The sequence below is a fragment of the Lonchura striata genome, chromosome 6, assembly GCF_046129695.1.
Source record: "Lonchura striata isolate bLonStr1 chromosome 6, bLonStr1.mat, whole genome shotgun sequence".
Lineage (NCBI taxonomy): Eukaryota > Metazoa > Chordata > Aves > Passeriformes > Estrildidae > Lonchura > Lonchura striata.
Window position 1 is genome coordinate 3,279,564 of NC_134608.1, and position 283,140 is coordinate 3,562,703.

General features: G+C 47.4%; 8 protein-coding genes across 14 annotated transcripts; 4 read left to right on the forward strand and 4 right to left on the reverse strand.

Moving 5' to 3' along the window:
* Window positions 1–2,140: 2,140 nt before the first annotated feature.
* CNIH1 (cornichon family member 1) lies at window positions 2,141–9,353 on the reverse strand. Of its 2 annotated transcripts, XM_021546819.2 has the most exons (6): window positions 9,213–9,353; window positions 8,002–8,070; window positions 7,689–7,736; window positions 4,417–4,529; window positions 3,843–3,986; window positions 2,141–3,065 (listed from the first exon to the last, which is right to left on the reverse strand). In XM_021546819.2, the coding sequence occupies exons 1-6, from the start codon at window positions 9,291–9,293 to the stop codon at window positions 3,038–3,040; spliced, it is 483 nt and encodes a 160-aa protein (XP_021402494.1). In that variant the 5' UTR covers window positions 9,294–9,353; the 3' UTR covers window positions 2,141–3,037. The 2 variants fall into 2 exon arrangements, with proteins under 2 accessions (XP_021402494.1, XP_021402496.1); XM_021546821.2 differs by lacking the exon at window positions 7,689–7,736.
* A 10,011-nt stretch (window positions 9,354–19,364) lies between these two features.
* Window positions 19,365–31,881, reverse strand: GMFB (glia maturation factor beta). 3 transcript variants are annotated; one of them, XR_013340130.1, is made up of 7 exons: window positions 31,789–31,881; window positions 29,275–29,371; window positions 28,834–28,883; window positions 27,843–27,893; window positions 26,742–26,825; window positions 25,480–25,553; window positions 19,365–23,205 (listed from the first exon to the last, which is right to left on the reverse strand). XR_013340130.1 is itself a non-coding variant. In XM_077783887.1 (7 exons), coding segments are annotated over exons 2-7 (330 nt in total). In that variant the 5' UTR covers window positions 29,276–29,371; window positions 31,806–31,881; the 3' UTR covers window positions 19,365–23,133. The 3 variants fall into 3 exon arrangements, 2 of the variants coding, with proteins under 2 accessions (XP_077640013.1, XP_077640012.1); XM_077783887.1 differs by having other exon boundaries at window positions 26,742–26,822; window positions 27,842–27,893; window positions 31,806–31,881; XM_077783886.1 differs by having other exon boundaries at window positions 26,742–26,822; window positions 27,842–27,893.
* A 20,395-nt stretch (window positions 31,882–52,276) lies between these two features.
* Window positions 52,277–61,694, forward strand: CGRRF1 (cell growth regulator with ring finger domain 1). The gene is made up of 6 exons (XM_021546815.3): window positions 52,277–52,447; window positions 55,267–55,406; window positions 57,185–57,362; window positions 57,556–57,703; window positions 60,339–60,446; window positions 61,305–61,694. The coding sequence occupies exons 1-6, from the start codon at window positions 52,344–52,346 to the stop codon at window positions 61,653–61,655; spliced, it is 1,029 nt and encodes a 342-aa protein (XP_021402490.2). The 5' UTR covers window positions 52,277–52,343; the 3' UTR covers window positions 61,656–61,694.
* Window positions 61,695–72,604: 10,910 nt separating this feature from the next.
* SAMD4A (sterile alpha motif domain containing 4A) lies at window positions 72,605–171,209 on the forward strand. 3 transcript variants are annotated; one of them, XR_004148368.2, is made up of 13 exons: window positions 72,605–72,791; window positions 73,037–73,624; window positions 134,139–134,657; window positions 150,906–151,169; window positions 155,725–155,834; window positions 156,464–156,550; window positions 158,880–159,174; window positions 160,604–160,689; window positions 162,090–162,208; window positions 163,425–163,626; window positions 164,234–164,360; window positions 165,883–166,928; window positions 167,959–171,209. XR_004148368.2 is itself a non-coding variant. In XM_021546816.3 (13 exons), exons 2-13 carry the CDS (start codon window positions 73,429–73,431, stop codon window positions 167,985–167,987), a joined length of 2,118 nt encoding a protein of 705 aa, XP_021402491.2. In that variant the 5' UTR covers window positions 72,607–72,791; window positions 73,037–73,428; the 3' UTR covers window positions 167,988–171,209. The 3 variants fall into 3 exon arrangements, 2 of the variants coding, with proteins under 2 accessions (XP_021402491.2, XP_021402492.2); XM_021546816.3 differs by having other exon boundaries at window positions 72,607–72,791; window positions 165,883–165,966; XM_021546817.3 differs by lacking the exon at window positions 150,906–151,169 and having other exon boundaries at window positions 72,611–72,791; window positions 165,883–165,966.
* Window positions 171,210–176,883: 5,674 nt separating this feature from the next.
* GCH1 (GTP cyclohydrolase 1) lies at window positions 176,884–198,571 on the reverse strand. The gene is made up of 6 exons (XM_021534616.2): window positions 198,230–198,571; window positions 186,731–186,840; window positions 184,540–184,595; window positions 181,520–181,551; window positions 180,554–180,638; window positions 176,884–179,194 (listed from the first exon to the last, which is right to left on the reverse strand). The coding sequence occupies exons 1-6, from the start codon at window positions 198,522–198,524 to the stop codon at window positions 179,068–179,070; spliced, it is 705 nt and encodes a 234-aa protein (XP_021390291.1). The 5' UTR covers window positions 198,525–198,571; the 3' UTR covers window positions 176,884–179,067.
* A 7,977-nt stretch (window positions 198,572–206,548) lies between these two features.
* WDHD1 (WD repeat and HMG-box DNA binding protein 1) lies at window positions 206,549–233,401 on the reverse strand. Its single transcript, XM_077783759.1, has 25 exons — window positions 233,325–233,401; window positions 232,272–232,383; window positions 230,204–230,355; window positions 228,117–228,228; window positions 227,521–227,571; window positions 226,325–226,420; window positions 224,852–224,944; window positions 223,846–223,952; window positions 222,750–222,885; window positions 222,406–222,598; window positions 222,037–222,227; window positions 220,826–221,010; window positions 218,722–218,963; window positions 218,085–218,222; window positions 217,008–217,164; window positions 215,229–215,343; window positions 213,782–213,913; window positions 213,083–213,300; window positions 211,417–211,547; window positions 210,719–210,778; window positions 209,867–209,910; window positions 209,570–209,728; window positions 209,043–209,182; window positions 208,006–208,141; window positions 206,549–207,431 (listed from the first exon to the last, which is right to left on the reverse strand). Exons 1-25 carry the CDS (start codon window positions 233,399–233,401, stop codon window positions 207,231–207,233), a joined length of 3,378 nt encoding a protein of 1,125 aa, XP_077639885.1. The 3' UTR covers window positions 206,549–207,230.
* A 1,346-nt stretch (window positions 233,402–234,747) lies between these two features.
* On the forward strand, window positions 234,748–242,788 carry SOCS4 (suppressor of cytokine signaling 4). Of its 2 annotated transcripts, XM_021534657.2 has the most exons (3): window positions 234,749–234,859; window positions 238,518–238,609; window positions 240,948–242,788. In XM_021534657.2, the coding sequence occupies exon 3, from the start codon at window positions 241,049–241,051 to the stop codon at window positions 242,357–242,359; it is 1,311 nt and encodes a 436-aa protein (XP_021390332.1). In that variant the 5' UTR covers window positions 234,749–234,859; window positions 238,518–238,609; window positions 240,948–241,048; the 3' UTR covers window positions 242,360–242,788. The 2 variants fall into 2 exon arrangements, with proteins under 2 accessions (XP_021390331.1, XP_021390332.1); XM_021534656.2 differs by lacking the exon at window positions 238,518–238,609 and having other exon boundaries at window positions 234,748–234,859.
* A 19,488-nt stretch (window positions 242,789–262,276) lies between these two features.
* Window positions 262,277–274,928, forward strand: MAPK1IP1L (mitogen-activated protein kinase 1 interacting protein 1 like). The gene is made up of 4 exons (XM_021534618.2): window positions 262,277–262,391; window positions 270,533–270,560; window positions 271,085–271,798; window positions 272,236–274,928. The coding sequence occupies exons 2-4, from the start codon at window positions 270,537–270,539 to the stop codon at window positions 272,245–272,247; spliced, it is 750 nt and encodes a 249-aa protein (XP_021390293.1). The 5' UTR covers window positions 262,277–262,391; window positions 270,533–270,536; the 3' UTR covers window positions 272,248–274,928.
* The last annotated feature ends 8,212 nt before the right edge of the window (window positions 274,929–283,140 follow it).

A 283,140-nucleotide genomic window follows, 5' to 3' on the forward strand; every position in this document is an offset into this window, starting at 1 on the left:
CACACAACACCAGGGGGCTTGAGTTGAGCAAGTGCCTGCTTTGCGAACTTCAGAATTTATCTTTAATTAAACTTTGAGCACAAAGGTGATTTCTGCAGATTAATTAGTGTTTACTGCTATTCCCATCCCCACTCATGGCAAACAACAGGAACTTTTCCAGTTCCCACAGCGCAGAATTTACAGCAAATGCCCTGCCCCAAATGTGCTTCAGTACTTAGTCCTTGCAACTAATGTTTTTCAGATATTAAATATTTATCACATAACTCAGCAGGAAGCTTGCTGAGAGCAAGAGAAATGTTCTTTATCTTCTCCATAATCTTTTGCCTCCTAGAACTCCAAAACCAATGATCAGGTCCACATTTTGAATGCCAAAGGCCTGGTACTCCAGCAGGGAATCCCACAAGGGCTACGCCAACACTCCTGGGACACGAGGCTGATGTTGCTGGACATGGAACAGCTGGGAATGCTCATCTGCACCCCACATCCAGCTAAAGCTGCTCATCAGCAGGACAGTGCAGACACTTTGGTAAATATTGCTGGGACCTTGCAGCTGCAGGGGCTGCAGGAGCAGCCTGCATTGTTTATTCCAGTGTGGAATTTGGCTCAAACCAGCCCAAATGCCAAGGGAACAAGAGATTTGTTTAAAAGGTTGAGGAGAGCCAGGGGCTACAAGCAGCCAGTCTTGTTTCCATAATGCATTAATAAACATACAAACATAAGAAAGGTTTAATGAGCTTTGCTTCCACAGGCTGAAGTAATCTCTTACATGTTTGGAAGAGCCAAGCAGCAGAAAAGTAAAAATGATCCAATAGGAACAATATTAATGAGTTTCCAAAAAAGCCTCTCAAAAATTCTTCTGTGAAAAGCTAAAAATTATGGTTGAACGAGTAAAAAAAAATCATGGAATGCTGAAGGCTTGAGCAGTAGGGGCATGGGAAATGCTCAATCAGTGCAAGGAAACACGAGAAAAACGATTTTATGTACAAAGGAATAAGCTGCCAGGACTATTATTAAGAAAGAGAATTTGAAGTTATCACAGCCTGAATTCTCTTACCCCCAGTATATTTATAACAACTAGAAACTACAACTCTCCATCCCCATGGAACCCAATCTTTGTGTGATGATAGCCTAGAAAAGGGGAAGGTTGTGGAGGAGAAAGGACAGTCCCAAACCTGTAGAAGGACTGCCTTGTGGCAGATGAGCAAAGTCTGTTCATTCACACCCAGCACAAGTAAGGTGGAAAGGGGGACATTTTCACCATGTCCAAAAAAATAAGAGCACAGGGTCATTAAGTGAAGTCGGCAGAACTGTTAAATACCTGGTTTTTACACAAGCAATTCCACTGCAGAACTCAATGTCAGGATTGCCCAGAGCAGCTGTGGCTGCTCCAACCCTGCAGTGTCCAAGGCCAGGTTGGAGCAGCCTGGGATAGAGGAAGGGTCCCTGCCATGGCAGGAGTTGGAATGAAATGGGATTTAATTTAATGTCCCTTCCAACACAAACTGCTCTGGGATTCTGTGATGTTCTAGACCAGGCTACAAAAGTGCTCTAAAAGCAGCTGAACTGATGGCAGAAAAGCCATTCAGAGCTTTTTGAAATGCCAAAGCCCACTCAGGACATCTGTAACACAGATTTCCAAATTTCTCACTCTTCAGGCAGATACTCCACGCCTGCCTGTTTCATATTCCTTTCCTCAGCCACTGCCTAAGAGACCAGTGTTGGAACATCTGGATTTCTGGTGGAACCCAGTGCAGCCATTCATGCAATTTATACTGCCCCTTACACCCAAGAGTCCCAAAGTGAACAAATACACAGTTTATGCAAAAAAAAAATTTACTAGAACGGGGAAACTGCATTGTTCTCCAGCACAGGTAAATGAAAAAGATCTCTAATTATTACTTGTAAATTAAGCAGCTGTTCACAGTCACAATTTACAATGCAATATTTATCTGCAACATCTTCCCCTGCCCCATCTGCTATTTAACTAAAGGGAAAAAAGCAGGAATTCAGAACTTCCCTTTTCCAGAGGTAATTCAATTCTGTCTTCTATTTTTAAAGGGAATGCAATAATCCACTATAAAACAACAGTGAGAATCTGTTGAATTTATAAACAAAACAAAAGGCACCACATAAAAAGAAGTGTTGCTGAATTTGAGATTTGTTTTTTATTATCATTTATTGCACTAAGGAACAGCAGGGCAGTTTCACAATCTCACCTTCTGCTTTGAAAAGTCTGTAGTATTTACTACTCTTAAATCCAAGAGTGTTTTCATCATTGGACTTGATAAACATTGGAGGTTTGTCCATTTGTTAATCAGACAGCACAGACATTAAAAAAAAACAAAACCCAAAAAAACCATTTAAATTCATTCCTTCATGGACAATTCAGCTTCTCCTACCGCAATGGCACAGACTCGAGATTAAAGCAGGGTTAATGTTTGGAGAAGATACAGAGGGCTCTGTGGACTTATGGATGCACACACAGGGGAAGATTAACCAGATAATAAAAAAATAAACCAAAACAGAACTATTTTTGCTTTTGTGTCCATGAATTAATATCCTAAGACCCATGTTGCCTATGGGCAAAACATACAGTATTCCAGTTGTTCCCAAGCACTTGGAGCTAGGGCTGGTTTAGAGTAAAGAGTGGGATACACAAGTCCAAGTGAGCCACTACAAAGCCCATCCTACAGCAAATCCCTAGAGTACTAAGGCTAGTAGTAACCAACACCTACTTGAAGGTTATGGCTGTTCCTTATGGAGTGCAAAGTCAAAACTTTTCAAACCCCAGTCATCTTTATATTAATTTACACATAATTCATTAATTTCAGCGTCCCAGTAAAATATAAGAAAACAGTCTTTCCACAATTATAAAATGTGGAAATATTTAAAAAATAGGGGAGTCATTGTTTTCTAACTCAATTTTGAACATCGGGTTCCAGATTTAATCTTGGTCAGAGGTTCTTGTTGTAAAGAATCCATGTTTTTTGTGGCTGTTGCATGCACTTAACTGGAACAAAGCTTGCTGAATGTCTTCTTAAGAGCTCACCAGAACATAAATCATGCTGCAGAAGAAAATAAAAATATTAAGATGCATCGTTTTGATTAGTGTTACACATTTAATTATAACAGGGTCTACTATAAAGAACAAGTCCATGTGAGATAGGTGGATTGTGACTCAAGATTTGACAAAATGACTCTTCTACTTTTGACTTCAACAAAACCACATTTACATGAAATACTTTCCTCTGAAAACAATGTTTCCGCTTCTTAATTAAAACACCCTGGGATTTATTGTGTTATGCTTAATGGAAGTTTGGAGCTTTCGGTCTACAGTCATGAACAGAGACTCAAAAATTCTGACCAAATGAGGATTTGTGTTTTAAAGCAGAATCAGGGGTGAATGTGGATTCTTTTTCAGGACAGCTGGCACTGTAGGTGATCATACAGATTCCCAGCATGTTTTGAGTTGGAAGGACTTTACAGATCACCTCACTCCAACCCCTGCAATAGGCTGGGAGACCTTTGGCTATGCCAGGCTGCTCCCAGCCCTGTCCAACCTGGCCTTGGACACTTCCAGGGATCCAGGGGCAGCCACAGCTGCTCTGGGCACCCTGTGCCAGGGCCTGCCCACCTTCACAGGGGACAGTTCCTTCCCAATATCCCATCTAATCCTGCCCTCTGGCAGTGGCATTCCCACATGTCCTGTCACTACACACCCTTGTCCAAAGTCCCTGTCCAGCTCCCACAGGCTCCCTTCCAGCACGAGAAGAACAATATTCTTATGGACAGCATTTCTCTCTGCACTGAGCCAAAGCTTCAGACTGAAGAGGAAAACTTACCCATATAGGTAGTAAAAAAAAGATAGAAGGTAGAATGCTAATTTGCACCATCCTTCTTTCTGGCAATAGGCTAAAATATCTGCATTCATGATGGTCGTAGGATCGTAGAGCCCCGGGCCGCTCATCACGGGTCTGCTCATGTACCTGGAAGGAGGCACAGGCAGGTGTGGGGTGACAGCCACAGGAAACCAGAGTCCTGCCCCCACCCACCAGGGACTGCCACAGCTGAGACGAGGAGTAACACCCTTGACAGAGAAGCAATTCAATTCCCATGTCTTAAGGAATGGGAGAGGAGACTGGAACTGCTGCTTCGACTGGCATTCCACACTGGGAATTGTCTCAGTGCACCTGTGACATGTCAGTGACTTTAACACACACAACTCAATTCTCACACAGCACAAGAGAATTAAAAAAACCCCAAGAAAGCCAGGTGTTGGTTCTTATTGTACAGCCATGACCTGAACCTTCCCAGAAAGCATCTGGTGTGCTTCCAAGACACAGAACACTGGACAGGAATACAGCAACAGGAGAATGAGTAACAATTCACCGAGCATAACAGACTTGCCAAAATTACCTCCAAATATGATAAGCCAACAAGGGCATATTGAGACCCAGTGTGAGCCACTCTGCTGCACAGAGAAACATGACACAGAAGAATGCATGGATGAGGTACTCTGGAAGTACAAGCTGGAAAAGAAAAAGGCGAGTTAGAAATTTCAACTGCACAGAGCAAAACGTGGCATTTCAGCTACTTTGGAGGCACGCGATTGCTTAAAAATATTATTGAAAACCAACACTAACAAGAACAAGACTGTGGAATGTGAAAGCAGCAGCCAGCACTATGTGCCTTGCTGTTTTCACATGCTATTCATGAACCAAGGAGAAAAATTTCTAAGATTTAATGGTCAGGTCAGTATTTTTTAATTACTTCTATTAAATTAACAGATTCCACCGCTTTATGCATGACACTCAGAAGAGGTCACTGAGATATTTCTGCTCATGCAACATAGAAATATCAGTAGGAAACGTGCTCTGCAGAACAGTTTATAGGCAAAAAGATGTTTGTGGTTTCCTGTTTTACAGCTTTGTTATGGTCTTCACAGATCCAGAACTTTTCAAAGTCAAATTATTCCCAAAATGTAACGCCCCAGGCAGAGCTTTACCCAACCAAACCAGCGGTGACGTGGTGGCACACACAGGTCTGCACAGAGGAGCTGCTCTGCACAGTCTGGGGGGAATCGGGCGGTTCTCCCTCACAGGTTCCCACTGTGCATGCTTTACAGCATCATGCTTCCAGCAGAAGCCCACAGAGCTCAGTACCAGGTACTATGGAATCACAGGAAGCATGGAATGCTGCGGAGATTAGTGCTGTTAATAGGAACAACATGGAGAGGAACAGAGAGTAAACACATGCACAGAGCTGTGAAATCTCACACCCAACACACAAATTAAATTTCATAAGTCACCCCAAAGTGTTGCTATTTACTGCTTTATTACCAGGTTCAGAGGAATCGCACAAATCAGACTGGTTTGGGTTGGGAGGGACCTGAAAACCCATCCAGTTCCACACCTTCCACTATTCCAGGCTGCTCCAAGCCCTGTCCAACCTGGCCTTGGACACTTCCAGGGATCCAGGGGTAGCCACAGCTTCTCTGGGCACCCTGGGCCTCAGCACCCTCATATGAAGAATTCCTTCCTAATCTCCCACCCATCCCTGCCCTCTGGCACTGGGAGCCATTCCCTGTGTCCTGTTCCTCCATCCCTTGTCCCCAGTCCCTCTCCAGCTCTCCTGGAGCCCCTTCAGGCCCTGCAAGGAGCTCTGAGCTCTCCCTGGAGCTTCTCCTCTCCAGGTGAGCACCCCCAGCTCTCCCAGCCTGGCTCCAGAGCAGAAGCAGAAGATCTGTAAAACTGTTGCCTTCTTAACTCAGGCCCCATAGAACTTCTCCTCATGGAAAACACCCCATTTTTACCCAAAAGGTTTAAATTGCCTACATATGTGCAGGTACACACACAACACACTCTGCCCTCTTTTTGTGCAATATGATTAAATCGCATGGGATGATTACATCAAAGTTTCAGTGGTTTCCAATTTTTTTCTTCTTTTAGAACCTAAGAATATCTTCCTAGAAATCTAAAAGCTACCAACAAACACACTCACTGCCTACTTTGCTATGAAATTCTAATTCTCTAAATGAAGAATATTGCAAACTTGCAATAACACCACCAAAATTCAGCTGTTGTACACAAAATGTTTCAAGTAAATATTTTCATCCAGATCCTTCTCTGCATACTTACCATTTACACATGGCAATTATTTATAGCAGAACAACAACTACCCTGCCCAACACACGATGCATTTGGCAGCCTGCTCAGACAGATACACTGGGCCTGAAAAAATCTGTATTTATTTACCTACACATCTCAAAATATGTTTTTCTTTTCTCTTGTTTATTATACCCTACTACCACATCAGGATCCCTGCATTTTTCCAGTCTCCCCCACTTGATCCTCCCTGCCTGTCCTAAAGAAAAATGAATTACATCAGATCCTACCATATTTATCACAGAAGTGAGGGAGGATGGATCTGGTTGCTGAGAAAAGACACGACTATAACAGGAGCAGAGAAGAGAAGGAATCAGCAGTGTACTAAGGAGTTACTATTTTAGGCTAATCTTTGCACTGAGGTGCCTCAATTCCTACCAAGATCTTTGGTTCTTTGTACAGGAAAACAACACACCCATGTGTTTGTCCAGCATCATGTACCAGATCCCCTCAAGAGCCTGAACTTCACTTTTGGGGATTAGCCTGCTTCCACAGGAACAGCAAAAATGAGGTTATTTCAGACTTTCAGTTGCAAAGCTGCCATGTAAAGGACACTCCATGCACGTGGGGCAGCAGAAGGTTAATATTCAGTTAAACATGCACATTTTTACACTACAAAGGTTGCAGTAAGGTCATAATGCATCAATGTAATGAGAGTTGGCCTCTCCCACACTGCAGCAGAGATGACTGGAACAGACCAAGCAAGGGAAACTGTTAGATGCACAGCTCTCCTAGCAGCAAACCTCCTCTCCTCCTCCCCTCCTCACACTGAAATATTCACTTTCATTTGTCCGCTGCACACGTAACACGCTCTCCCCCAGCCCCCCAATTACAGCAAATTTATTTTTTGGTGGCATATTTTACTTCAAACTAAAGCTACAGTTCAGGCCACACTGCTGTGCTGCCCCTGCATCTTCCCTCAGCCTGGGCACACACAAAGGAAAAGCCATAAGAAAGACATAAAATGCTGCAGGGTCAACCTCTGTGTTCTTTAACAAGCCTCCCTGATGCTGCTGGCCTGTCAGAGATGCAGCCAAAAAGTTTGCCTCAAATTCTTTTCCTAAGCCAAGGAGTGTCTGAGCTGCATCCAAGAGAGGACACTGGGACACACCCCTGATCCTGGAACACAGAACAGAGAAGTGAGGAAAGCACCTATCACCTTCCACTCACCCAAATCCTCAAAAAAAGATCAGAACTGACTTGGTCAATGCTTAAAAAAACCCCAAAGTATTCTCCTCTAATCTGAACTGAGTAAATCTGACTTGAAAAACACAATTTATTTCTGCCTAAAGTTCTTTTCTGACACCTAACAGGCATGTAACAGTTTTCCCCAAGTTGCTGGGTAAGCAAGCAGAATTGGTTTGGCATAAAATATGGAAATCCATGAGGTTGTTATAAACCCCAACAAACAAATAACGAGCAGATGAACAGGCAGACTAAACAAAACAGCTAAAGAGTATTACAAATGTTCCTAACAAAATGAAAGGGAAGTTAAAAAACATGAAACTGAAAAGCAGTACACACCTTTAATGCAATTTTGACTCTTTTAATCTTTTTGACCTTTTCAACTGTCTTTGTGCCGAAAATGTGGAAAGCAGATTGAAAGAATGTTAGTATGACAGCTGACAAGATCATCATCAGATTAATAACAGTCAGAATATTCAACTTGAAACTAAAGAATCAGACAAAGAATTTCCCTAGAACTTCTACCAACAGCGAGGGCTTCTCAACCCAGATGCAATTCTATTGCCCAGGCTGATTGCATCAAGATAACACCAAAAATAAGCACTTTACATGTATTTATTTAGCAAAACAAAACGTTTGGTGTGCTACTTACAGGATTGAGTGTATTACACTGGTCTATGGGGTTCTTGTAATCAGTCTTCAGTTCATCAAATGCTATAATCTAAAGGAAAAAAAAAATGAAAGTTTTGATTCCCCAGGAGCAATTGTGTATTTTATCCATTAAAAGTAGCATTTTGGCACAAAGCTGCTACCTTTGCTCTCAGTAACATTTCACCTAAGTTCTGCCTACATCAACTCACAGGTAAGACAGATGTGGAACAGGTTTTACAAATACGAAAGCAGTAGTTTCATCAGCTATTCAAAAGCCTCTGACTACTCTCCAATTTTTTATCTTCCCACCTGCAATGAATTTCCTACCTCCCCTTTATCAGTTTTCAACCCCACTCGCTGTGCAGACCTCAGCCTCACCCAGGATACTCTTGGTGACCAACAGGAATCTGGCATGGGGTTTAATACAGAAAAAGCAAGAGCAAGCTTAAAAGCCAAAGGATATTCTTCCTCATTGTCAAAGTAAATGCTGAGCCCACATACATCCCAGAATTACAAAACTCTTAGGACTGGAAGGGACCTCTGGAGACCATCCAGTCCAACTTTCCTGCCAAAGCAGGATCACACAGAGCAGGTTATACCTCCAAAAGGTGCATCCATTTAAAAATACACTGGTCTTTTTTTTGACATAAAGATGCAGCATGAGGTACAAAAGGCACTTTTACACCACAAGTGTTCTGCCAAGCATCACATCCTCCCTCAGAGCACCTCATCTGCAGGGTCCTGCTGCTGCTCCCCCAGTGCCAGGCTCGAGGAGCAAACCACAAATCATGGAATGGCTTCGGTTGGAAAGGACCTGAAAGATTATCCAATTCCAAACCCTGCCATGGCAGGGATATTTTCCACCATCCCAGGTTGCTCCAAGCCCATCCAGCCTGGCCTTGGACACTGCCAGGGATCCAGGGGCAGCCACAGCTGCTCTGGGCACCTGTGCCAGGGCTTCACCACCCTCACAAAGAATTCCCTCCCAATATCGCATCCAACGCTGCCTTCTGTCAGCGGGAAGCCACAGCCCCTTGTCCTGCCACTCTGTGCCTGTATAAAACCCATTTTATCCGGGAGGGGCCGATTCCCGCTCCTAGGGCGGTTCCGGACGCGGTTTCCCCGCTCCCTCAGCGCAGTCCGGGGACGCCCCGGCGGCTCTCCGGGGCCGTTCCCCGTGCGGTCCCCCCGCTCCACGGTGCCCGTACTCACATGCCAGATGGCGAAGAAGATGAGGGCGGCCGTGAGCAGCAGCGCCAGCATGTAGCAGAAGGCGGCGAACGTGAAGGCCATGGCGGCGGGGCGGCGCGGGGGCTGCCGGGCGCCTCAGCGGCGCCGCGCAGCCGCCATGGCCGCGCCCGCAGCGCCCCCTGCCGGCCGCGCGCCGCCGCCATTCCGTGAGGGGGGCGGCGAGGGGATGGGGCGGAGAGCGGGAGTTCACCCGAGGCGTGGGAGGAGGCAGTGCGACCGCGCCTCGCGGAGCGCGGTGGGAGAGCGGCTTGGCGTAGGATCATGGAATCGCAGAATCTAGCTTAGAAAAGACCTACAAGATCATCGACTCAGTGACTCCTGTGACTGTCAACACACCAGAGCACTGGGTGTCATTTCCAGTCATTCCTTGAACATCTCAAGGGATGGGGACTCCACACCTCCTTGGGCAGCTTTTCCCAATGACTGAACACCGTTTCCATGGACAAAGTTTCCATAATACTCAATTCAAACCTCCCCTGAGGCATTCTGAGGTCATTTCTCCTTGTCCTGTCCCTGTTCCCTGGAGCAGATCCCAAATCCCCCTGGCTGTCCCCTCCTGTCAGGAGCTGTGAGAGCCACAAGGTCCCCCTGAGCCTCCTTTGCTCCAGGCTCAGCCCCTTCCAGCTCCTCAGGAACTCTCCATTCCCTTCCCAGCTCCCTCAGGAACTCCCCAGCCCCTTCCCAGCTCCTCAGGAACTCTCCAGCCCCTTCCCAGCTCCCTCAGGAACTCTCCAGCTCCTTCCCAGCTCCTCAGGAACTCTCCATTCCCTTCCCAGCTCCCTCAGGAACTCTCCATTCCCTTCCCAGCTCCTCAGGAACTCTCCAGCCCCTTCCCAGCTCCCTCAGGAATCCCCAGCCCCTTCCCAGCTCCCTCAGGAACTCTCCAGCCCCTTCCCAGCTCCCTCAGGAATCCCCAGCTCCTTCCCAGCTCCCTCAGCTTCTCCTGGTTCTCCAGACCCTTCCCAGCTCTGTTCCCTTCTCTGGACACGCTCCAGCCCCTCAATGTCCTTCCCAAACTGAGGAGCCCAGAACCAGGCACAGTACATGGTGGCCTCACCCGTGCCCAGCACAGGGGACAGTCGCTGCCCTGGTCCTGTGGCCACGCTATTGCTGACACAGGCCAGGTGCCATTTGCCTTCTTGCCCACCTGGGCAAACCTGGGCTCATGTCCAGCCACTGTCAAACAGCACCCCCAGGTCCTTTCCTACTTTCCAGACCCTCTGCCCCAGCCTGGAACGCTTCATGGAGTTGTTGTGACCCAAGTCACTGACACTTGGTCTTACTCAACCTTGGACTGTTGGTCTCAGTCCATTGATCCAGCCTGTCAGGTCCTTCTCCAGGGCCTTTCTGTCCTCCAGCAGATCCATACTCCCAACACAACTTGGCATTGTCTGCAAATTTGCTAATGGTAGATTCAATCCCCTCAGCCAGATCATCAATAAAGACATTAAACATGACTGGGCCCTACACTGATCCCTGGGGGCACCACTAGTGTGCAGCATCATTCCCTACTATTGTTTGGGCCCAGCCAGTTCTTAGCCCAGCCTAGAGTAAACCTGTCCAAGCTTTTACAGAAATTTGTGTTGAAAGGGAACTTAAAAACCACTGATTTTCAACCCAGTGCCATGGGCAGGTACACCTTCCACTAGACCAGTCCAACCTGGCCTTGAACACTTCCAGGGACGGGGCAGCCACAGCTTTTCTGTGCAACTCATGCCAGGGCCTCACCACCCTCAAAGGGAAGAATTTCTTCCTCATTCCTCATCTAAATCTTCCTTCTTTTAGTTTACATCCATTCCCCCGTGTCCTATCCCTAGGTAAAATTCCCTGCTCAGCACAAGCTACATCTGGAGAAAAGGGAGATAGCAAATTTAGGAAGAAATGCTGGAGAAGGCTGTGCTGTGTGGGCCCTGGGGAAGGGAAGGCTGGTCATACAATCCCAAATCAATACAAATTGGAGCCTGCCCAAAGGAAACAGCAAGATGAGAAAACAGTTTGAGGAGATCACCCCACTCTCCTTTCAAAGGTTATGTAAAAGTTGTTTCAGTGTAAGCAGTGACACCTTGCAGTAAAGGAAAGCTGGGGTGACATTGCTGCAATCATTTCCTCTGGAGCAGAGTGAGGGATGATTTCCATAAAACCAACAGCTGCCAAACGAAATAATATTTTCCAGTGTTATCTGCTGGAAAGCTTTATACACAATTAATGGAGTGTCACGAGAGAGAGATGAGCAGAAACTTTATTTCCTTCATCAAAATACAGAAAAAACTGTAGCAAATGAGCTGTCTTTAGGAAATCAGCTGTTGCAAAGATAAAGCTGATGTTTCAGTATAAAATCACTCATCTCATCCACAAACTACTCCAAATAAAAGTGCTGTGGTGTCACTATGACCTATGAAACTTTGATGTAAAACCCAGGAAACATTTTAAAATAAATTTTAGTGAAGATGAGTCCTGAAAAACCTGTTGTAGTGGAAGGTGTCCCTGCCCATGGCAGGGGGTTGGAACGAGATGGGGTTTGAGGACTCTTCCAACCCAAACCAGTCTATGATTCTGTGACTCAGAGATCAATAAGAAAGCCAGGAGAGTGGGGTGGGTACTGCAGCCCAGGCAGCTGCTCTGAGCCATTCCCAACTCTGTCCCAGGAGCTTTCCCATTGCCTTGCAAGAAGGATAGACAAGACCACCAGGCAGTGAGAACATCAGGAAGGGCTGAGCCTGTTGTGGTTTCCTTCCAGGATGGGTTAGGAAGAGAGGCCCTGGCAGTGCATCACAGCCACCTTCCAGCCATTCCTCATCCCTCGCTCCTGAGGAGCCAGAAACAACCATTTCTGCAATCCCTTCGCAAAAACAGCTTTCTTCCTATCACTTGATGCTTCCTTAGCCTTATTTATTTGCAAATTGTTCACTTCTTATTTGGAGAACCCTTGAGCTGCACAGGCACACTTATTCCCACAGACATTGGACAGGGCTGTGCTGGAAAACTCCCTGGTGCAGGCTTTTCCAAAGCCATCCAAAGCCAGTTTGCTTCACAAGAGCTGTGGGAGGTAGAGAAACAGGATGTGTGCAGAGATCCTGTTATACCTTGGGGCTGGGGAATGCAGGTTTTCCATTGCAGTTTGATCCATTCAAGGTAGATACTTCAGTATTTGATGACTTTTTGTACATGAAAATGTTGTGCAACAGGGATGTGCAGTCTCAGAAGTAAAAAGGTGTGTCAGCTACATACTTGCATTTGCAATTAATCCTGATTCTGCCTCGAGGAATGCAGTGTTTTATTCCCTCGGGTGCTGGCATACCATTCATCTGCAATTCTCCTGTCAGGAAAAGCGGAAGGCAGCTGTAATCTTGCACAACAAAGATTTCTGCACTGAAGGATTTCTTGTATCATAGATTTTTATTTTTTTTAAAAGATAGCGCAAAAGGAAATGACAAGTAAATTCTGTAGTAAAGGGTCTAATCGATTTGTCTAATCTAATTCTGTAGAAAAGGGTCTAATCAATTTCACATCCATTTGGTATCTCAAATCAAACAATGACTGAGTATCTTCTCTGATTAAACTCTAAAAACAATGCCAGGAAGCCACAGAGGAGCTCTGGAGATGGCCCACAGCTCTTAATGCACTTTCCTGTTAGTCTGGACACACTGAGTTTAATCCTGATTGGAATCCCCAGGGAAAATGTCAGTGTCTGTTCACTTCATCCTAAATCCCTCTCAAGTACTCGTCCTTATTGGAAAACAGCCGTATAATCAGTCACAATTCAGTGTGTTAAAGGCTGTTCATGAGGAAGATTTTGGCAGAGAACTGTGAGGAAAGATTGTGCAGCAATTTCTCTGAATTATGCACAGGTTAACCACATCCTTCAACATTAAAAATTGTCATTTCAGTTATGGATATCAAGGAGAAATCGAATACTATTGAACTTGGTAATAAAAATCCCGCTGAGTTTAATAGACTCGACTTACTGGGTTTTCAGGAGAGGAAAAACTGAGTCTGTATCTACAATTTAAGGGGCTCATAAAAAGGAGGGGGAGGGACTTTTTATACAGGCATGGAGTGACAGGACAAGGAGGAGCAGCTTCAAATTGATAGAGGGCAGGGTTAGATGGGATATTGGTAAGAAATTCTTCCCTATGAGGTTGGTGAGGCCCTGGCACAGAGGAGCTGTGGCTGCCCTGGATCCCTGGAAGTGTTCCAGGCCAGGCTGGACAGGGCATGGAGCAGCCTGGGATAGTGGGAGATGCCCTTGCCCGTGGCAGGGGGTGGAATGAGGTGAGCTTTAAGGTCCCTCCCAACACAAACCATCCTGTGATTCTGTGAGTTTAGCAGAGACTCTCTGAGTATCTCTAACAGATCCAGCCTAGGTCACCTTCCTGCACACTGTAAATACCCATCAGGAGCAGCCAGAGCACAGAACTCCTCACCCACTCACCCCCTTTATCCACTAACAGACTTTGACCAGTAGGATAAACAGATCCCTGCACTTGCCAGTGTCCCAACTCCCGTTCCACACTGGCAAATACCCTTTCCTATTGCACTAATTAACTCACCTCCAGAATCCCTACTTAGGCTCTTCCATTTAGTAGTGATCACATAAACAAATTAACATTATAAATTCCATTGCACATGAAAGCCAGTCTCAAGAGAAACAATCTCATTTAAAACCCAATTTCAGAACACGGGTGCTGCCAGGCATCTCACCAGGACTCATTAGAGAATCCACCCGTGGCCTCAATCCCTCCAACATTCATGGTCAGATGGCAACAGTTTTCATTTAATAGGCTAAATACTGAATACTCAACCTGTCCTCATAATAACAGGGTTTGTTTTTGTCATGCTGGCTAGAGCTGTTAATGGCTTTCCACACAATTCTGAGCATGATAACAGTGTGTGGACAGGAAAAGGGACCAAGAGTTGTATTTTAAAAAAAAATGTATAATGCATTTCAGGATTTGGCTGCTCATCAACAATGGAGGGGATTTTCCAAAACATTCTGCATTAATCTAGCTGTGGCAGTGACGGCTCCAAAAATGTCACATTTAGTCCTTAGCTCTTAGAATACCAGAATGGCTTGGGTTGGAAGGAGCCTTGACCAGGCTGCTCCAAGTCCCATCCAGCCTGGCCTGGAACACTTCCAGGGATTAACATCCTTATTGTTTCTGCTCAAAAGGAGGCAAGATACACACAACTTCAGCTTTGTATCAGAAAAAAATAAGCTGTGGAGGGCTCTGACTTTGGTCTTCCTGCTCTCCCACAGACATCCCTTGTGGCCCTGAGTATGGCACCTTCAGGCCCAATGTGTATTTACACACTAAATAGGATTTCAAAAGCCTCCATCCACATCTAAATTCCTTCACAAATCTTGCTTTTGATCTCTCCAGCTACATCCATATTATCCAATCAGCTCAAAGCTGTACCAGTGCTAGAAATCCACCCCACTGGTTGTTCTTGATATTTAAAGTCCAGCTCTGCTCTGGCTGCAGCTCCCACCAGTAACCTCAGGCACAGGGAGCTGGGTGGAGTGGCTGACTCACACTCCACATCCACAGCCCGTGTGCATGAGGGCACAGAGCCAGTACCTCCAAGGATTTAGGACTAAACCACAGGAATGAGGCAGAAGCAGTAAATATGCTGAAGTTCTCTGTAGATGAGAACAGCTTTGTTCATCTTCCAGACAGGGAACTGGCTTGTACTAAACTGTACGTACAGACCTTGGAATGGGGCCATCCAAGGAAAGAAGGGCTCTGGAGTGGATGCTTCTATTTTTCTATTCTCCCACTAATACAGCTATGCAATTTGTTTTGTAGTCCTGAAGCAAACAATTGCACATTCACAGTTGGAGGTAGGGTACAAATATTGTCTCTGGCTGATCCCTTGATCCTGTCGTCCTTGCTGAATTAATCACACTCGCAGATCAATCCAGGATTTATTGCTGGCAGAGCAGATGGCCAGGCAGACTGCAGTTGTGAGCAAGGCGGGCACGTTCCCCTTCCAATTATCCAGCAGCTTTTCCAACAGTGGATATTTAAAATTAGACATTATTTTAAAGAAATGTTAGATCTCTCTTGTTCCTTCTTCAGCTCTACAGGGACAATGACCCCTGGTCATTGGTCTGCTTCCATCCTCTAAGGCTCAGTGAAAGTATAGGATGGCTGGTGCCCCTTTCCCTTTCAACTGAATGTTTTCTGCCCCATTTTCTCCTGCTGTCTTCCCATTTTCCACAGAAATGAGGTGACAACACCAGCTGCTGTTTGGCAGAGGGATTTCAAGGGTGCATTATATTAATTGCTGAGCCAAGGGCTCCAGGAGAGGGAAGAGGAGCTGCATTCATGGGGCTCATGGCATGGAACAGCAGGAATGGGGTGACAGCGTGTGCCTTTCAAACAGCCTGGACAGGACTGCCGTGTCACAGGAGTAAATTTGCCGTGAAAGACAGATGTGCTGTTCTCCCAGTGTTTACATCTGTTCTGCATTCAGAGTCCCTCTGGATAATTGCTCCTGTTTCCCCTCTGTCCCCTGCTGAGGAGCTGTGAGAGCTGTCAGGGGAGTTTCAGCCCAGCTCCATCACGTTCTGTAGGAGACACCCCACGTTGCTCCAGAGGTGAACAGGGTTAACCCAGAGCGTGTTTGCAGTCCCTGAAGGAATGAAACTCGACAGGACAGTCCAGAGATGATCCCCCCATGCTGGGACACAATGGCCACTCTTGATTAATCACATCTATAAAAAGGCATCAAAATCATCCCCTTGGCTCCATGGCTGGAGAAAAGACAGGGAGGTTAGAGCACAGCGAGGCTGCACAGGACGCTGCACACACACACTGCATCATCCAGCCTGTTATCCACACAGGATCACAGCATCTCAACAGCACCCAAAGGAACAGCAGACATGGAAAAAAACCTACAGGACCTGGGAGGGGAACAGTGCCCAAGTTTACACTGATGTGAACTTAGAACTGTGGAATCCCAGAATGGTTTGGGTTGGAAGATCATCTGGCTCCAATCCCCCTGCCCTAGGCAGGGACACCTTTCACGATCCCAGGTTGTTCCAAGCCCTGTCCAGCCTGGCCTGGAACACTTCCAGGCATCCAGGAGCAGCCACAGCTTCTCTGGATAATCTGTGTCAGTGTCTCACCACCCTGACAGTCAAATTTTTTTTTCAGATATTCAATCTAAACCTACTCATTCAGTTTGAAGCCATTCCCCCTTGTCCTGGGACTCCAGGCCTCTGTAGATATTCTCTCTCCATCTTTCTTGTAGGGTCCTTTCAGTTGCTGGAAGCCTTCTCTTCACCAGGCTGAACACTCCAAATTCTCTCTGTCTTTCCTCACAGCAGAGGTGATCTATCTCTCTGATCAACTTGGTGGCCTCCTGTGGACTCACTCCAACAGGCCAATGACATGCCAGCAGTGTCCTAACCACCACCAGAGAATATTCACTGTTTAGTATTTCACCCTTTGCTGCTTCTCACAAAATGAAAATAGAAAATTTGAGGTGTGCAATTGCTCAGCCTTATGCTCAACCTTTCAATACAGATACCTGCCAGATACAAATGGGGATTAATTTGAAAAGTTAAAAGCTAAATCCAGGGGTCCTTGTACTTCAGAACTGTATTTATTAAAACAATGCTGGAATTGACATTTCCAATGCCTTGAACACAGCACAAACCAAGCCAGTGCACTCCCTTACTCTGCAGCCCAGAGAGAGGATGCCAATTTCCCAAGATGTTGATCCCAAATCCATATTTTAAGAAATACAACTCCTTTTCTCTGCTGTACTACAGGAACCTATATGCCTGCATGTCTTGTAGTTCAAGGCTGCTCTTCAAGAACACCAGGGCTACCTCTCAGATCCCAGAAACACTCTCTCTTCCCCAGCACTTATCATTTAAACTGTGTTCCCAGACCAGCCTCAAGGCCAGCTCAGCCCACAGGAGCAATTTCCTGGGCTCAGTTCCCTTCTGGAGGAGGTGGGAACAAATGACATCATCTCCACAGCTCTCTCTTTGCAGAGAGAAAAGCAGTTACCTACCCTAAGGGAAACCCTGCAGAGGATGTAACCAAACTGGAGTTACACATGTAGAAGTCAAATCCAACATCTCCAGAATTTATAAACCCCTCTGTGGAGGCTTTCCCCAAGGAAGCTGAGCTTCATTTGTTTAGACCTTGTAGAACATCACCAAAACTGCAGCTGACACAACTGTGCCAACTTACAAGTGCAGGGGATGGACCCACCTGCCACATCTTCAGTTTTGTTCCAAGGGATGAGCCCCACCTTAAATCCTCACTCCGGCCATACAGGAGTGCAGCTGATCAAATTCCAGGCACCCTTACACCCACAGAGTGCCTCATGTCCTTCCCACAGCCCCACCAGCCCTCCCTTCAAGGCTGCTCCATGTCCTTTCTGCCTCTCAATGGCACCGTGTCAGAACCTCATCTGTCTGTGCTTGGCTTCCCACCCTCACCTGCACCTAAACAGGACATTGCAGGAACTTCACCTGTGAGGAGCTTGGGAGAGCCAGCTTGTATTCCAGTCAATTCAACAACCCATGGAACAGAAGGCACAGGCATATTCACACACTGTCACACACAGACAGCAACTGCCCCAGCTTCCATCCCTGGCAGTGCCCAAGGCCAGGTTGGACATCTCTTGGAGCAGCCTGGGATAGTGGAAGGTGTCCCAGGGGTGGAACTGGGTAGTATTTAAGGTCCCTTCCAACCCAAAGCATCCTATGGTTCTTCCTCCAGCTCCTCAGAACAAACTACATTTCTCCTCTTCTCCATATTATTCCCAGACACCCTGCCAAGCCACAGATCTCCTTAGCAAACTCCCAGCCCTGGGCAAGCTGTCTCCACAAGCCTGGAAGGGAAAGCACCACTGAGAGATGCTCAGGCTGCAGGCTTGTCCTGCTGTGCAGGTTTCCCATTTTGATTCCCACTCCCTCCTCTCTGCTTTGACTTTAATCACCACTCAACTGACCTTTTCATCATAACTATTAGAAGCCAATGACCTTTCCTGAATGGAAGCAGCTGCCCTTCACTTCATATCCCTGATCTCCTGGCAATTCTCTTTATTGTGCTGCTGGTTTTACTGCCTGTGATCTGGCAATACCAACACACTACTACCCATTTCCGAGTGAAGCACACTCAGTGATGAGCAGAGAATGCCACAGGACCCCACAGGTGACCTTCTCCTCCCATAGGAGAGCTATTTATCCTTTTTTTTTTTTCTCTCTCATTTTCTGGAAAATCATTCTTCTCCCTTAGCAGCTTCTTCTTCCCTGAACTTTTGGCAATAGATTTTGCCTTTCAGTGACTGAGATGCCATTCAGAAGCCAGATGTGCTGAAGCAGCTGTGCATTTTCTCCTTCACAGAGTTCTCTCACCTGGGAGCAAAGGGGTTTATTTCTGTCATGTCTAATCTGTGGCCTTTTAATGCTGTTCTTTGGTGTTCACAGAAACAATCTACATCAGATATAAGTCCTTGGATTATACTTGGCAGTTTTTTCAACAACAGAGGAATCAAAGTCTCCAAAGATCACGACAGGATGAAAGAGCAAGAATGCAGAAAAGAAGGGCTTAAATCAAATTAATGCAGTGGTCTCTTGGGCAGGAAAGAGATGAGCCAATGATTGTGGGAAGGTGAAACAAAACCTAAGTTCTCTGTCCCCTTCAAGCTTTGGGGTTTCCTTGACACCTACTGTGACACTGTTCAGGGGGCACCTGTGCTCTGTATTGTGTTCCACAGCTCCAGGTTCTGCCAGGAGCTGTGTGGGAGAGGTGGAACAGGGAAGTTTATGTGACACTGCAGGCTAAGCCCCACGCTGCCCTGCACCTCACCTGGAGGCAGTGGGAGGTCTGTGACACAAAGGTGCAAAGCAGCTGAGCACAGCAGCTCCCTGTAGGTTCCAACAGCTCCTCTCCTCCCCAGCACAGCAGATAGAAACAGGAATTATTTTAGATACAACAGCAAATGAGGGAGCAGTTGAGACTGGACTGTGACAAGTCCAACACAAACTCCAGGAAGCTGAGAAAAGGAGGAAGGTCATACCAAGCATCACCAGATTTCCACTGTCACACAGGGACCGCTTTGCAATTAAAACAGGGCAACACAACCTCTTAATGAAACATTTTATTTAAACCAATACAAGCACCATGCTTAGCAAAAAAAAAGATTTGGTTTAAAGTAAACATGCAATGTCAAGTAGCAGACAACAGCGTATGGAAGTTGTACTGGTATTTTCATGGAACTGCTAAATTCTCAAATCTGGCCATGAACCTCTCACACCTTTTAAGACAAGTCTGGACCATAGAATAAACATAATAGCTTCACTGAGTCCCTTATCATGTCCCACCACGGCTCCACTTCACAGTAACTACGTGTATGTATACAAAAAATGTTCATGATGTTTATTTTTGGAATGCACTGAAGTAAGGAATTGAATTCTCTTGCTTCTGCCTGTTTGAGTCAGACCTCTGTCATCCATTTAACATCCTTTCTGGACCAGCTATTTTACAGTTAAAGATACAAAAGTGGAATCCTGGTACAAATGCAAAGATGCTCCTTTGGAGAAGTGAAAAAGGTGTCAACACCTGCATTATTGCCTCCTTTAATAGATCAGAACAGTACTCATGATAGAATAGAAATACACTTAAACCATCAAATACCAGCATTTACATTTTTTTGTTAAAAATATTCAAAACACTACAAGTCTAGTTCATGGGCTGACATGCAAACCCATACTTTAATTCAGCTTGCCATCAGCGAATAGGATTACAAGAGCTGCATCCCAGCCATCTAGTCAATATTTAAAGCAAAACTGATTAACTGATTAATTGTGGCAGAAGTCTCCCTTGGAGAGACCTTTAACTCTAGACCAAGGATTTTATGGCCAACTTACTAACTCCTGAAAAATAGGAGCTCCCAATGGAAAATGCTGACTCTCAGACCTTTAGCTACAAAGGCTCCCCTAGGCTAATTTATGTTGTCCTTTAGATGTCTCTTTAAAGGTCTGAAAATTCAAGAGAAATGTGTGATTACAGATGGGCAACTCACCAGCAAATCCCAGCAGGAACATACTGGCCTGAACATGGACTCATCTGCCTCCCACTGAGCCTAAGGGGGCAGCAGCACAGAACACACAGTTCTACAGATAAGGTGGGGAAAGGATGTTATGAAAACAGGGATTATTTGTGCAGGAAAGACTTGGATATAATGATGCTTTGTTTAATCAAGTGTTAGCACTACCTGCATCTCAAGAGCCCAAGACAATTAGCAGCAGCCAGTTGTGTCAAAACACTGCATTGAGACCCAAGAGAACACAAACAAGGCTGGAACAGCAAACACCCTCTGCACACTCATCCTCCCAGAACCTGCAGCTGCTGCCACAGCTCAGCCAGGGAGGGAGGAACAGCTGCCAGGCAGGGCTGGCAGAGGAGTAATACTGGTGGGCTGAGCAGCATCAACAGCACCTTTCAGGAGAAACTGGGCTTTAACGCTCTCAGGAGGATCTGTTTTCCCCCTGCAAGGCTGGAGGGGCAGCACCCAAGGCAGAAAGTGCTTAAGTGAGGCACAAGAACGTGTGAAGTGGAAGAACTCAGCTGAAGATTCAGTTGTAAGGAGTAATTTTTTCTTGGCAGAAGGGGGAGCAATCCAGAGATGAAAGGTCATATTTCATCATTTCATGCAGCAGCTCCTCCCTTCCCTCCTGATACAGGCCCCTTGTACAGTTATTTTTGTGCAGACCTGTGCAGGCAGCAGTTGGCTGCTGGCAGCCCACCAGTGTACAAAGTACAACAGATATGATTAATCCAGTTTTTCCCCACTGCAAATCAAGCTGAACATTCCAAGCAGCAGCCTCCCTCTCGCCCACATTGTACTTTGACATGCCTCACCTTTAGTACAATCCCAAAAAAAAACCTCAAGAGAGATTCTTGCTGTTTCCAGACTGATGCTTGGAATAACACTATCCTTTAAGCCAAAGTCTTATTTATACAATGTTTGTCACAAAAGACATGTTTTTTATTGATCTGCAGTACAGAATGATCAAGCAACAGTTTCATAATCAACATTTTTTCATCCAGGGAAATGAAATTGTTTTTCCAGTTCAGTACATTAACACAGAAATTTAATTACAAGCACTTCTTTCCCGCACCAGAAGATCGATTTAATTGGATCATTCCAACACATATTTGGAAAAGCTCCTCTCAAGTCAGATTTATATATAAATAAATGAGCAATAACATCAAACTAGGAAGAGATTTACCAACACTGAAGACCTTTGCAAATGAATTCCTTGTGATCTTGCAGGAATTAGTGTTTTAACACTAACACAACCTATGTTGACAAATGAAAACAACCCCACTTTCAGCAAAGGTTTCACAGTATAAAATACTGGCCTCCAAATTTAACACTGCATTCCTTCCCAGCGAGCAGATTGGTTGGGGCAGCTGTATTTTAAGGTATGTTATCAACAGGAAGCTGCTCTTACGCAGACACTTGTTCAGTAGCACAACAAACACTCACAAGCAAGATAGGGAGAGTGTCCCATGAGTGCTCCTCCTGCCACAGCACGTGCTGAACGTGTCCCACATCAGACAACTACTCTATTCAATATAAAACAGACCTGTAAAAAGACCGGTCATTTATAAAAGTTAAATACTATTTTCACATTAGATTTGCTGTTTCAAAGAGATGAACCGTTAAGTAGATGAAAATCAAATGATCACTTATGCAAAAGCTTCATCTGGAATGTAATTTTGACCAAAAAGCCATTAAGAAAGTTAAAGGTTGTAATTAAAATACTCAAAAGCTACATGTGGCCAACTTTTATAACAAAAGAGATATAAATTGTTCATTATCATGAAAAGCTTTAACCTCCTGACTCCTACAAATGGAGCAGATGATTGGAATTTCAAAGAAAATAAGGTTGGCTTTTTGTTTTAACAGATGTCAACTGCAGCACGAGGCACTAGGAGCAAATATTACTTGGATTCTTTAACAAAGTTTTTACCAAATTTGTAAGAAGTGGCAGTGTAAAATTCTCAAGTCTTTTTAAAGCTAACAAATGAAAGGCACACAGTATCACCAGGTGTTCAGATAACAGGAAATGAGCGGAGGTAAACTTCTCAACAGTGTCAGAACAGAGATGCAAGAAGAAATCTGGTACAAGAGGAACCAGAGTTGTAGTTCAGCCCTTAGTTATCAGCTAGTTCCTGTGAGACTGTATTAGCATGAGAACTGACTGGACAGTCAAAGCTTTGCCCTGAAATTTAGAAAGATTCACTTAGGCAACTGAAGAATTACTGGAATGACAAAAATTAGTTCCAAGAATTTGAGACATGGACTGAAGTTCACGTGGACTCGATGGAAAGATAAATGGATGGATTTGCAGTACAAGGATTTTGACTTTTTAATACCAAAAAAATGCTTCCAGGGAGCTTCCAACAAATGCTTCAAAACTGAGAAGACATTAAGTCAACAAAATCTGGTAAGTGACAGTACATAAATTCTGCATATAAATGGCTAATGTGTGTCATAAGGATGCATTTGTAGCTCAGAAAAAGTTAGCGTCAGCTTCCAAATGATGTTTGTACACGGTTATAAATCCAGAACTGAACTATTTTAGTTACAGAAATATTAGTCACAGGAGTGCAAAAGGAGTCCCTGCAGAGGAGTATTCCCTTTTAGCAGGTACAAATAAGGAAACACCTGCAAAGATTTGTTACTTCAAGGAGACAGACCTGCTATTCTTTGCACAAACTCTGCACAAGAGAGATACTGCAGGAGACAGCTGTGAATACAGTGCATTGCTTGGATGTAAGTATTCATGTCTGGTTCCAGTATCACCAGGATGGTACATAAATACTTAGAACAGAGGTTTTCCTTAGTGGAAAAAGCCCAGCTTCTCACGCAGCCATTCTTCAGTTAAGTCTTCTGTATTTCTGATTTCGAATACCTAAACAAAATGGTATTGCATCAATTCCTGAGGGATAGGACTAGAAAGGGACAAGCAAAAAATGCAAGCACCACCTTTCCACACACATTGTCTGAGCTGCAATAAACTACACACCAACCTACAATTTTCAGGTGCTTTCTTTTCCTCTGAAAGATCAGAGGAAAATACACAAGACTAAGTGGCAAAAAACATCACTAACATGAACAAGAATCTTGTAATTGCTACTTCTAGGCTTTACTCTTATCCCTTAAGAATATGAGAAAAGCACACGTACTACATTTTAAAATAACCCTGAAGTGGCCCCATCTCACATGCATTATCTCAGCAAGATGGTATTTTGAAGACTACAAATAATCTAGTATCTGGGTTGATTTAAGCCCAAAGTTCAGCAATTTTACTCAGTCCAACACACAGTTATTTTTTCTTTAAACTGAAATAAGTTTATAGTAGTCAGTAGCATATTGTTTTACCTGTAAAATATCTCAAAATAGAAAACTTGGAAAAAAAGCCCCATCAAAATCCTAAAAGCATAAAATGGTTTGGGTTGCAAGGGACCTTGAAGAACATCCAGTTCCAAGCCCCATCCAGCCTGGCCTGGAACACTTCCAGAGATGGGGCAGCCACAGCATCTCTGGGCAAAACCCCCAGAACAATCTAAAAACTAACCCAAAGCTTTGTGAAGTCTTTAATGGAGCCTTGAAGCAGAAAATAAGGTCCAAAACACCAATATACTCTTTACATTCCATGTGGGCAAGTAACTGGTTAGGGTTTGGGTTTTGTTTTTAATAGCCTGAAAAGAAACTACATTAATTATGCATTGATTACTGAAGTCCATGAGATGCCCAAAGACAAAAGTCAGGTAATTTTACAAATTCACAGGCCTTCAAAATGGAGAAACCCCGAAAATCTGTGTTACAAGAACAGAGCAGCTCAACAAGAGACAGACTAACATGCAAGTCACTGGAGACTGACGGGAGAACTCAGCTGAATCATGAAGAAAAAAATCACAGCAGGAGGAAGTCACAGCAGGAGTTAAAATGAAACACAGCTCAGCAAGTGGCAAGAGTAAAGTACATTTGAAGAACAAGCAGGCAATCCCACTGGAGACAGCCTGTGCTCTCCTGCCTTCAGGAGGAAGATGAATGATCATGAACCTCTATACACAGTCCTGAACTAGCATTCAAAAGCCATTCAGGCTGAATTTTTCCCATTTCAGAAGTGACAGGAACTCTAACTGAGCTGCTTCCGAGGCTTGCACCTTCTTCTCACCAACTCTGTCTTCTTGCTTACTGAAAACTGTCTTCCTTCTTTCTATCAGTTATCAGGCCTCCAAGATGCAGTCTCAACAGATCTAAAAAAAGATTTCTTGGGGCTGTGCTGATTGATTCCACCATCTTCTGCTGCCTTCCTATTGACTCCTGTCACCCTGAGGTCTAATTTGAAACAGAGATTTTTTTTTTTCTTCTAAGGTACAGCTGGAAGAGGCAGAAGTTGGACAGAACTTGGAGCAACCTGGTCTAGTGGGAGGTGTTTCTACAAATGAACATTAAAGTCCCTTCCATCTCAAGCCATTCTATGATTCATAGTTCTCTTACTGGCCCAACAGACATTTTTACTGGGATGTTAAAGGACTCAGCATGATAACACCTAAAGGGAACAGTGATGTGGGAAGAGCTGAAATCATTTCACCGGGTACGAAAAACCTGAAGTAGCTACTGACTCTATTAAGCTTTACTGCTTGAGGCAAAAAGGAGTCTAGGTGCCAATTAGGCAAAGATTTCAAAGATCTCCAAAATTAAAAACGGGTGACATTTCTATTTTAAAATATACACACAGCCAGACCTAGTGAATGCACTGATTTCTTCTGGTGTCAGTACTGGAAGAACCAACACAGGAAGAAATTGTTCATCCCTTGGCACATGTTACTTACTCTGCAGGCTGTTCTGCAAGCATCCAGCCCCAGAAATCAGCTAAACTGATCTGTTCCACACCACACTGAGGCTTCAGTCTATTCTTCCCATCAGTAAATTCCTCCCCCACAGCAAAGATGTCCATCCTACTGAGGGATATTGTTGTTTTAGAGAACACTGTTCCTCCTGGTGTTTTAGGGTACAGAAATCTCCACACATACTCCTCCTTCAGTCTTCCTAAACCAGACACTGTTCACTGCAAGCACAAACTCTCACAAAACCCTTCTTGCCATTGGTTCAAGCAAGACACAAAACAACAACCTGCAGTGAAGGGGGAGAGAGTTATTTCAAAAGCCAGTTATACCTTAGTGAGTTCAGCTGTCTGTACAAGCTTATTCTTGCTTCCAGCATACATCATCTGCTGCTCAGGCTTACATCCTGAAGTTAGGGAGGGGAAAAAAAGAGTTTGTTTAGTTACTTTGACTGCAAAATACGTTTGGGGTTTTTTTTAAGAGTTCAAACTGAAAGCTAAAGATATTCACAGGAAAAGTCTCAGGTAACTACAGAAGAATATGCTCAGTAGCTGCTAAACTCTTTTACATAGCTAGTTACTCTAGCTCTGAGAAATAAAGGGTAAAACAATGCAATCAGTTTATCTTCTTCCAGGGGATAACAAGGATAATCCAGTAACACCAGTAAGATACACTACTACAGAATTCAGAACACAGATGGAAGCCCAAACCAAGACTCAGGTTATTTGGCTTCTATTAAAATGACACAGTGCCCTGTCCAGATAAGTTGATGTTGAGGGCTGCTGTGACACAAGCAGAGGACGCTCTATACTGCTCCCTACAAACCTGGGATGATCCAGGATTAGTCTGTTTCGCCTGGAACAGTCTGTTCCCCCAGCACTTTCACATGCTCAGATCTGGGTGAGGGAGCCCTCTTTTCTTCCTTCTCTCCCACAGCTGTGTCTCTCCCTTTAGACTGTCCCCTCACAGAATTCTCTACTGCTGCCCATTACATACAGGCCCCCTGAAAACTCCTCTCAAATCCCATCCTAACCCTCTTAAAGTCCTGTTCCTTTCATGGGTACAATTAAAGAAACAGGATTCTAAGATCCTCAGAAAGATATGGGTTCCCATGTCCTTCTGAGATGAGAGGAATTTCTTCCCTCCCAGTCACTTATGTCTGAATAGCAAGAGACAGATGAGGAGAATCACTCAGGAACACAGGTAGTGTCTTCCAGCCCTCTCCACTCACTTCCTGAGCCTTACAGGGTCATGTTTTGAAGATTCCCCAAGATCTGAGGAGAAATCAGTTAAATTAGGTTAAACCTCCACGAGTAGATGCAGAGTGCTCCAGGCCCTGCCCTTCAGAGGAGGGCTGCTGAGCACACTGAGAACAGGCACATTTAGGCAGACACACCTTTTGGCCAGCTAAGCAGGAAACCAACACTCCAGCCTTCAGAAGTGGAAAAGAGAGAATCTCTTCTATCATACATCTCAAGTGCCCTAAATGTGAACCTAAAGGCAGGAAAACCTCCTTGAGAGCACTCAGTTTTATCTTCCCTAGAAAAGCATATTCCCAAATTTACAACACCCAGTAGGTACAGAGTTTACTCACCAACTGGACTGGAGAAGATAAAGCACAATGGATAGGAAACTCTTCCATCTTCATGCTGGTACTTGTAACTATACACAATAAATGTTTTTTCTGAGGTTAAAGAAACTAAGAAATCAATTCTTTTAGTAGGATATAACCCTCAGTTATCAGAGCTTGATGCAGGCAGAAGTCAGTGTTGCATTTTAGATGATGTTTTAATTTGGCAATAATAACCTCACTGTTTTGTTTTCACTTCCACATCTGACTTTCAGAACTTGCCCTGCCTCAATGTGAGGGCTTCTCTGTAGTAATGTTTCACATCAGAGCTAAAAATCACCCTCTCATCACAAATATTCCTCTTCCAACTTTGTAAAAAGGCTTCCCACACCCACCAGTGTGGTTTTGGCTCAATGAAAGCCAAATTCTTTCTTTGCTGACCAAGAACTTCATTGTTTCAGGTGTTCTGCTCAATTTGAACTGCAGTTTTAGCCAGGACTTCTGTTTACAGCCTCCCACTGCACTGTAGGCATGAAAGGCAAGATTCAGAACAGCACAGGGAAGGGTGCCAGCCAGCTCTTGAGGCTAATAGGGCAGGTATTTTCTTCACATGTAACTTAAGTACCCCTTTTATTTAACTAGTTAAGAGTAATTTACTTGACCCTCTTTTACTCCTTTTTTACAAAACAGGGATTCCTCCCTACATCACATGCCCACAGCAATCCAGAATCAGTAACTGCAGCAAAACAACAACAGCCACATCCTAAGAAAGTACCAAAACAGATCCAGAGTTACACAGGCAGATTCCTATATTTAGAAGTAGCCACTGACTGGTACATTTTACTCACTTCTTTACATTACCAGCAGCATGGCTTTGCTTTACTTCCCCAAACATTATATAGTCTAAAAGGAAATAAAATGTCAGGAAAGGCTTAAATGAGTCATTGTTTCAGCAAGTGGTACAACAGTTCATTGCAGCCTGAGAACTGATCCCTGGGTTATTTCATAAATAAAGGATCAGCAAGATCACACTACAGCAATCATTGGCCTAAAAAGGTGAAGTTCAACATTTTGAACAGCTTCCAGGAGTGAGTAAGCCCAAATGGCAGCAGCATAGGAAGGATATCGAGGTTGTCTCTCAGGCAGCTCATCCTTTAGCTCATCAGGAGAAATACCCTGGTGACATTAAACACAAGCAATATTTGAGCAAGTACCTCACACTGGAAGGTTAAAGCAGGGTAATGGACAGTGAAACACCTCTAGGGCAGATGCTGATCTACAGGTGAACTGATAAGGACATCCCAAATTACTACAGCAGTTTAGGAAGATTTGTGTGCCAACAGACTCCTATGACTAAACACAGAATTAATGTTAGCATGAACAATCACCCCTATTTTAGGCATAATAAGTTGAGCAAACATTTTTTACTTTAGTTGGTTGTGCTGGCAGTTATCAGGCTTTGCCAACCCTAATGCTAAACACAAATAAGTAAGCACACACCATAAGATAAGTTAAATTCAGCTACATAAATCAAAAATTAGAAAAATTCAATCCTTCCTTGTTCAGCAAACAAAAAGGACTCCCCATAACATTTGAGTGCTACATGAACATCTACATTTTAGGGAACAAGAGGCCATGGTTAATGCTCAAATCCCTGGGAAGGATTTAATTTTGCCCTATGGACCGTTAAGAAACACCACACACTGGGCTGACCTTATTATGCCACCCATCAAATTTAGAGACTGCAGGGGATTAGCAATCCTGCTTCTAATTGGTGGCAGACCAGTTCAGACACAAATGTGCAGATCTACGTGGAAACACAGCAGAAATCTCTTCAAAAAGCCAGCAGGTGCCAAAGATGCTTTTTACATTGTTAAAACAGCTTTAAAATAACTTTTTTTTTCTTGGTGCAATTAATTAGTCAACTCAATTGCTTCTGCATAGTTTCACTATTAATGGTGCTGTGCTTTACATGCAGAGTGACCATGCATTTAAATAAGCTCATGACCCAAATTAGATTAAGAGTTTGATAACAACTTGAAACTAAGGCAGTACCTTAGAGACAACAATACATTGCAGGCTGAAGATACTCTTATTTACAATTCATTTAACAAACCTCATGCTCCTCATCCAGCACCACCAACTGCTTATCCTTGTCGATTTTCACTATAAATCAAAATAAAACACAGATCAATGTTTTTTTTTCAATCAATTTATACAATGGATGCATGAAGCTTTTTAGCACTCAACAATTATAGTCCCTGTGATTCTGTTTTTCTTCTTCAGTACATCCCATGACTTCCCAAAATCATTTTACAAACAGTGGTAGACTCTGAGCCATAATTAAATATAAATATTCTGCTAAGAGCAGATGGAGATTTGAATCCTAAGAACAGCACGGTTTTATTGTTAAAATTACAGGCAGAATTGAAAGTGCTGCAGCTCAGAGAACAAACACCCCCCTGGCTCATGTTTACCTGATACAGCAGCAATCTTAGGGAAGAAAAGAGGAGAGAGGATTTTCTGACAATTTTTGTCAGGCACATTTGGAACTTACTTATAATGGCAGCATTGTTGGTCTCTTTACGAAATCGGAATTTTCTCAGTTTCTCCACCAGGTCTTCAGCAACATCACAAACCACCAGAGATTCACTCTGCAAAAAGGAAATGGCAGAGGGGAGGGAGAGATAAATCCTTCCACAAAGTGAAACAAATGGAAAAATCCCTGTATCACCCACATCTGTGCATAAATACTGAAGAGGGCTTGCATGCAGCTTGTCCAAATCTTCAGAGTGTCACAAAAACCAGAAAAAATGTAGGTGAAAGCAATTTTTTTTTAAAAAGCCACATGAACAGAACATTTATCTGTTTTAATTTCCCTCTTCAAACCCACACAGTTAACAAGGAGTATTTATTAACTACTCCTGAAGTGGGATCATTCTCTGAGCTCTTAGAAGTAAACTTTACACTTCAGCAGTAGATTTTACTCTTTTACACTTAAAAAGTAAACTTTACACTTCATTTTCCAACTTCTGAAATAAGGGAGTGCCTTAGAGCAACAGCAAATGGGATCAAGTAATTTAAGCATTTAACATAGCAAGAGCTACTACTAGTATTTAGGAACATTGTCCTTGTTTATTTTTACCCACAAAAATATTGAGATTCACACACACTCAGAAAGTGTTTCAGATATTTTAACACAAAAACATGCAGCCACTTCCCCCTGTGCACACCAAGCTCTCAGAGATGCTCAAGTAACATATTAGTCACCACACTGAAGATGAGGAAGGAAATTATTGTTTCACAAGCAGCCATGCAGGTTATCTTCCCTTACACAAGCAATTTCTGAACTGCAGCAAGCCAACCACTGCCATTTCCTGAGCAACATTTTATACACACAACCACCATCACCAAGGGGTTCATGCCAGCTTGATAAAGAAGTTACTTAAAATTTACAGCTTAAAATGTATTTCTGAACTCCCAAGGCATCAAGAACTTTGTACCAAAGTAACTGCATTTCAAGGTTTCCTTAAAAAAATTCCTCAGATAAAAGAATTGTGCAAGATTACCAATCAAAAGCTCTAACAAAGAGCTCTTGCATTGAGACAAATCACTGCTTTTAAACCATAATGTCACTATTTAAGCTCCCAGTTCTGTCTCCTTCTGTTCAACATTATGAGATTTCTCCCAGAAAGTAGGCAGGTGGCTCTGCTTCCCCACTTCCAATACCCCACATTTGTTGTTGCTCCTGAAAAGATTTCCACCAAATTCTGGCACAAAGTTTCATCCCTGTGCTTCCTCTGGATAGCTGGAGAGGAAATCAGGCTCTGCTGTGACAGCACAGCTCAGACACTGCCTGTACAGTGCCCTGATTTTGCTTGTTTCCCCTAAACTTTGTTTCCTTCTGATCAGCGAGTGGGTCCCTCCAACCCAAACAGGCTGAACTCGATGATCTCGGAGGTCTTTTCCAACCTAACTCATTCTGGAGTCTGTGAAATATCCCTAGTGTCCACTCTCATTCACTGAGGGGAAAAAACTGTAAAATACTTTAAAACACAACAGAATTCATGGTTGCATTTCATAGTTGAAGTTGTATTTCATATGAAATGTCACTGATACCCACTCTCACTAACCCAGGAGGTATCGATTAAAAAACTTAACAGGACTCAGGGCTGCATTTCAAAACTGTGATTATATTTTATATAAAATGCTCTTTTGTGAAGGAAGCTTTTCTCCAATCCTCTGGGCTCACCAGCTTCTCCCTGCAAACAAGCCATGCTCCTGCTTACACCTGTGCAGCCACACGAACACAAATCCCTGAGGGGAATCTGAAGGAAAACACTTGGTAACATCAGACTGAGACTGTTTATCGGGGCTAAGCCGGCTCACCAACGCTTGGCTAAACAAAAACTGAAGAAAGCCAAAGCAGGATTGCTGCACAGGCAGGGGCACACCTGCCAGCACCCCTCACCCTCACACTGACAAGTAAACATGAATGTCCCAAACTGCCTCAAGCACGATTCTCACTAGAGAGGCACACAGCAAAACACCCCAAAATTTCATCAAATTTGCTTCGCAACTGCTCCTTCCACAGGAGATTCACCTTTCCAAACCTTTACCAAAAGCAGCGTGCATGACTATTCCTTTTTCCACAACCATTCCTTTAGCCATTAACCAATATTAATGCAAAGTACCCCACAGCATTCATCCACCAGTCCTTGTTTCTCTTGGTTTGTTCCAACCAGCAATCACAGCTCAACTTCAAATTCACCACTCGGGTGAATGAGATCAGTGAGCAGCAACCAGACGTTCTTCAGCGAATTAGCCCGAAACATCACAGGACAACCAAACAACCAGGTGCGATCAAGCAGACACATAATCAATTCCTCAGAGGTCACATCACGCGTTTTCCTGTCGATTACTCCATCATTTCCCTACAGAATCTTTCTGAACCAGCTAACTGTGCACCACCTCAGCGGGGCGAGCCCCCTCCCGGCCGGGCCCCCCCCTCCCCGCCCTCACGGTGCCCCCGGGTCCCCCCGTGAGGGAGCGGCGCGCGCTCCCCCCTCACCATCTTGGCGCGCGCACCAACCGCCGCCGCTCGCGCGCCGCCGCCGCCACCGCCGCCTCCTCCTGAACTGGGTTCGGCCCCGCCCTCACCGCGCCTGCGTGGCGCAAGCCCCGCCCCCTCCCTCGCCCTCCGACCAATCAACGGCGCTCCCCCGGCGCGGGCGGGGCGTGGTCACGCGCCTACGGGCAGCGGGGAGGCTCAAGGCCGCCGAGGGCGGGAAAACGCTCGGTCACGTGATCCCGCGGCACCACGCCCCTCCCCGTTGCCATGACAACTGCGGGGTCGCCCGCCTTCAGGCGCCATTTCGCATCCGGGGGAAGCGGGACGGCACCGGCTTCACGGCTCCTAATGTGCCTTAAAAAGGGCAAGGACTGAAGGGTTAAACCCTGGAATCGAAGCATGCGATGAATCAGAAGTTGTTGTGCTCGCTGTGCTTGTGTGTAGAAGCGGAGTGTAGTTCTGGAAGTGACGCGGGGTCTCCCGGCGCACAAGGCTCAAATAGGGGCTGCCAGGGCTGGGCACACGCTGCTTGTCCGTAATGGGATCTCGGTGTGAGGCTCTCCTGCTGGAGTGAATATTTGGCCTTTTGCATGCCGCTCACAATTTTAGATGCCGTTGGAGCAGAGAAAACTGCACTTTCAGGGATTCCATAACAGATTTAAGAATATAATTGCTTTCCTCAGAACAAAAGGACAGATGCAGCCTTCACATCTCAGACAAAACTTCTAGTGAATTATACTAATGATTTAAACACCAAATTTGTAAGATAAAACTGCAGATTTTCACCAAGGGCTTTAGCAAACACCACAGAAATGCAAAATTGCTGAGCAGCTATTGAAGCCTCACACAAAATCACAGAATATCCTGAGGTGGAATGGACTGCAGGGATCATCGAGCCCAAATCCTGGTCCTGCACAGGAAAACCCAAAAAATCCCACACGGTGCGTGAGAGCATTGACCAAAGGCTCATTGACATCTGCCAGCTTTGGGGCCGTGACCATTCCCTCAGGAACCTGTTCAGTGCCTGAGCATCCTCTGGGGGAAGAACCTTTTCCAATAGACCACCTAATCACAGAATCACAGTCTGGTTTGGGTTGGAATACACCCAAAGATTATCCAGTTCTTACCCCACTGCTCTGGGCTGGAACACCTTCCACCAGGCCAGGATGCTCCATATCCTGCTTAAACGTGGCCTTGAACACTTGCAGGAGATGGGGCAGCCACAGCTTTTCAGGGCAGCCTGTGCCAGGGCCTCACAGCCAACAATTCCTTGCCAATAACCAATCTAACTCCATTCCGGTGCCAAGAGGATGCAGAGCACAGCCACATGCTGCCAGGGACGCGGCTCTGGGTCACCTCACAGCCACTGCCACTGCAGCTGTGACTGGCGGCTGCCAGGGACAAAGCTGAGGCACACTGAGCTCTCCAGCCTCTGGCAGGGTGGCAAAGCTGGATCCTGCTTCAATCCACCACTGGCTCCAAGAGCTGTCTGTGCAAGCAAACAGCAGAAGCCCTCCTGGTGCTCTACAGACTTGAAAGGGCACCTGGAGCCGAGCGTACTGCCAGGAGCCAGCACCTCTGCCAAGAGCCCAGGAGTGACAAGAGCCAATTTCCTCCAGAGGCATAAAGGCTCTGCCCAGGGAGCAGGCCTGTGGGCCAGCAGGGCCGAGGCGACAAGCGACTGGAATCACAGCCAGACTGCCCTGGGACAGGCCTGACAGACAGGATGTGGGGTAGGCAGGAGTCCCCATCCTCTCTATGCCCATCTTAACACAGGAACTTAAGGCACACGGGGGATCATGGCAGAGCAGGCCCCTCTCCTCTGGGTTCCACAGAGTTCTTGGAAGGGTTAGGATGCAGAAAATGGAATCTGGGATTGGAGAATGCAGAGGACGCAGGCACAAGAATTGACTTGCTTTATACAGCCTTATCCAGTCCCTGCAGCTGGTGGAGGGTAGTTGGTATGGATGTCACATATCAGTGCACGGAGCAGCACTTTGATTACCTGGAGCGGAGGTGACTCAGCTGCTTCAGGAGCTGGTGCAGCACAGCCTGGGGCAGAGTGCCAGGGCTTGGGGAGCCCTGCTCTGGGCTGACTTGTAACAGTGGCACTTGTGGGCTGCTGCTGAACCACTGTTCCTGCTCTTGGGGCTGTAGTGTAGCCACAGCAAAAGGATCTGTGAAGCAGTGACCAGGTAGAGATCTCTAGCAGCTACTTGGAGGAGGAGGAGGAGGCTGTTGCGATGTACCTCTTGAACACCCCTGCCACGGTGGCTCAGGAGGTATTTCCTGCTGGATATCTTGGAGCACCTGCACTGCTGCCTGGAGGAGACAGACCTTGAGCACTCTGATGTAGGCAACAAGAGGTGTTGTGGCGCGGCATGAGCTCCTCGCCGCGGCACCCCGAGCGGTGCCGTGCTGGGCGGTGAGGGAAGAGAACGGGCGGCCGCTTTCCCCCGCAAGCTCTGCAGTCTCAGTTCGTGGCGCAGGGACAGACGAAGGCGACACGGGACTTGGGGGGGAACGAGATGGTTTTATTCCATGAGCCCCAAGACCCCGGCGGGCGGGGGGACAAAGGTTTTATACAGAACTCAGGAGGAGGGGTGTAGGAACAGCAACCAATGAGGGAATAGCAGGGGAGGAGTTTAGGGCAGAACTAACATCTGGAAGCTGAGGAGGGGGCTAGAATGAATGACAGGGAAGGTTCTAGGGAAAGGGGCAGGGAAAGGGAGGATTGGGGGGGGGGGAAACAGATATTAAACAAATATCAAATGAAAGAAAAACACACCACCGCATCTCCCTCTTTTCCTTTACAAAAAGAAGGAGAATTTTGTGGTTTAAGCAAATTAATAAAACATGCAAATAATATAAAATCATATGATAACATTGTAAATTACTTAAAGGACATGAAAGACACATTATTGCATTTATAGGGCAGGAAGAGTAGTAATATCTTAAATTAGACACAAGACTGCACAAAACTTGCTGTTTTGCTGCTCTGGGTAACAATTTAAAATAATGTAAATAATGTAAATAATTGAAATAGAATTGAAATAATTGACAGAAATTAAATTTTAAAATTTAATTAGAATGATTAAAATTACAATTATCTAATTTAAATAAAATAATTAAATGGAATTATTGGAATTAAATATAATAAAAAATCAACTAAATATAACTAATAAATTTTTAAATTTCGCAGCAATGCAGCAAGCTTGAAGCGATATAGTAGCTGAGTGATTCCTGTAGCAATAATGGTTGAACACAGCTTTTAAGTTAAAAAATATCAGAAAAGACTGAATTAATTATAATTACAACAAAACAACTTAATATAAAATCAAATTGTAACATTACATATTATTAAAAAAACATAAATTGAAAGACATTAAAAAATGATAAACTAATTGTGATTACAACATATGAAACATATAAAAACTTTATCTGGAATATATAAAATTGTCCTAAATCAAAGTCCAAATTAAGGGTACAAAGCACAGCAGGATTTGTGACTTCATCTGATTTAGAATTTGCTTCGTCGCGGCGCTTGCGATGTTCAGCTTCTTAAATCTTTAAAGCAGAGTCAGCGGATAACGGCAAAGCAGAGTCAGCGGATAGCGATGTGGTTTGTTCAATTTGAATGTCCGTTTGAGAGGTGGGCATAATATCTTGAGTATTAATTAATTGGGATGATCTTTTTTTTTTTCTATAAAATATAACTCAACAAACAGATTATTTAAAAATAATCAAAAGTAAAAAGAGGAATTTGTAGTTAAATAAAAAGGAATATTGGGTAGGGTACAGTAAGGAATAGGATAGGGGAATCAGACAATCACTTAATTAGTGATTGCCATGATTAACAGGGGGTATTGGTAAGGGGTGGACCGGGGCGCCGCCATTTCAGGGGGAAGACAAAATGACGGATCTTCAGTCCCGGGTTTCGGCTCCATTTCCTCGGGAGAAGATCCCTCCCGACCTTCCCCCCGGAGGAAGAGCCAGAAGAAGGATTGGGGAATATCCAACCCCGCCTCCCCCAACAGGGACTAGCCTCGTGCAGGGACGGTGCAGGGCTATTGGGGGAGAAATGGGACTGGCGGGAAGCCAGGGGCGGAAAAGAAGGGTCAAGGCGGGAAAGCGGGTCCCGAGCGGCGTGGCCAGCGCCATTTTGGGAAGGGGTGCCAGATACACTGCACTTGGCCTGAGCAGTGTCCGGCAGGGCACTTGGGGCGGCTCGGCCACAGCAATCCCCAAGGGAGGATAGGAAAGGGTTTTAGGAAAGTCCGAGGGGATGGGGATATAGGGAGCTTCACAGAAGCAAAAAGGGGAAATTTATAGGAGGGGGGGGGGGCCGCCCGACGCAGCTGGATGTCGGCGCAATGCGTGGGTGTAAAGGGCCCCTTTTAACAACGCTCCTATAGCTAACGTGTCGTCTTCTTAGCTGATCCCTACTGGTGTCTTTTCTACCCCCTCCGTCCAGCCCAGAATGGGGAGGGGAGGATAGAGAAGACAACTTTTTCGAGGAGAAGAAAAAGCGATCTAATCTAGGTCCCCACAGAAGACTAGGCGAAGGATAGCACTCAGTGCTAGCTTCCCCCAGAAAAAGAAAACCCACCCGCTTGCCAGGGACATGCACGGCTACAGCCCCAGTCTGGGCGCAGACGGGGGTCAAAACGCAAGAAAAAAAAAGGTGGCAGACCCAGCCGCCCGTCGGGGCGACCCCCACCCCGTGTAGCCTACCTTACCTTGCAGGCTCGGACGGAGATGGCTTGGATCTTCTCCTCGACTCGATGGAAAAGTCGCGCTGAAAACTGGGGATGTTCCTTCCCGGTTTTGGCCCTTCCGGAAGCCTGGGTGTTCCCGTTAAACCAAGACTCGTCCCCGAAGCCTTGGTTTCGGCCACTATCAGCCTCCGGTGGTCTCGCTGCAGATGCTGACCGAGGAACGAACCTCTTCTCGGTCAGCCCCTCTTCAGGCTCCCCCGAGCCGCTGCCAAAACCGCCCTCTGTGTCCTCGGGTAAGTCTGCCCGCCAAAAAGCTCTGCAGCCCGGCTGCCCGTGCAGCGCGGCTGCTCCCGGGCGGGAAGATGGCGAGAACAAAGAGGGTCCCGGAGCGTCAGTTTTTCGCTCGGCGCTCAGCTCCTCTTAGCATCAGGCAGAGCTTTTACGGCCGTAGATGTTCCTCTTCCCTCCTTCTTCTTCTGTGAGGCGGGCGCCCCCACAAATTTGCCCGTTTTTTTTACAAGACGAAGGAGGGAACCATCCTCTGCTACCATATGTTGTGGCGCGGCATGCGCTCCTCGCCGCGGCACCCCGAGCGGTGCCGTGCTGGGCGGTGAGGGAAGAGAACGGGCGGCCGCTTTCCCCTGCAAGCTCTGCAGTTTAGTTCGTGGCGCAGGGACAGACGAAGGCGACACGGGACTTGGGGGGGAACGAGATGGTTTTATTCCATGAGCCCCAAGACCCCGGCGGGCGGGGGGGCAAAGGTTTTATACAGAACTCAGGAGGAGGGGTGTAGGAACAGCAACCAATGAGGGAATAGCAGGGGAGGAGTTTAGGGCAGAACTAACATCTGGAAGCTGAGGAGGGGGCTAGAATGAATGACAGGGAAGGTTCTAGGGAAAGGGGCAGGGAAAGGGAGGATTGGGGGGGGGGGAAACAGATATTAAACAAATATCAAATGAAAGAAAAACACACCACCGCAAAGAGGCTTTCTGTGGAGATCAGCTTGTGGCCAGACTTTGCAGTGGTTGAACCACCAAGGCTTTTCTGGCACCTGGTTCATGATCCGGGTGCCCACACTGAGGCCATCCATGATTACACTGGGCTGTGACATGGGTTCAAGCATCTCCTGTTCTGCAGCCCATGAAAGGGATGCTGAGACACAGGACTGTCTGATGGCAGCTGAGCTGCCTGATGATGGTGTACCTATGGGCTGTATCTATACTTATCTTTAATCACCTTCATTCTACATGTAAAGTTTTTATATGTATATATAAAATGTATATATGTAAAGCATTGTGATATATATATATATATATATAGTTTTGCAATATAAGGCAAAAACCCTCATACAAAGAATTGGAGTAGGTTGTGTGCCAGGTTATGTGGAGGACCTGGAGGAGGTCACCCATGAGCCAATTGACCCTGGCTGGGAACTCAGCTCACATCTGCCTTGGGGCAACCCCTTCTGGGCTGTTGCTGAACTACTGCTCCTGCCTTTGGGACTCCAATTTAGGAATAGAAGAGCATCTGTGAGGCAGAGCAGTGGCCAGAAGAGCTCAGAAAGAGGCGAGAAGGTGTTGCAACATGGGAATCGAGCAGAGAAGGCTTCACTTAAAGAAGTGATTGAAAGAGATAAAGGAAATACAGAGGACAATGAAAGTAATGCAGTAGAAAATGGCCAGTTAAATCACCAAATATAACATTTCAGACTCTGACACATGCTGAGCACAATGTGCCCTGAGACAATGCTGTGGCAGAGACACAGTTCTTCAGGCACAGCAGCACATCTGGCACTGACAGTGCAGAGCTCCTCACCCGCATCCTGCTGGGTGTAGGCTTTTCCACCTACACCTTGAAGATCCTTGTGATGCATCTCCTGAGCACCCCTGCCACGGTAGCTCAGGAGGGATGTCCTGCTGGATATCTTGGAGCACCTGCACTGCTGTCTGGAGGAGACAGACCTTGAGCACTCTGATGTAGGCAACAAGAGGCTTTCTGTGGAGATCGGCTTGTGGCCAGACTTTGCAGTGGTTGAACCACCAGGGCTTTTCTGGCGCCTGGTTCATGATCCAGGTGCCCACACTGAGGCCATTCATTATTACATTGGGCTGTGACATGGGTTCAAGTGTCTCGTTCTTCTGCAACCCTTGAAAGAGGTGCTGAGGCATGGGGCTCTCTGATGGCAGCTGAGCTGCCTGATGATAGTGTACATATGGGCTGTATGTAAATTGTTGTATTGTGGTTTTATGTATTTATGTTTGTACCGGTTCTGTCATGGTTTATGCCCTTACCCCCTGTTTTGCATGCAATGGTTCTGCCTTAAGTTACCTCCTCCCCCTTCTGTGGAGTTGCGTTATTTGTATGTTTTATTATCACTATATTGTGTATTGGTTTATTCCTTTGTACCCCCATGTACAACTTGGTTTATCCCCAGTTTTCCCTCCTTGTCCTCCCTTCCCGCCTTTCCAGTATCTGTCTATCACCCTGGAAGGGGCATAGCCACTCCCTTGCCTCCTCCCAGGCACCTTGTCCATCACCAGGTGGCCCCTCCCATCCATCCAGAATCTTCCACCTTGGGCGCCGGGTGATTGGGCGAGGGCCTGGGGCCTCTCCCATATCCTTCCCCCATTGGACCACGTTGTATCACCCCATCCCGGGGCCACTCCCTACCCCTATCCCTATTGGCTACCAGTTACCCCTCCCTTACAGTTTATAAGCCGGTGCAAGCAGCTTGTGCTCATTCCTGTTGGCTGGCACCGTTCTGGAGTATTTGGTCCCGTTGGGTCACAATAAACTTGGACTTCGCCCCCAACAGGATCCTCTCTTCTTTTATCTCCACGAGGCTTGCTAGCGCTGCCCGGGACCCACAAAGGCACTCTCCAAAGCCCAGCTGGGACCAGCGGAGGGTGCCTAAATCGCCCACTCTCGCCCCAGAAGGAGAGCTAGCTGGGGCTGAGACAAAGGGACCTGGGGCGGGAGCACGGCACCCTTCCATGTCTATCTTCCCCAAAACTGCTTAGTCATTCCCCTGTCCCCTCCCTGTTGCCTTGTTCATCAGTCGGCTCCCCATCCCACTCCTCCGGAACCTTCCACACAGGGCGTCGAGTGATTGGGCACGGGCAGGTGTCCCTCCCTTAAACCTTCCCCATTGGGCTGTGTCCCTGTCTGTTTCCCCACCTTCCACTCCCCCAGGTTTCCCCATTGGTCGGTGGATGATCCCCCACCCTCCTTTATAATATGTTGCACAGTCCTGCTCAGGGCTCTTTGTTGGCTGTTCCCTTGAGGTGTGGCGCTCCTCAGAGTTCTGCAATAAACCTTGGATTATAATCCCAATTGAGAGCTTGCCTCTTTACTCCATGGATGTTGCCACTTCTCCTCCATCGCAGGGTGGTGACAGCCCTAGCCGCTCCCTGAACTTCCCAGAGGAACAGGGTAGTGTCCCCCACAGCCCACCATGCCAGCTGGTCAGGCAAAGCCTGGTGGGCTTCTGGTGGGCAAGGCAGCAATAGTGTATATATAAGTTGTATATAAATTACCTGTGTTTATCTTTAACCTGCTTCATTATACATATAAAGTTTTTATAAGAATATATAAAATGTATATATGTAAAACTTGGTATATATAGTTTTGCAGTATTAAGCAAAAATCTTACGTAAAGGTTGGATGAGGTTGTGAGGCAGCAGCATTTGGAGGACCTGGAGCAGGGCACCCGTGAGCCAATTGACCCTGGCTGGAGAGCTCGGTGTGGAGTTGTGTTATTGCATGTTTTATTGTTATTTCGCAATGTAATGGTTTGTTCCCGTGTACCCCCCATATTCAACTTGGTTTGTCCCTAGTTTTCCCACCTTACCCTTTGTGTCAATCCTCCCTTAAAGTGCTGAGTCATTCCCTTGTCCCCTCCCATGTGCCCTGTCCGTCACTCGGTATCCCTTCCCATACATCCAGAACCTTCCATCCTAGGTGCCAGGTGATTGGGCAAGGGCCTGGGGCCCCTCCCATATCCATCCCTCATTGGTTCCCATATGTGTCTGTCTATACAAGAGCCACTCCTCCTTGTACTCCCATTGGCTGACCGATTCCCCTCCCTCTTAGTATATAAGATGTTGCAAGCACCCTGCTGGTGCTCTTGTTAGCTGGCATCATTCGGGTATTGTTGGGCCCTGCTGGCCTACAATAAACTTTGGCTTCAGCCCCTAACAAGAGACTCTCTTCCTTGCTACGCCGTGGGATTTCAGCTGCGCCTTTCAGACCCACAAAGCACTCTCCAAAGCCCTGCTGGGCTCAGCGGAGGGTGCTTCCATTTTCTCTTCTCACCCCATTGGAGAGCTAACGGAGGCAGAAAGGGATCCAGAACTGAGGCTTGGGGCAAGAGCGCGGCAGCTTGGCTCAGCTTGCAGCTGCCCTGGGGCAGCCCCTTCTGGGCTGTTGCCAAACTGCTGCTCCTGCCTTTGGGGCTGCAGTTCTGGCACAGAAGAGCTGCCATAAAGGGGGAGACCAGCAGCATAAACATCTGAAGCAGAGGTGAGAAGGCGCAACATGGGAATCGAGCAGAGAATGGTTCACTCAAGGAAGGAATTCAAAGAGATAAAGGAAATACAAACAATGAAAGTAATGCAGAAGAGAATGGCCAATTAAGCTTAAATTATCAAATATAACGTTTGAGACTGTGGCACATGATGAGCACAATGTGTCCTGAGTCAACGCTGTGGCAGAGACACAGTTCTTTGGGCATGTGGAAGGGAGGGCCCAGCAGCACAGCTGGCATCATAAATGCAGGAGCTCCTCACCTGCATCCTTCTGGGTGTAGGCTTTTCCAGCTATGTGGAGTTGTGTTATTACAGGTTTTATTATGTAATGGTTTGTTCCTATGTACCCCCATGTTCTTCTTGGTTTGTCCCTAGTTTTCCCACCTTACCCCATGTGTCAATCCTCCCCTAAGGTGCTTAGCCACTCCCTTGCCCCCTCCCAGGCGCCTTGTCAGTCACTCGGCATCCCCTCCTAGACACCTAGAAGCTTCTATCCTGGGTGCCGGGTGATTGGACAGGGGTCTGGGGACCCCTCCTATGTCTGCCCCTCATTGGATCCCATGCACATCACCCCACACCAGAGCCACTCCTTACCCCATCCCTATTGGTCAACCGGTTCCCCTCCCTCCGCGGTTATAAGGCGCTGCAAGCACCTGTCAGCTGCTCTTGGCAGCAGGATCATTCGGATGTTGTTAGCCCCGGTTGGGCTGCAATAAATCTCGGATATAACCCTACCAGGAGCCTCTCTTCTCTCATCGCCTCGGGGTCTAGCAGCACTTGGACAACCCACGGAGCACTCTCCAAAGCCCCTCAGGGTCCAGCGGGGGATGCTTCATTTGCCCCTCTCGCCCCATCGGACGGCTAGCCGGGGCAGACTGGGGGGGGAGCGCGGCAGCCGGGTTCAGCAGTGCTTTGCCAACCCACAAAGCACTCTCCAAAGCCCGGCGGGGCCCAGCGGAGGGTGTTTCACTTGCCCCTCTCACCTCATCGGAACGCTAGCCGGGGCAGATCTGGGGAGGGAGCGTGGCAGCCTGGTGCCCAACGTAGGGCCTCTCCAAAGTGCCTGACCTCACGACAGAGGACCCTCAGAGTCTGGGAGACTCGTGGACTCAAACCTCTTTGGCTGTCAAGCTACCCCGGTGGGAGCAGACCTGCGTTTTAGCGGGTGGCGCTCCTGGGGATAGGACCGGCAGCTCCAGATAGCACCTCTGGAGTTGGCTTCCTCCTACGGCGGTATCTACCTCTGGGATTTTTTATTTCTGCCCTGACAGCCCAGGACCCTCTCTTCGGTAAGTAAGGGGGCCCTTGGGGCTTAGCTTCCTGTCCTTTTGGGTATTTTCTTTCTCCCCAGGGTTTGGGGAAAAGATTCCTTTGCTGGGTGGGCTTTTCTTTCTCCTTTGGTTTTGGGGAAAGATCCCACATTCTCTTTTCGCTTCCTTTCCCAGGGTGTGGGAAGCTTTCAGGACAACTCGGCTAAGCCGTCAGGGCAGTCTTCTGGTTTTCGTTGGTATTTTCCCGGTTGTGGATTTTGTGGCGCACTTTTACATCTCTCAGCATGGGTGCTAAGCTGACTGCGCCTGAGAAGAGATTTGTTTTCCCAAGTTGCGGATATCCTTTGTGTTGGGGAAAAAACGTTTAAGAAATCGGATACTAAGAAGTTTGTCCGATGGCTGTCTCAGACCTTCCCTGAAATTTCGGCAAGCAAGTTTTATCAAGTCCCCTTTTGGGACCAAGAGGGAAGGGAGATCCTCCGACAGTCGGATCTCTCTCTTTCCAAATTTACACATTTGGCTCTCCAAATTAGAGATATTATTAAGAATAATTACGAAGGTCTGCCACAACCACCTGTGGACAAACCCACCCCTAGTTCTAACCCCAGTTCTAAAAACCCTACCCCTCTTTCCTCTCCCTCTTTCCCAAGGTTGGGTATTCTCAGACAGGCATCCCGGCGAAGTCCGCAGGCAGATTCTGGCTCCTCTGTGAATTCCCTGGACCCCCGACAGGACAGTGCTGGCAGTGTTCCGAATCTTCCCTGTACCCCTTCTTCCCCACAATATACCACCCCGTCCCGTAAAAATTCTGTTGGGTTTAAGCTACCCCAGTCACCTAAAAACCCTTCATCCCCTACTCCCTTAGCCCGGGATCCTCAACATGGCTTCCCCTCTTCCTCCTTCACGAGGACACAAGATGGTGGGGACCGCATGGCTTTTCCCGCCACTTCTTCCCATGATCCTCATCCCCCTTCCTCCCAAAACCCCTTCCGGACATCATCCAACCCCTTCCGTCCCCAAGATTTCTCCGCCCATCCCTCTTCTCCACCCCCAATTTCCTCCTCTAATAAATTATGCAATACCCCACCCCTTGGCTCCACCCTCAGGGAGGGGAGTCTCCAACATGCCACTCCCACTGCCACAGACTCCGCCTCTTCCGACTCCTCCCTCGGTTCCCACGATCCCACTTCCAGTTCCCACGCCTTGAGTTCCGGGGGCGGGGAGCGTGGGAACCCTGGCCTGCCCCATTCCCTGCCTACCTTCTCGGCCACACCGGTCACCTTTACCCCGCGACGGGGGGGTAGGCCCCTCGCACAGTGGTTCCGCATCCCACAGCAAACAATAAAGGATCTCTGCAAGGCCCAAAAAGAATTTGGTCGGGAGAGCGAGTATTTTAGAGGCATGTTAAAAGCAACCCTCTCCTCAGCCGAATATGTTCCTGCTGACATCCGGACACTATTCTCATGCCTAATAACCCAAGCAGAGTTTTTAATTTGGCAATCCGCGTGGAAGCAGGAAATTAGGGAGGTGTTGCTGGACCTTTGGGCTGATGCAGATATCTCAAGGGATGTGGATGGAGCAATTTTATCTGTGGACCATCTGTGCGGGGAAGGGGATTGGCAACTGGGGACCAAACAGGCGGATAAAATCCCCAGAGAGGCCCTCCAGGTTAGCACCAGGACAGCAGAAAAGTCTTTCTTTAAACTAAGGCCAAGCGGCCCGGCCATTAACTTTCTCTCTATAAAGCAGCTACACCTTGAAGATCGTTGTGATGCATCTCCTGAGCACCCCTGCCACGGTGGCTCAGGAGGGATTTCCTGCTGGATATCTTGGAGCACCTGCACTGCTGCCTGGAGGAGACAGACCTTGAGCACTCTGTTGTAGACAACAAGAGGCTTTCTGTGGAGATCAGCTTGTGGCCAGACTTTGCAGTGGTTGAACCACCAGGGCTTTTCTGGCACCTGGTTCATGATCCGGGTGCCCACACTGAGGCCATCCATGATTACACTGGGCTGTGACATGGGTTCAAGCATCTCCTGTTCTGCAACCCTTGAAAGAGGTGCTGAGGCACGGGGCTGTCTGACGGCAGCTGAGCTGCCTGATGATAGTGTACATATGGGCTGTATATAAATTAAATTTTTTTTGTTGTTTTATGTACCAGTTCTGTAATGGTTTATTCCTGTACCCTCCCTTCCCTCAATGGTTTTGCCTCAAGTTACCCTGTCCTCCTTTGATGCCAATCACCTTAAAAACTGCTGTATCATTCCCCTGTTCCCTCCCTGGTGTCTTGTCCATCACTTGACTTCCCATCCCACCCATCTAGGAAGTTCTACAGAGGTGGTGAGTAATTGGGTGAGGGCCAGGGGTCCCTCCTTTAAGCCTTCCCCATTGGATACTCTACCTGCCTATTTCACCAGTTACCACACCCCCAAGCTTCCCTATTGGTTGGTGGGTGATACTTTCCCCTGTTTACACCCCCCCCCTTTATATATTGTTCCACAGCCCTGATCGGTGCTCTTCACTGTTGGTTCCCCTGAGGTGCAGAGATCCCTGGAGCCCCGTAATAAACCTTGGACATTAACTCCAACCAAGAGTCAGACTCATTCCTCCTGCACTGCTTCTCCTCTGTCCCAGGGTTGGTGACAACCCTAGCCACTTCCCAAACCTCCCTGAGGAATGCAGTCCCTCACAGTCGACTGTGCTGGCTGGTTGGGTGAAGCCAAGCAGAGTTCTGGTAGGCATGGCCATGGCAGAGGCCATCCATGATTACACTGGGCTGCGACATGGGTTCAAACATCTCCTGTTCTGCAACCCTTGAAAGAGATGCTGAGGCACAGCTGAGCTGCCTGATGACAGTGTATATATGAGCTGTATATAAATGTCCTGTATCTATCTGTGGGAGGGGGTCCTGGGCATAGTTGCCCCGGGATGCCCTGGGAGACCTCCACTGTATGACTTCCCGCCTCCCCGCCTGTCAGTCATTTGTTATGCCGTCCCTTGTTCATGTCAATCATTAGTGGTTACTCTGTTCTAGAATGTTCCCTGTTCTTTGCATCCCTATTGGTTCCCTCCTGTTAACCACTCCTACCCCTTGTCCCCTTCGGTGCATTCCCTGACAGTCTTCTCCTGCTCCTCCCCTGAGCTTCTCCCCCATTGGTTCGTATGTACCCTGACCCTCCTAGCCTCACCGTTACATACCTTAGCCCACCCTCAGGACGGGGCTCTCAGAGCCTGCTCCCTTCTCGAGTGGCTGTCTCCCTTCACCCTGCTTCGCCTTTCCTACAATAAACCCCTCTGAGAAATAAAGCAGCCTGGGAGTCATCCCGTCTTGGTGGAACAACGTACTACAGCTATCCAGGCTCCTGTTGACCAACTCCACTGTGGTGTTCCCGGTGGGACACAGGTCCAGGGCACGCCACATCTATCTTTAACCAGCTTCGTTATACATGTAAAGTTTTTATATGTATATATAAATCTTTGTGTTGTATATACAGTTTTGCAACATTAGGCAAAAATGTTATATAAAGATTGGATAAGGATGTGCGGCAGCAGCATCTGGAAGATCTGCAGCCGGGCACCCATGAGCCGACTGATCCTGGCTGGGGAGCTCAGCTCACATCTGCCTTGGGGCAGCCCCTTCTGGGCTGTTGCTGAACTGCTGCACCTGACTTTGGGGCTGTGGTTCAGGCACAGAAGAGCATCTGTGAGTCAGAGAGCAGCGGCCAGAAGAGCTGAAAAAGAGGCTTTGAGGCGCAGGTTGGAAAATGAGCAGAGAAGGTTTTGCTTAAAGAAGAGCTCCAAGAAGATGAAGGAAAAGTGGAGGACAGCGAAAGTAATGCAGAAGAAAATGGCCAGTGAAGTTTAAGTCATCAAAGATAACATTTCAGTCTCTGACACATGCCGAGCACAAAGTGGCCTGAGTCAACGCTGTGGCAGAGACAGAGTTCTTCAGGCATGTGGATGTGCTGGCCCAGCAGCACAGTTGGCATCATAAATGCAGGAGCTCCTCACCCACATCCTTCTGGGTGCAGGCTTTTCCCTTCTAGACCTTGAAGATGGTTGTGATGCACCTCCTGAGCACCCCTGCCTTGGTGGCTCAGGAGGGATCCTGAGGCACAGAGCTGATTGATGAACGTATATATCGGTGATTACTGTATTGTGTACATATAGTATATATGAACTGTATATAAATTAACTGCATCTATATTTAACTGTATAGGTAGCTACATATATTAACACTGCATTTAGGGAATTTATACTTTTATATATATACCTGCCACAGTGGCTCAGGAGGGATTTCCTGCTGGATATCTTGGAGCAGTAACACCTTACTGTTCCAAAATCTCGATCGTGCCACTTCTTCTTGCACCCAACACACCACAGGCAGCAGTGGCCAGGAGGAGAGGTCCAGCAGCAGCTTTGAGGAGGAGAAGGAGGAAGAGGAGGAGGAAGAAATACGACAATGTTGTTGCAAAGGAAGAAGTGAAAGGTGATGATGCAGAGGTAGAGGAAAACAACATTGCTGGAAATGAAGAAGGCAGTAGCAATTTTGATGGAAACAGAGAAAATGATGCTGGAAATAGGAAAAGAAAGCAATGAGAATAGAAGTGAAGAAGTAAAGTATTATGTGAATGTGGAAGAATGAACAATGTTGGAAATGAAGAAGGAAGTGGCAGAATTGTTTCAAATGAAGAAGACGATGTTGGAAAGGAAGGAAAGGAAGACAGTGACGGTGCAAACTAAGAAGATGAAGAAGACTCTGATGCTGAAAGTAAGCTCAGAAGGCTTTTAGAAAAGCACATGAACTGGCCTGTTCTGCACTTGGACAGAGCCTGGGCCATGATAATTGACCTGATGGACAACTTAACACTTGTATTTGAACTCAGCTTGTCAAACAGTTTCTGTCTTCTCCCAAACAAGCCGCCGGGGTTGGCAGTGCCTTCCAAGGTTGGAGTCCATGTGGGGAGGATGTTGTGTACCGCGTGCTCATCCCCCTGAATCATCTGCCAGGGTACACATTTCTTCTGGAAGCTGGACACTGCAGAGCACATGCCTGGTAGGAAGTTCTGCATCTGTGTGGAAAGGGCTCATGCATGAGGGAACAGCTCAGAGGAGAATGTGCTGTGCTCTCTCCACCACTCTAATCTCCACTAATCTTGCAAGCAAAGGGGTCAGGGTCTTGGGAAGGAAAACACGAACGGAACAGCTGAATGCCTGGCTATTCAGGGGATACTCAAGGTTTTCGATTCCATGTCTGTGCATCTACCTTGGAGCAGCTGGGTCTGTTGGGAGCAGATGGCATCCACCTGACCTCAGACCACAGAAAAAAGATGGGCAGATGTGGGACTCAGCAAGGCAATGGACATTGTGGAGTTGTGGTTTTATGTTTTATTGTGTTCTCATTCCGTAATGTTCATTCCCATTTACCCCCCATATTCCCTTTGGTTTCTCCCTGAGTTTTCCCACCTTCCCTCATGTGTCTATCAACCCCAAAACTGCTTAGTCCCCTCCCAGGTGCCTTGTCCATCACTCAGTGTCCCATTCCATCTATCTGGAAGCTTCCACAAAGGGTGTTGGGTGATTGGACGAGGACCTGGGATCCCTCCCCTGTCTCTTCCTAACTGGTTACCCAAATGTCTATCCCTGAGAGAGCCACACCTTTACCTTCCCTTATTGGCTGGTTGGGTTTCCCCTCCCTCCCTATAAAGGTTACTGATTTGCTGCACCCCTTTGCTCTCTCTTGCTGGAGCTGTTTCAGTGTGCTTGGCTTCTGGGGGTTTCCCTCAGAGCCCGAATAAACTTGGATTTATCCCCAAGAGAGAGTCGCCTCCTCATTGCAGCCGGGATCAGCCTTTGAACCCACACAGGCACTCCCTCAGGCCTGCAAGGGTCTAGCGGGGGGTGCCTCTTGCTGCCCGTCCACCCCTGGTGGAGCGAGCCAGGGCTGGTCAGTGGTCATCTGCAGCTGAGTGGGGACGGAGCGCGGCAGGACATCCCTGCACAGCAGTGCTCTGACAAGAGCAGCAGCGGCCTCCTCTCAGTGGCCTCCTTGGTGCAGCAGCTGCTGAAGACCACGGCGGCTGCAGAGATGCTTTTTGCTCTGCAATCCCTTTGTACTCAAAGGCTACACTGGGCATTTCACCTGGGCTGGAAGGCCTGGCTGGGCAGGGAGCAGGCAAGAAGCACTGCTGTTGTCACCTGCATGTGTTCACTGGGGACACAATGAAGATTCTGTTCATCCCAGACACTGCCCAGGACCTTGGAACTGCAAATCTCAACTTGTTGGACATGCAGGAGACACTCTGTTGGCAGAGGGAGTTGCCCACAGGGAAATTGTTGCCTGCAGGTGTCCGATAATGGGAAGATTTGCAAGAGATCTTAGAGGGGCTGGATCTAGGAAGAGTTGAGCAGGAAAAACAGAGCGGCCCTTGCCCACTCCAGTTGTAGAAAAAACAGTGCCATCCCAACAGAATCTCTGGTGCTTTCATAGATAACACTATTGATTATAATCAGCAGGATTGATGATATTTGTTTTTCCTTGACAAGAGTTTGGGGGGCTTCTGCCTGCTTTGTGAAGGGAGCCCCTGGGCCCATTCCCTCCCACAGGGGCTGCACTTGGTGGGTGCCGGGGCTTTCTTTGCTGGGCCCACTTGGAACCCCTGAGCTGGGCTGGGGACCAAGGGCGAGGCTGGCCCGGCTGTGATGCCTCTGGCATGTGTGACATCACGGGGAGCGTGTCACAGTGGGGGCAGCTGGAAAAGGCCCCTGCAGGTGACGCTGGCCCAGCACAGCCTGGGCAAGCAGTGAGTGCACACGTGGCGGGGCTGGGCTGGGCTGGGCCAGGGCACAAGCGCCGCACCCGGACCTGCATTGTCCCCCTGCATCCAGGGCTGTCCCTCGTGCCAGCGCCTTGGCCAGGGCACGGGGCTGCTGCTGGCCCACTGGGACAGGTCCTGCTGCCTGCCAGCTGTCTGGGGCCCTCTGCTTCCTGCCTCACATCCCTGCACCTCCAGGACTCACTTCAGCCACCACAAACTCCCTTGGTAGCCCCACTGAAACCTTTGTCTCTCTTCTCCTGCAGACCATGGTGTCCAAATCAGTCCTTGTCCTGGTTGTGCTGCTCCTCTTTCACTTCCCATGGCCCATGGTGAACGGTTTTGATGAGGATGCACAGCAGAGCGAAGAGGACCTGGAGCAGGCTACCCCGGAGCCACCTGAGCCTGGCTGGGGACCCGTGCACATGGCAGCCGTGCGGCAGGGGCCCTTCTGGGCTGCTGCTGAGCTGCTGTTCCTGTCTTTGTTCTTCTGGTTCAGGCGCAGGAGGGCGGCCATGAGGCAGAGAGCGGCGGCCCAGCGAGCTGAAGAAGAGGCAAGAAGGAGGAAGATGGAAATCGAGCAGAGAAGGCTTCGGTTCAGGAGGAGATACAATGACTTGAAGAAAATGTGGAGGACCATGAAAACTGTAAAGAAGAAAATGGCCAGGCTGTTTTGAATGAATAGGAAGGTGAGCAGGATGCTCTTTGGGCTGGCCAAGGCGAGCTGCACATCTGGCCAAGCACAGCCCTGCGCCGGGGCAGAGGCTCAGGGCTCCTGCCAGACCCTGCCCCTCTTCCCTCTGTCTCTTGTTATATTAATATATTATTCTATATTAACTGCATCTATTAATGATTTTCCCTGCTGTAACATTGCACTTGCTCCTGGACCAGAGGTGTTTGAAGGAGGATTTGGCCAGATTGATGAGCCTGATTTCTACAGGGGAAAAGTTTAGAAATAACGATATATATTTATTATATCTAGATTACTTTTTTATTTAATGATACGGTTGTACAATATATTACCTGGTATTATTTGTAATAATATTCAATTATGATAGGTAAAAGCTAGAAAAAATTTAGTACTAGAGTTTTGCTGAAGGGGAATATAAATTTATTAGTCAAGAATTACACGTTATTTGTATTGCAAAAACATTACGTAGCAGTATATTATATGAAATATATGTATTTAATATGTACATTATATGAAATATGTATATGTATATGATATATAATATGGTAAAATTTAACAATAATACGTAAGAATATATTTTAACCTGTATTTTATAAATTGTATATGGCATATTTCATGTAATAGATGTCACAGAATGTATAATGGCTCTAAATATAGGAATTTATAGAAACGATCAATATTGTTATAAGCACATGGATCGAAATGATACTTTGATTTTTGTCATGTATTTCAATAAAGTTGAATATTGACATATTATTACATTTGTGGTGTTTCATGTGTCTGTGCCAACCCTGGAACCCTGTGGCTGCCATGGCTCCGCCCCGTTCTGTCAGGCTGAGGGCAGCGCCTTCACTCTGTGCCGCCATGGCTCCGCCCCAGCCCTGGCAGGCTGAGGGCAGCGCCTTCACCCTGTGCCGCCATGGCTCCGCCCCAGCCCTGGCGCGCTGAGGGCAGCGCCTTCACTCTGTGCCGCCATGGCTCCGCCCCAGCCCTGGCAGGCTGAGGGCAGCACCTTCACTCTGTGCCGCCATGGCTCCGCCCCGTTCTGTCAGGCTGAGGGCAGCGCCTTCACTCTGTGCCGCCATGGCTCCACCCCGTTCTGTCAGGCTGAGAGCAGCTCCTTTCTGTGCCGCCATGGCTCCACCCCAGCCCTGGCGCGCTGAGGGCAGCGCCTTCACTGTGCCGCCATGGCTCCACCCCGTCCCTGTCAGGCTGAGGGCAGCGCTTTCTCTTGGTTCCGCCATGGCTCCACCCCGTTCTGTCAGGCTGAGAGCAGCTCCTTTCTGTGCCGCCATGGCTCCGCCCCAGCCCTGGCAGGCTGAGGGCAGCGCCTTCACCCTGTGCCGCCATGGCTCCACCCCAGCCCTGGCAGGCTGAGGGCAGTGCCTTTCAGTGCCGCCATGGCTCCACCCCGTTCTGTCAGGCTGAGGGCAGCGCCTTTCAGTGCCGCCATGGCTCCACCCCAGCCCTGGCGCGCTGAGGGCAGCGCCTTCACCCTGTGCCGCCATGGCTCCGCCCCAGCCCTGGCAGGCTGAGGGCAGCGCTTTCTCTTGGTTCCGTCATGGCTCCACCCCGTTCTGTCAGGCTGAGGGCAGCTCCTTTCTGTGCCGCCATGGCTCCACCCCGTTCTGTCAGGCTGAGGGCAGCTCCTTTCTGTGCCGCCATGGCTCCACCCCGTTCTGTCAGGCTGAGGGCAGCGCCTTCACCCTGTGCCGCCATGGCTCCACCCCGTTCTGTCAGTCTGAGAGCAGCGCCTTCACTCGGTGCCGCCATGGCTCCGCCCCGTTCTGTCAGGCTGAGGGCAGCTCCTTTCTGTGCCGCCATGGCTCCACCCCAGCCCTGGCGCGCTGAGGGCAGCGCCTTCACTATGCCGCCATGGCTCCACCCCGTCCCTGTCAGGCTGAGAGCAGCGCTTTCTCTTGGTTCCGCCATGGCTCCACCCCGTTCTGTCAGGCTGAGAGCAGCTCCTTTCTGTGCCGCCATGGCTCCACCCCGTTCTGTCAGGCTGAGAGCAGCTCCTTTCTGTGCCGCCATGGCTCCGCCCCAGCCCTGGCAGGCTGAGGGCAGCGCCTTCACCCTGTGCCGCCATGGCTCCACCCCAGCCCTGGCAGGCTGAGGGCAGCGCCTTTCAGTGCCGCCATGGCTGCACCCCGTTCTGTCAGGCTGAGGGCAGCGCCTTTCAGTGCCGCCATGGCTCCACCCCAGCCCTGGCGCGCTGAGGGCAGCGCCTTCACCCTGTGCCGCCATGGCTCCGCCCCAGCCCTGGCAGGCTGAGGGCAGCGCTTTCTCTTGGTTCCGTCATGGCTCCACCCCGTTCTGTCAGGCTGAGGGCAGCTCCTTTCTGTGCCGCCATGGCTCCACCCCGTTCTGTCAGGCTGAGGGCAGCGCCTTCACTTTGTGCCTCCATGGCTCCGCCCCAGCCCTGGCGCGCTGAGGGCAGCGCCTTCACCCTGTGCCGCCATGGCTCCGCCCCAGCCCTGGCGCGCTGAGGGCAGCGGCTTCAGCCGCCGGCTGAGGGCGGCGCGGCCAGCCCGATGGCCGCTGTGTTCCTGGTTACGCTGTACGAGTATTCGCCGCTGTTTTACATCGCCCTGGTGTCCGTCTGCTTCCTCGTCACCAGCGCGCTCGTGCTGGGCTGGTCAGTGCTGGGGGGCCGGTGGGGCTCGGGGGCCTGGGCTGTGCTGAGGGGGAGCAGGCCAGGCCCACGGTGGGGCTTGGAACGGTGCCTTCCGACCCAAACACTCCTAGCTGTCTAAACGAGCAATAAAAATAACCTAAAAAATAAATTATACGTATTTCTGTTAAGCTCGTTTCTCTTGTAGTAATACCGATGTGTTTTCTTAATGCTTTTCGTAATATCATTCATAATACTGGCAAACCATGCGTTTGTATGTGCTGAGCTCTGTGTGTGTGTCAGGGCAAGGGAATGGAGCTGGGGAAGGATCCGGACCAGGAGCAGCTGAGGGAGCTGGGGGGAGCTCAGCCTGGAGAAAAGGAGACTCGGGGGGACATTCTGGCTCTCCACAACTCCCTGGGTGCAGCCAGGGTCTTTTCCAACCTACATGAGTCTGTGAATCTGTGAAATTATCTCCTGAAGTGTCTCGAGGGGTGGTGAGTGAAAGGTCTGCTTGCGTTTGAGAGGATGACGCAAAAATGCTGCTGTTGCCTTTTTCAGAAACAGCTCCTTGAATGTTCCTAACTCTCAGGAGTGGCTGTAAATGTAAACATTGGTACTTGACAAGAGCAGAGCATTGACTTGCAATCAAAATCTTTCATGTAGAAATTGTGGCTACACCAGACTCGTGTGGCTTGTCATAAAAATAAAACTGGAGTTGTTGAATTTCCTCTCATTGGTTCCACATTATATCTGCAAAGTGCTGGTGATAAAGGTATCTTTTAAAAAAATGATTATACTGAACCATGATGAATATTCATCATGTCTATCCCTAACCACTGATCCTTTTGCCAATTTAATCATTATTTATCTACTTGTAGTAAATTCTGGCAATCCCCTGCTTGAAAAGATCTGAAATAGATGTGTGCTACAAGGTCCTGATATATATTCACTGATGTCTTTTGAGTACAGGGTGGTCAGAGGACTGTCCAAAGGCTTTTTTTTTTCAGGATCAGAGATTCCAGTTGCACCTGCACTAGGTGTTATTTCAGTTTATGGAAATATGTGCATTTTTTTCTTCAAACTGGAGTATTAAGGGCCTGTTAATCAAGAAGGAGCCATAGCCAGGAGCTTAGCATGTACAACCAGGTGAATGTGTGGCCAGCTGCTCAGAGGAATTTACTGCTCCCTTGGAATTCTCCTGTGCCATGGCCATGACCAGGAGCCTCCAAGGGATTTTCCTGTGCCTGCAGCTGTAGTTACAGCTGAAGTGCTGCTGAACTTGCTCAGGAAAACTCAAATCCTTCGTTTGCCACACAGAGCACTGCAAATGCAAGTGTTGTCACCAGAGCATAGAATACCTGATCTATTGCTGCAGTGGCATTTGGGCTCCCCCATCATTTTCAGCATTAATTTGTTTAATGATGTGTTTGTGTTGGTGTCAGTCAGCCTGGAAAACACCAACTGTTCAGGAATGTTCACGTTCTCATTTGTCAATCCCTGCAGTGATGGGAGGAGCATCTGTTCCTGTGGCCAGCTCTGCATACCTGTGGCTCTGCTCACAGTCCAAGTAGGTTAATGCACAGGCAGCTTCCAGAGCCAGTCCCACAGGTGCCCTGGGCACAGGGATGAAGTGGAATTTAGATCACCTGATTACCTGGGCATTGTATTTTTAGCTGGAGGGGAATGCTCCTGTTAGGTGGAGCTGAAGGCTCAGCACCTGTTGGAAGTCTGGTTCTGCAGAAACATTAATTCATTAACTAAACCCTTGGAAATTCCTGCTTTTTCTAAGCTAATGCTCTCTGAAGAAATTAATGTTCTGTTCTACCAGCTAATGATCTGGACTGTTAGATCATAAAATAAAAACTACATCTTTATTCATCCTTCCTACACTTAAAATTTGCAGAAAACCACACCTGATGTGGTACAGAAAGGCCTCCGTGCCTTCAGCTGCTGCTAAAACTGTACCAGAGGCTCTTTTATCTTGCTGCTTTTCATGAGAATAATCCTGCTGTTTTCATTCAGTGAAGAAAGTTTCCAAGGAACAGGGATTTTCTGTCACAATCAGGCAGATTCTGCTATAAAACAGGACTGCAGGGATTGGCTCTGTTAGGGTTTGGGTATTGAAGAAGGGAAACAGCTGTTGCCTCTGGTTTCTTTGTGAGATGTTTAACTGGGATATTCCCCTACAGCCCCTGGGAAGCCAGTGTTGTGGGTGTTTTCCCTTGTAGCAGAGAGACCTGACCCTCTGTGTGCTCAAATCAAGCATGGCCAAGAGCCTTCCATGATGCCACTGACAAAGTGCAGCTGTTTCTGTGAAAGGAATGGCTTTAAACAGACAGAGAGCAGCTTGAGGTTGGATATTGGGACGGAATTCTTGGCTGTGACGAGGCCATGGCACAGACTGCCCAGAGAAGCTGTGGCTGCCTCATCCCTGGAATTGTTCAAGGCCGCAGTGGATGGGGCTTGAAGCAGCCTGGGCTGGTGCAAAGTGTTCCTGCTCACGGGAGGAGGCTGGAATGCTGCAGGACTCAATGGGAGGAAATTCTGGCCTTACCCTCCACCACTAGAGGGCACTGACAACTCTCATTAATTTTATTCCCTTTGTGGAAAACCCGAGCAAAATATTCCCCCTTTAAAGATTCCCTGCATCACTGTGCAGACTCCTGCCTTCTGACAAAAAGCTGAAGTCGAAATGGCACGATATCTTATCCATGCATCTTAACAGATACTCTGGAAAGCCAAGCTACCTCTCTTTGTCCTGCTGCTTGCTGTTTTAGAGCTGACAAAAAAAAAATCAAATGTGTCAGCACTAACACTGAACCCACTTTTGTGTCTCTTAGGTTTGGTTTGGGTGTTCCTGTTATTCTGAGGAACTCAGAAGAGACAGAATCCAGCACAAGGGTATTGAAAAAGCGGATGAGACAAGTGAAGAATCCTTTTGGGTTGGAGATCCCTAATCCTGCTGCAGCTTCAGTAACAAGTCAGTGGATTTCTTTACATGGGTTTTATCTATTTGCATTCCTGAACATGGTACTTTCCATTTTCTGCCTAAAATCATAGGATGGTTTGGGTTGGAAGGGACCTTAAAGATCATCATTTTTGCTCTCATCCTTTTTGTCTATCATAATTCCTCAGAAATACACTTCCATTCCAACAGAAATAAGCTTTTACACAGATTATAAACGTGGTGTTTTTAAAAGTGAAATGTTTGGATATGGAGGTACAGTTTAATTCTCATTAATGGAACACTTCCTGCTATTACAGATCTTTAAGTAACTAAAACATTTGCAAATTGCCAACCACTGTGGGCGTTTCTATAAATTCCATGGAATTGTAGAAGTGTACAGAATTCATTATGGAATATGTGCCACCCACTTAAATCTAAGCCCAGATCTTCAGCAGTGTTTGGAAGTGCACTATTTTTAATAAATAGAAAAAGAGAGTGATGATTTATTTTTCTGTTCTCCAATGGAAACTGAATTTAAATATCTGTTTGGATCAGAGTTCAAGCCACCCCTATCATTCCTGAAATCACCCACAGAGGAAGTGGAATTCATGGCCTTCTGAATCACTGGGGAGCAGTGAGCAAGGCTGAGCATCTTCCACCCACACAGCTGTGGGGCCTTCCAATGCATGAGGAAGGGCTGCAGCAGATTTCCCCCCTCCCTCAACATAAAACTCCCTCAGCACAACAAATCCAACAATTCAGATAACTGGGATTTTTCAGGAGCTATGAGCACTCCTGCTCCTGTTTGTTCAGGAAGTGTTTAGAAGTTGACACATTTTTGAAAAAAGAATGGAGGGCATGGATGCCCTTTTTCTCTTCTCTCTGCATGATCAAGAGCCTTATTCTTTGAGAGCACAGAGAGTTTTGTAGATAAGTGATCCAATTAATGCCATTATCTCAGGAGGGAATGGACTTTGGGCTAAGGTTGTGCTCTTGGATCTGCCAACGAGTATGGAAAGTGTTACCAGAAGTTAAAATTTACCGTTCATAAAATGAATGTGGTGTTTTTGTGAGCTTAATCAGCCATTTTATCTCCTCACACCCACTCCCTCATCCCCACTGGCTCCCATAAACACTAAGTTGAATCTAAATCGTCAGAAGATTTGTTTAGCATGATAAATAATTTTTGTTATTTTACAATGTTGATCATTTTAGGGATGGCCTAGTTGCAGCCTTTCAGTACCTGAAGGGAGCCTAGAAGAAGAGAATTTTACAAGGGCCTGGAGGAACAGGACAAGGAGGAATGGCTTCCCAATGCAGAGTGCAGGGATAGATGGGATAGTGGGAAGAAATCCATCCCTGTGAGGGTGGTGAAACCCAGGCACAGGTTGCCCAAAGGGGGAGTTGAGACAAGGGATGGAGGGACAGGAGACAGGGAGTGGCTTCCCACTGACAGAGGGCAGGGTTAGATGGGATTTTGGGAAGGAATTCCTGGCTTGGAGGGTGTTGAGGTCCTGGCACAGGGTGCCCAGAGAAGCCGTGGCTGCCACTGGATCCTTGGAAGTATCCAGGGCCAGGTTAGACAAGGATTGGAGCAACCTGGGACAGTGGAAGGTGTGCCTGCCATGGCAGGGGGTGGAACAAGGTGATCTTTAAGGTCCCTTCCAACCCAAACCATTCTATGGTTTTATGATAAAAATCTGCCACACTGAAGTTGTTTTCTTCTTGTAACTCTTCAAGCATCTTGACTTAGCAATTCCAGGATTCTTGCACGTGGTGAGTTAATGAAATCCCTCTGCTCTTTCTCCAAGGGGGTGTTACACTGACACCTGACTGCCTGGAGGACTGTGTCCTTACCTGCTACTGGGGCTGCAATGTCCAGAAACTCCACGAAGCGCTGCAGAAACACGTCTACTGCTTCAGAATAAAGACTCCTCAGGCATTAGAGGATGCTCTCTACAATGAATACCTCTACAAACAACAGTACTTGTATCCTTTTTTTTAAATTGTTTTGACAAAATATGTTGATTTTTTTGGCACGGGGAGCATTGAGGATGGTAAGCGTGCCGCGGATTTTGGCACAACTCATTTATGAACAAACACGATGAGAAATATTCTTTATGCAAACATCATGTTTGTCTGCAATTGTAGGCACTGATTGTTTTCCTTGACACAGGCAAAGCATTAAAAAAAAAGACAAGTCAGAGAAGTATTGTCAGTTACCAGAAGATGCTCAAGTTGTGGATTTTGGCCCTGTGCCTAGAGCTCGCTATCCCTTGGTAGTGCTGCTGACGTTGGCAGATGAAGAAGACAGAGAAATATATGATATTGTAAGTAATATCAGAGTATATTTCAGGGTCACTGTGTTTAGGTCTGCTTGAATAAAGCAGCTTCACTTCCTTTTCCCTAGAATTTGGTCCCTCACTTTCTTATTTTCTAAAATAAAGCAATTTAAAGCTTTAACTTCCAAACCTCAGTCTTTGAAGAGGCAATGGAGAAACATTACTTACTTTTTACTTAGTCACTACAGCATTTAAAAAATGGTTGTGATTTTCCCAAAGCTTCTGCCTGCCTATGGTTAGAGGAATGAGGGTTGGGGCAGTTTAGCAACCTGTTACTCTGATTTCTGGGATCACATGGGCATGTGGTGGAGCTTCTCCACTTAGACAGATTCTTGGATTCTGTTGGCAAGGCAGGAGGGTTTTTTTAATAAGTGTCTGGCACAGATATCGAGCTAATTGCTGACTTGGCTGTTAGAAACCTAGAAATTACCTTTCTTCCCCAGGTCTGTGCCATGGTTATGTCTCACAAGAGCCAACTCCTGGGCACTTACAGGAAGGGGTGAAGGTCTGGCTTGAGGCTGATAGGAGATACTCAGCTCCTCAATCTTCCTAATCTCTTGCTATTAAAGCAGCCTCAGCCTTGCCACATGCTGTTCAGTACCCTTTATAAACTTAAATTGGTGATCTCTGAATGATTTGAGACACAGCTTTATCTCCCATCTTTTCATTGGATTGATAATCTGCTTGCACCAGCTCCTTGAACAGTAGCACAACTGAAGTCAGAAGCAAACTGCCTAAATGCACTGAACACTTTTCCATGCATTCACCTGCAAGCTGGAATCACACCAGTGCCTAAGAAATCTGTCCCCTTTCCAGGTGATGGCTGTCCTTGGCTTCTTGTCACCTGACTTTAGGACTGTCTTTCTCCCTCTGTCCCCACTTGAGATGTTTTAATGTTTTAATACATTTTTATAGAGACTCTGTAATATTTGAATGTATTTTACATTAGCATGGGTATGAATTTGTAACACCACTCTTTTGAACCTTGACATAGAAGAAAGGGGTGGAAGGAGAGTGGGGGAGGTATTTTTCCTCTGGTTTTGGAGGAAAGGACCACATCTAGAATCTGTAAATCCAGTCAAGGAGTAACTCCACCTGAACTCCTTACCAGAAGAATGTCAGAATTGTTTCTGGTTTGTTGAAACAAACTTGTAAAATAGAAATGGAATGTGGAAATGGATCTTTGCCAGTGTGATATTACCATTTCGAATTATATTTGGGGGTCTGTGTGGGTGTCCATCACTGTGGATGATGTTTCAGTGATTCTTTCCTGGGGGGGGTTGTGTGATCTTCATACTAACTGGTTTTGTGGCAAGATCATCCCTACTTGGTTTTGTGCCATCATTTTCCTCTAGATCCAGAAAATTAGCATGGCCATGTATAAAACGTACAGAAATTACTGGAAGACTGTCACAGCTAATGTGGAAGCTTAGATCTCAGGCACTGTGATTTAGAAAAAAAAAAAGACATTTGCCAAGGAATAGTGGATTCAGTTCTTATAAATCCATATGTGTAGGTACATACACATTTGAACTCTGTATTTAATTAGCCATGTGCAGATTTTGAAGTGCAAGTCTAATTTGCCTTTAAATTTCTTTTTAAAGCAAAACAGCTTATATATTTCATTTCTCTTTTGACAGCTTCTGGGAACTACAATAATATTGAATTTCACTTTCTTTTTTCACAGCTTTTTAGAGGCTATTACGTAATTTGGGCAGGGTGGGGGTTGTTGGGCACAGCATGCAAGCTTTGAGTGCTTGTATTTCCAGAGGAATTATCTGAAGTCAGCCCGTGGGGGTTCAGAATCCTTTCCAGTGAAATTTGTCTTTTGCTTGCTCAGATTACAAGCCACTCACATCTTAGTGAATTTTGGAGTCAGAAAACTGCAGTCTGTGTGTTTCTGAGGGAAGGGGGAGAAAGTGGAGAAGATTGCTCAGGTGCCTTTGCAGTTTGGGGTGTAATTCCATGAGGTGGGAGCAGCCAGAGCAGGTCTCTGCTATAAATTGGCCACAAAAGAGCTCCATGGGGAAGCAGTTTGGAAAGCTGAAGGAGCACCAAGGGCTCTTTTTTGCCACATCCTGTTTATACCTTGTCCACTGTATTTTTTATTTTTTTAATCAGTGCTTCAAGTCAACATTCTTGAATTCCTGATTGTCTAAGGAATTAAGCAGGCCAGAAGCTGTACCAAAGCAAATCAGAAAATCAGGAAATAATATGGGTTGGAAGGGACCTTAAATATCACATTTCATCCCCTGCCATGGCAGGGACACCTTCCACTATCCCAGGTTGCTCCAAGCCCTGTCCACCCTGGCCTTGGACACTTCCAGGGATCCAGGGACAGCCACAGCTTCTCTAGGGACCCTGTGCCAGGGCCTCCCCACCCTCCCAGCCAGGAATTCCTTCCCAGAATCCCATTTAACCCTGTTCTCTGGCTATGGGAAGCCATTCTCTGTGTCGTGTCCCTCCATCCCTTGTCTCAGGTCCCTCTCCAGATCTTCTGGACCCCCTTTAGGCACTGGAGGGGGCTCTGAGGTTTCCCTGGAACCTTCTCTGGGGTGAATACCCCAGTTCTCTCAGCCTGGGTGATAAGGTTATTAAACGTGGATTTTTTTTCTGTTTGCAGATTGCAATGGTAGCTGTAATTCATGTTCCTGATGAAAGCTACAGACTTTCCTGCCGAATTTTATATCAGTATCTCCTCCTAGCTCAAGGTCAATACCATGATCTCAAGGTAAGCCATGCACAGAGTCTGGTTTCATGTGTATGACAGTGTTAACTTTAGCTTGTGTAGGCTTTCAGGAGCCTAAATTAGTACAAGACTTCTATTGTCATGCAAAGAACTGGATGGTAGTTTAAATTATTTTATCAGCTAAGTAGTGCCACAGGAACTTACTGTACAGAAATATTTTCCATTAAAATATTCAAGATTTCCCAGAGAAATTAACGGCTTCTAATCTAGGAGTCCTAGTGTCCACTTAGTAAAGCAGTATGAAGAAATTCACTGTTGAATGTGTCTTCTTTCCAGAATTGTTATTTCCTTTCTTCAAAATTCCCTTTTAATCAGGAAAGCCTCAGAAGAAACTTACTAATTTAAAATTCCTTTTTCTCGCACCATGCTTAGGAATCAGGCCCAGAAGAATTTGCACTTCTCATAAAATAAGACAAAAAAAGGAGTAGGGGATGGGAATATGAGCAAGAGCAGAATGGGTTGAGTGAAGCAGATTTGACAGCATAGTGGATATAATTTTGGTAGGAACAGATAGAGGATCCCTCTAGGCACAGAGACTGATGGACCAGAAACAAACCCGAGCTGCTCAAAACCTGAGCACTTCTGTTAAATTTCATGCATGACGTTGATTTGATGCATGCAAGGTCTGAGGACCTATCTTTAATATTTTCCCACAGTTTTATGTAATTTCATGTTTCTGAAGTGCCTCTAACTGGAGGCCAGGCAGCTGCTAGGATCCACACAGAGTCTGGCACTGTTTGATATTTGTCCCAGTGGAACTTCCATTGCACTTGTGCGTGCGTGCAGAGATTGAGGAAGAGTTTGTTCACTCCTAAATATTTGTGTTTATGTGTATTTTAGCAACTCTTCATGTCTGCAAACAGCCCTGCACCCTCCTCCAGTGATACCTTCCCTGGTGAGAGCAGCACTGACAGAGGGCTGCTGGAAAAGGCCGGGCTGGCTGGAGATGAACCAGAATTGCAGGAAGAAAACAGCAGAGACTGTGTTGTTTGCCAGAATGGCCCTGTGAACTGGGTCCTCCTGCCCTGCAGACACACGTGCCTGTGCGATGGCTGCATCAGGTATTTCCAGCAGTGCCCAATGTGCAGGCAGTTCGTGCAGGAGTCCTTTCCACTTCGCAGCAAAAAGGAGCACGATGAGGATGAATCGACACGTGTCTTGCAAGATGTTCTTCCTGGAAGAGTTTTTTAACAGGAGTTAAAAATAAAAGACCTAGGTTATGTGCACTAAGATTAAATGTGGAAGCCAGACTATTTATGGGAGGATATGTAGCGTTAACTTGTAGGATTTTGCTTTTTTTTGTTGGGTAATTTTCAGCTTCCTTATTTTTCCTCGCTCCATATGCTCACAGGAGTGCTGCTTACCCGTGCAATGTGGACAGGAGAAGTGCGTAGGATAGCTCTGAAGGATGTGATTTTATTTATAACTGCTTCCTAGATTTTCTTGGAGCACTATTGGAGGCTATTTTGACTACTAAATTTAGGCTGTCTACTAAAAAAAGAATAAAACTTGCAAGTGCAGTTGCCCAAGGCTCATTCTATATTTATTGTGTTTAAAATACTAGAGCTGTGTATCGTTTTAACTCGGTATAATTTAGGAACTTAGCACTTTACAGAATGTACCATATGAAGGAAAGTAAATATTCTTCATCGTTAACATTGTGTGTGTTTATTTTGTAGCTGAAGGTTGGACTGTGGCAGGAGCTGGGGGTTGAAGGTGGGGCTCAGGAAACTGTTTCTGGCAGGTTTAAAGGATTTATGTGTGAAGGACTTCAGCCAAAGCCCTTTGGAAAGATTTTTGTTGATTATTCTTGAACTACATGTTGCTGACACTTTCAAGCCTGAGCCCCTGCGATGACATCTTGAGACACAGACTTTCAGTCTTGTTGGCAGTGCCTGTAAGAATTTGTTCTCCATGCAAATGTTGGTTAATCACTCTCCAGAGTGGTGGCAGCTTTGGGTGCTTTGAGGGATTTGCAACTCTTTTCATTTGAATGGTCAGCTTGGATGACCAGTAAAAAGTTAACCAGTTACCCTTACCAATAGTCCCAGGAAATGTACCAGCTCTAACAAAGGAAGAAGCTAAAGAATAGCAGAAAATTATTTCCCTTCACTCCAGTGGTGTGTTCTCAAAAGCAATAAAAATAGCTGCTGAAAAAAGAAAGTGGTTTGTTTCTTTAAAGAGAGAGAAATTCTCCTAAAGACAAATGGGCTGAGTCTCACATCTGCTCATATAAGGGAAAATGCTCCTTAGAACCTGTAGAGATGGGGAGTAGCTGCTTTCTGTCCTCTCTTTTATTCCCTTGCAGTTTTTCTCTATATCCAGGTCCAGGACAGCTGCTCAGGCTCAGGCAGGGAAAGCCATGCTCCTCAGCTCAGCTCTCCTGCAGATCCAGGGAACACACAAGGTGCTGCACACCTCCAAACCAGGGAATGAACCTTCCCCCACTCAAAGGTATTCCAAGTTCACCTTTCCATCCTTTATTTTTTATTGTTTGCTGTGACCCTGCTTCTGAACTCCTGGCAATTACCTCTGAGGAAAAGATTTAGGTGGTGCTGTTGGGAAGAGTAATGGTTACTTGTAAGGACAGATAGAAGTGGGGAATTGATGCTCGTAGCCAGAGATTTCCAGCCCGTGGTCAGCAGGCTGGTTGTAAGATAATTTATCTGCTCTGCCTAAAGTGACCATCCATGGCCAGGGACAACTTGGGAATAAACTGCTGGACAAACCAGGCTGTTGTTTGCACTGTGTATCAACCAGGAATGACACCCTGAGGTGTCTGTGGGGATGGAGCCATGCCTGATCCATGGCAGCAGCTGCTTCCACACCAGCAGCTCCCACAGCACGTGGGACAGTGGCTGGGCAGCTTGTTATTCCAGAGGAGCAGGTTAATGCTGTGCTGGTTCCAGCCTGGAGCTGGGCACTGATAATTAGCAGGCACTTGTTTGCCCATGGAGTTGATGAAGGAGGTGTTGTTCACTGCTCGACTGCAGTAGTCACCGATATTTAATCAATTAATTAAAATCTCCCATCAAACAGCATGATCCAAACCTGTGGGCCTATTTAACCTCACAGTGAAATGGTATTCAAGTAACCCCACAGAGAGTTGCCTGGTCTGCCTCATCTTTCAATCGATGCCAGTATTAAATAATAATGGCAAACAGGATGTAGCTGTGCTGAACTGCCAGGCCTTGTATTTACTATTAAGTCTGTCCCAGCTTTTCATTTGTTACTTGCTCTTTTAATAGCATTTTCCAGAGATGCTTAGTTGCTTTCTCTGCTCTAACAAGCTTCCTTGCTGGCCCAAATGAAAGACCTGATGAGAGTTATAAAAAGTACAGTAGCTGCCTCATTACATTTGCCCTTCTTCTGAGAAATCACGCCAAAATACAGGTCAGGTGGGAAGGAGAAGGAGCAGTTCTAAAGCTGCCCAGTGTGTCCCTTGGTTGTCTTAAAGCAGGGATTCAAGGCTGTAAGAGAGAAATAAAACCTTTCTGCGACCCACAAAAACACAATGTATTGACACAGACTGTTCTGCTCTGTCACCCTGTTGTAATAGAGGTGATAGAACATTCCTTTTCTGCTCATTATAGATGATGATTATGGATTTGGTGACATCAAGGAACATTGGAAAACTTCTGGCAACGGGGCTTGGTTCTTTAAGCAGCACTGGAGTGTTTCAGGTTCATAATGTTTCTTGCTGCAGGAGAGGTTGGTTTGGTTTGATTCATCAACCCTAATCAGAGCTGAGGCTTCCAAATGGGCTGATCAGACAAAGTGGTGCTATTTAGGAATGTCCCAAGGTGTCTTTCCAAGTGCCAGTGGACTGTGACATGGGCATCTTCCTTCTGTAGGAAAAGTTGCTGTGTTAGCATCTTCCATCCTCCTTATCTGCCTCCTAAGTAGAGGGGAAAATGGTTGTAGGGAAATGAGCTCAGGTGGCTGCTGTACAACTCCCTGACAGGAGGGTGCAGCCAGGTGAGGGGTTGGATCTTGTCCCAAGAAACAAGGACTAGGACAAGAGGAAACAGCCTCAAGTTGCAGCAGGCAAGGTTTAGATTGGATATCAGGGAAAATTTCTTCACTGAAGTGGTGGTGGGGCTGTCCACAAGCTGCCCAGGTACATGTTTTGTTCAGCTTTAAGATGAGCTTCTGTGTGAATCTGATTTAAACGCCTCATTTACATGCTAACATCAAACTTCAAGTATGGTAAAAGCAGACAGGAATTGGGTGAGTTTCTCCTGCTGATTTGCACGTGGCTGGGGTTCCCTGTGCCTTGAGGAAACTCTGCCCGGTCTGCAGGTGATGTCTGCCAGGTGAGAGAGGTCTGGGGCTGACATCTGTCACTGGAGGTCTCTTGCAGCCACTTGCTCAGCTGTCCTCACATCCAGAGTAAACAAGGACTGGCCTCTGTCACTGCAGAGAACGTGCAGCCCCTGCAGAGGCTGTCCCTGGTGTCCTCTGTGTGTGTAGTTGATGTAATTAATGCCAGGGATAGCTGAATTCCATCTGCTACAGCAGAAGTCCCCTGAACTGAGTTGTTAGAAAGGCTTGATGTTGCCTTGCTGGAATATGCTGGCAGGAAAAAAAGAGAAAATTTGGATTATGGGTTTATTTCTGGATAACTTTGGAATTATTACTATTTCTGATGGCATACAAGGATGCAGGTGCAAACCTGAGCACAGCTATGAGGCCACAGCTGAACACTAGAGAGTCACAGGTTTTGCAGGATCTGCCACAACATCCCCCAAAACCAAAGAAGGTGTCTGCTGAGCACTTCAGAGTCACTTGGGGCAGCTCTAAATTGTTTCTGTGTTGCTCTGTGTGAGCAATGTGTGTAGAGAGACAAGAGCTTGTAGTGCAGTGTGGATATAGCTGTAAAAGGGCCCAACACTGGTTGGGTTCCATAAATTTGTGGGAATGTCCAACACCAACATAAAGGCACCTTTGTATGGGTGCTGCTGCAGCTGAGCTGGAGAGGTCCTGCCTCAATTATTCCATCTCATAATGAGAATGATTTAAAAGAGTAAAAATACTATATGTAGACATAGTCTTAAATGAATTCATCAGCATGGTCTGATGTCCAAAATGAGGAGTCTTTGTGTTTCTCCCACAGAATTTTGGAGATCAATGAGATTATAAATTCATGCTGACATTAACTGAGCCTTCATCAGGCTTAGGAAACCCAAAAAACTCCTTTTGTTCCTTCTCCCTGCTCATGCAGTCCTCAGGCATGGAAAGGGAAACAGTGGGATGTTTATCACAGTTGTGACATGAGGATTTGCATTTCTCTCACACCTCTGGAAGTGTTCAAGGCCAGACTGGGTGGAACTTGGAGCAACCTGCTCACATGGAAAGTGTCCCTGTCCATGGCAGGGGGTTGGAACAAGTTGATTTTTAAGATCTCTTCCAAACCAAACCATTCTGGCATTCTCTGATTTCCATTCCTTGGAAAACACTTGCACTACATGGATCCTCCTGAGATTTGAGTGAATCCCAGAACTGCTTCTGTGGGACCAACAATAATTATCAGGACAATTAGTTGCTACCTGTGTTTTCTGCAGCGACCTTTTATCAGCAAAAGATTTGTACTTAAAAAGCTTTTCTAGGTTTTAAATGCCTCCTCCAGCTTTTTGTCTTCATCAGTTGAGGGGTTTTGGCAGTTCCTAATAATTTTTCCTCTCCCATTGCATAGCCACTTCACATCTAATATTTCCTGACAGATGTCTCAGTAGTAGCTGCTGTCAGGGGACTGGGGAGAGGTCTAATGCATCACTTCTCTCTATCCACATGCTATTTATTCCAGTGTCTATCCTCATGAACAAACAGGCTGGAGGGGAGGATTGCTAACTTGCGAATTATTTTCATAGTTACCCTCTTCTTTTTTCCCTGTAACTCTGCAGATGCTGTTGAGTTTGGAGGCAGAACAGAGCTCTACCAGGGGTTATCAGACATCAGTCTCCTGCCAGCAGAACTGTGAGATACAGATACTGTGTCTTCCCTGCTCACGTGCAGCACAGATACCTCATTTGGTTTGTTCACTCCAGCTCCTGAGGGTCCTCAATTTCAAGGATTTTCCCTGTAGGGAATGACTGCCAGCTCAAAAAGCACCAGTTTAGAGGGAGCTTGGGATGGGATACTGCTGGCAGCAAGGCTGAGGATGATTATGGCAAAAGAGGAGCCCTGAAGGAGTCAGACATGGCATTGCCTCTGCTTGCCAGGGTGAGCAGAGTCCTGTGGGGCAGCACATTCCATTGATCAAAGTAAGACCAGGGCAGTGATTTATGGCACAGCACAGCTTGAAAAGCAATGATTTTCATTCACCAGATGCTGCCATACTTGAGACAAGGTTGCATACATGAGACCCAGCTGCTGCCTTTCTCCTCCCAGGTGCTCACTGCCAAACCCCGGCTGGAGTGACTGCAGTATCACCCAAACCCTCCTCTACTGAGACAGCTTGAATGACACTTGAGAGAATTTACCTTTACATTTTGCAATAGGACTAAAAAGGAGTATTTGCCAAGAGCTGGTGAATTCTCATTAAAGAATGACTACAACTTTTCCAGTCTTTCAATCTCTGTCTTCCCAGAGACACAAAAATGTGTGAATGAGTCTGCCAGCTCCAGTTTTCCCTTTCAACACCAAATTCTCCATCAAATTTCACAGCATTCAACACTCTGTCATGAGGAGGGCTTGGGCAAGATGCAGAACAGCCCTCAGAGGCCTCAGTGGATCATCTCCATTTACATCTATTCCAGCTGTGCCCACACATGCTTCTTAGTCCAGGCAGCCCTAGATGTCACTTCCCCAGATTTTGCTGAAGTTATTCGGAGTCAGGAGCAGGAGGATCAATGAGGGCTGTTTTCCTCCCTGTTCATTTTCCACATTTGGATCTTCTTCCATTCCACCAAGTGTAAGCATTGAGGTTTTCCTCCACCCCAGCATCCTAGCTACATCTAAACCCTCACCCAGCTTGGAAACTCCTCCTCTCTCCTTTAACAATTAAATTACCCTAATTTTGTCAGCTGCTCCATTATTAATAACTAATTAGGAAAACTGCCACAGTGTCAGTGCTGCTGACACGTGCCTCGAGCTGGAACCAAGCTTCCAAAGAGAGTTGCTTGAGAGGGGTGGTTAGGGAAGCAAGGGAAGCAATTTCCTCGATGGTGCGTGTTAATGCACATATCCAAGCCTGCCTTGGAGCTGCTGGAGCCAGGGAGTCGAGCAGCTCCGTTGCACGGTGCCTCCTTGGGGATCAGTGTCTTGTTTCATCAGGGCCATCTGCTTGCAGCACAGCCTCAGTCAGCTCCAAGTCCTATAACAAGCTGCTCTCAGTGCTGACTGGACATGACTGGAAAAATCCCAGTGTTGTAGGTAAATATGAGACTGGCTATGGGATGCAGCCGTGCAGGGCATTACCAGCCTGGCAGGCATTTGGGGTGTTGGTGTGCATGAAGAGGGGCCCAGAGCTGCTCAGGGGTGCAGACCCGTGCCCCGTGTGAGTGGAACTGTTCTCCATGCCCATGCCAATGGCTGGAAAGGACGGAATGGGACAAGTCTTGTGTGCCCCATAATCCAGTGCTGATAACCAGGCTGTCCTGAAGGCCAGCATGCACAGGGATCTCAGTCCTGCAAAGGCACATTCTGCAAATACTCATTGCTGTCGATGGGACCATCAGATGTTGCGATGTTGATATTCAAGGAGTTGTTTGAATCTGACAGAGCCCAGTGAAACTTAGGGGAAATCCTTCACATCCCTTTTTGCATCCCCTTCTCTCTCAGCTCCTCTCCATCACTAATTATGTTGGCATCTCCAGGCACGAGGTCAGCCTGTGATACATTTGCCAGGGGTGGGTTTTGAGTACCATTAGTTAAGCTGATTTATTTTGTTTGCTCTGTGTCCCCGGGGTCCATTTGAGCCAACCCATCAAGCGTGCAGGGCAGAGCTGGCACTGCTGGAGAGGCGATGTCCATGCACTTCCAGCATTTCAGAAAGGACATGGGATCTTCTCGCAGCAACCCCTTGACAATGGCTAAACAAATACAATGTGAGCAGCCCTTCCATGCTAACCAGTATTTCCCAGAGCTCCTTTTTCCAGGTGTTTGCACCCAGATGCTGCCACTCCTCTTTCCCTTTCAGATCTGCGGTCGCAGCTCAAGCCAGAAGGTTAAATGTGCTTTTCCTACCAGCCCTCATCCTCCATCACCCAGTGATCACTGCCTCCAGCATCAGAGGAGTCAGCCCTTGCTGCTTTCACCAGGATTTGGGCTGTGCAACACTTCATTTTCTACTAACAGGGCTTAAGAAGCAGTGGTTGTACATCCACACTGAGAGCTGATCCAGATGGAAGGTCATGTTAAAGGTGGAAGATGGTCTTTAAAGTCCCTTCCAACCCAAATCCTTCAAGGATTCTGTGAGTTTTTAATGTCTGCCTCATCCAGTTTGGAAATACAGACCCATACAGGTTTTACTGTATAGTTTTTATTTTTTTATTATATTCTATTTCTTTTTGGTGTGAGTTTGCTTTTCAAAGGGTGTTTTTCTGTGTGAATTGTACAGCTCCACTTCACCACCCAAGGTAAGAGAAATGCTGCCATCCCAGTGGCCAATTCCCACACTGTGTTTAGGAACAAATGGAAATGATGTTGTATTTAATTATCTCAGCTTGCTTACCATGGTATTTTCACTAATATTTGGGTTTAATGAGCTAGGAAATCTGGGCCATTGTGTGCTGGTGGATACACTCATCCTTTCTTCAGCTAAATATGTTATCAGATAGCTTCCACAGAGATGAGCAACTGCTTCCTTTGAACTCGGGAATCATCAGGATTCACTAATTTGCTTAGACCACCTGCTTGGCTAATATTACCACAGGCCTCTTATTTTCCCTCTGAAATAATAAACAGAAATCTAAATGTTGCTCTACTGACCCTGGAGATGAGGAGGCTGAGGGGAGACCTCATGGAGGGTGCAGCTTCGATCTCTGCTCTCTATGGCAGTGACAGGGAATGGCTGGAGCTGTGTCAGGGCAGGTTTACGTTGGATATCAGGAAAAGTTCTTCCCCCAGGGGTGGTGGGGCACTGCCCAGGCTCCCCAGGGAACTCCCCAGGGAATGGTCACAGCTCCAAAGCTGACAGAGGTCCAGGAGCATTTGGACAATGCCCTCAGGCACAGGATGGGATTGTTGGGGTGTCCTGTGCAGGGCCAGGAGTTGGATGGACCTTGTGGGTTCCTTCCAGCTCAGGATATTCTGTGATTCCATGACCCACCCCAGACCAGCATCTGCTCTGCCCCAGCCCACAGCAACACGGACAGCCTCTGCTTCCTACCCAGGGACTTGCAGCCCTGCAGAAATGCTCCAGCTGGAGCTGCAAAGATCCCAAGGTCCCACAGGAATTACCTTATAATAGAGAATTACCCTGCTTCTCCACTCAATCTGCCTTGTGTTTTGCATGGGGTGTCTTTGCTCCCAGGACACGTGGTCTGCACTTTGGATTCTCCATCTGCTGGGAAGAGAGTTGGCCACGGGGGTGTTGGTGAGTGCCTCCACTGCAGTCAGGGAAGGAGATCTGCTCCCAGCCAGCTTGAGGATCCGTCCATTGCACGGATCTGCACGGGCACCCGCCCTGAAGAGCACGGAATGCAGCAAGGAATTTCTTCCACGGGTCACAGATCTGTTTTTTAATTACCATAGAAACCTCCAAACATCAGGCGCGTGCTGTTACGTCAGGGTCTCACTCCTCCACAGCTGCCTCCTTGGGATATTCTGGGGAATGGGAACTGTGGGGTCCTAAATTCAGGGTGATTATTTTTGGATCAATTAGTAAGCATGGTCTTGGTATCTCCTGGAGCACAGGATAGAAACCGTGGCTTTGGTCCTTTTACTCTTTTCCTCCACAGCTTGCTGGTGTGGGGGGACACCGTTTCCCACCGCCCTGCCCAGCCTCACAGAGAGATGCATTTACTGCTTCAGCCCTAAATATCCTTCCCATCTCTGCCTTTCCCACTTTAGACATGCAAAACGAAAAACCTGGGAGGCGTTCTTGGCACGGCCAGCTTGGCAAGCCTTAAATTAGCGGGCTGTGAGCGCACGGCGTTCCCACCCGGAGCTCCTCGTGCCACGGGAGCCTCGCTCCGCGTTCCCGCGCGAGACGCGCGCCTGGCGCGGCACATGGTGCATCCTCATGGCTCCACAGCCATCCCCAAGCACACCCCGACAGCGAGAGGGCTGGCAGCACTTAGCTGAGGGGAAAGGGGCTCCTTGGTGGAGCATTTCTTGGGATGGAGCCGGAGGACGAGGCAGATGGCCGGGGTTTGTTGGCAGGGAACTCCGGTTTGTTTAATTAGTCACCAGACAGACTGAGAGCTAAAAGCAAACTCCAAGTGCGGCGAGATGGACCGTTTGCACTTGATGTCTACCTGGTGATCCTCATCTCGTCATCCTGCAGTGGGATTGATGCTCCGGCACACAGGACCAGGTGTTCCTGGTGGTTTTGGGTGGCCTTTGTTTCCCCACCACTGGGTTCCCCCCAAAAAGGGCAGATTCAGACATGTGTAGCTTTAAAAGTAACCAAAGGCTGCACAAACATGGAGTTTTCCTTTCTCCAGCCCCCACCAGAGCACACAGCCACTGATAGGGGATGGATTTCTAAAGCAGCTCCAAGAGAGCTGAAGAGGGACTTTGGACAAGGAATGGAGAGACAGGACAAGATGAAATGGGTTCCACTGCCAGAGGACAGGGTCAGATGGGATATTGGGAAGGAATTCCTGGCTGGGAGGGTGGGGAGGCCCTGGCACTGGGTGCCCAGAGAAGCTGTGGCTGCCCCTGGATCCCTGGAAGTGTCCCAGGCCAGGTTGGACAGGGCTTGGATCAATCTGGGATGTTGGAAGGTGTCCCTGCCCATGGCAGGGGTTGGTTGGAATGAAATGAGCTTTAAGATCTCTGATTCTGTGACTCACTGGTGGAGGGCTTCAGCCCCCCTTTGCCATGATCTCATCGTGTCTCCTTCCCAGACCATGTCCTGACACCTGGGCTGTCTCTTAACTCTGAACTTCTCTGTCCTCAACGTGATGAGGGCAGGGAGATGCTGCAAAGGTAGAATAATGGGATCACAGAATTGTTAATGTTGGAAAAGCCCTCTAAGATCATCAAGCCCAGCCATTCCCCCAGCACTGCCAAGGCCAACAGTGGCCCATCTCCAAGTGCCACATCCACACAGCTTTTAAATCACTCCAGGGATGGGCACTCCACCACTGCCCTGGGCAGAGGTGCCAGTGTCACTTGTTCCCGAGCATGGATCAGATTTTTTGTGGACTCCTAAAGGGGCTCTGAGCTGGAGAGACACTTTGGACAGCAGCCTGGAGTGACAAGGCAAGAAGAAATTGCTTAAAACTGACTGGTACTCCCACAAATAAAAAGCCCACAGATAAAATCACTTTACACCTTTATTTTTGCTTTGTAAAATGTTTGATTATGCTCAGTATTTGATGCTTTCTTGCAAACACTTGTGCTTAGGGTTTTTTCTCCACCATTTCCTTTCTTTAATTCTCTTAATATGGGATGGAAATAAATGAAAATAAAATTAAAAAGGGAAAAAGAAAGGAAATACATGAGAAATGGGAAAGGGAAATAAAATCTGCACAGGAAATGATAACCCAAACACAAATCCTGTCCCTGCACGCTTGGCGGGGTTAAATCCTTGTATATTTAACACGCGTATCTAATATGCAAAACTCTGTGGGGAAAAAAAAAAAGTTTTAAGAATTACCATCTGGGGACGATGCCACATTCACCAGAACCCAAAGCGGCGCTTTTCCCCCCCAGAACATCCCCCCCTGCCATTACCCCGCAGCCCACTAGAGGGTGGTTTCCTCCAGCGGGAGCTCCGCGGGCCAACTGCGGCGCGGGGAGGGGATCCGGAGCGTGTTTTGTGTTTTCCAGCATTCCCTGTGCGGGAGGAGCGCCCAAAATTCCCGGGGGGAGTGGCAGAAAGGGCGGGGGGACAGAGGGGACACGCGGGGGACGCGCGTCCCCCTCGGGCTCCCCCCAGCGGCGCGCGGCGCGGCCCCGCCCACCCGCCGATGACGTCACCCGTATGCAAATGAGCGACATGGGGGAGCGGGGGCCCGGCGCGCGGCCGGGCTCAGTCTCGCGCCGCGGAGCGCGCGCGCGCCCCCCCCCTCCCTTCCCCTCTTTCCCTTTTTCCCTTTTCCCGCCTCCTTCCCTCATTTTTCCCCCCCCTTCATCCCATGGACATGGCACGGCCACCTTAAAAACGCCGCGCCGCCCCCTCCTCCCCCGATCGCCGGGGCCGCTATGAGTCAGGTGAGTGTGTTTTTGTACGGAGTGTGTGTGTGCGGGGGAGAACTTTTTTGGGGGGGGGGGATTGTGCTGGGTGTTCCCCCCCCTCACCCATCCCAAATGGCGGTGCGGGATGTGGGGGGATCGCGGTGACGGCGGGGGAATGCGCGCTGGATGGGGAGTGGGAGGAAGGCTGAGTGCGAGCCTTCCTCTCCATCCTCCTCGTCCTCCTGCAGCCCCCCTGACGCCCCCTCCTCTCTCTGTTCCAGGTGTGAAGCCCCCGCCGGGAGGAGGTCGTTCCCCTCGCTGGCTGCAGCTCTGACGCTGGGATTTTCCTTTTTTTGGCTTTTTTATTTTTTATTTTTTTTTTCGGCCCCACCACCTCCCTCCTTCCCTCCCTCGCTCCCTCCCTCCAGGAATCCAGCGCTGCACCGAAGCCAGAAGAGAGGGAGCAAAACCCAGCCCAGGCCGGGAGCTGCGTCCAGAAACCAAACCCGCCCTTCGCGTCGCAAAGGAGAATTTTTTTTTTTTTTTTAAATCATCATCATTATTTTTATTTTTAATACCCCTGACCCGAGCAGGGTGGCGGCAGCGGCGCCGGGGCAGGGAGGCTGTCCCGGTTATTTATTCTCTCCCCGCAGAGCTGTCCCTCCGGCTCACCATGATGTTCCGAGACCAGGTTGGCGTGCTGGCCGGGTGGTTCAAGGGCTGGAACGAGTGCGAGCAGACTGTTGCGCTGCTCTCCCTGCTCAAACGCGTCAGCCGGACCCAGGCTCGCTTCCTCCAGCTCTGCCTCGAGCATTCCCTGGCAGACTGCACCGAGCTCCACATCCTCGAAGGAGAGGCCAACAACCCCGGTGAGTGCTGGCGTTTTGCTGCGAGCCTTCTCGGGCGGTGCTCTGATGCCGTCGAAATTTAAAAAAAAAAAAAATACACCCAATAAACGGGTGCGGTTTGGGAGCCGGGGGCTCTCCCCCAGCTCGGCTTCTTTGCTCCCGTTTTATTTTCCAAACGGGGTTTGGCTTATTTCAGTTTGGTTTTTCACAGCAAACTACTCCGCTCCATGGCGTGGTGTAACTACGGTAGCATGAATGATTGGTGGGTTTTTTTTTTTTTTTCCTTTCCCCCCCGTGCCCCCCCTTCCTCCTTCCATGCAGTTTCCTGTGAAATAAGTAAGTCAGGTCACGTAGAGTCTGGATTTTCTAGGCTTCTTTTGGGCAACGTGGCTTGCTTTGCTCTCTGCAACATGCAGAAGCAGCCCATCGCTACCTCAGACGAACTGTTATTGTATAAAGGTCTGGGCAACTGGGTTATCCTATTTTTTTTTTTTTCCTGTTAAATGTGGCAATTCCTATTTCATCATTCAGATCCTGTTTGGACGCATTTTTTTCCTGCGGCTCTGAATACCCCCTTGTGTTCCAGCAGAGCTCTGAGAAAATATGAGTGGACTGTTTCATGTTACTGAGCATGCAGGGTGCAGGACAGAAAATGTGCGTGGCTACCAAAAGTGTATTTTTCTTTTATTTATTTGCCATTACAAGTTGCTTAACTCCTCCAAAGTAAATGGGAGTTGGGGCAGGATGGGAATGGCACGAGCGCCGTGCGAATTGCGCCGTGTGTTCCCGTATTTATTTATGGGGGGTGTGTTACAGATGTGTGTGTTCCTAAGTGTGGATGTACACAGGGATGCAAGTTGCTTAAAGTAGAGTTTTTGTAACACAGAGGGTCAGCAGGGAAGGCAAAATGCCATTTAGTTGCGCAGTTCTGTTTCTCCAACACCTCTCAAAAAAAAAAAAGACCCAAATAAAAAAAAAAAAATCCCGCAACCCATAAAAAGCAAAGCAAGCCCCCCATTCCTAGGCACCAAAGTGGCAGGGGGCTGGAAGCTCTTGGGTTTTGGGCTGTGCGTGGCACAGCAGTGCCGGCTGCGTTCCGTGATGGGTGGAAATGCTGCGGCCGAATCCCGAACAGAGCCCCCGGTGTGGACGGGGCGGGAGGAATGCAGGGTCCTTCTCCAGCTGTTCCCTATTAGAGCACCGAGCCGGCAGCATTTGGCAGCTGCCTGTGCTGCCATTTGATGACAAGGTCCAGCGCAGCGCCGTGTTCCGCCGAGGACGGGTTTAAGTCCTTCTGCAGGAAACCCAGCCTGGAGCTGCTCCGGCGCAAAGGGATCGGGGCTGGCTACAGGGGAGCGAGGCTGGAATTGGCTGTTCCCTTATATAGCTCGCAGGAATGAGAGGGAGGAATGCTGCCGAGTGCGTCTGAGCGCAATACTGCTGCTTTTATAAACAGCTGAAGGGATGAACCTCATCCATCCCTTTGGGTGGGGAGGCCCCCGGGGGGAGGGCCGGGAGGGAGCACATACTCCAAACTCGGCTGCTCCTGGATAAATCTGCAGCTTCCCATGTCAGCTTTTGCACAGTGATTCCCTCTGCAAGTTGGTTTGAGCAATATATTTTTAATTTTTTTTTTTTTTAATCAGCATCTCAGCTTTTCATTCTGGCTGTGAGTTTGGCAGTAGCTGTGTCTCCTTGGTTGGCCAAGGAGTTGGATGGGGCCGATTTGCCTCCTGCCACCAGGAATGGCAAATTTTAAAGGAAAACAGGGCTCTGAAGTGGTCCTGGACACAGAGTCACGTAGGGCCGCCTGTGTGGTGGCATTTTCTCGGTGTAAGTCTGGGTGCAGACCAGGGGTTGTGCCCTTCCCATCTCCACTCGTGCGAGCAATCCCTGCTTGCCCCTGTAATCCCGTTGACCTTGCTTGGCGCGAGGATTTCTCCTGCGTGCAGAGCTTGGCATCCAGCCTCCTGCCTGGCCCTTGCTGCGTTGGTGGAGCTGCCTGTGCTCTCCCTGGCGTGCCTTCCAAAAATGATTTCCTCCAGGGCATTCGTAGCTCCAGTGCCAAAACCTGGATCTGTCGAGTTCCTCTTTCTCGCCAAGCATCCCCTCTGTATGGCCTTCCCATGGGATGGACGTATCCATGCATCCTGCAGAGCAGGACACGCACTTTGCCAGGCAATCCTGTTGCAGTGCAGGGAAGTTTAGCTGAGATTTGTAACCAGGCTCAGTTAGGAAATAGCTTTTAGTCTCCTATGTTAGTCCTGCCTTCATAAAACCACCTGTATTCCTTAAATCACTCCTGTTCCACGCCTGTTTGGCAGTCTGGCACTCGTCACTTGCCTGGCAGTGGAATCACACCAAGTCCTGAACAGCAATGTTGTCATCAAACCTTGCATTGCTTGTTACTCTTTGAATCCTGGTGTTTGCATTACTGATTTGGGCTCGAGTCTTTCCTGGGCTGGGGCCTGAGGTGGCTCCTGGTACATTTTCCTGGTGTTTGCTGACTTGGAAATAGTGGCTCCCCTGCTTGTAGGTATCCCACTGGTATCCCTGGTCTGGGGGCTGTAGGGCAGGGGATGTTCCCTTTCTGTGAAATCCACAGTTTGGGAAGGGGTGTCACCAGCTGAATGTAACGTGCTGGGCTAATGTCCTGGAGCAGGTGTTGGAATTATGCTGGGTTCTCAGGAGAACTGAGTTGTTTCATGCATGCAGGACCTGCTTGTACCAACCCTGTGGGGAGGTGGGAAAACTGGAATGTTACTCCTAGGTGTGATGGTCCATAGGAGGAGGTGGCAGCCCTGCTGTGGTCCATGGTGAATGAGCACCATCCTTAGAAATATTTTCACCAATAGCAGGGATCAGGAGGGGTCCCAAAGGGAGACCAGAGCTCAGAGATCCTCTCTGGCTGGTGGTGCTGGGCTCAGAGCCTTCAGGTGTGTGCACCAGGCATGGAGGAAAACCTATTTCATCAAAGGTATCCAGGTTGTTCCTTGCCTGGTCGACTCAAGATGGGAGGTCTGATGAATGGCAGATGTGATGGCAAAACTCAAGGAAGAAAAAATTTTAACTGGTTAATTGCCACAGAGAAGCAAGTATATTTAGTTTGAAGGAGTTCTGTCTTGGTGATTTTTTTTCTAAGTGTGAGGGTGTTTTCATAATACCAAGCTGTCCTCATCAGGACTGCAAACCCCTGGTGGCTCTGCTGTATACAGCTGTGTATGACCCTCAGGAAGCCCTGAGGGTCCTCTTGATTCTCTGGTTCCCTGCCTGAGCCTGGAGGGGTGGATGTAACCTTGTTGACAACCTCGGATATCTTGCAGGAAGCTGCATTGGTGTCTGGGGGCTGCAAGACCACCTGCAATCCAATGCTTGGTTATAAAGGGAAAATAGGAGAGGGAAGCAAACATGGAAGGACATCTATACATTCTTCATGAGTTGAAAATGTACAGCTTGGGACTGTCCTACACAGTGGCTTCACTGAGCTTTAATGGTTTGAACTGGTGAAGAGCGTGGGTTGTTGCTAATTCAATTTGAGCGTGAATGGCTTGGTCTGCTGAGAAGGAGGAGAATATGGAAACCATATTATCCATGCACAGAAATAGAAGTTTCAGGTATTGCACAGCACTATTTAAAAGCCTGCTATAACTTCCTTCCTTCCTTCCAGCCTGGCCTTGCTGGGCAGCTTCAGTCCCAGCTGCTCGGAGCCGTCAGGGCGCGGTGACCTCCTCTAAGCTACCAGGAAAGGTCAGGCAGCAGGAGTGGGGTGAGCCTTGTGCTGGGAATGGGACCTGTGCTCCTCCTGGGGCTCCCAGGGGTGCTGGCTATGGCTGCTCTGTGGGCCGCAGACCCAGTGAGGGGATGTGGGAGCTGTGGCCATGAAATGTGGTCTGTAGGCTTTGGGCATTGAGTGTAAAATCTTCTTTCCTCTACTCCAGCATCCCTCTGCAGTTTATTCCCAAAGCAGTCCCACATCCTGCCCCACCAGCCCTGGCTTCCTCACTCCTGCAAGGTTGGCAGAAGTGGCCAAAGACTCCTGTAGGTCCTCCAGGTGTCCAAACGCCCACGTGCACTGATGGAAGCAGTGACAGCTTTAAGCTTTTGGTCTTAAAGGACAACAAGCTTTGTCTGGCCTGTGCACAGGACATTAACTGCTCCATATGTTAGGGCCAAAATCTTTATTTCATTTCAGCAGGCTGTCAGGTATCACAAGGGGAGCATCAGGATGACCTAAATTCCTCATCCTGGGAAGGACTGGCCAAAGGAAGAGACAAGGGTTTCAGGGAGCTGTAATGTCTTTTAATAGACCAAGTGATGCAGCTGGAAAAAATGGCCAGGCATGAAGGTGCACCAGCTCAAAGGAGGGCTTGTGTGGTTGTAGGATTTTTTTTCCCAACTGTACCAGCTGGTCTATTAAAAGGTATTACATATTCCTGGAGACCTTGCTGCTTATATCCTTAGCTCCCTATGGCTCCAGCCCTGCATCTGTTGCTGCCACCCCAGCTACAGACAGTCTCCCAGCCTATCAGGAAGCTGCTACCCCTGCACTGTATGAATTTTTTAGTTCATCCCTGGTGACCCCCACGGATAGCAAATCATCCAGGGCCAATTTGAGGGTGTTTCCCATTTTTTAAAAAAGGCTTATTGGCTTACAGTTGCATTGCAATGCTGAGCTCTGGTTTAAATGTCCTAGGGCTGTGTGAGGGTATTGCTGGGCTGTCACACAGTGGGACTGGAGGAGCCCAGGAGGAGGATGGGGTGAGGAGCTTAGCCTGTGCTTACTGGATGTGATGTGGAATTCTAAGTGCAGGGCTGGACATTGGCTTTGTGTGGTCATTCCACACATTTGTCTCTGCCTGGAGAGGGATGTGAGCAGCCCTGTTGGCTCTGTTCATTAAAAATTAGGAGCTGAGACTCCTAAATGGAGAAATCACAGAAGGGTTGGAAGGGAGCTGAAAGATCATCTTGTTGAAACCCCTCAGACAGGGACAGCTTCCACCAGACCAGGTTGCTCAGAGTTCCATCCAGCCTGGCTTTGAACACTCCCAGGGATGGGACAGCCCCAGGTTCTCTGGGTGACCTGGGCAAGCCTCAGATCTGTGAGCTGACACTTGCTTTTAACCTGCCTGCTGGTGCTTGACCTGCTGCCACACAACCTTCCCAGGTTTTGTTTGCAAACCTGAGGGCTAAAAGCTGTCATTGCTGGGGTTTTTGGAAAATACCAAGGGTAGGGGTACAGAAGTACCAGAGTGGTGTTAGCCAGGGGCTTTGAGCCAGGCTACACACCCAGTGTTCTTTTGTGATTCAAAGCTATTTTTATTTTTAAGGATGCTTTCCAGAATGGCTGTGGGAAGCACTGCAGGCTGCAGGAAGGTCTGTGGTGTGGCATTACAAAGGTTTCCCTTTGCTGTCCCACTCACGCCAGTGCTGGGACCTACAGGAGACTCTTCTGGGCTTGCACTTTGCTCTTCTATATTTTCTCCTATTTACTTAAAAACTCCCTCCCGTGTCGTTCCTGGCATGTGTCCCTTGCAGTAAGAGGAGTAAGGAAATACTCCTGTGCCTGCTCCCAGAATTTTGCCAGCATGAATGACAGTCTCCTCCATTGGCAGAGCTAATGAGGGCCAGGTCACTTGGATGGGGGGTGGCAGAGCTTGCCAGGGTGGTAATTTTTAGGCAGTAATGCTTAAAATGGGAAGGAAAAAGTTAACTAATGGTAACAGCCTGTTTTGCTGCCTGGAGCACAGTGTGGTGCAAGAAGGTTGCTCATAGGTAGGCTGCCTTCTCCCAGAAACCTTTCCATATTTTGCAGTGTCCTTTTAACCATTTTCTCGGGTAGTTCAGTGAAGGGCTTGATGCCAGAGTTACTTTCCTCACTGACTTCAGTTGGGAAAAGTCCCACTGTTGAAGTGCATGTGAAAGAGGCAGGGAAGCATTTCCTGCATCATCACAGATCTGAGCTGGAATCTCTGCCTGGACCAGCTTGTTCCTTGATTCGTTCTGTGCACGTATCTTGTATTTGTGCTTGGAAAAGCAGCAGAGCTGAAGTTCTTTCTCTCCTCCCAGAGTGGGAGCAGGGAGGATGTTGGTGAAGGAGAAGAAGCACACAGAGCATCACTGTCAGGACATAGATTGATGGGAGAGGTCGAGGACAGCTTTAGATCAAGAGCTGAATAGGAACCAGCTGTAGAGCCATCAATTAAAATAATCTAGTTTGTGAATACACTTATCTGCAAACGAGATTAAATGGATGAGTGGGGAAAGCGCTCTGCTCGTAGCTCACACTGTTGCTGGTGGTTGATCCTCTGCACAGTTGCATCCTTTGGCACGTTAGACCTCAAAATCTGAGCAAAGCTGCATGCCCATTTCACCAATGATACATTTGCAATTCAGGCAGTTGATTTTCAAGTAGTTAATGCTCCAGTCAGGTGAATTTTCCCACAGAGTTCCCCTGAAGCAGTTGAAGGTTGTGGATCACGGGGCAAATTCCCATCTCCCTACAGTTTCTCAAGCTTTACCCTTTCTTTTTCTCATGCTCCTTAAAAAAAAACAAAAAACACCTTGGTTTCATTTGTGGCCTGTGAAAGCCACTTCTTCCCGAGCTGAGAGTTGTGTTTGCAATCAGTGTAACTGAAATAGTAATTAGTGTGAACTCCAGCTTTATTTTAGGATGCATCTGTCAGTGCTTTAGCGCTCCGGCGTCGAGCTCGTGTCTAGTGTTACCACAGATAACTGCTGGGAGAAAGGGCACCCCTGGCACTGCCCCTGCACCCCAACCCTGGGGCTGGGTTCATCAGAGAGGGGAGCAGCTGCTGTACTGCAGTGCTGTGTTTTGGGGCTCTCACCTGATGGCCCCGTTTTCCTCCTCACTTCTTGCACGGTGCCAGCTGAGTGCAGGAGCCCACACAAAGCACAGATTGTTGTGTTTGAAGCTCTTTTTGTCTGCAGAAACACCCCAAGGGTGGTGGGATGAGCCTTCACATGAACTGTGTGTTTGTACAGATCTACCTCTGAGTGTGCATGTGCCCTTTGTATTTCCTATTTTTACCGAATAAACAAGACCATTACTATTTTATTAACTCTTGGTTACGTAAGAGCTGCTGGGGGTATCTAAAAGAGGCTGCAGGTCTGATGCAAGGGATCCCCAGGTTTGCATGGTCATCCCTTTTCCCTTAAAAAATGCTGTGTTTATCTTTCCAGTGCTCTGGTCCTAGGAAGAGACACAGGGATTTGCAGAGGTCATCGCTGAGTGCAAGTTGGGCAATGGCAAACAGCCAAGCCAGTGGCTTTCCATCTTGGCCCAGTAATTACAAATAAAGTTGAGGTTGGAGTGAGCAGATCCATTCCTGACTTCCTCTTCTGCAGCAGATGCATTAAGTGGAAGGGCAGGATCTCATCAAAACAAGGTTGGGATTCTCTGGTGGAGAAGGTGTTGCTGGCTGTTCTTTGAAAGGGGTTTTGTGGGCAGAGGGGGTTGTATTTCTGGCACAGAGGGATTGCAAGCTGGATATCTCCCTGATGGAGCAGTCCATGGGATGGTCTCATCCATAGCAGGACAGCTCTGCAAGTTGGTTTGCTCTGGTTCTAGGTGCTGAGCAGAAAATGAGCCTGGTCATGAAATAGAGATTTTCGGAGTTCACTTGAGCTAACAAAATGAATGTATCATGAAAGAAACATCTGCCATGGGCCAGCTGCAGAGGCAGAAACCCAGTTTGTTTTGTACCTCGCAGGATCTGGTTGTGTGAGGCAGGTGCATGAGCTTTCCTGGCTCTCCATGCAGGAGACAAACACCCCTGGCTCAAGCAGGAGGAGCTGTAGGTGAAGGATTTTCCAGCACAGGCTCACCCATCATGCCCCGTTCAGTGTGGGGTTTTATGGATTTATTTGCAAAGTGACTCCATGGCATGGCTGTACCAAGGGTTTTGGTGAAAGTGTCTGAATTTTTACCCTGCTTTCTCTGGTGACCTCTGTGCAGGTGAGTGCTGAGGCGTCCGGGGCTCAGCACTCCTGCCTGGAGCTTGCTGGTGATGCCTGTAGATTTCTGCTCTCTGAGTTGAACCCAGGGTATAAAATGTGCATTTCTCTACCATTAACCCTGGCTGCTGCCCTTGACAGGCTTCTCAGGGCATTTGCAGTGCTTGAGCTGCAGTGCTAACACTTTCTTGTATTCTGTCAGAATAATCACAGACATTATTCTGTAGATTATTTTGGGGCAGAGAGAGGTGCTACCACAAATTCAGGGTCATTTAATGTTGTGGACAAGGGACTGTCCAAGGTGGAAAACACGGATGGGTGATACTGATAGCTCTGTTGCACCAAGGGCTGAGCCAGCTCCTGCCACAACCCCTGCAAACCTTCCCTTTTACTTGCAGGAGCTGGATGCGGCCCAGCTTGTTGAGCTGTCATGCCTGGAGATGTTATTTTACTTAAAATAATGTTAATATTGTGACTGTCCTCTGCAGGATTCGGCAGCTCTGCTCCACTCTTTGCTCTCAAGCAAGGCTGCCCTGCTTTAGAAGCATGGGGTGCTTCAAAAAGCTTCTCTTCTGTTACTGATCCTCACAAATAATTAATTCCAGATTGCTTTTTTTTTTTTTTTTTAAATATAACTTGTTTCAGGCAAGCCACAAACCTGCCTTTCTTTTAACAAGTTAGTTCTCCTGCTCCTTGGCTGTGCTGCTGCCTGGTGGGGAATGGGCATGTGCTGTGTTTGGAGTTTTAATTGTTATAAGAAGAAATTGAGTGGGTGGATAAAACAGGGTTTAACCAGGTTTAGCCAGAAGCATCTTAAAACCTACTTTCCATACTGCTGCATTTTTTTTTCTTTTTTTGTTTATTTTTTTCCCTATGTTTTTAACCCTGAACATCACAGATCAGTTCTTGTCATTGAGTTTTTCCTGTTGTCCCCTTTTCTCTCTCCCCTGTCAGCAATGGGAATTGAAGAAGGAAGAAATTGGGGAGAGAAGTGGAGGGGAAAACCCACAACTTTTGTTGTGGTGAAACTTGGCTGATCTGACATTTACAATCAGAACATGGTGTTTCTGCAGCAGCTGCAGTCTCTGTCCATACATTTTCCTACTTTTCAGTTTTCCTGTTGGGATATTACTCTTGTTTCTCATGCAGCAAACATCAATGTGATTTTTCTACCTTTTTTCTGACTGTTCCCCAGTGTGCTCAAGTTGCCACAGGGTCAGCTTGGTTCTGGGTAGGGTTTTTCTAAAATCTTAGAGTTGCAAAGAAGTGGATTATTAAAAAAAATACAAAGTCCCCTGACTGTTTCCCTCCAGATAATGCAAACATAGATGAAATGTTGAGTTATAACTACCTGAGTGACCTTTTAAGATAAGAATTGTTATTGACTGGTGGTATTATGTTAAACTGATAAGAATTCCTTTTAGAAGAGGAGGAAAAAAAGCCCAACAAACCCTTCAGTAACCATAACAACTTAACTCTGCAGTGCAGGGACAGCACACAGCTCCTTCCTGACACTGCTGCTGGGGGCTTGAGGGTGGCACCACAGGGATCCTGTCTGGGCTCCCTGTGCCAGGGCATCCCCACCCTCCCAGTCAGGAATTCCTTCCCAAAATCCCATCCATCCCTACCCTCTGTCAGTGGGAAGCCATTCCTCCTTGTCCTGTCACTCCATCCCTTGTCCAAAGCCCCTCTCCAGCTCTCTCATAACTCTTGTAGGCACTGGAAGGGTCTCTGAGGTCTCCCTGGAGCCTTCTCCTCTCCAGGCTGAACAAGGATGTTTCTGGAGGTCAAAGGAGGATGCTTTCAGTGGTCCTTGCTTGAGAAATGAGGCAAGGAAATCCCTTCCTTACAGTGGCTGTGCTGGCAGGGTCAGGGCAGCCCTTGGAGCCCTGCTGGGAACTGGATCCAATCTCTGTGTCCTGGCAGAGGTGCCAGCTCCTGTTTCGGGTTATTACAGTAGATCAGGAGTGTGATGGGCACTTAGAGCCTTCCTTGGCCCAGCTGAGCCCTGTGGGCTGTGTTTGCATCTGCTGCTCCTGGGAATTCTGTCAATTTAAGGCAGAATTCACACTTTGATCACCTTCTGTTATCAGGGATTGTCACTGAGACCGTTAGAGCTAAAGAAAATCTGCCAAGAGCAACTAGGATTTTTTTTTATCACCTTCTCCCTCCCCATCCCCTTGCACTTGTATGACCTGTCAAGGTTCCCAGTTTCCATGGAGAATGAGTTCACACCTCACAGGTGGGGATGAGCCTAAAGGTGAACAAACAAACAGCATCTTGTAACTTGCAGAGACCCTAAAAAGAGAGAGCATAGGCCTGACAAAATACTCCAAATATTTTAGAATTAAGGATGAATGGAGAACAATGCATTTGAATCCATAGCAAAAGAGGCAAAGCTGTGCAACTTTGTGTGTCTGCTCAGGAAATCAATTACTTAAACCTGCTGGGTTAGGAGTCATGGCAGCAGCAGGGAAGCTGTGCAAAGGTGTCTGCTTAGCCCCTGCTTTGCCAACCTCTCCTCACATTCTTCTGGAGCAGCCAGTTGGATGCTGAGTGCTTTTTGTAGCCGATGTCAAATCTCGGTCAGCCGGAGAGCCTTTATAAATAAAGGTGTCTGCTGGTATTCAGGCATATGTGGATAATAGCTGCTGTAATTCAGCTGTCCAGCCTGGCTTCCCAGCTTTTATAAATGACTGATCAGAGATTCCACTGAGAATGAGGATTTAAAGGGATGGAGCTGCTGGAAGTGGTGTCTGTGCTGATAAGTTTAGCGAGTCTCTATCCCCAGGACAGGTGGCCGGCGTTGCCCTCCCTCCACTGATGTCCCGGGTTTCTATTTCACACAAGGCAAATGTTGCATTAATAAAACTTGTGTTGTGGTTAGGTGGAAGGGCTCTGCAGTCATTTTTTGCAAGCTGCGCTCAAATCTTTGAGTTTGTCATCTTTTTTTTTTTTTTCCCCCGTTATTTATGGGAGCCGGGAAACACTCAGAGATCTCTCTGGACAAGCCACAGCAGCTGGAGGATACTGGTTTCTCTATGGAGTGGAGGAATTTCATCAGAGGAGCTATTGTTCCACTGTGTTCTCAGCATTTTGGCAACTGTTCTTTAGATTAACCCTACAGAAAGGGGAGGGTACTCTCTGCTGGGTCTGAAATAATTACAAAAATGTGCGCAGATGCTTTTGCATTGTTAGAAATCCATCCTGGTTGGTAGTGGGGAATGGTGTGGGATTAGGGAATGAAGAAGCCCAAGTTCTTTAAATCCCTCCTGAAGCCACGCTGGATGTCAGCATTGATGTTCAGTTGGTTTTTGGTTTTAAAGTGGGAGTAGTTGGTGTCTTCTGCCACTGCCCTGAGCAGTCACTAATCTCAATGTGGGATATTTGGGAGTCCAGCCCTACCCTTACTGAACTACAGCAGGATCCTCATGGCTGTAAGATCCATTTCCCTGGGCTGTGTTGGGTTTGCCTGGCAAAGTTTTGGTAGCAGGGTGGCTTCTGTGAGAAGATACCTGAAGGGCATCCACAGCTTCTCTGGGAACCCTGTGCTGCAGCCTCACCACCCTCACAGCCATGTATTTATTCCCAATATCCCATCTAACCTGCTGATAGCAAATAACCTACATAGTGAGTTCCAGGGGTGGCTTGAGACAGCCAGAGCAGTGTCAGTTTGGAGGGATGAGCAACTTGGATGGGGCTTGGAGCTACCTGGCATGGTGGAAGGTGTCCCTGCCCATGGCAAGGGGTGAAGCTGGATGGTCTTTAAGGTCCCTTCCAACCCAAACCATGCTGTGATTGCTCATCCAGGAGCTGGTGTGGTCCCTTGCATGGGACCCAGAGGAGAAACAAGCCCATGACTTGTGCCCAAGGGGTGATGAAGCTCCTCACTCACCCTGCAGCAGCTTCTCCCTCTGCCAGTGCCTGCAGGGCTGATTCAGCTCCCAGCTCTGTTAGTTGCCAGATCTGTAAAACATAACCAAATTCAGAGGTTTTTTTCCATCTTATGTGCCTATTTTGATTCAGTTTACCCATACAATTACACTAATTTGCTTTATTACATGCAAAAAGATTAAAAATACATCTGGCAGAGAGGATTAAAAGCTGGTAATCTGGCTGCTAAGAAGCACACGATGCTTTAGGATTTCCTTTTGAGGTGTGTGGAGCTCTGGAACAAGAGCAAATGTGATCCTTTGTTGTTGGAGTTTTCATAGGGAGAGCTCATTAAAGCTGGTGTGATTGTTTGAGTGAAGGAGAAATGAATGAATTTAAAATATAAGACTAAATTCTACCACATTAAAGCAGTAGTTGTGATTTAAGAGCTCGTTTTTGGTTTGGTTTTGAGTTTTTTTGTGTGTGTAAACCTGGAGCAATAGGGTTGTTTTACCTTTTAAGGGATTTAACAAGTCTCTCTAATTTTCTTTTAATGTTGCAGAGCTTAAAAATAATGCAAGGTCAGGCTGAGCGTAACTAATTCCAGTGTGAAAGCAGAGGAAAGCTTGTTTATCTCTGGAGACTTACAATTAGTGCAGCAATCTTCCTCAGTACAGCCTTTGAGAGGGATGTAGCAGGAAAAGAGACTGCTGGAATCTTGATAAATAAAAATATGTGCTTAGGTTTTTTTTTTTTTTCCATGTTTTGTCCAAGGAGAACCCTTTAAAAGCCAAGGTTTAATTTAGTTTTCCTTGCTTTCACATGTGTCCCAAGAGGGCTTGTGGCAGGTCAAGGTGTGGTGAAGGTGCCCTTGGTTCTTTTGGGGGCTGGCAAATCCCTCTGGGGGTTTTGAGTCCTTATCACTTGGTTTATCTGGGGTAGGGTCCCAAGGATGCAGAGAGCTTTTCTCTGTGTGAGCTCTGCTGCTCTGTCCCAGCTTGGTACTGGGATTTTGGGGGATGATCCTCTTAGTGCTTCACAAAATCTTTTTGTTGCACTATTAAAACTTACTGTGGTGAGTGTTGTCTTTATCCTCTCAATGTCAAAAAAACCCAAATTTGGCTATTTTCACACAGCTCTGGGTGTGCTGCCTGTTCTGGCCTCCTGTGTAACGAGAAGCCCAAAGCATTATCCTGCTTTTCCTTCAGCAAGCCCGCAGCATTCGTGTGACAAAAACACACCTGGCTTTGGTCAGGCCACCCCTGGGGATCCCACAGCGTGTCCTGGCAGCTGTGCTGCTGTGACAATAGCAAAGAGGTGTCACGGTGTCACCTCAGTGCTGCAGGGGATGCCCTGGGCCCCGCTGCCACCATCAGAGAGACGCTTCCCTCCCTGTCCCTTCCCACACGTGGTGATTTTGCTTTCCAAATCTGGAGTGCTGCCACAACCCGTGTGTGTCCCTTCTTTCTGTATGTTGTGGTCTCCTGCTGCTGGCGGTGCCTGGGAGCCTGGTGACACTGTGAGGACACCTGAGGGAAGGGGAGTTCCCATGTCCTTGCTCCTTTTTCCCTTCCCTGTCCTTGGCCACAGTCTGTTTTCGTGGTGACCAGCTCGCTGGTGGTGACAGTGTTTTATGCCATGTGTGCCAGCCACTGAGGTCCCATTTTGGCTCTCAGGGTGTCCTGGGGTTGCCCCATCCCTGCCAGGGATGCAGGTGCTGGTCCCTGTGGGTGTTCCTGTGCGGGATGCAGCCGGCAGCCTCCCATCCCCTCGGTGCCAGCTGGAGCCCTGCCCGCAGCTCCAGCCCTCCCTGGGCATCACCTTCCCTCCCGCTGGCACAGCCGCAGCCAGATAAAAGGGGTTTTCCTCTCTCCATCTCCTACCTGCTGCAGGGAGATGGGGCTGTGGGTATCTCTCCAGAACCAGGATTTGGGCTGTTTTCCTCTCCCTCAAAATACACCCCCTGGTTTGCAAACGCTGCCTCACTCCATTGAGGTTTGGAGTTTTTTGTAAACTTCTTATGTGCCTGTGGCTGATAAAATTTGGCCTGTTACAGCAGAAATCCCAGCATGTGCTGCCTTTTTTTTTTTTTTTTTTTTCCCAAGCAGAATCCATATGTTGCAGCTTTCAGGAGAGAGGAAAGCAGCATTAACTTTTCATGTCTAGCACCGCTAATTTAAGGGGTGAGAAATTGGCCTGGGTCTGTTTTTTAAAGAACTGAGCATACACTGATAGTACCAGTGTTGGTACTGAATAACTCGCTAAGCTGAAGGGTGCAGCAATATCTAAAATTAAATCTGTTCTTAATTGCTGGGTTATAAATGGCAGCGTTTTCTCCAAATGGAATTAATTTATTATTTTTCATTTGCCGACATGAGTCTCGGCAGCATAAGCCCAACATTTTGCATTAATACAATAATAAGGCACTTCCAAAAGGTGTGTTTGGCATTTGTAGCACACAGCACAATCTAACAAACCATAAACTATGTCAAAATACTCCTAAAGTGGTAATTAAAACTTTTTAAAAAAATGTAGAATAGATGAACACATTCCAAATTGTGACTTTTCAATGAAGCTCTTTCATAAAAAACATTGTTTCTTGCCAAAACAAATTCAAAGGCATTTTTGTAATTTCTGCTGGGGAAAGGAGGAGTGTTTATCCAGCCTTTCATGTTGGCTGGGCTTTTTGACTTGTATTTGAAACTTAAAAAAAAAGAAGCATTTTTGTCTGAATGTGCATTAAGAAGTCTCACTCCTGTCCTCTGGAGCAACGTGCAATGAAGGCTGTGTGCCTTGGGGTGCAAGGCTGTCTTTAGCATCCCATCTGAAATTCAGTGGTGATGGGATCCCATGGCTCGTTGTATTTGGGGCAGACACAGATCCCAAAGTGGTTCCTGGGGTTGGGGATCCCACTGACATCTGTGGCTCTGCCTTTGGAGGAGGGAACCCCTGTGGGTGCTGGGGGTGGCAATGGGCTTCCCTGGCATCCAGCCAGTGCACAAAGCAAAACTGCTTGAGGTGTTTATAGCTTCTCCTCCTGATTTTTTTTATCATTTCAATTTTAGATGTGTTTTTGACAGCTTTTACCTGCTGAGTCACCATCCATCCTCATGCACGGGAGCTGCTCCTGACGTACTGAATCCCCGAGTAGGCTTGAGCAACCATCATTTGAAAATAAATCCTGTCAAGGAAGTGGGCTTTTTCCCCCTCTTTTTTTACCAACTGCTTTTCCCACTCTGTGTTTGCTCTGTTACACGAGGCTGGTGTTTATAGATGCTTTCATGTTGCTAAGGATGGCTTTACCATTTATCACATCCCACCACCGCATATCCTATGGAGGAACTGTGTGTGCAACCAGATAACAGTGCAGCTTCTGGAGATAACTGTATCTGATCCTGCACTGAGCACTCAGCTTCTCCTGACATGGGTCTTTTTTGGTGGTGAACCACAAGTTGAGCACAAACTCATTCTTGTAGCTTGACTTTATAGATAGAAATCCTTGCTTGCGCCACAGCGTGTTGCTGTTACTTCTGGTGGACAAGAAGAGACAGTTGGTCTTTCCAAGAGTAATCTCTATATCCATGTTAGTTTTCTTTCCAATTTACTAGGTTCAGCTGGCAGGTGTGTTTATAGCTGGTTTTGCAGTGCTGCTGAGTGCTTGATCTGCATTACTTACTTGCAGACAGACAGACTGCAGCAGCCACCTCTCCAGAAACTGCTTGGGAAAGCTTTGGATGTGTGCAAGGACACTCATTTAGGGTATTGAACCACCTGCCTTCATTTTTGAGTCCCTTCTACCCCAAAAATGCAACTCAGATTTGCTTTGCTTTATTATCTCTAATTTTGTGCATTGGGTGGTAAATGACAAGAGCACTGTTAGCTCCTTCCTGTGTCTGTATCCTCACACTCCTCCAGTGCTGATGCTGCAAATGGAGAATTGCTAGAATGGTTTGGTGGAATGGACCTGAAAAATCACCTCATTCCTACCCCCTGCCATGGCCAGGGATGCCTTTCACTATCCCAGCTTGCTCCAAGCCCCATCCAGTCTGGCCTGGAACACTTCCAGGGATGGAGCAGCCACAGCTTCTCTGGGCACCCTGTGCCAGGGCCTCAGCTCCCTCACAGGGAAGAATTTATTCCTGATGCTTCATGATGTGCATGGCTGTTCTGCCTGGGTGGTGTATTCCTTATTTTGTGGGTGCTTCCACCTTCCTCCTTCCTGGGGAATTCACTGCAGAAATGAAGTGTTCAGTCTATTTATAAATTTCAGTCTCTGTATTAATCCATCTGTATATTTATTAACCCTCCAGGTGGTTGCATTTCACTGTAATACAACTGCTAGTGGGACATTAATCTTAGTGAAAGTCTATTTTAGTTTTCTCCTGATAGTGCAACCTGCTGTCATCCTGTGGGGCAAATCCTCCCCTAGGAAGGAGGAAGGGAGACTATTCAAGGAGGAGCAATTTGTGAGGGAACAGCTGGAGCTGAAACCGAAGCCAGGTTTGGGAAGGAGCTATTTCAGGGGATGGTTTGTCTGGCCACATTGGTCTTGGGCATGGAGGTGTCCACCCACTTCTTTGTGTTTGATCAGCACTAGTTTTGGCACTAGTTGTTTAATATGTGGCCCATTTTTTCCATAATTAAGTTTTTCATGCCCTGGGGCTATGCTGTATTGGTCAGCTAGTAAATCTTTGGTCTTCCATTCAGCAGGGCAGCCGAGGTTCTTGTGGAACCCATCCCTGGAGGTTTTCAACATCCCTGGAGGTTTTCAAGATCCCTGGAGGTGTTCACCATCCCTGGAAGTGTTGAAGTGTTCATTCACATCCTGACTGGATGTGGCACTCAGTGCTCTGTTCTGGTTGAAAAGGTGGTGACAGTGAAAGGAGGAACTCTGTGATCTCAGAGGTCTTTCCAACCATTCTGTGACTCTGGGACTGGGGTTTACATGTGAATCCCATGGGATATATTTGCCTCCTGTCCTTCCCCCTGTAGTTTGTCAAGAGGACACAGAAGATGAGAAGCTTTCTACTTGTGCTGCTGTTAAATCTGAATGAGTAATTCAATAATGAGTAGCTATCAGTTCATTGCTTTCATATTAAGGAGAAATCCTGTGCTTTTAAAGCCTTTTTATAAAGACTGGGTTGTGAGGTAATTTCTAATCTAGTACGACTAACGGGTACTTGAACATAAGGTTTCCTTTTATCATTGCAGTCTCTTTTGTTAGAGCAATCATCAGCATATGGTTTTGGGGGATTTAACATCTCAGACACATGATGACACTCTCTTAGTCTTCTCTGCACATGCAAGTCTAAAAATTGCCTTTTTTTTGTTTGTTTTAAAGTCTCCAGGATGCTTGTCAGTACTTGGAACTAGCAAAGAAAACAAAAGGCCCACCAACACCAGCAGGTTTTGCAAAAGAACGTTTCTAAAAATGCATCTTATTGAGGAGAACACGTGTGTCTGGGCTATAACATAAACTTGTTGACATGGTTTGCTAAATTTGCTCAGGATTTTTTTTTTTTATTTTAGCAGTTGGAAAAAGCTTGTAAAACTGGGGAATGTGTGCAGTGGTTTTCCCTCCTTTGCTGCTTCTTCTTGTGTTCTCCTGAGGCTGACTTGTGGGTGGGTCCCAAGTCATCTTCTTGGTGTTTTGTGGGGTTCTTGTGCACCCAGCCTGGGCACAGCTTTCTTCCTCCATCCTACATCTCTGCTTGTTTAGGATGGAGATTTTGTAAATGTGGATTTTCTTTTCCTCCCTATCAACCTACACACTAAGGACTGGAGGACAAGTGCCTTGCTGTGTCCTCCATGCCAGGGAGGGAGCAGGGATGCTGCAGCCCCTCTTCTCTCAGGCTTTCTGTGCTTTTGGCAGGGTGGAAACACTAAATCACATTTGGGATTTGTTTAGGGGAATAAGGGCTATGGTGGCATGGGCTGTGCATCGTCACTCCTGAGCAAAAAGGGTTTGTGGTTTTAGGAAAAACCTTGAGGGTTGTGGGATGGAACTCAACAGTTGGGGCTGGAGCTGCTGCAATTCTCCTCCCTCTGTCCAAAGGATTTTGGTTTCCTCTTAACTATTAAATAGAGAATGAATTGGGCTGTGTGACATTCCAACTGTTTTTGAAAAACCAGCTTTATTACCAAAAAAAAGCTGCTTTTTTTTGTAATTAAAAAAAAAAAAATCTAGCTTCCTCTCAGATGTTCCTGTGGCTGATGGTGTCTGGTAATGAGGGGGAAAAAGGAGAGAAAATCCTACTTAGGGCTGAAGGACAATGTTGTGTCCCTAGTGCCAGAGCCAGGCAGTGGAGCATGGCAAGGGCTCACTCGAGGCTCATGGTGGCCGCGCATTTCTCTGCTCTGGCCATTTGCCCATCAAGGTAGAAGCCACAGAAATATCATTTTATTGTGTTGCTGTGAGAGAGGAAGTGTTTTCTGTCTGAAATAACAGCTGGAGCTCGGACTTGGAGCAACCTGGTGTGGAGAAAAGTGTCCCCTGCCCAAGGCAGGAGAATTGGAGGTGGTCTTTATGGTCCCTTCCAACTCAAACCATTCTGGGATTCTTGGGTTCATTTTTCATTTTTTCCAGTGCACTGCCTGTTCTGTGCATTTATTTCTTTCTTCTAGCGTACACTGGTCCCTGTGCAAGCCAAGATTCCTGTGGAGGGTTCCCTGTTGACATCCCAGAGGACCAGGGTGCATCAGCCCAAGTCAAGGGATTCCCAGGTGGATTTCACCTCTCCCTCCTTTTCCTCACCTGAGGGATCTCCTCTGGCTCTGACCTGGAGTATTTTGGAGACCGTTCAGGAGAGCATCAGACCTTGTGCAGACACGGGAGGTGGTTGAATTCCAGCTTCCATCTCTGGAAGTTCTCCAGAGATGTGTAGATATGGCCTGTGAGGACACAGTTCAGTGCTGGGTCTCAAATCTTTTCCAGCCTAAACTGTTGCATAGTTCCAGTCTGGAAGTGGGATGGATGGGAATTCGGGGTGTCTTAGGTGAGACAGTGCCTGCCCACCCAGGTTTGCTCCAAGGGGACCCTTTGCTGATTGTGGGATCCCTCATATCCCAGAGTAGAAAATGATGCCCCTAATCCAGACCTCTTGGAGCTGCTGCCATGCTGTTTCCAGCAGGAAAATGGGAATGTAGGCACTGTCTGGTGGGTGCCAGAGCTGCTCCCCACATCCAGGACTGCGGGAGAAGCTGAAGGAAAGAGTGGGGATGTGTTGCCTTCCTCCTCTGGCACACACATATATCCCAGAGGCTTGGCTGCTGTTTCAAAGCTGCTCTCTGGCTGTTTTAAATTTAGGAGCTGGCTCCTGCAGGCACAGGGTAAGTGGCTGTGCCCTGGGGCAGGAATGGGACAGGACATCTGCAGTGACTGGAGCTGCTCCTCTTGCTCCTCCTCCCACCAGATCTGCTGCCCTGTGTATTTCCACCTCACCTGTGACATCCCTGCTCCTGCTTCTGAATCAAGGCATTAGGAATTGCAGGACCTGGGGGGAGATGTTCTGATACTGGGGGAAGAGAAAAAGTGGTGAGAACAGCTCTTGCAGGATCTCAAGATCTGTTACCCACATCTCTGCATCCCAGATATCTGACCTTGTCCTGTACTTGCATTCAGTTGGTAAAACCTGATCTTCTGGGTTCAAAAATCACATTGGTATGGACTTGGACAGCACACAGCTCCTGCCTGGGCAGGCACAGGTTGAAGTCAGAGCATCAACATCTGACTTGATGCTTGACCTTTTGTGTGCTCCCTATTGCAAACACACTTCTCTGCAGGTCTGGGGGAAAGAAATATAAAAATATATGGGGTCTGTGCTGAAGGCAATGCTGATGGGGTATTTCATCTTTAGCCCAGGTTTGTTTCTTGGTCCTCCCTCTGTAAGAGGAAAACTGAGCAGATGAATGGATTCACTCTGAGGTCTTTGGATGGAAAATGCAGTAAGCACAAAGTGTGGTGTGGGCATGGTGCTGCACAGCACTGGGATGGTGCCTCTTAACCGGCATGGAGAAATGTGCTGGTGTCTTTTAGTGTGGCTTTAAAAAGCTGGAAGGGTAAACGTAGGAAGAATATTCCATATCCAGCATTCAATGCAAAGCCTTGTCTTTCCCATCCTTCTGTATCAGAGTCCTCATCATGGACTAAACCGTCCAATCATTTTAAACTGACAGATTTCAGTGAGATTTTAGGAAGAAGTTATTTGCTCAGAGGGTGGGGAGGCTCTGGCACAGAGAATCTGTGGCTGCCCCTGGATCCCTGGAAGTGCTCCAGGCCAGGCTGGACGAGGCTTGGAGCACCCTGGGATAGTTGAAGGTGTCCCTGCTCATGGCAGGGGGTGAAATGAGATGATCATTAAGGTCCCTTCCAACCCAAACCATCCTGGGATTCTGTGGTCACACATTACAGGTCCCTGCTCAGGAAATGCATTTGGAAGCCACTTTATTTTTCCTTATCTGACTGTCAAGAGAGGATTGCAGCTCTTCATCAGGAGCCCTGACTCCCCTCCTGTCATCAGGCAGGTTTAAGTAGAAGGAAAGTTTCTTTGCTTAGGAAAAAAATAAATAAAGCTCCACCTGAATTTTTCTGAGTTATTTTCTTTTTGGTCAAGCATAGCTTGGAAACAAGAGCTGAGGTGTTTGAGCTGAGTACAGTAATTTATTTGGACTGACTATAATAATTTATTTAGACACACTGCAGAAGCAGGAGTCTGCAGTGGCTTTCCCACCCTTCATGTGAGTAAAGGAGGGAGAGATGGGAGTGGGGGTTTCTGTTTTGGGGGGTGCCTGATGTGGCCATCTTGGCCAAAAATTGTGAGCCCCCCTGTTCATCCTGTATGCAAGGAGCATTTGTGTCACCCATTCAGATGTGGATAAAGGGGGAGAGGCTCTGCAGACCCCTCTGCCCTGGGGTTTCCTTGCAAAAGGCTTGGAACAGCTTTTCAGCACAGGTGGGGATTTGTTCCTGTAGGAACAGGGCTCTCCTTAACAGGAGATCTTTGAAAATAAATGTGTATGTTTTTGGTCTGGAAAATACTTTCATATCCTTAGATCCTCCAGCCAGAAGGGAGCATGCTGATCCTCTGGTCTGGCCAGACAATTGCTCTCCCTCATTCCTGTAGTTGAGCTCCTGCTTTCTGGGTGAGCTGGATTTGATTTCAGCATTTTCCATCAACTCCCTGAAATGGGGTCAGCTCTTGCCTGCTGCTCTTTCCAGTGGGTGATGTGCTCCTGTGGCTGGAAATCCTCTCTGCTGTGCCTGCCCTGTGCGTGTCACTGTCATTGCAGGGATTTTACCCAGAGGTGAAGGCAGATGCTCAGCACTGAGGGGGGAGGGTGATTCCTGCATGTTTCAGCCTCCCTTCTGCTGCCCTGCGAAGGGACAGTGATGGGTACCTGGGGGAATCCAGGGCTTCCCTCTGGCTGCCCTGGCAGGTCTGGGACCCTGGCAGGGGTCAGGAACCCTCCAGACAGAGCCCCCAGAGACACTGGCTGTGATCCCTGTCCATGGAAAAGAGTTTTCAATCTTACAGCATGAATTACAAGCTCTGAGGGTTTGATATAAGTAATAATGAAGTGTGGCACGGGTGCAAAAGTAAAATTTTAGGATTCTAGATTAGGGGTCCAAAGGGGACAAGATAGAAGAAATTGGGTGTGCCTTGTCCTTTTTCTCCTTCTTCATGCCCTCCATGTCTCACTGTGGTGTTGGCATTTTTCTGTTGGTTCAGGCTGGGGACACACTGTCCAACGTAGGTGACAGATATTGGCACGTTCTTGTAAATCCAGCCCAGGCAGTTTCTGGTATTTAATGTTTGTAACATCCACTGAGGGCAGAGCCCCACACGCTGCCCTGCAGGACAGAGCTGGGCAGGGCAGCAGAACATGTTAAACAGAATAAACAACCTTGAAAACCAGCACAGACCAATTATGGCTTCTGCTTTGGCAATGGGGCAGAAAGACAGAGACTTTTACAATCTCAGAATCATCAATACCTCAGATTCTGACAGGTACCAGCATCCCTTCTCCCTGCCTGTTTCCAGTGGGTCCCATCTACATCACGAGGAGGGAAAATCAGTGGATGGAGCTGGGGGTATCCCCAGCCTGCAGCCCATGGAACACACCAGTTGCACAGACCCCAGCCAGGGCCAGCAGCTTCCCTGTGCCAGGTTGAGTGATAAAGGCCCCCTTGTTAATGCACATTGCCCTAAGCTGTGTTTCCACAGCTTTCCCTCTGTTTACCGAGAGTTTTCAGACATGTAATTCCACCGGATCTGGCTGCTTACGGAGAAGGCTGGATTATTTGTGTTTCACAAATAAGGCCAGAAAACACAAGGGCTGGAGCACTGAAAGGCAGCTTTGCATCACTCCTGGTGGGGTTTCTTTTTTGGTGCCACTCTCCTGCCTTTCCCTTTTTTTAATTAGTTTCTAACCATAGAAAAGAGTCTATGAATTTTTAACTCTTTTCTCTAGCCCACGTGTTCTGTGTTATCCATGTTCTGGATATGTTGAAAAAAAGACTGGCCTTGGCACTTGGTGCTACACTCTAGTTGTGGTGTTAGGGCATAGGTTGGACTTGATGATCGTAGAGGTCTCTTCCAACCTCATTATTCTGTGATTCTGTGATTCTGTTCTCTCCTGTTGCCTTAAACTGTTCATGGCTCTGTAGCTGGATTGTTTCCCTCTGGAAGAGTCTTACCTGGACTCCTTACTCCTCTTTCACCTCAGGGGTCCTTTTTCCTAGTGTTTTTTTTTTTTTTCTTTCATATAGTAAAACCTTATTTTGAGAAGAGCTGGGACTGTATATAATGAGACCTGCCCTTGAGGAAAGAAGTGATCTGTTGGGAGCCTGGGATGCAGCAGCATCCTTTGGCAAACCCTTTCCTGGTGTGGTTGTGAGATTGGTAAACCTGCTCTTGTCTCAGTGAACTTTTGTGTTCTCAACTCTCCTTTTTGTCCACCTGGCCATGAAGCCATTGGAGGGGCTGGTTGACACTGGCACCTGTGTGAGCTGACAGCTCTGCATCCATCTGCTCTCACAGGGCACAGCATCTCTCCCTCATCTCCAGTGGAGCCCTTGGGAAAAGCAGCTCTGTGAAGGTAAACGAGCAGTTTGGTTAATTAGAGCTCTCTGGACCTTTTCCAGCTGGATACCCAGGGAAGCAGGGGACAGCTTGTGTCCTCAAGCCAGGCACCTGGACCACAGCTCCAAGGCTCATACCCAGACACTGCAGGGATGGTCAGGCTCTGCAGGGGGAAAAAATAAACCCTAGAGCCTGTTTTTTCTTAAAAAGCTTCGTAATGATCCCTTTGTGGTCCAGCCTGTCCTTAAAGCACCTCGCAGGAACAATTAAAGCAGTGCTGGTACAAACACAGCCTTATGTTCATCTGAGGTGTCATTTCCATCAGCAGAAGCGTTTGGAGGAACATCTGTGAAGGGGTGGGAGGGATTTCCCAGACCATCAGCACAGCAAGTCCTGTTCCTGTCACACCCATGCGTGCTCTCCAGAGCTGAGCCAGCCTCCTCCTGTGGGACCATCTCAGTGAGATGCTGCTCAAAAAGATTAAAGAAAAAGAACATTTTTGCCATCTGCTTGGGGTGGTTTGCAGGACAGCCGACGTGCACGAAGCAGCAGGGCCTGTCCCTCAGCCAGGGAGCCTCGGTTTTCCTGAGCTGGAAAGAATTGCTTTGGATAAACTCTGGGTTTGTAAAGTCTGGGTTTGTGTCGTGCTGGAGTCGGTGAACAGATGCCCGTTGTTTTATGGAGCTGTGGATGAAAACCTGACAGTTTTCCTTTGGTTCTAGTGGATGGGGCTGATGGCTGGGGATGCCCCAGGGATGTGAGCAGCATGGGGCTGGTGTTGTTTTAGGGCCAGGAATTTGATAAAAGGGCTGGAGAACATCTGTTAGGAAAGACAGAGATTTAGGCCTGTTCAGCCCAAAGAAGAGAAGATTCCAGGGAAACCTTGGAGCCCCTTCCAGTGCTTAAAGGGGCTCCAGGAGAGCTGGAGAGGGACTTTGGAAAAGGACCTGAGTGACTAGACAAAGGGGAATGGCTTCCCACTGCCAGAGTACAGGGTTAGATGGGATATTAGGAAGGAATTCCTGTCTGTGAGGGTGGGCAAGCCCTGGCACAGGGTGCCCAGAGAAGCTGTGGCTGCCCCTGGATCCCTGGAAGTGTCCAAGGCCAGGTTGGATGGGATTTGGATCAACCTGGGCTTAGTGGAAGGTGTCCCTCCTATGGCAGGGGGTAGAATGAGAAAGCATCAGGTCCCTTCCAGTCCAAACCATTCCAGGATTCTCTGATTGTATTCACCTGCTCTGTGTCCCGAGTCTCTGGGACACTGGGTGCTGAAATTGGGGAGCCAAAAGTTGGCTGTGTGTGCCTTGTCAAACTCCTGCCATTCCCATGTGGTTGCTGTATCCCTTCACCTACGAGCTATAGGATGCCACATCCTCAGTCTGATTGGGAATTTGTGCTGGGATCATTGCCAAGGGACATGTGAGAAATCCTCTCAGTAACGAGGCCTAAAAGTGATGCTATATAAACTCTCATTTTGGGGGTCTTCCTTGAGTTCCATCCAGACCCACTGTGCTGAGATGTAAGTTTGGGAAACTGACCTCAGAAGCAGGAGAACAATGGGAATCTCTCTGGGCTACTTCTTTTCTAATGGAAAACAGACTTAAGGACTTTGTGTCTTGTTCTGGGGGAATTAAATAAATCTTTGAAGCTGTGCTTTGCTCTCTGTCTGACTTTTCAGCAGAGCAATTAATATCACCCCCCATTTTAAATGTATCCTTGGAGAAGAGCATCCACAGTGCTGAACCGTGGATTTAGGGATGATGGATCATCACGGCCATGGTGGTTTCAGTGGCAATTCTGCCTTTGTTGGTCAGGGTTGAGGCAGGGTGGGGATGAGACTGATCCCACAAAATGACAACTTCTGAGCTTTGCATTGTCAAACCATCACACAGCTGTGAACTGGTCAATGCCAAACTTTTATCTGCTCAGTCACAAAACTGTGGGCCAGATTGTGAACCATGAGAGAGCAACACAAACCCCAAATCTTGCCCTGGCTCGCTCCTACCCTGGCTGGATGTCAGGTCACATCCCAAGCACAAGGAAACGTTCAAGTTCATAAAATGTTTAACACCAGAGATGTGTTTAGGAAGATGTGAACCCCCAGGTGAAGGTTTGGTGCTGGTTTAAATTGTGTAGAGCAGCACGTGAGCTGTGTAACCAGCACAGTCTTCAAGCTCGTTACATCCAAGAAACTCCAGATGCTGATAATAAGCAAATTAGACTCTTAGAGTGTTGTTTTTTTTTAATGGCCCATGTAATATTTCCAATGGTATTTTATGTTTAAGACTTCCTTGGTAGGATCTAGAAATATCCGAGGTATGAACAGTGTCTCTGTCTGTCTCCCTTTTCCCATCCAAAGATAATAAGAGCTGCAGGGCTGGCCCTTCCCCCAAAGCTGCAGGGCTTGTGTTGCTTTTCCTTGCATATTTTGGCAGGGAAAAAATAGCATTGAAGTGTGGTAAAAGACAGAAATATGCTGGAGCATCAGGAATCCAACCAGCCTCTTTGAGGATGGAGAAAAAGAACAGAAAGATTTTTTTTTTTTCTTCCTTTCTAAAGGTGTTACGAGCAAAGCTGTTGGGTTTGGGGATGGAGGATCATAAAGCACTTTCCTGATCCAGAAAAATGATTCAAACTGACAGATTTCAAGAGGAAAACAAAACTAGAGAAAAGCTGACTTTTTTTTTTTTTTTTTTAAAGAACTGCTGCTTGCACAGCTTAGAAACCTGCATTTGCTTTTCAGTTTTGCTGACATTATTTCTCAGGCTGTGTATTAGTGATTTGAAGGGAGTGGGAACTTCTTGACTGTTCCATTGGTTTTTAGACCATCCCTGCATGGGATGGTTTTTTTTTTCTCTTTTGTGTCCATTTAAAGCAGAGTGGTCGCTGTGCTGATGGGAAGAACTGGCTGTGCCCTAAGGGAGAGGGACCAGGAGCCTGGTTTTGGCTGTCAAGGTATCCCAGGGGTTGAAAAGCCCTTGGGGACAAGAAATGCAGGATTTGTGGCATGTGCTGGTGCCAGGAATCTTTCAGCTTCTTGTACTGAAGGTAGAGACAATTCTAAACTACGCCTAAGCGATTCTGGAGCTGATAACTGTGCACAAGGAGGGTGTGGAGACACCATTCATTCATTCCCCGAGGTGGGTGCTCCTGGTGTGCCTGTTTTGGGCTCGGCGTGGGTGTTTTGTTGGCTGTCAGCAGCCCCCATCCCCCTGCAAGCTCCTGGGTAAGTCACTGATGCTGTGCCCCGGCTCCCTGCGAGCCTGGCTCAGCTCCAGCAGCAGCTCCAGCCTGGTGCAGCAGCACAGAGCTCAGCCTGGGGCAATGTGGAATGGACTGGCACGAAAGGAGTCACTTTGCTGTGTTGTTTATTGGATATTCTGGGTTTTTTTTTTCTACAACTGCATCTGTCACCGTGACCCTGGAGTAGCTCCGCTCAAGCAGTAAGTGCAGGGATGAACGTCAGATCTTCAAGTGACCAGGAACTCCCTGTTCTCAACAGAAGCAGCTCTGATGTAAACCAGTTAGTTTTTTTTTTTGGGGGGGTGAAAAAGAGGCAGAGGAGAAATACATGATGTGTCAATGATGTCTTAATGGGAAAAAAATTATTTCCAATTGCGAAGTGGAAGGAATCCTGCACAGAGCCTTCTGGGGCATTTCTTGTCCCTTCTCTCTCTCTCAGTTTTCCTGCAAATATTCCTGGTCCAGGTTTTCTCCCAGGCAGCACTGAATCGTGCCTGTCTGCCATTTGTCTTTCTGCAGAAGGATGTTTTTGCCAATTTTAAACCAGATCTTCAGTCTCTCGAAGCTGAGGTGGCTTCAGACGCCCACAGGTTTTGTTGGATTCTTTTTTTTTTCCCCCCCCGGCATGCATGCTTCCAAAAACGAGTGGGAATCCTTCCAGAGATGAGCACTGCAACTCCAACTTTTGGAGGGCTTTTTTTTTTCCTACTTCTATACATATTTTCTCTCATTAGTGGTGGCAGAGAGCCTACAGGTATTTATCACAGCATCATCCATCCAGTTTCTCTGCAGCAGCTCCCAGCCTTTGCATAATGCTGGGAAACTCAGGCAAAGTGTAGGATGTAAATACAGAACAGGGCAGATTAAATAAATCAAAATTAAGAAATCTCTATTGTTTAAAGCTTTTTTTTTTTTGGTAAGAAAAGAATGAAAATGAGACTTCACATGATGACAACCTGTGTTAGTATAAAAACATACCATGATGAGTTGCTGTGCTTGATATTAAATATTAAAGTGCTGCTTATTTGCTGCCAGAGTGTTCAAGTCACGCTCTTGAGGGAGGGAGTTTATAGCAAAATATCTGTAAAGAGGTTATTGAAGTACTAAGTTGTCCACCTTTTGGGCTGAAATGACCAGTTCTGTTCCATGGCTTGTCCCTTAAAAGCAGAGAAAGTCATCAGGGCTGAGACAAGGACAGGAAACCCCCAGGCTGAGGAAAAATCTTTGCTTCTAAACTCGAGACCAACCAGAAAATAATAATAATAATAAATTTAAAAATTAAAAAGCACAATACAAGCAAAATAATCTTTGATCCCTTCTTCTTCTCCATAAATATTCTGCAGTGCTGAAGCCACCTTGTCATTCCACTCTTCAGTTTCCACTTGAGCAAAGTTTAACACGTTGCTGCAGAGAATGAGCCTGTAGTAAATATAATGATTCATCATTCCTATCATAGTGAAAAGGGAGGTGGGGAATGTCTGTCAAGTTCTCCTGAAGTCCTTGAATCAAATGTGTAGGGATTTTTGAATAACCTCAGAGTTACCAAATAAAAACATTAATTTGTGTGTCAAGATGATATTTAATTGAAAAGCAACCAAAGGGAAAGATTCATTTTTAGGCAACTAGCAAAAAAAAAAAAAAAAATACAAAATAAGTTTCAACTAAAGTAATTGGAAATTAATTGAAATTTAATTTTAATTAGGTGACTGAAATTGGATCATCTGGATCCCTGGGGTTCCTATCTGTCTCTTCTCTTTTTTTTTTCCCTTCTGTAAGGCAAATGTCAATTAATATTTTAAAAGTGCTTTAAATAACTTCATGTCTGCAACCTATTGCAAGTCAGTGGGACTCAAGTGCTGAAAGGTTTGGGAGCCAGTGGGCAGTTGTAGTTACAGAATAGCTGCACAGGGAGGGAGCACTCAGGTCTTTGTGTCTCTGAGATGTCTGGTTTTTCTTAAAAGCAGAAAGAAAAAGAACCTGATTTTGCCATTCTGCTTTGAAATATCACCTGGGCTGGTTTTCTCCTGGCTGCAGGGAAGAGGATACAGGTCAGACCTCTTAGAGAAGATTTTGTGTGTTTTCCTCTGGAGCTCTGGATGTTTGGACATGCCATGTCTCACTTTTCCTGGCATGTCCAGCTGCAACAGTGCCTGCAGGCTGGGCAGTGGTGCAGGACCCATCCTTTGCTCTTGGGGGCTTGGTTTCATGGAGTCACAGACTGATTTGGGTTTGAAGAGACCCAAATGACCATCTCATCCCACCCCCTGCCATGGGCAGGGACAATTTCCACTAGACCATGTCACTCAGAGCCCCATCCAGCCTAGCCTTGAGCACTTCCAGGGATGTTTCCATCCTAGCAAGGGTCCTCTTGAGCACCTAGACCAGCTTTGCCTCTCCCAGGTGTCCAAGGTGTCTTGCCAGGTGCTGCCTCTCCATGAAGAGCTCCTGGGGCTGGAGGAGATGCCTGAGCATTCTACTGAATCTTCCTGGCCCAGGGAATTCAGATGCCAAAAAGACCTCTTGAGGTGTTGTTGACTTTCCTGGGAGGATTGGGATTCTGCCCTGGGGGATTTCACCAGGGATCCTACCCTTGACAAGTGAGGACACAGCTCATAGCAGGCACTGGGCTGAAGGAGGGGTGAGGAATGTGTCAGTCTAGACAGATGGCTCTGGCTCAGGAAGGAGGAGGTTTTTGGGAACAGCCTCACCAGCTCCCTCGGGGCAGGGCTCAGGTGCACCCAACCACTGCTGTTTTCACACCCACACCAGTGGGAGGCTCGTGGCTCCTTCAGGCAGCCCAGCAGCAAGAAGGACCAAGATGCTCCAAAAACAAGAGGACCCAGGAAAAGGACCTGCACCTTTCCCACCCTCTGTTGCATGCCTGGCCTGAGTCCCTGTTGCATCCTTCCTGCTGGGGAATGCTGGCAGCATGTCCTGGCTGCTGGCCGAGGATGTTTTTGATGCTTTTTGTCTCCAAGGTGCCTTTGCTGTGCTCAGCCAGGGGAGTGGTGCCTTAAAGATGCATTTTTGCTCTGTGTGAGGACCTGTCACTTGATGGCCTGAGCTGCAAACCTGGTTGTGGTATAAAAAGCAGGAAAGGGTCAGGAAAGAAGAAAAACAGGGTTTTTTTTGTCTGTGTGGCACTCTGCATGGCAGCTGGTGTGTGTTGTGTGTGCCAGCTCGGGCACATGTGACACACAGAGGGATGAGAACAGCGTGTGGAGGAGCCAGTCCGTGATCCCCTCCCATGAATTTTGTGGAGTTCCTCCTCCTGCTGTGAGCTCCCAAGCCAATGCCATTTCCTTCCACCTCTGGGAGCTCCGGAGGAGAAGGGTTTTGCTCAGGAAGTCAGAGTGGCTGTGTTATTTATAGCAGAATTATTTGTTTGGACGTGAATAACCTCGGCGTTCGTTGGCAGCGAGCTGGAGGTCAGCTTCCCTGTCTGCTGCATTCCTGCACCTTTGCTGCCTGGGGAGACCCTCTTGGATCCCAGGGTGGTCTCCTGGGCTGGATCCCTTGCTCCCCATACCTCTGCCCATCCTGGGACACCTCTGCACCCTCCTGGGGGTGTCTCCTCCCTTCTGGCTATCCCACACCATCCCTGATGATCCCTGATGTTGGTGCATTAACTGACACACAGCTCAGAAATCCTCTTTAAAAACATCTCCCATTTGTGTTATGGGTGTTTGGTACCCCTAAAGAAGTGGATAAACCCCCGTTTTTCAGCACAGGCTTACAACAGACCCCAGCACATATTTAGCCACATCTTACTCATTTTGCTGGTTTCCCCATTTCAGCTCTGAAGTGAAATCATCCCTCAGCCTTTCACTAATGGAAACTTGGTTTTGGTGCCAAGATAGAGGCAGCAGAACCTGAAACTATTTTTCCAAAGCGTTGGAAACATTGTGCAGCTCCAGCCACTGTAGGGGAGGCAGGATGGAAACAGCCACATCAGGTTGGTTACCTCTGATCTCGGTTTTCCAGAGATAAGGTTTGAGTCCCCTGCATTATTCTGCAACAAAACAGGTTTGGTTTTCTATTTGCCAGAAGGACTTTTGTGTTTTAGCTGAAACATCTTCTTCTGGCTGACTGAAGGAGCCTCAGAAGATGAATGGGTTTTTTCTGCACACTTCCCCACACTCTTTTTCATTGTCAGAGCAATGTAAAGACTCCTTGGAGTAATGAGGAATCTAACCCTTCATTTTCCTTTTCTTTTTTCGTTTTAAAATCAGGAGAGAGGGCTCATTCCTCCTATTCAGCTGAGAGTCCACGTGAAATAAAATCTCCCAGACTGCAGTGTAGGTTTTGGGCAATGTCACGTGTAACACGGACTTAAGCATCCTCTAACAAGCAAATGGAGAGCAAAACACTTCTTTTTTTATCCTTTTTTTTTTTTTTTTTCTTTAAGAGATGCGTGGTTTGTTTGTGGAGGTTTTGGAAAACCCTCTGGAGCTTCTTTGCATGTGTATACAGTCCTCAGGCATACTTGTCTGACTGTCCTAGCTGCTCAGTTAAAGGTCAAACTCTTGGAGGTTTCCCAGCATATATCGTCTACCGCGATTATTTTTTCCATATTAAAAAAAAAATACTAAATTTCTCAGTAATGTTTAATTATTTTCCAGTTTGTTTAAGCTCTTGTGGAAAGATCTGTGTTTGCACTGGTGAGCCAGAGCAGCGTGTCCCTCTGGAGCTGCCTCCAGCACTGGGGAAAGACTTTTTTTTTTTTTTTAAATTCCTTAGACACGATTTGAATCTCGAGTGCGACGGTCTGACGAGGGGAAATACTGCACCAGAACATTTGCTTGTGGTTTTTGCTCTGCTCTCCCTCCCTCTCCCTGTGCGTGCCTGCAAGAGAGGGTTTGTGTGGAGGGAAGGGGAGGCACCAGCCAAAATTTTCCAGTGGGGAGCTGCTGGGGCTTGGCACGCCCGATGCGCCGGCTCCCTGTTGGGTATTTAGAGGGAGGTGGAATAGCTCAAACTGGGGTGGTTGGGGTTTCTCAACAGGAACAGCTCTCTCTGCTTCTCTTTTTGTGGCTTTTCCTCTGACCCTCTCTCTCCCCATCACCTCCAGCTGAAGTGGAGCTTTCCTTGATCCCAAGTGTGTTTGGGATGGATGGTGAGGAAAAAGGTTGTCACTGTGGGATGGAGAAGGAGGTTCCTGTAGGGAAGGAGAGCACCAGCTCTGGGTGACCACCCCCAAGGTGGATGGTACCACATGAAATTTGGCTTGGGCAAGATTAAAGGAAGGGCTGCTGATCTCATTGTCCCAAAGATTAATTAGAGCAAGGAGCAGAAGCTGATGGAATGAACTTTCTAGGACTGACTCATCCACTTTGCTCCTCTCTGGCAGGGGAGAGTGGGTGGGGATGTCCCCAGAGAAGCTCCCAAAGTGTGACAGTGTCCTTGGACATGGAGCAGTGGCTTCACCCCAGCTGTTTGGGTTTCCAGAGCTACAGGATCTATAGTCAAGCTCATGGCCCTTTGCCTCCAGCAAACTTTGAGGGGCACAGCACTCATGCTGGGCCATGTTTGTGGTTGGAATTGATGATCTTAAAGGTTTTTTCCAACACGAATAATTCTGTAACTCTGTTGTACAGCCCTGGGAGAATCCAGGAGAGTCCCGTTCTGCTTTGAGGCATCGGTTTGGGTTTGGTGTCCAAGGGGAGGCAGAGTTTGCTGTCGTGACCCTGTGGGTAGTGCAGGGTCACAGATCTCCCCTTGGCAGTTCCACGCCTGCAGCCTGTTCCAGTTGGGCCATCTGTACCTAATTAGGACAGGGTATTCTTCCAAGAAGCTCGCTCTTGAATGAATGTGTTGAAAAGTGTGTTCCTTATAGAAGTACTCATTGTAGGTCCTCCCAAACCATTCCTGGGAAGAGCCTCCAATGAGAGATACCCCATCACCCATTTAATCTTTATTTTCATTCCCTTTCATTCACCTACCCACAGGGCTACCCCAGCTCTCCCAGCCCCCTTTTTTTAAATACCAGAAGAACTCAAACGTCAGCTCTCCCCCCCTGCCCACCCCCAGGCCGATTTCCGTGGCTGTGCTTCAGGAGTGGAGAGCAGTGATGTACCCACGAAGGAATGCCGGGAACCGTTCGGGATCTTCTCCCATCCCGGCCCACGGAAACTCCGCATTCTTGGGCCAGCCTGCGGCACGCCAGCGCATTCCTGCTCCATGAGGTGGAAGCAATACTGGTAGTGTGAGCTGTGATTGCTGCGGCTGGGGTGGGGAAGCGCCGCTTTAAAAAGCCTCTTAATTATATTCTTTCTCGGCAACGCAGCAGCGCCGTTTTTAGCCCATTACGAACGCCGCGATTTCTCCCTTAAATCAGCCCGTTTGCTGATTGACCCACTTCTGCTTCTTTTACTTTTTTTTTTTTTTTTTGCCATTGCAAAATGTTCTATTTTCAGGCACTTGAAGAAGAAGAAGGAGGGGGGGACAAGGAGCTCAGCCCTGTTTGATCCCAGCCTCCTCGCTCGCCTGTGGATGGCGGCATTCGGTTCTTCACCTGGAAGTTCAGATCCAAAGCAAGTCCCTGCACAGCCTGCTGCTAGCTGCTGCTTTGGGCTTCTCCCTGATTCCCTAATTTCCTGTGCTGGCAGGACGTGCCCTGAACTGTTCTGGTGCTGTGCTGCATCCATCCCTTGCTAGCACCCAGGGTCACAGCTGAAGGGTGCAGGACAAAACAGGGAGCCCAGGATGGGGACGAGATGTGAGGGTGCTTGTGGAGGCCACGAGGAGCTATGCAAAACCCTCCATCAGAGGAGAGGAGATAAATTGAATTTGCCACATGGGTGTAGAGGTGGGAGCGAGGTTTTCACTCTCTTTGTGAATTTCTCTTCAAGCATCATTTTTTTGGCAAGCATTTGAATGGGCTGCCCATGGCAGTGGTGGAGTCCCCATCCCTGGAGGGATTTCAAAGCATTGTGGATGTGGCACTTGGGGACATGGGTTAGTGGTGGTCTTAGGAATTCTAGGGGAATGGTTGTCCTCAGTCTTAGAGGGCTTTTCCAACCTAAATGATTCTGTTAATCATCATGCCCTCAGCAGGGGAGGATGGGAATGCTCTTCCTTCCACATCTTGTAATAAATTCCCCTGCAGCAAACCCAGGCTTAGGAAAGATGTGGCTGCAGGTTAGGAGAGGACCAGCTGCTGGAGAGTGACAGACCTGCTGGGTTTGTGATCAATAGGATGGGTGTTGTTTATCATAATTCCTCCCCTTACCCTTAGACCTGTGAGTCCGAGCCCTGCTGTGCACAGCAGCTCTCACCCTCATTTAAATACTGATGAATTTGAATGGAAAGTTGCTTGGTCTGGTTTGCATATCAAGCAGCAGTTCCTTGGAGGAAGATGTAATATGTGGCCTTTACCAAAGATGTGGGAGGTCCAGATCTCTTTGGACAGGGATAAAGCAGTAAATAAAAGATGTGCTGCCTGGGGGATAAATCTGTGTTAGGCCCTGTCAGCAGGTAGTGCTCTGGGAGATGTGCTTGTGGCAGCCTGTGTTCAGGAGAATGATAAAGGAAACTCAGTCATTTCATTTATCCAGGAGGACACAAGGAATTGATCCATCCATATATAAATACCCACGTGGGCGCTCTCAGCAGAGGGTGGTAGCTGGTTTTGGAAACTCAGAGTGTTGGAAATGGATGCTGGAGGTGTTCAGGCTGGGTTTTTTGGTTTTTTTGCGTGGGGTGTGATTAACCCTTTCAGCAGCTTATGAGGGACTGGGGTGGACTCTGCATGGGGTTTAATTTGGAAATGTCAGCTTCCCACAGGGTCCCTGGTGGAGATGCTGCAGGCCAGGGTGCAGGGCTCCCCAAATGTAAAATTCTCTTTCCTCTTGTAATTCAGTCAGTTGGAGTAAATGACCACAGTCCAGCCCCTGAACTGGTGAATCTGTGAACAGTCTCACAGTAGGGTTTTTGGTGGGTTTATTTTTCATATCTCTGTCTCTCCCCTGACCTGCCACGTCTCTTCCCTGGGCTCCAGCCTTGTCTCAGAATGCACATTCTGAAAATACCAATCCCTTTTCAGGGGGAAGACAGGATGTTCCAACCTCCTGGCAGGCCCTGAGGTTACCTGGCAGTGGCTGTGATCTCTCTTTACTTCTTCCCTATGAAGTTGCCTTTATGCAGAGCCTGGAGGGACTTTCCTGGTGCTCTGAACTCAGCTGTGTGCGTTCCAGACAGACTGCACTCTTTTCCCAGGCAGATCAATAACTGGGCTTCCAATAGGGGTTTTGATCCCTTCAGCCAGGGAAGACACTCAGAGTAAAAGATGTCACAGGAATCATAAAATCACTGAATTATTTAGGTTGGAAAAGCTCTCCAAGACCATGAAGTCCAACCATTCCCTCAGCACTGCCAATGCCACCACTAAATCTGGTCCCCAAGTGCCACAGCATCATGGCAGTGATGCCCAAGGAGCCTGTCCCAGTGCTGGTCCTGGCACCAACAGGCTCACCTGGTGCTGCTGCTGGCACCTGGGTCATTCCCCAGGGACTGCCATTCCCCAGGGATTGCCCCAGGTGGGTGATGGTTGGAGCCAAGCGCATAGACTCCTCTCACAGGGTTAATCTTTCAAAGTTGCAGCCTTTGGGAGTTGTGAAAAGATAAAACAAAGAAAATCCTGTCAGGATTGCTCCATCCATCCCCCCCTTCCTGGGCTATTCCTGGCCTTCATGATAGCAGGGTGTATTTTTAGAGCTGTGGTCATGTGTTTGCTGTATCTGATGTGCTCCTGTGCCTCCTGCCCCTCTGGGCACAGGGGTGTGGGCTTCACTGACAGGTTCCTGTCCCTGGTCATGCATGGCTGGTTTAAAGAAACTTTAAAAATAAAACCTTAAAGGCCTCTTAGAAACCTGTTGGGTTTTTAATTGGCCTGTGAAGACAGAAAAATCCCATTTGTAATAGTGCATCCTGCAATAGTGTAGTGTAACCATATAGTGCAATACCTACACTCTTGGTCTTCAGAACAATCTTTTCTTGCAAAACCAGGGTATTTATTCAAATACATACCTGTAGATTCATAGTTTAGGTTGGAAAATACCTTTTAAGTTCATCAAGTCCAACTGCTGCCTTAGGCATCCAACACACTGTAAAATACTCACCTTTAGGTCACAAGTTGTCAACTATTTCCTGTGCATATGTGGATTTAGAAAACTGGAAAACAGGTTCTTCAGATATTGAGAGGAATCTAAACCATGCAACTTTCCCAGTTCAGAAAGAATCTTGGTACCCAAATTTGAATAAGCCAATTATCCAAAAGAGTAACATTCTAAAGTATTATATATATGTATGCCCTGATTCCTGTCTTACTGAATACATTTAATCACTGGGATGGACACCTTTTTTTTTTCCATTTAGAGTCTTAACTGCAGCTGCTCTCTTACCTGTGCACACACAGAGATCTTTAGGGCCAGTGAGAAACAATGAGCATGTCAATACAATGGCTATAAACCAGAATAAATCTGCTCAGAGTGATGGAAAATCATTCACAAATCACTGGGGAGATCACACACACTGCTGCCCTAGACAGGCTTCCTGTGTGCTAGACAGACAGACAGAAGTAGGACATTTGCTCAGGAATGAGAAATGGAAAGACAGCACCCCAGCCTTTGAGTTCTAGCTCCTCTAAATCACATTCATATTGACTTGTTTGAAATACGATGCAGGCAAAATCTGTTTCTCAAGAGTGACTTATGCTGGAGTTAAAAAACAGAAAGCAAATTTTGTCTGCCAGCCAAGGAAAACTTGGATTGGCTATTAAACCCAGGATTTTGTTGGCTAGCATTGTATCTGATTACATGAAAGTGTGGGAGCTAATGCTTTCTAAAGCTATTTTTCCAGCCTTTCAGGTGCTCTGGCGCATCACCTGCTGTAGCTGTTGAGCAAGACACCCCTCCCCACCAGCCCTGCACCCTCCAATCAAACCCTCTTGCCTTGAGAAGCTCAGGAACAGCACTTTTTGTCCTACTTGTTTGTTTTTAAGTAAATATTTCTGTGTTGTTCTAGACAAAAGCTCTTTAAAGCAATTTCTCTGAGCTGCAAAGGAGGGGGGAGAAACCTGTTGACTGTAAACTTCCAGCTGGCTTCATCTGCCAGAGGTGAGAAAGTGTCCCAGCAGGTGTGAATTATCCTGATTTTGTTCAACAGTGGGGAGCTGGAGTCAAAATCCAGCTTAGCCAGGGAGGATCTCTGCACCTCTGTGTGGAGTGGGGCTCGACTTCACCTTTGCAGAAGATCCCTGGGAAGGTGTTCAAGGATTGTTTAGCTTGGAAAAGGTTGCAGGGAGAACTCAGAGCCCCTTCCAATGCCTAAAGGAGCTCCAAGAGAGCTGGAGAGGGACTTGGGACAAGGGATGGAGGGACAGGGCAAGAGGGAATGGCTTCCCTCTGCCAGAGGGCAGGGATAGATGGGATTTTGGGAAGAAATTCTTGGTTGTGAGGGTGGGGAGGCCCTGGCACAGGGTGCTCAGAGAAGCTGTGGCTGCCCCTGGATCTTTTCAGGCCAGGTTGGACAGGGCTTGGAGCAACCTGGGCTATTCCTGGGTTGGAATGAAATGATCTTTAAGATCCCTTCCAATGCAAACCTTTCTGTGATTCAGTGATACAGCCCTCCCCTGCTTTGGAGGGGCAGCATCAGTTGATGTGTGCAGGAGCCTCAAGAAGAACAAGTGATGGAGATGTCCCTTGAGCTGCTTAACTTTGAATTTTCTGAATGAGTGCTTTTATCTCTATATTGTTTATAAAGGTACTGAAAATATCTCCTATATAGACCCCTGGAAAGAGCATTGAGGTGACCTCTCTGTCTTTCTGCACTGGTGGTGTTGGGCCTGTTTGGACACATTTGTTTTCTCTGCTCTTAAACCTGTCCTCTGAAAAAGATTGTCCTGCCTCCTTGGTCCAGAGCTTGGATGCCCTTATTGCAAACAAATTTTCCCTGATGTATAAAAATAATGCTCCTTCCACCACTTTGCCCTGAGCCCTCATTTTCTGGAAGCCAAGCTGCCATTGCAAGAGCAGAGAAAGTCCCTGGGAGCCCTGGTTTGTGCAGGACACCTGGGGCTGTGGGTGGGACGGTGAGGGAGCTGCACTTCCCTGCCTGCATTGGAAAGAATTCTGTGGGAGCTCTGAATTTCACTCCCATAATGAAAGAGTTGCCTTGCTCTCCTGTGTGACAGCACACCTGGCATCAGGGAGGTCTGGGCTAAGCACGGGTTTTGTTTTGCTGCAGTGTTGCAGGGAGGATGATGAAAACCCGTGGCACGCTTTGCTGGAGGTCACCAGTGTTCAGATGGCTGAGATGGTGATAGCTGGGAGGATTAGCAGCGTTTGGGTTGATACTATGGACATGCTGTTTATTTTGGGAAATTCAGCAACAAGCTGAAATGTTTGATTATCTGGTTTATCCCCTGGGCTAGGATTTGCTGATGGAATACAGGTTTCATCAAGGAGATGCTACAGGCAAAACCTGAGATCAAAAGCAAGTTCCTGAATGCTGTTTGCTGAGGCTCTGTGTTTTCATACAGTGGCAGAGGTACTTGCTGCCTTCTTCCCTGCCTGTCCTCTGCCAGCACTGAGGGTTTCCTTGAGTTCTGAGTGTGCAGGTGATGAGATTCTCTGAGATGGAGTGGTGTTGGTGCTGGGTTTCTCTTTGTTTGGCCAGTGTTGAACCAGAGTCTGCTTTTGTGCAATGCAAGGCAGCATTGCCCACATCTCCAGAGCTCTGTGATCAGGGTGGGCTCTGTGTGTTCTGCCCAGCTCCAGAGCTCTGTGATCAGGGTGGGCTCTGTGTGTTCTGCCCAGCTCCAGATCTCCAGAGCTCTGTGATCAGGGTGGGCTCTGTGTGTTCTGCCCAGCTCCAGAGCTCTGTGATCAGGGTGGGCTCTGTGTGTTCTGCACTGAGAGAAGAGCACTGACCTGGTGGGCTTGGCTTGGACATTCCTAAAATAATGGTCAGTCAGATGGGTCCTGCCTCCTCACATCAGCTCAAAGGCCAGAGGACCATCAAAAAATAAATGGTTTTTAGGGTGCTCAGAGTTGAGGCTGTGATTCAAATGTGCAGGAAGGTTGATTTTCCTGTTGTTGGCTGTTGGGTGAGGTCTGGGTGCCTGTGGGTGTTGAAGTTTCATGGGAGTTGTTGCCTACAGCTTTGATCCCTGTAGCCAGCTGCAATCACCTCCCCAGAGCTTGGGTGTTTTTTCTTTTCCCTTTAAGGCCTCACCCCATGTACTGTGAAGGTGCCTGGGGCATGACAGTAGCCACAAAGCTTGTGAAACAGGCCAAGAAGAAATGACAAACATGTCCTTAGTCAGCATCACACGCTGGCTGATCAGATGCTATTGCTCGTGTCAGCAGCCTCAGCTTCTCATAGAACTTTGGGGAAATTTGCCTGGCAAGAAACCCAGAGAGTCCCCAGCATCAGACTGGAGAAAAGGTCAGACACTGGAATAGGATGCCCAGGGAAGTGGTGGAGTCCCCATCCCTGGAGGGATTTAAAAGATGTGTGGATGTGGTCTTGTCAGTGCTGGGTCAGTGCTGGATTGAACCTTAAGGATCTTTTCAAGCCTAAGTGATCCTTTAGGAGGAGGCTGGAAGATAAACCCCAATGTGAAAGGCTAGGAGGCTTCTGGGGAGAAGCAGCATAGAGAAATCACAGCCCCATTAATCAGAATAATCCTAGAGGAGTTTAAACTGCCCTGTTCAGGAAAAGGAGGTGGGTTTGGGTCTCCTCATCCCACCTGGAGCAGCCCACTTTGGAGGGCACTGCTATGGGAAAGGCACTGCAAAAGGCACTTCTCTGATGTTACCAATGAATAATGCAGGAATGCTGAGCAAGCAGTACATGTATGGGAAGGATTTGGAAAGATGTTTTATCTTTAGAAGCAAGGACACTTCATTAATCTCCCTGAATAATGCCAAGCCATAAATTATATTGGAAATAGACACATCTACGTAATGAAAAGTACCTTCACTTGGTCTTTACATGAAAAGAGGTTGGAAGCAACTGTGGTTTCAGGCAGCCCCATCATCTTTTAGAAACTGTTTGCTGAGAGTCAGGGATGGAGGGACCCAGCTGTGTGTCCTGCCACATCATGGCTTGTGTCTCTTCCACAGCATCATGGAAAAGGAAAATCAAACCAAAAAAAAGGGTAAGAAAATGGCTGGGATTTGCAGGGAACTTGCCTTGCTTCCAGCACCCGAAAATATTAAAACCAGCAGCCTGTGAAGTCCACACTAGAACAGAATTTAGAGGCTGTGGTGCAAGTATCCAGGAAACTGGGTTTGTATGGTAAAGCCACGGGTGTGTAACCCAGTAATCCCCAGCACTGGGAGAGCTGGGAGTGGCTTTGCACTGCAGTGTGCTGAAGTGGCTTGGCCAGGCTAGAGAAACAGACTTTTTATTTTAAGAGCTGGAGGGAAGAAAAACCTCCTTGAATGCAAACTTTGCACAGCACACAGCAGCTGCTGGAGCTTTGGGTACTTCTGATTCAATGGATTTACCCAGAAAGTGCCTCAAACAAAATAAAAGTAGCAGTGTTTACAGAGGTTGTTTTGTTTTCATCTGGCGTTTGGATGTTGTTTTCCTCTCTCAAATCCCAAACCACCCATGTCCCTTTGCTACTTTTGCATTCTTCTCCCCAGGCAGGTGGATTTTGGTAATGGCTGGAAGGCATGAGTTGCTGCAGGAGCAATTTTGGCTGATGAGCAGCTATGTTAACCTGAGCAGGGAGGCTGCTTCCCAACATCAGCAGTGAATTCCAGTGAAATACCAGTGGTGGGTGACACTGGCCAGCAATCCAGGGGAATTCCTGGATGTCACCCACCTGGAGGCAGATCTGAGTCACGTGGAGATGATTCTGCACTGCCTGCTTCCTTGCACTAGTAATAATTGGGCTGGTTGGGGGTGAGGGGATGATTTTTTAAACCCAGTTCTTATTTTTTTGGTGTAGTAGAAAATCATTGGGATATGGAGCAGTGGGAGATGTCAGCCTTGACGTCAAGGAGGACAGCAGGGCTGGATGAGCTCTGACTTTGCCACTCATCTTCCACTAACAAGGTGTCCTGCCACACCCCCAAAAAGTGCAGGAAGCTTTAAACTCCTGCCAAAATCCCTTGAAAGAGGGGAAAGACTGGGCTGAGGATAAAGGGAAGGCTGGCGAGCTCCAGCCTTGCAGCTCCATGGCTTTTCCAGAGGGATCTGTCCATCTCTGTCAGCTCCTGCAAGGAGGAATCCTGCCTGCTTGTGCTGAGCTCTTGGTGTGGTGGAGGAGAAAAAGGCACTTGGAAGTCATGCAGGGAGTGAAAATCCTCTGGGATACTGGGAGAAAATAAATTCTATTCTGTTCTGTTCTACTTCAGCATCCTGATCCCATCCGGGTCGGTGTCAGTGGCACTGGCAGGCACCGTGTGACACAGAGGGGCAGGAGAGGGACAGCAGGGAGTGCCAGCACTGTGGTTCAGGCAGCTCCCTGGCAGCTGCATCCCAGGGAGGGCAGCGAGATGCTTCTCCCAGCCTTTGTGCCGCTGCCCTGGGAGCTGATCGGGTTTCACCCTGAAATAACTTCCTTCTGCAAGGCCTGAAAGCTGAGCATGGCCTCACATTTGGTTGCTTTATCAAGCCAGGAATTTACTGTATCTCTGATGTCTCCCCAAAAACTCTTTTCCAAGTTTTTCCCAGGGGTATGTGGTGTGAGTTGGAAGCCAGGGCTTCTCAGCACCTTCGCCAGCTCTTCCCTGTGCTGATGGAGAAACATCTGATGGAGAAGCATCTCTGGGAGTAACACTCCTTGCTGCTGTGTTTCCATATAAACCCCTCAGTGTTTACTTTGCAGCTTTCCTTGTCAGCCCTTGAGAGCTGCAGTTTGTTGTCCTGTGTCTGTATGTGTGTATTCCACAGTGGCAGAGGGGCTGTGGAAGGTGGCAGGGCAGGGAATTTGTTCCTGGTGCCCAATTTTCTGCCTTTAGTGAGACTCTTGCTGTGTTGCTGCTTGTGAAGTGGCCCAGAAGAGAAGCAGAGGCTTTGCAAGCATTACCTGTGTGAATGCCTGTCTTTAACAGATTTCCAGAGAGCTGCAGCCTCAAATTCTCCTCTGCTTAAAACATTTCCTTTCCAAATAGCAGGAGGAGACACAGTGGGAAAGTGGAGATGGCAGAGGATAAGTCAGAGTTGTGTAAAACCCCAAATCCTGAATTTCCCCTTCACGCCACACAAAGAGAGTTGGAAACCTGGAGAGTTTGAGCAGTTGAAGGAATTCCTTTGAGCTGGGGGCTTCACTTTTCCTGTGGGGAGCTGGAATGGAAAACTCCCCCTGCCACAGAGGCTGCAGATGTAGTGCTGAGTGGGATGATGCTATTGCTGTATATGACATAGAAAAGCCTGGGCCAGGCTCTTCTGTGTTGGATGGGTGCAGTTTGTACCTCTCCAGACAGGTCCAATTGCTGGAGGTATTCAGCAGTCAGATCTTTCTGTAGGATTTGCCTGCAGCAGAGCCCAGCTGCATGGAATTGCATGAGGATGGAATAGGAATAGGAATAGGAATAGGAATAGGAATAGAATAGAATAGAATAGAATAGAATAGAATAGAATAGAATAGAATAGAATATTTCAGTTGCAAAGACAAGCAGTAATGGCTTTAAAGTAAAAGAGGTTTGGATTAGATAATAGGAAGAATTTCTTTCTAATAAGGGTGATGAGGCACTGGGACAGCTTGCCCAGAGAAGCTGTGGCTGCCCTGTACCTGGAAGTGTCCAAGGCCAGGTTGGACAGAGCTTGGAGCACCCTGGGATGGTGGAAGGTGTCCCTGTCCACGGCAGAGGGTGGAACTGGATGTTCTTTAATGTCTCTTCCAACCCACAGTCTGTGAATCTGTGATTTCTTTACCAAGTCAATGGTCAAACACTGGGACAGACTTCCCAGAGAGGTGACTGATGCCCCAAACCTGTCAGGGTTGAAAAGGCATCTGGATAATGCCCTTAACAATATTCTTTTGATTTTTTTTCATCCCTGAATGGATCAGGCTGTTGGACTCCAGCCAGCACTGTGTATCTCTCTGAATTTACTGTGCCACAGCACCGGAGTCTATACAAATACAAATAAATATATTTCTGCACATTTATTGCTGCGTTGCTGTCAATTGGCTCAGAGCTACTTGAGGTTCCAATTAGCTGGAATCAGTAGCCTGGAGGGTGAGAGAGAGGTCATCAGCTTCCAGAAATCCTGTCACTCCTACTGTTCATCTCTTCTGAGTCGTGGAGGTTGAATCCTTCCCTGTGACTAACTGCAGTGTGTTGCTGCTCTTCAGAGGAAAACAATATGCAGGGAAGGGAATTTTCTTCAGCAGGGAGGTCTGTTCTTCCCCATTCCTCCACAAAAATACAAGACTTTCATTTTGTTGGAAGTTTCTTTCCAAATATTATTGAATTTGTCAAGAAAATGAAATCTCAGATTCTCCTTGTGACTTTTGATAGCTGAAAACAGACATTTTAGCCAGATCAGGGGTGGAGGATGATTTTGGTTTAGTGAAAATTTGAATTGATTGTGAAAGCTTTTCATGTTTCAAGCACTAACAAGTGTCAAACTCGTTATTGCTCAGAGCTGGGACAGGAGTTGGATTCCTCAGCATATTTGTGGTGCCTTTGGTGGGCATCACCAATTAAAGGAGAGGAACCAGGCATAGCCAGGCAGTGGGAATATGTAATTGGCAGCATCTGTGTGCTTTGTTTTTAAGTTCACTGTCCACATTTACCCATTTCATGTGTTCTCAGTGGACAGGGATCATGGAAACCATCACAGTGCAAATGCTGTGACTGGGACACATCATTTTAGCCCCACCTAAAATGAATCTTTACAGCTCCTGGGATGTTTTTTGTGCAGTATCAATAAAAACTGGGCGAACAGCGGTTTTATTCTGAAGGAACAACGTCTCTCTTTGTTTTGAGGTCCTGCAGCACTTTGTGGGTACATGAGAAACAAAATGTGAGGCTGGTAATAAAGGAAAGACAAGCCAGCTGCTGCAGGCAGCAGTGCAGCACCATGAATTCCACAGGGAAAGGTGAATTACCCAGGGAAAAGTGTATTTTAACCTTAGGAGTGCTTGTACATCTGGGAAAGACACAGGGAATCAGCTGAGTGTTGCTGCTCTGGTACAAGCTGGGGAGAGGCAGCTTTTTGTGTCACTTTTTCGTGGAGGTTTCCCAAAAGAGAGGAGTTTCACTTTGCTTTGAATGTCTCTGTTGTAGATGCTGAGATTTTCCCGTCCTCCCTGACTCAGCCCCGGCTCTCCCCTCCCTCCTCTTTGACGTTGGCAGGATCAAAGCGGGTGAAATGAGAAAATCTCCTCCTCGCAGTGACTCATCACTGCCTTTGGTCAAGTGCTTTGCTCTGGGGATGTGAGCAGCAGAAAGGGGAGGGGAGGGATGTCTGCATCCCCTAATTCCTCCTGGGAATTCACCCCAGCGTGGGGATGAAGCTGCTTGTCCTCACTTCACAGCCCAGCTAGTGTAGTTTTCTCTTCATCATACCTTCAAGCCAAAGCAAAATGGGTCAGGTTTTACCCAGGCAGGAAACCCTGTCAAATCTGAGATCTGATCAGATCCATTAAGTTACTTTTTCTTTCATTTACTGCAGAGAATTTGAAGTAATGAACAACCAGGTGTTTCCCCAGGCTCCCGCAGGGCAGAGAGTTGCAGCCAGCCAAAGCCAGTGCTTGATTTTAACACCTCAAGCATTGCACAGAAATTTTCTTCTTTGAAGCCCTGGGTATGTTTTCCCCGTGAGAGGCTTGGCATGTTGCTCTTCAGCCTTTGGGGTGCATACAGTGAGGGGGGCTCCCCTGTATTGATGTTCTCTGGTGTCTGTCACTGATTGCCACTGGAGCAATAGGCTCCACGTCCTGTAGCTCCTGGAGGATCATAACAGAGTTGAGAACTGGCTCAAAACTCAGACTGAACCACAACCTTCCTCATCTTAAAAAAAAAAAAAAAAAAACTTGTGGTAGAGCTGCACAAGCTTTGCACAACCTGGATTTGTACAAAGAAGCCACTTGGTTCTGGAAAGGGTTACCTGGAACCATTCTTCCCACCTGTCTCAGACACTTGTGAAGCTTAAAAAGAAGGAAAATCAGTGATTTTGTGGCTGGTAGAGGCACAGATTCAGCCTGTTTGCTCACCCTACCTGCTTCTCCCCCCAAGCAGTCCGGGATGCCTTTGGCTGGGACATGTAGGAGGACACACATTTATCCCAGGAGATGGATCCAATATCCATCCCAAGAGATGGGCTGAGCCCCTGGCATGGTGGGCTTGCTGTGGTCTCAGGGATTATCCATGTGCAGCTTTGGCTGGGAGCACCCATATGGTCACCCCAGCCAGAAGCATTTCTTTCAGCATTTTTGTGCAGTATTTTGCTAATTACTGTTTTCCATAATTGTGACAGTGACTTTCATTCATAGCACTTAGATGTGTATAAAAGCAGAACTTTCCTCAAAACTCCCTTTTTGTCCAGGCATCGCTTAATACGTGGAAATTACATTATTGGCTGCTGTGGTTCCAGCATTTACTTTTATTTTTATTTTTACTATTTCCATGTCTGCTGTGGGAAAGGAAGCAACGGTAGCAGTCCTCAGCATCCAAAGATAGGAACCACTTTGTTTTAGCTTTACTTTGGCAATGTTGAATTTTGCTGAGCACGTCTTGGCCGAGCTCCAGGATGCTGGACCAAGCCCACCATATTCAGAGAGAAGTGAATAATTACTACTTTGTGGTGGCAACACGGGGAGGAAGGAAAAAAGTGTTTGCAAAGTGCTTTGAAGATAATGACACCCCCAATTTGACGAGTGACAGCGGCGCAGAACATCCTCTAGATAGCTCCTTAATGCCTGGTGATTAGAGGACCAGACAAGGAACAGTGTTCCCAACAGTGCCTGGTTTGGACTTCCTTTAAGGAGGGAGTGGTGAAAGGGAGGGCTCAGCCAAAAATAAATGAGCATCTCAAAGGCAGATGGTCCTATTCACAGACCTAAAATTACACCAGCGGAGGGCCAGGCAGGATGAAAGGAATTAGCATCTGGTGGTGAAGGGAGGGCAGTGTCACTGAGGGTGGGTGACCAGATGGCCCGGGCACAGTCGGGTGTCCTCCTGCAGGCACTTGCAGCCTTTCCCTACTTGTAGACCTCAATATATTATTTTTATAGTTTGTTGTTTGGTTGGTTTTTTTGTTTTTGGTTTTGGTTTTTTTTCCCAGGGAGGTGCAGATTCCTCCAGAGCAAATGTAGGCTTACTGGCAGGAGGCTGAAGTCTCCCAGTTCCCTTTTATGGACCTGTTCACACCCTGCTCCTGCAGCCACTGCAGGCCGGAGTGAGCAAGTGCTGAGAAACCTTCAGCTCAGGCTGGAATCTTCAAAAAAGCACAGCTCTGGGGATGATCCCATGGACAGGCACATCCAGCCTGAGCTGAAGTCCAGAAAAGCTGAAGCACTCAGTTTCCAAATTAATGTGAAGCTGATCACCTGATTTCTCCTTGTGGGAGAGAATTTATTTTGTTGCTGAGGTGAGGTGTTTCTCTCAGTGGCCTCACAGCTGGTTGTGACCACACTTGGATGCTTGGGGCCCTGTCCTCCTGCATCCTAGATGGATCATAGAGTCACCAGCTTGCTCCAAGCCCTGGCCTGGAACACTTCCAGGGATCCAAGGGCAGCCACAGCTTCTCTGGGCACCTGTGCCAGGGTCTCACCACCCTCACAGGGAAGAATTTCTTCCCAATATCCCATCTAGCCCTGCTCCTGGCAGTAGGAAGTTGTTCCCCATTTTCTTGTCCCTCGATGCCTTGTCCCAAGTCCCTCTCCAGCTCTCCTGGAGCCCCTTTAGGCACGGAAAGAGGCTCTAAGGTCTCCCTGGAGCTTCTCTTCTCCCCTTGAGCACCTCCAGGTCTCCCAGTGTGGCTCCAGAGCAGAGGGGCTCCAGCCCTCAGAGGATCTCTGTGGCCTCCTCTGGACTCATTTCAGCAGCTTCGTGTCCCTCCTGTGCTGGGGGTCCCAAAGAGGATGCCAGACTCCGGGTGGGATCTCACCAGAGCACATCAGAGGGATGGCACCCATGGGGTGGTCCCCAGAGCAGCGCTTCGGAGGTGCCAGCTCTTATTTTCAGGTTTGTATTCCCTTCTTAGCTGGGGCACCAAAAGCCTTTTGCAAACAGTTCTGTGACTCCAAATCTGTGTTAAAATAACCTTTTTTAGTTTATTCTTCCCCCTCACATTGTTACCTTCAGCTTGAAGGAGGGCAGTGATCTGGCTTATGGCACAGCCCCACGGAGGGGGCAGGATGCAGAGCCTGGTGCCCATCCTGGCATTAGGGGAAGCCCTGGCACCCCATTCCCTGCGGGTCACTCCAGGTGCATTCCTATAACGTGACTTCAGGCAGTATTTGAGAACTCATAAGGTTTAAAGCACTGTTGCAATGAAAGAGCAAACCTGAGAACTGAGATTTAAATCCCTCCCCGCATATTCAGGGGATCTGGGGAGGGACTGGGTTTGGCCCAGGGTTCCTCAACATTAACTCTCCAATATCTCCAACCATTCTGCAAAGACCAGGACAGAAATCTCTGGAAGAAGCTGCTGGCTGGCGATGGGCGGGGGGGGGGTTGCCTTGCTACGTAGCCACATTTATTTTTATTTCACTTTTGAGCTGGTATTCCAGGAAAGCCCATTAAAATCTGGCAGCAGGCTGCTGGGGAGCAGCTTGCTGGAGCCGGAGGAGCCACGCCGAGGCTTGGGGATGACTGATGGTGCGAGGTGTCAGCAGAGAGGAGGGGAGAAGGGGGATGTTCTCACTCTGCTGGACTTCCTTCCTTTGTGTTTCCTATTAAGCCGAGGGAGCCTCGCTGATGCAGCTTTCCAAGCTCCCATTTAATTGTGGATGATTTCATCCCGGCCCTTTTCATGCTGAAGCCAGTGGCCTGCGTCATGCAACAGTGAATTTAGGCAGATTTTATTTGCATGTGAGTCATTGAGCTTTTCCAGCTGAATGTCACCAACTTGGAATTTTTGTCTGATTTTTGTTGTTGTTTTTGTCTCTTGGTGTTTTTCCACCGGTCTTTTTTCCCCTGCCCTTTGCTGCCTGCACCCCCTCATCACTCCACAACACCCCCACCACCACCCAGAAAAAATAGGAAGAGCCTAAATGGGAGTTTGAGTTGGCAGTGCAAAAGGACAGGATTAGGAATGTTCGGGGAGAGGGGGGGAAAAAGGATGCTTTATGTCGCTGGGAGGGAAGGACCAGAGCCAAGTCAAATTGAGGGCTCTAATTTGGGAGCAGTGTTATTACAGGTCAGAGGGAGTCAGTTACTGGCTAAATTGGGAGAGCTGTCACATGCCAGGGCTGGAAATGCTGCTCACATGGCTGGGGCACACAGGCTCCTGGACAACTCAGTTTGATTTTGTTGACAACGTTTTTTAAAAAAAATATAAATTAAAAAAACTTGTTTATTTTCCCTCAAATATAGGCTCCGTAGCAGCGTCCCTCTGCCTCCACTGCTGGCTCATCCTGGCCCTCACTGCCCTTTGCACAGAGAAGTTTATAAATAGAGCAACTCCTCCATTATGTGCAGCTTCAGTCTCTTTATTTTTATACTGGAATCTGTTCAATGATTAACAGTTTAAACCATGTGCTGTATATCAATACCTTGCATACCCTTCATAACTTATTTTTAGTATTATTTTTTCCCTTCTAAATCCTTTATCCATTTTAGGCGACACCGTTATGACATTCAGATAATTTTTTATATATTTATTTTAGCCTTTGAAGGAACTTATCTGCATTTCAATTAAGCTTTTGGTAAAAGGCTTTTTGCAATTGAAATTAAGAAGTCAGAGGAGTATTTCCTCCATGCCTGTGGTTGTGCCTGTAGTCTCCACACTGAAAGTCAGGAAGATTCAGGTGTTTTTATGGATTAGGCTCAAGAAAGAGATAGAGAAATTGCATGTTTTATTTCTCTGACTCCCTATATCTTAGGAAATTCCACTGAAAATCTGGATTTGAGGGCGTGTGGAGGCATGTGAGCAATATAACCACGGTGTAAGTGAAAGCAGGCAGTGAACTCATTTCCCACCTGTAGCCCAGTCCCAGAAGCAGCAAAACCAGCAGCGTTTTCCCGTGGCTGAGCTCACGGGCTCCGGGGAGTGATGGGGCTTCTGGAAGCAATCTGCAGCTCCTGTTTAATTGTGCTTTTAATCCTCTCTGACCCATGCCACTGCCGTGGGCTGGCTGAGCTCAGCTGGCTTTGCACAGCAGCCAACAAAAGCCACTTGACCCAGGATGTCGCCGGGATATCTTCGTCCATCGGACCTGGCACGGCTGCTCTGATTTTCCTGGCTCCTCGTTGTGTGCACAAGGGCTGATGGATTGCCCTCTGCTCTCCACAAGGGTTTTGGTGTCGTTTCTGCCTTCTCAACCCACCCGTGCGTGGGGCTCCTGCTTTCTCCTGCTCTTCTGCCCCAGCTGGCAGAGGTGGAGCAGCACCTCACCTGACAGTGTCCACAGTGCTGGTGGGGCTTTTGCACCTTGGCATGCTCTCCGTGGGCAGGTGGGACCCTGGCACTATTCTCCTGGGCTTCCCAAAGTCCATCGGAGGTTTGGGAACTGGATACCTGTGATGATTGCTCCAGTGAGTAAAGGGAAACTGGCACTGAGGATTCTTGTCCAATGTCAGGTTGGATTCACTCTTCAGGACACCTTTTGTAGGAGGTTGGTTGGTTTGTCTGCCAAGCATCTGTCCTCCTCCAGACCTTGGGGTGAGAAGCCAGAGGTGGCACCTCATCCTTGATGTCCCCCTGGCTCTGAGCTCTCATTTCTGGCACCGAACCAATTCCCACATTTCTCTGTCGGAGCGCTGAGCACTTGTTGGATTTTCACTCTTACCTCCCACCCACTGGCACTGCTACCATCACTGCAGAATCACTCCACGCTGGCTGGACTGTGGATTGTGAAATCAGTGAAGCAAATTCCTCTTTCCCAAGGTGTTCTCTGTGCCAGGGCTGGCCATGTTGTGTCGAGAAGCCCAAATGCCATCATTCATGTGGTGTAGATTCCCTTGGCACCCGTGGGGCTTTTGATAAGGTTTCCCAGCGTGTCATCTTTGCTCTGAGTCAGTGAAATGCACTCAGCATTGGAAATCTCTGCACTAAATTAAAGTCCTGTTGCTAGGGAGTGTTGTGATAATACAGGGTATTATGCTCTGTAGCAAAAGTGTGCAACAGTACAGCCTAGAAAACAAATCCATAAAACCTCCCGTCGGATGCACAGTGTGAAAATCGAGTGTACTCCAGCTCAGTATTAAATATGTCATGGAAAAAGGCTCCCGCTCCTCCTGAATTTCCTGAAAGTCTGCTTTGGGCTGAAAACTGTAGTGGCTGGAGCCAATTTAGAGAAGGAAAAATCCCTGCTCTTGTTGCTGTCTGCAGAAGCTCCTTAATGATCGTGCCATGCAATTCTCCAGTGCTAAAAATACATCACTTCTGGGTTTGTACAAACAGCCTCCTAATGACTGGAGCTCTGGCAAGCTCAGGAGGCAGAGGGGGAAAATAGTGGCAAAAATACGAAAATCTTACTCATTTCTACTTACAGTGGAGCTGGGCTCTTCTGTCCTTGTGGATCTCAGTGGGAGTTAAGGGATGTTTTGGTGAGAAATATTCCAGCTTGCTCTGCATCTGACCAAAATAATGGGCATTCTGCTCCCATTTGGAGTTTATAAGTTGGGTGGAGGGTGCTGAGCTGCTCTGTTTTCTGATGGGGTTTCATCAGCCTGTTTGGGGTGACAGGATGGGAAGATCTGATGGAGGCTTGTCCTTGAGCCTGGCTTCAGTGCTGAAATTCCCAACTCCTGCTAACAGTGGATGGGGCTGCTGTTGCTTTGGAGAGCATGATGGAGAGGGGAGGTGTCAGTGACAGCTGAACTCGCTGCCCAAGGAGAGCTGCCTTTCAAAAGGTAGCAAATGGAGTAGGGCTCCTGTCTTATCCCACACAGGGGTTTTGGAGACAGGAGCAAGGGGTGGTTTGCTTTTTGTTTCGGAACTTATATGTCACCTGCCCCTTGCCTGGCGTCCCAAGAAGAATTGTGAGAAATTGTTGAAAGAGTTGCCCAGAGAAGCTGTGGCTGCCCCGTCCCTGAAGTGTTTAAGGCCAGGTTGGATGGGGTTTGGAGCAACCTGGTCTAGTGGAAGCTGTCCTTGCCCATGGCAGGGGGGTGGAACTGGGTGGTCTTCAAGGTGCCTTACAACCCAAACCATTCCAGAATTCCATGAAACTGGCTGTTCTTCCAAAATGAAGTCCAGCAGCCCCTGTGCCTCTTGCCACCCAGCTGTGCTGACAAACCCATCCCTCCTGCCTCGGCCCTGGGTGCTGGAGGACTCGCCTGTTGCACACAGGGGAAAGTTGGGAGCCATTGCAGGGAGATTATCTCTTTGGAACATAATTGGTTTTGGTGGTTAAATATTCACTGCTGCATTTAACAAGGAATATTGTGTAATTAATTTGCATGGAGCTTCTTAATCTTGGTAATTAGGAATGGGGGAGATGCTCCTTCACGAATTCTTCTGTGCTCTTGTCAGTGCTGAACCACAGAATCACAGATTGGTTTGGGTTGGAGGGCACCTTAAAGATCAGCTCATTCCAACCCCTTGCTGTGGACAGGGACACCTCCCACTAGACCAGATTGCTCCAATTCCCACCAAATCCTGCTCTGCATTGCTTTTCATGGTTACCTGGCTCTTGCTTTTGTTTTTCCAAGGAACCAGTGTTGCCTCCAGCGGGGATTTCCCCGGGCCACCACCTTTTGTGGGACGTGCTGTCCCACATTGCTCCATTGCTCCATTTCTTTGCCTCTCTTCCTGCATCCACTCGGGTCTGTTCACCTCCCCTCCCCCTTGGAGCTTCTCTGCAGCAGCCGCTGGGGTGGAAAAGAAACATTAAGTACTTTCCTAATGTATTTTTAGCCTCTTAGAGTGTGATGTAGCTGCTGGAAACACGGAGGGGAGCCAGCACCATGTGAACCCAGAGGTTGCTGCTCATCGCTGGCGGATTTTCCGTCGCGCTCTGGTGCTGACGGAGCCAGGGTGAGAGGTGGGATGTGGCTGCTGGAATAGGAGAGATGGTGCATGTGCCTTGTGTGATGTCTTGTCTGTCCTCTCCTTGTGGGTGCTGGTGGACAAAAAGGTCTGTCTGTCCTTCAGAAAGGTTGCCCACCCTTGAATCTGCCCAGGAATGGAAAGTGACCAGTCAGGAAAAGGGAAATTCTGTGGTTGCCTTTTTATATCTCATTATAGACCAAAGATGCTGGGGTTGCACTGGGTGTTGGCTCTGGAGGTTCAAAGCCTCCAGGGAGACTGGTGCTGCAGGAGGGGAAGTGCAGAGCCTTTAATCCCACACACAGCAGTCCCCAAGCCCTCCTGGTACCCTGGGTTTTTTTGCAGGCTGTTCCCAGCTCCCAGCAAAGGCTTGTTCCAGGGCAAGAGCTTCCCAGTGCTTCCCAATTCCTCCCCAAGCTGGGCTGCTAGACCTGAATGGAAGGGAGTGACAGCAAAAAGCCAGCCACGGGGATTTATTGGCTTTTCCTGTGTCAGATCCCCGGGGCGAGGGGTTTTGGTGACCTGTGAGGAAGCTGTTCCCAGGATGCAGAGCTGGGAGGTGCCAGGCAGCCGTGGATCCAGCAGGCACGGTGCTGCTTGGCACAGCTCCTGCTGCCTTCAGACGTGTGGGATTAGGTCCTCCCGCCCCGCTGAGCTCAGCCCTGGCACAGGAATAAATTCAGACCTGGAGCAGGGGGCAGCTTGTTGGGATTTCCACGCCGCAGCCTGGCCAACGTGGAGGTGCTTGGAAGCATCACCGGTGTTTTCTCTCCTGTGCTGGCTGTGGTGTTGAATCAGTCTGGGGAGATGAGGAGCAGGATTGGGGTTCAGCAGTGTTTCAGTGACAGCCTGCCTCTCTGCCTGGTGCATTTGGAAATAGTTTATCGTTGAGGTGTTTTTCCTTTTAATTAGCACTGGTTGCAATAACGAGGAGGCACATGCTGAAATTCTGATTATTTGGCCTCTGGTGGAGGGAGAAGGCTGCCAGGTTTAACAGTGAAGGTATTGATGTGCTCTGGATGGGATACAGAGTGTTTCCAGTGGGGTTCTTGATTTGTTTTCCTCAATGTTGGCCTTTTGAGTGAGGCTGATTTACGGAGGGAGTCATATAAAATTGCCCAAACAAAGTATTGTGACTGGGTCAACGTGCAGGTGCTAATTACTGCAAATAACAATTTAAATCCCTTTAGCTGGAAACACTTTGTGCTTCACCTTCAATCGAGCTGCTGCAGCAGGAGCCAGGGTAGAGGTTTGTGTCTGCAGTACTGTTGGAGAGTGGATTTCTGTGATGGGTGGTGGGGAGCTGGACCATCTCACAGACCAGTAAACCCAGCTGTGGGAAGGCTGGGACTGGCAGCAACCTGCCCTTAGTTGATACACTTGGTGAAAATTCAGATTTGTGGGTGAAATCTCTTTATTTTTTTGCTCTTCTGCTTTATCTTTGCAGCAAACTGCCCTGTGTGAGGTGGGTTGTGGTTTCTCCACCCTGCTCACAGAATCACTGAACGGTTTGGGCTGGGAGGAACCTTGAAGATCATCTAGTTCAGGATCTGAAGTCAGGTGAATTCAAGCATAAAGCAGATAAATTCAACTGCAAATGAAGGCAAACAGAAATGCTTGGGAGAAACTGGAACAAGTAGACATAGAATTCAGGTTTGTCTGATGATGGTCGCTCACTGGGAGATGATGTTGTGGCCAAGCAGAGGTTGTTAGGTTTGTTCATATGCAGGATCAGGTTTCTTGACCCCTTTAGCCCTGGTGAAGGCATCCAGGCAGCTGGAGCAGGTGTGAGATCCCAGGGCTGACTGGAGATGACCTCGTTTACCACAGATTTGGGGCACTTTGATGGGAGTGCAGCATCTCCATGGATGTGTGCAGAAGCTGCTGGGTGGGTGATGTGTTGCTGGGTCTTTGCACAGCAGGATGAGTCCAGGTGCTGATTTTTCTGCCTCTGACATAAAATTGGGTGCCCTCTACATAGCTCTGCCCATCACATAGATTCAGTTTTGCATTCATAATCCAGGAAACAGCGAACAATGGGAGCCTCTTCAGGGAGCTGCTGAGGAAGCCTCTTGAAAAACCTTCCTGCCAGCCCAGAAATAGCCATCTCTTGCTCTGTGGCCACTGATTCCAGCCTCCCTGGAAGCAGTTGCCAGCTGCCTAAGCATGGATTGGATTTCTCTTTTGCTGTTGGCCATCCAAGACATGAAAACCTTGGTGTTGTCCATCCCCAGAAAGGTTTGATTGCCATCCAGGAGTACCCAGTTCTCTCTCCAGTCCCTAATGCTGCAGTATGTCACTTCACAAGATCAAGGATCCCAACCTAAACTTTTAGTACAAATTCCTGTTTTTTCTCTCCAAACACATCTGAGAGTGCAATTTATTTCAGCCCTTCTGGGAAGGTGCTTGGAGGGTGCCCTTCAGGTTTGAGCATCTGGTTAATGGTTGGACTCAGTGATCTTAAAGGTCTTTCCCAACCTTAATGATCCTATGAATCCCTCTCTTAGTCATTTCTTGCTTGGGCAAATTATCTGAATGGGCTTTTGAGAACTTTTTACGGAAAACTGAAAACAAGGGCATAATAAAACAGTAATTTAAGAGCAATTTGCTGACAAATGGAGCCCTTAAGTGCACTGACTTTGCATTGAGGGGTAATGATACCAAACCTCCTGTGTGAATGTCCTCTTTGTCACTTGGAAGATCCTTGGGCATTTTTTAAAACACTTCCAGTCTTTAAACTTGTATCCTTGTTGCCCTGGATAAGCTGTTGTCTGTTTCATAGGTTACACATCACTCATCTCTCTTAATTCACCAAAATCACAATCAGCAAATTAATGGAATTTTGGAATGGTTTGGATTGGAAGGGACTTTGAAGACCGCATCGTTCCAAGCCCTTGCCATTTGCAGGGACACCTGCCACTGTCCCAGCCTGCTCCAAGCCCTGTCCAACCTGGCCTTGGACATTTCCAGGAATCCAGGGGCAGCCACAGCTTCCCTGGGCACCCTGTGCCAGGGCCTCACCACCCTCACAGCCAGGAATTACTTCCCAATCTCCCACCCATCCCTGCCCTCTGGCAGTGGGAGTCATTCCCTGTGTCCTGTCCCTCCATCCCTTGTCCCCAGTCCCTCTCCAGCTCTCCTGGAGCCCTTCAGGCCCTGCCAGGGGCTCTGAGCTCTCCCTGGAGCTTCTCCTCTCCAGGTGAGCATTCCCAGCTCTCCCAGCCTGCCTCCAGCCATTGGAGCATTTCCATGGCCTTCTCTGGACACTTCACTTGGGTTCTGCTTCACTGTGAAGTAAGTTGTGTATAGTAATAGGAGGAGAACCCAATTTCTGCTTTCAAAATTAAATGGTTTCTCTTGGGTGGCTTTGGTTCTTTTCTGGGTTCCTTCAAGTGCTTGAGAGTTACTTGGCATTATTGTTGTTCTTTGAAGACATGTCACCTGGTGAGACCCACACGTGCTTTTCCTGTCCTGACAGCTGTTCTTGACCATCCCTCTCAGCAGGGATGTTGTTTTTAAACTGGAATCTTCCAGCCCACAAGTCTGTTCACAAAAATCAAAACTAGAATTAAACCCCTGCAGTTTGATCCTTCAGGGTTTATAAATCCAGGCAGCAGTGTGCTACTCACGTTGTTTTTTGCAGGGACTGTGTCTATCCTGCCTTTGTCCATCTGGTCTGGTTTTACATTTGGAAAACTCTGATTCTTCCCAGCACATCATAATCGTGAGCATTGCTGGTGGTTGAAATAACCCCTCCATCCCTCAGGAGGCAGGTTCAGAGTAAAGGCAGGAAGGTCCCTCATGCAGTGCAGTGTTAGAGGTGAATCCATCACCACTGGACATGGGGCAGTTAACAGTTTGCAGGGATCTAGCAGTGATTAAGCAGATTTGTGACAAAGAAATTCCTTACTAGCTTAATAAACTGACAAACTTCACCTCTTTTCCCAGCCAGAAAGCCCCAGTTTTGGGGATGGTGTTGGTCCTATTCATAGCACAAGCACAGGTTTCAGTCTTGGAAGCAGGACCCGGCTATATTTGGAGCTGGATTTATCCACAGGAATGCTGCACATGCATCAGCTGGGCTGTCTAGCAGCAAAATCCTGTCAGTTAAGTAATCCTTCAGTAGAAGGTAGTTTCACATCCCACCTTCATTCAGCTTCTCATCCAAGAAAATGTCCCATAATAAAAATTGGGATTTTTCTGCTTTGGCGGTACCAGCAGCTCCCTTCCCTTCCCAGTGCAGGGCTGGTCAGTTGTTACCTTAACTCATCTCCAGAAGGAGATGGCAGTTCAATAGCAGCAGTGGGCAGGACAGGAATTTGGGGGGATTTCAAGGCAGCAAGGAGGGGACTCTAACTTTGGGGCTCTCTCTGTGCTCAGATTTGCCAGTAGCTGTGACATTCCACAGAACAGTGAAATCCTTGTGATGGGAAGCACCAGGCATCCCTGAAGCAGCACGCAGGGGAACTAATGAGGCTGTTACGTGATTAGTGCCTGTGACCCACCACAGGTATCATGTCAGGACCCTGCGATGTGGGATCCCAAAACACATCCTAATCTCAGCTGCCCCAGAGTGTTTGTTCTGGCAATGAAGGATGAGAGATCCCACATGCCCAGGAGTGCATGGGAGCAGGTGAGGGGCTGAAGTGGGGCTCCTGTGTTCAGGGAGAGTGTGGAGAGGGGCTGTGGGGTGTTGCCTGCCCCTCTCCCCCTGCCCACAGGCAGCTCCAGCTTTCCCTCTCCTGCAGTGCCCTCTCCAGATCCCTCTGTTTTCTGGCAGATAGGATTAAGCCTGACCTTCTGCCCCATCTCAGAGAGAGCCAAACCTCTTTCAGATCTAATTATTTTCCATTTTTCTTTAATTGTGCACATCCTGCTGCTGGCTGAGAAGGGGACCAGCTCCTGCCTGGGCAGAGGCACCCAGCCCTTCATCAGCCACAGGCTTCTGGGTCAGTGCTCCATCTTTTGGGGTTGTGGTTTAAACCCCCAGATCCCTTGGAGGTCCAAGGCAAAGTTCCCAATTAGCAGCTCTGGTGCCATCCTGTATTTCCCCAGTGGGGACCTTCATGCTCAGCTTTCCCCCATGTGAGGAGGAGGAGCCCAGGTGCAGCCACCTGCCTCCCTCACCATCCTCCTCCTCCTCTCCTGCACCCAGTTTACACCAGACTCAGTTTTTTCTACGTGTATTTTTCTCCTATGTTGAAGTAGCACCAACTTCTTTGAGCAGTGCATTGCAGGCCTTTTTTTTTAATGGTCTTTGATTTCTCAGTTTATCTGAGCTGCTACAGAATCCCAGCTGGTGCCAGGCTGGAGTTTGGCTGTGCAAGCCTGAAAGTGCTGCTGAACCACCACGAGAGCGATGATAAAATATCGGGGTGTGACAGCCCTCTCTGCAGGAGGATGGGAGAAAATAAGACATGTTTTCAACTCACCAGGCAGCTGACTAAGAGAGAGGAAACAGATAAATCAGATTCATCTCAACAGGAAGCCTTGCCTGGAGCAGGGACATCTGCATATGGAAAATATGGATATGCTCTGGTGGGCCTTGAGTCCCGCTACACTCGTGTATCCTTTACAGCATCGCTTATCCTGACTGTTGCTCTCCCAAATCCCATTTTTTTAGCACCAAAACAACCTCACAGCATTCCCACGGGCAAAGGAGCACACCCAGAGTGCCAAAAGTCCCCTCTGCTGCAATACAGCAGTTCCTGCTCCACCAAAGCTGTGCCACGTCGTGTCCCTTGCTCCTTTCGGCACAGGACAGCTCAGGCACGCTGTGGCTGCCTCAGGAAGTGGCTCTGGAGGAGGGGGAGCTCTGTGGAGAAGTAAATACCAATGCAGAAAGTTCCAGGGAGAGTCTCCAGCGTTTCCAGCAAGCCATCTAGTGGCTTCCTATTAAAACAAAAAAAAAAAAGTTGCGTGCCTTGGAACTGGGAGGGTGAATCTGGAGGGGTGAGTGCTGCTCACCACCGCAGTCGTGTCAGGAAACTGATGGACAGAGGTTGGTCCTAACTGGGAGAAGGTGCTGCTTTAACAGCCCTCTTCTGGGTCAGGGGTGGTGGGAGGGTTGGGTTAGCTGCTGGCTGGCAGCATGGGTCATGCAGAATCACAGAATCATGGAATATCCTGAGGTGGAGGGGACCCACATGGATCTTAGAATCCAATTCCTGGGTCACAGAATATCCTGAGCTGGATATTGGTTTGCTCTTGTGCCTTTCCAAGAGCAAACCTGATGAACGATCCTACAGATGGAGATCTGGATCTGCATTTCAGTGGTGTGGGTTCAGTTAGCCTAGCTCAAAAGCACACAGAGGCTATAGGGGTAATCAGTGATTTAGAGCAGCTTCCTGTCTGGAATGGATTGAAGACTGCAGCGAGGGAGAGAGAATGTAAAGTTTTGGGGCATGTTTCCAGCGTTTCACCTGATGAAGTTTTGGGCACTGTGTTTAAAGGAAGCAGGAGGGAGTGTTCTCCACCACACAGCTCAGTTGTGGCTCCTGTAGCACAGCCTGAGACTGGGCTGGAAGTTTGAAGGCTTTACAGAGGGGTTTGGTCAGCACTGGAGGAGAGGCTGCCCTGGGGCTGGGAAGTGTCAGCTGGCTGATCTGGGTTGATTTGATAAATGTTTGGAGTTTGTATCAGCTCTTCAGAGAAACCTCTGGTGATGGAGATCTCACAATGTCCCAGGCCATCCTGCCCTACAGAGGGCAGTTCCAGCAACTCCACAATGTCCAGCTTCATTCATCTTTGCTGCAGCTCAGGTCACAGAATCACAGAATTGTTTAGGTTGGAAAAGCCCTCCAAGACCATTGAGTTCAACCATTCCCCCAGCACTGCCAAGGCCAACACTGACCCCTGTCCCCAGGTCTCAGGGTCTGCAGTGCTGGGATGACCCCAAGAGTGTAAAAGTCCTCGTTTCCCAGCCCGTGCAGCCAGAGAAGGAGTCTGAATGTGTAGGATTGGCTTCTCAAGGTTGTTTATTCTTCCTTATCTATAACATTCTTTCTCTGACCTGCCCAGCTCTGTCCAGCAGGTTGGCCATGCCATTCTGTGTGCTGCCTCGGGCAGTGTTTACATTTTATATCATAAATTTTGTGTAGTATGTTTACAATATTGTGCCAATATCTATCATTTATGTTAGATGGTGAGTCTCTACCTTAAACCAATAGACAAGTGTCACCATCACACCAAGACATGGAGGACAAGAAGAAGGAGAAGAAGCCTAGGACATGACAAAATCCCTCCATCTTGACCTCCTGAATTATATTCTAAAAACCCCAAAATTCTACTTTTTCACCCTGTGTTAATTCAACTATCATATTACTCAAACCCTTGTGGCTTGTAGTTCTTCACACAGAGTTGTCAGTTTTTTCCACAGGCTAAAATCCAAGCCACGGGTGTTTTTTGACTTCATGCCAAGGTCTCCGAGCCCCCTGCCAGGGTCTGGAGACAGCCAGGGCAGCCAGAGGGATGTGCTGGACTCTGCCACCCAAGGGGCCACATCCTCACAGCTGTTAAATCCTTCCAGAGATGGTGACTCCACCATTTCCCTGGGCAGCAGCAGATGTGGAGAGCAGCTTGTCCATGCCAGTGTTCACCTCTCAGCCAGGTGCCAGGCTGGCTGGTGCAGCTTTTCTGTGCAGCATGGAATCTGACTGATGTGGTGCTTCCCAAGCCAGGCTCTTGCCCACCTCGTGCTGCACAGCCCTTTGTTCCCACCTGCATGCAGATGTTTGCACCTGCTTAGTGCAGATGTTCTCTCACATCTCTCCAAATCTCATAGAAACATGGAATATCCTGAGCTGGAAGGGGAGCCACAAGGGTCATCAAGTCCAACTCCTAACCTGCACAGGACATTCCAACAATCCCATCCTGTGCTTGAAAGCATTGTCCAAATTCTCCTGGAGCTCTGGCAGGCTGGTGCTGTGACCAATCCTTGGGGAGTCTGGGCAGTTCTATCTCTGGGGATAGAACCTTTCCCTGATCTCCAGCCTAAACCTCCCTGACACAGCTCCATGCCACCCCTTCGAATCCTCAGGTCTGTTTGACCTCTCATCCAGTTTCCTGGAGTGTTTTCCTTTCTCTTAGCACAATACCTGCCTGCTGGTCACGTTTATCACATCACCCTTATCACCAGTGACATTCTGGGTGTTGCCAGGCCCAGGACAGGTCTCAGGCACATCCTCCCAGTCTGACAGTGAATCAGCAGCACCAGCTCCCTCCATATGTTTTTCAGATGAGTTGTGTGCCCACATTAGAGCAGTTTCTCTCTGCTGTGCTGCTGAGGGAGCCATGTGCAGCAGCACCTAATGAATATCAAGATATACAGCACTGCCTGTTCCTCCAGCTAGTCACAGGCCAGTTGCTCTGTCACAGAAGGAAATCAAATTGCTCTTGACAAATGGGTGTCGGCAGTCACTTATCATCTTGTTATCTTCTAAGTGCTTACAAATAGGTTGTTTCATTATTTGTTCCATCAGTTTTCCAGGTGTTGGAGTTAAGTGACCAGTTTGTAATTCCCTGGCTTTTCCTTCTGCGTATTTAAATCTAACCCCCAGGTTTCTTTTTTTTTTTTTTTTTTCCTTGTCTTCTGAAACCTCTCCTGTTTGCTGTGATCTGACAGAGGAATAGGAGCTCTGGGGCTGCTTCAGCTGAGCCCTTCCCTCCTTTCCTTTGGGGCTGGTGGATGCACCAATACCCTGATTGGATGCTTGTGTTCCTGCTGGAAAGCTTCTTCCCTCTCTGGTTGTCTCCTGTGTTACCTGCTTTGAATCTTGACCTTTTCAATTTTCCAGCCAAGTTCTTTTGAAAGGTTAGCTTTATCCACTGAGTGCTTTTGTGTAGTATTTTCTGTAATCTGCAACAACATGAAAAATTCGGGCCAAATCGTGATTTTGGCCCAAAATAAGAGCAACAGCAGTAGAGTAGAGTTGGAAAATGGTTATAAATGCATTTTCCACATAGAATTGGTTGGGTTTAGTTTGGTTTTTTCAGTGATTTTCAGCGGCATCTGGTAACTTTTGGTGTCTGGTTTGGCACATTTTGCCCTGACAATGGTTTTGGAGGGTGGCGACCCCCTTACCAGGGAGATGCTCATGCTGTGGTACCACACCCATGGAAATCCCTTTGGCATGTTGTATTTACCCTACCAGAGCCCGCTTATTTCTTTATTACCTCTGCTTTTCAATTCCTCATGAACCTCCTTTTTTTTCCCCCCGCCCTCCTTATTCCTTCAACAGGAATCATTAACCAGTGGCAGCAGGAATCCAAGGATAAAGTGATCTCCCTGTTGTTAACCCACCTGCCTTTACTGAAACCCGGCAACATCGAGGCGAAAGTCGAGTACATGAAACTCTTGCCCAAAATCCTGGCGCACTCCATCGAGCACAACCAGCACATCGAGGAGAGCAGGCAGCTGCTGTCCTACGCCTTGATCCACCCCGCCACCTCCCTGGAGGACAGGAGCGCCCTGGCCATGTGGCTCAACCACCTGGAGGACCGCACCTCGGGGGGCTTCGGCGGGCAGGGCCGCGCCCGCTCCGACTCGCTGGACTACGGGCAGGCTCACTACTACCACCAAAGACAGAACTCCGACGACAAACTCAACGGGTGGCAGAACTCTCGGGACTCCGGCATCAGCGTCAGCGCTTCCAGCTGGCAGGACAAAAACCTGGCCTGCGAGAACGGCCACCTGCCCCTCTACTCCTCCTCCTCCGTCCCCACCACCATCAACACCATCGGCACTAGCACAAGCACCAGTGAGTAGCCACGGGAGGCTCTGGGGATAATCCCCCCCCACCCCATCCCGCTAGGAATTGCAGCTTTGGTGTGGTTAGCAGAGGGGCTAAACTCATCTGGGCCATAGAAAATGCCTTTTTTCTTTTTTTTTCTTTTTCCTTTCCTCACCTGCTTTTTTTTATTTCCTGCTTGCTTTGTTGGGTTTTTTTTTCCTCTAGTGCAGTGGGATTTTTAAAGACCTGGAAGCTGGAGAGGAGGGAAAAACAGCAAAGAGTGAGAAAAAGTTAGAGGAAAAAATGTGTGTTACTGAAGGGAGCTCCTTGTGTTTCATGCAGCTTTGTGTAGATTTACAGCTTTTCTGTAATTCATGTTTCAAGAGTGGCTAAAGCAAGGCGGAAACTGAAGCTTCATGTCCAAAAGTGTGCTGGGGGCCTTGAGGCCAGTACAAAAGTGTGCTGAGGACTTACTGAGAAGAAACAGATTGGGACCCTGAGTGCAGGCAAAAGTTTTGGAAGCAGAGCTGGAATCCACCAGCTTCAGGTTATCTGAAAACGTTCCCTTGTATTTGCAGTGCAGAGGTGTGAAACTGGTGGTGATTGAGTAGTTTAGATGGACATTCCTCAGTGTTCTCCAGGAGAGCTGGGTGGTTCTTCTCCCACAGAGACCTTGCCAGATGGTGCAGAGCCCAGCCCAAGGCTTGGACACACGGAGAGCTCCGTGGCTGGTGTTTGTGTGAAGCTGTAGTGCAGCTGTATCTGGTGTTCAAAGCAGCCATTGATACCTGTGAGCCTTTCTTGGGAGAGCAGGAATGCAGCATCTTCTCAGTGGGATCCAGAAGCTCCCCTGCCCACCCACTCACTCTGTGGAGGGCTGTCACACCTTTGGGTGACTGCCACCATGTCACCTGCAGGGCTGCATGTCCTCCTTCACTCTAAGATACTCAGAAATCTCTCCAAGATGCTTTATCAGCATCTCCTAGAAATCAGGGATGCAGAGAGCACTTTGGGGAGGAGAGGCTTCTTGTGGCAGCAGCCCTAGCTTCTTTATCAGAGTGTGGAAAGCCACAATTAAATAGCTAAAAGCTTTAAAATGGTCACTTAAGGTTTCTGGGCTTTTCTCTCTCCTGTAAGAATTGTTTGGGTTTTTTTAAGTGGTTTCAAATCAACAGCAATATGAATCACAGCTCTGGGTTTATTGCAGTAGCACCCTGGTCCTTGCCTCTCCTGTGTCCATCCTTGCAGGCAGGTGGGGATTTAGCAGAAGGTCTCAGCTTCTCCACAGGCTCTAAACCTAATCATTCCCATCCAGTCCCCTGTCTGTGGAGCCCCAGCTCCTGCTGCTGTGGGATTGTGTGATGTTCTCTGAGGGCCAGACCCTGTGCTATGAAGCTGTTCCAAGGTGACTGAGCTGCATGAGAAGGGTCTAACAAGGAGGCAGGGTGAGAAAAACCCCATGAATCTACTTGCAGTCAGCCTGTTAAACCTCTCCAAGGAATATTTTTTGGGGGGTTTTCCACGTGGTTTTTGCAAGCCTGGTGGTTCAGAGGCTTTGCACACCCTGGAAACAGAGGCTTCAGAAGGGGTCTGGCTCCTCGTGTCAGGATCTGGAAGCAGGGAATTGTGGTGGGTGCAGCAGGTTGATCACTGACAATGGCTGGAACTTTGCAAGATGCATTAAGTTTTGAAAGACTCTTTCCACAAACCCCTTGGTGGATTTTTGAGCCTTTCTGTGCTCAGACTTAGCTCTCAGCAGAAGCACTGACCCACCTGTTCTGGTATTTGCACAAGATGCCACAACTGAGGCAATAGCTGAACTGCTCAGCAGTGCCTGAGCTGCTGCAGTGCTGGGGTTTTTCCTAATTTCTCTCTGAATTCGGTGTGTTCAGCAGCAGCTGGGACAGCAGCACCTGTGGGTCTGCCAGCAGCCCTACACTTTACCCAGTCTTCTGCTTGAATTCCTCCTCAATCTCTGCCACTTGCTTGGCTGCATCATCCTCTGCTAGTGATAGTTTAGGCCCACGTGTTAAGCTGTTGTAACTCCTGCAGACATATTTTGGTGGCACCATGCTCAGACAACCGTGGGCTGAGCTGGAGGTGACCCAACCACACTTCATGTGTCAGTTCATAAACTTCCTTAACACAATATTTGGCTTGGGCAAAAGCCTGGTAGGTCCACAGATAGATGCTAAAAAATAAACACGGCTGTCAGCCTTTGTCCCAGCCCCTTGACTCAATCGATATGTTTATTAATCTTTTATGCCAAAGCAAAGCCCTCAACTCCTTAGTGTTTGTTTAGGTTTTAGTGTTGTTATTAGTTTTAAGTTCTCCCTCTTACTCAGAGGTGTTTATCTGTGCAGAGGCTTTAATCCAGCAACACCCTGCAGGGCACAGCCTTCCCTGACCCATCCCTGCAAAGGCACTGCCTGTTCCTGACACCAGAATGGGGCAAAGTCTTTCCCAGAGCAGTGATGTGGTGATCTTGCCTGAGATACCTTCTCCTGGTGCTGTGGCACAATGAGATCTAATGCTGTCATGGCACAGGGCTTAAATATGGGTGGCTGAAGCTCATGTGATGTTTTGCTTTGTGCTGTCCTTGACTTTGACTCGATCTAGACTCCAGTTTTGAGAGTTGGTTCAGGATTGGTTCATCTCTGGCTCTCCCATAACTGCACTGACAGGGATTAGCAAAGGTTTAGCCAAGGAGATGCTACAGGAGGCAAGTCTGGAATGTTCTGGAGGAGTGACTCCTCAGTGGATGTACCCCACTAATGATGCTCCAGGAATGGGACCTGTGTTCTAAGTGATGAATTTGGGTCTGGAGTTATCAGACGATATAGACTCATTCCAAACAGTGGAAGTTGGCCCAGAGAAGCTGTGTCTGTCTCATCCTTGGAAGTGCTCAAGGCCAGGCTGGATGAGCCTTCACTCTGGTCTAATGGAAGGTGTCTGGCCCATGGCAGGGGAGTGGAACCAGATGGGCTTTAAGGTCCCTTCCAACCCAAACTATTCTGGGACTCTGTGATGTTCATGTGCTCCTTCCCATCCACTGCATCAGCAATTCCTGCAAAGCTTGAGATGCAACTTTAAACCAAGCTTTAGCATGCTAGGAGTACAGACAGCCTTGTCATGGGTTCAGGAGCTCAGGCAGGGAGAAGCTGGAGCTGCTCTGGCATGGGGGACGAGGTGAAGCCTGGAGTCCTGGCTCTGTGGCCAGGTCAGGCAGAAGTTGCAAAATGTTGGGGTTACACAACGCCTTTGTGATGGAGACATGGCCTGGAAGCTCTGAAAGGACAGAGGAAAGCAGCTTGTTTTCAATGCTGCCAACAGCTTCTGGAATGGGGCTCCAGCTCCTTCCCTGCCCCTGAAACTGGCTGCACCCGAGTGTGGTGTGATGGCACGGCAGGATTTGCTGTCAGATGGAAGCACAGCTTAGCCCTGTGTTTTCCACCCTCTTGGAAGGGAATTGTGCAGAGTGTTAGCTGTGCTGAGGAGGATTGCAGATGCACTGGTCTCACCTGGACCATAAAGTCACGGGTCAGTGAGGGACAGATACAGTCAGAGACCTTCCTGCAGAGCAGGAATCCTAGGTGTTGGCACTGTGTTCATGCTGGAGGGATGTTGCACTCTTTGGTGTTTCAGTGTCACTGCACTGCCTGGGTTCCCTGAGAGGGAGCAGAGAGGTCCTTGGACCAGCAAAGCTCTTGCCAGTCTGGAGCCACCCATCCGCTCCTGCACAAATGGGAAAGATGCTGGCTGCTCAGGCCTGCTACACCCTTCCCATGGGAGTCTCTGCCAGAAAACTGGTGGGTTTTGTCTACAAGGAGGAGAGCAAGCAGAGCAAGAGAGAAGTACTTACCTGTACAAATTTCTCGTCCTGAAAAAGAAAAATCTCCAGCTTGTCCTAGAGCTAAAGAGAAGTAAATCAGGATTCTTCCTTCCGTGCACCCCAGCCCAGGTTCAAACTGACAGAGAGCAGGGTTAAAGTGGATATTGGGAAGAAATTCTTCCCTGTGAGGATGGTAAGGCACTGGTTGTCCAGAGAAGCTGTGGCTGCCCCTGGAAGTGTCCAAGGCCAGACTGGGCAGGGCTTGGAGCAGCCTGGGATAGGGGAAGGTGTCCCTACCCATGGCAAGGGATTGCACTGGATGATCTTTAAGGTCCCTTCCAACCCAAACAATTCTGTCTTTCTGTGATCCTGCCCTACAGGCAGCTGCTGTGTGTCAGAACGTGTGTGTGTGACATGGCTTGCAGGATTTTGCCAACATTTGCCCCAGGTATGGAATCCCCAGTGAGAGGGCAGATGAACATGCTGGAGCTCTCCCCGAGTCATCAGGGAACTGAGGTGGAACAAACAACACCAAGAAAGCTCTGCCATGAACAGAGTTTCCTGACTCTTCCTCCCCTCCCCTGCTGCAAACAGCTCGCTGCCTTCCACTGGAGACAACCCTGTTGCCATAGCTGGTATCCAAACTGAGCTGGTAATGGGATTGCTGCATGTTTTAACCCACAGGACCACCCTGATCTGTGTTGGGTTGATGGGCAGCTTCAAAGTCGTTGTCCTCTGCAGAGATTTCAGCAGCAACTGAAGGGAGTGCATTGTGTGTCCTCAGCCTGTGTTTGCCTCGCACAGGGGAACACATTTCCTCCCATGCAGACTTAGCAGAACATGTCATGAGAAAATGAAAAAGCCTTAGTGAGGTTACGGCAGTGAAGCAAACAAATGTCCTGTTCTTGCCGGGGGTGGATTGACTTTTGGAATTGCCTTCAGAAAATTGTTGCTCAGTTGACCTTGCTGAGACTTGGGACCCTGGCACTCATCCTGCCAGCTGGGGACACCTCTCACGTCTGCTTTTCTTCTCTTTTGCTGATAGACTGAGAAAAGCTCCTTGGCCTTTATTACACTTGAGCTTCTCAGTGGTGGCAGACAAGGGCATTTGCTGTCTTGCTCATGCCCTCTAGTGTCACACACAATGGGCAGAGAACACTTCCAGACATCTCACACTTTGTCAGGTTCCCAGTGCTACAAAATCTTGCTAATCCTGTAGCTTGAAATCAGAACTGTTGCATGAGAAGATTGGGTGTGAGCAGAGCTATTTGCTGAAATCCATGTACATTGATACAGCAGCAAACAGGAGTGAGGACAATGTAGAATCACGTAGGTGAGGAAAGACCTTTAAGATCATCAAGTCCATCTGTAGTCTACTCCAGCACTGAACTGCAGATACAGATTTTCTGTCCCCTCTATAAATCCAAAGCTCTTTGTCCCTGGTCTGCAGACCATCACTCAGCCAGCGAGGTGAGTGGTCACCCACCTCACCCTGGAGGCCATCAAGCACTGGAGATGGAAGTGGTGGTGGAGAACAAGAGCAATGTCCTTTTGTGGTGTCAGCAAGAAAGGACTCTTGAGTGTGCTTTGTAGCCAGTGTCCCTTCCTGTTCTAACCTTGAAACTTCAGGTTAGCTGCTCCTGCTTGGTTTTTTTTGAGCCTGTTTGGCACATTCCCTTCACTTCTTTGCTCCCAAAGGATCTCTTTTCTCACTGTGTCTTTGCCTGAGTGACAAAGGTCCATGTGATGCTGAGGTCCCACCTTCAGTCATCTCCACAGGGTTTCTAGCCTGACACCCAAGCTCATCAGCCTATTTCTTGTCTTCCAAACATCATAACCTGCCCTGGGAGGGAAGACAAGACAGATTCACAGGGTGACTTAGAGTAACCCATCAACCACTGAAGAGCACTGAGCTCAGGATATCTGGAAGAGTGATTCTCCTGTTTTGTTCATTTGGAACTTGCAGATCACAGGCAGCTTTGCTCATAGGGATGCCCATCCTTGCAGCCATGGGGCAGAAGTCTCTTACCAGCTGCTGTTGGCTCTCAGGGCATGCAGGTGGCCCTGGGGGATGTGATGGCTCTGGGAGACACAAATGGCTCAAGGGGGATTCCCATGCCTCTGGCAGGATGTGGATGGCTCTGGGGGAATATGTGTGGCTCAGGGAGGGTATGGATAGCTCTGGGGGGATGCAGATGGCTCTGAGGAGATGGGGTTATCCAGACAGAGCTGATGTTGCCTGAGCACAGAGACAGAGCAGGGTCCTCACTGCCATATCCACTCTGCTCTCAGGTGGGAATGACTGACAACATGGGGCATATGTGCAACCTACAGCTTTTGGGATGTGCTGGTCCTGCTGCGGCAGGGTGTGGAGCAAGTGAGGGATCCCTGCTTGCCAAGCAGAGGGAGTAGGCAGCAAAGGGAACACATTTCCCATGGGTGTGCTCTGGCAAGTGGATTTTCACATGGGCAGCAGGATGGATCTTGTGGCTCTGCTCGACCCCTCATCAGCCACGATGCTTGGAGGCAGAGATGTCACCAAAAGGCAGAAGGGTCTCCAAAAGGAAAGAGGAGAGCAGACCTCGAGGCTGGGCTCAGTGGTGACTTGCAGCAGGTGATGATACCAAGGATGGCTCATAACCATGTGTGGTCAATGCAGGCACATGTGAGTACTCCTAAACCAGCCCTCATTGACACCAGATGGTGCTTCCAGGCACTTTAGCAGTCCATGTGCTCTGGGCTGCCTTAACCCTTGCAAACCCTGTTTGGGTAAGCCCTGGAGCAGGTGCTGGTTGGTTTGCATGGATGGGGAGGAGGAGAGGGAGCACTGAGTGCCAGCCTGAGACATGTGGCTGTCCCCAAAGTGGACATGTCACACATGTGTCCTCTGGGATCACACAGTTCCTCCCTCCAGACCTTCTTTATGCAAGGTTTGGTCTGTACTCACACATGGGAACACTGTGAAGCTGTGTCAGGGGAGGTTTAGGTTGGGTGTCAGGAAAAGGCTGTTCCCCCAGAGGGTGGCTGGGCACTGGAATAGGCTTCCCAGGAAAGTGCTCACAGTCCCAAGCCTGACAGAGTTCAAGGAGTATTTGAACACTCTCAGGCACAGGATGGGATTCTTGGGATGTCCTGTGCAAGGCCAGGACCTGGATTCAGTGATCCTTTTGGGTCTCTTCCAGCTGTGCATCTTCTGTGATTCTGTGCTCTTACAGAGCACTGCTCCCAAATTCCTATGCAGAGCAGCTCTGCAGCTTCCTGGCTGGAACGAGGCCACCTAATTTGGGAATCTCTATTCCAGCAGCACCCAGGGATGTTCCCACCCTCTCAGCTTGTGAAATCCCAGTGCAATCACCAACTGTAGGTGCTCAGGGCAGGGAATGCCTGCCGTGGTTTGCTGTTGATGTGTTGCTTGTCCTTTGATGGGAGGGTGGGACACTATTCTTGATGTGCAAGCTGGGATGGGGGGACATGGAATTTTATGGCTCTGATGCCACCTCCACTTTCCTTACAGCAGTCTGGGTGTCTTGGGGATGGATGTTGGGAAGCAGCAGCAATGGTTTTGTGTGTATCCTACAGTCCCTGGGATTCCTGTCACCAATGAATGCTGCTTCTGACCTGGAAGTGGCACAGAAGCCGCCAGGGCAGCTGATTGATGCTCTCTGAGTTGTGGAGCACTCAGACAGCCCCAGTAATTCTCTCAGACCCCTTGGCAGTCTCCTCTCTCTGGGAGGTTTTGTTGATGGATGGACCCTTCTAGACCTGGGTGTGTTTTTCCAGCTGCCCTGGTGCCTGTGGGATACAGGCACAGACCACAGCAAGCTGTGGTCACTCAGTGCCTGGGAGCTTGGTGCTCTCCCGAGGGAAGCTTTGCTTTTCCCATCACCCCATGAGCACCTGTGGGTTCCTCTCTGCACTTTGTATCACCCCTGGAGCCATCAGAGGGGACTGAGGGCTCTGTCTGGGAGCCAGGGATGTTCCTCAGCACCTCCACTATTAACTTACATCTGTTAAGGGCCTTTGGAGTAATTCCCTCCTCAAACCTTTCTTGCTTCTCCATGACCTCATCCCAACACCACCATTCCCCAGCCTTCTCTCAAGAAAATCACTAAAATCACATTTGTGATGTTTCCCTGAGCATCTTCATTCAGCAAGAAACCCCTGGAGAGAATCCCCTTCCCGTTGCTCATCCTTTGAATCTGTGCAACCCCAGGCTTTGGGATGTAGAGGAATGGAAAGAGATGAGCTCTCCTTCCCCCCACCATCACACAGCATCTGCAGAGAAGTGGCAGGAGGGCACGGAGGAGGGATGGGAGTGCTGTGGTTTGGATTCATCTGGAGCATCTCCAGTCTCCTTCCCCACTGCATTGGGACTTGCTGTGTTCTCCTGACTCAGTAACACGCTGCTATTTAATTAACTTTTGACTTCTGGTTTAAAGGAGCAGTGCACAAAATAGTTATTTACTTCATTTGGAGATTCTTTTATTCGTTACCATAATTATAGCTTCCTCCCCCTTTTTTTCTTTTTTTCGTTTTTTTTTCCTTTTTTTTCTTTTTTTTTTTTTGATATTTTAATTAGTAGGGGAAGGGAGGGAGGGAGGGGGAATATTTGCTGATCTCCTTGTGGTTATCACATCCTTCAAATTACTAAAAGAGGCTGGGATAATAGGTCTGGTGATTATATATAGGCACCATCTGCTCTGTGGCTGCTTCCTATCAAAGTGCAGTTAGGAGAGTGCAAGGAGGATATTTTCTCTCCAGCTATATTAAGACTGTTTCCATCTCGGCTCCAAAGCAAAGCTCTCTGCATGCAAATGGATCAAATGTGCTGTAATCAATGGCTCAGTTTTGGCAGCCTTGAAGCTGTTTTTTGTTTGTTGTTTTTTTTTTTTTTCCCTAAAATTTTGTTTTATTTTCCCAAGTTTTGCTGTTCCCATCCGTTATGCAATTTTATTTCAGGCTGGTTGTTCTGATTTGGTGTTCCCTTGTAACCATAGTCCCCCCTGTTTGCTGAGCAATGCGGTCTCGTGTTAGCTGGCGAAGGGATCTGTGCCATAACTCGAATGCGAGGCAATATCTGAGCAATCAGGAATGTTTTGGAGGATGATGAAGGCAGATTTTTAGGATGCATCTGTTGTGGGTATGTAGAGGAGGTGGAAAGCTGAGCTGAGCTAATTTGGAGCAGTAATGGGAAAGAATTAATACTTGGTTTATGATACCAGCCGTGGTTGTCCCGTTGCTGCTGGGGATTGGTGGGGAGAATTGCAGGGCTCGAGATTTGGGAGTCACAGAATTTTAGAATTCCAGACTGATTTGTGTTGGAAGGGACCTTAAAGAACATCCAGTTCCACCCCTTGCCATGGCAGGGACACCTTCCACTATCCCAGGTTGCTCCAAACCCTGTCCAGCCTAGACTGGAACACTTCCAGGGATCCAGGGGCACACACAGCTGCTCTGGGCACCCTGTGCCAGGACCTCACCACCCTTCCAGCCAGGAATTCCTTCCCAAAATCAAATTTAACCCTGTCCTCTGTCAGTGAGAAGCCATTCCCCCTATCATGGGGGGGTATCAGATCTTCTGCATATTTTCATGGGGGGAGCTGGGTACTGTGTGTGCCCCTTGGTGGCCTTGGAGACCCAGGAGGCTTCTCTTTTCTCGTGGAGCTGGTAAGATTTTGTGCTTTTGAAAGAGAAGGAATAAGACATGGCCAGCTCAGATGGAAGGGGAAGGTGCTCAGGATGGGATATGTGAGTTCCCAAGAGGTGGAGGCCAGAGGAAGATTGAAACACTGAGGAATTTGTCTTGCAAAATTTGTGCCATGGTGCCTACAAGAGAGGGGGGAGTAGGTGGATTTTTTGAATGTGTGAAAGTGGCTAAAAAGAGGTAAGGGAGGAGAAAATCCAAAATGAGTTGGCAAGAGTGGAAAAGCCTACAGGTCTCTTTCAGTCTGGGTGATGACAGTGGCATGGACATCACCTGAGACTCTCATTGTCCTCGTGTATTTTGTCACTGCTAAAGGCACTCTGTCTCCCTGCTCTCCCTCCACAGCTTTCTAATGACTCTGGGGATTATTGGATCCCAGTTTCTTGGGGCAGTTCCAGAGTTTTGGCATTCACCCCTTTCACTTGGCTGGTTTAGGCCCCTTTGTTTCTCTCTCCCAGTTTTCCACAGGTGGCACATTGCTGTGTGAAGGATGCACATCCTCCAGGCTGGCGTCCTGAAATGGTTGTAAAAGTGACAGAGGGGTTTCTCCATCTGGAATGTGGTGGAAGCTGGTGCTGTTGGAAGTCTCAGCAGGGAGATGCTCCTCAGACCAGGGATTGAGGCAGTGGGAAGCCCTGGCTGCTACTTGAGCAAAGAAAATGTTCTTGGACATCCCTTTTGGGTGGAAAAGGACATTGGGAAGGAGAGTTTCTGCATCCCAGTGCTGTTTATCTGGCTTCATTCGTGAGCAGGGGAGGAATTTCTCCCAGGAGCTCATAGCAAAAGCTATTTTCTGGGATAATTAGGGAGGTTTGGTTTAGTACAGCAGCGTTTGATATTAATGGACCAGGATTCCCCAGGGACAAACAGTGATTTTCTGTAGTTTGTGTATAAGTTTAGAAGAAAAAAATGCATTTATTGGCTGGACATTTGGGCATTGTATTTACCCCAAGAGACTTGGGGTTTAGGGCAGCACCTCTTTGCAACATACCCTTAATCCTCCATCCCCACCCCTTCCCACCTCCCTGAGCCACCATTCCATGCATTCTTTTGTCTGTGAGTTAAATCTTTGTTGGATTTACATCTATTCTGTCTTGCTCCCACCTTGCTGGATGCTCTAGTGGGAAGCAAGGACCTGTCAGTACTTAGAAGTGGCTCATAAAGGGATTTCTTACATGGGCTGATAGTGATAGGACAAGGGGGAAATCTTTACATTTATAGTAAGTTTTAAAACTTATTTAAAACAGGGGAGATTTAGATTAATTTTAAGAATAAATTCTTGGCTGTGAGGGTGGTGATGCCCTGGCAGAGGGTGCCCACAGAAGTTGTGTCTGCCCCATCCCTGGAAGTGTTCCAGGCCAGGTTGGACGGGGCTTGGAGCAACCTGGGATAGTGGAAGGTGTCCCTGCCATGGCAGGGGGTGGAACTGGATGTTCTTTAAGGCCTCTTCCAACCCATATCATCCCAGGATTCTGGGAAGGAGCTTGAAAGCAGCTCCTGAGCTCCTGCTGCTCGGTGGGACGAGCTGGGCTTCCTTCCAGAAGCGCATCCCGTCGGATTGCTGGAGCCACCAGGGTCTGCATTTACACATCTTTAGATGCAGCCCCGCTCCTGCTGCCACACAAATGAGTAAATAACAGCCACAGCAGCTCCTGCTGGAGCCAGACAGCAGGTCCACGTGTGTTTGTGCCATGCAGGGAATTTCAAAAGCCCCTGTGAGGGTTCCTTCCCTGCTGAGCCTGGATGGGGCCTGGCATGTGCTGCTCGGAGAGAGCAGCAACAAAGGGGTTATTGTTTCTCTGTCCAGTTTCTTCAACAGGAAACTGCGTTTAAAAACACCATTTCTTAAAAAAGGTTTGCTTGACAGTCTTTTCTGCAGTCTGTGCTCGAGGCAGCACTCTGCTTGTATGGGTTTTTTTCCCTGATGTAGGGGTTAATACTACTAATTTCCTAGTATCACTATTCTCTTTTTCCCCTGTGGCTTCTTCCATTTAGGACCCTGAGTTTCACCCCACATGGGCTAGATCAGCCCATGGTTCAGAGGCCAGGACATGGATTATCCAGCTCCTACAAACACAGTTGAAGTCACAGAACACAGAGAGATTAAAGAAAAAAAAAAGGCACAAAGAAGAGGCTCCAAGGGTTAGGGGATGTTGAGTCAAAAAATGTTCCATCAGGTTCTGCTCTGGAGCTGCCTGGGGCAGCATGGGCAGCGGGTGAATGAGGTGCCCAGGAAGGAGGCTGGGTGCCAGCTGGGCACTGTGACCCACTGGCAGCTCTTTCCAAGGGTTCTGGGAAAAGAAAAGTTGGAAAAGCCCTGGGCATTGGTCTGCCAGCATGGGGAAACCTTCCTGGAGGAGAGGATGTGTCGTGACTGGGATAGCAAGGAGGAGGCAGAGGGGAGGACTGAGTTGAACTTGGGGTTTGCTTTGTGAGAGGGATGCTCAGTGTTGCCTCTCCATGGGGGAGCTCCCAGGCTGCACAAAACCTTGTGTGGATTAGAAACATCCCCACTTTTTGGGGTCAGGCTGCTGTTCCAGTTTACCAACAGACCAGGGAAGGAGCTGTATGTGATCAGATGCTGCCTGAGGATGCACCATAAACAACTTGGCAGCCAAAAAGTGCCATCTTTAGACTAAAAAAAAAAAAAAAAAAAAGGTTCCAAAGAGCTCAGTATGCACTTTACAGTGCTTTTTCCTTTATGCAAGCAGAGGGAAGATGTTATTTAGAATTGTAACCTGATGTGTTGACCCTGTGCTGGACCTTTGGGTATGAGGGGCATGGTGGGGACTGGAGACATTCTGAATACTCCCAGTGGTGGGTTTGGTTCTCACTGGAAACTCTCACATGTGTCTCCTTTCAGGGACTTTTGCAGCACTCTGAGCCAGATTTCATGAAGGGCAGAGGGAGAGTGAGCACCTTGTCAGCTGTCCCAGGCTGTGTGGAGGAAGGTCTCCCTGCAGAGCCCAATTTCTCAGCTCTAATTACAGGAATGGGTGGTTTTTCCCTTCTCAGACTGAAAAAAATTGGCCCAAAACCCTGAGAAACCACAACACAAATGTCTGACGCTGTTCCACATGGTCCTCAGTGAACAAAAACCCTCTTGAAATCAGCCCTTGCCTCCCAAAATAGGCAGCACCACTTCAAAAGGGAAGAGAGGGGGAGGAAAAAAAAAAATCCCAAACCCAAGGCTTCAGGGGGTGAGAGCACTTGCAGCCTCAGAGTTTCTATAAGTGTGTTGTGGTGCCTGCCAGCCCAGCCAGGGTTTGGTCTGAGATAAATCCAGATTTGCCTGGGGAGGGGGTGGTCCCACAGGGATGCTCCCAGCGTGGTCAGGAGCTGCTTCCTGTCATGGGAGCTTTGTTGTCCTCACTCCTTCTCCATCCTCTACTGGATTTTTTTGACCTGGGAATATTACCCTGAGCTTGATCCCAGTCTGGAAATCATGGAGAGGTTTTTTGCAAGGGAAACTGGGCTGGTGTGGGCTGAGCACAGCCCTCAGAGCTGAGCAAAGGGGCAACACCAGCCCACTTATTCCAGAGAAAACCAGGATCTGCTCCAACCCCTGTCCCACTGGACACCAGTTTGGAAGGAGCTGGATCAGGCAGTGCCTGTGTAAAGTCTTGCAGCACCTAAAGGGCAGGAAAACACTTCTAAACCAGAAGTGGGGCACGCTTAAAAGCCATAGGGGATCCGTGTGCCAGCGTGGGATGCCCTTTGGAGCTGTGGTTTCCCCTCTTTGTTTGCCCAGCTCACAGCACTCAGAGAGGCAGCCGTGCCCACCCACCTCCTGGGAGCTTATCTTGGCCCAAAATAACATTTTAGATTTCCTTTTTAAACGAAAGCTTAATATTCTTGTGGTAAAAGAAAAGGAGGCGTGAGTTTAAGGTGATAAACTCACACTTGGTTTTCTTTTGCTGAAGTTAAAACCCACATGGACCATTCGTTTTAGCCAGGAGCAGCCCTGGATTCACCGTGGACCATCCAAAAAGCACACAGAATGGTCAAATTTGGGTCAGGACTGACAACAAACTGACATTTTGGATATAATTAGCTACATCCTCTTATTTCAAGAAGCTGAGGGCATGACCACAGGCAGCAACATTAAGAAATATTATTAATAAATATAATAAATACGGGCATTTATTAATCCCCTGGGGGATTACAGAGTAAAAGAGGGGTGCCATCCCAGGATTCTCAGCCTTTTTAGAGCTGATGGAAATAGGTTAGAGGGTTTGCAAGAAACCACATTGTCAGCAATAAAAAGCAGACCCTAAAGTTATGCCAGTCCTAAGAGCCCTTAAATCATCTCAATGTGGTCCCCAGAGTGGCTGGGGTGGTTTCAGGGAGCTGGGGACTTGCAGCATCCTTTGCAGAGGGATTATCCCTGCTGCATCTCAGGGGGTTGTGTGAACTGACTCACAGCTCAGCAAAAAATCTGCCTTAGTAAAACATGTTCTCTTGGACCCAGCATTCTGTTGTCTCAGGGAGAGAAGTGGAACAGGATTTTTGCCTGGTGCACTGGATGGTTTCTAATTGTCCCTGGCCATCCTTTGGAGTTCATTATTTCTCCTTCAGCCGACACCAGCTTCTAATTAGGGGACATAAAATTAAGATGGAAGAGCAGCAGTTTGCAGGGGTATTGCTGCTCGTGAAGGAATCTGGGCTGGATTTATGCCAAAAATACCTTCTTGTGTGCAGGGTGGTGCAAGCACTGCTGGGTACCAGTGTCTGCACACACCCTGGAAGAGCTGGATTAGCAGAGCAGCCCTTCACCTCCTGAAAGGGGACAATTAACCTCAGTCCTCCTTGCCCCTTCTCCTGCATATCTCCTTCATCTGAGGGGCACAAATAATTCCTAAATTAGTGTTTTTCCTACAACAAATTCAAGGTGAATTCTCTCCCCATGGCAGAGTGACATAGCTGGGTGCAGCAGGCACAGAAGGGCTCTGGGTGATGTGGAGTCAATGCTCAACCCTGGTGATGCATTTTAACCAATTTATCCTTTTTTTTCCCCCCTGTAATTTCCGGGGTTTTAAATCCTAAATATATTTTTCTCCTGGGAGGGTGACGTGGCATCTGCAGATGATGTTTTGGGGGTACAATTGCAAAGCCAAGAGCTGAAAAAGCTTGCCCCAAGACCTTCTGAAATCCATCTATTTCCCCATCCTGAGGCATCACATCAGAGCTTTAGGAAGCATAACACTGCTCTGGAAGCAATCTGAGGATCTCATTGACATCCTTTTCTGCCAAGACACTTTTGGAAGATGTTTGTATAGTTTTTAAATGGGAAGGGAATAAATTCTTCCCCATAAGCCACCCCAGTGCTCCTCTGCAGAGCGTGGTGTTAGTGTTATGTGTTGGCACAAGAAAACCCTTTCAGAAGTAGGAATTATTTAAACATTACAGAAATCCACAGGTTTTTTGGCCTCATCCAGCAGCTGCCTGTGGCACCAGCTGCTTTTTGCAGGTGGTTAATAAATGCAAATGTGCTCTGGTGTTTTTCTCTCCCCTCCTTTTGTAACCCCACTACTGCCTCATTTTCATGCCTCTCCTGGTCAGCAAGATGGCTTTGATGGTGGGTTTTCCCCCAGGCTTGAGCTGGGAATTAAGTCTGGCTTAACCTTTGCAGCACAGTGCACCTGGCTGGGGGTTTTCCACCAAGACTCGTTTATATTAAATAATAACATGGAGAGGAGTCTGAGTGGTTTTGGTGAAGTGCTGTAAATGCAAAAAGGGGATTAAGGAGCTTTAGGGCTTTGGTGCTTTAGATGGAAAAGCCACGAGAACAATGTATTTCCCCCAGGTTTTGTACAGTTTAAAATTTTGGTTTGGGAAGAAAAATTGAAAAGTCTTTGCTTCTGTTTCTTATAGGCTGAAAGGTCATTCTAATCCACTCTGCCCTCAGGTTTTCCTGGAGCAGGGAAATTTTCCCTGGTTTGCATCCCAAGTCTGTATGTTAAATTACATACACTGTGTTTATGGTTAGAACAGTAGTTTAGTGACTCTGAGTGATGGAATTTGAATTTTGTTAAGCAAACAGAACAATCTTGTAATGCTTTTTTCAGTACTTAAAACAGAGATAGTCCTTGAAGTGTTTAAGGGCAGGTTGGACAGGGCTTGGAGCAACCTGGTCTAGTGGAATGTGTCCCTGCTCATGGCAGGGGGTCAGAATGAGATCTGTAAGGTCAGATTGAGATCTGTAAGGTCCTTTCCAGCACAAACCATCCCATGATGCTGTCATTTTAGTAGGACTCAGCAAGGCTGAGACATTCTTATGGATGAGCAGTACCCTTGCAGTGATTCTGGGAGATGTGTAAGTGCTTCTGGCTCAGGGCACAAGCCAAGCCCTTATCTAAAGGGAGACAGAGCAGCTTCCCTTGGATCTCTGTGAGGACATCCCCATCTTGGGGATTTTTACACTCCAGAACTGCTCAATTGATGTTTTTTCCCTAGAGATGAAACCCACACAACATCTCCCCAACGTAGCTCGTGTGACCCCATCTCCTTGCAGGTACTCCCATCCTTTTTGCTTCCCAGGAGGCAAAGCAGAGAGCTCAGGGTAAGGCTCAGGAGTGCTGCAAAGCCATCAGCCAGGCAACATGGCCAACCACACCACCACACATTTTATAATTTAATTTGATTTTTTTTTTTTTTTTTTTTAATCGGGGGACTCTGCTGCATCCCGGGCCGCGAGGGGGGAATAACCTCTTTGATTTTATTTTTTTTTTTTTTTCAGTTCTCTCAGGCCAGACACACCACAGCCCTTTGAAACGCTCTGTGTCCCTTACCCCACCCATGAATGTGCCAAACCAACCTCTAGGACATGGATGGATGTCTCATGAGGACTTACGAGCTAGAGGACCCCAGTGCATCCCTTCTGACCATGCCCCCCTGTCTCCACAAAGCAGTGTAGCCTCTTCGGGAAGTGGTGGGAGTGAACATTTAGAAGATCAGCCTTCTGCTCGTAACACATTCCAGGAGGAAGGGAGTGGGATGAAAGGTGAGTGACAAACCAGACCCCGACCCCCCAGCAGCCAGAGGCTCTCTCTTGCCAGATCCTCGTGGCCAAACGGGGCCTCCTGGCCTTTTCTTCCCAGCTTAGGAATTGAGGTTTAGGGGAATGCCTTGGGTTTTCTTTATAAATAGCAGCTGGTCCTGATCTGACATCTTACACTTGGGTGCTGGTGGGCTGGTTTTGCCCCAAAATCCTGTGAGCTGCCAGCTTTCCAAAAAGCTGGATTTTTTTCCATTGCCTGTGGCTTTTGGCTGCGAGTGGTGCTCTTTTTTGTCTTTTTTTTCTTTTTTTATGACAGTGAAAAATAGCTTAGAGCGAGCTTAGCAAGCCATGTGTGTTTTACCATTGCAGTGTTTGGTACCCACCAAGTATTTGGGGAAGTTTTGGCTTGGGATTCTTGTTTGCAGTGAATTTAACCTGTGTGTTTCGGTTGGTTTTCCCATTATACCTACATTTCACAGAGGTTTTGGCAATGAATATATGTGATTTGGGTGGTAAACAAGGCAGAAATGAACCCCGCTTGCTGCAGTCAAAGATGCAGAGCAAACTTCAGGCTGAGGAGGAATAAACAGCTAAAAACTGGGCAAACACACAGACTGTGTGTTCCTGGGAACAGACTGAAAATGCCCCTCCAGCTCTCAGACTGATTTAAACAACTCCAATTTGTATTAATGCAAAGCAGCTTGATTGTGTGCAAACCAGTGGTGTATCAGAATAGGGAGAAAACTGTATTTTTTAACAGTCACAAGGTCTGATTTTAGTCTAATTATAGACAAATTGAGATATGGATAAATCTGTGTGATGTAGGACTGTGTTTGGCTTGGCTCTGGCTGGCTTTGATGTGCATGAAATAAGTGCATGAAAAACCCCTTATGGTTCTAGGGAATGTAATAGAGGCAGGTCGGGTCCTGCAGTCTGTCTGGCCAGGGAAAACTTTTTGGGAGCAAGTGTTTCTAGGGGAGGGCTGTTTAACACTACATTTCTCCAGGTTTCTGCAGAAGGAGCTGGGGAGGAGACCATGGGGAGCTTGGCTCCCTGTGAGCCACAGCTGCAGCTCTGGGATCTGCGTGGATAGGAACTTCCCAGTGCTGTGCAATCAACCTGTGTGGCCAAATCCACAAAACCCAGAGGCTGTCCAGGAGCAATGATCAATTAAATAACCTCCACATATTAACACATCCCCTTGCTGCTGCCTGCAGCTGGGATATGTCCACCTTTCCTCGGGCTGTCCCTTCCCAGACTTCCAAACATGATTCCCCCATTGCTGACTCAGCCAAATGGCTTTTGTCCCCCTGTCCAGGGACGTGCAGAACAGATGTTCACAACCTCTGGTGTCTGTGCCTGCCATGTCCTCCCCCTCAGCTGGGCTTTCTTCAGCCTGAACCATTCCACTGCCTTCCCAGATGATGTTTTCTAAACTTGGGGTTGTTCCTGCTTCTCTCTGCTGTGGTTTTTTGCCAAAAAATCCGTGTTTTATTGAAGGTGTGTTGCCCAAAAACTGGACTTGGAAGCAGAGCAGAGGCTTGTTTGCCTCCAGACAGCATTCCTGTGGCTGTGTAGCTCATCGTCCTCATATAACAAAGCACCATGGGCTGCATATGACCCATTGTATCCCCACAGCTTTCCTGAAAAAAAAAAAAATAAAGAGAGGACTGCCCGTTCCCTGCACTCCGATCGTGCCGCCTCCCGTTCCTACAGAAACGCTGCACAACTCGGTGCATTTTTATGGGGCTGCCTCGTATTCCATCCAGGCTGGCTGCTCCTGCTGCCAAGTCTGTTCTCTGAATTGCAGCCACGTCTCCCTGAGTGCCTGCAGGCTCTTGTGGCTGGGTGTCACCCCTGCCCCTGGTCAGCTGCTTCCTTCTTTACCACCCTCCAGGGCATCCAGGAGGATCCGGATGTGAGGAGCCCACGGCAGATCCCCATCTGCCTTACCAGTTTATCTCCCCCAGTGTCACCTGTTTCTTCCCTTTCTGTTTATCTTTATGGTCTCATGTCTCCCACTTCTTTACTTTCCATCCATCTTCATGCTGAAGGGAAAATGCCCTTTGGCTTTATCCTAGCTCTTGGTATCTCCAGGGGAAGATATGGACGCTTGGTTCTCCATGGAGCCCATCTGCCTGTCTGTCTGTCTGTCCCTTCCCGTGTCCCTGCCCATGGCAGGGGATTGGAATTAAATAATCTTTAAGGTCCCTTCCAACCCAAACCATTCCAGGATTCTGTGATTCCTGGGGCACAGCTTGGGGAGCATCAGGAGAAAGGTCTGGGTAGAGCCAAGGCTTTCTGCTGGGAGTATATCCAAGGTGTCCTGTGTGTAAATATGGCAGGGTGAGTTGTTTTCCTCCTAAATTTCCTGACAGCCGTGCCATGACTTTGCAATTAGCTCCTGGTAATTGCTGATTAAAGAGTAGCTCTGCAGGCAGGTGGTTCACCCATCCATGGAGAGCATTGGGAAGTTTGACTTTCCAAGGACCATGAAATCACCTTGGATGTCCTTGCAGCTCCACCACACACAACACGCTCTCTCTGTCCTGGGGTGGCTCCTTCTCCCCAGCCTGATTCCAGCATTGCCATCTCTGCTGGCAGGGAGCCTCTGGGACCATCACTCTCCCCAAAACTGAGGCATGATCCCAACAGGCTGATGCAAAGGCAAAGAGCTGCTTCTGCAAAGGTTGGAGATGGGTTTCCTGCAGGGTTCAATGTCTATGTGAAGTTGCATCTCTCTTCTGGAAGTATCCCCGTGGGCTTTGCCATTGGCATGGATGTGTGCCAAAGGCAGGTGTCCCATGGGGATGTGGGATCAGGGAGACTTAATGTGCTGTCACTAGAATGGTGTGGGTTTGTCTTGAAATTATGTTGAAATTTGAGTCTGTGCTGGAAATGGGGCTTATTTTGCTAAGAGGTTTTTATTTATTTTAAACAGAAATCAGCTTAAGAGGGTGCTGGTAGGCGACTTTGGGACTCTTGCATGTCAGAACTTTTGGAAGACGGTGAATTTTAGCCCATCTGTGCTCAGGAATTGCTTTTCCCCATGTTTGGTGTGGGGTTGATCTCCTGTGCAGCACTTGAGGAATTTCATTGACGCGTGAATCCTGAAGTGTGTCTGGAATTTGGAGAGTGTGAGCAAGATGCAGCATGCTGGGATTGTTTGCATCCTCTGCTTGGATGCAAGGTGGGTTTGGGATCAGCCCAGGCAGCAGGAGACTCTGGCAGGTGTATGGATTGCCTTAGGGAGCCAAAAGGTCCCTCCTGCCCTGTCCCTTCCAGTGATGAGGCCTTGGTTCAGGAAGAGATCATGGACAATCCCTGGCTTGCATGTGGTACTCAACAGTGTGGGACTTTCTGGATCCACACCATGAGATGGATGTCCCAGCATGAGAATGAGCTCCTGAGTGTCTCACTGGTAGGGAAGGGGACAAGGACTATGGACAAGGTGTTGCTGGGAGGAGAGCACATCAGCTGGGAAGGCTGTGGCAGAGCTGCATAAAGCAGGTCTCGATTTGGCAAAGTGTTTGAAGCCTTTACCAATGAAAAGTGTGCAGCACAGACACCTGCACGGCCTCCCTCCCTAGTGGGGTGTCACCACAGGCCCCCAAACCTGCAGAACCCTGCACACCTGCTTGTTGTCACATTGTCCTCTGTGGAGGACACCTCGTCATGGAGGTGTCCCTCTATGGGGTTTTGAATGTCGCAGAGGAAGGATTCCTCTCCCAAGTTCCTCACTGGGAAACCATGTTGATGCCAGGAGGATAAATGTACTTTTGGGTACCCCTCCAGCTGGGCATAGAGGTGCTGCACTGCAGGTAACAACTGGGAAGGAAGAAGTCATTTCAGTCAGTGCATTTTAGGTCCCAAGTCCCTCTCTGAAGCAGGGTGTGGGGACATCTTTGATGGCACATCATTTTTCCATCCCAAACCCATCTCTCTAGTGCTGTTTAAGCAGCCAGTTCCATTTTCAGCACATGCCACCATCCCTCATGCCATAAATCAGTGTCTGCCCTCCACAAAACAGCCCTTTGCTTGTCCTAAGCTCAACCACTCCATGAGCTTCAGCAGTTCCCGTGTTCCTGGGGAAACAGCAGAGAGGAGCTTGGTGTGCAGTGGCACAATGCCAGCTCCCCATGGGCTGATTCCCAGGGGCTTTCCCACAGACACCCAACTTCTGAGGATGTGTCCTCATCCAGGGTCTGTGTCCCATCCACATCCACAGCCCTGTGTCCTCCTCCAGGTGCTGGTTCCTCCCACCCGTATCCACAGCCCTGTGTCCTCCTCGAGGGTCTGGTTCCTTGTCCCATCCACATCCATAGCCCTGTGTCCTCATCCAGGGGCTGGTTCCTATCCATATCTGCAGTCCTGTGTCCTCCTCCAGGGGCTGGTTCCTCCTCTCACCACATCCACAGCCCTGTGTCCTCCCAAAGGTCCATGAAGCTCAGTGAGGTGTCCATAGGGACTCCCCCCGTGTCGGTGTTGATGCTGTTGCTCACGGTTGTGCCATTCCATGAATTCAAGGGAGCTCTCCTGTCCTTGCTTTGTGCTCCAGATGTCCCAGCCTGGCTGAAGAGCCTCCGGCTGCACAAGTACGCCGCCCTCTTCTCCCAGATGACGTACGAGGAGATGATGGCCCTCACCGAATGCCAGCTCGAGGCACAAGTACGTCCCACCTCACTTGGGGGGGTGACAGCTTCCAAAGCCCCTTTCTGTGTGTCTTCCCATGGTTGGGAAGCAGAAAAAGGGAAATTTGGTCTTGGGGAGTCAAAAAAAAATCTCACATTGTACATGAAAAACACCTTGTCCCTGTGTTCTTACTGGAATCCCATCACTGGGAGCTGTGCTTGGGGTTTTGTTCCCAGCTGGGATTAAGTTCAGGAGTTTCAGGGGTGCAACCAACTCCCTTAAAGGCAGTGGGGCTTTGATGGCTGACTGCCTTTGAAAATGCCATAGACTCATAGAATATTGCTGGTTGGGGTTGGAAGTGACCTCAAAGATTATCTGGTTCCACCCCGCACTGCTTTCGGGTTCACCTCTGCATTATCCTTGGGATAAAGAGGAATGGGAGCACCATTGCCTTCCATGTGTGAGGTGCACCAGGGAGGGACACACTAGCTGGAAATCTCTATCCTCAGCAAGTCTGTGGGTGATTTTCTATGTCCCCCACAAATCCCTGCATTCAAAAATGTAATTAATTTCTAACAGCCCTTTCTGTTTAGGAGAGGAAGGGTTTGGGTTGAGCCAGCTGCCCTGTGGAAGTGTTAACACCAAGTTTTGTCCTGTTTTTGCAGAATGTTACCAAAGGTGCGAGACACAAAATTGTCATCAGTATCCAAAAGCTAAAAGAAAGACAAAACCTGCTCAAATCTCTAGAAGGGGTAAGTAGTCACAACCATTTTTGTATTTCTTGTGTTTTTAAGAAGCCAGGAAGTAATTCTGGGGTGAAATACTCTTTGCTTACACATATTGTGGGGATCTGATGCAGGTTATATTTCACATAATTCCAGAATAGTTTGGGCTGGCAGGGACCTTAAAGTCCCAACCCTCTGCCCTGGTGAGGGAGACATTTTCCACTAGACCATATGGCTCAAAGCTGTGCTTTGCAGAGTGGGTCCTAATGCATCTCACAGCTGGCATGGATGTACCCTATAGCCCTGGCCAGCTCCAGGGTGCTCTGAAAGACTTGAACTTTTCTGGAACATCATATGGGCACCCTACCCTCAGATAAAACACCAGACACCCACATCAGTGCCTGAGCAACATCTTGAATTTCCAAGGAGAATAAACAGAAACTTCTTTATCACTTCAGCAAAAGCTTAAACCCTGCAGAAAGGGCTTTTGGGGAAGTAGCAGCACCACAGCCTAGCTGGGAGCAGCTCACCCAACCTCTCCCTATTTATTATCGCTGTATTATATTATATTTAATTGCACCATCTTCAAACAGCAACTTGCAGAGCCTCCCACTAGGGGCTTTTAAATACTTCTGTGGTGTGTTGCTATTTATTGGTGTTTTCCTTAGCTCACTGCTTCACTATTTATTTATAATATGGGCTTGTGCTCAGAGTATGGCAGGAGCTAATAAAGCCATATTTACCTCCGTTATTAATAATAACTATTAAATCCAAGAGCTGGATGGAGCTGGCTGCAGCCTTGTGTTTTCCAGGCGACTGCAGAGCCTCTTCCTCCTCTTCTCCGCTGGGATTTGGGAATCTGGTATTGATTGAGTGGTGCTGTGCAGGAGCTGGAGCCCAGCTCAGCTGGCACAGCCAGCCAGGCACGCTGTAAAATACAGGAGGAGAGTGGCAGGGACTGGTTTGGAGCCCTGTGGGGTGGCTTTGGGATGTGGCACTGTGACCCTGTCCCGCTTCCCTGGGACTCGGAGTTGCCTGTGAGCTGCTTTCCCTGGGAGGAGACACCTCTGCTTTTCCAGGCTTCCCATCCAGGTTTTGCTAAACAAGAGCATGTGTGGGACTTGACGTTTCTGGGCAGTGTCTCACTGCTGAACACTGCTGCTTTCTTGGAAAGAGCTGCTCCACCCCTCTCTGTTAATTAGCAGGGCAGGATTGTCTCCCAGAAAAACAGTGCCCAGCAGACTGACACCAGATCTTTGTGAGAAATGGAGCTGAGACATCCAAGAGTGAGCTGGGAATGCAGCAGGAATTAGAATCAACAACTGTTTCAGGGCTTGCACACATCCCATGTGCCCACTTAGTGTCCCTTCCTTCAGCACATCAGGATTCACTCCAAAAGTTGCCTCTTTTCCAAGCAGTGTCCCATGAGCCAGACTGTGCAGGATCCTGCAGTGAGCTGTTCTGGTCCAGGCTACATTAAAAACAAAATGCAGTTATTTCCCATCAGTGGGACGAGGATCTGACCATAGAAATGGAGTTTTTGATCCACACCAGGAGCGAGGCTGGGTGCACCCAAATTCTCTCCCTCCTGGGTGGATCTGCCCCAGGATCTCCAAGCTGTCAGGTTTTGCTGTGGGAGTATCAGTTCACCTTGTGGTGTCCCCTTCTGTGTCTGACCACAAACCACCTGCTCCCCTTGAAACCCTCCCAGTGCCCTCTGCAGCCACTCTCCCAGCCCGTCCCAGAGTGGACAGGGATGTCCCCACAGCTGCCACAGGCTTCTGCATCCTTGCGTGGTCCTGGGCTTTGAGATGATCTCAGAGCATGAGGATACCATGGCAAGCAGTTTTGGGGCAGAGCAGTTAATGGGAGCCAGGCTTGAAGGCGATGCTGGAAATGGGAAATGAGCCCATGTGAATGCAATTCCAGTGAAACAGAGCTGAAATGTTGGGATTGTAGGATTGCTGGGGAGCCAACAAGATGTTTGCTGCTCTGGGCATTGAAATCTCCCAGGCTCAGTCACTTCCATGGACTTGCCATTTCCCTGGTGGAAATGTGGAAACATTGAAGCTGCATTGTTGTCGGGTTTGGGTCCCAGTGGTTGGTGGGGGCACATTTATCTCTGGGGATTCAGGTCTGAACACATCCATGGATAATCAGACACAGTCCCTGCAGCACTCCCCTGATAAAAAGAAAAGATGAATGAAACATGGCTGTTGACTGTGGGATGCAGCAGGATGCTGAAGCAGGAGCAACGCTGGGAATTCTCAGGGGGTCACAGGAGGGGTCTGGTTTACAGTTGGTGTCCCATTATCCCTGCAAAGACAAACCCTCCTCTCTCCACTTCGACCCGCAGGACATCCTGGAAGGCGGCAACTTGCGTGTCCCGCTGCAGGAGCTACACCAAATGATCCTCACCCCCATCAAAGCCTACTCTTCCCAAAACTCGAGCCCGGAGGAGCACAGCCGGGACGTGGACTCGCACCACCCCTCCTCCCTGCTGGGCTCGGACGGCCAAGGCTCGGAGTGCAAGGACGCGGCGGCGGCCGGGATGCAGCAGCACCATCTGCAGGGATGCGAGGGCGAGTCGGGAGGGGCCCCTCTGCCCGAGGGTGACCTGCCCGGGCAGTTCACCCGGGTGATGGGGAAAGGTGAGCACCTGCCTCTTGTCCCCTCTGGCCTGGGGACTCAGCTCCAGGGAGGGCAGCTTTGGGGCAGGGGGTGTGCGGTGGGAGCCGCCTTTCCCTGAGCTCCTGCTGGTCCCAGTCTGAGGGGTGATGGTTTTTTAGAGGTAAGAAGATAGGGCAGGTGGGTTGTGATTTTGGGGAGGGGCAGAAATGGCTCAAGCTGCCTGCCCGAGGTCCATGGTGGATAGCATGCATTCCAAGCCCCAGGTCCAAGGTGGGAAGCATCCTCTCCCTGCCCCAGGTCAGAGGCAGAAATCACAACTTTTCCCAAGGTCAGGAGTGGAAGATGTTCTCTCTCTTCCCATCCAGAGCCCTGGGGGTCATCCCACTGATCCACAGGTGTTTTGAGCAGCATCCCGTGGACTTAACTCTGCTCGTGGGCTGGACACAAACCATTTGGAGTGCAAATCAGTGGGTCCAAGCCCCTTTTTATGCCCCATTTTGGATGCAGAGCTCCAGAATATTCCATGTCATTCCATGTCAAGTGCAGGTGTGCAGATTTGCATCAGGGATAACACATTGGGAGGTTACAGGAGCAAGCTGAGGTGGGGATCGACCTCCTGTGCAATATTCAGGGCTCTTGGAGCAAATCTGTGTGAGCTTGGATGTGCCCTAACCTTGCTGGTGGCACCTGAGGTGTCAGTGCTGGCTGCATGGAGGGAGATCTCCCTGGGGAAGAGGAAGGGGGGTCTGGGAACAGAAAGAGCCTCATTGGAGTGCCACATAGAAATATCAGCCTTGTCTCTTATTTTCAACCTTTTTTTGCAAAAAAAATAGCTGAGATGTTTTTTATGCAGGAACCTGGTGCAGAATTTGTCCCCAGCTGGTTCCCTGCAGAAACAGCCACATGTGGGGCTCTGGCCCCATTTTATTCCTGTGACAAATGTCAGGAGTGTGGCACAAGCCCTGCCCAGATGTGGTGTCCTCCTGGACCCCCAGGCATCCCTGTCCAGGGGTTTACAACAGGAGAAACTCATTCCTCTGTGAGCTCATTCCCACTTCCTTCAATGACATTAATTCCAAAAGAGGTTAAAATTCATGAGGGAAGGTGGGAATTTACCACTCTGCAGTGGGGGAAGATTTGGCCATGGGAGAAGGAGTTCTCTTGCCTATGAATAGGGATTAATCCTGTGCCCCTGAGTTGCTTAAGTGTAATTTTGGGGACTCCAGTGGTATTACTCTGGATTTACACCATCATAGCTGAGAACAAAATCTGTCCCTAAATATAGGAAGGTACAGCAGGAATTGGGGAAGGGTGTTTTTTCTTACTGATGAAAAACCTACTCATGGTTGCAAGGGAAACAGGATACCCAAGGTGTTTGTGGGACCCCTTCTGGGCCCCATCTTGGTGTCCCCATGCCCATTTCCCTTCTCTTCTTTTTTTTTTTTCCAGTCTGCACACAACTTTTAGTTTCCCGACCCGATGAAGAGAATATAAGTTCCTATTTACAGCTCATAGACAAATGTCTAATCCACGAGGTGAGTCGTGTCAGATCATCTAAAACTGTTGTTCTCATCACTTGGAAACTGTTTCCAAAGTGTCTGTTTATGTAAACCTTTGGGTTTCTAACACAAATATTTTTGGGGGGTATTAATAGTAATTGTGACAGAACGGGCTTGGAGCAGGCGGTAGCTCCAACGTGGTGCATGGAAATGTTGCTTCCCCCCACGCTGGTTTAATTGCCAAGGCCTGGAGCTGGGAAATTCATCTGGCTCGTGACAGTCCCACCAGCAGCTGGATGAAAGCAAGAATCCTGGGATGAAGGTGCAGGCAGTTTCCATCAGACCGACCCGGCGATCCCTTGGCGTCGCCTCCTCCCTTTTGGCACCGTGTGGTTTTGGGATTTTGCAACAGGGATTTTACATCTGTTCCTGCTCCCAGCAGACCTGCCTTGGCTGGGTGGTGGCTTGGGATGGCCCAGGCTGTGTCACAGGGCTCTGGCACGCTCCTGCCAGTGTCCCTGGTGTCCTGCAGTGTTTCCTACCTACTCTGGCAGTACCTGGAAGAACAAGCTGCTTCTCTCACCTGCCCATATGGCAGGGGTCAGGGAGAAAAAGTGGTGGAAGCTGAGGCCTGGGACCAGAGAGCAAAGCCAGGAGGACATGGAGCTTTTCCCAAAGTGCCTGCACTTTTCCCATCAGAGCCAGCCCACGTCCCAGGACCACCCTCTGCGCTGGCTCTGGCATAATCAGCGCCAGGAGAGAGCATCTCCTCCTGAGTGGTTCAGAGCAATCAAGTCAAGCACTAATTAGCCTCCAGATTGTCCTCTGGAGACTTCTGCTGCTCTCCAGCAGAGACTTAGGGTGTCTAAAGTTAGCAGTGGCGGCATATGGGTGTCCCTGTCACCCACACCTCCTGCCTGGAGCTCTGGGTGCAGGTCTGTCACTGCCAGGGTGACCTTTGCAGGGAGCCCGGGTGGGTGACAGGTTCACCCTGGGTGGCATCTCCAGAGCATCACAGCCAAGCTCTGCCCAGCCCTGAGAAGGGGGATAGGATTCCACAGGTCAGCTCAGCTTTCCAAACCCCAGCTTTGCTCAGCCTGGCAGCATTTCTAGAGCCACATCCAGGTGACAAGTGTCACCACCCATCAGGACCCACCATTAAACCCTCGCTCTGCCAAAAGGAGTTGGCAGCCTTGAGGCAAAGCTGGGCTGTCACTGGGACACGGGGAATGCTGCCAGCATTTTCTCCACCTGAGATGAGTAAATCCTGAGGAAAGACCAGTGTTTCCCCCTGATGGGGCTCAACTCACCCCATCACCTGCTCCAGCTGCTTTTCTTTACCCACACTCCCACATGCACATCCCTGCTGGCTTTGTCCAGAAGAACTATTCATCCATTTCCTATTTTTCTCTCTCTTTTTTTTTGGGGGGGGGCAGGCGTTTACAGAGCTCCAGAAGAAGCGGCTGCTGTCATGGAAACAGCAGGTGCAGAAACTCTTTCGGTCTTTCCCTCGGAAATCCCTCCTGGAGCTGTCAGGCTATCGGCAGCAGAGGAGGTACGCGGGATTTCGGGAGGGATGGGACGGATGCAGCGGCCAGAGCAGGAGCACTCCAAGTGGGAACATCCCCCCCGAGGGAGGGATGGGTTCTGCTGGGTTCAGAGCTGTGTTTAGGGAGGGGGATGCTTGGAAAAGCTGCAGCAGTGGAATCCCAGGGGCTGGCTGGGAAGGAGCACAGCAGGCAGTGTCCTTGTGCGTGTGCCTTTCCCTCCGATCCCACCCTCTCTCCATGGCTCCAAACCCAGCACTGCCCAGCTGTGCAGTGTGTCCCCAGTACTGGGCCCTTTCCCTGCTGCCCTTTGGTGATGGCATCAGCACTGGAGTTCTCTCCAAAAGCTGTCAAGTGGCAGAAAAAAAAGGCTAGAAGCTTTCAGAGGGTGCAGAGAGCCAGGCAGGGCTGTGTTGGGAACACCATGTTTGCTCACTTCCAAGGTGATCCTAGAAAGCATAGGGGAGAGGTTGTGCCAAGAAAAAAATATTTTAAAATCACTTTTATCAGCATCACCCCTTGGCTTCATTCTGCAAAGCCTGGTTTGTTGCAGGTTTTTTATTCCCAAAAAAGACAGTGTTTTGGAGATAACTGGGAGCATAGGAACTTCCAGGATGAGATTTCAGGAGAGCTCAGCCCTTCCTAATAAAACTTGGATTTATTAGGTCATTCTAACCAAATTTTACAGAACATGAGAAGTCTCAGAGGTGACCATATTTGTAAAAACTTAGAAGAGGAGAAAGAAAACCCAACAGCAAAAGCTGAACTTAAATTAGACACTGGAGAATCCACTCATTAGAAATCTCAAAGAGATCAAAGTTCCTGGGGCACTACCTGGATTATTTTAGATTGTATTTAAGGACAGCCCATTTTGCAGAAGTAAAATAAGCTTTAATGAAAAACACTGTGGATCTGAGAACTGCAGAAGGGAGGGAAGAAGAGAGGGTGCTGCACACCCAGACTGCCTCCTTCCCACTGCCTGTGTAGGATTGAGGGACCACCTCGGTGGGGTGGGAGAATCAGAACCCCTTGGAGGGGTCAGTGTCTCACCCTCGGTGGGGTGGGGGGTCAGGACCCATCCCAGGGGTCGGTGTCCCACCCTCAGTGGAGTGGGGGTCAGAACCCATCCCAGGGGTCGGTGTCTCACCTTTGGTGGGTTTCAGGGTCAGAACCCATCCCAGGGGTCGGTGTCTCACCCCTGTCTCTCTCTCTCTCCCCCCGCAGCCGAGGCTTTGGCCAGTCCAACTCCCTCCCGACAGCCGGGTCCTCAGGGGCAGGGCTGGCACGGAGGAACCCCCGGCAGTTCCAGATCCCCTCCCGCAACCTCCCCACGGCCCGGCTGGGGCTGCTGGGCCCCACGGGGCTGCTGGGCACCCCCCAGCGCAGCCCCGCCGCCAGCCCCGCCATCCTCAAGCAAGGCAGACAGGTTGGTCAGCGTTCGCGGCGTTTCCAGCTCTTCCATCCTTTCCCACCAGCTTCATTTGCTTTTCTTCTCTGACTCGTCTGAACCTTTGCTTTTTTTTTTTCCCCCTCTCTTCAAGTTGTTTGTGGGCATTTGGGTCATGCTCCTCTCCGTGCAGTGGGATGTGGAAGTGGGAGCAGCCACAGAGCCACAAGTGGGGGAAAAGCTGAATCCTTGAAGTGGCTTATGAAATAGAGAGAGGGGATTTTGGCAAGAGCAGATATTGGTAGGAGGAAGGGGAGGGTTTTAAATTGGCAGCGAGGAAATTTAGATGATATACTGGGAAGGAATTCTTCCCTGTGAGGGTGGTGAGGCCCTGGCACAGGGTGCCCAGAGCAGCTGTGGCTGCCCCTGGATTGCTGGAAGTGTCCAAGGCCAGGTTGGACAGGGCTTGGAGCAACCTGGGATAGTGGAAGGTGTCCCTGGGCATGGCAGGGGATTCTAACGAGACCATCTGTAAGGTCCCTTCCAACCCAAACCATCCTGTGATTCTACAAGCCCAAAGTGGTTATAAACCCATGGCACAGGGGGCTTTGCTTTGCATCCCACACCTTGTGTTTGCTCCCCACAGAACCTGTGGTTTGCCAACCCTGGGGGCAGTAACAGCATGCCCAGCCGGAGCCACAGCTCGGTGCAGAGGACGCGCTCGCTGCCGGTCCACACGTCCCCGCAGACCATGCTGATGTTTCAGCAGCCAGGTAGGCAGCAGAGTGCTTTGCTTTTCCACTTACCCCCAGCCAGGTGAGATGAGGGGAGGTGAGCTGGTGGGCCTCCCCACGGGCACATGGCTTTGCTGGCACAGTGTGCTCCTGCTGGGGTATCTCTGAATTCCTGGGATAACCACAGGCGTCGCTGGAGGGATTTTTGACCCTGTATGTGACTCTGTGTTGCAGTGCTGGTGCCTCGCCTAGCTCGTTTCTGAGGGGCTCCTGACAGGAGGGAAGGTGGTGGCTCATCCCTCACTTTTTCCTCCTGGATGGACACAGCCCCGGTGCGGAAGGACTGCCTTCATGCACTCAGGGGAAATTCTTTCCACAGTGCGTGTGAAGGGAAATGGTGCTGTGTCAGTGCTTCCTTCCCCAGCACTGCCAAAGTGCTCCTGTCTATAGGAGCATCCTCTGATTCAGGGAGGATCCTGCTGACCTTGGACCCTGGACCTGGAGCATCCTGGCCCTGAGGAAGCCTCTTTGTGTATCCCTTCCTTAGCTTTGAGCGTGCCTTTTCCTACCAACACCCCATAACCATTTACACCTCGGGACAGGGAATCCATCCCCGGGTGAGCTCACCCTCATCCCTACACTCCTGCTGGTTTGGGCTGGCAGCTGCCTGGCCTCACACGCAGGTGGTGTTAAACTGCAGCATTTGGGCAGCAAATGTTCCCTACAGCAGGAGCAGCAGCTGTTCCTGGGTATTGATTAAACACCGGGACAAGGGCACATTTCTCAGGCGTTGGAGGAGAATAAATGGGTTTCTCTTCGTGTGTCAGCCTGCGGTGGATGAGGGCGTAGGAGGACTGGGGAGCCAAAGATGTGGATTAAGTCTCAAGGAAAATAAGCAATGATGTGATGCTGGGCTCACAAACCACTGTTTGCCAGGCTGTGGGGGGACCTCAACCCTCCTGGATCTCATCCCGTGTTCCTGTGAGCCAGTGGAAAGCGGGAGATGCCGTCCAGCACAGTAGCACAAGCTGTATTTGCAGGTTTTGCTGCAGGGTGGGGAAAGTTTGCCGCCACTGAGGTTAGGACAGGGGTGTTGGAAAACTCCAAACTTCGTGTGTGCGTCCCTTTTTTTGTGCTCACCCCCCCAGGGATGTGGCAGCGATGACGTGGGCGACTGAGTGGGAGCCAAGCTGGTCCCAGAGAAGGCAGCAGTGGCTCTGCTGGTCTGTGCTGCCATCCCATGTCCAAGCACTAACCCTGCCTGCACGGACAGCATCCATCCCCAGGAGATGACCAGGGCTGCCCCCTCCCTGGGTGGGGTTCTTGATCCAGCTGTCCCTTACATCTCTTACCATCACCTGAACCCCTTCAGATTCATCCTTTATGGATAACAGGGGGTGATGACTGCTTTTGTGAGTGTCTGTTGCTGATTTTTCTGGGAGTCCCCTCCCGTCAAATCCCTTTCTGGGGCATTTTTCAGATGGTTTCTCCAGCAGAGCCGACAGGCAGGGTCCCTGCCAGGTCCCTGACCAGGGTCTCCCTATTCCCTTTCTCCCTGCAGAGTTCCAGGTGCCGGTGACTGAACCTGACATCAACAACAGGCTGGAGTCCCTGTGCCTGAGCATGACGGAGCACGCACTCAGCGGTGAGCATTCCCTCCTCCTGGGGCTCTTCCAGCACGTGCACGCCGCCTCTGCTGAGCCCCCCAGCACCTGCCCCGTGCCCCCCAAAAGCTGGGACAGGCTGTGGCTGTGAGAGCGGGACAGCGGCGGGGCCGGATGCCGGGATGCTCCCGGGGCTGTTGGGATGGGAATGTCGGCTTCTCTCGGCGAGGTGGCCGGGCAGGGGGCAAAGCCGAACACAGGGATTGCACCAGCACCAGCAGAGTCTGTGCTAATTAGCCACTCTTCAGCTTGCTAATGGTAATTAGTGTTAGCTCGCTACTCTCGTTAGCTCTCGATGAAGCCCCTGCCGCCAGCGCGCTCGGATGGGTCACGGGCTTTGGAGCGTTGTGCCCTTCCACCGCCGGATCCCTCGTTTGGCCGGGGGTGCCCCACAGCTGGGGGCTAAATCCCTGCCAGGGGCTGTGCCAGGGGCTGTGCCAGGCGCCGTGCCCTGCTGCTGGCAGTCCTCACGCAGCCGGGAGTGCCGGCGGATAACGGGCACGGGGAGGGAGGAGGAGCGGGGCAAAAACAAGCAGGGAAGATGGAAAGGGCAGCAGCAGAGCAGTGGAGAGCCTGGCGCAGCACAAAGCACCGGCACCAGAAGCTCCTGGTGTCCCTTGCCGACGCTCCGGACCCCCAAGCGCAAGGGATGGGATGAGCACGGCATCGCCCCGAGTTCCCGGTGACCAGCTCGGGTCTCGCTGCGGAAATCCTGGACTGTGACCGATGGCTGAGCGCAGGAGCCCTCGGACAGGACGAGTGCCACCAGGCTCCCTGCGGATGCAACAGCCTTCCCGGGGAGAGGAACAGGAGAACAAGGACTGTGGGAAGCAGCAGGGTCCTGGCAGCATCCCTGGCTGGGAAAACAAGGACACTTCTGTCACCCGAAGCGTTTCTCCGGCGTGTGCCCAGCCGAGGCTTAGCTGTCTTGTTCCTCTGCAGGGTACTGTTCCTCCAAGTTATTTTTTCCAGGTCGCATTCCCCGAGCCTCTCCAAACCGGTCGTGCTATAAATAGCTCTTAAAAAAATAAACCTTTCGGGGGAGAAAAAACAAAAAAAAAAAGGCGTAACAAACCTGTTTGTTTTTAGTGTCAAGGAGGGAGGTGGCTGTGGTGCTCCAAGTGGTAACAGGGAATTCTCTGTTCCACAGCCACTGCGGGAGCTGCCTCCTGCCACTCTCCAACCTGGGAGTGGGGTTTGGGATGGGTGGTGGGGGTGGGATCAGGGCTGGAGGGCTGGAGGTGCTGTTGGGTGCTGATTCCTGTGCCCAGGGGGTGGGGACAGGGGGCTGCTGGTACCGGGGTCAGCTGTGAGGCTTTGGGGTGGGTCGTGGACCCCTCGCTCCTGGGATCGGGCTGTGGCTGGATGCATCCCAGCTGTCACAGAGTGCTGGGAACGGGGGCTCAGGGGAGACAGAAAGGATGCCTGGGGCCTTTTTGTCCTTCCACAATCCTCAGATGGAGGGAAATTTTGCATCCTCTGCGGTGCAGCTGTTGCAGGGTTGGCTGAACTGTGGGCAAGGCAGCCCCTGGGACCAGCTCTGTCCCTGTCCCCTGACTCCTGGTCAAGGACACATGAACTTGTCACGCTGTAGGAGAGTCCCAGACTGTCACCTGCCTTGTGACAACTCCAGGCTGCCCAGAAACCCCCTCTGCTCCTGGGAAAGAGGTTGTGGGGTTGTGGCATAAGGCCTGGACCGGTGCTGGGACAGCTGGGGAAGCTGCTGTAGGGTGGGGACAGCTGGTGGCACAGAAAGACCAGCAGAGCACTGACACCCCAACATCCTTCTGCACCCCTTTTATTATTATGGGTCACAGGCTTTGGAGTGTGGGGAGATGGGAGGTGGTGGGGGTGGCCCCAACACCACCTCGCTGTAGGGGCTGTGGGTTGGGGGTGCTCTGGGGGTCCATACCCCAAATCCCCAGCGTGGGGGGGTACTGGGGCTGCTCCTAATTGTCCCTTCCCACTTGCAGATGGTGTCGACAGAACCTCCACGATCTAGAAGGCGTCGCCACGGGGACGCTGGCCGGGACAACAACTGCTGCGGGTCCAGCGGCGAGGTCGGGGCTTGAGGGAGCCTCAGTGATAGCTTGCATCCTTTCTCCTCTCTCCTCTCCTCTCCTCTCCTCTCTCTCTCTCTCTCTCTCTCTATCTCTCCTGTTTTAATTTTGTGAATGTGTAGATTGTCCTTGTGAACATATCATTAGACTTGGAATTTGTGTTGTCATTTATTACATCCATGCTAAGGGGGGGGGGAAAGATGGCAAAAAAAAAAAAAATAAAATCTCAGCGACGATGGTGAAGCAGCATGGGGAGGTTGGGGCGGACATGGAGGAGGAGGAGGAGAGTGCTGACAACAGAGGGTTCACCGTGGGCAAACCCTGCTCCTGGAGGAGGATACCAAGGAGCACGGAACACCACGTGGGGTGTGTGACCAAAAACCCTTTGGGGAGGGTTCGCCTGCCCTGCCCGGGTGGCAGTTCTGACTCTGAAGTTTTGCTGCTTTCGGGTGCGGGCTGACCCGGCGAGCCCAGATTGAAACAGAAATAATAAAATAACCCCAAATTTCCCTTTCTGTTTAGCCAAGAGATCTGCAGTGTGGGGGCAGCGTTGTGCTCAGGGCAGTGGAGGGTCGGGGGTGCCCATTCCCTGTGCCCCGCTTGGATTGGGATGCTGGATGGAGCGGGGGGTCCCGGGGGTCCCCCTGCCAACTGGGGAGAGTTTCCTGCATCCTGGCTCCACACATCTCCCCCAGCCTGCCCAAATCCAGCTGCCAGGGGCTTTTCCAGCATGGCCAATGAGGGATGAAGGAGTCCCCAAATAAAACCCAAGTCACAAAGGGCACCAAAATGCAGCTTCACAGCCTTGTTTTCTTGGCATTAACCGTGGGGCTGGCAGTGGCTGGGCTGCCCCTCACCCACTGCTGCTTTTTATAACGGGAGCTAAATTTGGTGTTAAATTGATAAATCTGACCTGGCACTGCTCTGAGCTGCAGTGATGCTCCCACCGGTCCTGTTGCTGCTCTGAGTCCTCTGATGGAATAATAGCAAATATAAAATCAATTAATTTGGCTGATGGGTAGCAGCAATATTTCCAGAATGGGCTGTGAGGACCTGGGCAGCATCAGAGGGAGCAGGGCTCGGGGCTCAGGGGGTAGCCAGAGCATGGGCAGGGCTGGGAGACGTGTGAATCCTTTTGTCATGCAATGTTTTTAAGTTGTTTTTCTAAAAAAAAAAAAGAAATATATATATATATATATATGTATGTATACAAAAACCCAAGTGCCAAATGCAATGTTTTATGTTCGCTGTTCCTTGGTGTCCTGCTTCCCGGCAGACAGGAGGTTGAGGGGGTGATGGGGAGGGTGGAGAAGGGAAAACCTGAGGGCCAGGGAGGTTGGGAAGAGGTGTGAGGAGGTGAAGGCGAAGCGGGGTCGGCGCTGGGGACCTGGGTCACCCCCGAGCACCCCCAGCTCGTGAGGTGTGAGCGGAGCCACCGTAGCAGGAGCCTCCCTCAGGGAGACTCCAGTGTATTTACAGAGCTGAAATTCTATTTATTCCTTCGCTGACTATGGACACGGAGGTTTTCTGATTGTTCAGAGAGATTATTTTGGATATTTTACCTATTAACTTGCTGTGGCTGGGAACCATGATAATGTCTGTTATTAACGACCACCAAATAATTCAATTGTTTTATCCTTTTGATGTTAAAAGAAGAAAAAAAGCTTATTTTCCATTGACAGTGTAGAGGTTAATAACGACTTAGTTGTGTTTGCTGTTTCTTGTTTTGTTTTTTGAGTAAAAACAACAAAAAAGTGGCTTCAGTTGTGTTCGGGAAGTGCTGCCTGGCTCTGGCTGCCGGTGCTGAGTGCAGGTGGCAGAGCTCCAGGGAAAGAAGCTTAAAAGGGGGAGGGGGGGAGCTTGAATCCTAAAAGAAATCAAAATTATTTATAGAAAGCAAAGGGAAAAAGCAAACAAAAAACCCTCCGACAGTTGCATCAGTGAGGCTGCGAAGTCAAATATTCAGTAATAAAGCGGCAGTGCCTTTCTTTTTGTACCCCCCGCTCGCCCCACTGCAGCTGTCCCCTCCCTGTCCTGGCTGAGGTGTCACCCCCGCGGGGTCCTGGGGGTCGGGTGGGCGAGTCCCCCCATCCCCCTGCTCCAGCCCCGGCCCCCCAGGACCTTTTCGTGGTGCTGTTCCCCCGAGCCGGCCCCGGGGAGCCCAGCGTGCAGAGTGACCTCGGGTGGGGATGTGCCACCACGGGGACACAACCCCGTCCCTTCTGTGTGCTCCCCATCCCCAGGGACACCCCGAGCTCGGCTGGGTTGAGCTCAGCTCGCCAAAAAAATTTCGGGTGGCCGAGCCAGGGCAGCACCAAAAAATCCCAAACTGTGATGGGAGCCCGGAGCTGCAGGTTGGGTCAGCACTTAGGGGAGCGATTTCTGTTGTCACCTTTCTCCATGTTTGGCTTTTGGGGATGTGCCTGGTGGAAAGTGGGTCCCGCAGACGTCTATAATTTGCACACAGCGACGATAACACTAAAGTTGATTTTATACGAGTCATCCAGAGTTTGCAAAAGTGAGTTTTATTTTTTGTATTCCTTTTATCTTTACTTAAAGGTGAATGTGTATTCCTCTGGGAGGAATAGGAAGAAAAAGAAAAAAAAAAAGAAAACTACATAAAAAAACCAGGAATGTTAATAATGTTAAACAGAATACTTCCTCCCTTATTAATATATATAACCCTAATGTATTTATGCCTATTGTAAGCTGACTTTAAAGAGCTTTGACCTCTCTTCTGTTGCATGCCGTTCCCGGGCAGCCTCTCCTTGTCCATGCATGCCTTTTGTCCTGGTTTTTCTGTACAAAGTTAGTGCACAAAAGAACTATTTTTGCCTAGTTAATGTTGCCGAGCAATGCCTATTTTTTAAATTTTAATTTCTTTTTTTTTTTTTTTTTTTAATTTTTTTGGTCATATACGGCAATAGCATGTTTGTTACATGTAAAAGCTTCCCGATATAAAGAAATACTAATGTTTGGAGATGCCAGTCTTTGCAAGTGTACAGTTTTCCAATGTTGTTCCCAGTGAAACACCCTTGTGATTTCCACTTGCTCCGATGTATTTATTACTCATTTCCTCCCGTGTAACTAGGAACCATGGCTATATTTCATATCTGCGCTATATTGAAAGTGAAGGGAGATGATTAATACAAGGTTTTGTAACACTGGGGTGTGGCGCCTCCTTATTTATCCCCTTTCTGGCAGGCGGCTTCGGACTCCTTAAGGCAACAAAAAAAAAAAAAAATCAGAATTCAATAGATGTTCCTCCCGTGGGCAGGAGGGGAGGAGCCCTCCACGGTTCCACAGGGGGTTGGGGATCTTTATTTAAAGCCTGTGGCAGAGCTTCCAAATCCTTGGCATTCCCCAGGCAGCTCAGCTGCCTCGCTGTGCCTTTGGGGCCATCCGTGCCCATGCCCCAGGAGCTGTTGAGATTTTGGGATTTTCCTTGGAAATGGGCAGAACTGGGGCTGGAGCAGCTCGGAGGCTGCCGAGGCACACAGAGGCTTGGCCCAGAGCCTCAGCGTGTGTGTGGAGACTTTTGGGGTGGGATTTTAAGGCTGGGTTCTTTCTGGCCTTAAAACCTGCACCTTTCAGACCCTCCTGGGGCTGGATCAAGCAGGGAAGGACGCTCGGAGCTGGTGCTGCCACTTCCCGTGGATCTCTGCTGTGGGAAGTGCCAAGGGCAGCACCTTCTACCCCTGGTTTTTCCCTATTTTCTCAAACTGAGCCTCCACATCTCCAGGCTGATCAAGCCTGGCCCTGCAGGCTCTCCTCTGCCTCATCAGCCTGGCCATTCCTGCATCCAGGTCCAGGGATGCCCTCCAGAGACCTCCTGGGTGTCCCAGACCCTGCACGCTGTCCCTCCGCAGGCATCGGGGTGGCTCAGGTCCCCCACGAGCAGCAGAAGTTGCAAATCCAGGGCTTATTCAGGTTGTTTGAATGCTTCATCCACACTGCTTCTCCTAGGATGAGGCTCCTGCTGAGCTCTTCAAATGCTGATGGTGCCAAAACCCCAAAACCATGTCCTCAAGCTCCTTCTGTTTGGGATGCTCCCAAGCATCTTGGGCCAGGCCACCCCAGAGGGGATTGCCACGGTGTTCAGTCCCACCTGAATTTCCCTGTCCATCCACATCCACAGCTCACTGGCCGTGGCTCCCTGCACTCGTTGGGAATTGGCCTCCCTACACAGCTCAGACGAACCTAAATCCCAAAAAAAGCCATTTCCTTCCATGGAGTTTGCCTTTCCAGGTCCCTGTGCTGCAGTGCAGGGTTGTTGCACGAACAGAGAATGGAAAGAAAAAGGAAAAGGCAGAAAAACCGGGGTTGGAAGGGCTGAAAAGGCTTCAAGGAAATCCATGGTAGTCATGTTAGGGAGAGTCCGTGGGTCCTACTGATTGGCAAAAGGAAAGAGCCTTCAAAAAGGAAAAGCAGGAGGGGGGAAAAAAAACATTTCCAGGCTGCCAGAAGCTGTTGGATGAATCCATTCCAGACACTGAAGGCTTTACCTGGCAGTGCACCTGGATTCCACCACACCTGAGCCCCATCCAGCCTGGGGAAATCGGGTCCCTCCTCCTGCCTGGCAGAGGCTGCAGCCCGTGTCCAGCTGGGAGCAAAGGCAGGAGCTGCTGGCTGCTGTTCCAGCAGCTGCTGGGCTGTCGAGACCCCAGCAGGAGCTGGATAACCCCACATTTGTTAACATGATCTGTTATTCCATGTCTGCCTACTCCAAAAGGTGGTGAAGAAGCAGCCCCAGCCCTGGAGCCAGGCAAGTGCCCCTTCCAAGGAGATTCTCCTGTCCCTTCTCCCTGACCTGGTTGCTGGTGTGGGTACAAATTCCTGATATTTAACAGTGACTGGAATATCCCAGGGAATACCTACCAGCGGCAGCAGGCAGGGATTTCCCACTCCAGGGAAGTTTTTTATGCAAGATGGAGAGAGGGCTTTTCCAGCAGAGCTCCTCGGCGTCGAGGAATAATTAATTGCCCACATCTGCTGGCAGAGGCAGGGTGATGCTGCTGGCCTGGCTGCCAGCCAGGAGTGCTCCCAGGATACACAAATAACCAGCTGCTCCTGGCAGCCCAGCCCAGCAGCGTGGCCACTTCACCCAGCGTGGCCTCTGCCACCCCCAGGGAGCTGCTGCTGGAGCTGGCATCAGCAAAGGGCTCAGGAATTCACACCTGGAACGGGCACCTTGGCTCGTGTGGGGCGCTGGGAGGGGCAGGGATGGGCATGGGATCAGCCTGGGCACCTGATACCCACATGGAAGGGGCAGGGATGGGTGGTCCTGGCATGGCATCAGCTTGGGCACCTGATACCCACAGAGCTCCCCATGGCTTCTCCCAAAGCCCAGGTGCCTGGAGGAGCAGACCAGCAGGGGAATAGTTCTGAACTAAAAGAGGAGAGATTTAAATGAGGTGTGAAGAAGGAATTCATTACTCAGAAGGTGCTGGGGCCATGACACAAGTTGTCCTGAGAATCTGAGGCTGTTCCATCCCTGGAAGTGTTCAAAGCCAGGATAAACAGGGCTTGGAACAACCTGAGGTAGTGGATGGAAAGAAGACAGTATTTTTTTTTTTTTTTTTGCAACCAAACCATTCTGTGTTTCTGTGATTTTTCCCTCTTTTCTCTACAAAACACCCCACTGACAGAGCTTGCTCAGAGGAGATGTGGTCCAGCTCGGCCAAAATCCCCTCTTTTCTAAAGAAAATTAATTTTTGGGACAATTTTAAATAATAAAAAAATTTTAAAATACCTCATCCTGGCACGTAGCCTCTGCTTTTGGACAAACCCACCCCTGCCAAGAGGCAGCACAGGTGGCTTGTTCACAGCATCACCCGGCAGCGGGATGCGGCGGAGGGGCTGCCTGCCCCCGACACCCCCAGGCTGGCATCGGGGTGACCCGTGGGCATCCCAAAAACCCGTTTGCAGCCCCATGGGAGCCCCTGGCTCCTCCTGCGGCGAGCAGAGCTCGGGGCCGGGCTCAGCAGAGGGAGCCACAGACTGTGCAGGCGGGGCCGGGACCGGCCCTGGGCATCCCTGGGCTCGGGCATCGCTGCCAGCTCTGCCTCCATCCCTCCCTGCCGCTGCTGCTTCCCTGGCAAACCTTTCCCGTCCTTCTCTTTGTGTCTCCCCCCCAGCTGATCTCCTGTGACGAAGAGCAATGGAGAAGAAGCTGCAGAAGGTGAGGGCAGAGCTGGGGGCAGCACCCGGGGCTGTGCCAGCTCGGGTGCCCAAGGGCTGCCACCCTACACAGCATCACAGAATGTCCTGAGCTGCAAGGGACCCACAAAGATCATCCCAAGAACCCCACCCTGAGCCTGGAACACTGCCCAAACGCTTCTGAGCTCTGGCAGGATTGGTGCAGTGATCACTTCCTCGGTGGCTCTAGCCTGAAATTTTGCCTTTTTCCCCCGCGTTGATGCAGCTCAGGCTGGAGCAGTGGCTGTCACCTCCTCCAGCAGCTCCGTGCCTTGCTCCAGGCCAAGGGAGCTGAGGAGATGCCAGCTGCAGGATGAGCTGTGCTGGAAGCAGGCGATGCTCAGGGATGCACAGCCAGGGCAGGGGGGCTGCAGCACGGACACCTCCCCACAGCACCTGCTCAGGGGTCCCAGGAATTCCTCCCTCCCTGCCATCCACACGTCCAAGGCCAAAGCAGCACCCACTGTGTTCTGTCTTGGCTCTTTTAAAATCATTTTCAGGCCTTTGCAGTGGAGTTGATCCCTCTTAGTGTGGGTTTTTCACCTTTGCTTCACTGTCACAATCCTGGCGTGGAGAAGAAAAGCAAACAGGGGGAAGGTGGTACAGTTCACCTCCCAAAACCACCCCTGCAACACCCCAACACCAAAAACATTTGTTAAAAATTACAACAAATTCCTAGTGATTATATTCTTTGTGTATTTTAGCAACATTTCTTTGAATACTGTGATTTACTTTCTGTCGCTCCCAGGCCAAGACTTATTAACAAGAGCTTTAATGTTTTATGCCCCTTCAACTCCTAAATCATGAGTGCAACTTCAAAAACAACTGGGAGGCAAAGCTTTTCCTAGAAGTTATTTCCAGGAGCTGGCCAGAAGGGCTCAGCCAAGGCTCAAAGGGCACAGCTGACTACAGGCTCTTCCCCAACTCCAGAGAACAGAAGCAGGAAGGTGAGGAGATGTTGGAGCTCATTAAGGAGCTCTCCAAGGTGTGGAATATTGTGGAGGCTGCACGAAGCCTCTGCAATGATCCCAGCCCTTGCCTGCAGCCATTTGGTTGCTGGAAGGCAGATTTTTGTCTAAAAAGAGCCTAATTTGGTGTCCAGAGCTGGAGGAAGTTGCCTGAAGTGCAGCATCCTGGTGGGCTTGGCAGTGCTGGGATAACTGCTGGGCTCGGTGGCTCTCCCAAATTTAATAATTCCATGATGAAAACCTGCACCTAGAGGTGGAACAGAAGTGGTGAGAGCCAAAGAGGTCAGGACCTGGCTGGATTTGGCACAGGGATTTATGGACTGGTCACTCCACAGCACAGGGGCAGGAGGTGATGGGAGACACCCAAAATAACCAAAGTGAGGGAAAAAACCCTCCAAGAACCTGCTCAGATATTTTTCCCTGACAAAATAAAATCGATAAGCAACACATAGCACAGGAGAGCATCAGGAAAGGAATGGAGCACAGGATAAATCAGGTGGAACCCTGGGAAATGGGGCAGGTCAGGGCTGGGAGGATGTCCCCTTATTCAACATGTTTTGGTCCTTCTGTTTTAGCTTTTTGTTTCAGGTTTTGTTTTTGTTTTTTTTTTGGGGGTGGGGGGGGGGGCGTTCATTGTTTTGTTTTGTTTTGATTTGATTTGGTTTGGTTTTGAGCTATAAAGCAAAATATTTGCGGCCAGCAGCAAACTACTTTGAAGCAAAATATTTTTTCGCCCCAGTGCAAACAGATTTTTCCCATGATGGCAAAACCAGTGCGGCTCCTTCCCAATCCCACACCTTAAAAAAAAAAAAAAAAAAATTAAAAAGGGCAGGGATTAGATAATTTCTTGCAGAAGTGCCTGTTTTCCCAAACAGACCATTTCCCACCACAAGCAGCAGCTTTAATGCCCAGCTGTGGGAAAGACAGAACTCAGCCTCACCACAAGGATGGGGCTTGCCAATGCTCCTGGGGCTTCCCAGGCACTTTATTTCCAAACAGTCCAGAGCATTGGGATAAAAAGGACAGAAAGGGTTGGAAGAGGCATTATTTATCATCCTTTCTCCCTTCCTGACCACCACAGTGGACACAGACCCCGTGGTCCCCCTTCCCTCTGCACTTGGGCTGCCCTGCTCCTCACGAGGCTGAGATCCATGCATTTTATTTTTTTTTTTCCCTTGAATCCCAGCAATATCTGCTTTTTGGGAGGCTGGAGGACAATAGGAATGGCTTGAAGCCAATCTACCCACCCTGCACCCCTTGGGGCAACCCAACCCAACCCTGGCTTCGCCTTCGAGGTCCCTTGTCACAGATGCTGATGGGATTTATTTGTTCAGGTCAATTGAAATCTGGCCAGGAACCTGGAATTTCCTCAGGCCAATGTGAGGCCTCCAGGACAGCTCAAGAAGGGCAGAAGAAGGCTGTGAAACCCCCCAAATCAATGCCAGGAGCAGCCACTGCCACTCACCACGCCTGCTCTCAATTCCCCTGGCTCCAAGGAGCAGTAAGAAGGAGGTGACAACAAATCCTGATTTTTTGGGTTTTTTTTTGCTTCCCAGTCACCAGCTGGGGACTCACCTGTGGATGACAGCACCACCCACCCCAACACATCATCCATGAGTGAAAAACATCTCCACCTGGCCATCACCTCCAGGTCCCCCAAGGATGCTCCCACTCCAAAGGATAACATTTTGCTTTAATGTTCCAGAGACAATGGACTGGTGAGCAGTACAACAGGGGCTGTACATCCTTTACATATTTACACACGGGGTGAAGTTAAAGCTCCTGTGTTTGAACAACGCTGACATCCCAAAAAACTCACTGAGATTTACAACAGCAAAAATAGGAACAAAATCCAAGGCCACGAGTAGAGAGAGGTATGTTTTAAGGACTACAGGTCACATGGAAATAAAAAACAGTGGTGGTGCAACATGAACTTTATCCTGAATAGAGATAAGTGGTTAAAACACAACTTTTTTGGTGCCTCGGGACCAAGACAATGTTTTAAAGAGATTTAATTTCCAAACTAAAGCAAGGAAAGAGAAATAAGTGTACTGGTGTGTGCCCCTTTGGTCCTCAAAATCTCCTTCCAGTCGAGCTAAAAAGAGAGGTTTACTGCCAGCTTCAGGCAAGAAAGATTTAAGGCTTTTCAGCTGGATATTTGTAACATACTGAACTGAGAATTTGTTTTCAGGAAAACAAATGCCATGGAGTTGGTGTGGCTTAGCAATGTGCAGCACAACTTGTTTACACCAGAGACAAACGCTGGTCCAGCACCTAATCCTACAGAACCCAGGACAGAGGATGCTGTAAAAGATTTTTTCCAATAATGCTGTGAAGGTCCTCAAAGTAAAATTAGTGTAACTAAACTAAACAGATGAGCTTGTTCTCCTTGAAAAAGCTCTTTAGGCCCAATCTGACCAGACATGATTTTCATTTTGTTTCCAGCTGGAGCAAGAGGGAGGAATGGTGGTGAGATGGAGCTGGCCAGAGCAGGAATTGTCCTTGAGGTCCATGGACAGGACATCTTGGATTGATGTCCAGAAAAGCAGAGCCCTGGGAACCTGTGGGCATCCACCCCCCTGGCTGACATCTCTTACGCAAGCTCAGTGAGAGGAGGGTGGTTTTCATTTCTGCCTCATCTTTTCCCAATTAAGAGTTACAAAACACTCGTTAAAATGGCAACAAAGCAGAAGTTCAGCCAAGTCCAGCTGGACTGAAACTTTTTGTACCAATTCTGCCACTTACAGAGGTTGCCACATACACAGGGGGGGAAAAAATGTGGTTTGATTCTTTCCTGGTGGCCCTGGAAATGCTTTTCTCAGCTGCTCTGATGAAATGAGAGCTGCTGGCATTCCAGGTTACTCTGCCCTGAAATAACCCAACCTGTCAGCAGGGAGGGCAGGTACCATGTGCTGTGCTCAGGATTTCATGCTCACCTTTGGTCCAGCATTGGAAATGGAAACCTTGGAATGCTTGCAAATCTTCATTTCCACATTATCAGAGTAATTTTAGCTTCTCGGTCTAACCCATGGAAATCCAAGAAGGAAAGCTCAAGATATAAATATCATTAAAAACCTCTTTGGATACCTCAGTACTCTGCAGACAGACTCTGCAGGGTTTTTTCCTCTCCTCTGTTAAAGTTTCCTTAAAAACAGTAAGGAACTGACAGTTCAAGTGGTCAGACATTCTGAGGCATAGAGAAAAAGGTGCATAAACCCCTTTGTACTGAGAGAGGGCTGTGCCCCAAATAATTCAGAAGTTAATTCCCTGCCTGTTAAGAGGATAGGAAAAATGGAGTTTACACATTTCTCAAACAAAACAAAACAAAAAACCACAGAAAAGGAAGGTTAATACTAGCAAGAATATAAAACACAGCAGAGGTAACAATTCAGAGGTATAACACACATATCCAGGTACAGAAACAGCCACTGCAGGACTTGCAATAAAACACAGTCCAATAACTCAGGACAATCCCAATCCTACAAAGATCCACATCCTTTCAGGTGTTTCCTGTGCTGCTCCACATCTATTCTAATAAAAACAACTATTTCATAAATATCCACTTCACTCCTGAGCCCCGCTTCTCTCCTGACAGTTGGACATTCTGCATTACGGATGGGAAAACATCTCCAAACTCCTGCTTGTGGCTTGGAACTCTGTGACATCAGCATCAGTGGGAATCCAGGAGCAGCCTCCCTCATCCCACCTCTCCCGTTTGCCACCAGAAGCCTCTCACTGCACAAAGACTATGACAACGATTCACGACAATTTAGTTTCGAACTGGGACGTGGGAACAAGGACAGACAGTGACACTGGGACAGAACAATCCAGAGTGCATCCAGAGGGTGACACGGTTTCAGCTCCTGATGAGCGTCAGGAATTCTTCACGGGTCTTTGGATCTTCCCGGAATACCCCCAGCATTGTGCTGGTCACTGTTTTACTGTTCATTTTCTGCACCCCACGCATGACCATGCACATATGCCTAGGAGAAAGCAGAGGGGAGTCAGGGCACCAGGAACATTCCTAGGGATGAGCAAATCCCACAGGGAGAGATGTTTCTTACACGGTCCCATTCCATTCCACAAAACCTCCACCGCCACCGAGGGCATCAGCAGCACCTCAGCTGTGGAAGAGTCACATCCTCAGCCACTGAGCTCTGCCTTCTCTCCTCTGATCCCAGGAAAATCCCACCTTCCCAAGGTGCATCCTGGCCACAGGACGTGCCTGCTGCTGGTCCCAAGCTCTGCACTGCAGGAGGAGCACAGAGCATGGATCTGGGGCAGTGGGGACAGCTCCTCACTGCCACATCTCCAGAGAGGATCAGGCAGTGCTGGCTTGAAATGCCTCCAGCACATCAGGATTATTAATATTTTTATTACCGCTAGTAATATGTTATTATTAATGGGATTGTTGCTGCTGTTATTACTAATCCCTCTGCCTGATAACCAAGCGTAGCACACAGCTACCACAGCCAAAGGCACAACATGCACCAGCCCTGCAGCACAGGGATCCCACAGAGCCATGATCCTGTGGGAACTCCAAACCCCCAAAATGATCCACCCATGGAAAACCTGGGATCCCACCCATGGAACATCTGGGGTCACACAGAGCCAGGATCCCACCCACTGAACACCTGGGATCACACGGAGCTGGGATCTCACCCCTGGAACTCCCAAAATGATCCCACCCCTGGAACTCCTGGATTCCACCCCTGGAACTCCTGGATCACACCCCTGGAACTCCTGGATCACACCCCTGGAACTCCTGAGATCACACCCCTGGAACTCCTAGATTCCACCCCTGGAACACCTGAGATCACACCCCTGAGATTCCAGGGATCACACCCTTGGAACTCCTGGGATCACATCCCTGGAACTCCTGGGATTCCCCCTCTGGAACTCCTGAAATTATCCCACCCCTGGAACTCCTGGATTCCACCCCTAGAACTCCTGAGGTCCCACCCCTGGAACTCCTGGATTCCACACCTGGAACTCCTGAGATCACACCCCTGGAGTTCCTGGGATCACACCCCTGGAACTCCTGAGATCCCACCCCTGAAACTCCTGGGATTCCCCCCCTGGAGCTCCTGGGATTCCCTCCCTGGAACTCCTGAGGTCCCACCCCTGGAACTCCTGGATCCCACCCCTGAAACTCCTGGGATCCCACCCCTGGGATGCCACCCTTAGAGCTCCTGGGATGACACCCCTGGAACTCCTGGATCCCATCCCTGGAACTCCTGGATTCCACCCCTGGAACTCCTGGGATTCCGCCCCCCTGGAGCTCCTGGATCCCACCCCTGGAGCTCCTGGATCCCACCCCTGGAGCTCCTGGGATCACTCACGTCGCTTCCACGACGACGCCGACCCCGGCGGGCTGTAAGGCTTCTGTGATGGCGATTGCGATTTGTTTGGTAAGGCGCTCCTGGACTGAGGAACAACAGGGAATTCAGACTCCCAGAACCCCAGAATTTGGGTTGGGAGGGACATTAAGGCTCATCTCATTCCAAACCCCCCACCACGGGCAAGGACACCTTCCACTAGACCAAGTTGCTCCAAGCCCCATCCGTCCTCTTTTCCATTTGGATCCTGGAGCAGACCTTTTATTTCCTTGTTTATACTTGGAGCCATTTTGCATTCCACCTCTCCAGCCACAATTTGTTCTAGCAGCTCCTCCATTTCCTATTTTGCAAAAGGATTTTCTTGCCTCTCTGCTCTGCTTCAGTTTTTAATGTGTTTGTTCCCAACGTTACTGCTGCACCATTTATTCCACACACGCCATTTCTCTTCTTAGGGAAAGGAAACGGAGATAAATAAAGAGCTTTGTCCTGCAAAGCTTTAGTTCCTGCAGCTCTAGCACCCTCTGTTCACCAGCCTGGTGGTCACTGAGATTTCTCGTGCCAGGACCAGGCCAAATTTAAGCACGGGACAAAGGCAGCAGGTTCAGCCCAAGCCAAGGCTGTGGATGGACCCTCCCTTCCAGAGAGCTTCTCCCTCTCAGGGGCAGGAGGCAGCTCTTGCTCCACTGCCTCAGACAAGAATTCCTGAAGGCATCTCTCCAAATCTCTGCAGGAGAGCTCATTCCCAGCAGCATCCAGTTGGTTTAGTTATTCCTGGCAGCTCTACCTGGAGCACATTCCTCCTTGGAATCAGTTCCAGCCTCCATTTAGCTTCCTAGGCAGGAGTTACCTTCACTGGCAATGCAGGGGCTAAAAGCAATAGCATAACCTCTTCTAGAAGCATTTTTCTCCCCTCTTAAACTCCACATCTACAATCACCAGCCCTCAACAAACACCAAATTTTGTGTTTACCTTGTAATCTTCTACTGTATATTTCCACGATCCTAAAGGAGAAAGGAAAAAGGCAATATTACATCGAATATTATTCCCAGCTGGCCACTGACTGATCTCCACAATGAATTGGGTGCTGTCCAAAGAGACCCCCGTGCTGATCTGTGTAAATCCATGGCTGTGTAAATCCCAGCTGTTCCTCACAGACCTGCCTTGGCACATCACTGTGCTGAGTGACACGTTCCCCCCACCTCCAGCACCAGAGACTATTTTAGGGCAAACCAGTCACTTCTCCTCTGGTCTCCTTCTGCTGGTTTGGAATTCCTTGTATTCCCATCCACCTACATCACACAGTTGTGGGGGAATTCATGTCCAAAGTCTCCCTGAACCCTAATTCCTGAACATTTCCCTGTGTTTCACACTAGACCAAATGCTGCCTTAAGGTCAGCTCAGATAATGGATGCCCAGAATGCTGAAATTGAGCAAGAAATGTTTTGAATTCTTGCATTTAACCACAAATTTCGCTGAGAACAATGAGACAGAATTGGTCTTATTTAAAACAGAATCTCTCCACCCACTCACATCTCACCCCATCCTTCACATTTCAGTGCAGGGATCACCTTAATGGTCCCCTCCAATACAACTTCAAATTTAAGCCATGGGTGGGCAGTAGAAGTGACACCTAATGACAGCTCTAGAATCCACACATTTAAGAAAATCCATATAATTGCTCTGTAACTCCAGGGGTTGTTCATGCCAACCTCAAATGCTTAATTACACTTCAAGTGGCCACAAAAAGGAGTTGCTATAGCAAGCTTTGATACCTGTCTGGTCACAGCAGACAAAAGCCAGACACTGGCTGGCAGCCTCAAGCATCACTTACAAGAATCATCCCTGACAATGAGACTCTCCTGCTGTTTTTGAGAGAGAATTAAATGCACAAACTCCCCTCCAGCAACAAAATGGTTGTGTTACAGCATAAAACACAGCAACACAATATTGAGATTAACTATATGGATAGGAAACACAGATACTGCACAGAAGGAACCCTAACAAGGTGTTTATGTAAAAACAGCTGTTTGAAAGAGCATTTTCAAGCCTGAACTTAAAACCCAGAGAAAGATGTTTGTTCACAGAATACAGGTCATCCACAACTACAGAAGCTCACCACATAAGACTAATCCTATTATGAAAGATTAGGCCTAGAGCACCAACAGCCTCACAAATCTTTGCCTGAACACTGGTTGCATTATATAGGGCACGAAAGGGAGGCAAGATTTGGTCCCCCAACCTCTTCATGGCAAGCACTCAAAAGTGAGAACATTTTGTTATACAAGAACCTAATCTTTTCATTATTGCAGCATATGGGAAAGAAAAGAAGAGGCAAGATTCAGCCTTTGAGCACAGTGCAGGAAGCCTTGCACATAATGATGCAGGTTGCCATTCTGAGGATAAATAATAGGAAAATTGTATTTTTCCAGCACCATGCTGCCACTTGCATTAAAAAAAAAAAATCATGAAAAGAATTTTGAGTCCTTTTTACAGCTGCAGTCAAGAGAGAAATAGAGACCAGAGCAAGCATAAACCAGTGGATGCACATCCCAAATGTGATCCTTGATCCTGCATTGGAGCCCTGCAGAAATGAAACCACGTGCTGAGGACAGTCTCCCCAGGGAGGATGGATTCTCTTCAGAAATCCAACTCCAAAAACCACCACCAGCAAATCCCCCAGCCCTGCACCACTTAAAGACCCACCCAAAATTCAACACAAGCCGTGGGATGCCACACACATCCCCAGGCATGAGCAGCTAACAGAAGATGAAGACTTTTGCCCAGCAACTGCAGTCCTGAGAGCTCAGAACCTCAGCCTACAATTCCAGCAGCTCCTACAGACACAAAAAAAAAATTAAAAAAAAATAAAATTAAAAAAAAAGCAGGAGAAAATCTACACATTGAACCCTTTCCAACCTTTTAATCAGAGCAAAGCCCACTCCTAAAAGCAGTGCTGGGGGTAGGGAGATGCCTCCATGCAGTATGAGGTTACACAGCAGAGATGTGACTTCCAAAATTCCTTCCACTTCCAAACCCAAATTCCTGTTGTGCATGCAGAGCACAGAACAGATCTGGCTCACTTTAGGGCATTTTGCTGTCATATCCTACGCATTTCTTACCTGCTAGGAAAACCCAGCAGGCAGGCAGATTTGCAGGGCTAATTTCTCATTAGTGTAACTGGAACTACAGCAGGATTAACAGACCCATCAGGGAAAGCAAGACCTAGGTGGTCTTTCTGAGCTTCAGCCAGATTTTTAGGTTTGTTTCTCAAAAAGGGACCCTTCCACTCTGATCCCAAATAATCTGCTTATTGAAGGGATCTATCATCCTCTTCCTCATCAGCATGAGAAAATGTCACTTAATAACTAAGAGTTAGTGCTGAAGGAAAAAAGCTATTTTACATCATAAATGGATTTCTCAAGTGTATCACAATTGCTTTGTTTCTTAGGCTGAACTTTATCTATAAAATCTACCCCACAGCATTCTCAGCAAGTTTTCAGTGAAAAAAAAAATGCCAAATTTATCTGAAGAGTCAGCTAAGAGATGAAAGCTTTAGATTGAATTTATATCCATATAATGTGTTCATTTACAGTCTGGAAGTTTTCAGATTTTGTTCTCATTAGTTAATTTACACCCAAGTGGAAAAGAGTTAGAAATTCTCACTGTTTTTTGTGGCCTGCCTTAGAAGCGAACAAAAATCTCTCCTTTGCCTCAGAGCTCCCTGCAGACCCCAGTGCTCTGGGGGAACCTACAAGAGCATCAGGGCCCTGCTGCAGCCACTGGTGAGAATTAACACACAGCTCCAAGACTTATCTGTCCTCTCCACACGAATAAAACAATGCTGAGCATTGGTCTAAATCCAAATCCAGGACACAAAGTGGGCTGAGCTTTAGAGGGAGAGGAGATTAAAAAGATCAGCACAGCTAGCACAGCTTGGGATTTTTTTTTTTTAACAAATTAATTAATATCACTTTGATTAGAACACTTACCTAGCAAGCTTGCTGAGGCCAAGCACTTGTTTGTTGGGGAGATAACCAATGTGTACCTAGACAGGGGAGAACAACCATTAACAGCAGCAAAAGCACCTTTTCCAAGGCCATGTGAAACCCATGCACAGACAATGAGATGTGCACCTGCCCCAGAATTAATCTGGGACAGCCCAGAAGTCTCAGCACGTGGGAGGAACATGGCACCATGCAAGCCTGGGGCATTGTGGAGCTGTGAATATCTCATGAGGTCCTGGTGAAGAACAGGGGAGTTTTCCTGAAGGGGAGAAAGGTCCCAGCTCTTCCAGAGTCAAGGCTTATGTTCCAAGTCTCAGGAGTGCTACAGAACACTGCTGCATTTGGGTACAAAGGCAGTCTATTACTCAGCACAGCACTATTTGTCTAAAATAAACTTGCTTTTCTTTCAAGACCTTAAATGGATTTAGGGAGCGGAAGGAAGAGGGACTGTGTTTTAATCCCAGTGAAAGTTCTGGTGGCAAGAAGTATTTTGCTACAAAAATCGGGCTGCACTTCCTGATTTGATTACTTTCCTTGTTTTGGTATCATAGATCAACTCAGCTTCCATCCTGTTCAAATATGGATTTGCTGAACATGTACTTGAACTAAACTGGAAGAAGTTCAGCAGAAAAGTGCTCAGATATGAAGGGAAGGACATTTAGCTCCTTGTTTTTAGAAATCCACTCAATTCCAGTGGGTTTAGAGTTATAACAGATTATAAACCAGGCCTTGTGCCACTGTACCAGAGACTTGAAAAATTAGCCAAGATACAGCAGGGGAGTGTCAGTGGGGGATTCTGGCTTTGCCTGGAGGCCCCATCTCAGAATCCTGTGCTGCTGTACCTGCAGTAGAGGCACCACAGTACCTGATTACCTGGCTAACTTGCTCATTCCTACCCCTTCTGTTAGGCAATCAACCCACTGACACCTGAAAAGACATGAAACATGTCAGACAAAGTGAGAGACACAACTTAGAAATTAGCTTTGAATCCTGTTCCCCATATTTGTGCAGATTTCTTGATTTCCTTTGAGATAGAACAAGTGCAAGGCCTACAGGTCAGTGTTTGCAGCCTGTTTGGTGCACCCAGTGGTTAATCTGAATATTTAGAGCCATACCAAGTCATTTTGTAGGATGAGTTGGTGTTTGTGAGGAGATTTCTGCAAACCACACAGGCTAAAGAGCTGGATGTAAAACAAAATGCACACATTGCCACAGGAGTCATGGGGAGAATGTACACAGTACACACAACCAAGAGTAACAGGCACAACACAAAGCTGGCACAGAAAAAGGAGTTATCCTGTTCTCCAGTATGAAACACTAACAGCAAGAGAAGAAAGCAGACAAACCCAAATTGACTCAACTAAATAAACAGCTGGTTGCTGCTCATGTATTTTATTATTGGGAGACAATTTGCTTGGAACATATGTGGCACTGATTGAATTTTACAAACACAAGCACGTACTGCTCTTGGACCTGTGAGCACTTTGTGGTATCCAATGGCTCAAGCCAAACTCCATCCTGCTGTGCTGATAAGGGAGTGAAGAGGCTGAGATGTGCAGCTCCCACTCAGAACCCTTCATCACCTCTACAGTGATTAACTGGAGAAATTTTATTTTCTTAAAGTTGTTGGCACTACAATTCCAGCACCCTCTGGAGCACCAGCCCCTTTCATGGGACTCCCCAGTTAAGCACAGCCAGTTTTGGCCACCCTCTCCCTGACTCGGCTCACTTAATTAAGGCAGGGCTGCTAATGAGTTTGTTCCACTCACAGGGGGTTTCAGAGGGATGAATGTGCTCTGGATAGCTCTGAGCAAGGAGCTAAATCCATGACAGAGCCAGTGTGCAGGGTGAGCTGGTTTAATATCGACACGTCTGCCCTCAAGGCTTGCTGCTGCTTCATGGAGAAGAGCTTTGATATGAAATGTCAGAAACCATTAGATTACTTAGGCTAGGAAAGGTTGAGCATTATATTTCAGGAGCTTAAATTCAAATAAAAACCTCACATTAAGGAGGCCTTCCTTATTTGTATTCTGAAGATTAAACTTCTAGAACTGTAGCTGTAAGCAGCAAGTACTTACAGCCTTAAAAGCTTTGTAGCTACAGCTACCAAGTCTTTTCCATGTACTTAAGGTCTTTTATTGTGCATTCCCACATTTGTTCTGTGAGGGAGAGTTACCTTTCCAACAAATGGAACGAGGTGATGCTCACACAATGAGAACATGTCTATGTCCTTCACAATTACCATCTCATCATGGTCTTCGTCAAAGATGGCGTCGTTCAGGACATCTGAAATCAAACATTTGCATTAAAAATCAACCCAAAAAAGCACGGCAGGCTCTTCCAGCCAGGGCCTGAGAGAGCTCGTAGCAAGGACAGAACTCTCTCAGGGTTATAGGTTTTAGGGTTAAGGTCTGGGAGGGAAGTAACGAGTAACATCACAAGCAAGTTTTGGTTTGTATATGTTTGTCCCAGTGTCACACTGCCTACGTGCCGCACCAGAAGTCAGCCTGGAGTGTTTTATTTAATTAATAAATTAGAACGGGGTTAGAACAGGTCTGGTCTCTGCAGAATTACTGAAGTCTTAAGAGCAATTAACAGCTGACAAAGAGAGCACCCTGGGCTTCCATCGGTGCTTCCACAAGCAAAGCCAGCCTGAGGTCAGGGGAAACCTAAACCATCACAGTGGTTCCTCCAAACACTTTAACACAGCATTTCTGCCTCCAAGAAGGCTTTGCATGCAGAGTTCATCCTGCAGCACGCGGGCAGCAGCTCTTTAGGTGCACACAGAAGTCAGATGCACATCTGGGGAGAGATTTGCTGTCCTGATCTGAAATGGGCAGCCACATCCACACTCCAGCCTAATTCTGCACCTCAGAGTTAGCAGAAAAATGAGGTGCAGGAACCCCCATAGAGACAGAAGGGAGAAGAGACAGCTCAGTAAGAAATGGAATATGACATCTGGCTAATCTCAGAGCGCAGCAGAATGGATCCTCAGTTGATTTTCCACTTCCAGCGGTCCCTTGACAAATCCCCAGACAACCCTGGCACATCAGTCTCCACAAAGGTTGGAGGCACCTGAACCATGCTCAGAGGTCTCAAAAGCAGAATAGTCCCAAGTCAAGAAACCAGGTCTTTTGAAGAAGAAGAGAGAAAAGTTGCGTATGAAGGAGAAACTTTCAGGAGAGAACCAGCTGTACGGATGGGCTGATAACAGGGACGAGGAATCTGCCAACAAGTTCAGCTGGAAGCCACACTGGCTCCTTGGAGTTACTTCCAGGAAAGCAGAGTCCCACACAGCACAGCCAGAGCAGGGCACTCGGGGACTGCCCTGGAGCATGGAGCACCTGCAGGGGTGGTGACACAAATCCAGAGGGGTGGTGACACAAATTCAATAGTGGTGGTGACACAAATTCAATAGTGGTGGTGACACAAATTCAATAGTGGTGGTGACACAAACCCAACGGTGGTGGTGACACAAATTCAACGGTGGTGGTGACACAAATTCAACGGTGGTGGTGACACAAACCCAACGGTGGTGTTAACACAAACCAAACAGTGGTGGTGACACAAACCCAACGGTAGTGGTGACACAAACCCAGCAGTGGTGGTGACACAAACCCAACGGTGGTGGTGATACAAACCCAACAGTGGTGTCTGCTCTGCTTGCCTTGGTGCCTTCCCCTGACAGGCACATCAGCTAATGGCCACCATCTGCTGTCGATAAGGGATCATCCTGCTGGAGCATTTTAATTTCCTGCCTGCTATCAGCACAGGTAACCCTGGAAACTGCGCGCACGACGTTCCGCCTGCCACGCGGGCTCTTTCTCAGCAGGGCTGGCAACCAGGATGAATCCCAGCAGGGTTTGGGTCGGGTCAGAGAGCATGAAAAAGGCCGGGGAACAACTCTGTGAAAGCACACGATTGTCTTCTTTGAATTTCTGGGTCTGGCTTACACCAAGCACTGCTGGAGAGGGTTTTGGTGGCATGGGCAGCATCATGCAGCTGTGTAATTATGAATTCAGCCAGGCAAAGGGAGAACCCCAAACAGAGGATCTGAACAGGAGAGGGGAGGGGAGGCAGAGCAGCTGTCTGGGTTCTGAGCTCCCTCCTGCAGCACTCTGCAGCCCTGCCATTTCCACAGCAGAAAGGCAAACAGTGGCTGCACAAAACCTGCTGTCGTGGCCAGAGTTATTAAAACAAAATCCAAACAGATCCACAGAGCATCTCCAGAGTGACTGCTGCTGTTATTAGACCTCCAGCTCAGCTCATACCAGCCTCTCCAGGAGCATATCAGAGCCTGATGTCAGATATGGATTTACGTCAGCGCACGAGCAAAGCAAATTGTTCAGAACAGGCAGAAATGGCCAAATTCTCATTAAGAGTCCTGGTGTGTGACACAGAGCAGGGCCAGAGCTACAACAGAAGGTGCTTCACTCATGAAGCCTCATATCCATGAGCATATAGATGCATATAGACCCTAACTGACATACAAAATTTGTATTAGTAGATCCTCACAAACTTTCTCTCACAGCTGTGTTGTATCAAGGAGACAGCTCAGCCAAAGAGAAGTTTTAGTGACCTCAGAAGTACCACACAGACTCAAAAAGCATCCTACAGCCTTCTCATGGCCAAAGCAATCAAACAGGAGCACAAAGGGCATCCACCCTTCTTGCACATCTCTTTATGTCACAGCCCAGTCTCAGCAGTGTGGGCGATGCCCCCGCACAACCAGGGGAGTTTTAGAGGTAAGAAAACAGATCTGCACATCAAGAATGCAGCCACAGAGCTCTGAGGTGCTTCACACTTCTTATTTATAGCAGTCTTGCCATTTTTGCACCTTTCATTTATTTAATATTAGCAGCAAGCTGCAGCCAGGTCACACCTGCAGCAAGATGTGCTGATTTTATCAGCACCAGCTACTCCTTGAGAAGAAGGGCCCAGAAAGGAAGAAACCAGCTCAGTGTTAGGCCCTCCAAAAACTCCTCCACTAGTGCCAGGTGATACAAGGACACAAAGGTAAAACCAAGTGTGAGTAAATGGTCACAGTCTCCAGTGGCCATTCTCCCCTGCTCTGCTCCAGCCCCTCCTGCTCACACTTCACAAGTCTCTCTTCCAGAAAATCAGCACAGTTTGAAGCCTGCCCATCCCTACACCTCCCCCTTTGGAGCCCAAGCCCTGTGTTGACAAAAGCAGAGTGAGCAGAGCATCTTTTCACAGCTGCTTCCACCTGTGCCCCACTGCAGCAGTTGTTTGCAGTAATTACACACGAGACACTTCTCTGGCAGAGACTCAAACACCTTGTGCAGGGAGGCAACACCTTTTAATCTAAATTTGTCAGGGTTTTTTTAGATCTTTTAAGAGGTTTTTTGAATTTTTTTCTATTTTTTTTTTTCCATGTGCAATAGCAGCAAACAGGGTTCATAAAAGCTCAACCTGTGTGCTGCAGCACATGTTCTGGAAAATTTAACAGAGCTGAAAGGACAGAAAGGGAAACAGCCTTAGAATAACCTGACCAGAAGCAAAGCTGGGGACAAATTTTTGCTCCTTTCCCCATCTTTCACCCTACCTACCAGACCACGCTGCCTGCTTCACTAGTTTGATTTCATGGTTTGTACAATCAGAGTGCTCTCTAAATTATTCCAGCTGATTTTTCCTTCAGCCAAAAGTTCAGCTCCTGGTGCAAAAACTTCAGTGGGCTGTTGAAACTAAACAATCACCTGTGCTGCGAGTTAACTCCTGAAACAGCACAGAATTAATTTGCCCTTTATCTTCAGAAAGAGCTGATAAAATGAAAAACCAGAACTGGATGAAGACAGAATGAGAAAGACCTTTCAGGATTTTGCGTCAGAGCTCAGCAAAGATACCTGTTGCTATAGAAACTATTTGCATGGCTTTAATGTGACACAGGAAAGCAAAAGCACCTCTGGCAAGCAGAGAAGGCAGAGCCCACCCAGAACAGGCTCAGGAGGTGAAGGGGATGAAGGATGGCAGCACTGCAGCAGCCTCGCAGCACTCCAGAGATGCTTTTCTCACTGGCAAAAGTGATGCAGGCAGTGAAGTGCTGCAGGTTGCTCTCCCCAGGAGTTTAAGCTCTTCCCCGTGGTGTTAAGTTGCCTCACAGCTCCAATTTAAGTGCAGGCTGCTCGGTGCCAGCAGGAGCAAGGCAGCCTCAGCAACTCCCTGGCACTGCTGCTGGAGCTCACCCAGCCCGGCAGAGACAAAAGGAACAAGGTTCTCCTGACACCCATCTCACAGTGGGCTGTCCCCACTGTCCCTTGCTCTCCACGGTGACCCCCAGGTGCCACAAGCTGCCACAAGCAGGGCAGGAATGGGCTCAGGCCAAGGCAGGATGACATCCTATGGGACGAGCCACACCTCACCAGCTCCCACCAGCTGGAACAAACTGAAGCAGTGGCTGAGCTCAGAGAGCTCCAGAACACAGAGCTACACCCAGGGACCTCACATGAACCAGGAGCAGGTTTGGAAGATGCTCCAGCCAAGGCTAACTGGTCTTTAAGGCTGGCAGATATTTCTGATTGTCTTTCTCAGAGTTCCTCCCCAGCTGAGGACAGATGTACTTGGCAGCAGGAGACACGAGTTAACAGCTGAATGTGTGGCAGGGAAACCAGCAGACTGCAGGCTCAGGATGAAATCTAGAAGGAAACTGCTGTAAAAACCTCTCAGCTACTGCTGAGTGAGCAGTAAAATGTAAATCAAACCTGACTTCGTTTTTCATTATTCATGTGATGACATTACAGGTAAACTGTAGTTAGGGAAAAGATTCCAGACAAGCAACAAGAAAATTATTGCAGCCTTTGAGTATGAAAAAGGCACCAGGAATTTATTATGCATACAGAGAGCCAGGCTATAAAAACATTGAGGCTTGTACTGCTGCAGGAAGTTAATGACTTCAGGTTGCTAAGAAAGGGGAAGCTCTGGGTTTGTCATTTGCTTCAAGGAGTCTTGAAGAGCTCTAGAAAGAGGCACAGCCTGAGATGCTACATGACTGCTTGAACAGGCAACAGAGTTCAAAAGATGCTGAGAAATGAACACTTGTGATAACACAGCTTCCTAGCAGGAACCAGGAGAAAACACAGACACAAAAGAATGTACAAGTTTCTGGCTACTGTTTCAGATTTCAGATCACCAAAAGTCTAGAAACAGGAACATTTGCTTCAGAAGCAAAGTTTAATCCCTCAGTTACCAGCAGGGAGGTGAACCAGAGGTGTGATTCAAGGGACATTTCATAGGAGCAAAGATAAAGGAGCAGCATTATTGCTGTTCAGCTAATTCTGGCTGTGATTTGTACAGATTTGTTTATTTTCCTGTGAGATACCCTCCATGTTCATAACAGATCAGCTACTGCAGACAGATGAAGCCAAGATTAGGTTCTAGAAGTTGTCCTCTGCCAGGAGGTTTATTAATAGGAGGGAAAGCAGCCTTATGGAGATGCTCATTAAAATCTATCAAGACTCCAATAACCATTTCAATGTCCCATGTCACAGAAGGTGCTCATCCACACTTCTTTCTGAAACTGAAACAAAGGAAAAATCAAAGACAAAACACTGTGGAAGAGCAACACGAAAGATGAGAAGCCTGCAGCAGCTCAGATCCAAGAGGTTACAATATTTAATAAATTCCTGACAAAACCCATCCAAGCTTAGTGTTACTTGAGCATTAAAAGGAAGGGGAAATGTTTCACAAAATCCCAGAAATTTCACTGTATTTAGTGTATGCTCCAGCATGGTAGGCTTCCCTTATGTGGGGGCAGAGGTTGAAGAAACCCCAAAAACAACTCTCTCTGAACAATCCTGTATTTCCCACCTCTGGTTTAGCAGAAACAAGCCCTGGCTGGAGCACAGCAATGCTGAGGTTTCAGCTGTTAATAGATCATGGTGCTGCACCCGTGTCCTCATGGATGAGGCAGCAGCACCTCGATTCCAGGAAAGCTCAGCACCTCCCCAGCTCCCAGCAAAGGGCAGTGCTGCTGATCAAACAGCTCTGTTTGCTTAAGGCACTGTGTGTTTTGACACAGCAATGCTTAGCACACCTCAGCACAGCAAACCCAGCAGGCTGGAAAAATTTAGGAGCTTACACCATTGTTGTCCTCTCTAAAAATATCAAATGCACACAGACTAGAAGGAAAGATTATTAAGATTGAATTTTTTCACCCCTCAGTGGAGGAAAAGCATATAAACTAATGAGTGAGGAAATCACCCAACTAGTTTTTTGCTTTGAAGTAAAAGGTGCCCAGCAGAGTCCCTTGGCTTGCAGGCAGATAACACACAGCCATTCAAACCACAGAGGTCCAGGAAGCAAAGTTATCCCCTCCCAGTGTTTCTGATTTTCATTTCCCTGTTAAACACACCGAGGGGGGAGGTGAACCTGCCAAAATGCCTGAGAGCTGCCATGCTCACACGAGTAAAGGCTGGGAGGCTTCCCTGGCTGGCAGCAGCTCCCACCCTCAGCAGCAAGCCCAGTTTGGGGAACAAGTTTTGCTTTGAGTGTTTGTGGCTGATGAGGACTGTTGGGAAGGATGGATAAATATAATTATCCATAAATATAAATAAATATATAAATATATATAAATATATATAAATAAATAAATAAATGCCTACGGATGGGTCCAGGCGTCGAGTGGACTGTTCCATCTCACCCCCAAAATGTACAGTTCACCCACACCTGTGACCCTCCCCTAAAACATCAAGTGCTGTGACCCCATTGGCCCCAGCCTTGTTCCAGCCCACCTTGAAGCCCCTGATAAGGAGTCTGTCACTATAGGACACGAGAAAGCACAACACGAGCCACTGCAATATCAAGGTAAAAAAGAAGAAGGTTTATTCCTGACTCCAACTTTTATACTTTTCCAAAGGTGACAGTGGATTGGAGAGTGAAGGTGCCACCTCTCCAAAGACATTGGACAAACCACCAGTACATCAACTTCCTCCACCCCCACGAAGGAATGCAAAACAATATGTTGTTTATAGAAAACGTGTGGGAAAGTTTTCTAACAGAATGTAAACTCAGAAGGCATTAGAAAATCTTAAGAATCGGGGTGACAGGCGCCTCTGAGGGGCCAGACGGCCTCTTGGAACTTCCCCTCTCTTGGATCTTCCCCCTCACAGGACCTCCACCCTCTCCTAGAGCATCCTCTTCTCTCTCCCCTTCTCCATCCCCTCAAGCCTGGCCACGTGCTGGGTCTGGCAGCTCGAGGCAGGACCTTTCTCCATCCCCAATAAACCTGATACCCCAAGAGCAACCTTCAGAGATCTCTGTCTCCATCCACCCAAACCATCCTGGAGCTCAGCGTTCCCTACAGAGACAACTTAACTTCCTCCTGCTGATGCAGGCAGCTCGTCCAACCCTGTACCTAACGTTTCCTGCAGGATTACACCATCAAAACCAACTCATTTGTGACTCACCTTTCAAAGGCAGAATCACTGACACTCTTTCTGTAACTCACCAATTGCTTGGGTCTGAAACCTTCAGCTTCAGTTAAGAGCTAGTGCTGTCTGCAACCTTGTATTTCCATTTATTCACTCATTTACTGCCTTTGCACACACTTGTGCTTTGTAGTAGTTATTATCAGACCCTCAGACAGAACCTTTGAGCATGCCATCCTTTAGTAAAAGGAGGGACAAGGTTTTACCTCTGTGTGGCAAGTAGCTGCCTGAACAGCTCTCAAAAAGCTAAAGGCACCAGGCCCTCACAGCCCTGCTGTTAGCCCTCAGCAGCCAAGGGGGCTATTCTGAAATACAATTTACACCCAGAAATAGGAATCTGATAGATCTGACCCTGGGAAAGAACCCATTTTGGCACAGAAGCACTGCATGAAATTGGAAGTTACTTTTTTGGTGACTTTCCTACTCTGCCATCCTTACCAACACATTGAGAGGTTTCTGCTGCAACAGCTGCCAGTCTACACCAGTGCTGGAGTGTCTGCACTGAGCTGTCAGGATTTCTCATCTGGTCCCCAGGTGGATTTTATTTGAAATCACTAGAGGCATTCTTGCCAAGTGTGATGACTGGTACTACAGAAGTGGGAACAGCACATTTGAATACATCCTGTCAATGAAAGAGGTTGAGGCCTCGAGTAAAGCCAGGATTGATAAATTACAATCTGGAATTAACAGAAAGAGCCAGATACAGATATTTAACAAGCAAACTCTACTAATGGCCCTGACACACAACACTGAGCAGCTGCAGAACACAGATAGCAGAGCTGAAATAGAGGGTAAGGCAGGAACAGTCACTCTGCACTGCTGGGAACAAGGGAGGAAATACACAGAGGAGAAGCTGGAAAGCAGAATCAGCTTCTCTGCTGCTCACAAATCTGAATGGAGAGCCAGAATTTAGGTGTTATCTTCCCTACAGTAAGCTATGGGCAATACAAACATACAAATACAAGCAGGTGTCATGGAAGCAAAGTGCCAACACCCAGCACAGGAGATCGCATGACAGCACACGGAGCCATGCTCCAATAACATGCATTGTGTTCTCAGACACACAGAAACCAAAAAGCTCATGGGATGGTTTGGGCTGGAAGGGATCCTCAGAGGCCATCGAGTCCAACCCTGCAATAACAGCGAGGGAGGTGAAAGTCAAGCACCCCAAACACAGACCTGGCTGTGCACAGCAACTTTTCACTCTCCAGCAGGGAACAGAGCTGGGAAGGGGCTGGAGAACCAGGAGGGGCTGAGGGAGCTGGGAAGGGGCTGAGCCTGGAGAAAAGGGGGCTCAGGGGGGACCTTGTGGCTCTGCACAGCTCCTGACAGGAGGGGACAGCCAGGAGGGGACAGGAGGAGAGGGAATGGCCACAAGCTGTGCCAAGGGAAGTTTAGATTGGATATTAGGGAAAATATCTTCACTGAAAGGGTGATCAGGCTGCTCAGAGCAAGGGTGGAGTCCCCATCCCTGGAGGGATTTCAAAGCCATGTGGATGTGGCACTTGGGGACAGGGGTCAGTGCTGGCCTTGGCAGTGCTTGGGGAATGGTTGGACTCGATCTTAGAGGGCTTCTCCAATCTAAACAATTCTATATTTTGGGTGTCTATCCATCCCATCCTCCTTTGTGTTCCCTTATGGGAAATGAAAACTCCAGCAGACATTAATTGCTTTCCCCCTGCCTCCCCAGGGCAGCTGGGGTCACAGGGCTGTTTTGGAAGCCTGTCCCTGTTCTGACAGTCACCTCCTGGTTCACCTGTGTCACTCCCTCCTGGCTGGACACTCTGGCAGCACCTCCAAGCCCTGGCAGGGTCTGTGAGCTCAGCAGGGACTCGTTGCATCTCACTTTGCCTCTGGCCATGTGGCTGTACAACCACCACCACCGAAATTTTACCTGAGGAACCTTTCTCGGGAGGATGGAACTTGCAGCTATTGTAAGAGCCCCTCATCTTCTGCCTGTTGCAGGGATAAAATGGAAACACTCCTCAAAACACACCCTGCAAATCTCTGCTTTAACCTCTGCCTACCCAGACAGCTCCACGGGAGGAGCTGAATAAGCTGCAAAAAAAAGCCTGAGAAAACAAGAGGCATGGGATGCTTCTTGTCAGGTTTTTGGGGAGAGTTTGGGCTTGTTTTGGTTCATTTTCCTTTTCACAAGCCACTTGCTGGTCCAGTTCACAGCCTGGCCAGGCAGAGAGCTGGATTAGTATAACCAAGGGAGCAGCACAGGATGCTGCAGCAGAGACAGCAGCAGTCCCAAAGCTACTCTTGTGCCCAAATATTCTGTAGCTGTTGGCTCTAGGGTTCATCGGGTATTTAAAACTCTCTAAAAAGAGTTTATTCATATTGACTCTCCTAACAAACTCTTCATCCACCATTTGCTTTGCTATCTGCTGTGGGCTTGTCCTTCAGCTGCAGCTCTGCCTTCTGTTTGACTGGGAAAAGTGAGAAATGTGGAAGCTGAGCATCCTGCTAGAAGTGGTGAGTAGCTGGAAAGTAAAAGGATTTCCCACCTGACACAGGAAGCAGTGTTAGTGTCACAGCTTCACATGATCTCCTAGAAGAAAAGAGCAGTCCAGGAGTAGAGCACGAGCGGTGACATTTTCTATCCTTGGATATAATACAGCTCTCTCCCATGGATAATCAGAGAAGGGGAGTATCAGAACTACTCTGCTTAATTAAATGAATGTGAGAGATTAGAAGACCCCAGAGATCCCAGAGAACCCACCCTGGAGCAGAAAAAAGTTTTTAAAATAAGGTGTGCATACAAAACTGGCAGCAAGATAAGGGAAGACTTCAGAAGGGCAGTAAGCTCATCCAGGTTCAGCACAGAAATTTGTGCTCCAGTTATCACTGAAAACATTCCTTCTGCTAGAGCCTGGCAGGATGACTGAGGGGCCTCCTGAGTTTTCCACAGCAGTAAAATGAGGAAAGTTAATCCCAGCAAACACAAGATGATAGCTGATGAAACCTCACCTCGAGCACACCGTGCAGCAGGGCTAAGAGAGGAACGAGGATGGCCACTGCTGCCCAGCCTGTTCCCAGATGTGAACCAAAAACCTGCCTTGATCTGAAAGGCAGGACAACTTCCAAGGCAGAAATGCTGTTCCTGGGACACAACAGTGGCACAAGAATTGAAGCTGGCCACGAGCAAGCTGGAAGTTGTAGAAATCTGATTTCGAAAGAGCCGACAGCCAGGAAATAAAAAAGAAACTAAACCCAGAACGCAGCCTTTAAGCTGAAGCACAACACACTTAGAAAAGGACTCTGGTGTGGCAGCAGGAGCTCCCTGATGCCATCAATCAGCAGAACTCAGCCTTTGCTTTTGGCTCCAGCATCCTGGTGCTGCTCTGGGGCAGGCTCAGCACAGCAGTGCTGCACCCAGAGAGGGGAGCAGGAGCAGCTCCTTCCTCAGCCCCGCTCAGGGATCCCTGCTGACTCTGTCTGCATCCCTCACCGACAAGAACTCGCCTTTTACTGTAAGAAGGAGCAGAAAGGGGAATTCCCAAGCTCTCCGGGCTCTTTTTTTACTGTTTGTACTGGGTCCGGTCCTTAGTCAAGAGGCTGAGAAGAGAAAAAGTGATGTAAGAAATCAAATTTTCAAGTATTTACCCTGCATTGAAGCTGTGAGTTGTTGATGAGAACATATCCCAGGCAGTTCCTTTCCTCACACCCTCAGCTGGGGCAGAGATGGGAACCTGGGGTTCCTCTCCACACCTGCATTTACTGCTGGGAGCCTGAGATGGGGAAGGGCTCTCCCTGTCCTCTTCCTTTCTCCTTCCTCAAGTTTCATTCCCACCTTTGAAAAACCTCATTTGATTAAAGCACCGGCAGGACAGGGCTTTTCCTGAGGAAATTCAAAACCCTGCTAATCGAAACAAATGTTCCCACCCCGTCCGAACACAGCCTCGCTCGGCCGGGGAGGGAGGGAGGGAGGAAGGAGGGAACCCACGAGTTCCTATGCCAGGGCTGCAAAAGTTCCCACCCGAAAAGAGAAAGCAAAAGCACTTGCTCTGCTCAGGTTTAGGACAGAATGGAAACTTTACCTGCAGAGAGTGGAATAAAAAAAAATAAATTTGGGGAGGGAGGAGGGGACAGCGAGACATACTGGTGACACCGAGGGAGCAGCAGCTGGGCGATGCGGTGACAGGGCAACGGAGCAACGACAGGAGAAATTTTAAGCCATCCACGAACTCCAACCCCATCCCCGCAGCCCCGGCAGCGCTCCCTACCCGCGATGGTCTCCTGGTAGCCCTTGGTGAAGAACTGCATGGCGGTGGCCGCTCTCCAGGGCGTCTTCAGCAGCCCCTGCCTCTGCGGGTCCTCGCCCAGCGCCCGCAGGATGGAGGTGTAGGCGGCGGCCAGGCTGGGCAGGCTCAGCTCGTTGTCCTCCTCGCTGCGGGGCCGCTCTCCCCGCCACCCTTCCGTGTCGGTGCCGCCGGTGCCCGGGGGGATGCGCGGCTCCTCCGCGGAGGGCGGCGGCCGCTCCCGCCGCGCGTACCCGTTCCAGCCCCGGGCCGCTTCCATGGGGCCGTGCCCGAGCTCCGCAGCCCCCGGGCCGGCCCTGCCCGGCCTCTGCCGTCCCGGCTTTTTATGCCGTCCCGGCTTTTTATGCCGTCCCGGCTTTTTATGCCGCCCGCGCCGCCCACATTGGCCGCCGCCGCCGCGATGTCACCGCCGGGAGGGGGGGACCGGGATGCGGGCACGGTACCGGGGAGGGTACCCCGGGCTCACACCCGGCTGGGGGGAGCGGAGATGCGAGGGGACCCCCGGGTCCGGGGGTCCCCTCGCATCTCCGCTCCCCCCAGCCGGGTGTGAGCCCGGGAGACCCCCACCCCTCACACCGGGTCCCTGGGATGAGGTGTGAGCCGCGGGTACCCCGGGGATGAGGATGCCGGGGATCCCCGGGCTGCGAGCGCAGCGGGATCCGAGGGGAGCTCCGGGAGGGTTTCTGGGTTGAGGGGTGTGATGGGGGTACGGGGGTGCTCCTGGATTAGAGGGGATTCCCCCCCCCCCGAGCTGAGATCCGGGCTGGGAGTGCAGCGGGAGCTCCGGGCTGAGATTCTGGCTGAGGATACAGGGGGGGTGGTCTCTGGGGCTGTGGGAGGTCCCAAGAGATCTCCAAAATATGGGATCCTGTAGGATGGGGTGTGTGAGAAGGGGGGAATGCCCTGGGCTGGGAGTGATCCCTGGGCTGAGGATGCAGAGGTGCCGGGAGGGAATCCCACGGACTGAGGTGTGCTGGGGGTATGGAGGCATCACTGGGGCTGAGGATTTGGGGCACCCCCAAGGCTGAGATGTGTGATGGGGTACAGTGGTGTTATAAATGAGATATTTACTATACATAACAGTGGGAATCCCTGGGCTGAGGCATAGGAGGAGGTTACAGGGAGATCCCTCAGGCTGGGGGTATTGGGTTGAGGTATGGGTTGGGGTTGTGGGGGGGATTCCCTGGGCTGAGGCAGCAGCTGGGGGGATTCAGCCCCAAGCTGCTGTGGAGTGCCTCCTTCCATCCCCCACTGCGGGGGCAGGCTGTGGGATGAGCAGCAAAGGAGTGGGGATGGATGGGGCAGGTCCTGCTGGGATGCAGGTTCATAGCCTTCATGGCAGCTCCCAGCATCATCCTCCATGTTCTCCCCACCCCCTCAAACTCCTGGAGCTGGTCCCTCTCCCAGCGGGGTGGTGTTGGCACATCCTGCCCAGTCACCCCCTGCCAGTGCTGGAATGCCACCGCCACCGTTCTGAGGCCACTGGGGTTGGGATGGAGTCACCAGAATGATCCCAGCCATGGACTGTCCCTCCTTGGTGACCATTCCCACCCCCCGATCCCAGCTGGGCTTCCATCCCTCCAAACCCCAGATGTCTGCAGACACCTTCCTGCTGCAGGGCTGGCATGTCCCAGTGTTTTCATATTCCCACCCAAGATTCTGGAAATGTGCTAACTCTCATGACCAAGACCAAATATTTTGAAGTTTCTGTGGGGAACTTATAGATATATCACCCAGAAAGGTGCTTTGAGCATCCTGTGTCCTCCTGGGCACTTCTGGGGCAAACCCAGCAGCCAAAGCACTGCTTGGGTTCAAGACTTGGTGAGCAAATAAATGTTGGGCAGATTTTTGGAACACGGGTCCCCTCCAGCTGGAGCTATTCTGGGATTTTATGAGCTGGAAACCGAGTCTAAAGGCTCAGCTGAGCATAGGGTGAATGCTCCATCACCCAAGCACGAGCAGGAAGACTCATATTTTCTGGATTGCAATCAAATAAATGGCCAGGATCTAAAGGAGTCACAAACCCTTCTCTTCACACCGCCGGTCCTTAAGGCAGCAGGGACAAATTGTCCCCCTCTTGTGCCTAGGAAATGGTAAATTGCTGGGAAGATAAGGAGGGGAAGAAGCTGTCAGAGGGTGGGGTGTGACTCACTGGCTTTTCTCCTCCTCCTGACACAAGAGCTGCATTTAACGAAGACAAGCAAGAGAAAAAGAAAAAAAAAATAAATACCCCAGCAGCTGTAACACACTCCACATTTCCATATTTATCATTTGGTTTCTGATCACAGGTTTTAGCAGGAGAGTCAGGATGACTCAGGTGAAATCCAGGGCCCTGCAGCCAGCCAGGCTTTACTCTGTTCTATTGCCCCGGGCTCTGATCAGGAACAGGAGCTGCTGCACCACAAGGATTTGGAGCCCTGATCTGCATCCCTGCTCCTCCCCAGACACCCAGCTCATTTCCCAGTCCTCTGAGGACGTCCAAATCCTCTCTTTGAACCAGACAAGTTCCCTCATTAAAACCACCCGTGGGCCTCAGCAGGAGGATTGCTCTTCCCTCTGGATCCCGGCCGAGCAGGCACGGTCCAGAGGGCTGGGTAATGTTCCTGAGCAGCTTCAAACCACTGAGACCTAATCAGCCACACAGAAAAGGGGATAGCAAGGGCATCTAAGCATCTTGGCCCTCCCCAGTCTTTGCTCTCTTGGTTTTCTTGCAAAAGAAGTTAAGCTCCCTCTGGAGTCAACCCCGACTTTGTAACTGCCTGAGCTTGGCTGCTGTGGGAGCTGGTTGTAATTTTTCTCCTCTTTATGGGGCAAGAAGGGCAGTTTCCAGCTTATTTACTGCCTGGCTGTGCAGAAAACTGCTTTTTCTGAGGGTGTTTGAGCAGGGGTTGCACACACAGGAGCTGATGCCAGCAGTTCTGTTAATGGCCTTTGCCAACATGGAATTAGTAAATTCAGGTAATTGGGATTAGCGCCAGGATGTGGAAGGACACAGCCCAATTTCCAGCCACAGTGGAGTCCTCTCCCTCTGAAACACACCTCCACATCAGCTGGGTAAGAAGAAGCACCAAGACTTTTGGAGTTTGAAGTAAGTTATGATGAGATTTTATTGATAGTTCCCTGTTACTTACACCCCATGTTCTCATTTAGCCTTCTCAAATAAGTTTTTCTTTGCTATTTCTGAATACATACCAAAAAAACCTGAAATATAGACTAATAAACCCGAGGAATCCATGAATATTTAAGGTTGGAAAAGACCTCTAAGACCATCAAGTCCAACCATTACCTCAGCACTGGCAAGGCCACCACTAACCCATGTCCCCAAGTGCCACAACCACACAGTTTTTGACCACTTCAAGGGATGGTGACTCCACCACTTCCACTGGAAGCCTATTCCAATGCCTGACCACTCTTTCAGTGAAGAAATGATCCCCAAAATCCAATCTAAGCCTCCCCTGGCACAGCTTGAGGCCGTTTCTCCTTGTCTATCCCTGTTCCCTGGGGCAGAGCCTGACCCCCCTGGCTGTCCCCTCCTGGCAGGAGCTGTGAGAGACACAAGGTCCCCCTGAGCCTCCTTTCCAACACCTTTTCTCCAGGCTGAGCCTCTTTCCAGGTCTCTCAGGAATTCTCCAGCCCCTTCCCAGCCCCTCCTCACAGGACTTTTGCTCCAGACCCTCCCCTAGAGGGAATGTGCCCTGTTTTTCTCTCCTCTGCTTGCTTAGAGCTTCGAGGTTACTTTAACAGTTTAAATAGAAGAAATTCTTAAAGATCAACAGAACAACAAGTGCAAAAAAATCCTGATACTGTAACTTTTCAAATGTTGAATAAGGTTTAGAGGAGGAGAAAGCCCTGTGAGGCCACTGAAGGATACTGGGGGGTCCCTGAGAGAGCCAGGGGATGCTGCTGGGGGCCAAGGTCTATAGGAAAGCCCTTCAGAGGCCTCTCTTGTCTTTGAAAGTGGGGAAAATATCAAACAAGGACAGGATGGAGCTGGTCTGTGCTCAGGTTCCCACTCCTTGGCCTGCTTTGGTCTGTTGAGCTTCCTCATGGCTGTGGTGGCATTGGTGAGACCCAGCTGGGAAGGGCTGGGGCATCATTCCCTGTGTGTGGAATGCTCTTCTCAGGGTTGGAAGAGTGGAGTCCCCAAAAGAAACCTCTCCATGCCAAGGCTGAGCATGAAATACCCTGGGCAGTCCTCACTGGGGCAGGTGAATCCATCAAAAAGGTGTTTCAAAGGGAATCTCTGCACCAACAGCTGCTCAAAAGGTGCCAGAATAAATAGAATTCATGCACAGAAGACACCTGCTTGTCCTCTGCTGGCTACAAAATGGGATCATACAGAATGGGATCGTGGCCTGGGCTCAGAGCTTAAAGTTAGAGATGATGAATTCCACTCTCTCAATCCAGCTGTGCCAGCCCAGTGCATCATTACCAGCTCAAGCAGCAAGGGAGCAAAGCAGATCAATCCTGCTGTTAACAGCAAGCCAGGACGTGGCCCCAACATGAGCCTGGAATAATAGCTGAGCCCACAGAGGCCAGGGATGGCAATGTCCCAGCCCACAGACATCCTTCCTATGCTCTGGAAACAGCCTGAGATTTATCAGCCCCTGGAATCACAGTGCGTCAGTTCAAAGAGTGAATCACGAGCAGCTTAATTCTATTACCCAGAATAACGAGCAAAATTGATCACAGGCTCCTAAAATACTGATTTGTTACAGGAGGATTTGTTGCTCCACGAGGTCAGGGGATCCCCAGGGTCTGAGGGGTTTCCTGCAGGTGGGATCTGCTCTTCAACTCCCTCAGTGGGGTCTCACATTTTAGGGATGAGGCTGGAGGTGGAGGCAGCTGTTTTGCCCTGCCCCAGATTTCCTTTCCTGCCCTGGCAGAGCAAGCACAGAGGGTCTCCTGCCAATGGGTGTTTCCTCCCAAAAATCTAGAAAACTTCAGAAGGATTGGCCTGAGTAGGCTGTAGCAGATGAATTCATATTTTTGAATGTGAAATCAGACATATTTGACACAAGTCTCCTTTCTCTCAGGGATCTATTCCCAACAGAAGGTACCTGACATCAGCCAGGATGATCTTTAGGTCCCTCCATTCCATCCCATTCCATCACCAAGGGTGGCTTTGGACTCACAGCCCAGGCAAATGGCAACAGCAGCCGTGTCCCTGCATCGCTCCCCTCAATTGCTCCTCACTGTTATTACCCCAAGATATCGATAATGTGATTTGGAGACCAGACTGTTCCCTGGCAACACATGGCTTGAAACTATTCCTGCAAATTTTCCCTGCCATTTGTGTCCAATTGAGTCAGGATCAAGTGGCTCTTTTCACAGCCTGGGTCGGTATTTGTGTTTTGCCTGCCTTTAAGTAAATTATTTACTATTAAATTTGTTTGGCAGCATTCAGCTGAGCATGTTTAGCACAACAACCAGGCAGAGGGAGAAGCCAGATCTGCTGTTCTCTGTCAAAGAGATCCTTGAGGCACCCAATTTCCTCACAGGCAGCTCCCACAGCCCATCTCCTCCCTGGATTACCCAGCCAGGACCACCAGGTCACTCCATGACCAGCACAGTTACATTTTTTGGAAGGAAGCTGATGTCATCTCATAGCCAGAGGACCTCTGAGAGGGGAAATCTTGTCCAAACACAGGTTCTCCCTTGCCCAGCTCCACCCTGAGAATCCAAGAGTGATGGATCCATCCTGACTCTCCCATTCCACAGAATCGTTTGGCTTGGAAAAGACCTCTAAGATCACCAAGTCCAAACATCAAACCCAACCACTGGGATTCCTAGCACAGCCAAAGAAAAAAACCATCAGGCAGATTCCTTGGCACAGTTTCCAAGTTCCTGGTTTTCCAGCAGGAAGATGGCAAATTCAGGACAAACAAGCATTTCTGAAGACTTCAGTGAAATGCTATTGAATTATTTAGCAATGTGGTTAAAAAAAAAAAGAAAACAAACAAAACCCACCAAAAAAATCAAACCAGGTAGTAGAGATTTACCTGTTGTCACTTGAAAATCCATTCCACATTTTCTTTTTCTTGGTTTGGCATTTCATTTCCACTGGAATTAGGATTTCATCTTCTCCCTGTCCTGCTGGTGCTGTTGCTGGATGAGTGCATCCCGTCCCCAGCCAGCTCAGCTCAGCTCCCTGGAAGGCTCCAGGTGATGGAGGATGTATTTGCAGCTCTGCCTGGAGCTGTGTAACAGAGCAAAACCCATCTTTGATGATAGAAATGTAACAGCAGCCTCATGGGAGATGATCCTCCCAGCACTAAAGCAGCTGGAATATTCACTGCCGTGGTCTCAAGAGCCAGTTTGGTGTTTATTTTAGGGACAGGGACAGCAATCACCAGGAAACAAGTCCTGGGAGGAGCAGCTGAGGGAGCTGGGGGGGCTCAGCCTGGAGCAAAGGAGGCTCAGGAGGGACCTTGTGGCTCTCACAGCTCCTGGCAGGAGGGGACAGCCAGGGGGGTTGGGGGGGGAAAGGGACACGATGAGAGGAAACAGCCACAAGTTGTGCCAGGGGGTTTAAACTGGATATTAGAAAAAAATTGTTCATGGGAAGGGTTCTCAGGCACTGGAACAGCTGTTTAGGGCAGGAGTGGAATCCCCATCCCTGGAGGGATTTCAAAGCCATGTGGATGTGGCCCATGGGGACAGGGGTCAGTGGGGGCCTTGGCAGTGCTGGGGGAATGGTTGGACTCGATAGCCTTGGAGGTCTTTTCCAACCTTAAAAATTCCATGATTCTACCCACAGCCACACAGCTTTGATGCAAATTTTCAAATCTGGAAACAGCTCTGCCAGCTCTAACCTGCCCTGAGCTCCAGACTGTGACCCCGAGGCTGGGGACATGGGGTCTGATGAAACCCACAGAAGTTACACTGCAAAAACTGTTACGCAGGGAGAGAGAACACGTGGAAATCAGGAAGGTGCCCAATATCCCAGTGATTTTCATGAAACCACCCCTAAATCCAGGAGCCTCCTTTTAAACTGACCTTTAGTGTGTTTGTTCAGAAGAGCTGTGTAATTGCAAACGTCCAGCTCCCAGGAAAGTGCCCTGGAAGTTGATTTTGGCTGTTTTCCTCCCTCCACTGGGAGCCAAAAGGACTTTGGATGCTGTGTAGGACCAATTGTGTGCAGCAGTGGATGCCTCCCCAGAGCCCTTGGAAGTTTTCCCTGCCCACTTCCAATATCAGGTCTGTAGAAAGGGCTCTGGACAGGCAACTCAAACATGGATTTTGGATGTGGATGACAAGAATTACCTGGAAAATTTCCCAGCATCACATTTGAGATGCTCAAGTCACCCTCAGAACAACCTAGTCAAGGAGAAAGAAAACATTTCAGTTCACCAAGCCCAGTGATTTTTCATCAGGAGGTTTTCCATTACCACTGCAATCCCATTTTTCCCCCAATACCCAAATAAGCTTTACTAGCTAAAAATAAATCACAGTCTCTGATACAATAATTTCTTCACAAAGAATGGAAAAAGAAAAATCAGAATGCTTCCTGCATTATGTCAGTGCAAAAAATTATTATTTATGTTAAATATTACTTGCTGTCCACTATCAGCTTAAACTAATAAAATGTGAAATGAAAGATAAGAACTGTGGATGACAGAAGTATTGAAGTTGTCAGGTCTTCAGGATTTTCTGTTGCTATTTCCCACCCCTGGTTGACATCATAACCCTTTTTCTTTGTTTGTTTTTTGGTTTTGGTTTTGTTTTCTCCAAAATGATCTACAGGCTAAAATAGCAATTTGCCTTTTATAGAATCAAAGAATTGGTAAGGTTGTATAAAAGTCTTCAAGATCAAGTCCAACTGATGTATTTTCAGTAATAATCACAGTGGTTTGGGTGGAACATCCAGTGCCACCTCCTGCCATGGCAGGGACACCTTCCACCATCCCAGGCTGCTCCAAGTCCTGTCCAGCCTGACTTTGGACACTTCCAGGGATCCAGGGGCAGCCACAGCTCCTCTGGGCATCCTGTGCCAGTATGAAGAAGAATGAAAAAAATAAAACAATGAAAGGCTGTGCAAACACAGGAAAAAAAAAAAAAAAGAAAGAATTTGAGAACTCTTTAGTCTCTGCTGTTATGTTAAAAAGTAATGTTATTTTAACTGATCTTAGAAAATGTGTCAAACTTTGAATTTGCTTCAAATACATTTATTAGACATAGTGCTCTGTCTCCAGAGCAGGGTAAAATCACCTGACTGCCTTAGGGCTGGTAGGTAGAAATCTGTTTACTTTAATTACAACTGCAAAGACTCTGCCACCTTAAACAAAGAAACAGCCACATTTTATTAAAAAAAACAAACATTACAGACACAAATGTTAGAAATACTACAAGTTCTGAGCAGTTTCTGGATCCTGCTGAGGCAGAGATTGAGAAAGCACCTTTGCACAGTCAGAAATGGTTTGGCTTTGCACACCTGACCTTCCTAACTCAATTTCTGCTCTGGTTTTCTGTCTCTGCTCATATCAGGCTCTGCCACTGCCACAGGTGTTGAAAATGCAGCTTAGCATGTTGCTGGTGCTCAGCTTTGTCCCCCTCACACCCATTTCCTTGAGTGTCTTACTCTCAAAGCAGTAGGGAGGGCAGGGAAGCCGTTATTTTGCCTCTCTAAAACCACATGGCAGATTTGGGATGCAGTTTACCCTCCTCAGAAGGATTAATTTGCATTTAGCACTCAGCATCACTGTTATCAAGGCACACAGGGTGTGCCACAGCTACACAGCTCTGCTCAGGCTGTGCTGACAGGGAGCAGGAACTTATAAAAACTGTGGGAGGGGATTCAACATTCTTCTCAAAAATTGATAATAAACCACTTTCTAACAGACTCTTTGGAGCCAGGCACTCTTTTTGCCAGTGCTCTTCAAGCATGGCAGCCAATTCCTCAGCACAGAGGAATTTCTTCCACAAATTCTTTCAGAACACAGACACTGAGAAGGCACCACTTCAGCTAGCTCTGCTTGAAGGCAAAAGCTGACAATCTGTTGTTTGGGGATGGGTCTAAAGACTTGGATTTTTTGGATGCATTTGTGTCCTCGGATTTCTGCTCCTGGCTCTTTTCCACTTCATCCTCCTCAGCTGTGGGACGCTTCCGCTTTTTGTCTTCTGCTGAGTCACTGACTCTTCCTCCTTTTGCTTTCTCAGTCCACACCTTTGAAGGAGAACAGAAAACTGCAAATTAGGCCACAAAACTCACCACTTTGTTTTATACACATGATTACTCTGATTTTAAGGTACTGAAATAATTCCTGTGAAGAACTGATCGGAATTCAGTAAGGAATTATTTCCTCACTTTCCTTTCTTCTAACAACATTCTCTTCAAAACTGGATTTCTTTTGAAACTGTATATGAAACTGAAGCTCTTAATTGTCTTTCTGGAGAAATGGGAAAGCCAACCCAACAAGTTAAATGAGAACAAATTTAATCCCCAGTGAATTAAGCCTGGCTCTGTGACTTTAAACTCATTCCTTTTGTTATTTGTTAATTGATTACATTCCTCTCACAAGCCTCACTTTGGAAAAGCTACTTTCTGATATTGTTTATAATTCAGTTTATATTTTCACAAATTATATGTCATAGATCATGGCACAATTCAAAATTGAAATCCATAAAGATGGATAAGAGTGGAATTTCCAGAAAAAAATTCCTAACTGAAAATAACCCAGGGATTCACTGGAGGGAAAAAAAAATTATCAAACCCGGAGAATTAGAGAATGTTTTCTTACCATCCTTTCCTCTGATGTCAGCATTCTAAATCGACTCATTCCTTCTTTTATTACTTCTGCTTCATTCAGATCAGGATTATCTGTCAAAATGTTTGCTCTGTTCTCTTCTAGCCACATCTGGAAACCTGTCTTTGGTCTAAAGCAAGCACACAAAAATTGTCAGGTTAAGAAGATAACAGGAAAACCAGATCTTCCCAAAGCATCATTTCTGAGCAGCACCTAACTGGGTGTTTTTGCTCTCAGAAGACCTCTCAGGGCAGCAGCTTCCTCTCTCCCACTGCAGGATGCTCTGAGAACATGCTGACAAGGCAAGATTAAGTCAAGCATTTTTATTAAAACTGTGATAAATATGTAGAGATTAACATTCCAGTTTTAGAGTGACAAAGCATAATGGTTCTCTTCCTTTCTGACAGGGTCCCATCAAGCTAAAAATAGAGCACATTCATTAGCTCAGCTCATCCTTCTCACAGCCCTCCTTGCCACCTGTAGAATATCATCTGTAAAGGTTAACTGAAAGAATGCCAGTCCAAATGAGCAATAATGACCTTCATCTTCCTCAGCTAAATGAAGCCTAAATGAAACATAATTGTAATAATGCAGGTTTCATGAGGATTGGGATTGTTAGGAAATACATCTGCTTCCCAGGAACAAGAGAGATTAGAGCCTTAGCCAGGAAGACATGAGCTCCTCAGGTGATTCAATGTTTTGAGACTTTGAGATTTTCTAGAGTTGTTGAAACTTTCACTATTTCCTATACTTGGAACTGGCACAGCAGCATGGTTTCATTTATCAAAGGTCATTACAAGCAGTATCAAGACAAAAATTGTTCCTTAGAGCCCCAAAATTTTATTTTGAACTGTTTATTATTCCCTCCCACATTTTTCAGGTAGGTTCATAAATGTGACAACTTGTGAGGTAAACTTGAATCTTCATGTTATATTTCTTTGGCCAGCCCAACATCTTCAGAAATAAAACAGATTTTGGACTTGCATTTTATCAGAATTGGAATATGGCACTGAGATGCAAGTGTCTCTCACCTTCTGTTTTCAGTGTTTTCCTGTGCAGTGACTTTGGCTTCTTGGGACTCATTTCCTGCTTTTTCTTCTCTTTCTTCCACTGTTTTTTCACCAGGATTAGTTGCAGGTGTGCGAGGCTGGAAGAAGGAGGCTGCTGAAGCCTACAGAAATGGAGAATAAGAAAGAAAAAAGTAAAATCACCTCACTCTCAGGCAACATGTACCATGTAGCCTAGCAAACCACAAGCCTTTCCTAAAGACATAACAATCACTTGCATTTAATAGAGTATCTAGTCCATCCAATTTCAGCCCAACAGATGTTTACCTTATTTAAAATAAAAGCACAAGACTCCGTACAGAAACTAATTTCTACAATTGATTTTTTTGCTGCTGTTTTATGTGCTGTAAAAAGTCTTTGCACTATGCTTAAATGAATTCTGCCATCTAAGCTGCTTTACTCACAGGGTTTAATACTTGATAAAAGCTGGTAAAATTCCATTTTTTGTTCTTTGCTCACTGAAATGATGAAAGAAAGACTACAAACATTACCTGCTTGGTCTTGGGTTTGGGAGTCAGAGGCTTTATAACTGAAGGGTTCTGCTTGTCTACAGCTCGACTGCCAGACAAAGATGTTTTCTTTGAGTATTTGGTCATGTTGTCTAAAACATTTCCTGAGGGGACCACTGGGTCCTTTTTGCTGGATGACACCTAGCAAAACAAATAAATAGGTGTTTTATTTATTTTCTGTCATGTTCCCCTCCAAGGTATCAGTTATATTGGAAACTCCAGACAGAATCTGCTCTGATTTTCAGAGCATCACAATCGACCCAGCTGCAAAATTCTTACCTTAAACGGATTCACTCGTCCTCTGCTGCTGGATGCAACCAGAGCTATTTCAGAGGAGAGAAAAAAGAATGTAAAAATGTGTGCACTCACACATCTATCCAAATCTTTGAGGCAGTGTGCACATTCTAGATGAGTAGAAAGACACTTTAATAACCCTGTGAAGGTTATGCTGTATGTGCTCAGCTATTCTTAGCTATCAGAAATGCCACACAGGACCAGCAGCTTAAAATACAAACCCAGAGGAAGACCCAGTACTTCCTCCACTCCCAAATCCGTTTCCACTCCTATTATTCTTGCTCAAGGGTTGGCAGGTTGCTGGAAGTCACATTCTGCCCCTGCCTGCCCACGCTCACAGTTCTACTTCAGGATTTCTCACTCTGCCTTGCAATAACTGTGCCTGGGAGTAGGGAAACAAATCCATTGATCACTGCTCTCATTTTTCCCTTGTTCCAAAGAAAGCCTTCATGGCAGGCATGCCAGGCAGGCACTGATTCAGCATTAGGCACAGCTGAGGCAATCAGAACAGTGTTGTGGAACATCATTAGCAAGTGAAGACAGGAACAGGGAACATCTTAAAAACAATCTGTGTGTCCAGGCCAGGCTGGACAGGGTTTGGAGCACCCTGGGATAGTAGAAGATGTCCCTGCCCATGGCAGGGGGTTGGAATGAGATGAGCTTGATGGTGCCTTCCAATCTAAGCCATGCCATGATTCTATGAATTTACCATTTGACAACATTGCTATGCACTAAATTTAAGTAGCAATGACAGAACAAAGGATAAAAAACAGAAGTAGATTTGTGAAGACTGACAAAGATGTCACCCTTTTATTCTGGAATAAATTAATTACTCACCAGGCTTTGGAGTAGTCACCTCTGCTGAAGGGACACCTTTAGAGAAACAATTTGGCTCTTCTGAAAAAGGAAAGGAGAACGTATTTAAATACAATAAAATACTGTAGCAAAAATTCTTTAAAAAAATCAAACCAAACAGACAAGTAAGGAAGGATGGGGCTTGAGCAACCTGGTCTAGTGGAAGATGTCCCTGCCTCAGGCAGAGGGATTGGAACCAGATGGTCTTTAATGTCCCTTCCAAACCCAAACCATTTTGTGATTCCATGATTACAGTAAAATTATCAGAGAGTACAAACACTTTTACAAAACCATCTGTCACCTCTACCTACATTTATAGTTGTACATTTATTTTCTAAACCTTAAGCTTATTCCTCAAAGTGTGCCCAAACTACTCATCTATCAATCCACCTTCTGCAAGATTGGAGCTGAAATCAAAGTAACTTATTATAAGGTGAGCCAGTCCTTTAGGAATAAAATCAGGCAACAGGAAAAAGTCCCCCAGGGCCCCTCTAATGGATACTGAGCACAAAGCACACACAGCTGTGACACAGCAGATGACACACAGTGAACTTGTTTCTCTGCAGTGACTGCTGGCACAGGCTGGAATATGGAGCCACTTAATTCCTTATTCCACTTATTAAGTCTGCAAAAGCTACCTGGATAGCTCCCAGTCTATTCAGAAAATACAGTTTTCTTACTCTCTTTATGCACTTCTGGGGTTTCTTCTGCTTCCTCACAGGCATCAGTGTCTTCAGCATCTTCCACTTCTTGGTCCTGCTGAACATTCCTGCCTGGCAGCTGACCCCACTTGGTGGCAGAACTGCTGGAACTAAAGGAAGGAATTCAGCAGAAAGGAAATGGTCACCAAGTTCAGAAGGAAAACTGAAACCACAGATAGCAAGCTCACTTACCTAATTTAGGCAATAAGAACAATAACATTTGGCATTTATGTGCATTATACCTTGATTAAACTGTAATGATTAAAGATTCATTAACCACTCACTCAATAACTTTACTGCCAGAACACTTTGCAACAAATATAAATGCAAATATTAAAGATCTTCTCTAATCTCCATGTAAACACATATACCTCCAGTATCATCAGATTACTTTTCTGCATCCATGAATATACACACAGTATATTCATATACACCGTATATATGTATTTTATATATATACATGTATATAATATATATGTGTATGTATATATATAAAACATGGATATATAACTTCACACTGAAGGCATCAAATTTTAACATTTAATCTGATTATTCTCTAAATTCCCTATATAGGAAGATGTACAATTCTTGCATTTTCCTCCTAAAATTTGCCAATCACCAATACTGCATAATATACATAAACAAAAGGCCCATTTCTTTCAAGCAAAACAATCAGTATTAGATTACTCTGGCACTAAGAACAACATAATGTTTGTGATGGATTTTAACCCTCAGAGTGGTTGAAGTTGCAGACATGGGATTACAGCTTCCACACAGGATCCAGAAGAACAAGCCAGAACATTTAGAAATTAATTTTGACTGTGCAGTTTAACACAGAAGAATAAGGGAAAGACCACAGATAAATTCAGGGACTTATCACTTCCTTTTGCTTAAATAAGTCCCAAACTTCATACATAAAATTGCTATAGGAAGCCATTACTTCAACGAATATAAACATATCTAATTATTATAAATTTAAATGTTAAAAAACAATCCCATAACAATAATAATAATAGAAAAAAACACCAAAACACAAACACACACCTTTTGCCTTGTCATGTTATATAAAGCAGATGCAGGTAGGAGAGGAAAATTCATAGCACAAAGAGAAAAAGAATGCAAAGGCAACCTGTATTATGTTTGAAGAGCTTTGAAAAGCTGGGTTTAATTAGGAGAGAATAAAACCAAATAAAATAAACTGAGATGGGACACTGGAAAAAAGGGATGGGTGGAGAAAGATAGGATTTTAAGACAGGTGTGGGATGAATCGAGATTGAGAGACCGAGACAAAGAGGAAAAAAAGATAGGTGGGAGTCAACCAAAGGTAGGGAAATGTGGGAAGAGAAAATTCCAGTCAGAGCAACTTAGCATTGAGCCTGCCCTGGCTCTGAGGCTGTTGGACACAGGCACACAGGAAACGAGGAGCGCAGATATTTCCCTCTGTGCTGGTATCCTGGGACTAATGAGTCCTCACAAGACACCAACAAGGATGTGTCATTCCACAAATATCATTTCCAAGCAGAGCAACTCGAGCTGTCACTTCACCCACAAACACCCTGCAAACTGTGGGCCACAGAAGTGCATCAAAACATTACCAGAGCAGCAAAAACCATCCCAGTGTTTTAGCCGCGGAAATTCGCCTTACCCAGCGCTCGAGCGCTTTTGGAAATCCTCTTCCTCCTCCTCATCTTCCTGTGCTGCTGCCAGCTCTGAGGCTTTTTCCACAGCCACCTCGCTGAGGAGCTGGGCCAAGTTCAGCCTGCGGGAGCGGGAGGCGTATTTGATGGCCAGGTTCAGCACGCTGTGGGTCATGAGCTCAGCGAGCTCCACGCAGCGCGACTCGCGCTCCAGCTTGCAGGAAAGCTGCAAGAGAAGAAGCCTGGGGAGTCACACAATTCCACAGCTCCCTCAAGACTCCAGGAGTAGGATATCATGGTCTTGGTGGAGTGAAGGAATAAAGACAAGGCACCAACAATCATGAGCTACAGAGCAAAGAAAAGGTTTTTTTTATTTCCTTCTTCCCTCCACCCTTCACACTGATAAACAAGATTACCTGCAGCCCACCTTTTATCAGTCTGAACTAGCTGGATTGCCAACCCCTAGCCAGACTCCTATTAAGAGGAATCACATCAGCATTTACATCAGATGCCATCTACAAATAAATCATAGAATCATAAAATTGTTTGGGTTGAAAGGGACCTTAAAGCTCATCTCATTCCACCCCCCTGCCATACACACCTTCCACTAGCCCAGCTTGCTCTAAACCCCATCCAACCTGGCTTGTAGCATCTCCAGTCTCAGGGATAAATCTCAGGGATTCTTTCTATTATGTACTTGTACTTACAGCAAACAGCTTCATTAGAAGTTCCTGCTGTTCTTTCACTGCCTGATTTTTAGCATTTTCATCAAATTCATAGCCACTTTTTGACAAGTAATCCACGTAGCTGTGAAATAAAACTGAATGCCAGTACTGTTCCTGAAAAAAAGGGAGAAGGATGAGTGTTGGAATTCAGAGGGGAAAAAACAGTCCACAAGATAATGCCTAATAATTTACAATACATTTTATCCACTTATTCTTAAACATTCCTTTCCTGCGATAATGAGGGTGAGGGGTAGACAATTCTCCTTCATGTCAATGCCTACCAAGGAAAAGATGGATAACAACCACACTTATACAAAGTGATCCCAACAGTTGCCATAGATGTTGAATTCCATTTATATGACAGGCTTGCAGCAGGATGAAACCTACATGTTTACCAACATACTATCAGGATAGACAATTCTCGAACAAGTTCTTTCATGTGCTGTCCCACAGCAAACTGGAAGTGCTTCAGAATAACTCAGAAAACTTAGGAGTTCACCTGAGAGACACAAACTAAAACTATAATGCAAGTATAGCTATTAGGTTAGGCTAGCCTTGTTCAAAATTATTATAAACTTCTTCAAAACCAGTATGTTTTCATCAGATGTGTTAGAGTAACTTTTCTTTACCTACACATATTCCCTCAAGCCAAAGCAACAGTTCCTGGCATTCTCATCCCATTATTTTGGGTAGAGGGAGGAATGGCAAGCATATTCTATCAGACAAAGAACAAAATACTTAACCAAAAGGAGAAGAATTAATTAAAAATGTCAGGGTGCTTACCACTGAAACTTTTTATCTACACTTCTATCACAGAGAATAAATTTCCAATAGCATTAAACTGTTCAAAGGCTGAGGTTGGAATTTTATGTTCATTTCTGTTTTGTTCATTATATCTGAGCATCACGAGTTTGAAATACTTAAACCAATAAAAAGTGAAGAATAAAAAGAGTTCTTTTTCTAGAAGTTGTCCATGGGCACATCTTGCTTCAACAAGTCTATAAATAAGCCAAGGCAGAAGACCTGTGATTTCAGTGATTATGAATTTGGACACTTAGTACATACTTCAGAAATTTTGTTATGCCTAAAATAGTAAAACCCAGACATATTCAAGGGCATCTTGAATGGAACCCCCAAATCTGGTATCACTAAAAAAACAAGAGTGAGAAAGACATCACTGGTCAGAAACAGATCACCTGTAAATACAACTCTGCATCAGCTCTGCCAGTTTTGTTTTGTCCTCTTCTAGGAACAGTTGTGAACCAACCCAGAGAAGCTCCACAAAACATTGAATCCAAATAACCCCCTTGGCCACGTGTTTTACTGAGGGTTTGCCCTTGTCCTGTTTCACAGCAGAGGTGGTTAATGGGGTCTGGTATAATCCCCACCCACTGAGCCTCCCAGCTGTGGATTCCACACCATTCCATACCTCCATCTGTCCCTTCTCTGTTTCAACTTGGCAGTAAGGAAGTTTAAAAGGCAGGATTGCTACAGCAGGTCGTGGCAGGGTGGGAGGGAAGCGGGCTCCTTTGCAAGGGATGCACCTGTGCACAGGAAACAAAACACCCACACTCGCCAGATGTTCCACACCCAAACCAGGCCTCCCCTAAGCAGCAAGACACTTTAAGAGGATTTGTCCTTTGGGAAATAGCAATTAAATGACTGGCTTAAATACAGCAATGTGTAAGATTGCATGATAAAGGGTTATTTTTACAGGGCAAGCAAGAAAAGAGTTCAAGACCAGCAAGGCACACGCTGCTCTTGTTCACACTTTAAATTCCAAATGTGGCACATAACACACTCTGATCTTGATCTCACAGAATGTTTGATTTAACAGCTGTTACAAATAGTAAATGCAATATATTGAAATCAGAAACCACTGAACAACTGAAGGCACAGACTTATTGCTTCATTATATTTAAAGGAGTAATTTCTGGTAACAATCACTTAAGCAAACCATTGACTGGGGAAGAGTTGTGTTTCCTGCAGCACCAATGCAGCATTGACAAAAACATCTGGTTTTCTAAGCTGCTGTTTCAGAGACTTGGGCAAAAAAAAGAACAGGAAGCATCAGTGTTCTGGCTATCTGTTAATTAAGGCATGTGGTGTTTCTACAACAACCCTCCCCCTCCTTATCTTTATTATGCTGCTGGCTTTGAGTAAAATATTCTTAACAATTCAGAGAGCAGCACTCTCCTTCTTGGAGTAGAAGGAAAAACTCAGGATGAGAGACTCACAGTTGACCATCTTATCAATGTGATGTGACCTGCACATTTTTGGTGAATTTTCTGGAGGCCAACATAATGATTTGGAGGGAGAAACAGGCAGTGAAGTGACAATTTAACAGAGGTATCAAATTATTTCCCTTATTCCAAAAAAGCAGAGTTTTATGAAGAATGCCACCTAAGTTTAAATAAAATTCAGTTCCCACCAAACTCTACAGTTGTCCATAATTACTAAAGTAACAGAGTCTAAATTTCAGTAAAATAGGTGAGCTGATGGATTCTGCCCTGGCAGGAAAAGGTCACAGACCACTGAATAAAAACTGCTACAAATAAGGCTTAGCAACAAAATATCCAGCATACATGTCACACTAAAGGGAAACAGTTATCTAGACACACCAATATAACATTTTATAAAGAAATTATCAGCTTTCAGCTGAATATTTGGGCAATTTTACATCCAAAATAGTTCTTTAAGGCCAGAGTTTAAATATTAATATAATAACAGACAGCTCTGATTTATCTGTCTGATGATGTAGATTAGTTAAAGGATTGGATTATTTTCAAAGTCAAAAAAGAGGAAAACAAAGAGGGGGAAAAAGATATCAAGAACCCCAAAAACTTGGGATAAAAAAGAAAAAACAACCAAAGCCATCAAAAGCAGAAGTAGATTTCTAACAGCCACCCTAACTTTAGAAAGTTTCTCTGGCAAAATGCAGTTTTATGAATGTGTCAATAAAATGCACACACACCTCTGTGCCAATTAATGAGTTACAAATTAGAAAATTCTAATGACTTACTCAAAGCCAGTTTAATAAAGAATCCTCCATGCAGAATTCTATTTGGGGAGTTACCATTTGCTGTGAATATTTACCAGGCACCTGTTTCAGCACCAGCTGAAGTTTGCAGTTTCTCTCTGTAAAAAGGGATTGAAAAAGGATTCTCTAGGATTGAAAACCAAAGTGTTTCCTTGTGAATTATCTGACCTGAGCTGCTGGGGATTTTCATGGATGCCAACGACCCAGTAATGATCATATTTCCCTTTGCAATGCTCTCTGGTGTTGCACACTGGAATCCAAGTGTTCCCAAATCCTCGGTTCAGCATCCTCACGATTCCCTCGGAATCCACGTAACAAGGGGTACCTGTTTGTAATAAATGAGAGCATTTCCTCTGTCAGGCAGCAAATTACAGCCCAGCAAGATGGGAGTGGTGGATACAGCTGGGAAATGATGGTTTACACACTTCAGATAGGCATCCTCTCTCCCAAACACAGCACAAATCAGTTTGGAAAAGGCACTTTCCTTGGAAAGATGCGCCACCTTCTGTCAGCCAGCACCTCTGCTGGTCAACTGACAAGTTCAAAATTAAAATATTTTATGGACAAATCAAATTTATAGTGCTTGGGCAGATTCCCAAAGGAAATCAGCTATTATACAATTATTTTTTATGTTTATTATAAAAGGTCCTCCCAAGCTACTAACTTTAGGGGGTTGGGTGCTCTTATGGTTCATTAACACAGTTTATTTCTTTTGGCTGAGCAGGAAAAGCAATCAGGAGAACAAGTTCTGATAACATCTAAATGGGAAAATACTAAAGATTTTTGACAAATATATTGAAAGAATAGAAAAACAGAATTTTGTTCATTGTTGAGACTGGAAGAAAAAGTCCAAGTCCCAAGATCTACATTATTGAAAGGTCATTAATTACCCATACCTCTCCATAAAATAACAGGATGGTTTGGGTTGGAAGAGATGTTGAAAATCATCTTGTTCCATGCCCTGCTATGGCAGGGACACCTTCCACTATCCCAGGCTGCTCCAAGCCCTGTCCAACCTGGTCTTGGACACTTCCAGGGATCCAGGGGCAGCCACAGCTTCTCTGGGCACCTGTGCCAGGGCCACACCACCCTCACAGCCAGGAATTCCTTCCCAATATCCCATTAACCCTGACCTCTGGCAGTTTGAAGCCATTTTCCCTTGTCTGGTCCAAAGTCCCTCTCCAGCTTTCCTGTGATCCCCCCAGCAGTGTCAGTATTTGTCACACTCATGCAGGTGTTTCATACCTTCTGCAGAGAATCCAACCCACACCAAATAGGATTTCCTTGTCAGAGAAAGAGGGTCTCCATGCAAAATTTGCCTTTTCTTCATTCCTAGCTCCATCAGCTGTACCCCAAGGCACTGGTCCCCATCAAAGCCAGTACCTAGGAAGAAGTTGTTCAATGACTGTGTTAGAAAACAGAAGAATTGGTTAAATAAGTTTTGATTCAAAAATTAATTCCAAAGCAGCATTACCCATGGGTTCCACTGTCTGACACACAATTATTTGACATTTTGGACACAAGAGATGTGCATAACAACAACTTCCTTAATTTCCTGTAGTAATTCCTTCTGGCACATTTGAAACCGAAATTTAATAAATTAATTTCACTGTGGCAAAGTTCTCCCCTTCCCTACAGTTTAATCTCAGCATCCCAATATCAAACACAGGCTCTGCTGTCAGAAGTCACAGGTCTGTGGGTTGTGATGGATGTACCTGAAAAAGCATCACCCAGAAGAGGAGAAGCACAAACATCATGAAGAAAAGAAGAAGAAAACACTCTCTGGTGATTACAAACAAATCAACCAGTGTGTGAAGCCAGTGAGAGAGGTGAGGATTGAAAACAATCTCAGTTCAACAAAAAACAAAAGGGAGAAAACTACCTCTGTGATAAACAACCATCAGCTGCTCTCCATGCCCTGCCATGGACACCACTGGGCCTGGGAGACTGAAGATCTCTTTCTGGACTCCTCCAACTGTGAACACACGGACCAGCAGGGCAGTGGTGGCACAGGCAGCCCAGCCCTGGCCTAGGCAGATGGCCTCAATCTCTTCATCCTTTGGCATATCCACAGTCCACTCCTTGTTGGCATCCCAGGATCCAAAATGGATGCAGTGGAGCTTGCTAAGGCAGAGACAAAGAAGCAACAAACACCTCAACATGAAGTAAATACAATATCTGAAAATACAACAGTATAATAAATTTTTGTCAGAGATCTCTGATGGAACTACAGGCGACACTACAAATTTCAAGTGGTCATTTGCAAAGGTGTTGCTTTTATTATTCAAAAACTGAAGAGGCAGCTTGACCTCCAGCACTGGAGATTTAAAGTCTCTAAAGCACAGTCAAAAGGGCTGAGGGGAGATTTTTTAGATGGAAGCAGGTAAATGTCCTCCTTGGCACTCTGAATATCACCCCTCATTAGAAGTCAGTCACATTATGCTATCTTTCAAAAGGAAAAAATATTAGAAACTTCAGTTCTTCATAATTGAAAGCTGCCTATGACTAATCCACAGACATCATGCCTTTTGAGAGGTTACCCATTTCCACTGAGAAAAACATTGACACTTTCAAAATCAGACAATCAATATATAACAAATAATATTTTTAAAGGACGTTTTTCAATTTACCACAAGACTGTATGTGTGAAAATAAGAAGAAAGCTCTTTCTTCAAGATATTTCCACAGAAACCAACAATAAAATACTGTTGAAATTGTTCTTAAATGCAAGAACACAGTTTAGCTGGCCCAGCTGCTTAAATCTTTCTATGGTTTTCATAAACTTGTGTTCCTCAAACTTGAAATTCTTATGGGTATCTCCAAACATCTCCTTAGCAACAGTGTGAAAAGAAATAGCTGAACCTTTATGACTGATCTTTGATCTGAGCAGACTGAAAAATTGTTGTTCATGTTTACAATTTCCTTTGAGCCTGTATTGTGTGAAGTTTCCAGTATACATACATTTTAAATAGGAATTAAGAAGAAATTCTTAAGAAACAAATTACATTTTTCAATACTCTTGAAGTCTTCAAGTAGGTGGAAGCTAAAATCCTCCTTGAGAGTGGTCCCATTGTCTCAGATTTAGCTGAGTGTGTATTCAATTACCATCTGTTAGAGGTGGGGCAGTTATCTTCTGTTCATTGGGCAGTTTTTTCTTTATCTGTTCTTATGTTCATGGCCAGTGAGTGTTCCTGCATGGCTGAGAAAATTCCATCATCCATGGGGAGAGGCTCTGCCCAGGGGAGGAGCCAAACATTCCTACCTGGATCCAATCTGACCTGGGAACAGCACAGCAGCCTTTGCCCCCTGCATTCCCAGAGGAGCAGCTTCCTTCCCCCTGCATTCCCAGAGGAGCAGCTTCCTTCCCCCTGCATTCCCAGAGGAGCAGCTTCCTTCCCCCTGCATTCCCAGAGGAGCAGCTTCCTTCCCCTGCATTCCCAGAGGAGCAGCTTCCTTCCCCCTGCATTCCCAGAGGAGCCCAGGCCCATCTCCCCCAGCCCTGGAGCTCCAAGGAAAACTCCCCCCTTGTGCAGATCCTGCTCCAGCAGAAGCACAGCTGGCACTGCAGGAGGGCTGAGCCCCCCTGGGATGGGGCTGAGCCACTCCCTGACCCACAGCCTGCCAGGGCTGCTCTGACTCTGCCAGTGTTTTGTTTTGGTTTTTTGTTTGTACTATTGCATTTGTATTTTTAGTTTTCATAGTAAAGAACTGTTATTCCTATTCCCATATCTTTGCCTGAGAGCCTTTTAATTTCAAAATTATAATAATTCAGAGGGAGGGGGTTTGCATTTTCCATTTCAGGGGAGGCTCCTGCCTTCCTTAGCAGACACCTGTCTTTTCAAACCGAGACACCCATAAATAAAAAGCATGATCAAAAGCCAAAAAGCTCAGAATCTATAGAAGCTAATAACAAAAGCCGAAATATTTGACACAAGTTAAAAGCGTCACCCTTATCATGGGTTTTGCAAAGCAAGGCCATGACTTACCTCCCAAGTTCCTCTGTACTCTCACAGGCCAGCAGAATGGCTTCAGTGGAGAGGTCAGCCATGGTGTGGCCCAGGGAGTTGGGGAGGTGAGTGGCGTGGTGCACAGAGGTGTCGTGGAACTCGATGTCTATGGCGTTGTCCTGCTCGTCGTTGTAGCAGCGAACGATTCCAACCGAATTCCACACCTGGCAAAAGGAACCACCCAAAAAATCCCATCAAGCCAAACGTGCTAAATCCATCAGATATACTGCCCTAAACCAGCCTGCTGTAATTGTTTTATCTGAAACCAGAGCGGGTGGCAGGCTGGAGAAAGATTGAAGATCTGTGTAATCGAGACTTGTGGTTTGTGACATTGACATTCTCTGGACAGAGAGACATCATTCTGCCTCTCAGGAGAAGCACAGAGGGAAGAGAAAACAATCTTTATCTCTGCTCCTTTGCTTTCCCCATGTGGAATGTGGTGTGGAGATTGTTTACCTGCAGTGATGGCTGGGTTGGATTCTGGTGAAGGTTTGGGGTCAGTGACAAATGGGATCCAGCTGTGGCTCAGGCTCTCAGCACAGAGTCACGAGTTTGTAGTTAGTTAGACAGGTAAGTAAGAAGTAAGTATGTAGAATAGCATAGTACCTCTTTAAATAGTATATTAATGTAATATAGCATAGTGTTAATAAAGCTATCCTTCAGCCTTCTGATCTGGAGCCAGACATCTTCATTTCTTCCCTGGATCTGGGGTCACCCTGGCTTACTACAGTGGTTCCTAAAACAGCTGAATTAGGCAGAAAGTAATTTCACTCTCACTGCTCAGCCATCTTTCTCCTTACCAAATTAAGTGTAAAGAACTTGCAGATAGAAAGAAATAGTGAATGTACAACATACAAGTCTTAACAGCACAAAAATATCCACAGTTCTGACTTAAAAGGAATTTTTAAATGGATTTGCTAGAATTGAGTAGCATGTGTTCAAACTGCATAGCTTGATTTTGTCTTAAAGCAAAGTATTTCTTTCTAAAGCAACTGAAATGTAAACCAAAACATTATGGAGTCCTTGCATGAAAATAAAGTTATTTTCCATTACTTAGCTTCACACTGTAAAGTATTAAAAAATATTGGATTAGATTAAAACACAACATGAAATGGACAATATGAAATATAAAATTAATATTTTAAATCTATATAACCAGCATCTAAATCTAAATAATCACACAGATTTACCATGAATCGATGCATCAGATGCACAGGAGTGGAGGCAGATTGGAAAGGCTTTTGCCTGGGGGTTGGCATTGGCCCATCATAGAAAGGCTGTTGTGTAGATGATGGTGGCAAAGCTGAAAAGCCACCAGGCTGATCATCACCATCATCCTCCTTCTCAAGAAGACCAGAACTAGCTTTTATCAACCCAATATCTAGAAGTAAAAAAAAAAAAAAAAATCTCTTACACAAAGTATTATGACAGAATATAGGTTAAAAAAATTTAAAACAATCAAGATTTCTCTGGAAAAACAAAGCAGAATATATCTGAGGAGAGGATGCTAAAAGATCATCCCAGTAAAAGAGCTCTGGAAAAATCAGTTCATTGTGTACCTAGTGAGTTATCATCATCATCATCAATTAGTGCCCGTCTCATATGGCCTGGGGGTTGCATAAGGTCATCAGCATCATCCTCATTATCTCCAGTTTTTGGGGAAGAAGGTGGTTCAATCATATCCCCATTAAAATAATCATCATCATCTCCATCAAACAGATCGTTGTAGTCTTTGGCCACTGCACTGGCAACCTACAACCAGATCAGCCATCAGCACAGAACTTCCTTTGGACATGGAACTCAAGAAATAAATTAACACACAAGAGGGAACTTGTAAAGCACAAAACAGAGTGTTCCACAGAATCTAAATAATGATATTATTCAAGAAGTCATTCAAGAGCACCTTGTCATTTGGCTTCTCTACATCACCAATATTTTCCAGCAGCCCCAGATTTCCTTCATTGTCTGTGTAAGCAATTTGCTTATATTTAGGGTGCCATGCCAGTCCACAAATTGAGTATTTTTTCTCATGCTTCATCCTAAAAAGAATATTAAAATAATGGATTTTAGTAAGCTCCTCAGGGCAGAACTTTCCCCTCCATGAGTTATTGCAAAAAGTGGTAATTTTTTATTTAGTACAAGAAAGTGATATTACACATAAGATAATTAATAGGTCATCTTCCGATTAAACAGCTGCTATAAAATAGATCAGGTATTCCTTTTCTATGAAGAAAATAATTTAAGTTTTAAAAATCAATCAGAATCATATTCGTAAAACAACAGCTTCCTGATGCACATTTAGAAGACAAAGGAATTCCTCAGCACTCATTTATTTCAGAACCATCCAGTTATAGAAAGAACATTATTTGTTTCTCTTGAATAAACTGGTAAACTAATCCTGTATATTTTTCACCCTTTATCCTTACAAAAATCATTCAATTAATTATTTATATAATCTGTCTATAATTCTTAACATAGAGATTGCAGTTACAATCATGTTTCTTACACAGAATATTCAGATAATTATCTTCTTCTCTACCTCATTTAATAATACCTTTGGGTATTATTAAACTGGGGGAATATTTAGGGGTTTTTTTAAGAACTTTAATTAACCAAATTGCAATTTGCCAATCTGTCCTTTTTGGCCTACAGGTGAGAATGGCTGACTGATGGGCCTGTGTTTCCCTCTCCCTCTGGGGTCTGGGATGAGAGGAACATTTGTTTCCATCAAAGCTATCCTTTAATCAATCATCAGTTTAAAAAAAAAAAAATTAGATATACATAGAAAGAAAGATTCAGGGATTTGAACAAAATCTACATTAAAGTCCCTTCCCTAAGGTGCCTGACAGGTTAAACCAGAAAACTCTGTAAATCTCATCAGGGTTTTTCAAGAGGCAAGAGTTCTACATTTGCACAAAAAAGTTTTACAGAAAAGACCATAAAATTTTATTTAGAGAAAAATAGGTGAACTTGGGGATTTATGGAACAACACTGAATACCTCTCTATGCACTGCTGGGTTTCCACATTCCACACCACTAAATTCCCATCCACACTTCCAGCTGCTAGGAACTGCCCACAAGGAGACCAGACCACAACATTCAAAGGCTAAGGAGATAAATGAAACAAATTATAATAAAAAATAACCAATGCATGCACAGTATTCCTATCCTGGAGCTGAAAACAGACAGATATTCTGGAATAATAAAAAAAAAGAATCACCTTTAGCAGACTATATTCAGCCTCCTGTATATGGGCTGGGGTTATGTAGCTCTTTTTCTTTAAAGACTATTACAAAAATGATTGTTTTAAAAAAACAGTCTTTAAGGCAGCACACCTATTTTTGTTTCAGAATATGCATCTTCTGTCATTAAACAGTGCCATGAGGCCAAACAAAACCCAGTTCTAGACATGCAGAAAGAAGCAGAGTGTATTTTGCAAACTCAGCACTAAACATTGCTTTATTTATTTTGAACTTCATACAGTTCCCTAAATTAAAATCCAAGGCTGTGTGTTCTGCATCTTAATAACACTAGAAGGTGATTCTCTTCAACCCAAAAATTCCCAAGTACATAGTGAGGCCAAAAGAAAGAAGGTGGCACACTCAGCTCTACTAAATTTCAAGTCAATAAAATAGAAATTGAACAACTAACATGTCTGCTCCACATAGAAATAATACTCCTGACATTTTCTCTAAAAAGCTCTGTATTTAGAGCAATTTGTGAAAACAGATGTTCTTCAGCTGCAGTGGGTGAGTCACCAGGAGACTTTAGAGACTTGGTGGGTTACTATAAATGAAGGAGGGGAATCAGAGCCACAAGAAGGTGTTTGACACCACCCAGCATCTCTGCCCTGTCTTCCAACAGAAATCAACAGGATCACAAATTAAACAGAAAATGTGAACAATCATTACCAAGAGAAGGGGGCCAAGGAGTCAGAAGACAATTTCTAGCAGAATAACATTTAAATTACAGAGTATTTAACAAGGCCCTGGTTTCTGCACCTACCTGGGTGATGGAGGCATCTGACAGATCAAACTGACTATCCCAGGTCTCTCTTCTGAACAGTTTAACAACTTTATCTACAGGAACTGCCAGCAGCTGCTCAAAGGAAAAATATTACACCATTTAGAACAAGTTACCTGTCAAACAGAACACTCAAGCAGCACATTTCCTCCATTCAGAAGACTCACAGATGTGACTGCCTCAGGATCTAACAGCTCTCTAACATCCCAGCCATGCCAACTGAGAGAGCAAGCTGAAGTAATTTAAATTACAAGGTTCTTTAATGTTTTCCACAGGCAACAGAGCAAAACATGCATTTTTTTTTTACTATAATCTTCATTTCCTTCTGGCAGAAAACTGCACCATAAGGTTATAAGTTCTTATTTATCAAAACATGACACACACACAGTTTTCAATGCACTGAGCACAAGGCTTAGGTGATTCTTTACCCTCCCTCCCCAAACTCCTTTTGATCAGGTTACCATTTCTCAATAAATCTGATTTGAATAGCTGATTCCTAAACCAGCTCATTTCATCTTCCATAAAACTACATTGATGTTACTGGCTGGCTATTTCTTTAGGATTTATTTTTGTTAGGATTCTAACAATTTGCTTTGTAAGAGAAGCAAGACAACTGCTTACATTTTGAATACATGTGTGTATGAAGAATTAGCCTAAAAATGGAAAGTATTTGGTTTTATCCAATATGGATATTGAAACAACTTGTACTGAGGGTGACATTCAGTCTTCCATGGAAAATTGATATATAACACTCTCACAGTAGCCAGGGATTTTGAAGAATCATGGAATCACTTAGGTTGGAAAAGCCCTCTAAGGTCATCAAGTCCAACCATTAACCTGACAGTGTCTTCACCACTAACCCATGTCCCCAGGTGCCACATCCACACAGATTTTAAATCCCTCCAGGGATGGGCACTTCATCACTGCCACTGGGCAGCTGTGCCAGGTCTGACAACTCTTTTGGTGAATAAATTTTCCCTAATATCTAACCTAAACCTCCTCTGATGCAAACTGAGGTCATTTCCTCTTGTCCTGATGTTTGTGACCTGGGAAAAGACACCAACCTCACCTGGCTGCAACTTTGATCTTCAGGTGAAAAGAAAGGGAGCAACTTACTGAGGAAACATTTACTGACTAGGACAAAGTTTACTCAAAGCAGAGAAGGACAGGACTCCTTTGATGCTCTGTTGTGAACAATTTGATTACTTCCCTCGTGTACAATGTTCCTTCCTATTCAGCACACCTTGTTCAATGCTGGTTAGGGCTGACAGCTGCACTCCTGCCAAACTCAGTACAAGGAGCCATTTCCAGCTTTTTATGTTTCCTAAAAGGTAACTTCACCCCAAATATTTTCCTTCTCCCAGCAGGTGCAATTTGGGCTTGCCCAGATTGAATTCTACCATTGAACTCAGAGGCAAAAGAAGGATTAAGATGTGATAAAAGAATATCACTTACCTTGCCAGTGCCAGGTTGCCAGGCAAGCCTGCAGATTGATTTAGCATTTATTACATCATTACATTTCTGCAGCAGCAGCCAGCTTGTCGTGCATGTCTGAAAACAAAATTTAAAAAAATAAGCTTTTTAGCTCAGCAAAAATCTGCTGTTTAGGACAGATTTTTAAAGGAAATGGGTGAGGAAAAAAACCAAAAGGAAGAAATATATCTCAACTGAAATAATCTCTTTCATGAAAACACAGCAGTACATACTGCCTTAAAAATAATTTGTCAATGTAGCCCTGAAACTATTTTAATGACAATAAAACTACTTGTAACAGAAATAAGATCACAGAACATGTATTTTTAACCAAGTACAGAACAAATGAGCCCATCTATTCTTAGGTTATAGAGAAATGTAGCCAAAAAGCATTTGTCAAACCCAGATCAACTGCAGCAAGGTGACACACCACAGCCTGAATATGGTCCCAGCTGTATAAAGAATGAATGGCTGTGATCTCAAATCACAGCACAGATTCATGCATCAAGCTGCCCCCAACCCTGGAACATTCTCAATATAATTTCCCCAGAAGGCAGCCACTGTCAGTCTGGAAGATGAGATTTCACACAATTATGCTTGTGTCTTATAAAAGTAGCAAGCCACAAGTGTGGGGGGTATATTTTCAAGTGTACTTACAGGAATAATTCCACAGGGATTCTTATTCCAGTCAGTGGCATTTAGTAAAACTAATGTCATATCCATATGCAGAATTGCCTTATGAAAGCCTTCACCTGAAATTCTTAAGTTCCTTAGCGTTCTAAGAGCAGAGGCTAAATATGTTTACTAGAGCTAATAAATTGCTTATTATAATCAAAATTCCTCAGTCCTGAAATTCTGAAGTGAGGAACCTGATGTCAGTTGCTATCCTCATTTTGTCCTTGGTACTTACTATGTTGGCAACTAGGAGAGATGAACTGAAAGAATCAGGGATTTCACAGACAGGAAGAACAAAACACAGCTACCCAGGCAACACTTCATAATCAGGTTTTGGAACTTCTCCCAGAAAGCAGACAGAAGTATTCTGTGAAGTGTAGCTAGATTTCATCCCCAAAAGGAAAATCCTACTCCAGAAAGGTTATTTCAGTCCAGCTCTTTTTGCTGTCTGTGAAATCCTGGATTGCTTAGGAAAGATTTCACATGGAAAGGGCAGCCTTTACCTGATCTGCAATGTTCCAGACTCTGACAGAACCATCACAGCTCGCCGAGGCCTCGGTGAGAGAATGGAGTAAACAAATTAATAATTAAAGACATGGAGAAACTAATGCTACAAAATCAAAAAATCCCTATAACCAATGCCACAAACACAGGATACAGAGGCAGTTTTAAGAAGTTAAGAAGAAAGCCTCCCTGTTTAAACCACTTTAAGATTTAAAACTTTCCAATGCTGTCATCTTGATAATAGTACTCAGCTCCAAGCTGCTGTAATTACAAACCCTCATACTTCAAGTAAGCTATTTATTTGCAAAAGAGACTCAAAATTAGTATTAAATATCTTTAGTCAGGCACCTCTTCTCCTCTAAATTAGATTCCAGAAGAGCACAGACAGTAACTGATTAGTAAAGCAAAGACTGAGTTCCCCTGGGATGCAACAAGCTGTGACAGACTCCATCACCAGCAAGGTCAGATGAAATGAAATTGTCTCACCTGCCCAGTCACTGGTTGGTTTTTTTGGTAAAAAAAAATTATTTTTCTTCCTCAAAGGAAGATGGGATTCAGAGCAGAAAGAAAATAATAATTTTTATTTTTTTTTTACCAGGTAAACATCCTTGGGGTCAAAAGACAGGCTTAAAACAGGAGCATCGTGTCCTCGGAATGTTTTCTGCTTGCTGCTATCAGCCACCTCCACAACTTTGATCATAAAGTCACTGCAGATCACAATGACATAAAATTGTTAACATTTGTATTAACAATGACAAACTGTGTTTTAATGGCAATAAAAATTAGGCATTAAATATCTTTTGGGGAAGTTGCAGCTCTCAACACTATATGATGTAATGGAAAATGAGAATCTTGAGGTTTGTTACAATAGGAGTCAGGCCAGACTGTTTTTATCAGAAAATTGGTTTTGCTCATGTCAAAATTCATAAAATATGGTTGTTTTTTGAAGAAGATATTATGCACACACAGACCATATATCTCTTCAATATAATATTCTACATGATCTAATAAAAATCTCTGCTCAGATATCAGAGAGCTGATGATTAACAAGAATTATCTACTGAGTGGGACCAATATTCATTAATACAATTATTTGGCCAAGCAGCTTTTAAAAAAAAGATGGTGCAAGTAGTTTATTTTGTGTGACTTTTTAACAGGGTTTTTAAGGCTATTTAGAGCATCAGATACAATAAAAAAATTTTAACAATTTCATTCCTTCTTCCAAAATTTCAGCCATTGCTGCAGTTTAACTCAAAATATCAATCCTAACTCCTAAGACAAATAGCTGCTATGATAAACTTCCAGTACCACTCCCTCTCAAACCTCATAGCAATACCCTCAGAAATTTCATTTTAGGATCTAATTCTATAGGGTTAACCATTACTTTTGACCTTTTGCATGTTGCTTATGGTAACTTTGGCAGCCAGTTGGATGTTAAATTTATATACAACTGAAGTTTGAAGATTTTATGTAAAAATGGAGACATCTGGGACAAATAAAAGCAATTCTTCTCATCTGCACTCCTTCACTTCATGGCTTTCACCATTCTCCTTTAGTATGGCACAAAGACCTCACTGAGGGGTGGCCTGACAGTCTTGTGAGCTCTTTCTCCTAAAATTGTGGGAGCCCCAGTCAGGCTGCAGGAGTTCTAGGGGGTCATAAAAGTTTTAGAAACAGCAAAGAGTTTGCTGTCTGCCTAATCTCTCTAATCAAAGCCAGATCCTGGGGAAGAGCTGTTCTCTCAGAAACAAGCACTGGCAGAGGGCCCAATGCCATGATCCCTGTCAGATTTGGAGATTACAGTGGTTACTGCCCAGCCTCCCAGTTTTGGTGGAGCTGCTGCCAGAGTTCACAGTCCAGCATGTTCATCCAAAATGCTTTTCTGGTTCAATTCACACTTAGAGGAGTCAGGAAGCAGATCTCTGCCATCTCCCCTGTGGAGCAAAATTCCAGAAGAGAGGCAAGCAGACAGCTTGAATTAGCTAGGACTGCCCAAACAGTTCACCTAATGCAATTAATAATCACCTGAGCCTTAAATACACAAAAAAAACCCCACAAAAAACTCATTGCCTGTTGGTTATTTTACCTCCTCTGTTAAAGGACTACAGTATATTCTGTAAAAGTACACGTGCTGCCCTAAGAAAAGAACTAAAAGAACTAAACTACATATTAAATTCCCCTCAGGCAAGTCTTGAAAGTGTCATATGTTATCATTTGGCAGATCAGTGATGCTTATGCCAGAGAATGACTCAAAGCTCTCACACAAATCAGAACCAATCTAACTTTTAGATGTGCACATTCATCTGCAGCTCCATGATCCTGAGCAGCTGGGACATCATCCTCAGCTCCCAGTGACAAAATTTAATGTCTCCTCAATGAGAGGAGACATCCATAAGGGTGAACACTTGTGCTTCAGACTGAGAGCTGAAAACACTCAAGCCTCCTAAAGAAAAGAAATTATTTCACAACAGCAGACTTCTACATAAAACTACTTGGCAGATCAAGTATCTCCCAGAGCATTGTTTCCTAAACTCCTCTTCATTCCTTTCTTCCCCCTCCACCCCCTTGAAGGCATTTTCCAGCCCTCAGAGGTTTGTGGGTTCATGACCTCGTTGATAACCATCAGCCTGTGAGGAAATTTCCAGATTTTGAAGGGCAGCAGTGCTTTTCCTCACACATTACCCGGATCCAGCAGCAACTTTGGTGCCATCAGGACTAAAGGTGACATGGTTGACGGGCATGGTGAAACGAGTGAGGATCCCATCCGGAGCTCCCTCAGGAAATGTGTGGATCTGGACAGTGTTGTTGGACACTGCTGTGATCAGCCTTCCATTCTGACAACAAAATCAGCCACAAAATCTGTCACTTAAAACACATTTATGCCACAGAGACAAAAATCCTGCTCTGATATCCCAAATATTTTGGCAGATTAACTTTATTCCAAACAGGTCTGACCATAAGAGTAGTATGAGAAATACTCTTTTTTTTTTTTCTGCCCAAAAATACAGACAAGCAAAGCAACTTTAATAATTTATCACTTTAACCAAACTAACTTGCATGCTATTTAGATTCATCTGCTGCAGCATCAGGAGAGGGCACCCTTGGACTGGAATTCTCAGTTAAATGCCACCAGGGAAAGATGAGAAGCTCATGAACTATAGCTCAGTTCTTTACAGAAAACAGACGGCAGATGTTTACTAAAAATTAATCCAGATTTTAAAAAGTGCAAAACAAAAGAAATAATTATCCCATTCTTGGAAAATAATATCTTTTTGAGTGACAATACTATTCCTCGGTTGTACACAGCAGTAAAACTTGAAAATAAAGAAATGCCTTCTTTTCTTTTTTATTGTGTGTATTTTTTGGGGGGGGGGAGGCAGTATTGTGGTTGGGGTTTTTGTTAAGGTGAAAAAATTCTGACGGTGAAGGAAGCAGCAGCCAATAGTGAATAACCTAAAAAAAAGATTAGATTTATTACCTAGATTACATCAACATCTCAGAACAGTCCTTCATGACATTTCATTAATGAGGGGTAATTTTTGAAAAAGTATTTCCTGACATTTAAGTCTCCCACTATTTAAAAATAAAACACCTCTCAGCACCTTTTTCAATTTTTCCCAGGATTTTTCCTCATCTCTTTTAACAGCTTTAGCAATTTCTGACTCTATCACTGACTTGCTAAGAGAACCCATTCAAGTCACCTCATTTGGTTTGTGATAAAATAATTAATGTGATGGAAATCTACAGGAAAATACCCTAAAATCAATGATGAAAATAGATTTTACGGGTACTGAGGAATAGATACGTAAGGTATGTTAAAAAGGACACAAGAAAGAGGATTCAATTAAGGCAGTAATTCTGAATAAGATTTCAAATCATTCTTATAATGCAAAACAAATATGTTAATACTCATTTGTTTCTTCTTTCATACTCCTCTACAAAATCACAAGTAGCTGAAAAACAGTTTTTAAAATTCTCTTTATCATCACCAGGTTAAATACACAATATTTGTAGAACTGATGTAGGCTTCTGGAAGTCTTCTAAAATTGCCACAAAGGAAATATTTTAGACCCACTATGATTGATGTAAAAAAAAAAATTGACATGAAGGAAATAATGTGACAACTCTCAAGATAAATACATGAATATGCATAGTAAAAATAATTATTTTCCATTATATAAATCCTCTTCTCACTTCAGGGACACTGGGTGAGAGGCATCTTTAGGCCAAACAACAATTTTGAGAGTGAAACATCAACTAATTATTAAAAAAACAAGGTGTTACCAAACCATTACTCACTTTGTGAAAGCAAGTTCTGATTAATACAGATTATAACTCCTTGGACTTTAACACAGGCCCACATAAAACAACCTCTTGGCTTTCTTCTTAATACTTGATGTTCACATCTTATGCTGGGAAAATTCTTGCAACTCACATGGTGAGAAAACACTGAAACAGCCTAAAAAGTTCACTGCATAATTAGCTTAATCTGCTGGGTTTGTTTCCTCAGAAAGGAGATCAAAGTCAGAAATTAATATAACTGACCACAAAGGAAGAGGAGGGAAAAAAAAAAAGACATTACAAAAGTTTAGTGCAAGTTATAATTCCTCTACAACTGTGTTTGGGGTAGAATGAATTGTCAGAGGTGATTCCTGTTTATTGTTATCCACAGAGGCAGCATTCCTGAGCTGGCAGATCCACAATCTGGAGGAAGATCCACAACTGTGAGGAGCTGTGTTAACAACCCTACCTTTAGAGCACACGAGTAGGCCTTTTCTCCCACATTAATGGACTTTGGATCATCATCATCCAGGTTTTCCCAGATCCTGACATCTCCATCACTGCCACAAGTCACAATGCAGCTGTGGAAAGACACAGGATTTGTTAACATCCAGGAATCTGCATCCTTTTTTAAGCTTTTGGTTGGAATGCCAAACAAGGCTTTTGTTGGTTTCAAGGGATTGTTACCAGACCATCTCTTATGAACTGTCTTTGCAATGATAATGAACTTAAGAAAGGAATAAAATAATATGGACTTTAACCATAAACATAATATAAGGTGTATCCTTTGAGTTTGTTTTGAGAGGGCTTGGGGTTTTTTTAGTTTACCTTTTAGTCTATAAGAAGGTAAAATTAAATATATAGTTTGTATTTATACAATCAAGAACTAGCACAAGGAAGAGATGAAAATATAGCAATATTGCATTCCTTCAACTATATTTTTAATTTCTTAGTGCATACATAAACGTATTTACTCCCACACTACACTGATTTCTGCTAAAATCTATGAAGTCACTCTCATAAAATGTGCATATAGAGTTTATATATATATATAATACTTACTATATATATACATATATATATATACATGAGGATATTTATATGCTTACATTTAAGTTATAAATCAATCACTTCTAAACTCAGAGCACCTAAATATGTCACACAGCCAGTTCTTAGCACAGGCAAAACCCAAAGTATTTTTTGGACCATGCTAGGCCATAAATCCATCCCAGTATCTTACACAGCAGTGGCTGATATAGAAACTTACAGAATCATTCAGATTGAAAAAGCCCTCTAAGATCATCGAGTGCAACCATTGCCCCAGCACTGCCAAGGTCACCACCAGTCTGTGTCCCCAAGTGCCACATCCACACAGCTTTTAAATCCCCCAGGGATGGGGTCTCCATCACTACCCTGGACAGCTGTGCCAATGGCTGACCGCTCTTTTAGAGAGGAAATTTTTCCTAATATCAAACTCCTGGGAAAGCATCAGACAGGAACAAGCTCATCCCTCTCTTGTTACCTGCCGGTGTCATTGAAGCAGACATCGGTGTGTCCCTCAGTGTGGCCGTACCGCATTGGCTTCTGCTTTGATGGCATCTTTGCTCCAACCTGTCTGCTCAGGGAGAGGAAAAAAGAGGAGAAATAACATCAGTTAAAAGGAAACACTTTGGGAAGAGCATCAGATGGGGGGGACAAGATGAGAGCTGCTGGGACACCCACCCATTCAACCACCCGTGGGGATGGGGACACAGGATGGGAGATGACACAGGGATGGGGACACAGGGATGGGGACATTGCTGGGAGGGGAGCAGGGGACACTGCAGGGATGGGGACACAGGGATGGGGACACAGGGATGGGGACATTGCTGGGAGGGGAGCAGGGGACACTGCAGGGATGGGGACACAGGGATGGGGACACAGGGATGGGGACATTGCTGGGAGGGGAGCAGGGAACACTGCAGGGATGGGGACACAGGGATGGGGACACAGGGATGGGGACATTGCTGGGAGGGGAGCAGGGGACACTGCAGGGATGGTGATATCACAGGGATGGGGGCACAGGGATGGGGACATTGCTGGGAGGGGAGCAGGGGACATCACAGGGATGGGGACACAAGGATGGGGACACAGGGATGGGGACATTGCTGGGAGGGGAGCAGGGGACATCACAGGGATGGGGACACAAGGATGGGAGGTGACACAGGGATGGGGACATTGCTGGGAGGGGAGCAGGGAACACTGCAGGGATGGGGACATTGCTGGGAGGGGAGCAGGGGAGACTGCAGGGAAGGTGATATCACAGGGATGGGGACACAGGGATGGGGACATTGCTGGGAGGGGAGCAGGGAACACTGCAGGGATGGGGACACAAGGATGGGGACACAGGGATGGGGACACACTGAGAAGGTCACGGGCACAGCAGATGGGGACACTGTAGGGACAGCGACATCGCAGTGATGGGGATTAGGGGGAGCCACGGGGATGGGGGCATCGGGAAAAAGACATGAGGCTAGGAGATGGGGCCATTGGATATCGCGGGGATGAGGGACACGCTGATGAGGTCACGGCGTAGGAGATGGGGACATTCCAGGGATGGGGACACGGGGACAGCGGGGTGAGGATGCGGACAGCGCGGGGAGCGGGCCCGGGTTACCGAGGCCCGGCGGGGCCTGGCACGCCGGGGCCTCCCCCTCGGCCGGCCCAGGGCAGGGCAGGGCAGCGCAGACGAGCCGCCCGCCAGGGCCCCGCACTCCCCGCGGCTGCCCCGCTCCGGAAAGGCCCCGCGGGGCCTCGGTGGGGCCGCCCCGCCGCCTCTGTCCCCGTCCCGCCGCTCACCGGCCCCGCCGCCCGTTCGAGCCTTCCCGCGCCGCCGCCGCCGCTCCGCCCCCGGCGGGGCCGGGCCCGGCCGTCAGCGCCGGGCGGGGCCGGGCGGGCGCGGGGCGGCCCCGGCAGCGGGGATGGCGGCGGCGGGCGGGTGAGGGGCCGCGGCTGGCAGCGCCGAGCCGCCGGCACCCGGCTGGGACAGCGCCGGGCAGAGCTCCGGGCAGCGGCACGGTGAGCTGGGGCCGGGGCGGGGAGCAGCGGCGCGGGGAAGCCGGGGTCGCTCTCACCGCGGGGCTCGGGGGCTGCGCCCTGCCAGCCGCCGCGGGGCTCGCACCGGCTCTCCTGTCCCCCGCGGGGCCGGCCCGGAGCCCGCCCCCGTCACCGCGGGGTCAGCGCCGTGCCCCGGGCCGGGGCTGCTGTCCCCGGGGCTGCTGTCAGCGCCCGGCGGGCTCAGGCTCTGCCGGCACCCGTGAGGCTCTCCTCTCACCGCGGCGATTCGGTCCAGGGTCTTCGCTCTGTCTCCGCGGAGTCCGGTTTACTTCTCTGAAAAACCCCGTGCCCGGCGTATGTACCCGAACACAAACAGGACATCTGTATTCCCAGTCTATCCTTCTGTATACGGATTTCATGGCAGCTCCTCCAGAGGCACAGGAGCGGCAAGGAAAGCCCAAACGAGGGGCTGTGCCCTTCATCCCCCTTGGGCAGCACCCCCACAGCAGCGGGTGCCCAGCCCAGCCGCAGGACCCGTCCCTTGGGAGATCCTTATGGGCGTTATGGAATTACTCTGGAATTCCAGCCATCCTGATGCGTGTGCGAGGTGGAGTTGACAGCAGTGGTAGTCAGGCAGGTAGCGATTGCACTGCAAAAATCCTTAAGCTTTTTGTTTGTTTGTTTGTTTTTTTGAGGGGGGCTGAAAAATAGGAAGAAAGCATCCTGGCTGATCGCTTGAAGGATTAAAAAAAAAGCTGGAATTGAGCATACCTGAAATAAAGAGGGGAAAACAGCATTATCTGTTTTCCCTTTATGTAGCCTTAATGATCTGGCCTAGTTTATTCCTGTTTCTAAGAAAAAATTGCTTCCAGGCAAAGTCCTTTTATCTTCAGTTTTGCTCTGCAGCGGGGTTATTGGTTGTTGGGGTGAGCAGAGTGATTTATTTATATTGGAAATGTGTTTCTCTCTAACACATTGCTGGTAGTTTCATGAATGAATAAGTGACAGAATTACAAAGCAGGCACACTTCTGTAAAAAAATTATAGAAATATGGCCAGATTTCATTATTAAACCTTGTGGATGCTGTGTAGAGACATGTTTTCCATGGGTGTATCCTACATATTTCAGTAAATCGTGATTTCTGGCGAGGATAATGTGTTCTAGAGAAATGATTCGGAGCTGAACTGCTTATCAGATGAGTGGGAAGACCAAGCTATTCCTGCTGCAAGCCGCTGCCTGGGATGGAGACAAATGCCTGTCAAATGTGTTTGTTTTTCTTAATCACTTTAGTTTTCCGAATATCTGTTAGAAACTGCGTTTCTAGAGCGTTTTGCGGTATAAAAGCCATTTTACATCCGCTTCTGTGTACCAACTAATCTCCTTGTCTGGAGGTGCTGCCTGCTGGGATAACTCTTGGAACAGCACAGGAAAACTGGGGGGAAGTTTTCCAGGGGTGGTCACTTGTCCAAGGGACTGCAGGCTCTGTGGCTTTGTCGCGGCCGAAGTGACAGGGCAGCAAATGCAAAGTTGGACTTTAAATCGGGCTGGGAACTCGGGCTGCTGCTGCTGCGTTGGTTATTAGGTGTGAGCGGCTGCGAGCCGGGCGGAATCGCTGCTGCCCTCGGTTTCTGGGTGGAGCACGGAGTGTTGGTCATGGACCATAAAGCTTTCAGTGATTTAGTGCTGGAGAGGCTGCTGCGGTTTGCCAGCATCTCTCCTGCCACACATGAGCAGAGCTTCATTAAGGCAGGAGATACGAGCAGCCCTCACCTCTGGCACCTGCTGCCAGCTCAGTTCCACCTCCCGGGAGTGAATAAAATATCCCCCGTGTTTGGGTTAGCTGGGCATGGACCCCCTCCTCTTACAGTTCTGGGGATAAATCAAGGGTATTTCCAAGGAAGAAATATTTAGGTTGCCAATGGTACCTTTAGAAAATCTTTTTCTTTTGTGTGATAATTGCTTTAATTTGCTGTAAAGGCCTCTGGAGTCAAGCTTAGGTATTTTTAGATGGTATCATAAATTAAAGGCAGAACTGAAGGAAAATAATTTAAGACAAAGGAATTGAGATTTATTGTTATCTTTAGCAGGTTGGGAAGGTTTTAAAATGTGGTCTTGTGGCCAGAATCTAATTGGGCGAAATTAATGAAAGCAGCTTGTGACCAGTGAAATTTTGTTTTAAAATAACTTTTATATAAGTTATGAAAGAAAAAGTACTCCAGTTTATTGCAGCTTGCTCTTCTCTCTCAAGATTTTATCAGCTCTACAAAATCAACTTCCATAACAATTCCAAAATTGATTCATTGTTCTTTGTGAGCCTTCTTTTGTTGTTTAATTAGAGGAACAATACAGCAATGCTTTGTGTGTGCTTGGGCAGAAAACTTTTCCAAGTATTTCCTGCACTAGGAGGGTTGTGCAGCAGCACCAGAGAGGTGGTGGAGCCTTCATCCTGGGAGCTTTTCAGGACGTGGCCAAGCCATGCCATGGCTCCCCCGAGCCCACACTGGCAGCAATCCCACTCCAAGTGGGAGGTCGGGCTGGAGACCCCCCACCATCTGCTCCTTCTTTATACAGAAAGGGAAGCAGCTTGATGAAGAGGACTGTTGGGCTAGAGGCAAAGATCCAGCAGCTCAGGACAACTTAAAGTAGTTCAGTGTTCAAGTATTTATTGAATAAATGAAAAAGACTGTCTACATGTATGGTATTGGCATTATTGATTAGACATATGGTGAGGCTGTCGCTGTCTTATCACAGCTGTGAGTTGCAGCCTATCCCTGGCTAGGAGGGAATATTGTTATCCCTCCAAACAGCAACTGGATATTGTTTTTAGTCTGGGCTTGAAGTCTCAGGGTAGGGGCATCAGCTCGTGAAAGCAAAAGCACTTTGTCTGCAGCCAAGAGAGAGGAACCTCTGAAGGAGAGAGCACAAAACCAACAGCAAAAGCCACCCAGCACTCTGCCTGTCCTCAGGGACTGTAGCTATGATGGTGTTGGGTAACCTTGGACTACCAGCCGGGTCCCATGGCCCTAAGTGAACTCTGCTCATCCCCCCATGTGTCTTTATCTTTGCTGTTTCCTTAGGGGAAAGGGTTTCCAGCATAAGGCTTTTGTCAAATCTGCCATCATCGGAGATGCCTGAGGTGTCCCCGTGCAGGATGAGGCTTTTGCAGGCAGAACACTCATTATTTCTCCCAAAAAGAGCTCAGACCTGATGAGTGTGAGCTGCACAGTGCTGGACTCCTCCATTTAACCTTCCCCTCTAGGGAAAAGCACACTCTGTGTTCCCTCTCTTTTGTCCTTGCCCTCCTGTCCTGCTCTTCCAGCGGCTCTCCAGCATTAATGTAAGTACGTGGCATTTCCCTTGCATGCTGCAGTGAAAGGAAGAGCTGCTTTAGATGGATGGCCCCAAGTGGTAATAGAGCACTGAATGCCTTCCCTGCCCTTTATGCCTTTTTCTTCCTGACACTTCAATTATTTTTGCTCCCCATTTTATTGGTGGGGCTGTGAATCACTGATCCAGGAAGGTGTGAAGGTGTGATCCCTGGCTGTAATGCCAAACAGTGGGATTCGGGAGGCAGCTCTCCCAAAGCACACAGACCTTTCTAACACACGGTCAGGTTCAAACCTGGCTTTAGTAGGATGGCATCCCTTTTTTATTCATTTGTTCCCTGCTCTTTTCACAGCTCTAGTGTTCTGTCTGATTAGCAATTCCTGCTCTGACGTGGCCTGGACTCCAGCAGCCCTTCAAACCCCAGGGAAGCAGCTCTGGCTAATGGTGCGTGGCTTTGCAGCATCACGTGCTGCTTCCCCAGCTTCTCTTTCAGGGTTCAGGTGCCACTAATGATTCACGACAGGAGAAAGGTACAAAGGAGAAGGTGGCTTTACAGCTCAATACAACAGCAGCCCAGAAATTCCATAAAACCCAAGCTTCTTTCAGTTGGAAGGCTGAAGTTAGGAGATAACAAGCACTTCTGGGCTTTCTATGTTTTGCAGTTTTTAATTAAAAGCCCCAAATCTGCATGTTCTTATTCCTTATATGGGCTGGGTGAGCAGAATGAGATAACTGAAGGTTTCAAAAGCAATTACAAACTGTCATATCCTAATTTTTAAGTACTTGACTTTGCAACCTCAGTGATATCTCTCTGTCCAATTAAAAATCCCATATATAGACAATTAATGTATTTTACTACAGGATTAATCTAAAAATTTTTTGTCTTCAGTGGCTTCAGACTATCACCAGGGTAAATGAGATTGCTTTTTTTCCCCCTCTTTTTTTTTTTCAATTGTGGAGAAAATTCAGTGCTTCACTCTAGGTATTGCTGGATGAAAAAATATCAAGGTTCCAAAAGGAATCAATGAATTCTGGTCTAAATAAAGATGTTTTGTGTCTCATATGCACATGTTTCCTTTCTCCCATCTTTATTGTGTCTTGCCATGTTTTCACTGAAAAGCAATTTGCAAAACCCTGAGAGAAAGAAAAATTATTCTTTAGTTTAATCTTTGATTTGTAATTACTGAAATATGGACCCTTTCCTGTGATTCTTCTTGGCTCTGATGCCATTTTTCTTCCCAGCATATTTCCAATATTGAATTTATTTTACCTTCATTCTACATTTCTGCATCTCCTCCCTTCCCCTGCCTTTTCCTTTCCCCCACAGCTCCCAGGTCTGTGGGTTTTAAATAAGGAATGCAATGTGAAAAATTCCTGGGTGAAAGTTCCATCTGGGATGCATTTGGCCCACAGATTGCATGTGAGCCTTTTGGCAAGGCTGTCTTGTTCTTTTACTGAAAGCAGAGGCTCGAACTCAGCCGGCGCAGCGCAGCCCCAGGGGACTGCAGAGAGGTTGTGTCATGCTGGCTAATCCTGATGATGAGAATGGATTGAATGGAGAGAGGAAGTGGATGCCCTTTTCTTTTTCTGCTTAGTATTTACCATGTCAATTAGTTGTAAAAAAAGTCCAAAACCCCAAAACACAGAAAAAACCACAGCTGAAAAAAAAACCAAACCCAGTGCAACAGAGGAGCTGTGCATGGTTTGGTGTAGAAGCATCACAGAATCATAGAATATCCTGATTTTGATAAGTGATGGGAAGTATTTCTACATCCTGCCATGCCTCGGGGGTATAGCATCCATACCATATTGCTATCTATGTATCTTGAAAAATTCCTGCTCCACTTTCCACTGAATAATCAAAAGAGGATTTTTCATCTTTTTTTTCAAAGTGCAGCAGTCAAAAGGAAGCCTCTTATCTATTTGAGAATTCAATATAACTTTGGAAACAAAAGAAAATGAAATCAGCAACCGTAGGTCTCAAAGCAACACTGATTTTAATAATGTAAACTTCCTTCTCTAATGAGTAATAAGCAGTTCCATTTTTCACGGCCTTTTAAAATTGCTTTTAGTAAGGGGTTGGATTGTTTTAATCCTTTTCAGTATGTAAAGCCCCAGATATTTCAATCCCTTAGGGACTCAGTATTTCCTAGCTCCTTTCCTTTGAAAAGGCAGAGGAAAACAGCTTTCAGAAAGTGACAGAATCTGTGACTGATAAAATTTAGGTTTGTTGTTTTTTTTTTTTTTTTATCCTGAAAGTGACCCAAAAGTGTCAGTTAAGAAAAAGATCTCTGGCATCCCATCCTGTGGATTAGTAGAGAACAGGCATATCATCTAGGTACAGTAGTTCTTTGTACTCTGACCTACTTGTTTCTGTTCTGGTTTGTTCCTTCTTGAAAGGTTATTTGGAAGAGATGCAGAATTTGCTCCATAAAGAGCCAAAGCAGTATCACCTGCCTCAGGAAGGGTTTCCTTTTGAAACAGGCCCTGGCACAATGGAGTTGCCAACGCCTAAAACGTTCTGCTCTGCTGCATAATCAGAATGAAAACTCAACAAATATGTTCGTTTTTTTCTGGAGGATGCTTTTCCCAAAGAAGGGTTAAGAGAGCTTTTTCTAGGATCCGGCTAGTATTTGTGGGGTGTGGTACTGAATTTTCCTCAATCACACAATTTTTGCATGGTCAGCAATTAATTGTCACTGTTGTCCTGTATCCACCAGCACTGCTGTTGCACTCTGTGTGTGCCTAGCAGTTAACTGAGCTGTATTTTCTTTTTCCTTAGATATTTCCAGGAAGTGCCTCGAGGAAGCTTCCTTATGTAGAAGAACCCCACAAGAAACACAGTGTGCGCTTCCTGGCAACTCGTGAAGCAAAGCTGTCACCATGGCAGAAAACAAGGAGAGCAGTGCGAAAAACGCAGACGTGAGGCCCAAAAGCAGCCGGAGCAGGAGCGCAGACAGAAAGGATGGGTATGTCTGGAGTGGGAAGAAACTCTCCTGGTCCAAGAAAAGCGAGCATTGTCCTGATGCCGAAACAGCAAGTGCTGCAGGAAGGTCGGGTTCTAATTTAAGGAGCCAAGAGAGGAAGTACAGCTGCTCGTCCATCGAGCTGGATCTAGACCGCTCCTGTGGCCACAGGTTTTTGGGCCGGTCTCTCAAACAGAAGCTGCAGGATGCTGTGGGTCAGTGCTTCCCCATAAAGAACTGCAGCAGCCGGCACGCCTCCGGACTGCCATCCAAAAGGAAGATCCATATCAGTGAGCTGATGCTGGATAAGTGTCCTTTCCCTCCACGCTCAGAGCTGGCTTTCCGGTGGCACTTGATCAAAAGGCACACAGCCCCTATAAGTCCAAAGGCAGAAGAATGGATAATTGCTGATTTATCCCAGCACGAGGAAAGAGAGGATCAGCTGCGAGACGAGGAGATTGCCAATGGGGGCATGGACTCTCCTTCCCAGTCCTGTGACTTCACTGACAGCAGTTCCTCTCGGGGTGACCCGAGGCCTGAGCTGGTGACAGGTAAGGTGGCAAGGAGCAGTAGAGACGAGAGCGACATGGACTCCGACGATGAAGTCATAACTCTGTGCACAAGTTCCCGAAAACGAAACAAGCCCAAGTGGGAAACGGATGACGAGCTGCTGCGGATGGAAACACCCCCGAAATACCACACCCAGATTGATTATGTCCACTGCCTAGTGCCAGATCTCCTCCAGATCAATAACAATCCCTGCTACTGGGGAGTCATGGATAAATACGCAGCTGAGGCGCTGCTGGAAGGGAAGCCAGAGGGAACGTTTCTATTGCGAGACTCTGCCCAGGAGGACTATTTGTTTTCCGTGAGCTTCAGGCGCTACAGCCGCTCCCTCCACGCCCGGATAGAGCAGTGGAATCACAACTTCAGCTTTGATGCCCATGATCCCTGTGTCTTCCATTCTCCTGACATCACGGGACTCCTAGAACACTACAAAGATCCCAGTTCCTGTATGTTCTTTGAACCACTTTTATCCACTCCCCTGAACAGGACCTTTCCCTTCTCTCTCCAGCATATATGTAGAACGGTCATTTGCAACTGTACAACTTACGATGGTATCGATGCACTTCCCATTCCTCCCTCGGTGAAGCTGTATCTGAAGGAATATCATTATAAGTCAAAAGTTAGAGTGCTCAGGATTGATGTACCAGAGCAGCAAAGCTAGGAAATATTTTTGTGAAAGAAATTTTCTCCGAACAGACAATAGTATGTTCAATCTCTTTTTCTTCTAGGTTTTTTTTTAATAGCGACTTGATTATTTTTTCTTTTCCTGTATATTGTTTACCACCCAAATCGGTCTCTGTTTAAATGTACTTTTGAGTCTTCACAGCTCTCTTTTTTAGAAATTATGTTCATTGTGGGCTTTTGGTACTGTCCCTAGGCTAGAGTTTTATGGAATTCCAGGTAGGCTTTCTGGTATTTCTATAGATGGGTAGTCGTTAGTTCTAAAATCCCCTGAAAATCAGTTTTGAACTTGATCTGTCTTTTCTATTGTAGTTGACATGTGTTGCTGACATGATTGAAATAATGCACTGTTAACTAAAGATTGACTCATCTGTATTTTCTGCATTTCTTTTAAAATGAGTGCTCTAGCCTCTGTGTGTGTGTGTCTGTCCGTCCCTATCCACTGCAGTAAATTTGTCAGTCTATTTCTAACATTACTATTCCAAGCAAAATGAAGTTTGAAAGAGGATATGATCTTTCTATAAATATATCAGGGGACTAAATACCAGGGAGAGGAAAAACAATTCAAGTTAAGGACAGCACTCAGTGCAGGAACAAACATGTATAAACTGGTCCTGAAAAGGTTTTGGTTGGAGAGGAGGAAGACTCATCATCATCAGAGCAGCAGGGTTCTGGAAGAGCTTTTCATTTTGTATAATAGCAGTAAAAAGCAAACTGCTCATAAACTGGGATTTGATCAGTGTCTGGAAGAGATAATCATGTATTTACTTATGATAGATGGGGCTTGGACTTGGGAACTCTGTTTCTGTGTTACTGCATTATATGAAATACCCAGTTTTTGCTGTAGGAGCTGCCACTGCTTAAATGATGAAGCACAGGGTGGGAGGGTGGGAAGGAAGATATTTCCTTAAAAATCTGCATATTTAACCATCTGATTCTGCATGGTTGAGCCTGAGGTGATGGTGAATAACTTTCCTACTTTGTTAGTAGGGTTTGGGGGTTTTCTTAATAAGTATAGTTTAAAAAGAAAAGTCTGCTGATTTTTCTTGCAATGTGAAGCATTCGGTCGAATGGCTTCCTGCCAAATTCCATGTACGGGAAAACCATGCATGGATAATGCTCCTAAAAGCATTACTTACATTTCATGGGTAGGCAGATCTGCTGCTGAGCTGTTGGTGGAATCCCACGAGACTCAGTGGATGTGGGTTCAGGCAGGAAACTCCAGGCTGGCCTCAGGGTGCAGCTGCAGGAGGTGCAGCAGTGATGACCTGCAGTTCTGTTCCCTGTTTGTGCTTTATCTCCTGTCCCAAACTGGGCCCAGAACTCCTCTGCCAAGAGAATGTGAGATGGTGTAATTGTAACTCCAACAACCACATTGTTTCCTCTCCTTGGACTACAGGGAGCCTTTGTATCCTCTCAAAATGCTTTTGAAACTGAGCCCCATGCCTGCCGAATTACAAATGTGTGTCATTTCATGCATGTGAAGGATCCTATCAAAAAATCAGCAATGACCTGTAGGTGAGGTTATCACTCAATGGTTGGGGTTGGAAGAGAGCTCTGGAGAGGATCTCATCCAAGGCCCTTGCTCAAGCATAGGATCTCATCCAGGTGGGTTTTGGACATCTTCAGTGTAGGAGACTCTATAACCTCTCTGCACAGCCTCCTGTTCTAGGCCTCCATCACCTGCACAGTAAAGAGGGTTTTCCTTATATTCAGATGGAACTTCCCATGTTTCAATTTGTGCCTGTTGCTCCTTGTCCTGTTTCAGGGCACCATTGTAAAGAGTCTGTTCCCATCCTCTTTACACCTGCCCTTAAGGTATTTGTATGGATTGGTTGGTTCCCCTCTCAGCTGTCACTTCTCCAGAGCTGATGCCCAGCTCCCTCAGCCTTTCCTCACAGGAGAGATGCTCCAGTCCCCTCAACACCTTCACAGCCCCTCCACTGACCCACTCCAGCAATTCCTTGCATTTCTTGTATAAGCAGCCCAGAACTGGACACAGCAGTCCCAGCTGAGCCCTCACCAAGGCTGAGGAGAGGGGCAGGATCACATCCCTCAGTGTTCTGGCCACACTTTCCCTCATGCAGCCCAGGATTCCATTGGCCTTCTTGGCCACAAGGACAGGTCCTTCTCCACAGTGCTGCTTTCCAGCAGCTCAGCCCCCAGCCTGGGCTGGTGCATGGGGTCATTCTTCCCCAGGATAGGGGCACCCTGCTTGAACTTCCTTGGGTTCCTCCCTGCCCATCTCTCCACCTTGTTCCAGGTCTGGCTGAGTGTCAGCACAGCCTGTTGGTGTGTCAGCCACTCCTCCCAGTTCTGTATCACCTGCAAACCTGCTGAGGGAACACTGTCCCTTCATCCAGGGTGGTGAATAAGTTGAACAAGACTGGACCCATCACTGATTCCTTGGGAATCTGTGTGCAGGCAAGGAGCAGCAGAGCACAGTGCTGTGGAGTCTGGCTCCAAGATTGTAGACTCAGACTAAGCAATACTTCTATTTGGATCTTTTCATTTCACCTGGTAAAGAATCCTATAGATTTGTGGACATCAAATCCATCCTGCAAGGTGGCTGCTCAGGAATTACCAAGGGAGCTTTGCCATGCAACTCCACCAGGACCTGTCGCCCTGCCCTCACCCCCAACCTGAGCAGATAAAACCCTTTCCACTGAGCTGCTGCCACTGTGATGATGTAAACAGATTTCCAGGGACATCTGCCTAGAGACCAGCCCGTTTGTTTTCACTGGGTTTTAAATAGGTTTGGAACCAAAGTCTGCAGGGAGAAAATGCTAACACATCAATCCATGGCATCACTCATGGATGAACGCGCTCCAGGACAAATTCTCAGCTGCTATAAATCAGCGTGGCTTTATTGATACACTTATAGTGGCTTATCCCAGCTGAGATCTTCCTCCATATCCAAATGAACTGTGGAGCTGATGGCAGAAAAATCACCCTGTTTTTTTCTGTAATTTTTATCTTGTGCTGCTTCCATTCATTGCCTTTTGCATAAAGTGTATTTTATCAAAGGCAGCTTTATATTGCTAAGTCTATTTTAGCCTGTCACTGCCATTTTCCAGATGCAATGTAGGGATCATCATTGCTCTGCTCTTGTCCACTGTGCCCATCACAGTGGGATGGTGGGCTGGGATTTGGGTGGCTGCAGTAGGAAGGAAGAGCTTCTGGTTCAAGATCTGAAGTGACGTCAGAGATATTTGCAGTCTGCTTGATTAAAATTCTCTTTCAGAAACTCCTAATTAGGGCAAAAAGCTCATAATTTTAGATAGAGATTAACATTATTTTTATGGCAGGACCACAAAAATTAGATTTTGACTGAAAGTTGTGCTTCAGAAGTTAGTGAAGACCACTGACATTTTCAAAATCAACAAAGATTTTGTCCCTTCAAAATGAAGAGCCAGGAGAGAACCTTTTTTGGGGTATCATTCTCCAACACATTGTGTTTCAGTGTCATTCTGGATTCAGCCTACATTGTTTTGACATGAGTTGATGCATCGCTTACCCCAAAAACATCTTGAGCACTCCAAATTTAGGAGACCTATATAATACAGCAGTTGGGGAAAGAAGGTGTGGCGCATAAAAATAGTGCCTTTGGACTGTGGGGCAGTTAATTGTGTTTGTTTAGAGAAATCATATGTGGAAAGTATTGATGAATGTGATTTTGTGAAAGTTCCCACTATTTTTTCCTGATTTTTGTCCACCTGTGTGACATTTGTCCCTAACAACACTGAGTCATGTCACACATGTGCAAGATCCATGCCATGAACTGTACATGTTTTATGAAACAGAAGAACTCAAAATGTCTATTTTGTTTAAATCTATTTACCTTTTTTTCTCTTCTTTTCCTCTCTGTTTTAAATAAGCCTGGTAGGTTTTACAATATGCCAAGAATTGTCCCCCTCAAGTTTTCCTCCTGCTGCTGTCATTGTCAGTCCCATCAGTGCTGCTCATTCCAGTACCACCTTAGACCACCTTGGCCCAAAGACAAGCAAGTCTTGAGATCAGTTTTGAAACCCTCTTATAAATTAGCCTCAAAAACATGGTAAGAACTTCTATTTTCTAGAATCACAAAATCCAAGAATGGGTTGGGTTGGAAGGGATGTTATAGATCATGCAGTTCCACCCCCTGCCATGGGCAGAGACATCTTCCACTAAACCAGGTTGCTCCAAGTTCCACCCAACCTTGAACACTTCCCAGGATGAGGAGTCCACAGACTCTCTTGTCAGCCCAAATCCTGCCAAGACAGAAATCCCCCATTCTTCATGATGAAGATTTAAAGTGGAATTTAAAGGGAAGGTGCAGAAATGTGCCCAAATCCATGTGTTAAAGATTATGCAGCAGGCCAGTGGATGAGCAGGGTCATAAATCCAGAAGTGACTCTGGTCACAGTTCCCATGTTTTGGGACACCCAACCAGCTTTGCATCAGGAACTGTGTCTGCAAGATGTGCTTTGAATTGTTTTGAAGGTTGTCCCACAGCAGCACAGTGGAAACAGAGTGTGTTGAATTGGTGTGAACAGCTTCTGGTTAAAAAAGATCTGATTTTCCTAAATTATTTTGATCTAAGAGGGAGGGAAATGGTCTTGATGCATGCAGGGCAAACAAGTTATTTTTATGGGATGGTTTAGAAAAAAATTAAACACTCTTTCCATTAATTGTGTCCTCTGGAGTTTGCTTTTGCCTGGAATGACTTTTTGTAGGTCTGTAACAATGTCACTCATTGGCCCTGGGCCATTAATACAGAGCAACTTCAGCTCCAGCAGAATCATTGATGACTTTGGGGTAGTTTATATGTCTGATAATTGGGAATACACATTTCTTGTCAATTTTCCTATTCTAGCATTTGTCTTGATGAAATCCAGGGTGTATTTGGAGCAGGATATGTATATCTATAGCAACACATCCAATTAAAAAAAAAAAAAAACAAAACCAAAAAAAACCACAACAAACTATCATGATTTAAATGCTTTCCTTTTAAAGATGCTGGTAGGCTTCCATATAAAGAAGAAATCCTTGTATGATGCAGTCATACAGGGCCTTACTATAAAATTGACATGCTCTTAAATAATTAAAGACGGGGATACTTTAATTTTGAAAAAGGATGCTGAAGGAAGGAGGTTAAAGGAAGCTTTTAGTCAGATCCAAGGTTAGATTTATTGATCTAGTGATCAATCCTTTTCTCTTTCCTGAATTTAAAGCTAATGGGAGACTGTGGTCAGAGATGAGTGGCTTTTAGTTAAGGTTTTTGACTCTTATAAATAATACAACAAATGTCCTAGTAAGTAATAAGAAATAAGATACTCGCTCATTCTTTTTAAATAGAACAAATGTGGCAAACAAGACTCAGCTGTAATTTTTGAAGTCATTTATTAGACAAATTGCTCTTCTCTACTTCTTTTACAAGAGAGACATAAAACATTATATTATTTATTCATGAATCATAGCCATTAAGATGATAAATCAAATTATCAGCTTCCTGTCTCTCTTCAGTTTTAATCATTTTTTATAGTTCATGCACTATAAAGACAGCTTCCTTCCTATGAAACAAAAGACCTTCAGAGACCTTTTTATTGTAAACATACATTTCCTTCCCATTTTTAAGTATATCCCAGTGAATTTTCCCTGTCAATTTTATCTGTAATAAAAATCCAATAAGGAACTTGTTCATTGATTCAATATAGCAAAGTTACCCATGAAGTAAGTGATTTTGGTTAACCTCTGAAACAGTGGAGCACTGGAAAACGCAGTTAGAGGGCTTCTTTTTTCTGCCACCCCTGGACGTGCATGGCAGCATGATATATTTAATAGAGAGAAATATTTAATAGAGAGAAATATTTAATAGAGAGAAATCTTGACACAAGACCCTTCACAAGGGGTTTAATGTGATCTCTGCAGTAGTATCACTTTTAAAGTGCATTCAAGCTCCTTTTTTCCTGCTCTAGTCGCACAGCCTCTGCCCGGGAGGTGGGAGAGCCGAGCTGCTGCGTGTGAGCTGAGATGGTTTCACACATCCTCCTTTCCCTCACTTTCCCCCAGCTCTGTCTGGCCCTGCATCCCACACGTGATGCGGTGTGGGTGGAGAGGTGTCCATTCAGAAGGAAATGCACATTGATTTCCATTCCCAGCAGCAGCAGCAGCCAGCTGGTTTTAAACTTGATCATCCTCGCTAAAGGATGCTCCTCGCTCAGGAAGCACCGATGAGGTCAGAGGTACCCAGGGTGAAAGAGGAGCCACTGCATCACTACAGTGTAAAAATCAATACTTGTTTACTCAACTCTATGAATAATAGAGTTTTGAACGTAAATATATAATTTATGCATCTGAAATCTATAGCGTGGGGCTGGCGGGAGGTGCAATAACTTCCCTGTATCCCTTTTAAAAATCCCCTGGGTGTCTGGGTGATGCGTTATCTGGACAAAACACATCCTCAGCCCAGCCTTCCCACAGGCAGGTCATTGCAAAACATCTTCCTGTGGGGATCCTTTAGGAATGACTGCCAAGTGCCCCACGGATGGCCTGGTGTGGGCATCCCAGGTATTTTATTGCTGTGGAGAATCCCTAGAACAGTGTGGGTTTGGGACCACTCTGAGGGATGCCTGCAGCAAGCATAGCTCCCGTGGTTGCCACAGCATGATCAGAGAGCTGGAGCAGCTCTCCTGTGAGGAAAGGCTGAGAGAATTGGAATTGTTCAGCCTGGAAAAGAGAAGGTTTCAGGGTGACCTAATTGTGGCCTTCCAGCACCTGACAGGAGCCTACAAGAAACATGGAGAGGAACTTTTTCCAAGAGCGTGGAGTGACAGGGTAAGAGGGAATGGATTCAAATTGACAGAGAGTAGGTTTGGATGAGATATTAGGATGAAATTCTTCCCTGTGAGGGGTGTGAGGCCCTGGTGCAGGGTATCCAGAGAAGCTGTAGCTGCCCCATCCCTGGCAGTGTCCAAGGCCAGGTTGGACAGGGTTTGGAGCAGCTGGGACAGTGGAAGGTGTCCCTTCCCATGGCAGGGGGTGGAATGTTATGGTCTTTAAGGACCCTTCCAGCCCCAACCATTCCATGGCCCTGTGAGGAACATTCCTACAAATAATTACCATCATTTCCCAGGAAGGAGGTCTGGCCTGTGTAGAGGGCCAATGCCACAGTCCCTCTGCTACAGCTGGGCCTTGGGAATATGGATCCCTCTTCCCTGTCCTCTTGTTATTCCTGTGGTTCTTGCACATCAAAATGATGCAGCAGGAAAAACACTGGGCACGTGTTACGTCCTATAATCCAACAGTGCTGGGAAGTGCCAACCCAAAGATTTGAATCCACATTGAAGGTAGGAGATTGTTTGGCTACCTAGAAGTTCTTCCAACTTATTTTCCTTAATTTTATTTTTAATTCCTTGGGGGGAAAAAAGTCTTAGTTATTTCTTAAGTCTGATGTTGAGCCAGTAGCTCAAAGCAGCTCTTGAGTTTGCTTCAGATGAGCAGGTTCACTGCCAGATCTTTTATTTTTAATATGTGTCAGTTGGACTAGACCACAGTCCATGGCTTGTGCTAACATGTGATTTTTTTTTGTTCAGGAAAAGGCTGGGTTTGTCCTTCCAAGCAGTTACATGATTGTATTTCTAGGTCAGATCTTTATGTGTAGCCAAATGAAGTTTCAAATTGGACAAAACACCTAGTAAGGGTCTTGATGCTTGATGCTGTTATGATTATAAAGTTGTCTGATCAAATTTTGTTTCCAATTAAAACAAAATTGAATTAGCTTTCAGACTGAGACCTTCACTGTTATTTTTAGTCTACAACTAATGAACCCCTGAAAATAGAGTGTATAATGAAAATACAGTGATTGGTTCTGCTGGGATGGTTGAGAAAATACATTAGCAGATCAGAACGGGTAATAAATCTTCCGTCACAACCTTCCTCATTAAACTAGATAATTTGAAATTGCCTCTGGTGTATTAAACAGTTCATTATTTTGAGGGGAGCAACACACAAGACAAAAGAGTTGTGTTCTTTTAATTGATATCCAAAGCCCGAAAAAGAAAAAAAAAATTAAGCAAATTTAGTCAAGAATAATCAATCTGAGCACTGGCTGTGTTATTAGGAGCCATCCAAAACTTCTCATCCTCTGAGTCAGGGGAAGGAGGAAAGGACTTTATGAACACTGGGGCAGTGAAAATGGAGTAGCTCTATTAAATCTGACATTTGCACTGTTGCAAATTGATACCTCAATTTCAGGTTTGTGGCTATTTTTTGGATGGTTTTAGCATATTAGAAATTAATCCACACACACCCCCCCAAACTTCATTTCTTTATCAGCATTGTAGTATTATTCCAGAAGCCTCTCATGCAACAAACACACAAAGGGTGCTGTCAGCCTGAGGGAAGGGTGTCTGCAGGAGCAGGAAGGATAACCAGGCTGGGATTAAGAGGAGCAAGAGAGGGGAACTGGGTTAACAACTGGGGCAAGGCAAAAAGCCAGGGCTGGGGTGCAGCAGAGCCTCTTCTCTCTGGGGCTGGCTATGACCTCGCAGTGGGAATGGGAACCCCCACCTTGGTGGTTTTTTGACATCTTTTTGACCTGGCAAGCTGGAAGCTGAGGACAAGCTGAAGGCTGGTTTTTGTCCCTCTCTTCCCAGCAGAACCTCTGGCATCAGACTGGGAGCAGCCTGAGATGTCGCTGCCGCCAAGGTACCGCAGGGCTGGCCACAGGGACATCCTGTCATTTCTACACTCCTGTCATTTTTATACTCTCCAAGATAAATTATATCCCAGTGTGGTGCTGCTGGATCTGCTGTCCTTGTACACCAGGAATCTGGGTCCTGTGCCCAAGGAGAGGGCACACATGAAGGAGAAATAAGAGAATATTTTATTGGGGAAGATACGGCCAAGGGGGACACTGAGAGGGAGGGTGTGAGCTTGAGCACTCAGCAGATGAGGCACTTCATCATCCCACTGGAACACACACATTTATTAAGGTAAGATTAAAAAAAAGTTCCCTGTTTAGCAAAAGCCTCTTCCTAAGTCTTCCCCTCCTCCAAAAATCAGCTCTCCTCTCCTTTCCAGCCAGCCTTCCTCACACATGAGCAATGCCTGGTTTCTGCTGGCTATTCCCTCCTGACAGGATCTTCTGCTACCACAGGTATGATCTGTTGGTACAAATTACCTGAGTGGGTGGCAGATACTTGGCTAGACAAAAGGCCAGCCAGGGAATAAAAGGATCCTTTCTTTCACAAGGAGCTGGGAGGATGCACAGAATACTTTGATAATGTGCTTCATATAATAGCAAAAGCACAAGGAAATAATCCCTTGCCTTATCTGATGTGTTCCTTTTATTGATTCCAGACAGACAGGATTATCAAGGGGGAAGGAAGTGGAGGAAAGAGGCGGAAAGAGGAGGCAGGGAAACTGAGGAACCGGAGTCACCTCTTTCCAAGGGCTTCCCAAGCTATGAGTTGTGTCCCTGCTCTGTAATCTTCTGTCCTCCTCCCCCCAGCCTGCACTTCTAATTATTTCGATACCCACACACTGTCATCAAATACAACTCCCAAAAGCTCACTTTGGAACTTTGCTTGCCAAATGTTTGGCCACATTAGGGTGGAAATTATTCCAGATAAATTCACTCGGCACTTAACAAGCTAAAAACGGCACATTTGTTAGTACACAAATAACATATGGCATTAGCAAATGAAATTTAATACTGTAACAGCTGAAATCACAAGTGGGTCTTATTCACCTTAACCTGAAATACTCAGTGGGAGGGAGTAAAGCAAAAAACCCATGTACACTTCCCTCCATTGCCTGCTGACTGGAGTGCTGTCATGAGCATCCAAAATTCCTTCTGGTACCCTAAGACAAGACTTACTTGGTTTTCTCTAAAAACAGAACATGTCCATGACCACACCAGGCTGGGCCAAAAGTCCATATGGACAAGTTCTCTGTAAGCCACAGTGGCCACAAATGAAGGCTCAAGGAAGAGGAGCTCCAGCTGTGGCCAGCCCAATTTATCAATGTGTGCTTTTCTCATCTCAAAATAAAAATAAGCATTATTGTATGAAGTTTCTTTGAATGAAACATTGAATTCTTGCATTGGACAATGGTCTCAGGCACGTGTTGGGATTCTTGGGGCTGTCCTGCACAGGGCCAGGATTTGGATTCAATTATCCTTTTGTATCTCTCCGAGCTCAGGATATTCTTTGATTCCATGATTCTGCATTTATGGGCTAAATGTTATAAAGTCTGAATTTCTGTCAGTAGGGAGAGTCATTGCAAACAACTGACTGCGAATCAGTGAATGAATGAGAGTGGACCTCCACATAAGTGCACTTAATTAATTTGCTAATTACAGCTCGTTTTTAACTATGAAAATACATTTTAGCACATGTGCAATATATACATTGCCTAAAAGAAAATTCCTAGCAGTAGCAGACCTAACCTCGGTGAAATCTTTGCTGAGGGAAAGAGTCCTTTCATTTTTTACTGCACTTCAGCATAATGGTTTCGCTGGAGTCTTATCCTGCAATCCTTGCTCCTACCTACGTGTTCTTCAGAAACAATGTGTGTGATTAGGAACTATTAAGTTTAAAGAGCACCGCACTGGTTGTTTTTACCTCCTGTTACTTCATTAAACCCGTGGTTCAACCTGGGGGGAGGCCTCCTGTTTGGGGAGTTGGTCCTCTCTGCTATTTTGGCAGCATAAATTCTTGTTTTCCCAGAATGTGCTCAGCCGAAGCAGCGCCGAGGGAAGGGAGGAGTGCGACGCGGTCCCGAACAAGACTGGTTTCCTCAGGTCACCAGCCGGCCTGAGCGCTGTGAATATCGCCGAGGAAATGTTATTCACTTCATTTGTGTTGCAATAGGCGCTCGGTGCTGCACACCTCGAAACCAAACCGAGGAGATGCTCCACGTGGCGAAGAAATTCCGAGTGGGAAACAAGAGATGGCTCCAGGAGCGGTGGTGGAGGCGGGCGGGAGGCAGCATTAAACCATGGCTGCACTCACGGCACGGGGCATCAAAGGACGGGAATTTCCCAGAGGAGGAGGAGAAAGAGGAGGAGGAGGAGGAGGAAAACGAGCTCCTGCCAAGCGGAGCAAAGGCAACGAGGGATCTGGGAAAGCAGGCAGTGGGGAGAGGAGGTGGCTGGAGGCACTTTTTAAGTGCCCGTTCTGCTGAAGTGCCTCCAGCGCAGCCCTGGGGAGCACGGAAATAACAAGGCAATTATGTCCTGGGGTCCCTGCGATGCTGTTAGAGCTCAGCCCGCGATGTTTTGCCGTGCACTTTATCACAACAGTCAGTCCCTTTGCTTTCTAAATGGCTGTAGAGGGGAGTATTCCCGCTAATTAATTAGGATGCCTTCACCCCTGGAGGGGTAGGGGGGGAAGAGCTTATGGTGGGGATTTGGAATCAGTTCATTCAGACAATATTGCGAACATTCACAGGAGGAGCAGTGCTGGCCCCCAGGCAGGGAGAGCCGAGGGAAGGGATGATGCTCACTAACAGCCTGGGGCTGTAAGGCTCTGCTCCGGCAGGGGAAGAGCAGCCTGGCTGCTGGGGAGGTTCGGGATGAATCCTAGATGTAGGATTTCCATGGAAAAAAAAAAAAAAAAAAAAGAAAGAAAAAAAAATCCAGTGCTGAGCTGACATGATTTCGCCGCGCTTCAGCGAGAACTCCCCAGCGTAAGCCTGCACAAAGACAAACCTGCCACTCAAACTCAGCAGGGTTGAGACCTTCCCGTCTCAAACCTCATCCAAAACGCCCTGAAATCAGTGAGGAAGCTTGGAAATGAAGTTTGGATCAGGCTCATTCCCAACCTTCCGTTATCTCACTTGCAATTTATCACTGAAATGGCTGTAATTCTCCCCAGGGAGAATTTCTAGTATTTAAACAGCTACTACCCTGCATAATTTCTTCCTGTTTTCATAAGACAAAGAGGAACTGAGAACATTATGCTAAATGCCACAAGAGTCCAAAGAATAGAGATTTTCATGGAATTTTCTGAATTTATTATCATTGTGAGAGATGTGGCTGGAAACAAGCCCAAGGTTTAAAAGTTCAAATTATTGTTTGGTTTTTTTTTTAATTACTCTGGAAATGATCTTGACTTCAGTTAATTCCAGTTCTATCTGCACTTTAAAGGATCTCTTTTAGGCAGATATTAAAATATATATAAATCTCATTTATTTATAGGACTCCTTCATAGTTGGGCGAATATTGACTTGACAAATCCATTTTACCTAAAATATGACTAAGAAGTGTATTTGTGGTTTGTTTATTAGTTGAGAAGTCCATCCCAGGCTAATCTGTTTTCTGGCTGTACTTGGCTGATGGAAAAATAAGACTCAAAAAAGGAAGCGGATTCTTAACAGGATCGTGAAAACTGCTTTATTCTCAGGGCATTTTTGCATGGCATTAGCAACTAAAAGGCACCACTTCAGCCTGGCACTTAAGCTATTTGCTTAATCAGGGCCTGAAAGCTGAGGAGAAGGAGGAGGAATAGCATGGGTGTTATTCCCACAGAATTTCTTGTAGCATTAAATGGCTGTTAGCTGATGGGACAAGATTTAACTGTATGAAGTTGCAGTGGGTGAAATTAGGGTTCTTTTGATGAGGTAGCCCAAAATTGACAAAGGAATTACAGCCATCAAATCCCTGCCCCGAGCAGGGAGGGCAGAGGCAAGATACAAAACTCAGTTCTGGAATGGAATAAACTCTCTTAGCAGCACCAGGTGCTTGGTAAATGCCCACCCCAGTTTAGCAAAGAAATGCTGGGGAAAAAAATCTCCCACCCTGAAAGATTTCTAAAACTACTGAAATCACCAGAAGAACATCAGGAAAGCAGAGACGGCAGCTCAGCCCCACCCCCGGATCAGCTCTGGATGTAACACTTTGCACAGAGTGTTTTTTACTCAATAATCTTGTCGATAATTCATCACATGCCCTTCAGCAGCACCTTTGTCACATCAATGACTTAGAGATCTTTTACGAGCTCAAACGATCCTTCCGTGCCTCATTCCCTGCATTACTACAAGCCATTTGCCTGTAAATGTGTTCTTTGGCAGCCATCAGTGGATCATTGACCTTGCCGGCATGGCCACACCATCAATACACATCTGAACCAGAGAGAACAACTTGGTATCGAGCATTTCATGTCATGTACAAAATCCTGGGATTGTTCAGGTTGGAAAAGACCTCTAAGATCATCGAGTCCAACTATTACCCCACTGCTGCCATACTCACCACTAAGCTATGTCCCCAGGGCTTGTGGCAGTGGCTGTGCTAAACCAGAGACCTCCAAGGCCCTCAGAGGTTTGCAGAGAAAAGTGCCCAAGCACAGAAGCCTCTCCCAGTGAGCAGAGCCCAACACAGCAAGATAAAAACGTGGCACAATGATACAGCCACAATTGGTGTCACGGGGAAGCGATGAAAAATAGAGTGATTGATATTTTATCAATCCAGGCACATCCTTCCTGCTGGGAGCTGCTCACGGGACAGCAGGGATCACCAGCAGCCATCCCATGGCACAAATGACACTGCCCCACAGACTTGCCTTGGGTGGATCTCCCACGGCTGCTGCTGCAGATGTCACCCCAGAGTGCCAATCACCACAGAATCACAGAATCACAGAAAAACGAGGTTGGAAGAGACCTCTAAGATCATCAAGTCCAACCTATGCCCTAACACCACAACTAGACTGTAGCACCAAGTGCCAAGTCCAGTCTTTTTTTAAACATATCCAGAGATGGTGATTCCACCACTTCCCTAGGAAGGCAATTCCAGTATTTTATTCTTCTTTCAGTGAATTTTTTTTTCCTAATATCCAACCTAAACCTTCCCTGACATAGCCTGAGATTGTGCCCTCTTGTTCTGCCAGTTGCTGCCTGGTGGAAAAGATCCACCACCACCTGTCTGCAACCTCCCTTCAGGAGCTGTAGAGAGCAATGAGGCCACCTCTGAGCCTCCTCTTCTCCAGGCTAAACAACCCCAACTCCCTCAAACATTCCTTGTGTTCCCAGCCCCTCACCAGCCTTGTTGCCTCCTCTGGGTGTGTTCAAGCATCTCAACGTCCTTCCCAAACTGAGGGGCCCAGAACTGGACACAGCACACAAGATGTGGTCTCACCAGCGCCGAGTATAGGGGAAGAATGACCTCCCTGCTCCTGCTGGTCACACAATTCCTAATGCAGGCCAGGATGCCACTGGCCTTCTTGGCCACCAAGGCACACTGCTGGCTCATATCCAACCGGCTGTCGACAACCAGCACCCCCAGGTCCCTTTCTACCTGGGCCTGGAGGCTTGGCAAGGGGAGGATCCCTCCACACTCCTTGTCTTTCTCCTTTTCCTGTGGACCTGGTGTTGCCCACAGTCAGGAGGCCAGCTGGACCTCTGGGCTGTCCCACTGTGACTATTCTAAAATCTCTCCCCCAGGAATGTGTGAATGTGCCTGTGTGTTTATATCTGTCAGAGCATCTGGGCCACGGGGAAAATCAACTCTGCCCTCACTGCCAGGGCAAAGCTTCCACAGCCAGTCATTCCTTGACTCCTCCTCTTCCCTCTCTAAAAAACAAAGAGTTTTTTTTACAATTGCAACATCAGAGTGAAATAAAATAAGGGGTCCTTTTATCTTCTTTTCAAGGTTTTGGATAAAGAAATTTTCCAGCTTTTTCTCCACAGCACTGAGCACTTGAAAACATGATCCTTCAGAGAACGAAGGGCCATAATTCTATATTATCATCTGCCTGTTGGAGCCATGGCTGTCAGCCAGACAGCAAATGTCACACAACTCATTGAGAGGCTGCAAGGATTGCAACACCATGCTGGGAGCCACACTCTGGGACCGGGCATGTGGAGCAAAGGGGAAGGGCAAGAAGGGATCAGGAGGAAGAATCAGAAAGAGTTTTGGCTGTCAAAAGGAATTCCTTCATGGAAAGGGTGGTCAAACACTGGAAAGGGCTGCCCAGGGAGGTGGTGAAGTCATTGTCCCTCAAGGTGTTCAAAGAATGGTTCAAAGAATGACTGGATGTGGCACTCAGTGCTCTTGTCTGGTTGTGACAGGGTGGTGACAGTCACAGGTTGGACTCAATGATCTTGGAGATCACTTCCAACCTAAATGATTCTGTGGTTGCATGACAGAGTAGTGACAAAGGTCTGGAATCCTCCAGGGAAACTGTGGTTCTCAATTTGGGGGTGAGGAGAAGGCGAGCACCTCTCTGAGAGGACAGATGATGGGGTGAGTTCCATTGCTGTCACCCACAGAGGAACTTCCTACTTCTTATTCACAAAAAGAAAAAAAAAAAAAAGTGAAGAGAGCTGTTTTCTGCTGCCAGACATAATCACTAACTCCAAAAGCTGAAAACAAACTCATACAGTAACTTGACACATGATCAAAGCTTTACATACCCACCACTGTGGGAAGAAAATGTACCCAAAAAATTCACTCGTTGTCACAGAGAGCTCATGTGTTAGTACCAAAGTGACTGTCGGAGTGCCTTTAATGACTATTCACCTGCTCATAATTTCACAACAAGCAGACAGCTATGTTTCCTTTCCAGTTCAATCCAGTTTATCTCCTCTCCTCAATAGGGTGAATTTGCCGTCCCCATGCACTTTGAACCAGTTTTATGATTTTATCTTCATGGCAACAAGCCTCTGCTTTGAGGAAGAGCACTTATTAACTAGAGACAGCGTCATTTTCAAAGTGATTTATTTTATGAGAGTTTTGAAATAAATGATCAGTCAGTGATTGGCCATAGGGGAAAAGCATATAAAAGCTTACCACATGCACTGAACATACCATCTGGTATGCTTTAAAATCTAGCTTCAGGGTGGCTCAGCTAATTCTTCAGAGTGCTTGATGTTCATAGAGCACACTGAGGCATGAATTGAAAAGCGAGTGACATCGCCCTGTAAGAATCAAAACTGGAACTAAAGATTAATATCTTATATCTCACTGTTCCAGCCCATCAACAAGAAACTGGCATTTTCTTAATGAAAGCTGCCATTACATTCCAGAATTTTAAACTTGATTTAAAAAAAAACACCTTTTTTTTTCTGAGTTGGATAGCAAAATGATGCCTCCACTGTGTGCTGTTCCTCCTGACTGGCTGATGTAAAAGGGAGGTACAACAAAGATATTGTTATTGTTCCTTTGAATTTACTGTTCATGGCATGAACAGCCCTCCGGGTGTGATAAAGTTCCCTTGGCTCCGATGCCTGTCACAACTCAAGATCTGTGCTATTGTCCCTGAAAAGTACTGAATCGGACAATTTAAGTATTGTCTGTTGGTCTTTTACCCCAAAACAAAGGCTGAGGCAGGCAATTATGCCCAATTTTGTCACTGAAAGACAAGAGAGATGCTGAAACCGGAGGGAGTTCAGCAGGGGCCACTGGCACAGCTGGGGGCCAGAGCATGAAGAAAGGCTGTGGAAATTGTATTTTTGAGGGTAGGAAGGAGCTCACGGCAGCCTCCAGCCATCCAGGCGGGTGGTACTGAGTGGGCAGAGGTACATGGCAGGAGGACAAGCCACAATTCCAGCAAGGGAAAGTCTGAGGGATGCAGGGAATAATGGCAACACTCACAGGGGCTGTTTTTAGGGATGCAACATCCAGAGAGGTTGAGCAATCTCCGACTTTGGAGACACTCAGGACTCAGGCAGACAAGGTTCACAGCTATTCCTGTTTTGAGACAGAGGTTAGACCAGAGCTTCCTTCCAACCCAAATATTTACATGAAGCTGAGCTAAAAACAGAGAGGCCAACACTTGTAGCACACAGGCAGGGTGCAGGCCCTGCAATGCAGGCTTGTACTGAGGAACTGCCCTCACATCATTACACCAAACAGCCTTTCTGAATAATTTAAATTCACCATTTCACCCCAGCTTTTCTTTCATTACATATTTTAGTGTGCAAAGTGCAAACATCTTCCAATAGGATGTAGGCAGGGCTCGGTGTTAGCCTTTCCCAAGACCTATTCCTGGCACTAAGATGAATCAATTGAATGTAAATTCCACACTGGCACAGGCTGCCCATAGAAGCTGTGGTTGTCTCATTCCTGGCAGTGTTCCAGGCCAGGCTGAACAGGGCTTGGAGCAACCTGGTCTAGTGGAAGGAGTCCCTTCCCATGGCATGGGCTTGGAACAAGATGAGTTTTAAGGTCCCTCCCAACCCAAACCATTTTGGGATTCATTTTACAGTCTTCAGCAGATACACACATGCAGCTGAAAAGCTGCATTTGCCCAAGGTGGGGGAGAAAAAGTTCAAAAATTCATCATCCTTTTCTACTTCTACACATTGTGTGATCCTATTGTGCAGCTCGGTGAGGTTGGTGAGATTATTGATTAAAAGTGCTTTTGCAGTCCCAGACTGATATTTAAAGTGAGACATCACCACTGTTGTCAGCTGCATGTTTGCTCATTAATTAGGGTTTCTAACTACCAGATTGCTCAGGAAAAAACGTCAAGCTCTGGGGACTCCTGCTGTCACCACTGGCAGCCCAGGACACGGCAGCAGCTGCCCACAGCGCTGCCCTTTCAAGCGTGGAAAAGCAAAGGTGCCCTGAACACAGCTGGGAGGAGGATTGCTTTCATTCCTATTTGCTCATTTCTTCCAAGGAGGCCACACCGAAAGGGCTGCTCCTACGGGAACTCCCAGAGATCGCTGGACTAGGAAAGGCAATTGTGAAAGAGCTGTGAAGTCAGCCCAAAATTCCCCTGGCTTTTGTTTCAATTCAGAGGACACGCTGTCACATCCTTATGGAATGGGGTCTATAGCAAATGCCCACTTAGTTTTGGTGGTAATTATTTATGAAAATTAGTCAGTAAAAACGTTGCAGTTTCATGCCTTTTACAGCTACCACAGAATTTCAGAATGGTTTGGGTTGGAAGGGACCTTAAAGACCATCTTGTTCCAACCCCTGACATGAACAGGGACACCTGCCACCATCCCAGGTTGCTCCAAGCCCTGTCCAGCCTGGCCTTGGACACTTCCAGGGATCCAGGGGCAGCCACAGCTTCTCTGGGCACCCTGTGCCAGGTCCTCACCACCCTCACAGACAAGAATTCCTTCCCAATCTCCCACCCATCCCTGCCCTCTGGCAGTGGGAGCCATTCCCTGTGTCCTGTCCCTCCATCCCTTGTCCCCAGTCAATCTCCAGCTCTCCTGGAGCCCCTTCAGGCCCTGCAAGGAGCTCTGAGCTCTCCCTGGAGCTTCTCCTCTCCAGGTGAGCACTCCCAGCTCTCCCAGCCTGCCTCCAGCCATTGGAGCATCTCCATGATTTCCTCTGGATTTGCTCCAGCAGCTCCACCTCCTCCTGATTTTGGGGGCCCCAGAGCTGGACACAAAACTCCAGTGGGGTCTGAGGAAACTGGAGCAGAGGGGCAAATTCCCCCCCTCTCCCTGCTGCTCACTATCCTGGGAAGATTTCTGGGCTGCCAGCGCCCCGCTCCTGCTCCTGCCGCTGAATTTTCCCTGTTACTTCAGAAAGGGTCGAATAATGACCTTGAAAAGCACAAACAGATGCTCACTCCCAAGGGAAGGGTGCCAGCGGCCGGGTCGGCATGTGCTGGGCATCGCCCGTGCCCGCGTTTCTGCTGAGTTTAACGGAATTCTCCGGGCTTGGAAAGGCTCGGGATTAGTGCCATAGCTGGGAAGGGCAGGGCAGGGAACCACACCGTGTGCTTGCGCCCCGCCACAGGGGCTGCGGACACGGGGGCACACAGGGAGAGGGCAAAGGGAAAAGGCAGATTTCAGGCGCAGCTTTAGGGTTGAAAGGTGAAAATTGGATGATTTGGGATACCTTAAAAGTGAAAATTCCGTGATATTTTGCGTAAGATGAGGTGAAATCCCAGCCAGTGGTCATGGCCACAACGCTGACAGATGTCTCGGGAGCGTGGTGGAAATTTTGGAGCTGTCGGGATCGCCTTCAGTCGTTCCTGTTGGGCGAGAAGAAAATCAGAATTGGATTTTCAGCAATCATATAGATCCATCAGAAACTGCTGTTTGTATGATTATTAATGACACTGTTTATATGATTGTTAATTACACTGTTAAGAGTTGCGCAGCTTCTGCTGAAGTGTTTGTCCTGGCAGCTGTAGATGTAAACAAATCAATGCTTTTGGAGCTTTTTCTGGGACCACCAATGGCGATTTACCTTGCACATAGAAATAACATTTTAATTTCTGTCTAGTTAAAGTGATAATTTTTTTTACACTGAAAATATTTTTATTTTTTTCCCCGTTGAAGGGACAGATAGTAAGAACTTTGCTTTGTCTCTGCTACAGGTCTTGAACTGCACGGCGCAGATTTTGATTGACGGACGAGGGGGGGCGACAAATCAAGGCACAAGTTTATATTTTTTTTTATTAAAGTGGTGAAAATGGTTGTGTCCCTCGTTGAAGGGACAGAAAGGGCGTACTTTGCTCTGCAGGTTTATCCTGCAGGTCTTGAACTGCACGGCGCAGATTTTGATTCACCAGCGAAGGGGGGGGCGACAAATTAAGATACAAGTTTACATATTTTTTAAATTAAAGTGGTGAAAACGGTGGTGAAATGCTGTTTTAGAGCAGCTCCCGTCCTCCAAACCAGGTCCCCTCAGAAGCCGCGCCCGCCCCTCAGCGGAGGCGTCACGTGACCGCGGGGGGGCAAGGGCGGGCCGCGCTCGCTGTCACGTGACCCCGCTCAGCCCGCGCGGTTATTAAATCAGCGAGGGGCGTGGCCTCACCATTGATGGGCGTGGCCTATTATGCAGATTTTGTGGGCGGTGACCCTGTGGGGGCGTGGCCACGGGTGGGTGGGCGTGGCCGCGCCGCCGGTGGGCGGTGCCGGTGACGCGGCGGCCGCGGAGGGGGCGTGGCCGAGCGCGCGCCCCTCCGGTGCGGCGGCGGCGGCGGCGGCGCGAGGGGGTGGGGGCGGCGTGGGGCGCGGCCGCCGTGACGCAGTTCCGCTTCCGGTGCGCCGTCGCTGTGGCGGTGCAGCTGCGGCCGCCGCGTCGCTCCGGGCCTGCTCCGGCTCTCCCCGCACAGGTACCGGCACCCGGCCCCGCCGCCGGCACGGGCCCCGCTCCGCCGCGGGGAGCGCGGGAGGAAGGAGGGGGGCCGCGGCCGCGGGGCCTCAGACATCCCGGAGGTGCCGCCCCGCCTGCGGGGGGGCGGGCGGTGCTGGTTCCTCCTGCCGAGCACCGGGGGTCGCTGGTGGCGGGGCCTGGCGGCTCCGTGGCGGCGCTGTCTTGGCTGGGTTAAATATTTGTTGTTTTTTTCTTTAATTTTTTTTTTTATTATTCTTTTTGCGCTGTGCGGCCGTAATTTATTAATGAGCGCATCAATGAGCGTGGATTGCATATAAGTGACTTCGACTTAAAGCCTCCCTAAAGAAGGGTTGGGGAAAGGCGCTTTTTCGGAGTTGGTGAGAAGTTGGTTTATCACATTTTAACGTGTTTTTAAGGCAGCTGATGCACAGGGGAGGGCCAGCACCTGACAGGTTCTGTTCCTGATGGAAAACTTGTTTCCAGGTGAATTTCCGTGGAGAACGGTGGCGATCTGGTACTCAGCCTTATTGCCAGTGGTGTCAGAACAAAAGTGGCTGCTTTGTGTTTTTGAAACCAAAATGACACACCCTGAAACTGCCCTTCCCGGGAGCTGTGGGGATCAGGGGCTGAAAGAAAAATTCGTGGTGAATATCCCAGGCCAGCCCTGGGAAGCATTTGGGATATTCTCGAAGCTTAAGTTCATCCAAGTGCGTTTGAACAGTGCCAGTTGAAGAAAGGTGCCAGGTGTAAAGCCTGAAAAGTGGGTTTTTTTTTTTTTTTTTCTGGGAAAGAGCCTCTGCCGAGGAGCAGGAAGGTGTCTGGGTTTGTGTGTCAGGATGGAGTGGGACTCGTGGGTTTGGTGTTTTTTTAGGGGGTGACACCACAAACCTGCAGTGAAGCTGTTTGACAGTCACTCCTCAAGAGTCAGGGTTTTCATTTCACCCAAAACAATTACAATAATTGAGCTGATAATGCTTGAGACGAGAACAGAGGCTGCCCCTGAATCCCTGGAAGTGTTCCAGGCCAGGTTGGACAGGGCCTGGAGCAGCCTGGGATGGTGGAAGGTCTCCCTGCCATGGCACAGGTGGGATGGGATGAGCTTTCAGTCCCTTCCACCCCAAACCCCCCTAGGATTCTGTGATGTGAGGCTCTGTAGCTCTCAATATAATTTAGAGGCAACTCTGAAAGATCAGTTTTAATCATTGCAGGCTGCTGGACCAACAGATCTTTTCCAGGATTCCCAGGGCTGGGTGCTGTGGACAGGAGGGATCAGTGGCCGGGGATTCTCTTTGCTGTGCCCTGACTTGGTGTCACAGCTGGCACACAAACTGGGCACCTCCCTGTGCTCCCTGTCTGCCCAGCTGGGCATCTGCTGGGTTTGGGGACCAGCTGTGGAACTGAACGGCCTGGTGAGGGTGAAGAGCTGGCACAGATCACAGATCCTTATGGCTTTGTGTTTTACAGGTCCTGGAAACTGCCAGGTCCTCTATTTTGAAGAATTATTTTCTTTTTGGTAGTTGACAGTTTATAGCAAATGCCACCATTTGGTTGTCAGTCTTGAAGGCATCTGTCCTGAAAATCTGGAAACTGACTTTTGTCATTTTTTCATTTTTAACAAACAGGGAAAGGGGCAGAAATATCCAAACTTCTCCTAGCCACTGATGATTAGCTGTTGGTTTAGTTTGTCAATTAACTTTATTTTCCCCATGGATTAACACCCAGGGCACACCAAATTATTTTATGGTATGTGAGCACTGGGGAGGCTTTAAGGATGGGGAAAGGGCCAGAGGAGGCCACCAAGATAATTGAGGAAAGGCTGGGAGAGCTGGGATGGTTCATCCTGGAGAAGAGAAGGCTTTGGGGTGATCTAATTGTGGCCTTCCAGGACCTGAATAAAGTCTGCAAGAAAGATGGAGAGGGGCTGTTTAAGAGCATGGAGTGACAGGGCAGGGGGGAATGGCTTCCCACTGCCAGAGGGCAGGGATGGATGGGATATTAGGAAGGAATTCTGCTCTGTGGGGGTGGGGAGGCCCCTGGATCCCAGGAGATGGGAGAAATCTGCACCTCTGCTCCAGTTTCCTCAGACCCCACTGGAGTGTTGTGTCCAGCTCTGGGGCCCCCAAAATCAGGAGGAGGTGGAGCTGCTGGAGCAAATCCAGAGGAAATCATGGAGATGCTCCAATGGCTGGAGGCAGGCTGGGAGAGCTGGGAGTGCTCACCTGGAGAGGAGAAGCTCCAGGGAGAGCTCAGAGCTCCTTGCAGGGCCTGAAGGGGCTCCAGGAGAGCTGGAGAGGGACTGGGGACAAGGGATGGAGGGACAGGACACAGGGAATGGCTCCCACTGCCAGAGGGCAGGGATGGGTGGGAGATTGGGAATTGGGAATTCTCTCCTGTGAGGGTGGTGAGGACCTGGCACAGGGTGCCCAGAGCACCTGTGGCTGTCCCTGCATCCCTGGAAGTGGATTGGCCTTGGACCAACCTGGTCTTGTGGAGGAAGGTGTCCCTGCCATGGCAGGGGGTGGAACAAGGGGAGTTTTAATGTCCCTTCCAACCCAAACGCTTCTGGGATTCTCTAAAGGCCGACTCTGAAGTGTTGATATTTAACGCCTGAAGCTGCAGGAATTTGCATATTTTAGAAAACATTTAGAAGCCGTCAAAGACTTGGTGTCTCTTCCATTTTCTCCGGGTGCTATGTTGGGTAGTTACACTTATGTGGGCAGAAATCCTGTTGTGGATGAGGTGATGCTGGTAGGAATTAGTCATGTCAGAGTGACAAAGGAACCTCTCTGCCGAGGCAGCCGTGCCACCCAGTGGAAATGCAGCACAGCCTGTTGCATATCCAGAAAAACCTTTTTCTGTGTTTGAAAGATGATCTTGGAGACAGGAACTAAATCTGGCACATCAAGTGTTGGAATCATGTCATACAACTCAAAAAAAAAAAAAAAAAATAGGAGAGTAGCTGATGCTTAGTTTTGGGTTAGAAAAAGTGCTTTGGATCACTCTTCCTAATGAGGGTCTGTAAGGACTGATGGTGGATAAAAGCATGGGGAAAATTGCTGCTACACCCATAGTTTCAGTGAGATGGATGCGATCCAGGGGGGTTTAGAGCTGAAAAACCAGCGTGGAGCTGGTTTGTCATGGAAGCTGTTCAGCAGGATGGATTTAGCACGGCACACAAGGCACAGGCTGCCAGAAACAGGAGATTCACAGACCTCCCTGAGAGTCACCCCTGCCTGGGAACACTCTTGGAAGAGCTCTCCTGCCAGAGCTGGCTTGGGATTGTGCTCCCCAGCCTTTCTCTCTTCCCAGGGCAGCCTCACTCATCTCACCTACCTGTCATTTTTGGGAGCAGTCATGGATAGGATATCCAGGAGGCCTTGGCCTGTAGGTTTTACAGGATATAATTTCTGAGAGTCTTTCCTGCCTCTCATGGCTCTTGAGGATAAAGGCTGAGAGCGACCCAGCTCCTGGCAGCCTTTTTTTTTTTTTTTGCAGGCATTGATCATCTCTCCATCCCTGGCTTCACTTTGGTCTGAGAGGTGCTGCCCTGACCAGCAGAGCAGGAGCTGGCAGCCTCTGGAAAGCCAGAGATGTTTCCAGGGGCGTTGGCCTTCAGAAAACAAAGGGAATCTTATCTTACAGCACAGTGGATGCAAGCAGGACTTCACTCTGAATGCTGCCAGCTCTGTTGTCTTTCTGCTCCCTGTCAAATAACTTCAACTCCTGAACCTTCCTTCCATTTGTTCTTTCTTCATCCCAACTGCAGGGAAGATAATTTAGAGTAGAATTTAAATGTGGCAGAATTAATGTCTGTTACATGAATGGGTTTCTCTGCTGATGTCAGTGCCTGTGCACCAGGAAAGCTTCAAGAGATAATTGGTTAATTCAGGAGTCCATTGGTATAATTGGTTAATTCAGGAGTCCATTTGTTAATTCTAATGACTCTAAAAATCCCATCAACCCACCATTCATTGTGGTTTTGTTTTTTGTTTTTTTTTCTAAAATATCGAGTCCATGTGTGACCTGGAGGGGCTTTAAAATTTAGTTACTGGAGGTCTTCTGTCTGACACTGTCTCTGAGTCTGATTGGTGAGCATGTGAATGCCTTGGGCAATAATTGTAATAATATAATTGATATTCCTGTAAGGTTTTTACTGAAATTCTTGAAGTAGTGTTGAACAACCTGAACGGAATATAGATTCCAGATTTAAGCTCAGATGAGTTCATATGTTGTCTGAATGTTAAGGGTAATTTCAGTTTCTTTTTTATGAAATGAAGGTGGCAGTACCCAGATTAAATGTCTGTTTAAAAAACATCCCTGAAATAGGGCATCCTTTCTGCAGGAGGATCCTTGACATGCTTGGCATGGGCTCAGTTATCCCAAATGTTGCCAACAAATGTTGCTCTTGTCTGCTTGCCAAAGTAAAAATGCCACTAAATCTCATTTAAGTTATGCTTAACTACTTTTATTTTCTTCCTTTTTTCTTTTTTCTTTTTTTTTTTTTTCATATATCATGCAGCAGAATTGTTCTCTTCATTTTCATGGCACAGAAATATTTGGGAATGATCTACTAACAAATATTGAGGATATTTGGGAAGCAGGCTTTTTTCAACCATATTCACCCACTGCTTGACTTGAATTTACTCCTCTCTGACACTTTTGTGACAGATCACAGGATTTTCTTCTGAGTCCTCCTTTAGTTTCATTTCTTCTCTTCCTTCTCTCCCTCGCAGCAAATGTTCCAACTTCTTCTGTGGACTATTTTCAGTCTGTGTAGATCTGGTTTTCAGTTGGTCTTATCCCATCTCTCCATCTGCCTAAAGAAATGAGGATTCTCTTGACCTGTTTTGGGTTTTTTTTAAATAACCTGATTATGATGATTGTTATTATTTTTGCACTTATCTAAAAGGTTTTTTTTTGTACTTGTGTGTATAATAATTATTGTTTTCATTTATTTTTGGGGTTATGAAAAATAGCTTCTCTGTCCATGGAGGTAAATTTAGCTACAGTACCACCCAAAATCCCCTGTCAACTTACTGAGTGTGGTTAATTGCAAAAATGAATGAATTCTTAGCAGAAGATATATTTCTTGAAAAGAAATTGAGTTTGTAGTAGATGTGTCTCAGACAGCTGAGCTGTTAATAACAGGAGCAGAAACCACTTCCCTGATGTAGTTCACTTAGTTTCTCAATTTCAAACAAATAGTCCTTGATCTGAGACAGAGTCCTTACTTCAAAGAACTACTGCTTTTATAAATTAATAGAGGAGTTTTAACAAACCTTTGTATTCGTGCAATTAGGCACTGAATTCCATCAACTTTGTAAATATATATTTCTTAAAAGGTTTATTTAATTTATTAGGTGTTTCTTGACAGGTTTATTTAAATTACTAGGTATTTCTTGAAAGGTTTATTTAAATTATTAGGTATTTTTTAAAAGGGTTATTTAAATTATTAGGTGTAGCTTGAAAAGTTCACTGTGTTTCCACAGAGGTCTGGGTTGTTCCATGTGGTCATAAATAACTTGGGAAATGAGATGAGCACTGTCTTGTTGATACAAAGCCATTCAGGAAAGTAAGGATTAGGTAATAAATTGGCAGAAATAATTCAATGGCAATAAATCTACTGTAATTCAGAGTAGATAAATGTAGAGTGGTGCATATAATTTCACATATAAAATGCTGGGCTGACCCTTGACACTGAGGAGTGAAATATTGCCACAGAAGTGTCAGTTCCAGAGGGATCTAAAAGCAGCTGAAAAATGAAGAAGTATTAGGAAGGAAATAGAAGACAAACCAGAGCATAATTACGGTACTGTATAAATCAATGGTTATCCCACATCTTCAATTCTCTGTGGTTCTTTCTTGTCATTCATCCCAAAAGATACAACAGGCTTGGAAAAGCCTCAAATTGAGGCAGGGAAAATAATCAAAGGTAGGGAAGAGCTGCTGCACAAAGGTCAGGGGGATGAGCTGGAGTCAGCCTGGAGAAAGGAGAGATGAAAAAAAAAAGGTAAAAATCTGTAGGATAATGATCAGCATGGGCAGGGTGGGTAAGAACAGACTTGCTGATTTCCTCAGCTGCAAGAATGTAGGAGCAACAAGTGAAATAGTAAAATCCAGGTTTAGAACAAAAAAAGGAGGTAGCTTTTGTGCAACAAATAGCAGCCTGTGGAGTGCCTTGCCAGTGGGTGTTGTAGGAACAACTTTGAAGTGGGCAAATGAGACATCCCCTCATCTAAGTGAAGAAAACTGGATGTGTTTGTGGAAAAGGAATTATGTGAGGGTTATTACTTCATGGAAATTGTCTATAGCTTAGGAATTGGCTGAGATTGGAATCACTGAAGTGTTGGGGTGAATGTCATTCCTGTTCTTGTTCTTCTCTACTGCTCACTGTTAAGATATAATGAGATGCTGAGCTGAATGGCCCCTGATCCAGAACTGTCCTGAGGTCAGGATAGTGTAGATAGTAACAAACTTACAATACAGCTTCAGAGAAGATTGTATTAATAATATAATGCAATGTGGACATATATTAACCTAAGGGAGTAAAATGTAAATAATGTGGACATATATTAACCTAAGGGAGTAAAATGTAAATAATGTGGACATATATTAACCTAAGGGAGCTTATAAACCTGTTTGATCTGGGCTTTCTGTGCAAACCTCCATCCCTGAGACCATTCTCTGTCTGAGAAGTCAGTTCTTCACCATCCACAAGGAAAATACAAGAATTGTGTTTTGTGGGAACCAACTTGTCTTGTCTTTTACATCTTTCCTCCTCTTATGTTCCTTTCTGTCTCCTACACTCTCCCTAAAACATTTTGGCTGCTCTTGATAATCTTTTTAACAGTTCTTCACCTCTGGTTATGTGATAATATGTCTCACTGGTATTTTTTGGTGCCTGTTTATTTGGAAGTGTGCAGAGGTTGGAAGTTGGATACATGTTAGTGACACCTCTGCAGTCAGTTACTGGAATTGGTGAATGTAAATAAAAGCACCCTCTGCCCTTGGTGTTATTTACTCTGAAATAATTGGAGGGATAAAGCATCAGCAAGCTATAGTTCTTTTGTTTTTGGCAATAAGATCTGTGTGATTCCAGTTCTGAGGTCCCCAACATCAGAGGGACGTGGACCTGTTGGGACAAGCCCAGAGGAGGCTCCAAGGGCTGGAGCCAGGCTGGGAGAGCTGGGAATATTCATCTCCAGGGAGAGCTCAGAGCCCCTGGCAGGGCCTGGAGGGGCTCCAGGAGAGCTGGAGAGGGATGGGGACAAGGGATGGAGGGACAGGACACAGGGAATGGCTCCCACTGCCAGAGGGCAGGGATGGGTGGGATACTGGGAAAAATTTCTTCATTGTGAAGGTGCTGAGGCCGTGGCACAGGTTGCCAGAGAAGCTGTGGCTGCCCCTGGATCCCTGGAAGTGTCCAAGGCCAGGCTGGACAGGGTTGGAGCACCCTGGAATAGGTGAAGGCGTCCCTGCCCATGGTAGGGTGTTGTAACTAGGTGATCTTTAAGGTCCCTTCCAACCCAAACCATTCCATGATTCCCTGATTTAATCATGTTTTGGTTTAGAGGCATTGACTTCACCCACAAGAATCCTGCTCTACCTTTTCCCAATCTCAGTTTAGAAAACACCTGGAATCCTTCCCAGGCATCCCAGGTCTGGGCAGGCTCCATAGGAATGCTTAAAATGTTTTTTTCCTATTGCAACGTGACCCATTTACACCTGTGACCCATGTCACACCTGTCTGAGAGGAGGCAGGTGCAGGATAGAGCTTTCCTTTTCATGGGAACTTTATCCAGAGAAAGGTTGGGGTCGCTCTGAGAGCCCAGGGAAGCAGCTGGGACAGCAGTAAACCCAGGGCTAAAACACAAAGAGGAAATTTATTCCCGTTATCTCACTAACTGGAGATCCCCAAAGCAACACCTGGCACAGGTGTCCAGGAGCACTGATCACCCTGATCCGTGCTCCAGGAGCTGGTGTGGGCCACAGGCTCTGGAACCAAGGCACCACGAGGTGCTGCTGGTTTAGCACCTGCTGTGCTCTGAATGAGACAAATGTCCATGTCTCATTTAGTCTTGCTTAAAAATACCTTTATTATTTTCAACAAATTTCACTTTATCTTACCTTACTTTTCAGCACAATGTCTGGAACTGATGATTTTTCGGTAAGTAACAGTTTTTCTTTCCTGAAGATCAGCCAGTTGTGTTGATTGTTCCAAAAGCTGACATAGTTTTTTGAAGGAAAAGGGGAGCTGCCAGCGGAGAGATTTTCCTCTGTGTCGCAGTGTGGCGTTTTCCTTTTGGGTAGATGTAGCAACCCCTGGACTAACCATCGGAAGCTGCCGGGTGCCTCGTGGGTTCTCTCCTGTGACATTAACAAAGGAGCTGTGCTTTCCTGGCATCACGATAGTTGTAATGGAAATCTAGGGAAATGTTTCCAGGTTTGTGCCGCTGTTGTTCCGTGTGGTGGGTCGCCTTTTATCTCTGGCTTTTTAACTGCGGCCTGTCCAGAATGCCTCTGCTGCCTTAGTGATAGGAGCTGCACAAAAATGAATGTAATCATCTCCGTGCAGCCCCCAGAGCTCTTCTCCTCCCTCCGGCAGAGGGAGGCGGTGGGGGGATGTCTGCAGCCGGGAATTCCGGAATTCCGGCCCGCGCATTCCATTCTCACCGCCGCTTTGTCTTTCAGTTGGCAGATGCTTTACCAGACCAGTCGCCCGCTAAAACCTCCAAAGTGAGCAGCACCAAGCCTGGCCAGCAGCCCGGGCAGCCTCCGCAGGGCTGGCCGGCTTCCAACCCTTGGAATAACCCCAGCGCCCCCCCTATGACTCCAACGGGACTGCCACCAAACACATCGGCTTCCAGCGTGCCCTTCGGACCTCCTCCCACGGGAATGTATCCTTCAATGCCCCCGGGACCGCCTGCTCCATTTCCTCCTCCTCCTACTGGACCCTCCTGCCCTCCTCCTGGTGGTCCATATCCACCCCCAACTGTGCCAGGTCCTGTCCCGCCAGGGCAGTATCCTCCACCAAATATGCCCTTTCCAGAGCTTCCACGACCTTACGGAGGTCCAACAGAGCCAGCTGCACCTCCTGCTCCTGTTGGGCCATGGGGATCCATGCCCTCTGGAGCATGGGGACCAACAATGGGAGGGCAGTATCCTGCTCCCAGCATGCCATATCCACCCCCAGGGCCATATTCCGCTCCTACCCAGACTCCAGGGGCTGCGCCGACAGTACCGTGGGGTACGGTCCCGCCCGGAACGTGGGGACCGTCACCGCCCGGGCCATTCCCCCCACCCACAGGATCATACCCAGCTCCAGGACTATATCCTACGCCCCCTAATCCTTTTCAAGTGCCATCTGGTCCTGCTGGTGCTCCATCAATGCCTGGTGGTCCCCATGTGAGTATTTCATTTTGGTCTCAAATTATTATAAAGTGTTTCACTTTTAAGTGGGGAAATTCGGTAGTGTAAAACCTGTTAGTGCACGTAGGGAGTTTCAGCACACCTCAAGTTTTATTCCTCGAGTCAGTGGAATAGCAGCAACTTATTAAGTATTAAATATACCAGAATGGCTAAATTATGTTATTGTCTCATGTTACAGTGGTTTTCCACTGCTTGGAAAGACTGTGAAAGCCAAAAAAGGGGGGAAAGCATTGTAATAATTCTGAAACAGAAAATATTCTCATCTCTTTCATTGAGAGAACTTGCTGATAGAGCAATAGGAAGGGAGTACCAAAATAGAAGTATGAATTTGTGATTAATTAACAATATTGGTAACTGTGAATGAACTGCTGTGTGGAAAGCCTGTATTGACCATGACTTATTGTCTCTTGCAGCCTTACCGCTGAATACGTTCTGGGCAACAAAATACTGTAGTTTTCCACCTTCATCCACTACTTACAGAGATTTTTACAGTTTTTGTTTCAGTAATGTATGGGGCTACGAAGAATATTGCCTCTTGTATGTGCATTTGAGGTATGAAGGAGCAGTTTACATCAATTTACCTTGCTCATATGCTGGCATAATTATTTGGTTTAATCAAGTGAAATACAAAGAGAAGAAATCAACTAACACACCTGTGGTTCTTATGTTGGCAAGTATTCCTTGGAAAAACAGGAGTTTCCATGTAAGGATTATAAAGAATCAGGCCCACGGAATTAAAAAATGTTAATTCTTAAATTTCCATTAATGCTTTAAGTCTCGCTGCCAGACTCCTGCTGGTCATTGAACGGATGGATAGTCATATTTTGTCTATTTTCAGGTTATTCTAAAAAGTCAATAGAGAAAGTGTTTCAACATTTTAGTCAAGAAACCTAATTTTTGGACGTGCTACAGTAATTCAAACTAACAAGACAGAGCATGTGAACTCGAAGGTTTTCTCAGCATTTTGTACATACTCAAACCAATTGCTCGGTCTGGGACTACAGAAGAGAAGAGCCACGTTTGGAAGCCTTGGTGTGACTTGTCAGCACACTGTTGGTGTTCACAAACAGGCATTCCTGTGCAAATGAAATAACCTGGATGTGCAGTTAACTTTGAATCAGCAAAATGTGAGTTTTATGCATGCAAATGAGGACATCCTGTTGCCAGTTCTCATTCTGTGGTGGTTGGAAGTTTGGCTTGGTCTGTGTAAAGAGAAACTGATCCCCACGTAGGTACTTCCCTATTTCTGACCTGGGTTCTAGTCATTTCAAATTTGACTTGGCTGCTGGGTTGTGTGAACCTGGCAGGCTTTTTCAGAGTCCCTGGAAACTGAACTTGAGCTTAAAACCCGACCTGAGCATTCCCTTCCCAGCAGTTTTTGGCACAGCCGTGTCACGACAGAGATCCTCGCTGCCGCTGTTGGGTACGAGGGGCTCTCGTTTGCTGTCCCGGGGAGCAGCCCTCTGCTCCCAGCTGGGTGTCTGCATACCTCACGGAGTAGGAGGAATTTGGGAGAAATTGAATGTCAGGAAGCCTGTGCACTGCCGTGCAGCTGCCTCTCCCCAGGGGCACTGCCCTAAGTTTTCGTGTTCTTGCCATATCTGTGCCAAGCACATCCGAGGGGTTTGCCGAGACACAGCCACGTCTCTCGGTGGTACTTCATGGCCTACACTTGGACCACGGACAGTTTGTTTCCTCCCCAGCTGGGGATCTCCTGACTTAGCCTCTGTGGGTAGAATTAGGAACAGATTTTGCTTCACATGGTAGCTCATTAGGGAATCTTTGTATCATGGAACTGTGAACACGAGTTAATTCTCTTCCAGTACTTTCGTGGCTTCCTGCATGCGTGCGATGATGCTCTAAAAGCACATGGGGTGACCTGGTGGTGATGCTCCTTGGTGGTCGTAGCCTTTATGGCAAAGTCCTACAGTATTTTTGCAGGAGAAAGCAGCCAGCTGATCTGTGGCTGCTTTAATCCAACGTCATGAAAGCTGATAGCAAAGGAATGTCTATTTTTTATTTTAGGAAGATAATACTGGAGCTGAACAAAAATATTTTAACACTTCAACTTAAACCCCAGCAACTTAACCCTTGGAATAAGACCCAAAAGTGCAAGTCTTCACTAACCTTAAAAAAAAAAAAACCCAGTTGCCCCCCTAGCAGACTTGGCAAGACTAATTAAAAATTAACATAAGCAACATTGACTGCATTTGCTTAAGTGCTTTTTTGATACCTGCAGCCTTAGCCTGTAAATCATTGTAATGAAAAAACATTTATTCCAAATGAATGGATCATGCAGTAGCAGCCCTCCAGTTGGAATTGCACTGGCCATATGTCTCTGCAGGGAATGGGAAGAGGTAGGAAAGGATAAAGCAAAAGTAGCAAGTAATGATTTTTGGAAAGGGGTTTTGTAAAAGTAACTAGACTTCTAGGTTCTTCCTGAAATAGGCAGGATTTATTACTGGAACATTTAGGCTAAAATTCAATATATATGGGATGTTTTTCAATGTATATTCGTATTTCTTGAGGTCATGAAAACTGTTTCATAACCCCTTTGTTTTTGTGAGCAGAGTTCTTTGCATAGCAGTGAAAAGGGTATTCCTGTTAATCTATTGTGTAAAAACTCAAGGTGTCACTATATACCGTGTAGTAACTTTATCACATGTTATGTCAAGTGTGAGCAACTTCTGGCCTGAAGCTTTTGCAATGGAATTTGTACATTTCTATGCATCATTTTGAGTTCAATTGCTGAGGAGTTCGTTTTGACTTGTGCTTTGAGGTTGACATACTGCATTTGTTTACAATACGAAATATAAGCAATCACATCTTTAAAGTATAGATTATCACCTGCTGCTGTATTTTCTTTAGATGAAACAAATATTGCTGTATGATAGTGAGAAGCTATAAATACAGGATTTGATATTTTTTTGAAAATGCTGTCACTTTTGTATAAGATTAGACATTAAACGTATTTTCAAGACTGTTGTGTTCACTGTTTTTCAATTCCTGCTTTTGACATGCCTGTGTAGACTTTTGCCTTGAATGAATAGTAAAAATAGGACATCCTTGATTTGCAAAGCCTGAATATAAAATCAGAATTACTTGACTTCTGTGAGTGTTTTTCCTCTTCCTTTTGTGGTATTTGCAGCCTGTACATAAGGGATATTAAATGTGGATGCAACCATGGCTCTGGTGTAGCATGTCAGCCCCAGGTTCTGCCTGTTCACAAATTCCTTGGTAATTAGGAGAGAAAAGATCTGATCTGGCTCATTCCAGAGGAGGAATGGGACTGGTTTTTACCTGTGAAGAGTTGTGTGTGTGTTTTCCCTGCCTCTGAACAATTCCTGTGCCAGATTGACACACGTGGATGTGGTAAGTGACCCCCAAACCCTTGTTCTTACACACTTCCCAGGAGTTTGATGGGATAAAGTGAATAACAGAAACTCCAGGGCTTGGCATCAGGGTGAACTACTAAATTTGGGCATCACTTGTGGCTGCATTTCCATGTATTGGCTTGCAGAGCAGTTCACACTGAGCTGGCCAATGCTGCTGCCTTGGTTCACACCTGCACCCTTCAGGGAAGGTAGAAATGGCAGCAGTGAACAGGAAGTAATAGAAACAATATTATTTATCCATTTAGGGTTGAGAAAAACTCATTTTGGTCCATGGTCCAAAAACAATCCTTACGTCTGTTAGTAGAACAGTGCAGTGTGTGGGCAGTGCTTTATCCTGACAGTTCAGCTGTGGGATTGTCCCTTCCTCTGGATTTCTCAAATGAATTCTGTCTGCAACCCCAGTGCATCAGTAGAGATGTGGCCATGCAGATCCAATTATGTTAATTGCTGCCCTGCAGACCCAGAAAACTTCAGTTTAATATTTTTGAGGGACCAAGTCCTGTGAGAGGGAGCTGGGAAGGGGCTCAGCCTGGAGAAAAGGAGGCTCAGGGGGAAACCTGGATCTGCACAACTCCTGGTGCAGTCTGGAATCCGCTCCTAGGGAACAAGGGACAGGATGAGAGGGAATTAAAATGCACTGGGGGAGGTTTAGATTGAATGTTAGAGAAAATTTCCTCCTGGAAAGAATGGTCCAGCCCTGGCACAGCTGTCCAGGGAAATGGTGGAGTCCCCATCCCTGCAGGGATTTAAAAGCCATGAGGATGTGGCACCTGGGGACAGGGGTCAGTGGTGGCCTTGGCAGTGCTGAGGGGAAGGTTGGACTTGAACCCTGCATCAGAGGTCTGTCTCCTCCAAGCTAAAGGATTCAGTGGTTCTAAGTGATATTTATAAAATTCTTAGGAGAGGAGTAAAGCTGTTCAGGGGTGCTGCAGAGTGGTCAGTGCAGGGTTCATCCTGCTGTGGATGTGTCAGTTCTGCTCCACCCCTGTGAGGGAAGGAGCCCAAACTCCTGTGGGTGAGCCCAGATCCATTTCTGTGCCCAGCCATCAATGGATTCACTGCCCAGCCACTCCATGCTGTCCCAGGAGAGAGATGCAGATCACAGGGTGGTTTGGGTTGGAAGGGGCCTTAAAAAACATCTCATTGCACCCCTGCTGTGGGCAGGGCCTCCTTCCACCTTGATGGGAAGGGTGGCCTGAGCCTCAGTGCAGTGAGAGCCCTTTGGCATCTGTGGAAGGATGAAAAGTTTCATGTGTATTTTCATTAATATTGGCTGCCCTATTGCTAAAGTTAAGCTCAGAATTCCAGTTGTGAGAGGGCAATTCCATACACACCAAAGAGCCATTTATTCACCAGGCACTGGTGTCTGAGGGGAAATGAAAAAACACAAATTCCAGCTTTTACCCAAAGCTTCCAACCAACTCCTCCCCACAGCAGGAATAATTCCCAGTGGTGCATCCCAGGCACAGCTGCAGGAGGATCCCAAGAGGACTTGGACCCAGATGTGTCCCTGGGTGGGTGTTGTAGGTGTTTGTGCCACGCAGGGGAGTGAGCTCTGCACCCCCAGCCACCCATCCCTGGGTGTCCCATGGGACCCAGGGCTATGCTCTGGAGAGGGGTGGTGGCTCCACTCGTGGGATACTCCCCTGTTTTTACTCCCTGCTGGCCCAGTTTTCCCATTCCCAAAGTTGACGTAGTGGGATGAGCTGCTGTAACGTTTCCTCTGCTCTCACAGGTCAGTGAAATGAGTTTAAAAATGCCAGCTGATAACAGAGAGGGAACATATTTTTGGTCACTCTTGCCTGCAGAATCTCTTAGGTTTGTTGGAAGGAGGTTGCACCATGGAAGCTGTGACTGCCCCATCTCTGGAATTGTCCAAGGTCAGGTTGGATGGGGCTTGGGACAACATGGCAGGGTGTGAAATTGGATCATCTCTAAGGTCTTTTCCAACCCAAACCATTCTGGGATCCTGTGATAGTTTGTTCCAGAGATTGGCTGGTTGGTCAGGTTGTCCTGTTTGATGACAATGGGGCTTTGTGTCCCCTGAGCTGCAGATCCTGAGCTGTGATGCAGTTCCAGGTTACACCCAGGTAAGTGATAAAGGGAATTAATGCAGCAGCAGGAACAGTTCTGCTCCCTGCTATCAGTTTCCAAAGGGAACCCTCCCTGTTAAATGAGAGACAGGGAGATAAAATCATCGTGCCTGTGTTCCTGTCCTCTTCCCAACTTTCTCATGACAAGACAGGGAAGGGCTGTGTTGAGCAGCCCTTGGCACACCTCGGGTTTCATTTCAGGTCCTCCTCCTGCTGCCTGTGCAAGATCTTACCTGCTCTTGCACATTCATGTTCTTGTGATTAGGGGAGGGAATTCCTATAGCAATTCACCCCTAAACTCCTGCATCAGCTCAGTTTCATTCCAAGTGAGAACTAGGAACCTCCCAGTGTCCCTTCCCATCAGAATCACACATCACTCAAAGAAACTAGTGCTGGTTTATGCCTGGTTAAAAGCAAATATGAAATTCATCCATTCTTGAAATCAGTTCAGAAGATGACAAAAGACACTGGATTGAATTTGGGAATTCTTGGCATGAGTGGGGAATGGCATGAAGTTTTGCTAGGGTGAGTTTAGGTTGGATATCAGGGAAAGGTTCTTTCCCCAGAGGTGCTGGCACTGCCCAGGCTGCCCAGGGAATGGGCACAGCCTGAGGCTGCCAGAGCTCCAGGAGTGCCAGGGATGCCCAGGGTGGGATGGTTGGGGTGTCTGTGCAGGGCCAGGAGCTGGACCCAAAGATCCTTGTGGGTCCCTTCCCACTCAGGGTACCCTGTGACACCTCTGGCTCATGAATGCAGTGCTGTCCTGGGGCAGATCCATGCTGAGAACCCCAGAAGTGTGTGCTGACAAGGGCATTTTGTCAGGATGCTCCACTTTTCTGAGCTGTTAAAGGATAAGTAACCCTGTAACCCTGTGCTGTGGTGCCTTTTCAAAGGAACGTGCTTAATTTGCACAATGTGAAATCTTCACATTCCAGTGCTTTCTTTGTGTGACAGAAATGGTTCAGAGGGATTGTTTCCAATTTGCCTGTGTTCCCTTCAGTTACAGGCAACACCCTCCAGCAAAGAGAAGGTGGCAGAATATCACAGTTTAAATTCACTTAAAGTGGGGAAAATTACTGCTTTAATACCCTGGTGCTGCTCTCACTGCGTGCCAAGCTCTGTAAAGCCAGGCTTTGCTGGCACTCCTCAAGGACACAGAGCTGTTGATCTTTTTTTTAAGGTTTTTTAATTTAGGTACTTCAAAGTCTCATCAACTTCCATGCCAGGCTTTCATTTCTGTATTTCTGCCTGGATTCTGTCCTGTTTTCCCCTCAGAAAGCAACACCACATCAACCTGGAACACTGGGCTGATCCCATTGCTGGCTCTGTGCTGCCACTGTCACCATCCTTGTCTTGATGCTCCTCTCCTGGGGCTCTGTCCTGGCTGGCAGAGTAGGGAGCTGCTAAAAGGAGAGTGGGAGTGGAGTGACATCAAGCAAAAACTCCTCTGAGTGGGTCAAAAAAAAAAATATATATAAGGTGTTGGAAAAACGAGCTTTTGAGTGTTGTGTGAAAGCAAAGCTCGATGAGGTTCCTCTGGATTTGGCTCTTGGTGCTGGTGGCTGCCCCTCCACCATCCTGCTCATCACCAGAGGACTCTGCTGCTGCTCCACCTGCCCTGCAAAGCCCCTGGGAGAGGTGGCTGTGTCTGGTATTGATGATTTGTAACACTGACCTTGATTAAAAAAAAATGGCAAAATCAACATTTTAGTGACAGGTGGTGCTGCTGGGAGAGGTTGTTAGAACCTTTGCACAGCCATTGCACTGTCCAAGCTCTGGCTGCTGCAGGGAGAACACGAGCACAGGAGGTTTCCATCAGCCCTGCTTAGTGCTTAGTTCACAGCAGGGTGGGTTTCTGTGCTCTGCAAAAATCTGCTGCAGAAAAGAAGGAAAAGGACTCCTCCAAAGCTCTTCCATTTCCCTCTCCCCTTGTTTCCTGAGATCTGCCAAAAGTCACCCCTTGAGGCTGGATTTAATCATCCTAAAAGTGTTTCCCAACCTCAAAGATTCTGGGATTGCTGTGTAATAAAGTTGCTTTCAGCTCTTCAGAGTGGTTGGTACTGAGGCTTTCTGCAGGGTGAAGCTGTCCTGGCTTTCTTTGCCCTTCTTGTTTTTCCCAACCCCATGTGCTCAGTGTGGGGTCACACAGGGATTTTGCTCTCCTTATGGAGCATCTGTCCCAGACACAAGGGGGGTTTTCCCTGTCCTCAGTGAGGATTGCATGAACTGATGAAATCCCTTCCTTCAGCACAGCACTGTTCTGTTGTAAATGTAGGTGAACTTAATGGGAAGAAATGGTGGTGTCTGACTCAATTCAGAAGGTTGAATTATTTCTTTAGTATCACTATGTTAAAATACATGAATATACTACATAAAAGGAGGATATTAAAACTATATACTACTTTTTTCTGACTCTAACACAACTCATTACACTCTCTTGAGAGTCTAGACTCAGGTGGATTGGATTGGCCATCAGGCTCAAACAATCCTCACCACAATTTAATTCATCACTCACTCTAGGTAAATAATTCTCTCAACACATTCCACATAGGAAAAAACAAGGAGCAGAAATAGAAATTGTTTTCTCTTTCATTTCTCTCTGTGCACCTCTATGAAAAATCTTGAGAGGGAGAGAAATGTGCTTGCTACACTATTTTTTAGGCTGGAGGAGTTTCTGGAGGGGTTGGCTGGGCAAGCACAGAGGGTGGGCAAGAAAAGCACCAAGGTCTTGGATTTTGATGGCAACAAGCCATGGGGGCCTTTGGCCCCACCTGCACCAGCATTTGGGGTCACTGTGGGCATTTCTCCTGCAGTTATTTAATAATATTTTGCATGAAGGATGCTCCATAAAGGCCAAGCTGCAGAGGAGGATGGAATTTCTACGAAGTTCAAAGCCAGGGGGAGTGTGAGGACTTTTGTAAAATCTCTGTTGACACAAATTGCTACAAGCCTCATTTAACTCTGGAAAAGCAACTTCTGCTCAGATCTGAGTGTCAGCCTCCAAGTGCTCCTCATTTCCTCACCTTTAATCCTATAAAAGCTTCAAGCTTTAGCAGGGTTTTGCTCATCTACAGCCTCAGCATGAGAGGCTGGGTGAAGATTTTTGGGGTGGACTTGCAGCTCTCCTAGTGCTGCCAGAGAAGGAGGGGATGGGGTGAGCTGCAGTTTGGTGTTGTCCAGCAGGAGGAGGAGGAGGAAGCTTCAAAGGCAGGAGTTCTGCCTTGGTGCTTTATAAAAAGAATAAAAGGAAGGTAAAGAGAGCAAACCCAGTCTTGCTGGTACACATGAGACTCTGTGTGAGCAGCAGGGGTGGTGCTCCTTAGCCACTGATTTTCCTTTCTTTGCCATCGAACTCGAGTTGCTGAAGTTCTCAACCTTCCTCTGATGGAATTTTTCCCCAGTGCAAAGAGATTTTTGGGGAGGGGGAGATGGTGATGCAGCCAAGGAAGCTCTGGGATGAACCACGTCCCCAAAAAGGCTGCAGGAGGAGGAAGAGGAGGAGTGGGGTGTTGCTATAGGACACGAGAAAGCACAACAGGAGCCACTGCAATATCAAGGTAAAAAAGAAGAAGGTTTATTCTCTGACTCCAACTTTTATACTTTTCCAAAGGTGACAGTGGATTGGAGAGTGAAGGTGCCACCTCTCCAAAGACATTGGACAAACCACCAGTACATCAACTTCCTCCAACCCCACGAAGGAATGCAAAATAATACATTGTTTATAGAAAATGTGTGGGAAAGTTTTCTAACAGAATGTAAACTCAGAAGGCTTTAGAAAATCTTAAGAATCAGGGCGACAGTGGGGCTATTCAATCCCTGCTCTCAGAAGTCCTGGAATGATACTGCTCAAGTCACACAGGAGATTCCCATTGCCTGATTTTGCTGTGTTGTCCTTTTTTATTGCAAGGAGAGTCAGAGGTGACTCAGCCACAGGAATTCGGGTCTGGAGCTGCAGTGACACCTCAGGAAGTGCCATGAGGGGCTCTGTTGGAACTCAAAATGTCCCTCAGACATTTTTAGAGGTTGCAGGCCTTGGTCAGAAGTATTTTAGACCCTGGCAGGCAGCTGGAAACAGCTGTGATTTTGGGTTTGAGCCATGGAATGAGTTACCAACTTTGAAGGTGGAACAAGCAGTCACAAAGGGTTAGATAGGATAGTAAAAGTAGTTACAAAACAGAGGGGAAATATTTTTAGTATTGTACAGGGGGGTTTTAGCACCTGTACAGGGGGGTTTTTACTTTGTACATGGGGGTCAGAAGTTCTAAGATGGAGGAAAGTGGGCTGATCCTGTTCTTCCTCCTTCTTCTTCCTTGCCTCCATGTTCTTGGTGATGTTGGCACTCACAGATTGGTTTAGAGTAGAAAAGCACTTTGTAATATAGGTAGTAGGTATTGGGGAAAAACTATAAACATGTAATATGTAATATATCATATAAAAGACAGCAGCAGCCCTGGTGGGGAGAGAAGAAGAAGAGGACAGCAGACAGAGAGGAAGTCAGGGTGTGTGTGTGCCTCTACCTGAGCTGTGAGCAAACCACAGCAGCTCGAGGAGAAAATCTTTTAGATAACTCACAATAAATTGCCTTGAGACCAAACAACAAGAGCCTGAGCAGTTTTTCTTTGGAAGCACGGCTTGGAGGAGGAATTTCACCACCACACGGGACCCCTGAACCAGGCTGGGGTTCTCACAGGGCTCCATGAAGGCTCCTCGAAGCCTCATCCCCAGCCCTGAGCGAGGAGGGGATGCTGTCACAGCTCCCAGACTGGCAGGTTGCACAGGCAGGGATGGTGGGCTGGATTTAGCACTTGAAAATCAAGCACGGCCCCCCTGGCAGATCTGCAGCCCAAACATTGCACTCTGTGGGTGCTGCCAGTCCCACTCACGTCGGGCCACGGGAATCACAAGGCAGGGAAATGTGGCTGTGGGCTGCTCTGCTCTGGGAAGGGAAGCGGATCTCTCACACCGTGGAGCTTCCTGCCCTCTAGATTGGTTTCCTCCAATTAATTTACCATCAGGAAAAGAGGAGCAGATTTCTGGCTATTATGTCCCATTGAGCAGTGTGAAAATACCGTTTTAAAGTTATTTAACCTTTTGGAGATCAATTCTCTATTGCAGTGTGGTGTTTTTCCACAGCCCTGTTTTTTCCAGCTGCAGTGAGGAACTCCAAGCTCCCCCAAGCAGACCCAGCCACTGTCAGATATCCTTTGGCTCTTGCCTTTGGAGAAATGCTGGGAATTCTAAAATGGGGAAAGCAGCTCGTGCTTGGAGTGTTTAGCTGCAATGAAGGGAAAGTTGAGAGCACATCCCCCAGAAATGGGGTGGTCTCGTGGCTGATCCACCTCCCTGGGTCCTCCATCTCCCACCCCCTGGGTTTGCAATTTGGGGCTTTAAGTCATCCATGGTACCAAGGAGGGTTTTGTTTTACTTTGAGGGCTCTCTAAAGTAAATAAGATACTTGGGAGTGTTTTAAAAAAATCAAACCCACGGAATATATTGATTTTTGAGGCACGACTAATTCTTCAGGCACTTTGGAAGAGCCAGGGTTGCATGGCCAGGCATCAGGAGGCTGTGAGGGAGATCTGGGCCTTGCATCTCCCTGCAAGCCGGGGTGGCCCAGCCCTGCTCTGCTGACTCCTGGCAATAAAACAACTTTCCACGCCCCTGGGTCGCAGGGAGAAGAATTGTGAAGCTCAGTGGCCACACTTTGGTGTCCCTGTGTGTCACCATGGGATGACTCAGAAGAGAAACGTTGCTGGCTCTGTGTGCAAAGGGCTCCAGCAGCCACGCCGAGGACGCTGAATCACGGAGCCGTGGCACTGGGTTGGAAGGG

Bases quoted from the DNA above. Each gene is read 5' to 3' on its own strand.
- CNIH1 (XM_021546819.2), bottom strand. From the start codon at position 9,293: ATGGCCTTCACGTTCGCCGCCTTCTGCTACATGCTGGCGCTGCTGCTC. The intron at 8,071-9,212 runs GTGAGTACGGGC...TTTTTCCTTTAG, and splicing joins TCTTCTTCGCCATCTGGCAT to ATTATAGCATTTGATGAACT. The intron at 4,530-7,688 runs GTGTGTACTGCT...TTTCTTTTCCAG, and splicing joins GAGTCAAAATTGCATTAAAG to CTTGTACTTCCAGAGTACCT.
- SAMD4A (XM_021546816.3), top strand. From the start codon at position 73,429: ATGATGTTCCGAGACCAGGTTGGCGTGCTGGCCGGGTGGTTCAAGGGC. The intron at 73,625-134,138 runs GTGAGTGCTGGC...TTCCTTCAACAG, and splicing joins AGGAGAGGCCAACAACCCCG to GAATCATTAACCAGTGGCAG. The intron at 151,170-155,724 runs GTGAGTGACAAA...TTTGTGCTCCAG, and splicing joins GGAAGGGAGTGGGATGAAAG to ATGTCCCAGCCTGGCTGAAG.
- GMFB (XM_077783886.1), bottom strand. The intron at 27,894-28,833 runs GTTTGTTAAATG...TAATGTCACCAG, and splicing joins TGCTGGATGAGGAGCATGAG to GGTATTTCTCCTGATGAGCT. The intron at 23,206-25,479 runs GTATAACTGGCT...CATTTTGTTTAG, and splicing joins AGACAGCTGAACTCACTAAG to GTATTCGAAATCAGAAATAC.
- GCH1 (XM_021534616.2), bottom strand. From the start codon at position 198,524: ATGGAAGCGGCCCGGGGCTGGAACGGGTACGCGCGGCGGGAGCGGCCG. The intron at 186,841-198,229 runs GTAGGGAGCGCT...GTTTGATTTCAG, and splicing joins CTACCAGGAGACCATCGCGG to ATGTCCTGAACGACGCCATC. The intron at 180,639-181,519 runs GTAAACACAAAA...GTTGTTCCTCAG, and splicing joins ATACAGTAGAAGATTACAAG to TCCAGGAGCGCCTTACCAAA.
- CGRRF1 (XM_021546815.3), top strand. From the start codon at position 52,344: ATGGCCGCTGTGTTCCTGGTTACGCTGTACGAGTATTCGCCGCTGTTT. The intron at 57,704-60,338 runs GTAAGTAATATC...TTCTGTTTGCAG, and splicing joins ACAGAGAAATATATGATATT to ATTGCAATGGTAGCTGTAAT. The intron at 60,447-61,304 runs GTAAGCCATGCA...TGTGTATTTTAG, and splicing joins GTCAATACCATGATCTCAAG to CAACTCTTCATGTCTGCAAA.
- SOCS4 (XM_021534656.2), top strand. From the start codon at position 241,049: ATGGCAGAAAACAAGGAGAGCAGTGCGAAAAACGCAGACGTGAGGCCC.
- MAPK1IP1L (XM_021534618.2), top strand. From the start codon at position 270,537: ATGTCTGGAACTGATGATTTTTCG. The intron at 270,561-271,084 runs GTAAGTAACAGT...TTTGTCTTTCAG, and splicing joins CTGGAACTGATGATTTTTCG to TTGGCAGATGCTTTACCAGA.
- WDHD1 (XM_077783759.1), bottom strand. From the start codon at position 233,401: ATGCCATCAAAGCAGAAGCCAATGCGGTACGGCCACACTGAGGGACAC. The intron at 227,572-228,116 runs GTAAAAAAAAAA...TCTCTCACCGAG, and splicing joins ACCCCAAGGATGTTTACCTG to GCCTCGGCGAGCTGTGATGG. The intron at 222,228-222,405 runs GTACACAATGAA...TTTTACTTCTAG, and splicing joins TGATGATGATAACTCACTAG to ATATTGGGTTGATAAAAGCT.